This window comes from Peromyscus californicus, unplaced genomic scaffold (assembly GCF_007827085.1).
Source record: "Peromyscus californicus insignis strain IS unplaced genomic scaffold, ASM782708v3 Scaffold_19__1_contigs__length_69161282, whole genome shotgun sequence".
Lineage (NCBI taxonomy): Eukaryota > Metazoa > Chordata > Mammalia > Rodentia > Cricetidae > Peromyscus > Peromyscus californicus.
The window spans coordinates 7958727-8243855 of record NW_026294491.1 but is presented as its reverse complement, the minus strand read 5'-3'; the positions used below and the strand labels follow the sequence as shown (position 1 = coordinate 8243855).

Sequence of the window (285129 nt, the reverse complement as noted above, 5' to 3'; positions counted from 1 at the left end):
GTGCACTCCGGCTTTAGTGGACAGTCCTGCTGACCAACCATCCAGGAGGATGTCTGCTTGGATTATTGGTCACTGGCCTCTGAGGATATCACCTCTGACGGGCTGTGTGATCCAAGTTCATGATAATGGGAATACTCACTGTGCTACTCTGCCGGAGGGGGCTCCCCATGGGAACTGGGAGACCTGGTGATGAAAACTGGGTGCTTGTTCCCTATAAACTTTTGTCTTCTTACTGGTATCTTTAAAAATAGCTAATAGCTGGGTATGGTAGCATATGACTTTAATCCCAGCATTCGGGAGTCCCAAGACAATCAGAACTAAACAAATAAATAACAACAACAACAACAACAAAAACCCAAAACAAAATAACAAAAAAACAGACATCATCAACTTCCTTCAAGTGTCCCCACACAGCTCTGGAGGAGAGTTATTTCCCTCTCATGTGCGGACATTTTCCAGCTCGCACCTGCCACAAAACCCCTTTTTAAGTAAACATAGGGGGCTGGAAAGATGGCTTAGCAGTTATGAGCACTTACTGCTCTTGCAGAGGACCTGGGTTCTATTCCCAGCACCCACATGGCAGCTCACAACTGCCTGTAACTCTAGTTCCAGAGGATCTGACACCTTCTTTTGGTCACCATGGGCACCAGACATGCAAATGGTGCCCAGACACGCACATGCAGGCAAACACCCATACATGTAAAATAAAAAAAATTTTAAAAAACAAGACAAAACACTTAAAGAAAATGAGTCCAGTAGCGTTGATACAACAGGCTTCCTCCAGCTTGTGTCAACCGTGTTGGAAGCAGAACAGCCAAGTCACATTAGCTTTTCCCCATCCCACGGTTTCCACACAGAGCCCTCCCGAGGCCCAGCCGCTGCAGGGTCCGGGCACAGACTCACCTGCTGTTTCTGGCTGCCAGCTCCTCTCGCATCTTTTTAATGTCACTCTTGCATTTTTCAATCTCCACCACTTTAAGTCCTTCCACTGGTGACAAAGAGACACAGAGGGGGGTCATCAGAAGCAATCGCAGAGATCTAGCGAGGCTGGTAGCTGAGGATCCCAGTCACGGCAGAGGCCTCCACACCTTCCCATGCTGCGGATATGTGCGGTGCCCTCACCTCCCCACCAGTCAAGGAACCAACAGGCAACGTCAAGGAGGAGCAGGGGGGAGACTCAGTCACAGTCTCCGGGTTCCCAGCTAACTGGAGAGTGTTTCTGCCAACTAGCTACTAGCTAAGACGTTCCCTCGGAAATGCTGCCGGAAGCTGACTTCTTAACGAAGAAAAGAAATGATGCTTGTTACTTTATGACCACATGTCAGCTTTTGGCCAAATGACAGGGCCCACAGTATTAGTATATGCCCTTTGTCACGGAGCTGGGCTCCGAATAGCGACTAAAAACACAGCATGACCCTTTCTAAAGGAAAAACAGCAATTCCGGGAGTTGGCGGGTTCCTAACAATGCCTCCCACCCAAGAGGAGGAGCTGCAGCTGGGGTGCATGTGTGCAGGCTGCCTGGTATGACCCGGGCACTTTCTGGGCTTTCCAGAACTTTCCCAGGTAGTAGTCAAGCTGGGATAGGGCTCCATAGGGACACTGCCTCTTCTGCATAAAGGAACACAATCAGCTCTGGTCCCAGTGGCTTGCTTCTGGGCCAGAGAAACTTCTGCCCCTCCCAAAGAAGGCTGGTAGGAGGCTGTGCAGACCAAAATGAAGGCCTCGGGTGTCAGTGGCTGGGTTCAGGGCGGTGGAAGCCTGGGGACAGGTCCAGGGAGCAGCTGTGGGGGTGGTGAGGCATGAAGAGGCTGGGCATGTTTGCTCACACACTCAGTTACCCCGCCTTTGGAGTGAGGTTCTTCACACTTTTTTGCAACACTGGTAACCCAAAGAAGTTGTTGAAAGCCACGGGGCATTCTTCTGAGGACAGGTGCCAGGCACCCCTGGGGTTCCCTAGCCATGAGTTCAATGTGGCCGCTGTGGCCTTGTGTAGACCTCCTGGTTACATTTTTGCAGGCTGAAGGCGTTCCTCTAGAACATGGACGGAACACGTGGTAAATCAACAACCACAGCAAGGTGCAGCTCAATCTCAGGTGATACATGGAAGGCAGAACATGGTGGAAAGTAAATAGATCCAAGGAGAAATGCTTCATGGTTCCATTTGCCATGTGGGTTTGAGACAAAGCTGTCCTGTGTAACACAGACTAGCTCAAATGGGCCATCCTCCTGTCTTGGTGTGTACATAGCTGGGATTATATGACCTACACCGGATACTCTCCAGTTCGTCACAGACCCCATTCCAGTGCCTCCTCCACCAGCACATCATGGAGAAGGAAGCCTATCCCCAGGGGGCGGGGCTCTGTACTGAGAGGCCTTCACAGACAATGGCCGGAGGCTGCTGGACTCACGGCCTGACCCAAGTTTCACCCATTAGGGCCCCCTTGTCCTCTCTCAAGCTTGACATACAGACAGGTAGGCACAAACACCCCAAGCTAAAGTAGAGGTCCCCCTGAACCATTTAACCTTGCAGGGCTCTGAAGGCACAATCAACATGGACCTTTTGACAAGCTGGCATGCAGAGTTAACTTGCTTTGAAACCTTGGGAAGTGCATGTGGACTTTGGAAGGGATTTCTAAAAACATTATGTGTAGGAATGTTTTGCCTACACGGTGTCTATGTCCCACCTAAGTGCAGTGCCTGAGCAGGCCAGAAGAGGACGCTGGATCCCCCTGGAACTGGAGTTAAAGATAGTTGTGAGCTGCCATGTGGGTGGGTGCTGGAAATCGAACCCAGGTCCTTGGGAATTACAGCCAGCGTTCTTAACCACTGAGCCATCTCTCCAGCTCCGACTTCAGAAGGGGTTTCTGTGGGCTTCTGTACCTCATTGTCTTCCAACGAAAAGATTTAAGAATGACTTCCTAAGAGAGATGGTGGCCCCATGGAAAAGGGCCAGAGCGACAGCTAAGGCAGTTTTCATCTTCTTCCACAGTAAGAACCCACAGAATCTGGGGTCGGGCGGGGGGGGGGGGGGGCATGCTCTCTCCTGGCTGCAAAACCAAGGCTCCCCACTCAAAGGCAGGGAGCAGAGAGCTGCTTTTCAATGCTTTTTCCTGGGGCTGCTCTGAAGGTTTGCCTCAGGCACACTTCCTGAGTGACAGGTTTGGTTCGGTTCAGTATGGAAATTCTGGATTGTTTGCATGCCTTGTACCCAACTCTGCCCCTGGGGGTCAGCTCTGGCTGTGGCCCACACTGGTGTTTAGGTCTTGGTTCAGGTCCAGGGCATGGGTACAAAGGGTGGATGGAGTAGGGCCGCCCTGAACCACCCCCTAACCCCCAGCACACCAGGAAGGAAGTGGATAGCTCCGGTGAGGACAGGAGGTGAGGGCCCCCGCCGTTCCATGGTTATGAAATCACCTTTGACCCACCAGTAATCCCAGACTCCTTAAAGGCTAAACATTTACACAGAAAGGGAGAAAAGCTCTGGAAGTCACGGAGCAGAAACGTGTATTTGGTTTCAGGTCGAAGAGCAAGCAGGAAATTCCACTCATGACAAGGTCAGCGCAGAGTGGGGTGTACAGGTGGCCACACTAGCTGGAGGTCCCTTACCCTGGGACATAGATAAGAGCTAATGACAGCCAGATGAAGCTGCATGTGCACACATGCCCATGACTGTGTCTGTCCACGTCTTTATGTACGTGTTTGCGCATGGTTGTGTGTCTATATGGAGCAGTGACTGGGGCTGTGTTCCTGGCAGCCTTCTCAGCCACACAGGGTCAGGACCGTTTGGGCTGGACAATTCCCTTGTGTCCTGCTCAGGATGGAGGTCACCCCGTCTCCCCGGTTTGCATCTTCAGAATGAGGCACTAAGGAGCTGTATCTGAGTTTCTCTGAAACTCCAAGTCTCTGGGCATCAGCATGGGTGACATTTCTGGCTTCTGGAGACTAGGAAGTGGTCGGCTAGGAGGGCCAGGGACGGATGAGCCCAGAGCCAGCTGGGTTTGAATGGCAGAGAGCCTATGCATACAAGGCCACTCCTGGAGGTACAAGAAGACTCGGGGAGGCCAGGAAGTGAGACCTACAGTTAGGGACCTGGGACCGAAGAGGCATCAGAAGAGGAGGATGGTACGAGATTGAGTGGAGGATAGGGAGGCACCTGCTGTGTGTGGCAGTCGTAAGCCAAATGGTGACTGTGGCTTTTTGTATCTGTTGGTGTGGATGGTGCCCTGGCAGCAAACTCCTTCCATGGTCCGTGACTAAAGCCCTTCAATATGTTCCGAGAGTCCAATACTCCGCACATCTTGGCAGGAGACTAAGCTGGTCTCCCATGACAAAGACTGGAACAATGAATGCTCAGCGTGGTAGGCTGACGTGTGTCTTGCAGAGCACATGTCCACATCCTAAACCCTGGATCCTGTGACGGCCGCTTGATTTAGACGAAAGATCTTTGGCAGACATTAGAGAGAGAACTTGAGATGGGACTATCCTTGATTCAAATAGAGGTGTCTTTACAAGAAACGGACGGGTTACTCTGAGATATGGTAGTCGGAAGGAGGGAACCACACGAAGACAGAGGCAGGCTGTGGCCATGGAGTAGTCCCAGCCAGGGAGCGGGAAGGCTGGCTGGTAACTACTGACTACCAGAGTCAGCCTAGAACTGACTCGTCCTCGGAACCCAGAGGAGCCAGCCCTGCTCACACTTTCTGAGCCAGGGCTTCCAGCTTCCAGAAGGCACTGCTGTGGAACTTTGCTGAGGCGGCCACAGGACTACCCACTCTCCTACTCCTTCAGGGAGGCTTTGGACCAGCTCCACGCAGGCTTTGAACCTGGTGCCAGTGGCGGCAATGGCAGTGGGATAGTGGGGATCCAAATGAGAGAGACGTCAGAGGGGTGACAGAGAGACCAGTAGTTCCAAGGGATGGTGACGGTGGGGGCAGTGTCATGAAGCATCACACCCTACAGGGGAGTGGTGGGCTCCCCAAGACCTCCAGAAAAAAACAACAACCCTCTTCTGTTCAGAGCAGCCACGGTGGCAAGAAGCAGCTCCAGGGAGCTGCCCCACCCCCACCTGCAGACAGGTGTGCAGGAGGAAGACATCTCCCTAAGGGAAGGTGGCAAGGACTCCAGACCTGGTTTATTTTGTTTTGTTGTCTCGTTTGCTGAATGAACTGGAGTGGTCACTAACTGCTCTGTGGCTCCTCAACATCCTAGGCAAGACAAGACCGTCCCGAGGACTGAAAGACCAGTTGACTTGGGAAAAGCCATCGCACTTTGAGAAGGACACACGAGACGATGGGAACATGTTTCGGCTTATTCCAGGGAGCCAGGTCTTGCGTGATAGAAATTTTTTCTTGAAAAATGAGAAGCAATTAAAAAAAAAAAAAAAAGAGACATCCACTCAATCTTCCAAGCAGAATCTGCCACGTCTTCTTCTTTGGGGATGCTTGTCTCTTAATGGCTTCCTGCTTGGATTTTGTTTACCCAGCCCAAGTTAATAAATTAGGTGCCCACGTATTGCCAGGCTGGGCCTGACAGTGACGGAGAGCTTGGCTGTGGAGCTGAGAGGGTGGAATGTGGGATCTGCAGGCCTGTGGAATGTAAGCATCGATCCTTTCATGGATCCCTCCTTCACTACAGATAAGATGACTCGAGGCTGGTTCCCTCCCCAAATCTGGCTTTGTGGAAACCGAATGGAGACTGGACTTGACACTCACACACAGGCTGGGTTTCCTTTAGCAGTGGCTAAAACCTGAGATCCAGACGTCATCTATGTCACAGATTCCACACTCTGCAGAAGCAAGCTGCACAGAGGCGTGAAGAGAGGATCGGCCCCCCCCCCCCCCCCATGCAGAGAGGCACAGAGCTGGAGCCCTGGCAGAGGTTCTGCTGGGCCAGACGGAGGCCATTTGGGTTTTTTCCTTTGCGTTCTGTGCACAGACAAAGCTTTGTACAAGCTGCACTTCATAGAAATGTGTGCTTAGATCTGTCCTTGTCCGGTCTTTGTCAAAATCAAAGCGGCACACAGAGAAAGGACGCGTCTAACCTCAGCACTAACCTGCTCGCTAGTCTAAGCGGCTAATTCTGACAGAGGTTAAAAGGCACAAGCAGAAAGAAAGGAAGGAAAAAAACAACTCCACTCACGTTCCACCCGTTTCTCCAGCACGGCCAGGTGATTTGCAACTTCTGCTTTCAACTCGTTGATCTTAAACGCTCTGGGGGGGAAAACGTGGGGAGAAAAGATAAAACATGACCCAGATCAGCAAACCTGTGTGGGTCCCTGCCTGAGGTGAGGTCTCTAAGGGGGCTGGAGAGGGGACCAAGACAGCAGGAGGTGCTTTTAAAGAAGAATACTGTCCCTGGGTGTTCTTGATTCTGGTATCTTTACTACTCTGTACTGGGTTCTCTGTACAGACTTAAGGTGGGTTGACCCAAGCATGCACCCTGCCCTGCCCAGCACAGACAGGTATGGGGTACTGCCCTGCTCCCTGGTGGCTCAAAAGTGGCCTAAGATACCATACAGAAATCACTTTGAGAAACTGATCATTTTGACATGGAATTAGTAGGGTGTTGGTGAATGAAAAGGAAGCCCCCCACCCACACAGCATCTCAGTGGGAAACACTCGTTTGTAAAGGGGTGTCATGCAGGTGAATCCAAGTCTTGGAAGAACGGAGTTGGGGGGTTGGATTCATCACCCCCAGAACTCATCACCTACAAGCAGTCGCTGGGCATGGTTTTGGGGAGAAGAAGAAGGTTTGCTAGAATGTGCCGGGCTAGGCTAGCTACAGAAGTTAGAGGGCTGGCTATGGCCAGGCCCAGCTCCCACCAGCCTGGAAAGTGGGTACACAGGGGATACGGTACCTGGAGAACTGCTCTGCCACCTGGGCCAGCACACCCTGGATGAGTTCTTCTCTCTCTACAAACCAAAGCAGAGAGAGCGATGCAGTACAGGCTGGGAGGAAGGACGTGGAGGCAGGCAGGTCACACGATCCCTGTGTGAGCTGCGGGTGTTGCCGTGAAGGATGCTTGGCCTCTCAGTCACGGGGAGCAGGGCCTCCCATCTGCTGCCTGCTCTTACTGGTCCCTTGTCAATGGCCCAGGCTGACGCTCTTGGGGTACCACCACAGCTAGATAAGGCAGGCTGGCCCAGGGGCTCTAAATATGGATGGCTTTCTCTTAGTGCTCATTTTATGGGGACAATTACTATGACATAGTGGGGTCAATGCACTGCTGGAGTGAAAACAAAGTGTTCTCAGGATGGGCCTGCAGAGAGGAAGCAGGCTGGGTGGAGCAGACCTGGCCTCTTGCTGCCTGCCCTGTAAAACTGGGTTGGGTGTCTGCTTTTACAAGGTCCAGGTCCCAAGCTGATCATAACTTGCCTCCTTCTTATTTCCTGACCAGCCCAATGCTGAGACTTATGGGAAGGTGCAGATGGCCATGCCACTGTCCTCTGTGCTCTTGGGAAAGGGGAGACCTTCTTGGTCCCACTTAACCATTCATTCATGACCCCAAACTCAGAGACCCTATAAAGGAATTCATAGACTCTTCTACATTGGCTTGGTGCTTAACTCGCCCCAGCAACCAGAACAAAGCAAACCAAACCAAGAGAGCCAAGAAAATACTTCAGTGATTTAGTCCGGCGATGGAACTCAAAAGCTAAACATGTCCCTATATTTCCATCCAGTGCCTGCTTTCTGGTCAATGGTCAGGAACACACACAAAGAATGTGTACCACAGCATCATTTAACAGGGTGAGAATCAGCACAGCCTGTCCATATGTGGTGCTTAGCATGCACATGGAGGTCCGAGGACTGTTTGCGGGAGTCAGGCCTCTCATCCCATTGTGCGGATTTGGGGGACCAAACTCAGGTCACCAGGATTGGCAGCAAGCACCCTTAACTGCTGAGCCATCTTGTGGGCCTCAGGATTTGTTAAATTAAATATGATGAATCTGTATTATAGACTCACATTCTACTACTGGTAATAATTTCAGCTCAGCACACCTTTAAATCCCAGCATGTGGGAGGGTGGGGCGGGAGTTAGAGAAGATGGGGCGGGAAGAACAAGTTCAAAGTCAGATTTAAACTGCACAATGAGATCCTGTCTAAACTGGAAAAAAGAAGAATCCTTTAAAAATGTTCATGTCTGGGAGGCAGAGGCAGGAGGATGACCAGCAAATACACGACAAGCCAGCCAGAGTTAAGTAGCAAGATCCTAACTTCAAAACCAAAACGAAGCAAAAACCAAGCAGAAAAGTTAACATCTGTTGTTAGCTGTAAAAAGCGGTTTTTGAGAGGCTAAAGAAATCTTTCGGAGGTTAAGAACACTGGCTGCTCTTGCAGAGGACCGGGGTTTGACTCCCAGCACCCACATGGAGGCTCACAGCCAACCATCCATAACTGCAGTCCCAGGGTACCCAATGCCCCTTCTGACCTCTATGGGTATCAGGTATGCACATGGCACACAGCCATATGTTCAAGTCAAACACGCGTACTCATAAAATAAATAAATCTAAAAGACTTTTTCTAAACGGTGTTTCAAAGAATAACTTAGAATGATCCCATTTTTCAAACATGTTGGGAGGAAACCTTTGGGAACACTAATAGCAGTTATCTTTTGCTTCTAAGATTACATTTTCCTATTTTTGCTTCCTCAGAAAAATCTTCATTTTCTACCATGAACATATATTTTTAAAAGATGTATTTATTATGTATACAGTGTTCTGTCGCATGTATGTGAGGGCACCAGGTCTCTCTATGGATGGTTGTGAGCCACCATGTGGTTGCTGGGAATTGAACTCGGGGCCTATGGGAGAGCAGCTGGTGCTCTTAACCACTGAGTTATCTTTCCAGCCCCCTCACCCCACCCCATGAACATATTTTAATTTTGTAATGAGAAAAAAAAGTTGTTCCCCCCCCCCTTACATCTTGGTCACTTGTATTCACTTGTACTCAGCCCAAGAAACAGAACATTGCTGGTACCCCAGAAGTCTCCTTGGCCTCCCTTAACCCCTTTTCCTCCACAGGCCATCTAAGCAGATGCCAGCTCACAGGCTTCCAGCTTCACAGGAATGCAGGTGTGCTGGGTGTGCCCTCCAGTGTCTAGCTCCTGCCATAGTCTACAGATAAAACTGGGTCCCAGTGGTATCTATACCATGGACCTGTGATGCCAGGATACTGTTATCAGGCTAATGCCACTAAAACTTCAGAAGTAGCAATGCAGTTCATCACCGGTGTGAGTACCATTTCAAGCAGCACGTGGCTAGCTGGCACCGTACTGGCACAGGCAGATGGCACGCAGGTCACTTAAGGAAGTTCTGCAGTTGGGACTGGGCAGTGCAGCCCACTGTGGGAGCCCAGGAAGATGTGTTCAAGTTCAGACACAGCACTCCATCTCTCTGCTTCTTCAGCAACAGGCTGCTTTAACAGTCCTTCCTACGGATGTTCAACGTGGCAGGGACATCTCTCTGCTCTTCAACAACAGTCCTTCCTACGGATGTTCAACGCGGCAGGGACAGTAGCCTGGTCCAGCCCACTTCAGGCATCTCTGCTCCTTCCTCCTTTTCTTTTGGCAGGATTTTGCTACGTAGCCTAGGCTGGCCTCTAACTTGGGTTATCTTTATGCTTCAAGCCTCCCACATGCCTACCCCCTTCCTTCCTTCCTTTTTTTCTTTTCCTTTCCTCTCTCTTTCCTAAAATATACTTGTTAGTGTTTATTCACTGTACACAATAAAAAGAAAAAAAAACAATAGAAAAGAATGAATTTGAATCAATCTCTTAAACCCTTCATGCTTCACTACCTGTAGAAAACCCTTCTGGTGTCACGTGACCTTACACTCACTGTAAGGTCACTGGGAGTGTGGCTGTTCACACAGGCAAGTTCAGTCACCCCAACCCAGCTTCCAGTTGTCTGCTTCCCACCCGCTCAGGTGTCAGTCCAGATGTCTGCCTTAACCCACTTCCTCCTGGTGACCACCTCCCTACGGACAGCTCGACCCAGCCTACCTGACTCACCCTCCCGTCCCCACACCCTGCACACACTGTGCAGACCTGTGCCACAGTAACCATTTCACCATTGTCGTGACCTTACAGAACCGTGTCTGCTAGCCTTAACTCACCAATTAAAACTGCCCGCCCCCCCGAACCTCATGGGGTAATTCTCAGGACATAATAAAGGCATTAACCTGCAGGTCATCTTCTGTCTTTGTCCTTGTGTTCCTGGCCTGTCCGTGTGGCCTGCAGGCCGCCTGTCTATCCCCAGACCTATAAGTAATGACATCTTTATTTCAAGCTTGTGTCTCCTAATCACTCAAAGGGTGCACTCTACCTAAGACCCTGAACTATAACACTTTCCAGTAAGTGGGTAGAGCTAACCTGTGGCTGCCTGGCTTCACATCCTGGAAGAGGAAAAGTCACTTTTCATGGTACGTCTTAGACCAATTCAATGTGTCAGTCACAGACGAGTCACAGTTGAGTGGCTTGTGGGTCTAAGGACCGAAGGCCTGCACCTCCCAGGGAAAGACATGGCCTCCACTGGTGGGGCCTCAGGGAGCTTTCAGCTTGGGGCAGTGTGGTCTTAGATTACTTATCGTGAGATCTCTAGAAAAAGTAACAGTTTGGATTAACTCAAGTTGCTAATCTCTAAGTATTCATATAAATTCAGAAGTCATCAAACAATCAATATTGTATGTGTGTGTATGTGTGAGTACACATGTGTGAGTGTGAGTATATATGTGTGTGTATGAGTGTGTGAGAGTGTGTGTGAGTATACGTGTATGTATGTATGTGTGTGTTGAGTGTGTGAGAGTGTGTATATGAGTGTATGTGTGTGAATGCATGTATGTGTGTATAAGTGTATGTGTGAGTGTGCATATGTGTGTGAGAGAATGTGTGTGAATGAATGTATGTGTGTACGGGTGTGTGTGTTTGTGTGGATATATGTGTGAGTGTATGTGTGTGTGAGAATGTGTGTGAGTGCATGTGTGTATGAGTGTGTGTGTGTATATGTGTGTTAGTGTGTGTGTGTGTGTGTGTGCATCCACATGAATGCCACGCTACACCTGTGTAGATTAGAAGACAACATGCAGAAGTTAGTTCTTGCCTTCTACTACGTGGGTCCTGGGATTCAAACTCCGGTGGCCGGCTGGCAGCAAGTGCTCTTACCTGCTGAGCCATCTCCCTGACCCACTCTTCACATTTCTAACCAATTCCTGAGCAAAAGAGGAAGCTTCAAGAAAAACAAATAAATAAAAAGATGTTGAATTTCATGAAAATGGAAACACCACACTTCAAAGTTCTGCTGTGGGACATGGCCACAGTAAGGTCGAGAAAGGAATGGAGTCCTGCACGCTGTGAGAGGGAAAACCCAGCACGGTAACCCAGGACCCCACTGTGCGGACTCAGACAAAGCAAAGCCACAGCTGAAGGACAGGCAAGAGCAGGAAACAAAAGCAAAGAGAGGAGAAAGCAGTGGGGTAGAAAGCAAACCACACAGAAAAATTCATAAAAGACCGAGCTCTTCATAAAGGCCAACAAACCGACAGACTTCCAGCAAGATTGACAACAAGTAAGTAAAGAAGTAAGCAAATAAATCAAGACAGGTTACCAGCGACAGAGGATACTGCCACCAGGGACGGAAGAGCTATCACCCAGTCCTACAGACACCAGGGACGGAAGAGCTATCACCCCAGCCTCTACAGACACCAGGGACGAAAGAGCTATTGCTGTGGGATGGTCTGTATGTCAAGTGTGTTGCTGATTGGCCAGTAAATAAATCACTGATTGGCCAGTGGCTAGGCAGGAAGTATAGGCAGGACAAGGAGGAGAATAAAGTTGGGAAGTAGAAGGCTGAGTCAGAGAGACACTGCCAGCCGCCACGATGACAAACAGCATGCGAAGATGCTGGTAAGCCACGAGCCATGTGGCAAGGTATAGATTTATAGAAATGGATTAATTTAAGCTGTAAGAACAGTTAGCAAGAAGCCTGCCACGGCCATACAGTTTGTAAGCAATATAAGCCTCTGTGTTTACTTGGTCGGGTCTGAGCGGCTGTGGGACTGGCAGGTGATAGAGATTTGTCCTGACTGTGGGCCATGCAGGAAAACTCTAGCTACAAGCTATCACCCAGCTTCTATAGACATGGGGCCCACGAGGCACCTGAAATGACTCCCACCTACAGATCTGACAACTTTGAGAAAGTAGACCAATTCCTGAAAAAACGAAACCACAACTCATCCTGGATGAAGTTATTTGGACAGCTTGTAACTATAAAGGAAAGTGGGTTTAAAATTTAACCTCACCCCCAGAAATCTCCGGGCCAGCATGGTTTCCCTGCAGAATTCAATCAAGTAGTTTTAAAATTCACACAGTTCTAAATATCTCTTCCTGAAAACAGAAGAGGAGGGAACACTTCTCTATCATTTTATAAAGAGTCTGATACCAAATCCACAAAGGCAACAGCAACAGAGACCGCCATAGCCTATGCCCTCCATGAATACAGACACAAACTCAGTAAGAAAAAAAATTTAAAAGTACACCCAGCAGTATAGAAAAGAGAACAATATATTATGGTCAAATGAGATTTCTCCAGGGATGTAAGTTTGGTCCAATGTTTAAAAACCAATCAATGGCCTTTAATCCCAGCACTCGGGAGGCAGAGCCAGGCGGATCTCTGTGAGTTCGAGGCCAGCCTGGGCTACCAAGTGAGTTCCAGGAAAAGGCGCAAAGCTACACAGAAAAACCCTGTCTTGAAAAACCAAAAAACAAAACAAAACAAAACAAAACAAAAAAAACAACAACAACAAAAAACCCCAATCAATGAATGTAATCTACTTACACTGGAAGCATATAGAAGAAAAATCCCATGATCCTGTTAATGAAGTCACAGAAACCATCTGACAAAAATCAATACACACTGAAGATGAAATTCTCATATAAACAGAAATAGGGAGGAACGGCTTTAAGTTGATTTTTTAAAAAATCATTAACAGGGGCTGGAGAGATGGCTCAGCAGTTAAAAGCACTGGCTGTTCTTCCAAAGGATGTGGGTTTGATTCCCATATGGTGGCTCACAACCATCTGTAACTTTAGTTCCATGGGATCCAATGCCCTCTTCTGGCCTTGGTGGGTACTGCATACACATGGTGCATATATGTGCATGCAGCTACAACACCCTTATACACAAAATGAAAAGCAATTATAAAAGCATTCACAAAACTCTTCAGCTACAGGTGCGACAGGGCAGGATAGACTTCTCGTTGACACAATGCTGTAAGTTTAAGCTAGTGCAATAAGGCAAGAATAAGAAATAAAAGGACATAGATCAGAAAGGAAGAGATAAATCAGCAGCCCTGCTTATGGCAAGACTGTCCATACAGAATAGTCCAAGGAATCTACAAATAAACACCTCTCCTAGAGCTAACAAGTGAATTAATAAAGTCATAAGAAACACAGACAATATTAATAATATATAATAATCATATTAAAAATACAATACCATTGATAGTCACTCAGAAAAGCCCCATGACTCGGATATAAACCTAACAAAAATATATGCAGATTTTGTATGCTCAAAGCTCCAACATGTTACTGAAAAAAGTATATAAAGAAATAATAAGTAACTCATGCTGGTGACTTAGTGAATTGGGCACAGTGACGATGCCAGTTCACCCTAAACGGTATACAGGTTTAAGGACATTCCTGTCCAATCTCTCCTTTTTTCTTTTTGGTTTTTCGAGACAGAGTTTCTCTGTGGACCAGGCTGGCCTTGAACTCACAGAGATCTGCCTGGCTCTGCCTCCCGAGTGCTGGGATTAAAGGCGTGCCACAGTCTCTTTTGTAGACATAGACAAGATTATGTGTGAATAAGATCAAGATATATTTTATGAAAAGTTTAAAAAAATAATGATTGTAAATATAAATAAATCATGCCACCCCGCAAAAAGAGACAAGCTGCAGCTCAGGAGGGAATGTTTGCTAACGGTGTACCTGACAATGATTGGAATATAGTGTGTGTGAAAAGCTGTCAAAACTCGGCAGCAGAAAACAGGCAAGAGGTGACACATGGCTGTGTGCAGATGGGTGTGAGCGTGGGAACTCTCGGGCATCCACAGTCACTAGGAAACGCAAATCAAAATGCTTATCCTAAGATCAAAAAGACTGACCATGCCCAGGGCTGGGGAGGACTAACCCTGGGTCCCTCGTGCCCATGGAGATGGACAGTAGCTGACCTTCCAGGCACGAGGAGCAAAGTTCAGGTTCCCATCATCACCTGTGTGCCAATGACTGGAAATGGTCTCAGCCTGGAAACAAGCCAGGCACCCTCTAGCGTGAATGGACAGACTAACTGTGTCATCCAGTGACAGGGAGCGCAATGCAGCCATAAAAAGAACTACTTCTATAGGAACGACCTGGATGGACCAAGAGTTCTGGTGCTGAGCAGAGCAGTTAATCCCCCAAATTACTTGTATGATTGCATTTATTCAATGTTCCAAGTGACAACGCTAGAAATCTGATGATCTCAGATTAGTGATGGATGAGGGTCAAGGAGGGGTGAGTTGAGAAGGGAAGTGATTACCACAGGGCAGCAGGTAGGATGGAGGACAACGAGTGGTGTGCACCTGAGCGGGCCAGAGTCCACACTGGCTGGGTCACTGGGCTGCAGTTACGTAAGCTGCCTCTCCATTTGTTCTCAGGAGTGTCTGGATCTGAACTGACCTCCCAGCCAGTTCAGAACAGAATAAAAAAACAAGGAAGGGCGGGAGAGTTGGCTCAGGGAGAAAGGGCACGCGATGGTCGGGGATTTGGTTCCCAGCACCACACGGCCGCTCACTACAGTAACACCAGTTCCGGGAGAATCTGAGGCCCTCTTCTGGCCTTCTTGGGCAGAAGGCACACGTGTGGCACATAGATAGACATGCAGGTGACAGTCATACACATAACATAAAAATAAGTAACTCTGAAAAGAGTTTAAGGAAGAGCTGTCCTTTGGATTTGGGGGATGTCGTCCCTCAGGTCTCACAGCATTTTTTGATGCTTGAATTTGGTTCTCAGGAGAAGCAGGACTCGGTGCTTAGGCAGATGCTGGTATTCTGGTCTATGTTAAAGCTAACTAAGCCCATGTATAACCCATGCCAGCTTCTCTATGTTTTTTTTTTTTTTTTTTTTTTTTTTTTTGGTTTTTCGAGACAGGGTTTCTCCGTGTAGCCTTGGCTGTCCTTGAACTCATTCTGTAGACCAGGCTGGCCTCGAACTCAGAGATCCTGCCTCTGACTCCTGGGTGCTGGGATTAAAGGCGTGTGCCACCATGCCTCACTGTCTCCGTGGTTCCTAGAAATGCCTCAGAAACAGAGAGGCACACTCGCTGGGGCCGTGGCCAGGCTGTGGCATTCACTCTGAACATACAACTCAGCACAAAGAGCTCCCTGGGACATTTATACAGAGTGCAAAGAATGAATAATTTTCCAAGAAAAAAAGAGGGAAAAAAAATCCCTTGTAGCACAGCTAGCCACCCACATGCCTGTCAACACAGCCCTGGTCTGGAAATGGTGTCCGCTATCACAGGGGTCTCTGCACCGGCACTGGTTTTCCCAGTGGACTGCAGAACTGGGAAGCAAGCAGGGAACACGGGCAGAATCCTCAGGGGAGGGCAAAAGTCACTGCCTTGCCCCTATCCCTGCTGCTGCCTTACCGTCCCAGGGTCACTGAGGCGGGCTGAAAGCCAAGATCTGCCCCAACATCTCTCATGGCTTGCACTCCTCTGGTGGGTCACAATCTTCGGGACAATGGGATGCTTAGGAAACCCCCATCAGCCTGGGCACCCCGGGTCTGCCTGTCAAGTCTTCAAAGTGCTCTTTTCCATCGCAATTATAGGTGCAGCTCAACTGCACAGATTAAGGGTGTTCACTGCGACATTTGCACACATCACGCTTGGGTCACACCCGCTCATCCTCTCGTCCCCTCCACCCATCCCTTCTGTTTCCTCTAATAATCCTTTTACTGTGCTGTCATCTTTTGAAAAGATTTTTCGTTTCCATGGGAGAAAAACCATACATTATTTCTCTTTATCCCCCGCCTAGGGAGCCTAAAACCATTGGATTTGGGGGCAAGAGTGTTCAGTTGCCAAGTGTTCGTCATTCCCAACCTGGTGGCAAAGCCATACCCTGCCAGCAAAATTCACTACTACAGATGACACCTATCACCATTTCCTAGGCTGCACGGCACATACTGACTTGAAGAAGTTTAAGCACACACAAGCGTTTTGTTTTGGAAAACGTCTTAGTATCTCCGAGAAAAGTCAGCAGTAGTCAAGAATGCTCCTAAGTCCAGAGCTTTAGGAAACTGTCATCTCTTTGGGGTCCCTCTGGACCTCAAGGTTTTAAGCAAAGGAGAGCGTCTGACCCATGCAGATGGGTCCTGCAGGACAGTAAGCTGACATTCCCAGGCCCTTTGTTTTCTAGGGAAACTCCAGGAGCTGAGAAGCTATGCGGAATATTCACTGGCCCTGTGAGTGTAGAAGAGCTGGTGGGAGCACTCCAGGGAGGACTCCCAGGTACTGGCTGTAGCCAAGGTAGAGGACTCCCAGGTATTGATTACAGCAAAGGCAGGTGCCTGGTATATTCCAAAGAGCAGCATCCTCCAGGCTTAGGAGGCTTGCGTGCAGTCTCTGCGTACCAGGCGGCTTCTTGCTTGTTGAAGCCTTAGCTCCTGTAGACTGCTGTGTCTACAGACTTCCCAAGGCAAGCAGCCACAGTAAACGCTGGCGGGAGCTGGAGGTCTCACACGCAGCACAGGAGAGCTGAGTTTCATTTTAGGACGATCTGAGAGGGCCAGCAGGGGCCCAGCTTCAAGGATGCTAGGACAACCCAGCACGGTCACACCACTGATTGGGAGCAGAGAAACCCCAGCTCCTGTGTGCTCAGCTAGAACAGGGGGCTGGGATAAACCAAACCTCTGTCAATTCTGGAGGAGGCTACTGGGGTGTCAGCTGGAGGTTCCTGGACAGAATTCAGCCAGCCGATAGGTACATAGGTGCAAGTGGGATGGGTGCCCTGCCCCGTGGGGTTTCCCCAACCAACAGACCATGGCAGAGTCGGAAGGCTGACTCCAAGTTGGGCTGCAGGGAGCGTTCAAGGAACCTGTCCCTGCCCTGCCCACTTCTTCCAGGAATTGTTTATGTTTCAGGCAATTCCTGACCCTGCCCAGGACTCCTGTCATTCAGCGGCAGAAGGACACAAGTATCTGGTTAAAGGGACGGACAGGAAAGTCCGTCATTCTGTTGCAAGGAGCAATTGCACACTACATGTTGTCCGGGGCCAGCAGGCTGGTGACTGGAAGTTCTTTGTATACTGAGCTGAAGAGACAACAGCTAGGTCCATTTTTCTACCCTCTAATGCTTGAGCTGGTTTGGACAAAACCCCTCTTCTCTGTCCCAGGCTCCTGCACAGAGGTGGAGGGCCTGAAGTGCCAGTATGGGCACCTCATCTTAGCTCTCTTACCCTGCAGAAACAGCATTAAGAGCTGCAGGGGCGCTAAGCGTGCTGACATACACCTGTAATCCTTACAACTGGGGAGGCTGAGGCAGGAGGATAGAGAACGGGAGGCCAGCCTGGATTACCTAGTGAGAGCCTTTCCAAAAACAGAAAACAAAGAACACACTGCCAAGCCTCACCGGGCGGCCAGCAATGGCTCACGACTCCACTGGGCTTGCCACAACTCTATTCAGACCGTGCAGTGAGCCATGGGTCACCATCTCAACCTGAGGCAGCAGATGGGGTTCTGAGCATTCGCCCAGCAGCACACGATCAACAGAAACTTCCCAAAGCTCTGAACAACCGAAACCAAAACTAAGAAAAACCTAAACAACAATGAAAATGTCTACCCCTTTGGTTAGTGGCGTCATCTTTATCACTGCCACGGACACTATCATCACCACGTTAGGGAAAAAATAAGCCCCATTCCTTAGACTCCAAGAGGCAACCCTCCCAGAGGCCCTGAAGACAGGACTGTGCAGCTATTCCTCTCTCAGTGCGCCACCCACAACCGAGAGAGCCAGAGCACTGCCTGACCAACGCTCCCACGCTCCGACACTCCGTCCTTGCCCCAGGAACCAAGAGGGTCAGACTCACCTCCTGTCCAACTTTTGCTCTCTTCCAGCCCCCGCAGGTGCCCTCCAACCAAGTCTGCCTTCAAAACAGCATGCGGGGATGTTCTAAGGCTGGAAGGGTCACTGGGTACTCATTGTTTATGGGCACCATAAAACTAACATTCAGAAGGAGGGGGAGGGGGGGAAGACACACTTCCTTTATGACCCAGGAGGACAATAAAGTTATATGATTAACAGTGACCTTGCCTGGCGCTTCTTAAAGTCACAAGTTCTCTGGGTTGCCCTGCTGGGAAATCACACTCTCTCAACCTGAAGGGTTGGCAGAGGGCATTTCGGTAATAAGTAAGCCAAAGGCGCCACGGACTCTGATGTCCTCGAGCCAAACTGCTGTGTCTGGCATCTATCTGTCTTGGTGGTTCGGATCCACAGGCATGGGGTGTGCATAGAGCGTTGTTCTTGGGGTGGGGGTCTGTCATGCTCTGCATGGTCTGCCTGACTTCAGGTGCACAGCACACTTTCTTTCCCTGCTCCCCTTCCTGAAGAACCTGTGCAGAAGTGTACACAGTGTCAGCATTTGTAACTGCCAATGCTGAGAGCCACCAGGCTGCTTGCAGCAGGGAACCGAGGAATAAACATCGATACCCGTGGATGTCAGATGATGCCGAAGAGCCAGAGAAAGGCAGAGAAGGGGCCCCAACTGAACAGCTGTGCTCTACGTGGTTCCAACTACAGGAACCTCTAGAAAAGGGAAAACCGGGGGCTGGAGAAACGGCTCCGCAGCTAAGAGCACTGGCTGCTCTTCCAGAGGATCCGGGTTCAAGTCCCAGCACCCACATGGGAGCTCACAGCTGTCTGTAACTCCAGTTCCAGGGGACCCGACACTCTCACACAGACAAATATGCAATAAAATAAAGAAATAAAGTAATTTTTAAAAAGAAAAGGAAAAACCATGGAGACAGGAAAGAAGGCTGTGGGAGGGAGCAGGGAGCAGTGGAAACAGATCTCCCCACTTCCCTTGTGCTCACCCCCAATCCCCCACCATCCCCACTCTGCCCCATAACACCCTGCTGGCCAGGCTGGCTTTGAGTCTCAAATGCTCATCTCAATGATCCTCCACCCTCAGCTTCCTGAGTAGCTGGGACTACAGGTGCCATCCCACTTCTGGAAGCCTAGGAGGTTAAAGGTATATGGGGGACACACGGTATCATGTGTTTACAAGGACCAGAGAATGTGCAAAGCCAAGAGTGGCCCATAGTGAACTGTGGACTCTAGTGAGTATGACGTGTCCATCACCGAGTGTGGAGGGAGGGAGTGGGTAGGAACTCTGTGCTTTTCCTTCAACTTTGCTATCCATCCAAAAATATCAAGTCTGTTCGTTTAAAGCAAGTTAAAGGTGGAAACCGCATGGCTTAGAGCTGTGGCTAAAAGTGATGCTGAAGGACAGGGGGCAGGAATGAAACAGAATGTAGACATCTGTCCAGCCAACACGAACACCAGCAGAAAAGGGGAAAAAAACCACAAAACCTGAGATCAGCAAAAAGCAAGCACCCTCAAGGCCAAGCCTGTATAACTTGACGGTACGACCGCTCCATGGTATGGTTAATGGGAAGGTTTTTTTTTTTATTATAAACACGAGGGAGAGTTGGAGGCATCTGGAAGAGTCCAGACCTGGGAGAGAAAGCTGTAGACTGAACATGGCCAGCAGAAGGGGGGGGGGAGCTGAGATAGAGACAGTGAGGGCAAAAGAGATGACCGGAGCGCAGAGCTGAAATAACTGGGTTCTAAGAGAACTGAGTCACTGGCAGGAGGGAGGTCCATGAACTGGAGCAGTTTAGGGTAGGAGGCAGGGTGAGAAGAACTGAGAGAAGCCAGGATGCCAGCACGGACTCTGAAATGTGTAACAGGCACTTGTGATATTGAGGGAGCCTGGAGCCAGTGTGCACTTTGGTGGGCTAACAGGACCACAGACAGCCATTAGTCCCTTCTGCTGATGATAAGGGAACTGGCTCCTTTGGTAGAGGGAAGAGCTTCACGGGTTCCTAAGGAATGCTGGCTTTTATCTAACTGCCAAAATATGGAGAAATGGAGTTTCCTCTGGACCGGACAAAGTCAACCCTAGCTGCATCAATAGAAGCATGCAATGAGTGTTCAAGGACGGCATGGTCTACAAAGCCAGCTCCAGGCCAACCGGGGCTACAGTGAGACCCGCAGACAGCCAGATGGCCAGGCAACCAGCCAGTCAGCAAAGTAACCTTCCCAGGATACACATTTAAAAAGTATTTTATTATTTTGTATGTATGGGTGCTTTACCTACATGTATATCTATGCACCCAACGCATGCAGTACCACCAGAAGCCAGAAGAGGACACCAGATCCCCTGGGGCTGGAGTTACAGGTGGTTGAGAGCGGCCAGGTGGATGCTGGGAATTGTACTCAGGTCATCTGGAAGAGTAGCCAGTAGTCTTAACCACTGAGTTGTCTCTCCAGTCCCAACAAGACAGATGTTAAGAGGCCAAAATGATTGGAATGCAGGGCCTAAAACTGTATCTCCCAACGATGACTTGTCTCCATGGCAAATCCTAGACTTTTATTACAGAACCATTACTAAAGAATCAAGCAGTGTTCACAAGATATTGCCAACATACATATGTTCTGATTGGGTGTGCAATCAATTAGAAATATCATTTACAGTAAAACCTGGGAACAAAAAAATATTTAGGAATAAATGTGTTTATTTTTTTAAGATATGCAGAATGCCTATCTTGGAAAAACTTGGTGAGATGGCCCAAGGGGTGGGGCTGTCTCATGTTCATGGGTGGGAAGCCTCAATATGGTAGAGATGCCAGTGTCCCCCCAAATCTACCAATATGAGAAGGCTGAGAGCCTTCCTAATCAATGCCATAGATCCTCTCTTACATTTTTTTTTTGAAATTGACAATGGAGAAAATATTTCAGTTACCTAAATCAACCCGAAAGGAGACATGTATGAGAGTCACCCTGCCTGGTGTCAAGAACCCATACCATGTAGCTAGCTTGGTACTGATGCCAATGCTAAGAACCAGGGTGGCAGATGGGAAAAGAAAGCTTGGGAAAGGAGCAGATGTGAGGTTATGCTTCAGAAGTGAGGCTTATCAGGAGAGAGAGAGAGAGAGAGAGAGAGAGAGAGAGAGAGAGAGACTCATGACCATGGGGGAGAGGCAAGATCTGACAGTCTCAGGGTAGGAGAGCAATGGGGAGGGGGGGGCAGGACACAGACGAGGCTGCATGATGGGACTGAGGGAGAAGAAAGAGACTTCCTTTCAGAGCCTGAGATGAGCCGCATTGGCAGAGACAGCTGTCAATCATAGCCTGGTAGAGGGCCTGAAGGGAGCAATGGAACCTTATGTTCCCCAGAAACAATGAAAATTCTTTACTTTTGCAGGTTTTCAGTCAGTGGCAGGAAGTTCCCTATCCCGTGATGTAGCCAGGCCTAGTCACCATTGCCAAAGGCCAGGGTGAGGCACTGGGTAGGATGGTAAACTTGCCTTACAATCACAAGGGAAGAAAGATTGGGCTTGTTTTTCCCACTAATACCAGAGTGCTCTGAACCATTGCCAGCAGGAGCTTGCCAGGTCTTTCTCACAAGGGATGGGGGTGACGCCATACCTGAGTGTCTTAAAGCAACAGGTCCGTGACCTAACTGATGGTCAGAGCAGACAGATGGACAGAGCAAGCACAGAGCTGAGTCTAGAAGATGTGTGCTGAGTGGAAGTCTGTCTCCATAAAGGTGCCAATGGGTCCAGAGCAAGAACAGTATCTCAGCAGCAAGTCTGGCTGTCACAGCCCAGGTGCACTTAGGAAGAAGGATGGACAGTGGGCCCTATATAAACTGATTCGAAATGGATCACAGCTTAAAGCAAAAGCTGAGAGTTCCCCTTCTGAAAACGCGTCCTGAGAGAAGATGAAGGACGTACCAAACATGAAAGAAAATGTGTCACTTCCAATGTCATCCAGTTCGCCACCTCTGCTCCTTTGATGACCTCATTAAGAGCATGAAAAAGGAGGTGGTGGCCGCAGCAGATGCGTGCGTGCATGTGTGCGTGCGTGCGTGCATGCATGTGTGCAAAACACAAGCCAGGATCTGAGAAAACCAGTTATGTGTGACAAATGAAAACCACCCAGATTACAGTTTCCTACAGCAAGCCATAATAAAGCCACAGCACATGCCAGTTTAGAAAGGGGTCAAAATGCTTAGAAAATGCTTCACCAAATAAGATATCCAAACAGTCAGTAAGTATGTAAAACCCCTATACTGCCAAATAGCCTGGGAAGTACAAATGGAAACTGCATTGAGATGTGATGGATCTCATACCTACTACAGTGTTTTAAAGTCTGAGACCCACAGACCAGGGCTGGGTGTCTGTGAAAGGAGTTGGCTGACCATGGGTGCCGCTGTGACCGTGCACAACAGAGCTGCATCTTCCTCATGCACTCACCGTCCTTCCTTGCCTCAGTTTCCCCTCCCTCCAAGGACTTCCTGAGATCACGTCAAATAACGCTGGGAGAGCGTAGCTCCATCTCCAGGCACATGGGAGGCTAACCCGCTTAGGAAGCACACTCTTGCTCCCAGGCTGTACCCAGGATGCAATGTCAGCAAGCAAGTCCACAGTGAGACCTTCACAGCGATCATAGTGGCTGAGACCCACATTAGAAGTGACCCCCATGACCACCCACAAGGGCTTAGAGAGCAAGCATGCTCAGCAGCACAGAGTGGCCAAAGGCCGGTGGATTGGAAACTGTGACACTGAGCCAGAGTGTCCACACATCAAGGTGGTTGGCACATAGTAGGACTCTATTGGTGGCACTGGGGAGATGGCAAAGCAGTCTGGTGACACAGGCAGAGAGAGTGCATCCTTACGGGTGGGCTTGGAGGCAGCACCCAGGAAGTTTTCAAGATTGATGGAAATACCTGTCTTGACTGCGGGATGGCTATCCATCTAGCCTTTATCTAACTCCTCATACAGTAGCTACCCTTTGAAGATGGGCATTCAGGTTAGAGCTGGCTGAGTGTTGTATTCTGCTGGACCTCAGGAAGGTCTTGGTACAGAGGGCAGTTGGACCATGCACACCCCAAAGCCCTGAGCAGTGTTCAGATGCTAGTTCTCAACCAAAGGAGACGCTGCTGTCAGCACACACATTCTGGAGGCCTCTGCCCCGCTGCTCGCCACCCACATCTCTGGCAGGGGCATGCTGCTGCCCTAGCTGGCTAGACTGCCCCGAGGAGAAGTGTGAGCATGCAATTCCAGGAACAGTTATTTTGCATTTTATACACTGCACCCTGTTTGTTTTTAAAAATAACGCAGGCAAGGATGACGAAGGCTCCGCTTCTGGAGCTTAAAAGCCTTAATGCTTTGGGCTGAAACCGCACTAAATATAGAAAATATTATTAAGAAGCATTATTATTGCTCACAAACAACACATCTGCGCTCAAATTTTGAGCAGTAGCTTGGCTTCTGAGCAAAATCAGGGCCCACACAACGTGTGTCAGTTTGGTCCTGAGGGAGCATCCCTGTGCCATTAAAATCCTGCAGCTTTGTTGAGACAAGGCTTTGCCCATTGGACAATGCCCTCGGGGTTACTTCAAATGATAGCTACCATTTATTGAGCGGTTGCTAAGTGGCAGGCCCTCGCTAAGCATTTTGCATAAATTACATCACTTACCCTCTGAAGAATCCTGCTGAGGTGTCTATTTTAATTCGTATTCTGCACAGGAAATGGAAGCTCACGGGGCAGCTAGAGAGTTTTCCTAAGGCCACTTCAGCCAGCTGGCAGATGAACGCAGCTTCCGATGGCCCTTTATTCTTGGATTCCTATTTTCAAGCCCAAAGCTCTAAGTCTGGGCTCCACAAAAGTGATCCACAGATCACTTAGGGAGGTTATCCAGTGAGTCCTCCAAGGGAAAGGGGATGGGGTGGCAGGCACTGAGGCATATTCATGAGGAAGTGACCACTGTGGACAGGTAAAGGTCAGTGCCCTGGGGTCCCTTTGGGCAAGTTCACTGGTGACATGAGAAGACTGTCCCCTGTGAGACAGCTGTCTGGGGTGGTGGCTCTTCCAGCACTCCTGGTCTTCACTGAACAGGGGAAGTCCTCGGGGAGGAGGGACACAGGGCTGGAGAAGGGTGCCCCTGTGTGGGGTTGAGAACCACCCACTGAGATCTGGGGACTTGAAGGATAGGCCGGCCTGTTGCACCCACGGCATCTCCGATGCTCTGCAGTGAACCTTCAGTACTGTTCTCAGGCCCCTCCCTTCAGGGTTGTTAGACGTCTAAAAAGACTGAGACTGGTTTACTCACTGCATCTCCAAACAGTTCAGTGCAGCAACCACACACAAAATATGCATAAAAATTCAGAGCAGTATCGCTCACAATAGATACAGCCCTCAGGTGTGCTCCCCGATGAATGGGGTCAAAATGTGGACCAGTTCACAAGAGGCCGCGTCACTCATCCCTTCAAAGGAATGGAAGCAGCTTCATGCCACATGTGTGGACTCCACGCTCACTGCAAGACATGCCCCCAAAGGCCACAGTGGCGTATTTGAAACACTGGGAATAGGCAAATCTACACATGCAATGCCAACTAGAGGCTGCCAGGGCCTGGGAAGGGAAGGGTGTGGAAATGGAAATTCCGGGACCCCAGGTGTGGGGCTTCTATCTGGGGTGATGGAAACATTTGGCGATAAACAGTGGCAATGGATGCACAATGAAATACACACAGACAAAACGGCTCCACTGCGCGCTGAATTGTGGATGAAATAGCATGCAAATTATGCCTCGAGCAAACAGAAAAGCCGAATGCAAATTCCTGAGGGATCTCCCTCATCCTCTGTCTTCTAAGACAGGTAGGTAACGCACACTGAGCTGGCAGGATTGCTTCCTTTGGTCCACATGGACCTGGCAGAATGCTTGGTCTGGCAGTGCCAGGCGTTCCTCGGGTGCTCCACGGACACTCCAGAAACCTACTCAGCGGTGCTTTCTGGGGGCTCTGAGGCCTCTGTGAGCTCACTCAGACACTAAGCACACAGTGTATGGGAGCAGGTGCGGGGTGAAGTTTCACTCTCTTGGACACCAGTGGCACATGCGGCAAGGCACACACGGACACACATCTCCCTGGGTCTCCAGCAAAGACCCCCGTCTACTTTCCACAAAGAAGGGGGCAGGTGTGTGCCTGTGGACAGGCTGCCTGTCCCCAGTGGGAATTCTGAGCACTATCTACCGCTGGTCACCTGTCACCTGCGCTCTGCCCTCTGTCCTTTGGAAACAGCGGTGGCAATAAAGCTGCTGTAAACAAGGTCCTGGACTCCCCTGTACTCTATCTTGGAGGCAGAGCATTCCAACGATACCCAGTGGGGCTGGCGGCATGTGCCGAGGTAAAGGACTCCATGGGTCCTGCCTCAACCAGCTGGACACCAGGCTGGCAGGGTGTGGCTACACAGGCCTGTCCTGGGCTCCAGGGGAATGCTGAGAAATGGAGGAGGCCATGAAGAACCCACAAGCACTCTGCAGGGCCATTTCTGGTTCAGAAATGGAAGGTACCATCCCCAGGTTCCGTGTGACTCGATGGTCAACAGCTGCTGGGTCTTGAGAAAGCCACAGGCACACAGCCCTTCCAGGGGACACAGCCCTTCCAGGGGACACAGGGCCACTGCAGGACCCATCGGCTTGGGAGAGTCAGACGCGTTCCGCTTTGCATCTGGCTCTGGACAAGAAGTGAAGCAAGACTTTGGCCCCGCGTGACTGCTGTGCGGTGGGTGTGGCGGCCACAGCGTTGGCCTTCACCTGAGGGCAGCTCAGACTAGCGGGGAGCTGCTTTGCATGGGACCACCTAGTGGCCCTTTCTCTACGGGTCTGAGGTCTCAGGACTGACATGAGGCTACTATTCCGACATGCATGTCTCTCTCAGGCAGGCATGCTGTAATGGGGCTGTTAACTGCAAGAGTAAATATATATATATATATAGCCATTTAGAAACATCTGAGTCTGAGCTGCTTAATAAAATAAAATTGACTAACAATGGACAGTCTTCCAAAAGAATGGTCACCATCAACATAAAACAGACATCTGAGAGCCTGTCTCACAGTTTCTGCTGTAGCTAGTAACTTCATTTCCCTCAGAAAAGGGGAGGCCATCTAGAAGCAGGACTGTGCTCTGGGGCTAGGCGAAAGGATTTCCTCCCTTTCTCTCTTTTTCCTGCCTTCCTTTCTTATTTTTCAGAAGGTCTGTGTGGCCCAGCCTCATCTTGAAATCTCATGCTCAGGCCGTCTCCTTTCCAGCATCCTGAGCAGCTGGGTAAACACCAACGTCCATGTTCACAGAGGTTGCCACATCTTCCCTGGCTCAAACCAGCAGGGGCTGTTTATGGCTCTAAAGAAGTCTCTGCGGCTCCTGTGGTCAAGACTGGCCTGTCCTTTCTTCTGAAGTCATGGTAGCTCTTGAGGACGCTCCTCTCTGGGCTGTCTCCTGGGTATTTAATTACTGAACAGCAGAACTTGGTGTCTTTTTGCAAGGCACAATTCTGCAGGTCCAGTGGGGGGGGGGGGGGGGGGGCATTCTCTGACACTTGGCAGGAAGGCCGCCTAGGAAGGGCAGGTAGGGGGCCGTGCTGCTGCAGGTCAGAGCTGGAACCAGAATTCCACTTCCTATCCTGAGTTCTTATGCTGTGGTGAGTGTGGCTTGCATGTTGACAGGCCACAGCCCCAAGGCTGTCTGGCTGGCTGAACTACTGGCCCTGGGCAAAGGCTGGATCCAGGGTAGAGGTGCGGTGGGAGTTGATGGAGTAGAAGAATCAAGAATGCCTGAGAACCAGCTCCAAGGGTCTGCTGAGCCCCTTTTCTGCCCTTAGGCTTCAGCTGTCTCCGGGACACCAGCTTTGCCCTCAAAGAGAAAATGGGATGTGGGTACATTGGAAAAGAATGGGTACCTATCACCCAGTGTCTGTCAGTGTGACCAGGAACATGACTGAGGAGAGGACACCAACCCACGAGGGAGGTGCTGATGCCTCTGGGGGGAGGGGACAGTCAGTGCCTTTAGAGCTGGTACCTTCTTCCTGCAGAGTTCACATGGCACTCCCAGGCAGGTCTGGGGGGCAGAGCAGACCCAAACGTGGCCCCGATTTCCCTTGGTTGCTTCTGTCCAAGAGCAGAGTCCTGTCCTTTGTGTTGAGCAGGAGTTTAGGCATGGCCCTGCAGTTGCATTCTTGCTGCTGGCCACCCCCATCCTGCTGGCATTCTCGGGGAAGCCACACTCCTAGGATGCTCTTTCACTTCAAGAGTGCTTACGCTCATGGCATACAGGAGGTGTTACCTGGTTCTGTCTCACCCTGGCCCATTGGGAGAATGATGCATCTTTCACTGTGCATTCACTCTGACATCACGAAGCTGTGGTGTACAGACAGGCCTTGGTCCTCTGCACTGTCTATTTCTCAAAGTCCGTTGCCACTCTCACGACCCTAGATGTGGGAAGCGTTTCAGCAGCACTGGCCCAGCTGCTCACATGTGCGTCTATCCCGGCCCTCCACAAACCCTCCAGGGAGCTCGGTTCTTACATCCCAGGGATTTCGCTTACACTCAGCTCTAACTTTTGTTAATGAGTCAGAACCTAACTCCCACCAGTCCTGGTTTGGCTCCAAAGTTACACAAACATTCCATTTTCTGAGTAAGTATCAGGATTGGCTTTTCTAGCACAAAAACCATTTACATTATTACAAACTAAAAGATCCTGAAAACTGATATTTAAAATTTTTTTTTATAGTGGTAGGAATTGAACCCAGGACCTCATGCATGCTGTCCACTAAACTACAACCTCTCACACACGCAAATCCATTTCTATAGCACTAAGAGGAAATAGTGATAAAGTTACCAAACAACATTCAAAAACCTTTCACCAGCAACTACAACCCTGAGAGACACTCCAGATAACCCAGTAAGTGCAGAAATTCTGCATGAAAGAGACCATGAAACATTAGTAACATGTTATTATTCAGTGTATTTAATAAAATTCTGAGTAGCCTTTTGGTTTTGTTTTTTTGTCAGCAATTGACAGATTTACTCCAAAAATTATTTCAAAGTATAAACTCAGTGTCAATCTTGGAAAAGACAAAAGAAAAAAGAGGGCTGTGCCCATCTGTTCGCAAGACCTGCCAACAGCCCACAGTCCCTGGCCTATGCTCATGGTCAGGACAGATGTGTGTGCCGATGGACCAGGAGGCTGGGTCCATGTAAAGACACAGATGTGTGGCTGGCTGGATTTGCACAAAGGGGCCATGGACACTGCACAGAGCCATCTTTTCATTAATGGTGCTGGAGCAAAGAAATCCCCATATGGAAAAAAACAAGCCTCAGCTCCCTACTTGGCAGACTAGACTAAGCATCCCACTGCCTCAGGAGAGAAGGAAGTACTGTGTGGTGAAGTGGAAGAGTCATGAGGACCCAGTGCCCCACAATCCCTCTGCTAACCCCCAGTTAACAGCTGATCATGAGAAAGACACCAGACAGAGTCAGGCGAGTTGGCTCCTACTTCTAATCCTAGCACTTGGGAAGCGGAGGCTGGAGGATTGCCACGAGTTTGAAGCCAGCCTGATGCTCTGTAGTGAGTTCCAGGCTAGCCTGGGCTATAGAGACTCTGCCTCAAACAAACAAAAATAAAGAAATAAGTAAATAAAGACACACACACACACAGAGTAACCAGGTAGGAATTACTAAACAGATGGTTCACAGTCCTGCCATGGAAGTCTGAGAATTGGGAGTCCCCAGGCCTCAGTGCAGGGTGGGACAGTGGTTAGATCCTGGCACAGATAAAGGACACCAGGGGAAGCCATGCTGAAATCCACGCAGAGAATGGGGTTTAGTTAGTAATATAAAAAGTAAAATAGCTTTCTGCTCAGAGGAGGCCTGATTCATTTCTTATAATAAAAATATTTATGTTACAAGAAGTTAGAATCACATCTACTGTCCAGAGAACTGTGTGACAGTTTAAATGAGGAACGCCTCAAACACAAAATGTGCTAAAAACAACTGGTGCCCCCGTGACGTCACACCGCAGACTAGAACGAGACTCCGACACACTGTCGCACATACCACTCGCTCTCTGTGGGCACTTCAAAATTCACCCTGTAGCACCAGTCTCCCCAAGACCTAAAGTGAACTTCACAAAAGCAAGCCGACTTCAACTCCATCTCATGCATACACCAAGATCAACCCCAAATCTATCCCATGGGCTTGAATGCAGCTTGGTGGCAGGATGCTTGCCTAGCATGCACAGGGCCTGGGCTTCACACTACGCTGCAGAAAAACAACAAAAACCAAGAAAGCAAGCAAACAAAAACAAATCCCTGTGGAACTAAACATACAAACTAAAACTTCTAGAAAAATGTATACGAGCAAACATCCCAGCCGGGAGGTAAAATCAGGGGCAGGGGGAAGAGCTAGACCCTGGTTCAATTCCCAGAACCCACATAGTGGTACACACTGTCTGTAACCCCAGTTCCAGGGGACTGATGCCCTCTTCTGGCTTCTGAGGGCACTGCATGCATGTGGTACACATACATGCACGCAGGCAAGACACCCATACACATACACATTTAAAAAATAAAAATAAGCCGGGCGGTGGTGGCGCACGCCTTTAATCCCAGCACTCGGGAGGCAGAGCCAGGCGGATCTCTGTGAGTTCGAGGCCAGCCTGGGCTACCAAGTGAGTCCCAGGAAAGGCGCAAAGCTACACAGAGAAACCCTGTCTCGAAAAAACCAAAAAAAAAAAAAAAAAAAAAAAAAAAAAAAAAAAATAAAAATAAATAAAAATATAAAAAAAAAGACTTTTTCAAAATTTAAAACTTTTATGTGATGCAAGCCTGTGCACTCCAGCACTGGGGAAGTGAGGAAAACAAGTCTCTGAGTTCAAGGCCATTGTGGACGACATAGTGAGACCCTGACTCAAAAGACTAAAATCCAGAAATGTGGTTCAGTTGTGGGATGCTTGCTTAGCCTGTATGAGTCCCTGGGTTTCACTCTCAGCACCAAAAGTAACAACAACAAAATCAAGTAAACCAAACAAGCTTATCTGATCCTTGAAATCCACCAATCAGGAGATGAAAAGGATGCTTTGGACAAAGGAGGCATTTAGCGTATTTCTGACAAAGGTGTGTGTGATGGTGTGTGAACTGCCAAGCTGACAGAATCTAGGATCACCTGGGAGACAGGTCTCTTGATTACATAAACAGAGGTGGAAAGACACATTTCAATTGTGGGCAGGAGATTCTGCACCTTGGAGAAACGGAGCCTGGCACTGGCAAGCATGCATTCATCACTCCCTCCATTCCCAGCCGTGGATATGATGTGACCAGCTACTTCAAACTCCCGCTGCCTTGACATCCCCACCATGACGGACTGCGTAACCTTGAACTGTGAGCTGAAAGAAACCCTTTCTCCTGCAATCGCTTTTGTCAGAGGGGCTTATCGGGGCAACAGGAATAGATTCTAACTGTGAATCTTCATTATATCGCATCAAAAAAGCTTCACAGCTCCGTAAGTGCAGGAGCAGCAACTAAGAGTTACCCAAGAACTGACCAGAGAGGAGTCGTAAGAGGAATATAAACCAGACACCTCAAAGACACTCACGGTCAGTACTCGTTAGGGAATCTGTAAATTAAAACCATGGCTCACTCCACTTCCACAGCCATCGGAATGAGTGTATGGAGTACAAAATGCTGAGAGTACAGAGTCTGAGAAGGGGGCCCGCTGGAGTAGGAACCGGACGTCCAAGATGGCACAGCCACGTCAGAGAAGGGAAGCGGCAGGTTTTGATGGAGCTAAACTTATACTTTACCTCATGACCCCACGGCCTCACTCAAGCCCCGCCCCCCTCCTCTTTCACTCACAGCAGCTTGATTCATAAAAAAAAAAATGACCCAAATGTCCATTCAGAAATGAATGAAGATCATAGGGTGCGGGACAACCGTTAGCAACCAACAGGCCCGATGGTCAGCGCTCACGACACCAATGGGTCTCAGGAGCATCGGGCTGAGTCACCGCCTGGGTCATTTCTTCCTGTGTGAAACTCTGGAAGGGGGCTGAGGAGATGGCCTGCTGTGAAGCCTGAGGACCCGAGTCTCATTCCCAGAACCCACACAAAGAGCTGGGCGTGACGGCACATGCATGTAATCCAGGGCTGGAGAGGCAGAGACAGGGGGATCCCTGGGGTTCACTGGCCAGCCAGCCTAGCCTAGTCAGTAAGACCCAGGAGAATGACAGACCTGTCTCAAGAAACAAGATGGAGCCGGGCGTTGGTGGCGCATGCCTTTAATCCCAGCACTCAGGACGCAGAGGCAGGTGGATCTCTATAGGCCAGCCTGGTCTATAGAGTGAGATCCAGGACAGGCACCAAAACAACACAGAGAAATCCTGTCTCAGAAAAACAAAACAAAACAAAAAACCCAAAAAACAAAACAAACAAAAACAAGATGGATGCTCCTGAGGAAGGACATGACAGGAGATTAATGTCTGGTTTCTATATGTATGCACATAACCACGAATAAGAAAGGCTTACATCCCTCCCCCTAACACCTCATCCGAACTCTGGGAAACACATTATTGGATGGTCTCCAAAAGTAAGCCAGCTGTCGACGGAGGCAAAGTGACATGAGAGGATGTTCATGGGAACCTCGATGTCATCGATGCTGACAGCAGCGTGCAGAGTCTTCAAAACGCATCCAGGTGCGCGCTTAAATGGGAGCGCTTTATTATGCATAAATCCCACACAAACGGAAGTGGTTTTAAAAATCCAAAAGGAAACAGGGGTTTTACAAAATCCCATGCCTGCTAAAGCACCTTGGGAAACCTGGTGGGCTGGGGGCCTGACTTGGCAGCTCACAGGAACAGAAGTGGGTGTGGGCCTGGGAACTGACGTAGACTGAGGTGGAATGACACCCAGTATCTATCATGTTCTCTGGGTCAGGGTGGGAACTCGGAAGAGGGGGAACCTGGACAAGAACACAAGGTTTCAGATTCTGCAGTGGGAACAGTCTGCAGAATCGAACACTTAACCAACATGCATTCCATCACAGGGAAAGGCTGGAACCTTGTCTGTCTGTCTGTCTGTCTGTCTGTCTCTCTCTCTCTCTCCCCCTCCCTCTGTCTCTTTCTCTCTCTCATTACTTAAAATATGATAACAGGGCCTTACCAGACAGTTGCTTGATGGCCACAGGTCTCACCTTGTAGGGAGTTCTGCAAGAGAAGAGAAGGCCGCAGTGATTGGCTGCTGCCAGGAATAAGCGATCGTTGAGGTACGTAACAATTCAGCGTGGTGATTTGTTTTCTTTTTCTGCTGTGGTGCTGGAGATGGAACATTCTAAGCTCATGCTTGGCCACTGAATTATGCCCCAACACTCCTTCCCCCCAACCTGGCTGTTCTGACTTCTCTCAGATGCATCTAATTTTAAAAATCATATCGCAGCCGGGCAGTGATGGTGCATGCCTTAATTCCACACTCGGGAGGCAGAGGCAGGCGGATCTCTGTGAGCAAAGCCAGCCTGGTCTACAGAGCAAGTTCCAGGACAGGCACCAAAACTACACAGAGAAACCCTGTCAGAAAAAAAAAAAAACCCATATTGTTTAACAAGTTCCTTTATAATGTTCATATTTGATTAATGAAGCAAACTTCTGTCATCAATACGAACCAAAGATACAGTATCAAGTGGGACCAAAGGACTCTGACATTCCTTGCCTAAACCTACCCCAAACCAGTGCAAACTGGCTCCCTCCCATTTCTCCTGGAGCTCACAGGACTGTACTGGAGCCACTGACCCTGTCAGAAACACATCCCATTATTCAGCAGCCTGTTGGAAGCTGTGCAGAGGACACTGGCTATCCGGAAGGCAGGGAAAGGCTCTCCACTGATGTAAGGACCTCTAGCTTGGGCAAGAACAGGCTTCTGAGGCCAGTGGAAACTGGGTGAAGGTGGGCAAGGTCCAGTGCTAAGAGCCAGCCTCAGGAGAGATTGGTTGATTGGTTGGTTTTTTTTAATTGTTTTTTTTTTTAACCCAGCAGTTTAGCAGAAGTTATAACTTGCTAGCAAGAGCACTAGAAGGCGAGAGACAGCCCTCAGAGGTGCTGCTAGCTGGCTGTGTGCTGGCAACAGGGGTGAAAGTTAGGAAGCCATGAGTCAAGATGAGCCAGCAGAGTCCAGGGCCCCTCAGACCTGCTGTTTTGAGAGCCCACTGTGGTAGGAGCTGGCAGTGAACCAGGCCCAAATGCTTCTCTTGTGGGCAGTAATGTCCCATGTTCAAGTGTGGGTTTCTGAAGGGACAGGTATTCGGTGACAGAAATAGTTACAGTGTCTGTCTTTAGGATGGGTGACCCATTCGTTATCCACAGTGTTTGGGGCTGAATGTAACCTGCAAGCAAATGCCACTGGCCAGAGATGAGGAGGGGCCCGGACAGAGAGTGCAAGGCACTCAGACCTCACGCAGAGCTTCCTGGCTACATTGCACAGTCTCTCGCTTAGCCTTGCCTCCTGGTTCTCAGATCCTCTCAGCTCAGTTCTGTAGAGCTAGTGACGTATCTTCTGGGACTGAATAAACTCTTGGCTCCATCTGAATTGAGTTACCATTTCCTCACTCCCTTCCTCGATGCTGTTAATATAATGTAAATGACATAACCCCTTCCCCCTCTGGAGCTGATAAATGGCCTTGGACTTCCATGGCCTGTCTGTTCTGCAGTCTAGCTGCCTGGGCACTGGCCTTCTTTTATGACGCTTGGGGAAGGCAGCAGCCTGGCGCCAGCTAGCCATCCAGAGGACCTGTGTGCTGAGCAGAGGGATGGCTGTACAGCACTCCTTGCTGGGGCCTGGTTGCTTTACCCAGCAGAAAGCTGCATGTCTCACAGCTTGGCTAAAATCGGAAACCAAAGATGTGTTTGTGTTATGTCAGAAACGTGCGGTGTCAGTTCTGGGTCCCTCCTCTCTCCATATGCTGTGCCATATGCCCCCCTCTCCTCACACCAGCTAAGCATCTGTTCCTCTTCCCCGGCAAGAGAGTAAGGGCAGGGTCCAAGAGGCAGCATCGGGAGCTGGACACTGCCAAACCTAGAACACTCCTTGGTCAGAGAAAGGAGTCCGATGGGAAAAGGCCCTCTGAGGGCAAACCTGTAGCTCCATTTGGACAGATTCCAACACGTCTGTTCTCACTTATTGGTCCTGAGGAACAGGCCACTCACTCATCACGTCTTGCCAGCTCCAAATGAGAGCGGAAGCCGATTGGCCTCCCATCTTGCCACTGTGATTTGGGGTTTAAGACAGGTGCAGAAAAAACAGCAAGAAAGCATGAGCGGTGGGAAATGGAGACAGCCACCCATTTGACCAGGACGGAGGTGGCTGGTTAGAAACCTCTGAGGCTTGGGGCGTCATAGAAAATCCATCCTATGAACAGGACACAGGAAGGCTCCAAATGTGTGGATGAGACCTGGCCCCTTCAGCCCAATCCCTCCCACCAGTGGGAGGCTGAGACCGGAGGAGGGGACCATGCACAAGCTGAACAGTTGCATGGTCTTCAGGGGTGGGGAAAGTTAAAACATAGACACAGACAGCACATGTGGCCACCTGGAATGGCGGGGAGGGGGTGGGACTGTGCTTGTGGGGCAGTGTGTGTCGGGGAGGGGGGAGGGGTTCACACAGACCAGAGAGTCTATCCTGTACCCTCTGAGAATGGTACCAGCTGGGATCAGAGGACAGAATGTTCTGGCACAAGCCCAAACCTAGGTCCAGAGTAGTTTCAGCAGTCCCCCTCGGCAGGTGCGTCTCACCCCAGGCTACACTCTAGAACCCTTTGCCGAGCCTTACAAAGCTCTGGATCAATCATTCATAGAGGAGCCTGTGAATCAACCAGGTCCCTTTAAAAGATGTTGCTAAAGCCAGGTATGGTGGTGCACACCTTTAATCCCAGCACTAGGGAAGCAGAGGCAGGCGGACCTCTGTGAGTTTGAGGCCAGCCTGGTCTACACAGAGTTCCAGGACAGGCTCCAAAACTACACAGAGAAACCCTGTCTCAAAAAACCAACAAGCAAGCAAACACACAAAAAGATGTTTAGATTTAATGCACAGCACGGGCTGAAACCCACTGTTCAGCTGACCTGATCTTTACTGAGCCACCAGTGTGGGCGAGTGGATGCATGTCTTCAGGACAGACAGGCATGTCAAAGCACAAACAGGCATGCCTCTAGGTCAGCCACCCCCATGGAGACCAGGATGGGGAATATCCAGACCACACATGTCATGATGCACATGGAGCCTGCAGCAACCACCTGAGACTCTGACAATCCCTTCCCAGCACACAGGCTCAGGTCAAGAGTCCTTTCTGGTGGAGGAATGGGAAGAAGCAAGGGGGAGACGGAAGTGCAGGAGAATGTGGAGGCCCCGGAGACAGCACACTTACACCTCGGCAAGTGTTGTCCACCATGCCGACGCCTGCTACTTTCCCATCTCCATCCATCCATCCATCCACACAGGCACCCCCCGGACACCTGACCCACAGCGTGTGGCCACCACCAGACCGAGGTCATTTAGGTCTAAGCCCACAAATGTATTGTTCACGTCCCTGCCTCACCCAGCCTTCTATATACCTTGCTCCATCTTCCACCTCTACACCCCCGTAACCCCAACACAGCACCAGACACCTGTCCAACCTCATGCATCTCCATCCCTCTCTGCATCGAAGAGGTGGTTTCTAGCATTCCATAATGCAGTGTTTGTTCTGGACACTTGGATGCACATGTGTGTGCATGTGTGCGTGCATGCATGCATGCGTGCGTTTGTGTGTGTGTGTGATATGTGGAAGTCAGAGGGTAACGGGTTCTGGGTTTGAACTCATGTCATTAGGCTTTGGCTTAAACGCCTCACCAGCTGGATCACCCCGCCAACCCCAGAAGCTACATTTTAAGTTCTCTGTTTGGCTGAATCGCTCATATGACATGGAGACTACTAGAGACTTTCTAGGCCACCTGGGAAAGTGGCATCACTGACTCAAAGGATCTGTTCTATGTCCTCCCTGAGGGTACAGATAACTGGCTCCAGCTATCCTACTCATTTCAAAGGTAGCCACTGGCCACCCTTGACCTTCTGTGCCTCAGCCTCCTTCCTCCTATGCACAGAATTTTCCAGCAAGGGCTTAAGTGGGGAGACAGGGTCCCCAGGAAGCCCTAGTTCTCCCAGAAGGATCCCTCAGGCTGGAGCCATGCTCCTAGTCTAATTCCCGTTCTTCAGCTTTCCTGTCTGCACATGGCCTCCTCATGGGGCCCCTCTGGAGAACGGAGCATGGTTTCCCAAGAAGGAAGGAGCGAACCAAGTCTCCTCCTCCTGCTTCCCATCTGCCTCTTCCCCTCTCCGCTGAAACTTCACACTTTTCAGCAGTAGTAAACAAAACCAAATTGCAGACTCCCTGGCACATGGCATGGAAACATAAGACACCCCAGGAAGAGATGCTTACCGCTCTGAGTTCGCAGGCATGGTGGGGTCGATGGAGACCATGGCGTCATCCGTGGTCAGGAGGGAGATGGTGGTGTTCCTGCAAAACACTCATGTCAGCACTGCCCCCTCTATTCACTTGCATATGGGCCTCACGTGGCAGAGCCCAGAGGAACCAGGCTCTGAGAACTGGGGACCACGTGTCCTTGGCTAAGGGCGGGCAAGGGCAGCAGGCTGTTCCCCACCCTCCCTTAGCAAATCAAGTGAAAAGGGTAAGTGTATTCATAGAGCCTGCCAAGTTTTAGATAATTTAAAGTGGGAATTGGAGCAAGGCTAATTGATTGAGTTGGGAGATTAAGGAAGCTGCGGTGCCCCCCAAACTAACATCGATCTGAGACAGGAATCATTGTTTGCTTATCCCGCTGCTCTGGACCCTGGGAGAGAGTCCCCTGAGCCGGTCCCAACTCTTTCCCACAAGCGGACTTAAGTGGTCAGAACCAATTTCCTCCCCAGCTTCTAATCTTTGGAGCTTCTGATGAGCTGTGATCCTCAACTCATGTAAATGTAAATTATTATTATTATTATTATTATAGTATTTTAATTGTGTGTCTAAGGATAAGTGTATGCTTGTGTGGGTGCATGAGGTAAGAGGTCAACCTCTATGGCATTCCTCGGGTGCCATCCACCTTGAATTTTGAGACAAGGTCTCTCTCTTACTGGAACTAGGGCTTGCAATTCAGCTAGCCGAGCTGTCTAGTGAACTCCTCAGATCCGCCGTCCCCTGCCTCCTTAGCACTGGGATTACAAGTGTGTGCCACCACACCTGGCTTTTTATGTGAGTGTTTGGGATTGAATCGAACTCAGGTCCTCACACTTGTACAGCAAGGACTTGACCCATGGAGCCAGCTCCCCAGGGGCCTGTGAATTCTTCAAATCAGTACAATTAGAAATGAGGCCCCAATCTCACAGTGTAGTCAAGGTAGATGTGTACACTGCCTAGGTTTTATAGTTCTTAATACATGCTGCCTAAAGCTGCCGGTCTGGTGGCTGCTTTCACCCCACTGGGTCATCTGCTGTCGCCTCCAGATTGTCACCTTTATCACGTCCCTTCCACCTCCACTGACCCTGACCCCAACTTTAAAGTGATCTGCACCCAACGCCACACCCAATCAACCTTTCTTTTCTCTTATTTACTTCTTTAGTGGTCTCTGAGACAGGGTCTCACTGTGTAGTGCGGGCTGACCTTTAACTCACAATCCTCCTGCCTCAGCCTCCCAAATACCGGCATCACAGGCACATATCATCATGCCTGGCCTTTGGTCACCCTTTCTAATGGGAAATTAGGTGTTAAGATGAGCCGAGTATGCCTTAACCAAAATGCTCAGGACCAGAAGTGTATGGGATTTTTTTTTTTCCAGATCTTAGGCTACCTGAAGATATGGGATGAGATATTATGGGAGCGGACCCATGCCTAAACACGCAATCCATGTCTTTCACAGAGTGCTTTGATTGACATATCACACTAAGTCGAGTAAGGCATTCTCCACTTTTGGTGTTGGGTCAGTGCTAAAACTGTTTCAGATTTTGGAGCACTTGGGGTTTGGGGACTCTGGAGGCTCAGCCTGCAATTAGAAAATTCCCATGCTAGTACAGACTGGATTTAGGAAAGAAACTGTGGGGGGAGTCTGAGGATTCTGTAGGACAGGCAACTGCTTTTTAACTCATCTCTTGAAGCCAGCCACGTGTCGAATGCTGCTGAGGACAGCACCCTGAGAGCAAAGGCGCTTGCTTGTATTAATTTGAGGCCGGAGCAACTCCAAACAGCCGTTTCCCTTCCCCAACAGTGAGTGAGCACATGGAAGGAAAAACCCACCTCTCAAGAGGGAACTCTGCTGAGTTCAACCCAGCGGCCGGACACTGCTGCTGGGGAGGTGGGACCGAGCTTCCCGTGGGGTTTGTCTCACTGGTTTGAGGGAAACCACAGTAGAAGCCTGGGGGACTCCTCCGCACTGATCCCCACTTGCCCGCCTCACCTTTCTCCGGTCCATTGCGGGGATAACACAGTCCTCATCACAGGGCACACGGGGGAAACTCACCGAGGCAGGCCGGTGGCGATACAGAACAGGTCCATGATGTCACTAGAGTTGCAGTATTTGCTGAAGACCACCTGCAGAACACAGAAGGCAGGCTTGGGAGCTGGCTCGGTGAGGAATGCGCCTACTGTCTAAGCACCAGGACCCGAGTTCAGTCCCTAGAACACATGTACATAGCCAGTGTTGTCACATGCTTCAGATGCCAACACCAGGATTCCTAGGGCTCGCTGGTTATCCAGCTTAACCTACGTGGTGAGCGCCGGGCCAGTGAGAGACGCTACCTCAAAAAACAAGACGCATGGCTACTGAGGAGTATCAGCTAAGGCTGACCTCTGGTTTCCCACACACAAGTGCACACATGTGCATCTACAAATGCATGAACACACATGTGCACAAATCCATTTACACACACACACAGAAAAAAGCACAAATCACCCAGGCAGTGAGGTAGCAGAGCGGCATTTGGTTTCCATGGAGATGCTGGGTTTCATGTACTACTTCCTTGCTGTTTAGAACCGATGTTTACTTTTCAAAACTGTGGGCTCTAGGATGTCACATGGGCATTTTTTCATTTGATCAGCGTATATGGATTGTGGAAAAGCTTCATTCCTCTGTGAGGCAAAAAGAAATCACTCTCCTGCTTCTCCACGCCTGCAGTGGCCGTGGCTGTGTGGGGCACAAAACTGAGGATGGAGTTTCAGGGTCTCCCAGCAGGGCTCGTCTTCAGTCACCTCACAGAGTTGTGATGGGAAAAGCAAATTTAAGTTTATTGATTTAAAAAAGAAAAAAAAAAGATGGCCTTTTAGTCTTTGGGGGATGAGAATCTGGGGGTTGAATGACTAGGTCACAGGGGGCTCAAATGACAACAGCTGTGAACCACCGGTGTCACAGAAAAATACAAACTGCATGCGCTGTGACTCCGCACGCCACCCAGCATCCAGCCCTGGCCCCATGGGACAGAGAGGGCTTGTCTTGCTTGGGCATGGTCAGTACAAGAGCCCTGACGTGAGTGGGTCTCAGCCCTTCTTCACTGGTAATCACCCTATCATCGTTGCCAATAATTCAAACTTTATCATAGCTTTCATTCTCCCCTCCTCTCCTCTCCTTCCTCTCCTCTCCTGGGATTCGAACCTAAGGCCTTGCCTGTCAGAGGAGAGTGGTTTTACCACTGAGCTACAGCCCTAGCCCCTTTTTGATACAATGTTGCACTGTGTGGCCCAGAATTGAAATCCCGGTCTCCAGCTCTGGACTGCTGGGATCACAGGCACCCCTAACCCCACTTTCACTCAATAGACGCTTCCCTTGGATGCTTCTTCCGGCCTCACTGCAGTAAACGCCCTTCGGTACTCTGCCCTGAATGTGGGGGAGGACCAGGGCTGATAAGAAGGTTGTTACTTTTTGGTGACCTGGCACAGTCCTTTTTAGCTAAGTTGCTTCTTGCTCTACTTAGAAACGGTGAAGTACAGCAAACAGATGACTCTCTCCCATGCACTTGGCCTTTCCGTGACTTAGGCCATTTCCTGCATGCTGCCAGGCCAGCAATGATACAAAAACTCCATTTGTTCACGCCTTGCCGATTCTACCCTTTGTATCAGTACCAGGGGTGACAGTTGTTAGCTGTGACCCGCATCATCCATCGGCGCTGTCCCCATGTCTCAGCTCCCTCCTGAGGATGCCATCCCAGCTCATCTCTGGTCACACCCTGATTCTTGCAGTAGCTTCCTCCCTGGCTCAGTTCCTATCTATGCCATACCCCTGCATGGTGCCACTTCTTTGCAGAGTCCCTGTTAGTTCCTGTCACCCACAGGAGAGATCCAACTCTTTGCTGGGCAGGTAAGGTCCTAGGGCTTGTCCCCTTCCAGCCTGTGTCCTGGTCTCATGGATACCCCTCTCCTAGCCCCCCTGCTCTCTTCATCCTGCTATTTACACACAGTAGCAGCATCCTCAGTCCCTACTGTCAGCAGAATGCACCCTTACCCAGTACCTGCCTTGTTTCTACCATGACCACTTCTGGAATGGGCCTCTGAGCCATGCTTTATCCCGCAAATTTTCTGGCACAGCCAACCTGGGGTCCCAAGTCAGCCTGGGGTTCTAGCCATTTACCCATCAAGGCAGATGAGGTCTTTCTTATAGCTCACTCTGCCTGTTCGGTTTGGTTTTTGAGGTCTCACACTCGTTATGAACTGGAAGTGGGAGGAGGGAGGCATGAAGGCCTTTTCTTTGATAGATCTATTGGGAGACTTCTAAAAAGGGTGGAGGGAGGGTAAGAGGCTTTTCAAAGTGTGTCTGCAGTCAGAGACGCAATGGTCCCTGGGTCATCTCAGGAACACCATGCAGAAGATCCGGGTGGGGCAGGAGGACTTTGCTTTTCCTAGGCTCAGAGTGGGTCCTGAGGGGTGGGGAAGGCTACAAGATGTGGGATATGGTGCTATCAGCCAGCTATCCCTGCAGCTCCCCATCTCCTCTGCATCAACATGGAAGGTACCATGTGACTGGGAGGGGCTGCTCCAGTCCCCCCAGAACCCACAGAGCTGATCCTGAAGTTGCATCCTCTCTGTAGCCAAGAGCCACTGATACCAGGCCTCTTAGGGCCCATGTGCTATCCAGTAGGGCTCTCTGCCCTCCTAGTTCCTGCTTCTGTTGGTCTGAAAAAAGCTCCCTGACTTCTTCTGTTCTTATTTTACACTTATTTAGTTGTGTATACACATGTATGCCATGGTTGCAAATCAAGCCCCTTTACCTGATGAGCCATCTCTCGGGGCCTCACCCATTTCTTTGTGCCTCCATTTTAAGTTCTGTGGAATGGGCCCACAAAGGCAGCAGCTGTCACCCAGTGATGGCTTAGCCCTGAGGGACACTCCTTGAGGTTCCACTGTCAAAGTTTTGTGATTCTGAAGAAGTTCAGAGGCCACAGTGAAGGACCGCACCAAACTACAGACCCAAGAGTTGAGTCCAGACAGGCCTCCATGCCCGCCTCCACAGGCTGGGGGCGCTAATCAGGATGCCCAGGACTCCTGTTCACTGAGAAACAGCATGGCGAGGCTACCGAGCACACCCATCAGTATTCGCTGCAGAGGACAGCGTGAGCACCAAGGATGTTTCACTCGCATGCTCCTAGTCCACCAAGAAGCCCTTTCATTTCTTCTTAAGCCTTTTAACAAACAGGCAGGCTTTTTGCTTTTTTTTTTTTTTTTTTAACTGAAATGAACCATTTTAAAATAATATCTGGTTTTTCCTGCCATCTCCGCCTCCTCCCCAGATTCAGGAAGTTGTATTAAATAGTTTTTCCTTTCCATGGCAACAGGGTTATCTGCAGAGGTTCCGCCAGAGCAGTGGGCGATGCTCAAAGAGCCCGGGCTACCATTATGGGGTCAAAGCTTTGAATTTCCTCTGTGGGTGGGGAGTAGCCTGCTTCTTGGGGTCACAGTCGTCCCAGGGAAAAGAAACACCATGGTTTCTGGCAGACCAAGAGACTTGCACTGTCCTGGTGTTTTTGAGAAGAGGGGTGTTCACCCAGATTTATAAGGACTGCTGATGAAATGTGAATGCTTGGGCTTCCAAAGATAGGACAGCAAAAAAACTGAGGCTTTTCAAATCTGAAGGGAAAAGTCTCAACCAGAGATAGTGGCCTATGCCTGTAAACCCAGCGTTAGAGAGGCTGAGGCATGAGGATCATGAATTTGAGACCAACCTGGGCTACACGGTAAGTCTGAGACGTGCCTGGGCTATGTGAGACCTGGCCTCAAAAGAGAGAGAGAGAAAAAAAAAAAAAGGAAAGGTAGATGTTTTATTAATTTATTGATACTCATAAGAGATCTGCATTTCCCTGGATGGAGATGGAAGAGGGGGGGTTGTGTGGTGGGAGGAGGTGGGGGAGAGGGGCTGGAAGGGGAGAATGAGGGGGCTGCAACCAGGATGTAAAAGAAATAGATGAATAAAAATAGTAATAATAATAATTTTTTTAAAAGGAAGGGTAAGCCTTCCAGCCCATCAAATGGAAGACCCAGTGGCACCTGACATCCTAGCTGCTTCTGTGCGGACAGCTGAGCCAGAGCCAGGACGGTACCTTTGTTCTGGGGCCGAGAACCACCTCCTGACGGCCTTTCTGACAAATGGCCTAGGGAGGCCGTACAGAAACTTGAAATGAGTAGAAAAGATTACACGGGGTGCCTCCAGCAGAAAGCACTTGTGAACCCACATTCCTCCACTCTGTGGCTATGTAAGCGTTTCTGAGGTCTCTTTTGAACTGGCTGCAGCATTAATTGAGCAAAAACCTTTTGACACAGTGTCATCTCATGAGAAGGAGAGTCACGATTCTTCGTTGCTAATTAGTCTCCAGCAGAGCCAATGCCAGGAGAGTCTAAGTGGGAAGCACCAAGAAGCCAGCGGACAGGGTCTGGGATGGCTGGAGTCAGGAAACACCCAGCTTGGACCAACTGTCACTGGCTGCAATGTATGGCCATGAGACCCTCAGGCAGCCTCATCGGGAAGGGCACAGGGCTGTCTGTCTACATGGCGAATAATTTTGGAGATCCTTCGTCCATTACCCAGAAACAGACAGCACAAGAAAGAAGTTGAAATTTCAACAAGATGCCAAGGCAGGCAGATTCACAGGATTTTATCCTGCCATCCAGCGTTCGGAGGCAGATCGGGGCTGGGGCTCATAAGCAAGCATGGAAAATCGCCCCCAAGTCTTTCATGTGGCTTGATTGGCAGCACTGTGGTATTCAAACACTGACCTGAGGAACAAATGAGAAAGGAGAATGCTTCTCTTCCCTGGGCACTGGTCCTTCTCTTTCTCAGCTGAGACCTGTGAATGTCACAGAGCAGCTTCGCCTGGGAGCCCGTCCCCCATCCTGTCTCCATACCGCCCACGGAAAAGAATACTGACACTTACCAAGAGTCGGAGGAAGCCAAGCACAACCCAAAGAAACAGAGGCACTCAGACACGTGTGAGCTCCATGGGCCAAGCCAGGTTTCATCTCAGGCTACCCGACCATGAGGGTACACCTTGGCAACTACTGACCCTGGTTACTTAGTCTATATTCAAATCAGCCCCACTTCGGACCTTGATATAGACACAGGGCTGGATCTAGGGACTGAACCTTCAGCCTTTCTCTGCACTAGATTCTCTTATCCTCTGTAAGCGAGACTGTAGCCACAGAAGCCTCAGCTTACCATTCTGTAAATGGGCCAATAACACCAGAGCACCACTGGCCTCTCCAGGGGGTAGTGAGCAACAAGCAGAGGAAACCACTGGAAAGGAACCACCGAAGCATGGCTGGCTGAACACCAAGTTGAGTATCATACCATGTTGGTCACCCATGAGACTCACGGCCCTATCAAGATGTTGACTCAAGTCTTCAGGGGGTTCTGAGTTACCAAATGCAACCAGAGCATCTTCCAGCCACAACTGTGTAACACCAGTTGTATTTCAGTGAGACGACAGTGCGCACCCTGAAGGATTTCCAGGACCGGGGTAAAAATAAAAAGGGGATGCAGTTCCTCTGTGCCCACAGCTTCCTGGGGTGCGGGGGAAGCGGGAGAGCTGCCCTTGAGCCGGCAAACTAGCACTCAAGGATAGAAGAAGAGCTGCATACGGTGGAGCACCCATGGCTTTGAATAGATGTTCTGGCCCAGCTCTGCGACTCTTGGGCTAGATGGTCTCCGTCAGGGGTGTGGGAACACAAGGTTGAGGGCAGGGCGGGAAGCAGGACTCTGGCTAATTGGCAATCAATGGCCCCTGTCAGCTTGGTTGGGTAGAGATTTTCTGATAAAGATCCTGCCGTAGCCCTTCTTCCCCAAACTTCGAGGAGTAAGATTTAGGGTGTCACCGTAACCAGCCCGAAAGCTCCAAGGCACGGAGTCCCTCCAACAAGCACTCTCCAGACATGCTCCCTAGAGCCCAAGACGGGCAGCCTGGGCACCCACTGACCCTGTCCCGTCATCACGCGATGGAGCTGAGCCAGGGTCCCCATCACCTCACCCAAGTTTCCCTAAGAGAGTTGGAGCTTGTAGCGATAGATGGTGAATTCGGCGGGAAAGCAGGACCACCAGAGGGATGCTCAGGGTTGGTACCCAGAGGGCTGTGGGGTGCTGTGGGGGAAAGGGGCTGGAGACAGGAGGGGTAGAGGCTTCTGATGGGGTATCCTCACAACTGCCATACGCCCACCCAAGGTCTCCACAGAGCTCAGCCCTCCCTGAAAGGACAAAGGACGGCTGCTGTTTGGTCCCTGTAAGCATGGTAGCTGGTACACCAGAAGGGACAAGTCAGGAGACTGAGGATCAGTGAGAGGGGGGCCACACCAGGCCCAAGTGGCTTCTGGGCCAGAGAAAGGGCAAGGTGACTTCTGAAGCTGGAAAGGCTCTGTCTAAAGGGTCACAATGATTGGGGTTTCCCTTTTCCCTGAACGTCCCGCTCTGAGGTGAAGGAAGGAGGTAAGAGGGGTCGCTCAGGTTCTTGGTTCAAATCCCACACACATTGTGCTGTCTGTACAAGTCAGGAGAGCATTTTAGAGCCCCAAGTCTGATCCCCAGAGGACCAGCTGCCCCATGGGACCTGGAGGAGCAATGCTGATCCTGGCTGCATGTGGTGCTGGTACCTGCCTATCTTCTAAAAAAACAAAGCACACAATGAAAGGGCGCTTCCCGGTACCCAGGAAGGGCATCTCATCAGGCCTCCCGCCCCATTAAGGCTGTGTGAATTTCAGTACAAAGCAGGGCTTGGAGGGGTATGGAGGAGGAGGAAGAGAAGGAGAAGGAGGAGGAGGAGGAGGAGGAGGAGGAGGAGGAGAAGGCATCGAGAGAGTGGTGAGCGCTGGGAGGTTCTGGAGTGGTTTGTCTCCTGAGTGGGAAACAGGACCGATGCTATGCAGCCACAGCTGTAGCCTGGTGTGGGTGCTGGGCAGTGGCTGCCCTCCCCCAGCACAGTGGGGGCCTGGGCTGGAGGGTTCTTTCAGCTGCCATGGGAAGAGGGAGCTTATGCTGGTGTCCATACCCCATTCAGGGCTGGGCTGTCTTCTAACTTGGCCTCTGAGGTCATGAATGACCCTGTCCCTGCCGCTGCTCACCTCTGTGGTACTGCAGAGATCTAGAAGTGCAATGTTAAGCCTGAAGATTCGTTTGGAGGCTGGAAGGGGCTGATCCAGTGAGGTTACTATTACCATCCCGCAGCTAAGCAGCATGCCACACCAGGGGGACTGGTGGACTCAACAGGCCCGGCTTCCAAGGGTCAGAGGTCAGGCTCCGGCTCTGACCCTCCCAGCCCTCACCTCACTGGAAGAGCTTCCAGACCCCACTCTCAACCCCCGCCTGTGTCCTGGTCCAAAGCACCTATGATCAGATTCAGTGCTCTGCCCATGGTGGTCGGGTTGGAGGCCAAGCCTTGTTCTAGGGTGTGTGCCAGGGAGGTGCTGGCTGGGCAGTACATGTGTGCTGTACCATTTTGCCCTGGCTCAGTTTGGATTTCTGGAGCATGCAATGTAAAGATATATCTTCTTCCATACACACTAAAAATTCACATATGTGAAAAGTTTTTAAAAAGTTTTATGAAGCGCTGGCTTTAATTCCTACCCCCCACCCTCAATTTTTGAAACAGGGTCTTGCTATGTAAGCTCTAGTTGGCCCGGAAATCACTATGCAGCCCGAACTGGCCCTTTTAACCTGACTGTTTGACCAGTAAGTGCTGGACAGAGATCTGCTCTAAGCTGAGACTTCTGGAACCCAGCCTGGCTTCCAAGGAGGGCAGCTCACATGTAGCTGTTTGGGTCATTGATAAAAAGAGGACCACACACGTGTATGAGGAAGCTTAGTATGGTGTCCTTGGATTTGGGTTCCAGACACAAAGTGACTTCTCATGGTCTCTGTCCCATTTACCCTCGATGTTCGGGTTCTAATCATTCAAATAATGGCTGGCAATGGCAGGCATGGTTGTTCCCTCTTCCTGGCAATTAGGAGCCCATACAGAAGAGTCAGAAACCCATAGAGAGGGGACCGGGGCCCAGCGGCCAGCCTCTGGCCCTGCACACTTCTGCCGGTGTTTCCGCTGTGAACTCCCCACACTGAGGGAGGGCCGAACCGCTCATCTCCAGTCTGTCTGAAGCGCTTTTCCCGCAGCCTCTGTGCACAGTTCTTGCCAGGGTTATGAGCTGCTCCTTTGAAATGTGTCAGGCCCAAAGGAAACTCCAATTCCCCACACCCCAAAAGGCAGTCCAAATATCCAGCAATGAGCTCAACCCATATAGGAGGATTTCTGGTGGTTAGATAAAAGCCAGCATTCCTCAGGAACTTGTGAAACTGGTTCCCATTGACCAAAAGGAGTCATTTCCCTTACCTCCAGCAAAAGGGATTTATGGCTCTCCAATTAATATATACCTGTGGTGCCTATCAGCATATCAAGGTCCTGGCTAGCTTCCAGGTAGCTCCCTCAGTCCCTACTTGCAAGTACTTGTTATACATTTTAATGCCCCCACACCAGCCTCCTGGCCCTTCCCTCCCCGCAGCTACTCACCCTTCTTATGACCCAGTTACTCTCACTATTGGAGGCTCTTGCTGGTCTATTCTTTCTCTATTCCTTCTATCCCTCGCTATTCTCCCTTCTCTCAGGGGTAGCCCTGGCTATGTCCAGTCTGCTGGCCATGTTCAGTCTACTTCTTTCTCTCTCTGCTCTGGACTCTTCCAGATCTCTGTGGCTGTTCTCTCTCTCTCTCTCTCTCTCTCTCTCTCTCTCTCTCTCTCTCTCTCTCTCTCTCTCTCTCCTCTCTCAATAAAAACATTCCCCTTAACCACACCATGGGGCAGTCATGTCGTCCGTTTATACAGACTGGCCTTAAGCCAGTGGCCATCAGAAACTGTGGGTGTCTAACACAGACCCGTGTGGTTCTACAGTAACAGAATTCTCCCAGGCCTCAGCAAATACGATAACCAAACAGCAGTTGAGGTTTGGGTTGAGTTGATAGGCTGGGAAACAAACCAAACCAAACTTAGTCTGAGCGGCATCCCAGCAAGCACCCCCCGGGGAGATGCAATGCCTGGGAACTTCCTCTGTGCTCCAGCTCGGCTCCATCAAGACACACCATCCCGCAAGGCTGGGAACCGGGATGGCCCACGTTACCTTTCAAAGCCATTTAAAAGAAAATCCATGTTGGGAAAAAATCGCTCCGAGGAGGAGCGGGAGGCTGTAAAACACACAGTTTTCTGTCTCACAGCTACCGTTACCCTGACGGTAGAATTTTTTAGTCAACTAACTGCCTTAGCAACAATTTTCACTGAGTCTCTTTGAACTCAGAGTCACAAATCTCCAGTAAGAGCTCCCTCCTAGGAATTCTATAGCCTTTGCCTGCCCTCCCCAACAGTTTCTCAGCTACTGTTGACAAGGAGAGGCCCAGAGTGTAGGGGACCCCCCACAGTGTTCCCTTCCTCCTGCTGTTGGATCCCTCAGCCCCCTCTACCTCAGCCACCCCCAGACTCCGGTATCTCCTATTAACCATCTGAAGAATCTGTGTTTACTCTCTAAACATGATGATGGCGGCGTCCAGGAAGCGATGTCCAGCTAGTCCCGGGAACCTCCCAGCTGAGATGAGGAGCAATGAGGTCAGAAGCCAGCTCTACTGACTCCAGGGAACCAAAGCAAATACTAAAGATAATCAAACTAGTAACAATGAAAAGTAAAAGGCAGTCCCCATGTGGGAACAACCCCAGTGCTCTCTGGGGCGACTGTCACCACACTCGGTGCTGTAGAGCACTATTCTCCAAGAATGTCAGGGCGTGCGCAACTGTAGTCACCAGGAACCCTGCAGACCTGGCCTATTAAGACTCTCTTGTAGAAATGAGGGAGAGGGAATGTCCTTAGACTCAGAGATCAGCCTGCCCCTCCGGCCCCAGGCCAGCTGTACAGAGGTGGAAAGTGAACAGAGGTGGGGACTCCATCGTTGCAGTTATGGGGAAGTTGTCATATCCACGCTGGGTGAGACTTTCAGTTATATGGCTGCCTTGGGGGGGGGGTCACCCACACGCCTAAAGTAACACCCACCCACGCTATGTGAATAAGAGTCACAGGCTGGGCTTGGATGGAATCGGTCCTTCACCTGTTATCGGTGTCTATCTTAGGGGGAGCAGACATTTGTTTAGGTCTTGGATGGGAACGGGTGGGGTGAGCGCAGTAAGCTGTGGGTGTAGTTACCATAGGGAACCCCTGATGTGATGGGACATTATAGTGACTGGGAACAGAACCTGCTTGGGAGATTATGTGTAGAACAAAATAGATCCAGGAATGATGAAGGCCTGAATCTGGTAGCTGAACCATGCCACTGTTGGTGCCTAGGATGTGTTACTATGGGTGGTGTATGAAAGACATCGTGCTGGGAAATGGTTCATGGAATCTTGATCTCACTGTGCTTTCTACAGTCTCCAACAAAGCCACCATCGTCCTCAAGAATGGGGATGACACTGGGTATGGGTTCTGAGGTGGTGTGGAAGACGTTAGCTAAGGAATGGGTTTCCACACAGTCAGAGGAGAGCAGTTTGATAAGGCTTATGCCCTTTGACTTGGAATTCCATTTCCAGGGGGTTGCTCTAGGGAAGTAACAGCAACCAAGAGCTTTGACCACATGCTGGCCCGACACCATTCGGGTGCCGCCTGTGGATTAGCTCATTCAATTGTCACAGCAAACTGGGTCACCTCCTGGGTTCATGCCCACCCCACTGCTGGTCACAGCAGCCCACCAGCAGTTTCACAGCTGGGGAAGCTCCTCTTGTGTAGTTTACCGGGAAAACATGGGATGAAATCCTGGGTCTCATGAACAATGAGACGGTTACAGCTGAGTGCATCCCCAGACAGAGCACCACGAATGCGCCAAATGCGCCGAAACGGCGCCTCTGGAGACCATTTAATGCAACAGTGGGAACGCTGCTGAGAGGGAGCTGTGTGGGAAAAAAAATGATCAGGCACGACTGTGGGTGAGAAAGACGGATATGCACACACATACAAGTGCATACGCAGGTGCACACACATGCACACTTGCATGAGAACCCAGCCAACGAGACCATGGGTTGTCAAGAGCAGCTCCTTGGGTGGTAGGATAATGGATTCTTTTCCTTTCTTCCTGATGTGACACTGCATTGTCCCAGTCGTCTCCAATGAATATGTGGGGGCTTTTATAAACCAAGAAAAAGTGTCCTTTCTCTCTGATAAAGGACCAGGTGCAAGCAAGGGGTGCCGCACATATTAAAGTCTCAAGAGAGGAGAAAAGGTCTTCTCCATTTTGATTGGGAAAGAAAACTCTTTGGCATAAAGCCAAGAACAAAAGAAAATTAAACAGTTAACCAGAGGATAGAAGTTGGAATTTAAATAGCATATGGCTGGGCGTGGGGGCCATATGAGCAGGAGGGACCCAGAGAAAATCAGAAGGGAAGAGGAGCCTCACAGAGTCTCTGGGGTAGAAGGCACGGAATCCAGAGCAGGAATGCCAGTTCCTCCTGCAGGGCAAACAGAGGGTGAGCGATTTTACAGAGACCACAGGCCTCGAGAGAGCCACGTGCCTAATGACCCCAAGGGTGTGCAGACCAAAGGGAAAGAGAAGATGTCCCTAATGGTCACGCTGAGTTCAAAGAGGGAACCCTGTGGATCCATGCCCCGGTACTCACTAGGAAGGTATCCACACATGTTCAATGTGCCAGAGACCTGAGTGTCCCAGGTAAGACTCCTGGCAAGTCACAGGCCATAGTGCCCAGGCATTCAGGTGGCTCCTGGCTCCAAGAGCTAAGTAGCCAGGGTCCTTTTCATGCAGCTTTATGGAGCTTTATTGAGAGTGGCCATGACACTCTGAGGCAAGGTGGCCCTGAGGCTGACACAAACCTGCAGCTGTCACCTGGGCCCCCAATTCCAAACGCAAGGGCCACACGCGCCCTTCTTGGTTACCATTAATACTGTATCGAGCGCTATAAATGTGGTTTGTAAAATACATGATATTACAGACACGGTGCCTGATGGCCTATATCTGCTTTAAATATTAGGGTGGGGACAAATCTGTGAGAAGAAAACAGGTCAGTTGTGAAGACTGTGCAGACTTCTGCCTTACACTCCCCAGCCATTAGGGCTGAGAAGAGTCGGGGTCTGCCTGCAAGGGTGGTCTGTTAGCAGAGACTTCTGGGACAGAGTGCATGTGGCTGGCTGTGCCCCACCTCAGAAGGCCCAGGGGTGGCCACACCTTTGCTCTTCTGCCTATCTATCTCTACAATTGCTCTGCCCAGGTGCTGGGGTTGTGCACTGGTCCAGGTACATGTATGGCAGAGAAGCATGTACAGGGAGATTGGGAACGTGAGTTCAGGTCAGCTTGACCAGCACAGAGGTCTTAGCTCTTCTGAGGCTCTGATTTTCCATGTGAAAAGTGAAGACAGTCCCATCTTGGCTACGGGCACGCTGTGAGAATTCACCCTGGCAAGTGAGAGCTTTTCATATCAACTGCTTGGCTAAGTGGCAATTATGATTACAGGATGGGTCATTTGAACCCAGGGGGTCTTATCACCTCAAAGACCATTTCACAAGCAAGAGAAACCATGGACATGCAGCCTCAGCATGCCAGCCAGCATTTCTGGGAGTTTCCATCAGTGTGGGACAAACGGAGGCCAGCTCCAGAATTCTGTCAACAAGGCTGTGTTTGCTCTGAGTGGCCCACTGACCTCTATTGACAAGTCATTGTGTCTTAGTGTCATAAGGACAGCAGATACTGGAGGGCAGAAGGACTCCTTAAGAAGAACCATCATGCAGAATCAGTAATATCCCAACTGTGGCAGGTGAGCAACCAGTATGAGCTCCCTCTAGGAGGGCTGAGGTCCCCTCTAGTTCAGCAAGCAGTTTCTAGATGGGGAGGGCCATCTCAGAGGCCTGGATCAGCTCCTCTGAGCAGCCAGGCCCTAGGCACATGCACAGGTCCTGGGAGCCCCCAACCCCCAACTTTCAGTGAGGCCCGCTAGGGCACATCTTGTGCCACATGGTTTTATGCAGCATCAACATCTCTACCACCACCATTATCAACAGGTATCGGGGCAGAGCCAATCCTCAGGCCAGAGACAGAGCAAGTGGACCTTAGGAGTCTGGTGTCATCATCAGCCCCACAGATATAGGCACGGAATGATGGCCTAGGTACGGGTCATGATGTAAACTCAACTCAAATGGCTCAGAGCTCAGGATGCAGATCATGGGCTGTGAATGAAGCTGGTTTAGCTGCTCTTCACAGGGGAGGGGGGGGTCTCTCAGATTTGTGCTGTGTTGCCCCACTCATGATGGATGAACAGCTCAGGTCTGCCTGGCTCCCAACTGCTGGTATCCAATGCTGCATCCTCCGAGTGAGTATTGATTTAGCTCCTTCCTCCAAGGAGAATAAACCAATTCATGGTCCTTTTACTTTGTCCATCATAGACTGATTCATTTACTAAAGCTTTTCCAGCTATTAAGCTTTTACATAAGCCTCTGTGGGCTTGTCAGGCTCTGCCCATCCCCAAAGCTGCCAGAGCCTTTCAGGCCGGCTGCTGGCTAAGTGAAAACCAGCTGGACCACTTTCCTGAACAGCCAACTCCAGAACAGGGGCATCGCCCACCTTCATATTTTTGGAGGGGTTAAAAGGTGGGGGGAGTTCTACTGCCTTTTCAGTGCCTGAGAAACAAGTGTTTAATGTGAAAATATTTAATATGGAAAAGAAACCGGGACTAAAACACATAATGACATGTTCACCTAAGAAAACACTGCAAGCTGTCTACGTATTATTGTCTGTCTATCCATCTGCCCACCCACTATCTGTCTTAACACCTATCTCTCCATAATCTACTCATCCATCATCCATCTACCCACCCACATATCACCTATCCATCTATCCATTATCTATCCTAATGCCTACCTCTTTGTCCATCACCTATCTTATCTACCTTTCCATCCATCCACATATCCATTCTTCTACTCCTATTATCCATGTTATCTACCCACTCACTATCTATACTAATACGTATATCTCCATCCACCTCCCATCTCATTATCTACCTCTCATCCACCCACTTAGCCATCACCCAGCCATCCAGTGTATCATCTGTCTAGTCAGCCATCCATCATCTAGCCTAACATCTACCTATCTATTCACCTACCCATCAGCCACCTTACATCTATCCATCCACCCCTCCATCCATCCATCTATCCATCCATCACCTACCCACCACCCATCCACATCTGAATTTCACCCCCAATTAATATTTTACATGTAAATTTGAGCACACCGCTCATTCTGATCTGTCTCTTGCTTTGGAGTGCTTAGCAATGACGTCACATCCAAGATGGTTACAGCTTACCAGCAGGCAATCATGCTGTTTTGTTTGCTAAAATAAAATCTGTATTAGTCCTCATTTCCCTTTCTAATGTAGGAGATGTTTTTCTGGTCATTGCATTTGAAAAAGAGTATGAAATAATAACAGAAATTTCCATTTATTACTGTGTTCCAGACTTATTACTAAATTACCTTTAAGAAGGGTGGGGGGACCTTGGCTCTAGGTGCATGATCACACACGTGCTAGAGTGAATGGACAGCGAGCTGCAGCCTTAGCTCCCCACTCCTAGCCCTCAGGGTTCCCAGCACCTGCCCTCTGGTCCCATCTCTGCTCAGCCCGCTCCCCACCAGCCTGGCTTCCAAGCTCATAGTCAACATTTCACCCATTTTTCATGGTATATTTCTAAATATAAAGGCTGCCTCTTAAGACAGACACAATGTGATGAGTGCACAGAAAATTCATAACAGTCCCCCTGGTCAGGTCCCAGTGTGCAAAGAGATGGATTGTGGGTGGGGGCGGCCGGGGTCTCCTCATCTCACCATTTACTGACACACATGCTACTTCTGATCCCTAAAGTACCCCTCCAGGCTGGATACTCCAATTTTGCAGACTCTAAGGCTCAGAGAGTTAAGTTACTTCCCCAGAGCCACACAGCAAGGGCTAGGGAAAGAAATAAAGGGCAATCTATAAGACCGAGTGATGTCCCGCAGAAATGTTGTCCATTGACTCCTGCAATGACAGCTAAGCAAGCCCATGGTGCACTGTGGGAGCAACGAGGTCCAGAGTTGCCTAGATCAGGAGCTGATGTTCTGCACATACAAAGAGTAGTGGCCCCATCCTGCCCCAGAAACCCCCATCCCCAGACAGGTCAGGAAATGAAAGATCCAGCAAGGCCACTGTGTGAGCCAGCTTTCCCTTCCTGGAGCAAAGGCCCAGGACCGCCAGCTTACAAAGGGGACATATGCTTTGACTCACGGTTTAGAGGTTCTAGCCTGCAGCTGGCCAGCAGTGAGACGGCATGCTCGCAGGACAGACAGGCTCGTCACTGCTCTCTCCTTGTGGCTATCACATGAAGGGAAGAAAGACGGGGGTACTAGGTTCCCAACATCTCCTTTGAGAGCACACACACCCAATGACCTAAATACCCCCATTAAACTATACCTCCTGATGACCCCTCCACCTCTCGAGGATATCCCAGGCTGGGGACCAGGCCTCCAACACATGGGCCTTTGAAGACTCGTATCCAAACCACAAGGCTCACTAACCCAGCTGATGGAAGATGTAGTTCTGAGGTGGCATCCCAAGACTTCCTGATGCCAGCTCCACCTGCTTCCAAGTTCTTCCCTGAGCCTAGGATGTTGGACTCCCACCTGGCCCAGAGGGAATACTTTACCCTAGAAAGACCCAACTATACTGCAAAAGGAGCCTAATATCAGGGTTCCTGGTCCCATGCCCTCAGCTTCAGACAATGGGTGGATTCTTGGGGGCTTGAATCTGCGCGGCTACAATGGGAACCCTCGGAGTCACTGGAAGTGGTAGGAGCCAAGCAGAGGTCGGTGTTTACAACCACATGCCCAAGGCCTGAGCCACATTCCCATCTGCACCGATGTCCTTCTAATCCCGGCATCCAACAATGTTCCCTCCATGACCAAGTCTCTGCAGATGTATTTCTGAAATGAGGCAGTCCTGGATTACTTGGGGGTTATCCCAAGAGTCCTTATACAGAGAGGTAGACAGAGACTGACATGAAAAGATGATGATATGAAGCAGGCATTTGAACATACTGGCTTTGAAAATGGGAGGCATGAAGCTATTGCAGAGGGATACTGGCAGCTTCCATGAGCTGGTGAGGTACGAAAGGCTTTTGCAGGGATTTCAGAGGCAGCACAGCCCTGGTGATACCTTGGCTCAGGTCCAGGGAGATTGAGAATTTCTGTTGTGTTAAAGCCAGGGGATCATAACCAGGACCACGCAGATCAACTTCAAGTCCCGACTCTAAGAAGGCTGGAATCCTTTCTGCAGGTGACCAAGTTCTGAGGATAAGACAGGCGTGCACTAAAGACCAGAGCCAATGAGAGGGGTACACAGGGAGGCTGCAGAGGCTCAGGAGCCAGAGCTGGCCACTCCCCGTGAGGGCTGTTATGAGCCTGGTGGGAAGAGCGTGAGAGAGAGGAGGTTAAAGAGCCTGGCATCTATGGGAATCCCTCCTTGGGCAGCAGGGCCAGGGCACTCCGACCCCTTGGACCTCCTCTGGCTCCCCAGGTTGCCTGAGCACTGGCAGACTCCATGATGTGTCCTTGTTTGTATCCATGCCGGTGTCGGGCTCCTGGGCTTGGGTTTGTCTGTGGTGCATGATACACTCATCTTTCCTGTCAAAGCTCTGGGTCGCTTTGCTTTTTTTTTTTAACACTTCTCTCGTCTGAAGCCGATGTCACAGCTATAAATAATGGATCATAGGAGTTAAGTGGAGAGAGAGAAAAAGAGACCAAAAGACTTCTTTAAAAAGGCTGTGCAGAGCTCAAGGGATAGGACGGGTTTGTGGAGGGACATTCCTGGGACTCCTCTGATAACAATCTGGTGGCCTTCTCCCACCAGGGGTCCCCTATAATCCTGGCTTCAAGACAGCACCCAGGAACGGAGCTGCAAGAAGATGAGGAAGTGAGAAAGGCGGAGGATGGAAAACGGAAGGTCTGACAAGGGCAGACCCTCCCCTGTGCGGTCCTCCTCCAACAGACACTCAACAGAGAGCTTTGAGACCTCGGGACACGCTGTGGCTTTGAAGTGTTGGCCACCGGCTGAAGGCTTGTCCCCAGCTGACGAAGGCATCAGGAGGTGGCAGAACCTTCAGCAGATGTGACCTCACTGGTGGAAGGTCATTGGGGGGTATGCCCTTGATGGGGACACTGGGACTCCAGCTTCTTCTCTGTCTGTTCTCTGCCTCCTGCCCTCCAGGAGGCGAGCAGCTCTGCCCCCACCCTACCACATGCTCCCAACCATCATGCCCTGCCTCTGCATAGGCTCAAAGTGATGGGGCTCAGTGATCACCACGGCAACCTCCAGAAACTTTCCTCCTTAGAAGCTGCTCTGAGGCATTCTGTCACTGGGACAGAAGGCTGGGGATGATGGGAAGCAACGGACTCTGTCATTACCAGCTCCAGTGGGAATGATCTAGAAGAGAGATTCCATCAGAGCCACAGTGGGAAAGGCCGTTAACTCACTGAGCCCAGAGCAGAGGCAGACAGTCTTTATGACCCCCTTGGGGTTGAGAGAAGGCCAAGCAGCATGGAAGATGGTCAGAGAAGGGGAACCAACCGGGAGGATGCAGGGAGGCGGTGCCATGAGGCTCTGAAGAAAGCTGCTGTGTGGCTGGTAAGGGACACTTGCTGGGAGCTGAGGGCCTAAGACCTCAGACCAGAAACTCCCATGATCAGAGGTCCCAAGACATATCTGAGAAGCAGACGGAGCTTTCCTTCCAGTGAGGGGCTGGTGATGGCTATGACTGGAGTGGGTTCCTCCCATGCCACCCTTTGCCCATATAGCCGGCGTTACTGTGTATTGCTTTCAGAATAATTAAAAACCCCCTTGAAGTACTCTACCCATCTGTCCAGCTAAGGACAGTGTCCACACCGGTCCTTTCTTTCCCATCCCACCCACCAGGAGCTATGACATCTGTCCCTTTTGACACCAGAGGATGGTCCCCCTTCACTACAGATTTGTTATCTGAATAGACAGACCCATAGGCTAGTATGTATCTGGGGGGTGGAGGCTCCCCAGAACTTTCTTGGCCTGTCTAAGCTACAAAACATTCTAGGTATTTGCATGTTCCTTATCGGGCCCTCCCTGAGCCAAGAGGGTAGAGAGACCAAGTCTACACAGGGAGAGGTCCTGGGTAGGAAGGCATAGGTCCCAATATAGGGAGAAACAGACATGGGCAGCCTGAGCCACAGGACAGCAGGGAAGCCATCATGGATGGGGGGAGGGGCGGCTTGTAGACACCATGAACCTCTCAGACCACAATGACCCTGGTGACCTGTCCCCTTTCCTTCCTCTTTGTCACTTATGACTCCAGCCTCCGGAAGATGGAGAGGTAAATGTTTGTTCTATTTCTCTAAGTAGACACTGGGGACTGAACTGTGTCCCCCTCAAACTCTGGCACTCCCAGCACTTTAGATCGACAACCCAGAGACAGGGACTTTCCACAAGTGATGGAATTAAAACTGTCATGGTGAGAATGTTGGAGAGATCTAACACAACTGGTACCCTTCTATGAGACAAGCAGGACACAGATACACACATAGAGAAGGATGTCTACGTAAGGACACAGGGACATACTGCTTACAATCCAAGGAAAGAGGCCGCAGGAGGAACCAGCCCCGAGACACTATGACCTTGGACAATCTCCAGGACTCAGTTTCTATGCTGAAGCCCCCTGTTGGGGACGCGCTGACATGGCGATGCACTCTAAGTAAGGGACTCTGGAGGCTGAAGGCAATCTAGGTCAATCCTTGTGCTTCCTGGAACCTGGTTTACAGTCCTGCTGGGCCAGTACTGCATGCTCCCCTTCACAGTCTGTGAGTTGGGAGAGTTCTGGGGAAACTAGTCTGTGGTCCCTCACCCCCCCACACCCATATGGGGAGCGGTCAGAAACTCTGTGTACCTGGTGCTGCCACTGGGGTCCTGGTGGAAAAACGGCACCCCATGACAGGAGTGGTTAGCACACTTGTGGGGCGCAAGCACGGTCTCCCCTTCTCCCCCTCCTCCCTCTCACTTTCTCCCCACTTTGGAAAGACATGGCTTAGACCTCAGAGCCTGAGGACCCTGAGGAAGCTATCTGCACTTTTCTCGGGCCATGTGCACCACTCTGGACTGGGGACTCTTTTTCTTGAGATCTACATTGCCTACCCTCAATAGAAAGAGGAGCGCCCCTGGCGGTGTCTGATGGCTCGTGGCGGCTGGAGAATTCTCACTACTCACCAAGAGCATGCCTTTCTCAAAGGTGAGCTGAATCAACCCAGCAGACATCCCTGGGTGTGCCTGGTGTCCAACTCTGGCAGCTGTACGTTTGGAAGTGAGAACCACATCCAAGGGTGGGGTGACCTGGCCATATGGCACCTGGTGACTGGACATAGGGTGTGCCTATGTCCACCCACAGGGCTGCCTAGGGAAGGGCCCTAGGGTCATGGCTGGAGGAAGCAGCCAGGAGGGGGGACCCTGGGGTTGAGCAGAGGTGGGGTGTGGGCTGAGTGAACGGAACTGGGAAGGGCCTGGCAGGGAAAGCCAGCTGCTGGGTTGGGCCTCACTTGGGCAATTGGCCCATGCACACTCCAGGCTCGCTGCTGTGGCTCAGTTCACCTTACACTTGCCTCAACACTTGTCCAGGGAGGGTTTCCACTCAGTGGTGCACTGTCCCCTGCAGGTATGGCCCTGTGCCCTACCGAGGCCAGTGTCACTGACATGTCTGCCCACATCACATGGCCTGTGAAGACAACATGGCCTGAGAAGAGCCCAAAGATGTCCCTGAGGGACATAATCTAGCTCATGCCTAGAGCTTACATCACTCAGTTGGAGCCATGGATCCACAGTGTTTGCTTCCAGAAGTGAAGTCTGATACTCAGAGAGGAAGTATGTATATGTACTATGTGTGTACGCGTACATGAGTGTGTGATTTGTATGTGGATGTATGTAGTGAGTCTGTACATATGTGTGTAAATGTGTATATGTATGTGTGTGTATGCAATGTGTGATTTGTGTGAGGTATCAGTTTGTATGAGGTATTAAGATGAGGTCTGTATTTATGTCATATGTAGCATACATAATTTATGTGACATGTGTATTGGGTAGTGTATGAGTGTGTGTGAGACCTGTGTGTGTGCACAGTGTGTGATGGGAAGGTATATATGGTATATGTTCATGGTATGTGGTATATATGATATATGAAAAAGGAGTATTTATGTGATGTGTGTGGCATACACCTATGTGGTGGTGCACGTATGAGGTATGAAGATGTCATTTGTGTTTATGTGATGTGTGGTGTATGTGGTGTGTCATGTGTGAGTGCACTGATCCAATGAGGGGCTGGCCTCTGCTCCCCATGCTGTGACTGCCACCTGTACAGAGCCTCTGCCCACCACGTCTACCTGCTCCCACGTGCCTGTGCTGCCCCACACACCCTGCTGTGGTGGTCTGAATGAGAAACATCCCCATAGGCTCATATACGTGAACACTTGGTCCTTGATGGGTGGTGCTGTTTAGGAAGGTTATGGAACCATTAGGGGGCGGAGCCTTGCTGGAGGAAGTGTGTCATCAGGGTGGGCTTTGAGGTTTTGTGGCTTGGCCCCATTTTCTGTCTCTTTCTGCTTCCTGTGTGTGGATGAAATGTGCTCTCTCTGTTCCTGACCACCAGGCCGGCCTCACAACTTCCCCAGCTTGATGAACTGTGACCCCTCTGAAACGGTGAGCTAAGACAAGCCCTCTTCTCCTCTAAGCTGCTGTGTTCTGTCACAGCAGTTGATAAGGAACCAATCCACCTGTGCTGCCTCTTGGGGCCCCTCCCTGCACCCGAGTCCCTGAACCACTCCATCGGCCCTGACCGTGATGGTACAGACATTACCTCTCACACTGGCTTCATGCGGCTCAGCCTAGACATGGGGCCCAGGGGAGAACTTGTCCCATAGACTCTGTGGTGGTTTAAATAAGATAGTCATCCATAGTCTTGGGTGTTGGAACACTTGGTCCCTAGTTAGTGGAGCTGCGTGGGGAGACTTAGGGGGTATGACTTTGCTGGAGGAATTACATCAACAGCACAACTTCTGAAGTTCAGGGCCCTGTATGACTCCTAGTTTGTGTCTCTCCTTTGTGATCGGAGTTCAGGGTGTGAGCGCTCAGCGTCTGGTTCCTGCCACCGTGTCCGCCGCTTGCCTCTACACCTCTCCTCCATAATGGACTCTCAGCTCCCTGGAACTGTAAGTCAAATAAACCCTGCTTTGTATAAGTTGCCTTGGTCACGGTGTTTTATCACAGCAACAGAAAGGTAATTAATACAGACTCCCAGTGGCAGTGTGGTCACTGGCTGGCTCCACAGTCACCGGCTCTAAGCTGCGGCTTTCCTGTCAGTTAGCGGCAGTGACGCCCTCGGCTCTCACAGCAGTCACAGATATGTCCAAGCATACACAATCGCTGATGTTGAGCCTTTAATCACAGCTTAAGCTTAACGGAGCCCTGCAAGACCCGCATGACACTGCTCCAGGCAGCAGGCTGGAACTGTGTCCTGAAACCCAGCCTTTCTGGCCATGGCTCATTAGGAATGTGAGCTCCAGGTGGAGAGACTGAAGTTTCCTAGGCAGTAATGCCAAGGGCCACCTTACTGGCTGGGTGTGAGGCTAGAGAAGTTTGAAAAGACTCTGCAGAGAAAGACGTCATGGGAGACAGCCCATCAATGATCTCTTTATTAAATAAATAAAATCAGCTTTATGCAACTGGCTGCCTGACTGCAAATAGGCCCAGGTGTTCTGGTGACTTCTAGACTGTCAGCTCAAACCACCTTGGAGGAGCAAGCAGGCAGTCTGCATGCCAGAGTCCTGGGCTAAACACACCTTCCAACCTCCCCCACTCCACAGGTGGGCTCTTGTTTTCCCAAACTTTCCACACAGCCCCTTTCACGGCCAGGCTGGCTTGGCCTTTGGAGCCATCACTAGGCCCCGGGCAACGCTTTCAGTCTGCGACACAAAGGAGTGAAACCGAAACCCACAGCCAGGGAGCCGCGGTGTGTCTTGTTCCACCCGAGCCTATGGCCGAGCTGTCCTCCCTTCAAGCAGAATAAGAGACCCTTATGGCCACCTGGCCACCAATGGAGTAGAGGAGAGTGAACTGTGGCTAAGCCAGGACAGGCGTTACCGAACCAAAAGCCCCTGGCAGAGCAGCATTGAAAGATCCTTCATTCCCCAGTGCTCCCCTGTTGTGGGAGCAAAAGGGATACCAGGTCCTCTCACCAACCTAGCGTGAGATGACGGACGGGAGTTGCCCTCAACCAGGCATGGAGACTGGATCGCCTTGAATGTACGGCACGGGTAAACAAATCATAAACAAGCAAAAACAGGCACACTTAGACACACCTTCCGCGGGCCAGCCATGAGAACAGGCAACACAAGCAAGCACGTCTAATGTCCCCAAAGCACGGACAGACATTCCCTTTTCTCCTGTTCCCTCACTGATGGAGATTCTAAGACACAGAGAGGGCAAAATATGTCCAGCAAAGCCGCACAGCAAAAAAGGTAAGGAACATCTCCGTCTGTGCTCTCAACTGCGACGTCAGAGTGCCAGGGGAAGGGCCGGGTGTCGTCAGAGCCGCATTCACCCTCCCATCCGACGCACTGCAGGGCCTTCTCCATATGTAAGTCCCAGGCTGACCCTGTGTGTACTAGGAAGCAAATGAGGATCTAACGGGAGGCTGGAGAACACCAGGTAGGGTCCCTGACTGTCCGCTCCGATGGGGGACACTGGCACGCTGTGATCTATCTATGTGGTGGCTACTTCTTAGCCCTAAAGAGGAAGTAGTCTTGACACCCACCATAGCCCAGCAGGACACTGTGCCAAGTGAAAGAAGTCAGGAAGAGGGCACATACTGCAAGATTCACCTGGATGAGATCCCAACTGTGGCTAAATTCATGGAGACTGGGTGTTGGACGAGGGAACCTAGGCCAGGAGAAGGTGGAGAGTCCGTGTTTAATGGAGACCACCAAGCTACCTTTCTGCTAGAGAAAGTGCTAGTAGAGAATGGACATGCTGGCTACACGGCACTGTGAGCTATCTTAGGGCTGCTGGGCCGTGCATTTAACCATGTTATATATAGCTTATCGCAATTTTAAAAATTAGATGGCCAGTCTAAAGGGCAAAAAAAAAATAAAAATAAAAAAAATAAATTTGCAACAGGGAGTTTCTGTTTGGGACAAATGTTCCCAGTGTGTGACTGGAGAAGAGGTGTAGAGATGTGCAGGGTGAGAGGGAGGGGCTACATGCTACTGCATTACTCCCCGTGCCTCCAATGTGAGCACCAGCTGCCTGCACTCAGGGTGTGCAGATGCACGTCTACAAGACACGAGGTATCAGAAGTCATAGTCACATCTCAGGCCCTCGTATCAGTCAGGTCACAGACTGTGTTTTCTGTGGATGGAATTACCAGGTTGCAGCTGGACTCCCGTGAAGCTGGAGCCCTGTACTCAGGGCAGGCCTTGAAATGAGGCAATACAAAGCAGTCCGTCCAGACAAGGACCCTGCAAGGAGGTGCTTCCCTGGTGACTCAGTCAGTCCTCCTTATCAAAGATGCGTCCCCCCCTCCACCCCACTTCATCGATCAGGGGTGTGGCTTGCTAGGTTACTGGCAGTCTGGTGACTGAATGGGAGGGGGCTTTTTCCATGAAACGAGAGGCCATGGGGCATGCCTGCCACTCAGGCAGTAAACCATATGAGCAGAGTCCAGCTGGGATGCCCCGAGGTGCTCCCATTGTTGGCACTGAGACCGTGCCCACATCATCTCTCATTTGCATGTCAGTTCCACAGAACTGCCAGGACTCCATGCCCTTCCTGTGCCCTTGCTGGACTCCCCCAATGACGAGAGCTGTGTTCTATACATTTCTGAGGCCAGACGGGCCCTCACTCACAATGCACTCTGGTGAGTTCTCCAGCCCCTTGGCTCCGAGCATGAGTTAGTCCCCATAGGTGTAGCTCCTGTAAGTCAGAGATGGTCCTGTCTTCCTGTTCATGGCTGCTTTGGGTCAGACTCACTGGATGTGGGAGAACTACAAGATGAGTAGCAAGGTGGCACCTGCCACAGCTTCTTCTGGGACCACAAAGCTGTCAGGTCTGGGGTGTGGAAAGTATTGAGGAACGAGGCTACCCTGGCCTGAGGAGCAGCTGGACACCCCCGAGTTTCCCAGGTGCCCACCTGCCCCATGAGTCGCCAGCCTCTGCAGAGTCCCTCTGTGGGAATGCCACCACCTCCCCATTTCTCCGGAGGAGGAAGTGACTTTCACATCTTGCCTGGTGAGTGACTGTCAACCTGACACAACCAAGAGTCACTTGGGAAGAGGGAGTCTCAAGGGACAGCCAGATCAGACTGGCCTGCAGCCATGTCTCTGGGGAATGGTCCTGATTGTTGATTGACGTGGGAGGAGGGCTCAGCCCACCGTGGGCAGTGACCCCCGGGGGCAGATGTGCCTGGCTTGTATAGGGAAGTGGCAGAGCGGTGTGTGACGGTGCATGCCTTTAATCCCAGCTCTCGGAAGGCAGAGCATGAGGCAGGGGAGGTGAACCAGAAAGCTGCATTTCTCCCTAGTTTTCTGCTTCAGTTCCCGCTATGACTTCCCTCTGTGATGGACTGGGACCCAGAGCAGAAACCAAATGAACCCTTTCCTCCCCGGGCTGCTTTGGGTCATGGTGCTCATCACAGCAACAGCAGCCAAGCGAGGCCACCACCTTCCAGGCAGCAAGGGCAGAATCAAACACTGCAAGGGACCAGGGACGGTGCTCTGCATCCTCCAGGAGCAGAGCCGTCTCTGTGCCTCGGGGAGGCACCAATGTTTCCAAAGGACTGCAGGCCGTCAGCAGTCACTTCGTGACGGTGTCAAGCTGGGATCAAGCCTACAGCATCCCTTCCAGGTCAAAGGTCACTGGGAATGTTTGGTTTAAGAGGAACCTCAGATCAAAGCTGGGCACAGGAGGAGGGGCCAGGGCCTGCTCCCTGATTCCTCAGCGACCCTCTATGGTCCTTTTAGGATACTCCCACTGTGGTGTCCCATCAGGCCCTTAATAGTGGCTTGCTTATTTTGAAAGAAACTGAAAGTTGGGGTGATCTTGCTTATCTTCACAACCAGCTCTGATCCTGGCAGAGACCCAGGAGCTATCTCAGGCCATTGGTCAGGATGGACACAGAGTTGGCATTCAAATGGCCCCTGCTCCCCATTCCTCCCCCTCCCTAGCTCCACACTGGGCCCCTGGAGGATGAGGACACCCTTTTCTTCTAGCTCATTGCACTCAGGGAGCCATGCCCATATTTATTTAAAGAGTCTAAGTTATAAACGTATCATAGGAAGACAAATGGATTGTTCTGGAACTGCTGAAGACAGCCAAGGGGAGCCGCTGAACCTGGTCTGAGGAGGGAGAGGGCAGCGGAGCCAGAACCCACAGGATGGAACCAGATCATCTGGCCATAAGAAGCATGTGGATATGAGTGGGAGGCGGCTCCACAGAGGCAGTATAGCCACTGTGTCTGGATGGGCAGGCCCAACTGTTCCAAAGTGAAAGGGCAAGACAGGCTATTCTAGGGCAGAACAAGGCCATTGAACCAGGGGACACTGTAGGAGGTCCTATCCTCATCACAGGACAAAGCTGAGGCAGGAGCATTCTTCAAACAGTAGAAGGTGGAACCATTGAAGAGATGGAGGCACAGGCTAGGAAAGAAGGCAGAGTTCTTGAGGGCCCTGGGCAGCTGTAAAAGGCACACGCAGGGCTGAGGATGCCAGAGAAGCAGAGAGAAAGGAGCCACAGTCCCAGTGAGCAACCGAGCAGCAGGGCATGCAGGGCTGAGGACTCTCAGTGCAGAGGGCTATACTGGAGAGGACATCCTCAAAGTGGAGACAGCAGGTCAGAGTCTGGCAGGTCCACAAAGGCACAATAGGACCAGGCTGGGTGGAGCCCAGGAGTGTGGTGAGAAGCCCCAAGCAGGCCTGGGTACCTTGAGCTCTGGGTTCCAACAGAACCAAGGCCAGGCAGCCACATCCACAGAGACAAACCATTTCAAACAGGGACACTGACCAGCTTCCTCATGCTGCTGTGCCCTGTGGCTTTTCCCATTTAGAACAGAAACAGCTCAGCAAAACTCAAGTGCCTGTTTCCATAGTAAGACCTGGGTTCCAGCTGTGGAGATGGGCTGGGACAAAGCCACAGGCAGCTTAGAGTGGCTGAGGGGAGGTACTTACTAGACCAGGGCCAGGCTCCAACAAAGGCTCCCAGGCTTCCCCCTTACCCAGCTACTGGCTTTTCAATCAACCCAAGGCTGGTTGGCCAGAGGCCTGGAAGGCTTTTTATGCTTTCCTTACAAGTCTGCAAACCCAGGCCTGGCCGAGCTACCAGGCAGTGACCCTCTGGCTCCCCGATATGAATGTCGCATGCTGGTCATCCCTAAGTGGGTAAACTCAGAGCTCTCCTCCCCCACAGATAAGATAAAGGACCAAGGACTGAAGTCTGGGGGCAGGACTCACTCCCCCCGCCCCACCCCAGTGAATAAGCTACGAAAGGACATAGGAAGGTCCTCAGAGTAAAGATAGAGGGGGCTGAGTTTCTAGAGAGCAGATCCAGCTCCCAACTCCCTGCTTCTTGTTTGTTTGTTTGTTTGTTTTGTTTTTTCGAGACAGGGTTTCTCTGTGTAGCTTTGCGCCTCTCCTGGAACTCACTTGGTAGCCCAGGCTGGCCTCGAACTCACAGAGATCTGCCTGGCTCTGCCTCCCGAGTGCTGGGATTAAAGGCATGCGCCACCACCGCCCGGCTAACTCCCTGCTTCTTTAATGGCCTACTTGAGGAACTCCTGGTCCCCATCTGTGCATCCTGGCAAGTGGAAGAACCACGGGACAGGAATATAGAGACGTGGCTGGACAGGCAACACTGCCCCTTGGCCATTGGGAAAATTCTAACCCAGTCTGTCCTAAAGGCTTCCAGGTCTGCAAGATGGGAGCCTTCCCTACCATCACAGAGGAAGGAAGCCAATCCTCGAGGCTCCACCAATAGCACAGACCCCGCCATGTCCCTCTGTAACATCTCAGCCAGCTGGAAATAACTTAGGGTATCTACCATTGGTGAGTTTCCCATCCCCAGGCCAGAAGGGCTGTGATTGCTCACACAGGCTAACGATGTGCCTCGGTATCATCTCGGTCATGCTGGCCCCTAGCCTCCAGCATCCAGCTTTAGTGCATGGCTCACTGGTTACCTGATCTACCTCATCTGTCTAGCCCTCACAACAGCAAGCCCACTCTTAAGAGCTGAACAAACAGACACAGGTTGAAGCACCTAACCAAAGCAGAGGTGGGAAGTGGAGGTCCTGAAGAGTGGGACCCTGGGGACATGTGGGGTCCCACCAGGGGCCCTACAGATTTTGCATAGGGTTTGGGAGGACAAGCCCCCCTGGGCCCTCTGATCTTCTACATGAAATGTCTCAGAGATAGAAGCCAGAATCCCCCAAATTCTCACTGCCATTCCCATTAGAGAAAGCTGGGTATTGTGCGCACTTGGAATCGTCTGCACTTGGAATTGTCTCTATGCACAAAAAGCAGCGCTGAGCCAAAGTGCTTCTCTAGTGCCTTTGACTCCCACCCTGGTAAGAACAAGAGGTTCTTCTCCCTAATACCAGCAAACGCCAGTGTGAGCAATGTGGTCCCCTCCCATGTCTGCCTGAAGCTGAGATGGCCAGGAGTTGGTGGCAAGAGGGATAAAGGGCTGGGATAATACAGGAGTCACGGGCAAGCCCCTCACCAAGAGTGATGGCTGCCGTGGCAGAAATCGACAGACGCCTTATCTCATCCCCAGGGCCCAAGCCTTTTCCTGGGAAGTAATAGTGGTTTGTTCCTTGACCTCCTATGCAGAGGAGATTAAATGGGTAAATGCAAACCAGAAATGATTGCATGCTGGGAACTTTCAGATATGCCCAGTGTCTAGGAAGAGGAAATACTCTGGGCTAGTGTACAGGTCTCAGCAGTGTGGATGGGTGCAGGGCTGCAGGGCGTGGAGCCCGAGATGTGAACACACACACCAGGAAACCCGAAGGCCTGGTTCTCACCAGGCTAAAGGTTCCCCTCAGCACCTGGTGCTAATGACAGGGTGCCCGGGATCAGTGATGGGCTGACCGAAGTAGCAGGGTGGAGGCCCCCTTGCCCCACCAGCCTCTGCCCCGTGGTGTGAATGCAAGGATGTTTATGAGCAGGCAGAGACAGGGAGAATAATGCCTCTTGTGTTCTGCGATGTTCCAGGCACTGTTTATATCTCTCATTTACTTCTCATTACAGTCTATAAAGCAGATCTGGTGATCCCTTCACAGACGAGGATGCCAGCCAGAGAAGCCCAGAGTGGCGGAGCCCAGCACTCAACATCAGGTCTGCCTCCACCCAAAGCCATGACCTTCTAGCCTAGTGCAGGTGCCTGCCTCCACCCACCCCAGGGTTGGCTTGTGGCTGACCTTTCTAGAGGTCACTCAACTTCAGGTATGTCCACTGGGAAAGCCCACCTTACCACAGTGACAGACCAGCCTGGCAGACCCAGAACTTACTTGGGCCCTCCTAACCCTTTCTTCTGCTTTCCACCAGTTGCCAAGCAGCTCTTTGAGAACCTGTGGGGAGATTTGAGGAAGAACCTGCCACCGCTGGCCAGGTGACACCTCATCTTTCCTCTTTAAAGGGATGAAAGAAGGCCACCAATGTAGCTTAATAACAGTGTCTGCCTGGCATGCATAAAGCCCAGGGTTCCATCCCTTGCACCAAAATCTAAAACAACAACAACAACAAAAATTCTCATTTGGTGGGGTAATTCCAGTCTCACCCTTCCTCACCTAGGTTCCCCTCCCCCTTACTCACCATCCCTTTTCACTCCCCCACCTCTCTCTGCCCTCCCCCCGCTTTCATCTCTGTCCCTCCCCTTTCCTCCTCTCCTCCCTCCTCACTCATTCCGGTCACTTCCTTCCCCTCTTCTCCCGCTTCAGTCTCTCTCCCACCTCCTCCTGTCCCTGCCCGAGCATGTGTACAGATATGTGCTTTGTATACACATTGTATACACATGCATGCACATGTGTACAGATATGTGCTTTGTATACACATTGTATACACATGCATGCACACATTTGGCCGTGTGGAGTTTATGCCTGCATGCGCTCATGTGCACGTGTTTGTGTGCTCAAATGGGCTGTAGCAGGAAGGCACCCAGTAGAGCCCTTCCTTCCTCAGGGAGGAAGAGGAGGTTGTTACATCTCAGGAGCTGTGCTCCAGGAGTCAGGAACTGGGATCTATCTGGTCCTGCATCTGAACCTGCACCTGCCCATCCTGCTCAAGAGGCCGACCACTGACGCTTGCTTCCCAGCCCATTCCAAGTCACTCAGCCTAATCAAAAGGGCCACCTAGGAGAGGGATGGTACTTCCCATTTTACCAGCATCAGGCTGAGGGCGGAGGGTAGGTTTCTCTTACTGATGAAGCCAACCAGCCAAGAGGACACACCTGAGAACGGAGGCCGTATCCATCAGGCATCCCTCCTTGCCTTCCTTGGCCGGGTCTACAGCAAGCTGCCCGGCTTCCCTGAGATGTCCAGCTGAGGTCCGGGAGCAATTTCCCTACAATGGGCTTTTCCACAAGCACTTTAGGGGGAGCTAATGAGACCCTTCCCCCCTCCCTGCGCCCCCCACCCCCGAGCTTAGCCATTGTCCCTTTATCAATATCAACAGAAGTCAAGGGCACTCTGTGCCCAAAGAAGGGTCTTCAGAAGGGGAGGGGCCACGGACAAAAGGGGTCCGTGGCGAACCCCTCTCCTTCGTGGCTCAAGTTGGTTGGGAGGGCAGTGTACAGCAGAGCCGAAAGCGGGTCTCTCAGTCCCCGCGAGGCCACAGGGCGCAGCGGCAGGATCCCCCCCCCCCCCGCGACTGTCGCCGTCCACCTGGGACCTGCCCCGCGGGTCTGCACCGGCCGGCCGCCGCCGAGCCTCCCGGGGCCCTGCGCGCACGGCGGGCCGCCAGGATCAGCTCCGTCCGTGGGCTCGGAGCCCGCAGTGGGGACACCTGCGCTTACTAGGGGCTCACGGAGGCCGCAGAGGAGGGGCGGGGTACCTTCTGGATGCGTCCATCGATGTCCAGGTAGATGGCCTTGGGCCGGTAGCTTGAGGAGCCGGCCCCCATCGCGCCCGCAGCTGCACTTGGACTTTTTTCACCTTACTTTCTCTCCGCGGCCACCGCGCCGGGAGGGCGGGGGGCGGGGGGAGGGGCGCGGGGGAGGGGCGGGGGCGGCCAGCCAACCAGAGCCAGCAGCTCGCGGCCTCCGCACGCCCCTCCTCCCACGGCGCCGGCCCGCCCCGCCCTCCCAGCCCCTCCCCTCCCCTCCCCTCCCCTCCCCTCCCCTCCCGTCCCTTCTTCAACCCCGCCCCTCGTCCGTCCTCCTCCTTTCTCACCAGGGCTCCTCCCTCCCGCCTCTCCCCCTCCTCACTCACTCTGTCTCCTTTCCCCTCTCCCACTCACTCCCTTTCTCCTACTCCCCTTCTCAACCCGGCCTCCTCCCTCCCAGCCTTTCCCCCATTATTCCTGTTTCCCCGGCTTTCCGCTTTCTCCCCCCCCCACCCCCCACCCCCGCCTTCGCCCCCTCCTGCTCCCTCTGCCCACCTTCCTCTACCTCTCTTTCTCACCCCCTTCTTTCTTCCCCTGCCTCCTCCCTCCCTCCTTTCCCTCCTCTCCTCTTCCCTCTTCCTCATCCAGTCTCACCCTTCCTCACCTAGGTTCCCCTCCCCCTTACTCACCATCCCTTTTCACTCCCCCACCTCCCTCTGCCCTCCCCCGCTTTCATCTCTGTCCCTCCCCTTTCCTCCTCTCCTCCCTCCTCACTCATTCCGGTCACTTCCTTCCCCTCTTCTCCCGCTTCAGTCTCTCTCCCACCTCCTCCTGTCCCTGCCCGAGCATCCTGTCTCCCTCTCCTCACCCCTGCTCTCCCCTCCCTTCCCCTCCCCTATCTTCTCCTGCTCCTCCCCTCTCCTTCCCCACGGGAAGGCAAGCCCCGTCTTCCCTTTGATTCCTGTCCCTGTGACAGCCTGTGTCTAAGTGTCCTCTTCGTACATGTCCACGTTACCCTTTAGCTTAATCAGAGATCACCCCTACACACATGGTCACTCAGTTCCCAACAGTCCCTGGGCTGAGAGCTGTGACCGGGACCCACGGTGCTGGGAAACCAGCCTCCCCACCCTGCGGTAACAGCCACCCTCACTTAATTTGAATCGGAAGTGGGGAAAGTTCCTTCCCCCAGCTGGCTGTGCATTCCTGGAAGGGCCGGGAAGGCGGCTTCCCTGGCACCTGGAGTTGAAGGTGGAGCCTAAATTCTCCCCTTTAAGCTGAGGGAAGATTGCCCAGTCCACTATCTGTTGGATGTAGCACTTCCCTTACACACACACACACACACACACACACACACACACACACACACACACACACACACAGTTTTGTTATTTTCCATGGGGGTTGAGGGCCCATGGTAAGCCGGAGAGGAGAGAATTCCAGGTCTCCTTAGCCTCTGGACACAATTCTCTGGGGCTTTCCCTGTGGGAACAGCTGGAGGAGCGGCTCTGAGTTTGTTTCTCTTGGAAACCACCGTCAAACCGCTGGAGAAGGCCCTTATTGTTTGTCTTAAGTGGATTTCCAGCCACACTGTCCATCTGCTGGTGTCTGGGTTGCGCTTGCTGAGAACGCCTGGGGCTCCCTGTCCTATGGGCCTGAGAGGAGCCGGTCTAATCAACCAGCCAGATCGATGGCCTTTTCTGGTCTCTACCTAGTGGACAGCCATTGGCCTTGCCCAGTCCTCCAGACCAGGGATGAAGTTGGAGACTTCCCAAAGCAGCATGCACTAAAGCCACAGTTACCCTCACTCTCCCTCGGCTGTTACCACTGGGAGAACCCCAGGAGCAGTGACCCATAGCCCAGAGGGTGGAGGAGGCGCAGCATGCCTGCTGTGCATACTCTGGTGACCATCAGGAGGTGAAGGAAGTGGCCACCTTCCACCCTAAGACCGTCCAGCCCCTACATCACTTCAGTAGTTCTAATCCACCCAGGCTGTCTGGCAGCCCGTGCCCACTCCCCTGGTGTAATTAAGAACCCCTACACAAAGCCTGGTACCTTGAGAACTACTTAAAAGTGACAAGTCTGAAGGCGGTGGTAGCACGCAGGGCTTTAAGGTGGGGTCCGACACTACTGGCTGGTGACAGCTGGCCATCTGATTTGCAGTTGAGATCTTGTGTCCTCAGAAAAATCAAGCTGGTGTTTGTTGCCAAATGAGCCAACACTGTCTGAACTGATGGGCGGCCTGCTGTTAGGATCATGGTATGCTCCCGTGCAGCCTGGCATGGAGAACACTCCATGTGGCAGATGGCTTTCGTGTTCCCCAGACCTTGCTGTCAGCTGGCCTCGTCTCCTGGAATGGTTTCCTTCAAGACCAGGTGTTTGTCCCCAGTGACCTGAAGCTTGGAGGGTGTGGCTCTGCGTGTCTGCTCCTGTGGGTGCTGGGCACCAGGCAGGCTGGCCCTTCCAAGGCTTGGCTGGCTCTGTAGTCAGAATAACAATCACACCTAATCTTATTTTGCATTGTGCAGCTTTCCTCTCAGGAGACACACCAGACCTCTGAACAGACACTTACTCACTGAGGCAGCAACTGTTACCGGGGGAGGGGACACACACACACACACACACACACACACACACACACACACACACACACCACACTTGCCCCCGTCCCCTGTTCCCTTTGGAGCTACCGGCCTGTCCTTCAACAACAACTTCGGCTGTATTCAGAACTGTTCCAGGCGCTGGGGGTACAAGGTAGGGGAGTGAGCAAAATTACCCAAATCCCTCGATGGGAAGGGCTGTCATTTTAGAGGGTGAGACTAGATGAGGCATCCGAATAAATACGAACGTGGAGTGTTGAGTAATATCTAGTGCCAAGGAGAAAAATCATTCGGGGACAGGGATAGAACGTGGGACATGGGAGCTGGGCTTCAAGGTTCTCTTCGTGAGCTGGTGATCCGAGTGATGGACCTTCCAGCCAACAGTGGCCTCCCTCCAAGGTCTTGCTCAGGAGGCCGGGAGGGCTAGAATGGAGGGCACGGCAGTGGTTCCAGACAGGCTTGAGTGGTTCAGACAGGTTCAAGAGGCAGCCCCGGTGAGTTACACGTGACTTCAGGTTGCTGTGTGTCTATCTGATGCAGCCTTGTGGGAAGTTGTGCAGAGGCGGGAGGTGTCTGGCTGAGGGTTTACCTGGGCTACCCTGGCTGTTGAATGGATAGTAAAGGCTGTCAGGCAGGGTCACCAAGTGGGAGGTCGGGGGGGGGGGGGCAGTGACATCATCTTCACAAAGTATGATGGCCATTGGAACCGTATAGTAAGGGTGCAGGGCCAATAGAAGATTATGTATATTATATATGATATACACACATAGTATATAATTGAGATATATGCGTGCATACATACAACTCAACATATGATGTGCCTGATAAGCCTATCATTAATTGGGAGTATTTTAAGTTAAACATGCCTGTCATTTGCCTAACATACACAGTGTAGCATTGACATTTTCCCCTTAGGCTATTGGGGCACTGTGCTTACAATTTCTGCCTAGTTTTGACGGGGGGTGTGTGGCAGAGACTGAGACTGACTCATACAGCCTGTCATCAGCACGGGGAAAGATCTGAAGGACAGTTTCTCTGGAATGCATGTGACTTTGTCACTGTAGTAAGGAAAACGTTAAAGTTGAACTATCATCTAAGTTCAGGACCATTGCTACCTACGACAGGTGTTGGCTCAAGTGATTGGCAGCGAGCTGGAGACCCAGGAGGGCCAGTGCTGGTGCCTGTGACTAGTCTACGTCTGAAGCTTGAGAGCCCAGAGAGCTGCTGGCTGGCATGCCTCTCAAGTTCAAGGCAGAACAATGCCTGGCTTAAGCAGGCAGGAAGAACAAAATCTGTCTGTCCCCAACTCTCTGTTCTATTAAGCCACTTAATGGGTCAGATGAAGCCCACCAGCAGGGAGGTGGACAGCCATCAAATGTAACCTTACCCAGAAGCCCCCTGTAAGACATCCAGGATAAGGCATCATGCCCCATCAGACTGACCCACAGAATTGACCCTCCTGGGGTAGGAAATTATTTGCATCCATATCCAACATCTCCATGTCAACCGTCTTCATGGGTGGGCATTATTTCTCCTTTCTGCCATCCTTTCTCTTTGTTTTGCCTGTACCAGAGCTCAGGCCTAGGCATCCCTTGGTTAAGGTAAGTGCCGGCCTCTTTTCACCGTCCACAGCAGCCTGGGGGGCTCCTAGTGTCCTGGCATGCAGCCCATGTAAGTGCCTCAGAATCAAAACAAAACCAGAAGAAACCATCAGCCCCTGCCAGGTGGCCTGGGGATGCTGGGCCAGGTGGAGGCCACGACCTGCCCACCTCCCTCTTGGTTTGGCCTTAGATCTTTTGGAAAGTTGGTAACTGTCTTAGTTAGGGTTAATGTTGTTGTGAGGAAACACCATGACCAAGGGCAGCATGGGGAGGAAAGGGCTTATTTTGTTTATACTTCCATATCACAGACCATCATCAAAGGAAGGTCATGAACTTAAACAGGGCAGAAACCTGGAGGCAGGAGCTGATGCAGAGGCCATAGACAGGTGTAGCTTGCTGGCTTGCTCTTCATGGCTTGATCAGCCTGCTTTCTCATAGCACCCAGGACCACCAGCCCAGGGGTGGCATCCCCCACAATGGACTTGGCCCTCCTGCATCAGTCACTGATTTAAGAAAATGCCTCACAGGCTTTGCCTACAGCCCAGTCTTATGAAGGCATCTTCCCAGTCGAGGTTCCCGCCTCTCAGATGACTCTAGCTTGTGTCAACTTAAAGTAAAAACTATCAGGGACAGGGACTGATCTCAGTCAAAAGTGGTGTTAAATAGAGCGACCTTCTCAGGTGTGTGGGATCCTGAATGTATGTCATCTTCGAGGAAGGTTGTAGGGAAGGGGAGCCTGGGAGTCAGGGTGGAGCTGACCTCCTTCCCAAGCCCCTGCGGAAGTTGTAGTTTCTTCTGGTGGCTTCTGATGTCCTTTAGCAGAGTTCACTCTGTCACTGTCAAGGTGACCCATTAGACTTTTTTCATATTAAGGCTTCAATGCTGAAGAGGGAGGAGCCAAGACAGGGGTTGGGGGAGGAGTCGTCCGGCCTCTGGTTGTCTTGCTTACACCAGCTCCCTGTCTTCAGCAAGAAGCAAAGTCACAGTGAGGCAAGACAGCGGGCTTCACAGTGACAGCACCCTTCTTTGAAGTTGGGGGACTGGGCAGGAAGACTTGAGCATTTGGGGAAAATCTACAGGGCTTCCCCAGTGTGGGCAAGCCAGCTGCATTTTCTCAAGGCTAGTGTCTCCCAATGTGTGTGTGTGGGGGGGGGGGGGGGAGGGAGGGAGAGAGGGAGGGAAGGAGAGAGAGAGGGAGGGAGGGAGAGAGAGAGAAAGAGAGACAGAGAGAGAGAGAGAGAGAGATCCAGGCCAATAAAAAACTTTCAAATCAATAAGGCAGACAGTGCCCGAAGTATGATACTCAAGATTGTCATTTTCTGTCTATATATACCTGTACACACATCTGCACGCACACAGAGGGCACTAGAGAAGGGTGTGCCCTTTGACCTGATTTACCCTAAACAGTGATGCAGTGTGGAAAGACCTGTATAAACCTTGGGCTTGATTTATACACTCAGTGACCGCTCTTTATGGCCTCCATCACTACAAATCATGACCAACTATAAACACTTCAAATAAGACAAAGCCCTTCCCAGGCCAGAAGATGGACCTGCCTCAGTTGCTCCCTGTGGGTCTCTGATACCTTGGGTTCTTGTCTATGCAACTAGGCCCCTGGTGCTGGGCACTTGGAGTCCCTTGCTATGGTGATTCGCTTGTGTGAGTGTGTATGCCCTGTGCTACTTCTGCCATCTGGCTTTCTTCCTCTTCCTCCTCCTCCTCTCTCTCCCTCTCCTTCTCCATCCTGGTCTTGAGTGTTGCCCAAGCTGACCTCAAATCTCAGTTGTCCCCTGTCCGTGATAGGATTATAGGCCTGGATCCTGTTGCTATGCCTAAAAATTGGTCTTGAAAATGAGATTTGTGGGGGCTAGAGAGATGACTCAGAGGTTAAGAGCACTGGCTGCTCTTCCAGAGGTCCTGAGTTCAATTCCCAGCAACCATACGGTGGCTCACAGCTTTCTACAATGAGATCTGGTGCCCTCTTCTGGAGTGCAGGCATACATGCAGACAGAACACTGTATACATAATAAATAAATTAAATTTAGAAAAAGAAAAAGAGGTTTGTAAGCCAGGTGTTGTGGTCTTTGATCTCGGAGTTAAGGAGGCAGAGGCAGGCAGATCTCAGAGTTTGAGGTCAGCCTGGTCTACAGAGCAAGTTCTAGGGCAGCCAGGGCTAACAGAGAAGCCCTGTCTTGAAAAACAAAAATAAACAAATGCCAAAAATTTGAAAAAAGAAAGAAAATGAGATTTGTAAGTGAATGTGTACTTTTTACACTTTGTATGTGTACAAGAGCATATGCGAATGTGTATGTGGCATATGTATATGTCCATGTATACTCATGTATATGTAGGTGTGTGTGTGTAAGTGTGGTAGCCAGAGAGCCACACCACATGTTCCTAGTTGTCTCCAGCTTATTGTCTAAGACAGGTTTCGTACTGAACCGGGAGCTCACTGATGGAGCTGGGCCAACAGGCCAGTGAGCCCCACAGATCCTCCTGTCCCTCTCTCTCCCTAGTGGTAAAATTACAGCCCACAGCACCGTGCCTGGCTTTGATGCCGGGTATCAAACTCAGGAATTCATGCTTTGATGGCAGGCATTTACCAACTGGACTGTGCCCACAGCTCTGCTATTTATACTTTCCTGTGTGTTGGATGAAGACACGCTTAATTTTTTTTAATTTTTACCAAATTACCCTCTGAAATGATTAAATTTATCATCCTATGAGCATATAATATCAGGTCCCTTTTGACACACTTTCAGCAAAATTAAATGCACTCAGTGCCCCCTTTCCACCCTGCCTGGAAAAGACAGAGACTGGCCTTGTGTTTCTGGACCTCTTGCATTTTTCTAGTGAGTTAATACACTTAGCTGTATTACTCTGCTTTAAAGGCCCTATGCTACTGATTTTGACTCACTCCTTATATTGAGGAGATGGCGGCCCTTGGATTGTTAGATATTTTACAAATACTTCTGATCACCATTGTCTGTTAACTTTACAATCTGTTCATAATGTGACGGTGCATATTTAAGCCAGCAAACCTGCCCCACTTGTCCTAAAGCCCTTCTGGATTTCTCATCAGCTTTAAAAGGCAGTGCCCTTTGGAGTAGGAAATTGAAAAAGAAAAGAAAGGAATGACCCACATTTTCAATGGACCTGGCTAATGGATTTGGCAGCTCTGCAGTTGCAATGTCAAGGGCAATAATTATGCTGAGTGCTTGGGACACGCGGGGATGCCTGTGGGACACAGAGGGCTATATCGGGCCAGCTGTTCATCCAGCCCAACCAAGTCCACTAGGCTTTTAAAGACCCAGTAGAGGTGAACTGGCTTGCGGTGGGAAGACAAAATGTTTGAGTTTAGAGAGTTAAGGATCTCCTTTAAAAAAAAAATTCAGAATCTCTATTTAGTGCAGTGAGGTATTTTTGTCACAACATCAAACAAAAGGCCTTGGCTTCCACCTTAGAAGTGGCTGATGGGAGAGAGCAGAACCAGGTTGATGCAGAGAAGCCTAGTGCCCCCTGGGGGTCAAGATAAGTATTCCATCCTTTTCCAACTTTGTGGAGCCATGCAGCCGCAACCAGACACTTGCTCTGCCTGTCTGTGTGGGGAGCACCAGGTCAGGGACTCCTTCCTCCGGCCCTTCGCTTCCCTTGCTCAAAGGTCTTCATGCAACACATTCCCAGGGTTCTGCCTTTAGTTGGGGTCTGCCCTGCAACCCTGTGCCTTCCTAGGGTGACAGGGTTGGCATACCTGACTTCCCATCTCTTCCTCTGGCAACTCACTTGGCTTCTAGCCTGCGGTCCTTCTGGCTTCATCCCTATCTCATGTGTCCCTCACCCCACTCTCACATCTTGACTCAGGACATCATTCCATTTGAGTAGACGGTCCTTTTCTCCCATGGCTTTATTCTCTACTATCCATTAAAGCACCACCTAGGAAGGGTGGGGGGATGATCTCCAAGTGTCAGCCCTAGACAAAGAACTAAGGGTAACTGAAGAATACCGAAAGCAGGAGAGATGGCCTTTCCCCAGAAAAAAGCCCCCCATTGGTTACCCCCTTCCAATACCCAGTGGTCAGCCCAACTGAGGTAATATACATACAGATAACATTCTATGGACTGAGCAGGCTTTATTTATATATTTAGGAGTATGTGTGTGTGTGTGTGTGTGTGTGTGTGTGTGTGTGTGTGTGTGTGTTTAACAACTGAAGAAAAAGAGACCATGAATTTTAGAGGGCAAGAGGGTGCATGGAAGGGTTGGCTACAGGAAAGAAAGGGTAGAAATAATATAATTTATGATTTCAAATAATTAAAAATGTATTTTAAAAAAAGCACTCACTACATAGCCAGGTATTCACAGATCTCTGGGGTGGGGTAAGGCATCCTTCCCAAGTCCCCAAGATCCTGTCCCTCCTGGTCGTCAGGCCTCATTTGTCAGTGGGAAAGGCAAGTGGTCAAGGGTGTTCTGAGTGATAGAGAAGAGAGATGATACAGATCTCTCTGCCCAGGTCCTGAGACCAGGCCACTGGCTCCACTAGAGAGCTTGACTGACAGCTAGCCCGGAGGCACCTCAGGGCCTTTATCAGCAGGTAACCCTGACTCTCTCTGGAGTAACCTATGATGGGCTGCTGGGGCATGACAGCCATTAGGCTGCCATCCTGTGTGGGTCTTTGGCTGGTTCTGGGAAGTGTGGCATTGGATACTCCCTTCTTAGCATCCTCAGCATCCTACTTCTGAAGGTGATTCTGTGCTGTGGATTATGCTCATTGTTAATAAAAAGCTAATTGGTCGATAGGAGCGCAAGAAGAGATTGGGTGAGACAGCCTGACACAGAGAGAATGATGGGTGGAGGAAGGGCAGAATCAGGAGAGTTGAGAGCGATGCCAGACAGCCACTGAGCAAGCAGGATGTGTAAAAAATGAGGTAAGAAGCCATGAGTCATGTGACAAAGTATAGATAGAAATATGGGTTAAGTGTAATAGTTAGTTAGTAACAAGCCTGAGCTATTGACCGATCATTTATAATTAATATAAGCCTCTATGTGTTTATTTGAGAGTGGCTGTGGGACAGGAAAACTTCCGTCTACAATTCTGTATGCAGCTTAAATCCCAGTATGTGTCAAGGCCAACCCAGGATCCAGAGGAAGCCCCTGGCTGGTCATGGTGCTGAGTCAGCCATCACAGTGGGACAAGCAGGCAGGTAATCTCATTTACAAAAGCCGGCTGGAATCCTCACTCTCTCAAACTGCACTGGCCTGTGCCACCACTGCTTCCTGCCACTTCAATTTAACCCCGACGTCTTCAAGAAGGAAGGCACGCCTGTTTTGTCTGGATGGCTTCTACTCTGCCAGAAGTGTCAAAATACTAGTTTGGGGGGGGCCACAGGTTGTGTGTATTTTAGTGTAAGAAACTCTTAGCTGTGTATCTTGGACATGCATGATTCATTTCTAATCCTGTCCATGGGTTCTGAAGGCATCCTCATGGAGTCCCTGGCCCTCCCAGGGTCCCCCAGGAGTTTGTGCCAATCATAAGGCAGAGCCTCTGACCCCTCCCAGCAGAAGCTGCCTGCTGGCTGCATCCCTTACTTCCCCCAAAACAATCAAAGAAGTCAAATGCTCATCTGCCAGGGTGGGAAGAAGGATTGTACTTGGCAGGCTACAGGAGGATGGAAGACACAGATTGTAGTCACAGCTCCCTGTGCGCTCTCTCTCTCTCTCTCTCTCTCTCTCTTGAGAGTTGCAACTATTTGCTCACGCAAGTCTTTAGGGAGTGAGAGCCATGCGGCACAGGGGTTACCTGGGCCTACACAGCAAGTCCCCTGAGCAGACAAACTCTCTGTGGCCCATCCCCACTGGGTGTGTCTTCCATCATCAATCCATGACCAAAGCCACTGAGGTGCACCCCAAGGAACTGTCTCCCTCCTCTGCTGAGCTTTTGCCCAGAAGCCATATCATCTATGGATCTCTCCTTTGGGTCCCTCTCTTCCTCTAGTCCCAGTGAAGGGAACTCTGAAGCGTGCTAATAGGGCTGACTTGAAGGTGGATGATAGGCCCTGCAAGGCCTGGGCCTGCCCCATCCAGACAATAGCAAATGTTGGCAGAGAGGGCCATGGGCAGGAACCAGCCAGGCAAAGACACAGAACTGGCAGGCAGGCAAGAGAGGTGAGCAAGGAGCAGGCAAGGCCACTTCCTCTGCTAGCACTGTCACTTTCCATGGTTCCAGAGACCCCTGGTAAGCCACAGTCTGAAAATTTTAAATAGAGATTTCCGGAAATGTATGGTTCACAAATTTATGAAGTTTAGAATAACTTTTATTATGGTCCATTGCTATAATTATTTTATTAAGACTTATTTATTTATTATGTATATGGTGTTCTGCCTGTATGTCTTCCTGCAGGTCAGAAGATCTTAGTACCGATGGTTGTGAGCCACCATGTGGTTGCTGGGAATTTAACTCGGGACCTCTGAAAGAGAAGCCAGTGCTCTTAACCTCCAAGTCATCTCTCCAGTCTGTTATAATTATTTTATTTTATTATTACTTGGTGTGAATCTCTTCCTGGTCCTATTTAAGTTAATGTTTGTTGTGGGTGAGTATGCATAGGAGAAAAAAAAACATGATAAATTTAAAGTTGCTACTATTTTGTGCTCCCCAACATGAGTCTTGGACAATACCCTCCAGGGCCGAGCGCATGTTCACTTACCCCAAGCTCATATACACAACGTGACAGGTGTTGTCTCTAACAGCTGCCTGCAAGGAACTCTGCCACTATATACACTAGGTAGAGGACAACTATTGAGAACTATTGAGTTCATTTTGTATCGGCCAGTTACTTCTGAGCATGGGGCCAGTGGGACCCAGTGAGACTCCATTGGAGAAAGCTGATGTTCCTGTTGCCAGCGGTCCTAATGGCAGATAGTTTCTTGGTTAGGGGTGGCAGCTCATGTGTACTTCTCCATCTCAGTGCTGATACCCTATCTGGCTCGAACCTGTGCAGGCCTTGTGCATGCTGCCAGAGTCTCTGTGAGTTCATCTATGTGTCAGTTCTGTTGTGTCTGGAAGACACTGCTTCCTTGGAGTCTTCTATCCCCACACCGCTGGCTCCTACAATCTTTCCATCTCCTCTTCTGCATAGATTCCTGAGCCCTGAGGGCAGGGGTAGGATGAAGAAATCCCATTTAGGACTGGGTGCTACCAAGTCTCTTATTCTCTGTACATGGTCTCTATGTTAACTCTCATATACTCCAAGAAGAAGCTTCTCTGATATGGGTTGAGCAAGACACTGATCCATGGGTATAGCAATATGTCATTAGGAGTCATTTTATTGCTATGTCCCTTTAGCAGAATAATACTGGGTTTTCTGCCCATGACCAATCTAGTCTCAGGTTCTTGGCCACCTTGGCAATGTTAGGTATGGGCTCCATCTCATGGAGTGGGCCTCAAGTTCAATTTTTTTTAAAAAAGTGGTTGGTTACTCCCATAACATTTGTACCACCACTGCACCAATATAACTTGCAGGCAGGTCATTATTGTTGCTGGGTGATACTGATGATTACCTTTCTCCACCACTAGCATGAAGAGTACCTTCCAGTACCACGAACACTAGTCAGTACGGGTGAAGCTTCTAGTTCAGCTTGACTTCTCCATGTTTGATGATGCAAGTAAGTGTTGTCTTCAGCAATTAGGGCCTTACCATCAGGGTGTTGAGAGCGACCAATAGACTTGGCAGTAGCCTGTGATGTTTCAAGGTGTGCGGGAAGTGGTCCTTGGGACCCTTTGGGCCAATGACTCATCAAGATGCAACCCATTTCTGGCACTGGGGGTTTTACTTGGTGGTATAAGATGTCTTGTTGGGGCACTGTCTCTCCTATTATGTGGTGACTCCATTTAGATCCTATTCCATGTACATATTTTAGGAAGCTTTTGTAGTAGTAGGTTTCCATGTGATTTTTAAGTCGCCTTTCATGTTAGTTTTCCTTCCCCATGGTCCTCCCTTTTCCCTTCTCTCCCATCTCCCTCTCTATTTAATCCCTCTTTTCTATTTTCCCCTCTCTCTTTCCATAGTACTATATCCCATTTCCTCTTCCTTGGGAGATCCTCTCCTCCCCACTGGTCCCTTAATGAAAATGTAACTTCTGTGGTTATTTGGATTGTAGCACACATATTGAAAGCTTAAAGACTAATATCTATATATAAGAGAAAACATACAATATTTATCTTTTGCGATCTGGGTTACCTCACTCAGGATGATTTTTTTCCTAGACCCACCCATTTATGAACAATTTTTATAATTTCATTTTTTAACCGTTGGATAATATTCCATTGTGTAAGTGTACCCCATTTTCATTAGCATTTATCAGTTGATGAACATCTAGACTGTTTCCATTTCTGGCTATTATGAATAGAGCAGCAACGAACATGGATGAGCAAGCGTCTCTGTAGTAGGATGTAGAGTCCTTTGGGTACATGCTCAAGAGTGGTACAGCTGGATCTTGAGGTCAATCGATTTCCGGCTTCCTGAGGAACTGCCACACTGATTTCCGTAGTGGCTGTACAAGTTTGCACTCCCACCAGCAATGAATAAATGTTCCCTTAACTCCACATCCTTGCCAGCATGAGCTGTCATTTGCCTTATTCATCTTGGCCATTCTGACTGGGGTAAGAAATTCTCCAAGTAGTTTTGATTTTCATTTCCACGATGACTAAGGATGTTGAACATTTCTTCAAGTGTTTCTCAGCCATTTAGGTTTCATCCTTTGAGAACTCTCTGTTTAGTTCTGTACCCATTTTTTTAAATTAGGTTATTTGTTTGCTTGATGTCTACTTTTGTAAAGTTCTTTATATATTATAGATACCAACCCTCTATCAGATGTATAATTGGTAAACATCTTTTCCTGTTCTGTAGGCTGCCACTCTGCCCGATGGTGACCTTTACCACACAGAAGCTTTTGGGCTTCATGAGGTCCCATTTATTAATGGTTGGTCTTAGTGTCTGTGCTATCAGTATTCTGTTCAGAAAGTCCCTTTGGCATAAACGTTCCAGACAGTGGGATACTGGTATCTGGGGAGGAGTCTTTGAAAGGATGGCCATCAGTGGAGGCAGTGAGTTATGGCAGAAAAGGCCAGAGGCTGCCGGAGCTGGGCCAGGGGACAGGGGACAGAAGCAGAGAGCAGTCAAGGGCAGGTCGACTAGTCGTCACAGCCCCTGGGATTCTGTTCCAGATGTGAACCAGGGCGAGGGGAACCTGGGAAGTGACCTGAGTTGATATGCCACAAAGGACAGACACACAGAAGGCCCATGGAGAGGTCCAGCAGACTTAGGAACAGGTTGGGGCAGGGTCTGAATGCAGTGCTTACCTGCTGAGTGGCATTGAATAAATGGCTCCACAACCCTGAGCCTCAGTATTCTTGTCTGTACAGTGGGACCACAGTCTCTGAAGGACTTGAAAGGTTCACGAAGGCTCCACACAGTGATGGGTCCATGCGGGCCCTTCCCTTCCTGCCCCGTGCAGTCCTGGGATACTGTTTCCCTACAAAAGCACTCAATCACTGTTGCCATGGTGTGTGCAGTTTCCCCTTGGAGCACAGGTTTAAAGATTGCTGAAGAGCCTCCTCTAGAGCAAGTGAATGACAAGAAAAGTGCTCCTGGAGATCTCAGCTGCTCTCCTGCCTCAGAGACTTCCACATGCTGGCACCAACATCCTGCGGGGCCACAGGATGACTCTGATCTTTACTGAGTGTCTCCAGGGGCATGGGGCACCTCCTCAACCAAGTCTGCTGCCAGCTAGGCAGGAAGCAGGCTGATGACCAGCAGCCAGTGAAGGCTGGGAAGCCATGTGTAAAGCAGTCACCTTCCCAAGGCTGTCCCCCTGGAGACCCATGATATTTGTACAGGAGTTGCTCCGGGAAGCTCAGCGATGTGTAGGCCCCATTGTCATTAAAATAGAGATCTCCTGTCCTCCTCAAAACCCATGGCAGGAGTGACTGTAATGGCCAGCGGGTAACCATTTAAATGGCCATCTGAGGTCCCATTGTTCTTCAGCCATGCGCAGAACAAGGACAAAGATCTAGCATGTTTAGCTGCTGCTTGTAGGGAAGATTGGTGCTTTGAAAGAAAATAGGTTGGAACCATTCCCCTGGGAGGTTCCCGGGCATACTTCAACTGATTCAATGATATGCTTATGTGGTCTCCAAATTTCTTTCCTAAGTCAGAGGACCAGCTGAACTCTGCTTCATCTGAGGTGTAGGTGAATGCCATCACCAGCAGCAAACACCCCAACTTTATAAACATGTGCACAGGCCGCCTTACTTTTAAAAAGGCCAGGGGTGAACCGGCTTTAGATGCAGTAGGACCCAAAGGCATACTGTGTCTGTCTGTATGTCTGTACCTTCCTTTCCAGCCTCTGGGCTTTCCCATGTGGCCAGTATTACAGTCCACTGGCTGACTGTCCAGCCTCACATCTGGTCAGTTGGGTCATGCAACAGAGAGGAACTTTCTGAAAAATGTATGAGAAATGTCCTGGGGGAGTGACTGGGTACAGTGGGCCACATTTTAATGTCATAACCATGAGTCACAGGTTGCTTTGTTAATTATATTTTTAAATAGAATTTTTACGCTGGAACTATTTTAGACTTATAGAAAAATGGCTAATCTAGAACACACAGTTCCCAGATGTCCCAGAGCGATTCTCTTGACTGCTAACATCTTAGAATAGCAGGGTACATTTGTTAAATTAATGAGCCAACATCGATACATTAGCACTAACGAGAGCCCATGTTTTATTCAGGCTCCTTGCGTTTGCCTTGTCCATGTTGTGCCCCTCGATCCAGGGTGGCACTTCTCATGTCTCCTCTCAGCTGTGGCAGCTTCTCAGCCTCTCCCCGTGTGTGATGACCTTGACATCTCTAAGGAGGCCCAGGCAGCCCTTTTGTAGACTGTCTCTTAATTGGGTTCTGTCTGATGCCTTTTCTCCTGAGCAGCCTGGGGTTACAAGGCTAGGGATGAGATAACGCGCAGGTCCCTCATGCTGTACCAAAGGCGAGGCTGAGCATAGGGATCATGCTCTTGGCCCTGACCTTGATCAGCTGGCTGGGGAAATGTTTGTCAAGATTCTCCCTGCAGACTTCTTCCTCTTCCTCCTCCTCCTCCTCCTCCTCCTCCTCGTCCTCCTCCTCCTCGTCCTCCTCCTCCTCGTCCTCCTCCTCCTCGTCCTCCTCCTCCTCCTCCTCCTCCTCCTCCTCCTCCTCCTCCTCCTCCTCCTCCTCCTCCTCCTCCTCCTCCTCCTCCTCCTCCTCCTCTTCTTCTTCTTCTTCTTCTTCTTCTTCTTCTTCTTCTTCTTCTTCTTCTTCTTCTTCTTCTTGTTTTAGTCCTTCCTGGAAAGAAACAACTATGTGCAGACCATGCCCCACTCCTGAGCACAGTGTGCCGGCATAAATCTGACTTTTCTGCATGGGGAACTGGCGTCTCTCCCTCCATGTGTCTCTTCAGCCTCTGATTAGATCCTCCTGGCTTCGTGGGAACTTGTCTTATACTTTGAGTTTAAAATCTGATTCTACCTCAGTTTTGCTTGGTTGCTCTTTGCTGTTGGGTGGCTCTTCAGTTGGCTCCAAGCCTCTTTGATGAGTCTGCAACAATGCACTTCACTTTCCTTTTCCTTTCTGTGAACAAACATCTCCTCATCCCAGACAGGAACCTGATGATGGACCAAAGTAAGGATACAACCAAAGTCCAACTTAGTGAATCAGTAAGTGTTTGGGGGTGACTTACAGGAGCATAGGTACCTCAAATGCAGTTCCATCACCAAAGTCCATTCAGTCATAGGTGATGACTCCATGCATCCCTAGAGTTTCCTGAACAACTTGCAGGCAGCTTGATGCTCAGAGAGTTTCCTCCCCTCAGTAGTTCTTACTGCTTAGATAAGTTAGGGGAAGGAGGGACCTTGTGAATCTGGTGAGTTTTGGGGACTTCCTGATACTTGTGAGTTGTCTACTTTCTGAATTTTAACAAGCTTCTCCCAGGAATGGAATATTTCAATTCAGAGGAAATTGCCACACGGCAGGTGTGTGTGTGTGTGTGTGTGTGTGTGTGTGTGTGTGTGTGTGTGTGTGTGTATGTGTATGTGCGTGCATATAGAAGTCAGAGGTCATTGTAAAGTGTTGTTCCTTCTTTCATGTCTATCCACAGATCTAGCCTAGTGTCTCTAGCCTAGAGATAGCGTTGGTGATCATCAAGGATTTATTAGGTCTGTGTCACCTGCCTCAGAGTGCCAGGCCTCTGGTTACACAATCCATTTGAATTGTGGAGAGGGGGGAGAGAAAGAATCGGTCTATCCTCTGTGGTCGGGTGCACCTCTGTATGTGACAGGAACACTGCACCATGTGATGGTTTTACGCTCCTTCCCTATTTGAGAAATGTCATTTCTCATCAGAAATCTCTCTCAGGGAAAGCAGGGTGCAGAGATGTTCTCGGAAGGAGGCAATGCACCAGAGGTAGGACAGTGAGCCTGCTTGGCACTGGTGAGAACTGGGCAGAACGTCTTTTGGTGAAGGTTGATTGGTAGACTACCACTGTATTCGTTACTTTCCTCATTGCCTTGACAGAATACCAGCTCTGAAGCAACTTACGTGAGGAAGGGTTTATGTTTGTTTGTGTCTGTCATGGTGGCAGCACAGTCTCGCCTGTGCTGGAGGGAAGCCGCTTGCTCTGGGTGCATCAGGAAGCAGAGAGAGGTGAATCCTGGGGTTCAGTTGGCTGTCTGTATTTTCCCTTTATATTTAGTCATGGGACGATGCTGCTCACATGCTGGTGGGTCTTAAATATTTATTCAGCTAATCCTCTCTGAACATGCCCTGAAGTATGGGCTCACTAGCACCCTTGGCATTCCTTAATCCAATCAAGTTAACAATCAAAATTAACCACCACAGCCACCTAAAAACACACACACTGGGCGGCGTGGCATGTGCCTTTAATCCTAGCACTCGGGAGGCAGAGGCAGGTGGATCTCTGAGTTTGGAGCCAGCCTGGTCTGCAGAGCAAGTTCCAGGACAGCCAGAGCTACACAGAGAAACCCTATCTCGAAAAAAAACAAAAACAAAACCCACCAACAAAAACCAAACTCACAACAGGGCAGTTGGGCATGTGAACCCACAGTGATTGTGACAGTATGCACAAGGCCTGTGCAAAGCTCAAGCCAGACAAAATCCCAGCATGGAGGGTGGGAGGTGGGAACAAAGAGAAGACGCATCCCTTGCTGAGGAGCTTCTAGCAACTGATAGCTGCTAGGAAAGTCAGTTTTCTTTAAAGGTGTGACCCCTGGCAGGCTGACCCACTCCAGGGCAGGCTCCACACCCAAGAGTATTTGGGCTGCACAAATTGGACTCAATGGGGTAAAGAAAAAAAAAGAACATGAAGTTTGGTGAGTAAAGAGGTTGGAGTGGGTCTGGGAGGAGGTAGGGGGCTGATTACAATCAAAACACATTATATAAAATTCTCAAAGAACTAATGAAAATATTTAAAACTTGCTGTGGGTTTTCTTTCTGTATGCTGTGAATATGTGTGGCTCCCATTGGATAATAAATAGAGCTGTTTTGGCCTATGGCAAGAAAGTTTACAGCCAAGTGGTAAATCCAAGCAGAGATACAGAGAGAAGAAGGGTGGAGTGGGGGGGGCGGATGCCAGCTGCCGCCAAAGAAGCAACAAGATGCCAGCAGACCAGTAATGCCACTGCCACATGGCAACATAGATTAATAGGAATGGGTTAATTTAAGATGAAAGAGCTAGCTAGCAAGAAGCCAAAGCCATAGGCCATACAGTTTGAAATTAATACAAGCCTCTGAGTGGTTATTTTATAAATGGCTGTGAGACTACAGGGCTGGGTGGGACACAGAGAAACTTCCCTCTACAAAAACTTCTCTGTGCATTACTAAAGGACACATTTCTATGTTCTCTCCTGTGAGAGCCCGTTTTCAGGTTCCTCGTGGCTTTACTCAGCAGGTCCACATAGAGAGGATGATTAGGACTACTGGCCTGAGTGCAGGTGTCTGAGATGGTCTGCACTTGGCTATGCTGGGGGAGGAGGTCTTTTGCTCCACCCCTTGGTGTCTCTATAAAAACCCTGGGGCAGAGACAGTCAGGGCCCGTTGGAAAAGGTTCCAGGCCCTCTCGAGGCTATCCTTTATTTTCTATCTGTTTATCTCCACAATATAAATCCTTCTATCTAATATTTCCTGCTCCTCACACTGAAGAAAACTCTGGGGAACTGTGGGGTTGGTGGGTAAACACCCCACACTTTCCTTCCTTTGTGCATTCTGACTAATAATAAAATTGAACACCCGGGCAGACAGGGTTGACGAAGGCCTAGTGTGTCCCTCGGGACCCAGAGGCATGAGCTACTATGATGGTGGAGGGGAGAGCAGGCCTCCTCAGCACAGGAGCAGAGGCCAGGAGGAAGCTGAATTAAGGAGTGGAAAGGGAGCCAGTGTTGGGAGTGGAAAAAGCTCCTGGCTGTGAGGACAGAACCTCTGGCCCGAGGCTGAGCCGAGCATCCTAGGTGAGCTGGTTTAATCATTTTGGCTTCAAGATGGCGGTGGACCAAAAGAAAATGGCCCCCATAGGGAGTGGCATTATGAGGAGGTGTGGCTTTGTTGAAGTAGGTATGTGGCCTTGTTGGAGAAAGTGTATCACTGTGGGGTGGGCTTTGAGGTCTCCTATGCTCAGGCTACGTCCAGTGACATAGTTCATTTCTTATTACCTGTGGATCAAGATATAGGACTCTCTCTTGCCAGCAATGGTCGTGCACACCTTTAATCCCAGCACTCCTGAGGCAGAGGCAGGTGGATCTCTGTGAATTCAAGGTCAGCCTGGGATACAGAGCGAGTTCCAGAACAGCCAGGGCTACACAAAGAAACTTTTCTCAAAAAACAAAAACAAACAAAACAAAACAAAATGAAGAACTCTCAGCTCCTTCTTCAGCACCACATCTGCCTGCATACTACCATGTCCCACCAAGACAATAGTGAACTAAACTTCTGAAACTGTAGCCATCACAATTAAATGTTTTCCTTTACAAGAGTTACTGTGGTCATGGTGTCTCTTCACAGCAATAGAAACCCTAACTAAGACAAAGACCATCCCTAGAAAGGTGGGCTCACCTTAAGGTGGGCAGAATAATTATTCCTTTAACGGGACACTGAGCTTTTCCTTCTGAGAATCCCTGTCCCCAGGGCAGCAGCTTACAGACTACATCTGCATGCATGCATTCGTGTGTGTGTGTGTGTGTGTGTGTGTGTTAGTTCTGCCTGCTTTTCCTTTTTTCTATCTCTTTTCTCAGAATGCTTTCCTAACACTTTGGACTTTTTATTCCCCCAACATTTGGGGCTTCCTTAGTCCTTCTCTAAAGCTTCCCTTGAGTTTTAATATATATGTGTATATATATAAATATATATATATATATATATATATATGTGTGTGTGTGTGTGTGTGTGTGTGTGTGTGTGTGTGTGTACTTTGCTGAGTTTATGTGTACAGTGTGGTGGTATTGTGTTCCCCAAAATATTGTGCACTCTAATAAACTTATCTGGGGTCAGAGACAGAACAGCCACAATATTAAGCAGAGGTTAGGCAGTGGTAGCACACGCCTTTAATCCTAGCATTCCAGAGGCAGAAATCCCTCTGGATCTCTGTGAGTTCAAGGCCACATTGGAAACAGCCAGACATGGTGACACATGCCTTTAATCCCAAGAAGTGAGCCTTTAATTCCAGGGAGTGATGGCAGATAGCAGAAAGGTATATAAGGCGTGAAGACAAGGAACTAGAAGCATTTGGCTGGTTAAGCTTTCAGGCTTTCGAGCAGCAGTTCAGCTGAAATTCATTCTGGATGAGGACTCAGAGGTTTCCAGTCTCAGGAAACAGGATCAGATGAGGAACTGGCAAGGTGAGGTAGCTGTGGCTTGTTCTGATTCTCTGATCTTCCAGTGTTCACCCCAATACCTGGCCCAAGGCTTGATTTTATTAATAAGACTCTCTAAGATTCATGCTACAGTGCAGCATGTGTAGGAGCTCTTAGAAGACAAAAGAGGGTGTTGTGATCCCTGGAACTATGTTACACATGGTTGTGAGGGGCTATGCATGTAGGTGCTAGGAACTGAACCCAGGCCCTTTGCAAGAGCAGTAAGTACTTTTAACCAATTCTCTCTGGGCACTCAGACTGACTGACAGTTGATAACCTCACACTGAGGGGGACCCTGCAGATATCCAGGTAAAGGAAGTGAACCCTCAAAGAGATGAGAATGAAAACCCAATTCAGATTGACATTGTCAACCTGGATCTAATGCCAGGCAGTTCATTGTCAGCATATTTAAGACACAGTACAATTTGGGAAAAGGTTTCCAGACAACAATCATTCTAATTCCAGGTGCACAATAAAGCTTAAGGTGTGACTACATAGAAACTCCTTTACAAAGTCCATGTGACCATGAGGGTAGGTTCTATGGCTAAAGACCTAGAATCTAGTGTGGTCTCTGAAATAGCACAGAGGTCAGCAGACCAGAAAGTACATGTGACATCTCCCCTAAGGATGGGTAATAGTCTAGGGAGGGAAGAGTTCAGGATAATCATTCCAGGGGATTTGGGCAAGGTCTGCATCTATAGAAAAAGGTGGGTGAGGTCTGCCTTCACAGATAGCAAAAAGGTCAGCAGGTTATTAACAAAATCCACTTCCAGCCTTCTGGGTGAGAAAATGGGTATTCTATCTCCTCCATTGAGAAGAAACCCCTGTGTGCTTAACATTCCTGGTTTTCCTAATGATCTGTGGGCCCAAGGACCTTTGTGTTCCCAACATCACGTCTTTCTAGGGCATAACGTGAGTGTGGGTACATGGAAGGCCTGTGCACTAATGGGCACTTTTCCCACCATCTCAAACTCTTCCCATTTCTTTGAGTAAGGACACTTGTAATCTCGTGGCTGCCCCCATCCTGCCGTACCTTGTGTCTCTTTGAAGACATTCTACAGTCAGAGGCGTGAGTCAGTGCAGTTATGTACAGGGGAAAAAAATTCACACAACCCATGCTCCCATTGCAGGCAGCAACCTGTTCTGTTTTTCAGGCTGGCTTGAGTTCTGGTCTCCTGTTCGCTTCCCAGGTTTAATGAGGAAAGACAATAGCATAAGAACTGGCATCCGATCGGAAGCACTTTGGGAAGCAGGCCAGGCTTGTTTAGAAAAGCTCCTTAGCTTTAGAGTTGAGGTGTTTGAGCAGTGTGATTAACATGTTACACAGTGGTCCCTGGCAGAGCAGCTGCCATCACAGAGCAGGAAAACAGGCTTGCTTTCGGGCAGATTGAGGACCTGTCACTTTGGAGTACCAAACTGGGTATTTGATTGCCTTTAAAGCTCTACACAACTGACTTGAGGTTCTGCAGTTTTATTGTGCAGTTGTTAAAGCTACTTAGGAAGCAAAAACTGTGCTGTTCCTAAATAACCAAAATGACATCAGGGTGCACACTCCAAGGCATTTTGCTTTTTAACGTCAGGGTGCATGCTTCAAGGCACTCTGCATTCTGTTTTAACTGATGGGCAAATGAGAAGCATGGCTGTAACCACACAGCACGTCTGCCTCCTGAGTGTGAAATGTCCACTCTACCCTGGCAGTTGTTTTTGCAGTGGACATGAGATGCTGCCCTAGTTTTCTCTCTGTTGCTCTGATAAATGCCATGACACTCCACCATTCAGGGCAGGCACAGACTATGAAGGAATGATGCTTACAGGCTTGCTCTCTATGGTTTGCTCAGCCTGATTTCTTATTATACCTCATGACCACCTGCCTAGGGGTGGCACCACCCATAGTGGGCTGTGCCCTCTCACAGGCCAATCTGATGGAGGTATTTTCTCAATCTTTCTCTTCTCATATGACCTTGGCACGTGTCAAGTTGACAAAAAGCTAACCAGCACAGATGGCCTATGTTGCCTTTTAAGAAAAGCAAGGTTATCCCTGCCTGCAGTTCCGTCTCAGTAGCACTTGGCATGCTTTTGCATGCAACTGGAATGCAGAGAAGCCAGGGTAGGGGATAAAGGTAAGGCTGATGTTTATGTCATAGGCTTGTTTGGAATGATGCTGGTATTGAAAGAAAAAGGGAGCTATATTTTGAGGACAGGTAGGTGGGTGGATGGATAGCTGGTGGATAAATAGGTAGATGGAGTCATGAGTATAGGAGTGGATGGGTGATATGTGGATGCTGAACGGATGCATGCATGAATGCTTAGATCTGTGTGTCTAAAAATGGATAGATGGATACCGGGATGGATGCCTAGATGCATACATGTATGTGTGGATGACTGAGAAAATAAAGATGTTTGGCCTGTGTCAGGTAAATGGCAGTGCCTTCACTCACAGAAGCCCAATGATAGGCAGGCACGCACACACTGAGTACTTACTATGAGGTAGGTTTCAGGTTTTAGGGGCCCAAGATTCCTGGATGAGGCATCCCTTTTAAGGGTTAAAGACCACTACCTCTGAGGAGGTGATATCTGGCCAGAGTCAGGAGCCAGCTTCACACAAGGGAGAGTGTTGCCACAGAAACAAACGCTGAGAGTTGATGACATGACTGCCACTGTGTGGAAACTACAGTGTGATAGTCCACAACAGGGCCTCAGGGACACAGTGCATGCTCAGATGCCTCCAAGCCCATTTTCTGTCTTCTCTGTATACTCTGAGACTGACCCACACAGGCACACTAAACCATGGTTGGACTCAGCCAGTGAGGAGCTCCATTAGGAGCTAAGAGATGGGGGTGGAGACTAAGTCCTCAGGAAGTTACTTCTGGCGAGTGACCAAGGGTCACTGTTCAAGGGTCTCCTGTTTGGGACTGGATGCTTTCAGAGCTTGTTAAAGCACTCAAGCTCTGGCCCCTTTTACCCTGGTGTTCCCAGATCCACTATGCTTGACCCCTGGTGACCACACTGTCCTCTGGGCAGCCCTGATCCCTGCTTATGCCTTTATCACAGCCCTTTCCCACATAGCACACCTCAATTGTTTTAGTTTGAGCTTTGTGTCCTGTGAGGATCTTGACTGATGTCTATGAACACCTTGACCAGAAAACTGGTCCTCCATGTGGACTAGGGTGGGCTGTCATTTACAGGAGCCGGGCAGGAGGATCTCCTTGCTAGAACAATGGGATGTGGGTAAACATGGGTGCAGTAGCATCTCGATGGCTAAGATCATTACCAGTGTCAGCATGGAAGGAGAATGAAGCCCTGGGGAGATGCTGGCGTTGCCATGGCAATAGTTGTGATTGAGGAGAGTTTATACATACACAGGAAAAGGAAAAAATGAAACCCACTGATCATGCACCTAAGGAGTGAAGGGGCAGTTCGGAAGGGCTCTTAGCCACCAGGAAGGTGTAGCTAGGCCAAGGCTGGGGGCTGGAAGGGACAAAGCACTGCTAGGTCACGTGATGAGATCAGGGACATGTCAGTTGTCACAGCTGGGAGGGACACTTCTGGACGGAGTGCTGGTCATGGTGCTCCAGTGCACAGGACAGGCACACACAGAGAATTGTCCAGTGCAAATGTCAACAGGACTGAGGTCAGAGCAGTAATGGGCGAGCGTGGAACCCCAGGGCATGACACGGAGATCTTTGAGCATGGGTGAATGGCTCTGATTTCCCTGCCCAAGCTCTCCTTGCCCCTGTGCCCAGATACCAGGGCTCTGGCCCACAAGCAGTTATGCAGTATATGGCTTTTTGCATCACTGTGCCCAAACCTGACAGAAACAACTGACCGGAAGACAGGACTGACTGTGTGGAGGGTGTGGTGGAGCAGAGGACCTCAGCGTGGTGGCGAGGGAGAAGAAAGAGAGATGGGGAGTGAGAGAGAAAGCCTGTGGTACTTGGCTTTTCCCTTCTACTCTGGTTCCATGTGGCATCTTAGTTTTTCTCTGGAAAAACTCTCACACACCCAGAGCTGGGCCCCAGTCTCACAGGTGGTTCTAAATTCAGCCAGGAAGACAGTGAAGAGAAGCCATGCCAGCTGCAGTCTGGTCCTGTGGGAGGGTAGTCCTGCTCTGTGGGAGATGGTTTGTCTTGACCGTGATCTGTTATGAAGGAGAATTCCTGGGAAGAAGCTGTGTCTGCAGAGGCTGACTGACAGACTGAAATTTCACGAAAATTTACTGTGGAGAGGTTTGAACGTTGCAGGTCCAAGACCCTAATTATAATTTATTGTGAGCTGTCTTTAGCCCACTAAATACCCACTCCTTGACTCCTCTGTGTCAGACCTACCATACTGACAAGTAGATTAAAAACCTTTTAGAATATTTTAGTCACCTGAATTTCTCTTTTTTCAACTACTTTAAATGATTTGGTAAATAACACTGTTAAAATACACAGGGCGGGGCTGGGCCTCTGTGACAACGCATGGGTTCTAGGCCCAGCACCATAAAAATAAAATGGACAAAAGTCAAGACACATGGAGAGGGTAAATTACCTACCTCTTTTTCCTCCTGCCCCTCTGGGTCAGCACAGCCATGCCTAGGGTTCAAGGTGTAGGTTCGTAGGTGCAGCCCACAGGACATCTGGTTAGTGGGCCTTAGGGAAACAGTGAAGGGCTTCTTAAGAAGCTCTGCCATGGTAATCACCCACAGTTGGAGTCTGGGTTGGAGATGAATTCCATGTTTGCAAGTCCTGGAGTGCTGGCAGCCATCTTCCTTGGCACCAGGACTGCTGGAAAAGACTTCCTGCCTTGGCATCTTAGAACAACATTAGAATGTCACTGTGGCCTGTGGTTTTGGGGGCTGTGGAGACAGGTGTAGCTGCCCCTGGGATTCCATATGGGGCTTGGTGGGCCTCACACCAGCCACAATCGTTAGGGTTGTGAGGGAGGAGGGCAGAGGTGTGAATTAAGAGCGTGGGCAATGCTGTAATTGGAGTAGCCTTTACCTTTCAGCTGATTCTCTGCTGAGTTCCTAGAGCCGGCATAAACATCTCCAATTCTGATTTCATGAATTGGTTCCAGATGGCAGGATGAAAAGGCAGGGCAGTGACATATTGTAGATGAGGTAGGTCCTGCTCCTGGGAGTCTGTGGAAACCCCGTGACCACAGGGAAAGTCAAACTGCCATATGGACTCAGCTCTTCCAGGAGCCACTGCCACGCTGGAAGAGTAGCTGGCACCAAGGATGATGTGCAGCGTGTGTAAGAGGTCGAATTGTAGCTTCCTGTGTCCATCTGGCCCACGAACGTGAAGCTATTTGGAGAAAGGTTCTTGGAAGATGTGGGTAAGTTAGTGTCTTGATTTCATTTCTGTTGCTGTGAAAAAACACTGGGACGAAAAGCCACTTAGTGGATAAAGGTTTGTTTCTGCTCACAGTTCCAGGTTCCGGGTTCACTCTTGTCGGGGAAGTGAAGGAGGCAGGAACTTGAAGCAGCTGGTCACGTGACATCCAGACTCCAGGGCAGACTGAAGAGCATGCATATATGCCTAGTGCTCAGCTCGCTTCCCCTGCTCTTAGACAGCCCAGGACCCAAACTCAGGGACTGGTGTGACTTAGTTAGGCTTTCTATTGCTGTGAAGAGACAGCATCACCATGGCAACTCTTATAAAGGAAAACATTTAACTGAGGTGGCTGGTGGCTTACAGTTTTAGAGGTTTAGTCCATCACTATCATGGCAGCTGGGAGTATGGTGGTGTGCAGGCAGACATGGTGCTGGAGAAGTAGCTGAGAGTCCTACATCTTGCAGGCAACAGAAAGCAAACTTTCTCACTGGGCATGGCTTGAACATATATGAGCCCTCAAAGCCCACCTCCACAGTGACACACTTCCTCCAGCAAGACCACACCTACTCCAACAAAGCCTCCTAACAGCGCCACTCCTTTTGGGGTCCATTTTCTTTCAAACCACCACATGGTGCCTCCCTCTTTCAGGCTAGTTTCCTCACATAAATTCAGACACTCCCTAACCCCCATCCCCGCCCCAGACATGCCCATAGGCCTGTCTGATCTAGACAGTTTCACTGAGACACTCTTCCCAGGTGATTCAAGGTTGTGTGTCAAGTTGACAGTTTAAAACTAAGGGATGTTGGGATGAGACTATGCCAGCCTTAAAAAAGACCTAAATCCAACTGACAAGTATCCCCAAAGAAAGAAGACTCAAAGTCAAAAGGGGGAGGGATGTGAAGATGGGTACTGGTTTTAAGATTCATTCCCTGGGGGAGAAGTAAACAACATCTGCCCTTCCTCCTAAGGTCCCAACTTCACCCAGGGGAAGCAAGGAGTTCATTAGGCTTCCTCACAGAGCAACCGGTTAGGGGTTACTGTGGGGGCATCACACTGCAAGGTCTGCATCCAGCAGGGATGATGGTTTTCCCAGGGCTGTGTAGTGGCCCCTCCTCCCCTGATCCTTCCCCACCTGTATGCTCTAGCCTCTCTTCCCAGGTCACATGCAACCAGGGCAGAAGTGCATACAACTGGTTGAGAGGAATGGCTGGATACTCAGGTGAGGTTCTCCCGCCCGGACCCCACTGTATCCAGGTCCTTCCCAGACTCCTTCTGTGAGTGAAGATAAACAGTAAATAGGCCCAGCTGGTATGCGTCTCAGGACTTTCGTGCGCAGTCTCAGGAGTATGAAAGATGGCGGCTGTTTGGTTGGGGGAACTCGTCCTGTACATCAGATGGAGAGCTTGCAGCCAGGTACCTACAAGCCCAAGGAACACTTAGGACTGTAGGGAACCCTCAGGAGTCAGGAAAGAGGCATGAAGACTCTCCTCAGAGCTTCCAAAAAGACCAGCCTTGCCCCTACTGGGCGGGATGTCTGGCCTTCAGAATGGTGAAGCTGAGGTTTATGCCAACACTGGGAGGTCAGAGCTGTATGACCTGTGGATAGAGTGTTCTTCACTGAAAATAGAAGATCTAAGGACAGGGACAAGGACCATGTCAGGGTCAGAGTACAAACACTACCCACAGATGTCCAAATGGCAGGCATTTACTGTTCACTATGCTTGATTCTGGAAGTGTAGGTGAAGGTGCTGCCTATTCCATTCCTGATGAGTCTCTCTCCTGGCCTCAAGTGGGTTCTTTCTGACCATGGCCTCTCAAGTAAGAGAAAGAGGGCTCTGTCCCATTGCCTCTTCTTCTTCTTCTTCTTCTTCTTCTTCTTCTTCTTCTTCTTCTTCTTCTTCTTCTTCTTCTTCTTCTTCTTCTTCCTTTTTGTTTGTTTTTTCGAGACAGGGTTTCTCTGTGTAGTTTTGGTACCTGTCCTGGATCTCACTCTGTAGACCAGGCTGGCCTCGAACTCACAGAGATCCACCTGGCTCTGCCTCCCGAGTGCTGGCATTAAAGGTATGCGCCACCACCGCCCGGCCCCCATTGCTTCTTTTAAAAAGTAATACTATCATTATTGGTTATAGTAGTAGTAACATCAAGACAGGCTCTCATGTAGCTCATATTGCCTTGAACTTGCCATGTAGCCTGAAGATGACCTTGAACTTTGTCTGATCCTCCAGTCTCCATCTCCTGACGGAGTGCTGATTATAGGAGCGTACCACACTTGGTTTATGCAGTGCTAGGGTCTAGCCCATGTCTCATGTATGCTAGGCAACTCAAGCTAAGCCACGCCCCTGGCTCTACCTTGTCTCTTCTTATGAAAGCTCCAGTCCTTATGAGAGCTTCACTCTGAGGACCCCGTTTAGCCTTCGTTACTTTCCTTTCCAAACACAGCCACTGTAGAGCTACACGTTTGTTTGGGGGGCACAGTTAGTTTAGGGACTTCTGCCACTAAAGCCATGGCAGTGTCTTTGCTGGGCTGCTCTGCCCTTACCTCACTGTAGACTTGTAGGGGGTGTAAATCCCTGGACCAGGTTTCTGCAGAGTCTGAAGAACTTCAATTATTGTTGTATAAACTTGGGTCCTTTGACCCAAGCAATTACCATGTTGGAGAGCCCTCTCCTGAGGAAGAGAGCATCTATATGCTCACCACTGCATGGACATGCTCACTACTACATGGGCGTGCTCATCTCTTCGTGGACATGCTCACTACTACGTGGGCATGCTCACTTCTTCATGGACATGCTCACTACTGCATGGACATGCTCACCTCTTCATGGACATGCTCACTACTACATGGGCATACTCACCTCTTCATGGACATGCTCACTACTGCATGGACATGTTCACCACTGCATGAACATGCTCACCTCTTCATGGACATGCTCACCTCTTCATGGACATGCTCACCTCTTCATGGACATGCTCACCACTGCATGGACATGCTCACCACTGCATGGACAAGCTCGCCTCTTCATGGACATGCTCACCACTACATGAACATGCTCACCTCTTCATGGACATGCTCACCACTGCATGGACATGCTCACTACTACATGGACATGCTCATCACTGCATGAACATGCTCACCACTGCATGGACATATTTGCCTCTTCATGAACATGCTCATAACTGCATGGACATGCTCACCACTGCATTGGCATACTCACCACTGCATGGATGTAAAGAACACAACCATGTAGGTACCAGAAGACATGGATAATGGCACACAGCTCATTGTGTATCTATTCTATACAAACTCTTACCTTCTAACTTTATGAAACAGCTTGAATGCAATCTGTCTCCCATCGGCTCAAGTGTCGCAGTTTACAGTGCTGTTCGGGAAGGCTGTAACCTTTAGAAGGTGGAACCTTGCTGAAGGAAGTAGGTCACCTGGGGTGGGCTGTGGGGTTTTACTCAGCCCCACTTCCTGTTCCACCCTCTGCTTCCTGATTGCAGACACAACATGACTGACACCTGTCTCCTGCTGTCACGCCTTCCCTATCATGACTGGTGTGTCTTTTCAAACCGTGACCAAGAGAACGCCCCCTTCTCAAGTTGCGTCTTGTAGGATATTTGGTTATAGCAATGGAAACTATTGCACTTGATGACTATGGAACACAGCCATTTTACTACATTGTTTGGGGCAAAAGGAATAAGCTAAATTATTTGAAGGATTTAAAAAAATTTTCAGCTGGGCAGTGTTGGTGCACACCCTTAATCCCAGCACTCGGGAGGCAGAGGCCAGCCTCTCTACAGGGAGAATTCCAGGACATCCAGAACTACACAGAGAAACCCTGTCTTGAAAAACAATAATGGCTAGGTAATGGTGGCATACACCTTTAGTCCCAGCACTCAGGAGGCAGAGGCAGGCAGATCTCCGTGAGTTCAAGGCCAGCCTGGTCTACAGAGTGAGGACAGTCTGGGTTGTTACACAAAGAAACCCTGTCTCAAAAAAGAAAAAGAAAAGAAAAAAAACAACAAAATTGAACCTTTCAAATTTAATTTAATTAATTATGTTCTCTAGGCCTGGGTAACAAGGTCTAGGACAAGCAGTTTCCTGGGCTCTGCATCCTTAGGCCAATTTTTCCAGCAGGGCACTAGCAACTCACCCACAGGTGTCTGCCCAGGAATGCTAAAAATGCTGAGGATACTGGGTATGGCGGAGTAAGTCTTTAATCCAGGTAGTTAAGAGGCAGAGGCTAAGTATAGCCCAGCCTACATAATGAGTTCTAGGTTAGCCAGCGCTGCATAGTGAGACCCTGTCTGAAAAAACAGGGATGCCTGGGCTGATCCTGGACCAAAGAATCAGACTCTGAGGGAGGAGGGACCTGAGCTACCATGAGCACTTGTGTGGCGTGGAGGAGTCACACCTCTGCTGCAAATCCAGCATCCGACTGATACGAGATTTTGTGGCTGGGTGTGGGGAGGTTTCTGCTAAGGATTGGGACCTCCCAGGAATGGGTCCCCAGACCCCTCCTCTAAGCTCATTTTCTGCCTGACTAGGAGAAGCTGGCCTCCCGGTGACCCCAGTACAGATTTCCGTAGAGAGAGTCATAGGTTGAAGAGCACTAACTCCATAGCGTCTCAAAGCAGATGACTTCTCACCGGTTCCTCCTCCCTATTAGTCACTTATCCAGCCATTCCTAAATTAGCCTGTGCATAGCCATATGCATGTCAGGGAAGCAGTGACTGACAGCTTGTCCCCAAATGGAAATGCAGATGCCAGAAGTTGCCTGTAAAATAGCCCAGGGATTTTTTTAATTATAATTTTAATTTTTTTTTTAGATCTCACGTGAGAAGCCCAGTCTGGACCAGGAAAAGAAGCCAAGTGGCCTTGACCCCGGCAAGCTGCAGAGGGCTGGCTCAGCAGCCCTGAGGGGTGAGGCAACTCACAGACGGTACAGCAGTCTAGACAGCACTGTCCCCACACTGGACTGTGAGGTCCTGGAATCCTGCGATAGCTCCGTACGTCCCAGTGATTGCCATGGCACCCAGCAGGATGCAAGACACAATCAGAATTCAACTGCTAGGCTCAGGAATGAAGACAAGAGCTAGCCGTGGCTGGGTGGAACAAGACAGAACTTGAGGCTAATGAGAGGCGTGGGCCAGTACCTACTGAGAGGCTCCTCCTGTCCCTCTTGGAGATGAGGGTGAGAAGGTAAGAGCAGACAGGATGGTAGCAAACTGTCCTCTTCTGAGTTCGGTCATTGACAGTTAGGAACAAGGGCACAGAAGGAAGACGTCTTCAAATTCCATAGGAGGGGTCTGTTACGATGACTGTCTTGAAAGGTCTTCGTGCAAAGCCTTTATGAAGGAAGAAAGCAAACATGTCAAGGCCCCTTTGATTCACTCATCTATCAGCAATAGGTTTGGAATGTCACACGTGTTGGGCGGTGTGTTGAGAACCAGGGTGTGCAACCATGGCTTGCCCTGGTAGAGGATACCATCTAGCATGGAGGCAGACTTAGGGGTGAAAAATTCCAGCTCCATGTGAGGGGTTAAGATGGTACATGAGAAGCTCTGAGAGTCGGAGGAGGTGCACAGACCCTGTCCAAAGAAGGGTGCAAGCCACACTGGGCCATCTCAGTCCAGAGCAGTCAGGGTGTAGTGCCCGAGTCTCTAGAGCCCCCCTCCCCCCCGAATAAGAACACCGCACTGATATCCAATACATACACATGGGTTTATTGATTACAAGCTCGAACTCGGACCACCGTAATCCAGCCCTCTGACAGAGTACAGTAGGTGGAAGAGAATGGCCCTGAGCTCTTGGGGTTTGGGATTTTTAAAGGGAAAAACCACAAGCAGGGAGGTACAAGCCTTGGTGTCTCAGGATTGGATGAAGGTATGTAACCTTTAATTCATTGGTTGGGGTCTGGAGGAATTTTCAACAACGGTTATCAGAAAGCCACAAGGGCATTTGGAGCCCACAGATGTTCGCCAAAGTTCCTCACTGGCCAGCCCACCCTGGTTGGGTCACCTTGACCAGGGCCCTGGCAGTTTGTGATTTTTCTTGGAACTCTTTGTGGTTTTTACTGGAACCAGGTTCAGCCCCTGGTCAAGTCCTGTTTAAAATGGAGTTCTTTCTTAAAATGGAGTCTATCTTGTTCTCTCAAGGGCAAGGGTGGAGGTGGCCTTCTGCTCCCTGATAGTGGGGTCACTTCACAGTCTGGCCAAGTTGTCTTGACTTCAAAGAGCGAGGGAAAGCCCCTGAGTAGAAAGTGTGATGGACTCAACAGCATTATCGACATGCTGTGGTCCTAGTTCTTGGTGAGGTAGACCGAAACATATGCCCTCAACAGCAGCATTCGGTGTCACTGACTCCAGGTGTTGTGTGACAAGAGCTAGTGGGCCAAGACTGGCACCCGACAGTCAGCTGTCGTGTGAGCTGGTTGAGGATGGAGATCCGATGTTCAATACCAGCTAGTCACCTCTTCTAACTCAGCAGTTTATGGTAGTTCTCAGTAAAGCACCGGCTACAGCCAGAAGAACCTCATTCCCCAGCACATGCCTGCTCTGCCCCGTGACGGTACAGATGCTTGTAAATGTCTGCAGTTTAATGGTAGATGCTGTTCTCATTTTTAGCCTTCAGTTGTGATCATTAGACTATTCATACAAAAGAAGATGGTTTAAATGTGGGATGTGCGCCTGCTCTCCCAGATGGGGACGGCTGCCATGTGGCAGGTGTTTACATTTATTCCGGAAATCTGTTCTTTCTGTCCATTTCCCTTAGCTGGAGTCTGCCTTACAATCTTTCCGGGGCTGGCATGAATGTCAGATTCTTCATTTGCATCAGGCAGAACATAAAACTACATCAGAGAAAAAGGTTATCTGACTTAGAGATCTCAGCGGTGCACAGCAGTGATGCTCACCTCAACTCAAATGGGTGCTTGGCTCAGTGAACGGTGGCTTGAACCACCCCCTCCGGGGGTTAAGAATTCTCATGGGGGGCTGGGCATGGTGGCCCACATCGTTAATCCAGAACAGCCAGGGCCACACAGAGAGACCCTATCTCAAAACAAAACAAAGAAACAAAACAGATTCCTCATGGCCATCTCCTTACAGCTCGCCTCACTGTGACAACAGGTGTAATCTGAACATCGCCCTAAGAGCACAACTGTCTGCTCCGTTAGGTCACAGATACACTTCAAGAGCTCCATCTTCGTCGGGCTCATGAACAGATTTTCCATTTCAGAATCGTGCATGAAGAAGGTGGCGGGGGAAGCTTGTTTATGTACACCCTCACGAATTCTCTACTAGAGCCTGTCTGGGAATAAGGCCCCAGCATTTTTCACAGGGCAAATCATTAGATATTTAAATGCCTTGTACCCCAGATGCACCACAATGAGAAAGGGGATACGCTTATAAGAGTCTTTTCGAATATGGCTGGAACCCACTTCGAAGAGCCACTAAAGTCCTTCAGTATTCTTTGCAGAGGTTTTTTAGGAGATAACGTTTTTTGGAAAATATTCAAGATTGTACCAAGACGCGCTGGGAAAGTTATGTGCTGTGAGGGAGTCATTAGGGCCGAGCTGAACTGAGACACCCACAGGGATTCCTGTGTGTGGGAAGCTGTCAAGGGCAGTTTTCCCTCAGCCAGAGAGACAGTGGTGACTACCTCCTCCCGACGAGGGGACTGAAGGGGGTCCTGTGGTCGGTCTGAAAACTAGGATAAAATCAGAGCTAACCATGCTGCATGTCAACACTCTGTTCCTACCCATAAAGGGGATGTGTTGCCCACATAGAGTGACTGGGGTAGCAGCTGTGTGTACTAGTCCGGGTTACCGGTTAACTGTGCAGTCGGGGGTGCCTGTCATGTATATAGTTGGGTGTTTCTGTCAGGTATGCATTGGGGGTGCCTGTCAGGCGCCCTCACGAGTGAGATTAGGATCCCAACAAAGGAAGTTCAAGAGAGATCTCTCACCCCTTCCATCATGACTCTGTGGTAAGAAGGGACTGTCACAGTCTCCCACAGACTGACAGTGGGACTAAATGAGCTTTTCCCTCGTGGCTCTCCTGCCACAAAGTTCCCCGGCATTCTGCTTCATATCCTGTGTCTGGACTAGCTTAATGAGCAGCCACCTTCTCCACTGTCAACAGTCACTATGGTAGAAGAAGGGCATCATGGCTGTCGTGAGTCCTGCCCCATACTTCGAAGGACTCTTGTCATGTGTCCTGTGTTAGTTAATTGGGACTCTCAACTTGACTGCATTTTGAGTCACCATAGAAATATACCTCTGTGTGTATCTATAAGGGGGTTTCCAAAATGTTTAACTGCAGAAGGAATGTCCACCCCACTTCAGGGGCCACCATGCCACAGGCTGGGACAGCAGCTTCCTCCCTCTGTGCTTCCTAACTGTAGACAATGTGAACATCCTCAGGATCCTGTCACCATGTCTTCATCATCTTGATGGGTTTGTATTCTTAAACTGTGAGTCAGCTAGGAGGGGTCTAGGAGCAGAATGGCTGCAGAAACCCACTACTGTCTACCTCAGAAGACCACCTATGTGTCTTTTGGGGGTCCCAGGACAACTATTTGATCATCACCCAGGGCTGGAGGGTAGGTGCCCCCCAGAGAGATTGTACGTGGTCAGGAGAAGAAAATACTTTTACCTGCTCAGACCCCTGGAATGCCCCCCCCCCCCCACACTAGGCTTTCATTTTTTGGAACAACCCATTTTGACTAGAAATATAGCCCAGGCTTTCCTGGAATTCATTTTATAGCCCAGAATAACCTTGAACATTTCTTCTGTCTACCTCCAGAATGCTGAGATTATGGGCATGTACCACCTTGTTTAATGGGTGTAGAGATCAAACCCAGGGCCTCATGAATGCGAGGCAAGCACTCTACCAACTAAACCACATCCTTAGCTCTATTCTGACTAGATTTCACAGGCCAGTGCCTGGAGGGCCGGCTCTGGTCCCTGCTGTGGACAGTCTGAGGCCTGTGGAGAACCTTTGGCTCATGGCTGGGGCCCAGGGAATCTTGGTCAACCATTCTTCCTGCCCAGTCTGGGCTCCTTGGTTGCTCTGTGGCTGCCTGCAGTCCTGCCCTGCAGGGACTGTTTGCAGACTTGAGTGGCAGCCACAGGCCAGCACATTTCCATGTGAATGCAGCGTGGGTCTCAGCTGCTATTTTCGGAGTCCAGTGATCTCAGCCGCTGCTGGATGAAAAGAAGACGATTTTTATACTGAAACTGTACACTTTTCCCTTAAAAGTCACAGCAAAATCTTCTTCATTCATGAATTGAATCCTTGCTAAACTGCTCTTAAAAGTAGTGGTGTGGCCGGGCGGTGGTGGCGCACGCCTTTAATCCCAGCACTCGGGAGGCAGAGCCAGGCGGATCTCTGTGAGTTCGAGGCCAGCCTGGGCTACCAAGTGAGTTCCAGGAAAGGCGCAAAGCTACACAGAGAAACCCTGTCTCGAAAAACCCAAAAAAAAAAAAAAAAAAAAAAAAAAAAAAAAAAAAAAAAAAAGTAGTGGTGTGTATGTGTTTTCCGACAGTCTCTAAAGGTACACAGCTTCAGGGCTCAGCCTGGAAGGTGAAGGAAGGTAGGACAGCCTTTCCCCATGGGTCACGAAGGTTTTCTTCTAGTGCTTAGGGTACATTGAGCTGGGAGTGGACCATCAGCCTTTGAGGCTTCCTGCACTGAGTGCTTGGAGGCCATGGGCTGGAACTGCCACTGCCCCATTCCAGGAGACATGATGGGTGAAGTCTCAGAGGGACCCTTTTGTAGGCAGAGTGGGTTTTAAAAGTTTTAAAAAAAAAAAAACTCAGCTGGGTGGTGATGGAGCATGCCTTTAATCCCAGCACTTGGGAGGCTGAGGCAGGCAGATTTCTGAGTTCAAGGCTAGCCTGGTCTTCCAGGACAGTCATGGCTACAGAGAAACCCTGTGTTGAAAAAAAAAAAATCTCACAACAGGACAGTTGTCCATATGAACTCACAATGATTGTGACAGTATGCACAAGGCCTGTGCAAGCTCAAACCAGACAAAATCCCATCCTGAAGAGAGGAGGTGGGCACAAAGAGAAGACCCATCCCTAGCTCAGGAGCTTCTGGCAATTGATAGCTGCCAGGAGAGGGAAAGGAAGCCAGTGCTGGAATAGAAAAGGCTCCTGGTCACGAGAACAGAACCTCTAGCTTGGGTGGAGCAGAGCATCCTAGGTGGACTGGGCCAGTGATTTTGGCTTCAAGACAGGCTTAGAAAGACAGGCTGAAGAGGTGGGCAGAATAATTAGTCTGTTAACGAGACACTGTGCTTTTCCTTCTGAGAATCCCTGCCCTCAGCAGCTTACAGTCCACAGCCCTGTGTGTGTGTGTGTGTGTGTGTGTGTGTGTGTGTGTGTAGTTTTTCTTTTTCCTTTTTTCTCTCTTTTCTCAGTCCATTCTTAAATTCTTTTATTAATGAGACTAACTGCAGAGGGGACCCCCATACCCCCTGTATCACTAGGAGAACTGGTAACCTCGGTGTGTAACAAACTGACAGTCAAGTCAATGTCTGTAGAGATTTCATTTGCAGAAAACAATTTTATACGTGTGGAAATAACATTAAAATTAAAACAACAGCAAAAAACCCAAACAATGAGAACAACTAAAGACAACAGCCCGGAGATGGTAGTGGGCTTCCAGAGGAGCTCAGGGGCAGCCTTCCACCAACTGTTGGTCTGCAGAACTTGGGGGTGCTCCACCCTACCCCGTGAGTCATGGCCTGTTGCTATGGACGCCTCAGCAGAACTACCTTAAAGCACAGCCCCCCACCTCTGAGAACATGCATCATGAGAACTTGGGCCATTGCAGATCCTGAGGACTGAATGCTCAAGTGCCCCTTCCAGTGTCCAGGTGTGACTCTCACACTCACCAAGTGGCATTTCACTGTCAAGGACAAGTGTTGGGATATCCATCACATTCCACAACTGACCAAATATCCAGAGCTGTTGTTTACTGGGGCCCTGGCCCAGCCTTCTTCATGGAGCTGGGGTACACTCCAATAGGGAGCCCCCTTTCTGTTGCAAAAGTCAGCCAACATGTCTTTTTAATGGTTAATATTTTGTAATGATTAATTACATTTAATTAATCTTTGTAATGACTAATATTTTCAACCTGACAGACTCTAGACTCACCAAGGGCAATGAGCCTCTGGGCATGTCTCTGAAGAATGTTCTAGATTGGGTTAACTGAAGTAGGAAGACCCACTTCAATGTGGGCAGCACCACGGTCTGCGGTCTCAGTATACAAAGGAGAGACGAGCTGGGCACAAGCTGCCATCTCTCCCTGCTTCCCGACTGCCGATACAATGTGCCCAGCCGCCTCAAACTCCTGCCCGCATGCCTTCCCTGCCACAGGAGCCAGAAGAAACCTTTCTTTCCTATAAGTACCTCTTGTCAAGTATTTTGTCCCAGCAACATGGAAAACAACTGATATAGTCTCCGGCCCTAAGAAAACCAAAGCGACGTAGTCTGTCTGGAAAGAATCATTTATGTTGTACTTGGGCATTTTTTAAAATAAAAACTCATTTATTTCAAAGAGCAGATACATACAACCAAGACGACAAATGGCCACAGAACAATCATAGTTTGTCTCAATAAATAAGAAAACCCCATTTATATCTCTTAAAATCTATATAGCACATTATACATTTAAAATAAATAATCCCTGTGGGTCTAGAAACAGCCCAGGTGTCTGGGGTAAGAGGGACGGCTGGGTGGGACCCATTGCTTCTGGTACCCCATGAAGCCCCCTCCCCAGTTTCTGTGCTCTCTCAGTCCTGCAGGGGACCACGACACAAGCTTTGGGACTGGCCTTCCCAGCGCCCCCGTCTTGTTGGGGGGCTTATTGCTTCACACTCATTCACATCTTGACATGACCAGTTTCCTGGTTGGTACCGAGCATGGGTCTTCGTGACTGCTGGGTGTGGACTCCATCTCAGTTTCTGTCTGTAATTGGGCTTTCTCATACTGTTGGTTACTTGATGAGACATTTGTGACATGTCCTGTCCTTTCACCCTGCACATTCAGGACACAGGAGAGTGGGATGGCCTGGGCTCACAGGCTATAAACATTCTGCACTGGGTACCTGAGAGGGGTGGGCTGCCTGGGCGCTGCAGGCCAGTCCTTCCTGGCACTGTACAGGCTAGAGTTCAGTGGCTAGCGGGCACCACGCACCTGCCAGGCTGGGGCTGGCTGGGTCATTGGGCCTTGGCCCATTAAGGCAGTGGGACACAGCCAGGCAGGCTCCCCACTGTCATTCTGAGCTCCATGTCTGTCTGTCCAGCAAGTCTCAGGGTAGCTTGTGAGTCGCTCCCAGATGCACGTGCAAAGGCGAGTCTTTCTTTTTTATGACAGGATCCTTCCTTTCAGCTTTTCCAAAGACAGTGTGTGTGTCTAAGACGGGCCCGGGCACTCCGGAGGACTCACGGTCAGTGTTCCTTCAGCCTAAATGCAAAAGAGAGGGTGACAGAGGGTCACACAGCAGATGCCAAGCACACCGAGAATGCACAGACCCTATGCAGGGCCAGCCCTGGGCCCTCCTCCCTGGGACGCCTGGCTTCGGGAGCTGGCTGGTGGGTGAACTATGCGCCCTTCCCACGGCTTCTGCTTCTCCAGCTGGGACTGGAGACTCTCTTGGCTGGGAAGGCACAGCGCAACAAACTCCACCAGGAAGGCAACCGCCTCACATTCCCCTCACTGGGAGTCTGAGGAGAGGTTCACGGAATCACACCCACAAAGAGGCACTTATTACACAAGAAAGGAGGGTGACTGTAGTGTGCCCAAACTGGGATGGGTGGTTAGCTCTTCCCTTCCCATCAGGCTGCCTGGATTGCCTCAATTCCAGAGAGGCCACTGTGGACTTACGGAGCCTGGATCCCTGCAGCCGGCCCTGGACAACTCAGTTCCTTGTGTATGAGGCGGATCAGGAACTGCACCCAAAACAGAGAAAAGACGCCGTCACCGTGTGAGGACAGAGCGGAGGGCAGGTGTGGCCTGTTGAGGCTTGCTGGACTGTGTGGTTCCTCCTCTGAAGCACTCACAGGTGTATGCCCCGTGGAGAGCAGAGCGGAGATGAGGCCAGCACCTGGCCTGAGGTGAAGGCTGCCCCTCGCTAAGTCCTCGGGATAATCCAGACACCTGCCCCCAAACAGGCTTTTAGCACAGACTTCAAAACCGATCCAACCACAAGAGGTCCCAAACGGAAACAAGACAGAAACTGAAAGGGAGGTATAGCCCACGCTATGGAGCTACACGGAGGAACTCTGGAGCCAGGTAAGTAGGTCATGAGATGGGGTACTGGGAGGCTGAAGTAATGCCTCAGGACTAGCATGTTTTGTAGGGAGCCTGTCTGAGGCCTAACCTCGTGTGTGTGTGTGTGTGTGTGTGTGTATGTGTGTGTGTGTGTGTGTGTGTGTGTGTGTGTGTACACCATTGGCTGCTTTCCACACAGTGCTAACTGCTAGGCTGACAGCCATCGGCTTACCTGGTTAACTTCACACCCTTCACGTGCCAAAAGGCTCAGGGTAGTTGTTCACCAAAGCAGAGTAATGGCTGGCTGCCACCCACAGCTCAGGGCTTACCCTGCCACGGGTGTGGAGCTGGTCTCTGTGACCGACAGCAGATCACAAGCAGGTTCTGGGGCTGCATTGGAAGGGGATCCTGATAGGAGTCTCACCTGCTGCTGGCATGTACTTAAAGGGCAGCAGGCACCCTAATCCAGAGGGGTTTGGGGGAGGGGAGCAGGCAGTACAGGTCTGAGGGACCACTGCTGCTCCACATCAGCTGCCCACCAGGCCTCAGGTCTTGGCTCTCAGATGCCCTATGATCAAGATGGAGGCCCGCGTGCATGAGCTAAGGAGAATGGGAATGTCCCCTATGGACAATACACTGTCCCAGCACTTGGCTTGGCCCAGGAACAATCACTGGACAGTAGTGGGAACGAGGAAACACAAAAATCAGGGTTGGCGGCAAGAGAATTTTGCAGCAAATTGGGACCAACTCCAGCTCTAGCTCTAACTACCCAGGGCTGAGCTGGCAGCCTGCCAGCACCGCTACTCCCACCAAGTACAATGTGTGGCAAGTGCTGGCAGAAGAGACCTGTGATGGTAAAACCACACTGCCAAGAAGGAGGAAGAGCGAACACAAGCAGGGCCTGTGGGTGTGCGACAGCCTGCGTGGGAGTCACCTTCCAACAAAGCTCTGTGCCCATGCAGGTGACAGTGACCAGCGGAGAGGGGACTGCCCACTCCCTGTGTCTGCCCCCAAGATGCTGGGGGCCTGAGTGGCATGGGCTGGCGAGGAGACGAACAGCCACAAGCCTGAGCAGTCCCACTGCCCAGGCAGCAGGAATGTGGTCCCCTAGCATCCCTGAGGAAGTGAGCTCAGGTCCTGGAGCCCCCAGCCTGACTGGGAAGGGGATAAAACTGCTTTATTTTAAGGAAAAAACACTGGAAGGAGGAAGGGCCTGCCAGAGCTTTAGGGGATTTATTTGCATATGTATAATTTGGGGAAGTCTCAGGCAGTCAAGCTCTAAACTGTTTTCAGTGCAGTGCTGGGCACCAGTGCAGGGTGTACAGGAGAGTGTGCTCTGCGGAGCCGCATCCCCAGTCCTTACATAGCCGAGGATGACCTTGATCTTCCAATTCTACTGCCTCTACCTCTCAAATGCTGTGGTTACAGGTGTGCAGTGCTGGGGATGCAGGTGTGCAGTGCTGGGGATGCAGGTGTGCAGTGCTGGGGATGCAGGTGTACAGTGCTGGGGATGCAGGTGTGCAGTGCTGGGGATGCAGGTGTGCAGTACTGGGGATGCAGGTGTGCAGTGCTGGGGATACAGGTGTGCAGTGCTGGGGTTACAGGTGTGCAGTGCTGGGGTTACAGGTGTGCAGTGCTGGGGTTACAGGTGTGCAGTGCTGGGGTTACAGGCGTGCAGTGCTGGAGTTACAGGCGTGCAGTGCTGGAGTTACAGGTGTGCAGTGCTGGAGTTACAGGTGTGCAGTGCTGGGGTTACAGGTGTGCAGTGCTGGAGTTACAGGTGTGCAGTGCTGGAGTTACAGGTGTGCAGTGCTGGAGTTACAGGTGTACAGTGCTGGAGTTACAGGTGTACAGTGCTGGGGATACAGGTGTACAGTGCTGGGGATACAGGTGTGCAGTGCTGGAGTTACAGGTGTGCAGTGCTGGGGTTACAGGTGTGCAGTGCTGGAGTTACAGGTGTGCAGTGCTGGAGTTACAGGTGTACAGTGCTGGTGTTACAGGTGTGCAGTGCTGGAGTTACAGGTGTGCAGTGTTGGGGATGCAGGTGTGCAGTGCTGGGGATGCAGGGGTGCAGTTCTGGGGTTACAGGTGTGCAGTACTGGGGTTACAGGGGTGCAGTGCTGGGATTACAAGGGTTACAGGTGTGCAGTGCTAGATTACAGGGGTGCAGTGCTGGAGTTCCAGGGGTACAGTGCTGGAGTTCCAGGGGTACAGTGCTGGAGTTCCAGGTGTGCAGTGCTGGGGTTATAGGTGTGCAGTGCTGGGGTTCCAGGTGTGCAGTGCTAGGGTTACAGGGGTGCAGTGCTGGGGATACAGGTTACGTCACCACTCCCAGTTTAATACAGTGCTGGGGACTGAACCTGAGACTCTGTGCACACTAGGCAAGCTCTCTCCCAACTGAGCTACCTCCCCAGCTTTCTTGGCTCTTCTCCAAGTCCAGGCTGTAACTTATTACACAGCTTGGGCTAGCCCCAAATCTGTGGCAGTCATATGCATTCTGAGTGCTGGGGTTATGGGCCAGTGGGAGGTCTGTAGGTCAGTGGGCATGCTCCAAAGGGATTGTGGGACCCCAACCCCTTCCTCTTTCTCTGTTCTGTTTCCTAGCCAAGCGGTGAGTAGTTCCTTTTCAGAGGTTAGCCTCATCACAGGCTGAAAGCAATCCTGGACCAAACTATCCCAAGCTGTGGGCCAAACTGAACCTTTCCAATCTGACTGTGTCCAGTGTTTGCAACTGACACAGCAGGCAGACTGGCGGGGGGGGGGGGGGGCTCTCTGTTCACCATCTGCTCCAGCTCCCCAGCAGGCCTGCATCACTATCATCACATCACTTTATAATGGGAGTGCGAGGGCTGGAGAGAAGGTTCAGTGATTAAGGCCCAGGCTGCTCTCCCAGAGGACCTGGGTTTGGTTCCAAGCACCCACATCAGGAGGCTCACAACTGTCTGTAGCTTGAGCTTCAGGGGGTCTAATGCCCTCTTCTGGCCTCTGCACACATGTGGTGCACATGTGTATACTCAGGCATACACACATACACATAAAATAATAAATTAAAAAATTTAAATGTGGACGTGGCAGCACAGAGAGGCTCAGTGACCTGTCACATGCTAGATGGATCCAAAGCTACGGATCTCCTCACCTCTGACTCTCAATATCCCACAAAGAACAGGCTCGCTTGTTTCGAACTTACTCCTCACCACCCGAGACAGAAAAAGCCTCAGTCCATCTGTGCTTAGTGAAGGCAGCATGAGACATATTGCTAGGGACTGTAGGAGTCCACAGGAAGACATTCCACTAGGGTCTGTCCCACAGCTACAGGGACATGTGTGCTTAATGAAGGCAGCATGGCGCACGTTGCTAGGGATTGTGGGAGTCCACGGGAAGACATTCCACTAGGGTCTGTCCCACAGCTACAGGACAGCTAACTGAAGATGCATGGGTTAGAAACAAGGAGACCCACCAGTAAGGCACAGGCGTCTGCAAACATCAGCATGTAGAACACATTACTCCATCCTGAAGGGGAGATGAGCCCCGCCAGTAGGGGACCCAAGGCAGCTCCTGAAACAGGAACACAGATGCTGGTTAAGGAAGGCTAGCAAGGGCAGCTCCTCAAACAGGCACAGATGCTGGTTAAGGAAGGCTAACAAGGGCAGCTCCCGAAACAGGCACACAGATGCTGGTTAAGGAAGGCTAACAAGGGCAGCTCCTGAAACAGGCACACAGATGCTGGTTAAGGAAGGCTAGCAAGGGCAGCTCCTGAACAGGCACACGGATACTGGTTAAGGAAGGCTAAAAAGGGCTGCTCCTGAAACAGGCACACAGATGCTGGTTAAGGAAGGCTAACAAGAGGAGACAATCTCAGTGTCGAGGAGGGAGCAACTGCCGTAAACACCCTCTGGAGCCCATTCTAAAGCAGGTATTGATCTTCGAAATGTCCACCCCGTCTGACACGCCATCATTATGAATGGACCTTATAGTTGGGTGTGTTGGCGCATGCCTTTAATCTCAGCACTTGGGAGATAGAGGCAGAAGGATTTCTGTGAGTTTAAGGTCAGCCTGATTATATAGTGAGTGCTAGGACTACAAAGAGACCCTGTCTCAAAGAACCAAAATCAAAAAAATAAATGGACTTATGTAAAGAAACTGAACCCAACATACACTCTCAGATACCCCTGTGCTCAGAAAATGTCACTGAATAAATCTGTAAGAAACACAGGACTTAGAACTTGCCAATGTCAACCACCTGATTCTGACTGCCACAAGTCAGGGAGCTCCTTGTATTTCAGGGGGGTACTGACCAGTTATTTGCAGAGGGCAGTGTGGCTGCATCTTACTTCAGTGGTTCAGAAAAACATGCCTGTACATGTGCATAAGTGTGCACTTGCATGCACAACCGTGCAGATGCACAACTGCAAGTGTGCATGCATGTGTATAAGTTTGTGTGAGTGCACGTGTGCACATGGGCACAGGTATGCATGTGTGTGTACAAGTGTGAATGTGTGCGTGTACAAGCACGCATGTGTATGCATGTGCACAAATGTGTATGTGCATGCATGTGTGAATGAGGTGTGGGATAAAGAAAATTCAAGATGCTTGTGAACTCTTTTTGCATTATATTTGTGATTTTTTTCTTTTTCTTTTCTTTTCTTTTGCAAGTCTAAAATCATCATGTCAAATAAACTCTGAGAGACAGACAAACAAAAGACATCTGCAGAAGAACGTTGGCTGCAGTGTCTGGAGTGCTTCCCTCACTGGGGGTGGCGGGGGTAGGTGGTGGGGGGAGGCGTGTGAATCTGAAAAGATGACTTGTCCAGCAGCTGCAAGCTAAGGAGCTTGGAGGATTGCCTCCAGGTTATTGACTGCAACGTAGTACCCGAGAGCGGAGGTGCTTCATGCCCACTGACTGTTCCAAGGGTGTGTACGGCACACACATTACCCTGTGATCTGGGAAGCTATCTGATACGCTTTTCCCATGTCTCAGCAAAGTTGAAGGCACACATCATCTGCTCACGTGAGTTTACTCTGTACATCCCGAAGACCATGGCATGGACCATAGCTGAGTATTAAAAATCATAAATCCACAGAGCAGAGGGCAGATGAGAGAAAAACAGGTAGGGGTGTGTGTGTGTGTGTGTGTGTGTGTGTGTGTGTGTGTGTGAAAGACAACAGTGAGCACAACCTGGGGACCTCTCCTCATAGCTAGGCTGGCCAAGCACATGACGGGGGCGGGGGCTGCAGCAGGCAAAGGGCCGTCATTTGTTCCCTCTACCACCACAGAGTCCAGGTTTCCCTTCATCAGTGACTCAGTGACACCCCACAAAAGAGCAGTAGCTGAACCTCTGGGGACAGCAGACCCTATGAAGGGTACGGGGAAGGCACCCAAGAGAGAACAGGGACCCAGGGACCCAGGGAAAAGACCGGTCCCCAGCAGCCATCCATGCTCCAGCAACGGTAAGAACATCAACACCTGAGTACCCTACTGACAGGAAGATTCCAGCAGATTCCAGGCTGGTCGGTGAAGGCAGGGGGCGCTCTCCAACAGAAAGGGCTCCACACTCACACTAGTTTAGTGGCTTATTTTCAAATACAAAGATACAAAGGGGCAGCTTAGAGGCCCCAGAGCTGAGGAAGACCCAGCTGTGACCACACACAAACTGTGAGGAGGCAAATTCAGGGCCAGTTAAGCCGGAAGGGAATCCCCGGGCACAGGGAATACCACCCGGGCACACGTGAAGAACCAACTGGAATCTTATGACAACCTCAGTTTTGTAGCTGAAGATCAGTTATCAGTAGTTAATTCTCATTATATCTACATTAATGAGTGTTGAAAACGTGACAGCTAAAATAAGAACCCAGAGGTTGACAGATAAAGTCAAGGACATCTGTGTGAGAGAACAAGAGAGACAGGAAGAACACAGAAAGGAAGAAACAAGAAGGAACAATCTGACAATCTGGAAACCTGACATTTGACTAATGTTTTCCAGAAAACAAGATAGAAAATGGTAGCCAAACCTAGCAAAGAAACAACAGTGCCCATCCCCCAAGATGCACGGCCCGCTTCCACATGGAAGCCTGCCAGGAGTACCACGGTGGGTGGAGAAGAGCCCCTGGGTAAGAGGGAGACCTGAAGACCCAGAGGAGGGGAGCCAGGTCAGTGTGGAGAGCAGATGAGAGTGACAGCTGATATCTACTGCTGGCGATGGAAACTGAGAGACACTGGGGTTCTGGAAGAGGCCCTGACGTCAAGTGAAGATGGACCCCCAATACCACAGCCCTGCAAGCTCTGGGAATCGTAGGAAGCTACTAGATGACAGAGAAGCAGTGACCAGGAATCTAGCAAACAGGGCTCTGATATATGAGGGAGGAGAAAGCAGTGTGGGGGAGAGAGAGGGAGCAAAGTCTCTGTAGCTTAGTAGGCGTCTGTGGCCTGCCACCAGGCTGCCAGATGGATGGCAGTAGGAAACACTTAGAAGGTGATGGTGTCAGGGCGGGGACAACCAGGACAGAAACAAATAAAAAGCAAATGGCAACAGTTAGGCCAGGGCGGGGGATCTGAGGACCCACAAGATCGACTTCCTGGCAGAGCCAGTGTGATGGAGGGGTGCAGGGCAGAGAGTGTGGGAAGAGCCGGGTCTAGCTGTCTTGGGTAGAGGACATGAGATGGTGTCTAGGCTGACGAGTCCAGGAAATTCACATTTGTGGTAAGGCTAGGAGCAGTCAGTATCTGGGAGGGACCAACTCTAAGGAGAGGGCTTAGGCAGGCAGAGCCAGGGCCTGTCACATTGTATCACGAAAGCTCTTAGGACTGTCTAGTCCCTGTGGCTACATTATGCATTACCTTGATAAAACAAAACCTTGAAAATACCCATGGCTATAGCTAACTGTTCTGCACACACATGTAAGAAAGGCAGCCTTGGGTCCCGCTGAGATGTCACTCTGGACACTGCAAACACATGAGCCAATAAGGCACTCCCAACTGGGGAGAAGGTACTGGCTGGTTTGGGATCAGTGGAGCTGTGCCTTTGCCTAAACCTGAACTGACTAATAGACACGACCACTTGACAAGCACTTGGGGCAAACACTTCCCCCTGTGATGCTTTTGCTAAAGTGGTGTGTCGTCCTTCAAGCCTTCCTTTGCTTCATCTTGTGGGTATCTGTGTGCATGAGAGACACAGAGCTGGGACTTTATAGAGGACCAGTGTTCATGCTGTTTCCATGGTGACTGGTTACTGAGTCCCTGTGTACTTGAGCAAGCAGGGAAGCATGGGGGGCTGGGGTCCAGGAGTCCAGCCCATCGGGTTCCAGTGGCAATGCTGTAGAAACTCAGGTGGGCACGCGCTTTGAAGGGGGGCAGCATGTGATGCTGGGGGAGGGGAAGGTTCACTGGCCTGCTGCCCTTCTGTTTTGAACATGGCGCTTTCCTCCTCCGCAGCCCGGCATGCGGTGGCGAGGTCCACCTCTTCACCGAGGCAGCCTCTCTCCTCTTAGCCTCGTGTTTGAGGCGAATGTCAAGAGAGAAGCATTTTTCCACTTCCTTCCTTATTCCTCTTTCTCCTCTGATCCTCTGCTTTACTGTAGTGCCCAGGCTGCTGGCAGGACTCCATGTTAGCTTAAGCATGGTGTCCTGGGAGCAGCGGACTTCTGTGGGACAGAGTGGGCGGGGGAGGCTGTGGCAGGGAAGCACATCTAAAGTTTTGTGAAGTCTCTCTTGGGCTGGGTGAACTGGGAGAATGGTGGACCACTCCTCACAGGAAGGGTTGTGCTGCTTCTGAGACCCATCACCAGGCACAGCAACCCAGCCCACTCCCTGCCGTGTCCCAGACACGCCCCAGGGGCCAAGAGGGGCCCTGAAAGGCATCATTAGGTAAGTGGCCACAAATGCCATCCAATACACCTGTATCACCTCCAGATCCAACAAAATAAAGGAACCAGTGCTGAGGACTGGCTGGGTCTGACCTTGGTGACCAGCTAAGCCGAAGCCTGGCATTGTTGACAACAGTGACCTCACAGAACACACCGAACTCTCACAGGAAGAAGTCCTGGAGGTGGCAGTGGGGGACGGAACAGAGATGAGGTTCCTGTGACTGGGAGGGCTGCCAGTCCTACCCGGATGAACCTCTCTGCCACAGCACTGACCCTGGGGGACCACATCTGTGAATGCACCATCCCCTGAACGGGAGGGAGACCTCTGAGCCCTTGCCTGTGACTACAGCTGCCTTGGACCAGCGTCAGTACAGCTCACTAACAATGCCACTCCCATCTAAGGAAAGGCAGTGGGAGGGTGTCTCTGCCCTCCATCGGCTCAGGTTGTATTTGGTGTGGGTGGGGTCCAAAGGAGATGGCTTCTGGGATTTCTAGACTTGGTATTTTACCAGACCCTAGCTGTCTGTGCCTTGCAGAGGACCAATTTGGATCTGGAATGCCCCAAAGAGCCACATGTTAAAGGCTTGATGCTGTTGAGAGCTGGTGGCACATTCAGGACACAGGACCTAGTGGGGGGAAGTCAGGTCATGGGGTGTATGCCCACCCCTTCTCTCTCCCTGCTATGCGGGGAGTCGCATGGTATACCCATCATGATGCTTTCCTTCCCATAGGCACAAAACAACGGGCCATGGACTAAAATCTTCAAAACTGAGCTAACACAAACCTTCCCTCTATTCAAGTTGATTGTCTGTGGGATTTTGTTACAGTCACGCAAAGCCGACTAACACAAGGATGAGGAGTTTACACCGCCACCTTTTGTCACTCCAGAATGTGCTCACGAATCTCTTCGGAAACCTCAGCGAGGTGGGTGACAGGACCGTGTGTACCTCGGATTGATCTGTTTTCCCATAGCTCAAATTGAAATAAGATGCCGTCTTTCCTGATGAAAAGCCAGAGCCTAAAGTTTCTCAACCCCTGGGTCAAATCAGAGCCTGGCAGTACACTCTCTCCCATTGAGGAAACAGATCCAGCCAACCACAGCTGTCTTCTCTGAAGCCATATGTTACGGCCTCCACAGCCGGCTCCCCTGAGCATCTAGGAGCAGACAGTCCTGACATTGGCATCAGAGTCTTGGGCACCCGTTAGATAGGGACAAAAGCTTCTTGGGGAGCTGGGGGTGGGGAGGGAGGCATTCTCTGCGTACCTACAGACCCAGTGCCGTCGATGATGGCCGTCACGGTGGACAGGGCGTGAGAGTTCCCTTTCAGACTTTTGTGAGTCCCCTGGGGGAGTGGAGGAGAAAGATGTGAAACACAGGCAGATGAGGAGTGAGAAATGAATCCGCTCCTGACACATATGACCGTTACACAGAACCTTTTCCCGAGGAAGTCTACACCCTATGCCACCCTGAGAGAGGCCCCGAGTGTTTCTAAGAGACAGAAATCCTTCCAAACACCTGCCCAAGCATATTTAGTTGTTTGCGACTGTCTTGTTTAGCCTAAAGGATTCAGTTAGAATCCCTCCTCTGCTTCTTTCTTTTTCGTGCTGACCATTTTGTTCAGTCTGGTGTGGATCCTTCCTGAATATGTCATGGGTACTTGGCCAAGTCTGCACACCCATGCCCACCCAAGGGATAAGCTTCCTGTGGGCAGATTCAGAAACACACCTAACACCAGGGCCAGGCAGGGCCAACCCGCAGCCTTGGACAGATGGCATGGGGTGAAGAGGATTGGTCAAAGCTCCACTGGGCCTCTCAGCTGGGCACTCTCTGTTGACCACCCAGGGACGAAGAGGTGGCAGGGGACAGCTGCTAGAAGACTCTCCAGACACAGGCTATCTAGGCACAACTGTGAATGAAGCTTTACCCACTGAGGAGGCAGCGCTCGCCCCGAGTGCGGTGACTCACCAGGTCTGCAGAGACGGCCGTGGTAATCAGTGCATAGGGCCCGCTGACCAGGGCCCCACTGAGGAGCAGCATGGCTGTGGAGAACAGAGGAGACTCAGAACAGAGCCTGCCCGGCCCAGCAGTCTACTGGTGAGGGCAGGCACTTCCAGGGCAGGGGCCCATCCCCGGGAGACAATCTCCAGGGTGCAGCACTAACGGCTCCTGTACTGTGCCTGGGGATGCACTACCGTGCTTCCCCAAAGCCTCAGAGTCCTTCCTCTTCGGAGGACCTGAAACTCAAGTTCCCTGGCCTCATGGGAACACAGTTGCTGATGATGGTTCTAGGAGAGGGGGGGATGAGAGCTTGAGTGGACCAAGGCCAGGCCAGCACTGGGTCTATACCACAGCCCTTTCAGCCACAGAAGGGACTGCTTCTCTTCACCACGGGCAGGGATGCTGAACACAGGGTCCCTCCCTTCAACTCCATGGGCTCCTTTTCCTGAAGGGACTCTGGGTCCATGGGAAATGCCACGGTGACTGGCAGAATGCTTTCTAGGTCACTTGGGACAAGACTGTCCTCCGTCCCACTTCCTCCAGTCTCCAGGGTGTGGCTAACGCCCCACCCCCAGGCTGAGGCTCCTCTGAGCAGCGCCTCCTGTTGGCACCCAGAGCCGAGCACTGCTGGACCGGGTGGCCGTACTTATCCCCACGATCTGTCACACCTGCACCGTTCAGATCCGCGCCCAGAAACTGGAGCCTCGCCTCTCCCCAAAAGGGACATGGGGCCACACCGCTCAGTCACATCAGCTTAATGCCTCTGGATTGGCTTTTACCTTTCATGTCACGAGGTTGTGTGGACAGACACGGGTGTGCGAGAATAAGTGACAAGGCCTCGTGTTACTACTCACCGATGGTGGCTTCCAGTCCCATTTTGCTGACGGAGGAGAAGACATAGAGCTGCGGGAATTAAGAACGAGGAAGAGCCGACTCAGCCCAGGCAGCTGCAGGTCTGCTGGGAGCCTGGGCTTTAGAACGGGAGCCCACAGGGACCTGATCGCTGAGCATGTAGCTCTGGGCCTTGGGGAACTCTCAGGGGGACTCTAAGTGCCCAGGGCTGGTGGGCAGGACACTGAACAGTTCCCAGCTCCTCATCTGAGGTCTGAAGCTGCCTGTCCGAGCACTGTACCCTGGGATGCAGTCCCCCTAGCAATGGGGCCATGCTGCTCATAATGTCTTAAGGATTGCCTCATAGGGCCTGAAAGCCTTCGAGGACTCAGAAAAAGGCCATGTTCCAGGGACAGTGACAGCCTTGGGGAGAGAGGCATGTGGACAAATACAATGTGGCAGCAGAGTGGCTCCTTGTGTCACAAACAGCAGTGGCAGGCCAACGCCACACCAGCTCCACATTGCCACACTGGGGGGTGATGCCACTCCCGACCAGATGAGGAATCTGAGGCGGGGAAGTCACCTGCCCAAGGTCATGAGCTTCTCAGTGCTTACAGGATGACCCTGGCGTGATGGGATGATGGAGTTCACTGAGCCTACAAGGTAGGGATGGCACACAGATCCCAAGAGACAGGCAAGGGTGTGACCGGGAAAGGGGGACGGAGATGGGCGTGAGGGACACCCCATAGAGAGGAGCTGCCCATGAGAAACCCAGGGTGAGGGAGAAGCATGGTGTGTGTGCAGCCCAGGGGCTGAGGCAGTCGAGTCTGGAGGGGCTCTGTGCTTCCAGCCAGGGACAAGCCGGGCTTCTAGGGATGTGGAACTTGGGCTGGGGGCAGTGGTGGCTGGTGGAGACAATGAAGGTGACTGCCTGTGACAGCGGGCAGAGCCAGGACTCACCGTGGGTGCCGCCAGCAGCAGCATCAGACCGCAGGTGGAGGCTCGCTTTTCCAGGCGGTCGGAGATCACACCTGCTAGGATCCCACCTGTGACAGAGAGGGGGCGGCGGCCTCAGGAGCTGATGCTTGGCACACGCTCCCCAGAGGAGACTAAGTCACAGGGGCAAACACTTCCCTGAGCCTGTCCCCGGTGGGCAGCAGAGTGGCCACTTGGGGCCTGCCTAACAGGACTCACCTTGCACGGGCCATGGGAGTCACAGGGTGCTTAGGGTCAGGCTTGAGGGCAACCCCAACGCCCTCTACCTGGTATGTACTAATGCCACCACCTCCCGGGTGTGTGCATTTCATTTCTGAGGGCAGCTGGCTCAAGAGCACTGTGTCACACAGGCCCTCCCAATAGCAACACTAACTCGAACAGGGATTGACGACGGATTGTTGTTTGAGACAAGGTCTCACTGGGTAGGCCAGGCTAGCCTCGTACTTGCCACCCTGCTGCCACAGCTCCCGAGTGTGCCACCCACCCAGCTTTGCTGCTAGGGTCTTGACAAAGTGGAGCCAATGGTCTTGAACTCACCGAAGATCCCGCCCACGTCAAACAGTGTGGACAGCTCCCCAGCTTTCTTGGCATCCAGGTGATCTGTTGAATGAGCAGCGTATGAGCCCGTGAGGACGCGTCCTTGGTGATTTTCCCAGGGGGACCCACGCAGGACTCTGCCCCACGAGCGGATTCGCATCAGAAGCAACCACCTGAACTCAGATTTAAAAAGGAGGTTGGCTGATGCATTTCACCCCAGCTCGGCAATGCCTGGCCATCCTTGAGCCCTTGGTTTGGCCACCACAGGGGCATCAGCTCAGGAAAGAGGGCAAGTCCAGGAAGTTACCTGGTGTGTAGATGGTTTGAGATCAGAGGCAGGGCTCCCTGAGAGCAATGGCCAAGAACACTCAGCCAGTCATCCAGTGAAACTGAGCATGTGATACTGTGTGCTACCTGACTAGAGCCTTCTGGTACCTTAGTGGCAGGATGTCCTTCACATCCCTTGGCTTCCAGTCAGATGGAGGCTGACTAGTATGAGGAGACAGTTGGGAAGCACTTAGCTGGCCAGACCCATCTCCCTCGTTCTGAATGCCACCTGCAGGGAACTGGGCTTGGCTCAAACCAAAACTGAGACTGGGCATCCAGGAAATTCAACACTCCAGTCAAGACTGTTCCCTGGTGAAAGGGAGCATGGCCTCCTGCTGAGACTCCTCGTGAGACTGTACTCTGCACTTGAGATGAGGTGGGAGGGGTACTAGGTGGGGCCCTGGGCCCTGAGGGAGCTCCTTGCAGTCTGCTCACCCACCCTCTTTTCTTTTGCTGCTTGTCCTTGTTAGCCATGCCCCTAGAAGGTCCCTTTGCTGCCTCCCCAGCTTCCCTGGCTGAGGTGACAGTCCCTCCAGCTTCGGGCTCTGGTCAACCTTGATGTGGCCCTATGACACCCTTGAAATCTGACTCCCCATTCTCAAAGCCCTCCTTCCTGGGCTATCGCCAGAGCCCAAGGCCAAGGCTCTATCTACAAATCCCTGTTGCTTTTCCTCCCTCCCCTGCTTCAGTATGCCCTGCGACCCCCACCCCATCAGTAAGGGAACCTGAGACAGCCCTGACTTGGTTCTTGGGAACTGCTGATCCCCTTGTCATGCTATGTACAAATGATGCACAGCTATATAGTACTATTTCCCGGAACATCCTATCAGGATCCGCAGCTTCAGACGGTCTTGGACTCTGGTTATCTAAGACAGGCTGTCAGCCCTCCCACAAATCGGAACGCACCCCCAGCAACAGTTTCTAGGTCAGATTTCTAAGGATGTCTTATCTCAATTCCCAGTGGCCACGCTCCTGCTTGCTGGCTGCTGTGCTCCAAAGCCCGACATGGCCCAGATTTAAAAGCAGGCAGCCTCCAAGAACTGCAGAGGGGTCGGGATGTAGGTGACAAGCCCAGTGAAGATTATTACCAGAGCCACAGAGTGTGCGTGCCTCCACAGCCTCTCCCATCGGCTGAGCATACCATCCCTGTCCACTCACCATGTGTGGTCCCTGTTAGGAGGCTCTGGCCCAGCAGGTGTAAAGGAGTTCTGGGCAGTCAGCGCACAGAACTGAACCTCACTTCCGGCAAGCACTCACCGACACTGGTGATGTACAGCGGGAGCCAGAACAGGAATGTGTAGCTGACCAGCTTGGCGAACAGCAAGCACAGAGAGAACTCAATCACGCCCTGGAAGAGGGAGGTGATGATCAGCTCCAGGTGTGGGACTGGCAGTGTGTCTCCAGGTGTGACTGAGTATAAATGGCTAGTCCCCTGCAGATGTGCTATGCTTCTACAAGGTTCAACCTTGCTCAGGGGAGGATGCGACGGGGAGGCGAACCCCAGGAGATCTGGAGCACACACTCGCCTGGCCGCCTGGAAGGCAGAAATCTGGTGTCTATATCCAACAAGAGCCAATGGGAATATATACTGATGAGATAGTCATGCCAATGATGGCCAGTGATTTCCTCCTGCGGGGAGGAGGGATGCTCATCAAGACTCAGGAACTGGGCCGGGGAGATGGCTCGATGTTTAAGAGCACTTGCTGTATAAGCAGACCCTGAGTTCAAATCCCCAGCACACACATAATAAGCCAGGCATAGTTGTGAGTGTCTGTAACTCCAGCACTGGAGGGTGGGGATAGGCAGATCCCAGAACTCACCGGTCAGCTATCTAGCCAAATCGGCAAGTTTCCAGTTCAGGGAGAGACCCTGCCTCAAAGTAATAGGGTGGGGAGTGATAGGTGAAGACACCTGACATCTTCCTGTACATACATGGCCTCTGCATATATGTACATGGGTGTGTGCACCTGCATACTCATGTGTACACACACACACACACACACACACACACACACACACACACACACAGAGTGAACCCCATCACTACCACCATTGGTGTTGTTCAGTTGTTATCATAGAATGAGGATGGGAGGGAGTGTGTGGTCCACCATTAGCCTGCTGCATGCCTGGCATGCTCCGCGCTGGGATGAACTCATCTCACTTCATCCTCAGATCAACAAATGGCACTGCACCAGGGGAGGAGCCCAGTGATGGGCAAACAGAAGCTCGGCAGGGATGCTCAGGCCAACTGGCCAGGCAGGGGCAGAGAGAGCATGAAAGCTGTGCCAGACCTCCAAAGCCTGTCCTGTCCACATCGCCCTGTGACCTGCATTTCCATGCCAGTCTGTTCCCTAGCCGATGTCTACAGAAGTATTTGGGGGCAGCAATCTACATCAGTAGGGTACCACAGAAAGGCTGCCAGCCCCTAGTAAGAACACAGTCTTAGAAATGAGGTTCGTAGCCAGGTGGTGGTGGCACAAGCCTTTAATCCCAGCAAAGCTACACAGAGAAACCCTGTCTTAGGAAAAAAAAAAAAAAAAAGAAAAGAAAGAAATGAGGTTCATTTAAAACTGTCATCTTCCATTGGCTGGCTGCGAGGCCTGTTCAGGAAGCCAGTGCTCAGGTCTGCGCTTGAGCTGTGGAGACTGTCCAGGGCTCACAGCTATACGCTGTGAGATTGCTAACTCAGGGCATTGTGGGAGCCAGCTGACACTAAGGGCCAGAGCATAGTCAGGTCCAGCTGCTTAGGACCCTAGCAAATTGCTGGGTATTCTTCTGTAACCTCTACTCCTTCAGGCCTTGCCTTCCCTGTGGCCACAAGGCACACTGGACACTCACTGTGATGTGAAACAGAACATGCTCAGTAGAGCCACAGGACAGCGAGCACAGGGTGCCTCCTGGGTAGCACCCTGTCCCCTTAGAGCCAGAAGGCAAGTGACTGGGAGGGCAGAGAGCCAAGAGGGACAGAAGGTATCATGGGTACAGACAGCTTTCTGTTTTTCAAATGAAAATATTTGTCAAATTTAATCTATGAAGTTTCTGAGTGGAAAAATTAATTTCAAAATGATAGAAGAGATAGTACAAAACAAAGAGATCATATGCACAGCCACATTTACCCCAGAGTGACCAGCCACACTGCTAACACAGGACGGGAGGATCTGACCCACCAACCACACAGACACACACTTCTCTTTCAAACTCACCAAGGCCCAGTGCTCTCCCGCAGTATGTTCTCTCCCTGGCATGCAGACTCACCGGGATCCTCAGGGCTCCTGTGAAGCTGATGGCCGCCATGCTGCCGCTGCCGTCACCGGGAAGGACAACGATGTGGCTCGGGTGGAGGGGGCTCTTCCCATCAGAGAGCAGTAAGCATTGCAGCTCTGGGTCCTGGACACAAAAGGAACAGGGGTGTCTGGCTGAAGTGAGGCCAGAATTCTAAGTGAGTAAGTCACCGGGTTTCCTGCTAAAAGCCTTAGGAACACACGTGGGTGACACTGTCAACCCCATGGTCACATCAGCTGTTAATATCCACCTGGCTCATGAAATGCCACTAACTCATGAAACTCTTTGGTTCAGAAATAGTGAAAAACAGAAAAATGGACCCCATGTCGCTGTGGAGAAAGATCAGTGGGTTAAAGCACACCCGTTTGGATTCTTAGCATCTCTTAACATAATCAGATATTTCCATTATGATCTTATCAGATGTGTCCAGCCTGCTGTGCAGGGCTGACATGTCACCAAAGATAACTCAGGAATGCACCCAACACAAAATTATAAACATACTTAAAACATGAAGAGATTTTGTAAGTGTGCATGCGTGGTTTTTGTTTGTTTGTTTAACTCAATCACACAGTTCTCTGGCATGAACCTTGCAGATGACAACATGGTTGAATATGCCTGAAAGGATGGTTTATGTATCCGTCCACAGCAGTAGGATGCTTTTCTGGAAAGAGAGAAGCTAAACTCTAAACAGCAATGTGGTCACTGTGCGGTAGAATAAGGTAACTTCATGGACTTGCTCGTGAGGAATTCATCACAGGACCTTGGACCTTGCAAGGAGTTCACAGTGGACAAACGTTGCCAGAAGTGATGTTACTTTAAAATTTACAAGCCAGTTCTGAGATCCGCGCCTTCCGATACTGGGGACATTCCTGAGGGACAGAATTTGTGCTCACTGGAGCAAAGCAGAGAGATCCCAGCTCTGCATGGGGTTTTGAGTCAGAGCAAGGGTAATACGAAAAGGCTTTTCCCGAATGAACCATGAATCCCAGGGGCTTAAAAAGGAGTGTTTCTGTGTACTACAGATGTGCTGTGGGATTCAACAGCTACTGATGTGCTTTGTCTTACTGTAACCCATGTAAGGTGAATTCAAATTACAGTAGATTTTTTTTTTTTAAAGAAAGACAATGGGGCTGGAGAGATGGCTCTACAGTTAAGAGCACTTGCTGCTTTAGCCGAGGACCCAGGCTCATTTCCAGCATTCACAAATGCCTGTGATGCTAGCTCTAAGGCTCCAGTGCCCTCTTCTGGCCCCTCTGGGAACGGCACACACATTTCACATATAGACAAGCAGGCACTCAGGCACACATATCAAAACAGATGAAAGCTAGGTGGCAGGTTTGACATGCAGACACTCAGCATTGTGTGGGAGCTGGAGATGGACACATCAGCTGGGCCGGGCTCACTGACCAGGAGGACACTTTCACACCAAACCCGTGTGCAATACTGAAGGAAGATGAAAGGCTCAGGTGTGAAGGAGGGACACATTCTGTTCGGAATGTGTCCCTCACACCCACAGGGAACAAAGGGCTGCCCCTCACATTGGGAACTGGCTCTCCTCTCATGAATCAAGCCAGGTGTCCAGCTTGGGAGACTCTTCACTAGTTCTCTGCCAGACTTAACACTGGCTCCTCTGAGACTCCATTCCTGGGCTGGCTGAGCTGTGAAAATCTCTGAACAGCTCCAGGCTGCAGGATAGTCCCAGGGGCCCAAGCTGAGACCTGCAGGACTTCACAGGCTCTTTTAAACAGAAAGAGGCCTGGCCGGGGGTTAAGACTCAGCAAGCCACAAGGCAGTTTGCAAGTGCAGAGTCCACCTGGCCGGGAGAGGAGCAGTCTGTGACCTGGAGAGCAGTAAGAACAGGTCAACCACAGAAAGCCCACCTGCTCTCCTACAGGTAATGCCTGGGAGTGTACAGCGCCCTAAAGCGCCACCTGCTGGGCTGCCTTAAAGCTGCAGACCCAGACTGCTCTGCCTCTAGGGAAGGCTCATTCCCTCTGCAAGTTGGAAGAACTAGGAAAGTAAGTTAGTGGTATGTCTTCCAAAACAAGCAAAAGGGACTGCTATTTCCTTTCAGAGTGAACAAGAAGCCACTAGCTAACAAGAGACTCAATAAGCAGGTTCCATGTGTGCTCCAGCCTGAGGGCTGCATGATGAATGAGGGTTCTTCAGCTGGAGCCCTGCTCTTGACTTATGCTCCCAAGAGTGCGCGCGCACGCACACACACACACACACACACACACACACACAGGTTAGTGCTGTAACCGAAACGCCTCACTTGGATGTGCCTGCAGTCACACTGCGGGAAACCTGTCCTTGGTGAGGTCTGTGCTTCCCATCTAGCAAGCAAGGCACAGGCAAATGGGCTCGCCATCCTGAGGCTCCTGTGGGGTCTCAAGAGTGTCTGAGCCCTGGCCAGTCAGAGATGCCAAGGATGAAGAGAACAAGTGGCCACGGGGATGGGAATTATGACCACCTCAAGGCAACCATCGCCAGGCCACGAAGACCAAAGGGGGGTTCCCTGTGCAGCCTCTGCATCAAGCCTTGGGCCTGGCATGAGCAGCAGTGAGCGGCACCTGGGGTCAGGCTGGAATACTCTGGGAAAGGGGACAATCAGGGGGTCCTGCCAGGCTCGGGGACACCCCGTTACATATCCAAACCCATGGCAAGCGCAGAGGCAGGGGTTTGCTCAAGACACCATGTGAGCAGGGCCAGTCCCCACGGGAGTCGGCGTGAATAAGGCGACTGAGCTGTTATGTACCTGGCTTCTTGGTGGCAGTGAACAGACTTGTGGAGGGGAGAGAGGGGGGGAGGACGGAAGTAACACGCTGAAGCCAGAGGGAGTCTTTTCAGGCTAGTCACGACAAAGAACAAAATGTCAGCCTTCACAGTCACCGCAGAGGAGTGTCACAGAGGTGGGAACATTAATCAAGATGTGACATTGAAAAAGTCAAGGGAGCTGAAATTTTTGCAGGCACGCCCAGCCTCTTGACATTGAGACACTAGATGCCGTCATCTACAAAAGTCCACATTCGAGAACCACGCATCGGGCAGCATTCACAGCTCTGCCGGGATACGGTGCCCCTGGCCTCCGGGCTGCAGGATGGACAGATCTGTAAGCATTTCGGTTCACGAGCCACAGCCCACACTCTCCTTAAAGTGCAAAGACCAGGATGTATGTATGGGACATCATGTGTCTTCCTTCCCACACTCCAGGCACCATAAATAAATGTCCCCGGGCGATAAAGACCGTGATAGCAGGCTTAGTGCATTGATCCTTCAAGCAACCTGACTTCAAAATGAAAGAAAACGGCTATAACTTCAATGGCTAAGTCTAAATTGCTCCAGGAGGCTCAGCTCAGGAAGTCAATGAGCCGTCTGAGCAACTGAACCCGGAAGAAACTGTGTGAGAGAAGGGCAGGGAGAAAGGCCAGGCATGCGCAGAGGCTTCTGGGCTTGTTCTAGGGTGTGGATCAGGAACTTAGGACTTTTGTGCCTCAGTTTCTTCATCTAGAAAGTGGAGGAAAGGTAAGAGATGCCCTTTATGACACTGGCCACCTTTTCTTGGGCCTGTGACATGAACTCTTTGTATCACTTTGTCCACGGTGTGCGCCTCCTGTCCAGTGTGCCCCGACTTGCAACACCCACCTGCCATACAGCTGTGTTGCAGCGACACCTGCTGGGCCCAGCTGGAACAGCACCTGCTTGCCCTATCTCTCCACTTGGGGTACTACTTAGGTGGCCGAGGCCTCTGCCCACTTCCCATCTGCACCTTCCTCCTCAGCCCTAACACAACCTTGGGCAGCGGGCTCTTCGGCCAGCAAACAACTCCTGGATGGATGAATGGCTTTCGGAGTTGATCGAAGACATGTAAGTGTAGCTGACTGTCTGTCCAGAGAAAGTCACCAAAGGTGACCTCAAATGCCCTTGAGGAATACAAACAAACCCAGTGAGTGGTTTAAAGAGCCTGGATGCCTGAGACATGACTGAGGCACAGGGACAGCCAGTCGGCTCACAGGACTCCAGGACTCGGAGATGCTTCTGAATCTCTGAAGACGTCCCAGCAGGTGGGAGCCTCGGGTCACTCACCAGAGGTCCGTTCTTTTCGGTGTGCGTGGTTTGCTTCTGCAGTCTAAATCTGTTGATTCCGTTCTCAGAGACTTTGGAATGCTGGAAGAAAAGCATCTCATTAGAGTTCCTCAATAATGTTTGGACTGGGGCTGGGGAGGTGGCTCGGCGGTTAAGGGCACTGACTGCTCTTCCGGAGGATCCGGGTTCTATCCCCAGCACCCACATAAGAGCTCACAACCTTCTTAACTGCAGTTCCAGGGGATCTCATGTACTCTTCTGCCTCCATGGGCAGTGCACACACATGGCGCACACACATACATGCAGACAAATGCTTACACACTAAAAGCTAATACATTTTTTAAAAGGAACACTTCTGTCCCTGCAGAAAAATGATGAGGGAAAAAATACAGTAAATGACCAGAAACATGCTGCTGTTTCATGACTTCCTGGGAAAACTCCAAACACCCACACTGCACCACTTCCTTGAAAGCTCACGGTTCAGTGGTCTGTTGAGGCAGAGCCTTGTGTCCACCACTGACCTCAAGCTCAGAAGGTTCCTCACCTTCAGGAGTCTGTCACCTGTGCCCTCCCTAGGCCCACACTCCCCCCCCCTGCCCCCCGATTCGCCCGTCCCCCGGGATTTGTCCTCTTCCGGGTGCTTTGTGAAGTGCACGGATTGCTTCACTAATGGCTGTTTTACTAACAACTTAGCAGCGGCTTCCTTACGTAGTCTAGATGCAGGTCCCTCCCAAGCCACGATTTGCAAATATTCCCGTCCTGTGGGCCTGCCTCACTTAAGATGAAACACAACCGTCTTGAATTCTGACATTTTCCCCCCTTCAGTTCTGCTGTGCTATGGCTGAGCACCCCCATGACTTCATGTGGTGAAGCTGAACCCCACTGTGAAACGTTAAGAGGGTGGAAGTACCCGCTGTTCTGTTTATGATCCCCGCCCAGCCTGCCACAGAACCCTCAGGACATCTGAGCTCTGGGAGACCCCAAGGACTCCCTCAGACATTTGAAAAGGAGAAAATTAAGATACACTTTGGCCTTCTGGCCAAGATCATATAAAGGGGGAGAGTCAGGCAGACCCAGCCCAGACTTAACTCTGCATCACACACACACACACACACACACACACACACACACAGACACACAGACACAGTAGCTTGGGCCTGGCCTGGTCCCTGTACCTCTGGAACTGGCTGTGAGGAAGAAGTCACTTCTAAGACGTCTCGCTTCCCCAGGTGTGGCCACAGCCGTCCAGAGGGACAGATGTCCCCATGAGGAAGCGAGTGTCCAGGTTCTACTGCATCTAGAGGTTAGGCACCCATGTGACTCGCAGAGGCCTCAGATCACAGTGGAAACATCCCTGGCTGGCTCTGTAAGCTTGGACTCTGAAATCTACGCTTCGGCAGGGACATGGCTACTCTTCCAGATTACTCTTCTTTGCTTACTTTGGTTGTGGTTTCTAAAGAGCCAGAATGCCCCGCTCCCTACACCACCCCCAGCCCACAGCTGTTGAGCCTCAACCGGAAGGGGCTCTGGTGCCCTCTGCTGGACGGTTCAGGCACTGTCCACAGGGCTGAGAGCTCGGGTTTGCTTGCTATTCACGGGAAGGTCCTAACATTTCCCAGGGCAAAGGGTAAACAGGTTAAGGGCGATTTTATGCTGACAGAAATGGGGATCACTGAGGGATGTCAGGCCAGGCTGTGGTGACAGCCTCTGCCAGTGGAGCTGAGGGTCAGCAGGAAGGGCTCGGTAGGTGGTGATGTGGGCTGAGAGAGATTCTTGTCATGTGTGAGGCTGTGGCCAGCCTCTCCCTTCTGGCAGTGTGGGCTGCAAAGAGGACTAGGCTGTTCTGGAAGGGGATAGGAGACGGAGGAGCTCTTACCGTGGGCAGGGTGGAGGAGCACCTGATGTCCTTCGGATCTGAAAGAGCACAGAGGTGACGGTGGCTGAGCGTGGCTGCCCACAGCACATGAACCCACCCGGGGCCCTCAGCAGTCCTTGGGGTGCTGCTGGCAACGGAACCGCTCTTCACCTGGCGTTCCTGCTAAGTTTAGGGTCTCTTCTCACAAAAAGAGTAACAAAAGAGGGGACTGTGTGAGTGGACGGGCATGCTTCATGACCGTAACTTTTATTAGCCATGTGCCCTTGAATGGACGTAATAAGGTTCATTTGAAGAGAACAAGACACCACCATCGGGTGGTTCTCACTGAATAAACAGAAACTGAAGGAAGAAAGACTGCCTGGGCCAAAGGCCTAGGAGGTTGAGGGCACAGCCCAGCTCCCCTCCAGGAAGTGCCAGGCCACGGGGGTGGTGGACACGACTTTGTAGAAAGAGCTTGACGGTGTGGCACGTCAGCCTGAGCTAAGGACACAGTGGACCCGTGGGGCGCTTAGATGGAACACGAAAGCAGGAGGCTAGTGCCGGAGCACGGTGAGAAGGGCGTTTAAAATGGGCGGTGAACGTCCACGAAGTAAAAGTGAGGACATCAGACGGCTGCCAGAGAAAACAGAATGCCAGCGTCGCTGCAAGTGAGGGGTCACGAAGAGGTCCTGCCTGTCCCGCCACCTGAAACTCATCCAGTGGCCTCCTGGGCCTTGGGTGGTCACTCAGCTCCCCGAGCAAGCAGCGGCTTGTGCCTGAACCCTGTGTACTTCAGGGAGAATGCGTGAGAACAGCCCTGGAGCCTGACGCAGTGTCTGGGATGCAGGCAGCACTCCACATGGGACATTCTCTGCCTGCCACCCAGGAAAATGTCCCAGTTATGACAGATGAAGAAGCAGGGCGGATGGGGGGTCTCAATCCCAAGGGAGCAGGGCCAAGTTCAGCTCTTCTTGTAAAAGTGTAGGAGGTGGAGGTGACCTCGGGCGTGGTTGGCACGGCACAGGGGAGCCGTCCTTGTGGGGAGCACAGCCATGTCCAGACTGAAGCAGAGCACAGTTGAGCACCAGGCCCTGGAGACAGCCTTGTATTGTACAGGGAACGGGGAGGGGAAGGGGCCCCCCAAGGCACCATGACCAGGCCTGCGGCCAGGGACGGGTATGGGGACAAGCCACTTCAGTGAAGTGCCCAAGAGAGGCGGAAGCAGGGGTGGGAGGTGGTTGAGGAGGCAAACAAGCTGGTATGAACTGGGGCCCACATCAGGAGGGCATCGCGTGGAAGTATGAGGACAGGCATGGCGGTGAACAGAGCAGTGAGCTTTGACTAGATGGCAGGTGGTCTTCCTCACACTTGGCAGTGACCACCAGACACTTACATAAAACATATAAACAACCCCAGGAACTGAGGAGGGATGACCGCTACCAGAGGCCAATCCTGAGCCCAGGCTCGGGGTCCCAGCTTTATCTCTATGCCCTGGCACTAGGATACCCCACCACCAGCAGCAAACCACCTTCCTGTCCAGGGCCAAGAAGGACTGGGTAGGCAGGAGACACAGACCAGCTCAGAGGAATGGTCCTGAGCACATTGGCTCTAGCAAAACTTTCCAGAGAAATGGGCAACGCCAGGTCTGTGACTTCTAGCCCAGGCAGCTGGCTGCAAGGCTGGGTTGGCCTGAGGAGTGGAGACTGTCTGCCCCAGGGTGGACAAGGAAGAACAGGACCAAGGTCATGGCAGTAACAGGCAAGGAGGGCAGTGGGTCACCCTGGGATGGGACCCAGGGTCCAAGGAGCCTGATAGACAGTTCTCTCAGGATCATTCTGACCATGAACAGCAGGAGGGAGCTCATAAGAAGGAGGCTCCGGGTTGGTGAAAACAGAGGTCCACTGTTCTGGATAATTCTGTCCTAAGTAGGGGACAATGTCCTGTCCCCGACTGAGTTGAATGGCAACATCAAGCCTATGTAGCCAATGCCACACCCTCTGTGCTTCCTCCCATCCTCCTTACCCAGAACCAACCAGCTCTACCATCAGGTAAAGAAAAGAGCACACTCCCAGGGGACTCCAGAAGTGGGACAGGGCAGACACGGGGCCTGGAGCCTTAGCGAGGTGGAAGTGTCACTCTCCAGGTATCTGTAAGATGAATACCTGGGGAGGGGACAAGGCCCAGGAAGACAGGTGGCACAATGGCCTTTCTAAGAACTCCAGGGACTTGCCAGCTAGTTAACCCGTTGCCTTAGGACAGCAGCCACAAGGCCCTGCCTATCCCACAGTGCACTTGCTGGGGCCGGACCACCAGCCTGCCAGCCTGCCAGCCTGCGTGCTATTTCCTGGGACTCTGGGGAACACTGTGAAATGGAGCTAGGGAGCAGCCCACGTCATCCATTCTACTCATAGACCGCACATCTAAGTTCCAGGTCTGAATGTCCATTTCTGTTTTCACCTACCAGGAGGGCTGGCCGAGAGGGCCACATCTCCCTTGCTTGGCAAGATGGAGGTCATTGAAAAACTAACAGATTGGCTTGAACAGTGTGTTGGGGGGTGAGAAGTGAGGAACTGAACCCACTAACACATGTTCATTTCTTTGGTGAGGGTGGTGTGGAAGCTGGGGGTGGGGAAAGGTCAGTGTGTGCAGAGTAAAGAGGCTGAAGCCCTGGAGATGAGGACAGAGGCTGGGGACCACCCTGATACCCCAGAGCCATGTGCTTTCATCTTGCTTCAAGCAAAAAAAAAAAAAAAAATCTAAGAACTAAATGGTCAGACTATCTTATGAGACCAGGACCAGGATGAGGATCAGAGTGGCCACAGCAGGGGCTGCTCAAAGGTTCTTGGCTTGAAAAGTTAGTTTCAAAATTTGTTAAATCAGAAGTCCAGGGCTGACCAGAATAGAGCATGGACTTCATTTTCCCACAGACACTTTACCTAATAAGACATATGGCTTTCAGCCACACCACGGTTTTATGACATTATCCGAGACGCAGCTTATCGCAAAGTACACAAGCTGGTAAAGTCCATGTCAGCACGTGGAGGTGGCCGGGGTAAGCAGGGACAGCCACGTAGGCGGGGCCTGTGCCCTCGGATGTATGTACGGGGAAGACCTGAGACTTCCTGGTGACGCAGATACGCCCCGCTAAGGGAAGGATGGGGACCATAAAATGAGGGGGAAGGAATTTCCACAGGGGTCACCCAAGAAACTGGGGAAAGAGCAGAAAACCTGAGCAAGGCTAGGAGAGAATGGGCTGCTGGGAAAGTCTGTACCGGGCCTGGCTAGGGGACAGCCAGGGTGAATACAGGCACCCACGGCACTGCAGTCCGCACTAACCTGCCCTGAACAGGATTAAAGCCCAGGTGTCCATTTCTAGAGCCATGTATACTTACGTTCAATGAGAAAGAGAAAGCACACGATCCCCATGGCTGCCACGATGGCCCCGGGCACGATAAACGACAGTCCCCAGCATGTGGACACCCAGTAGCCGGCAATCAAGGACCCCAGAATGTTGCCCACGGAGGTGTGGGAGTTCCAAATCCCCATGATCAGGCCACGCCTACAACACAGCGTAATGGGACAGTGAGTGGGTGCAGTGGGGCCAAAACGGGGTCCACATGCAAGACGGGCGCGAGAGCATGGCAGCCCGAGAGCATGGCAGCCCGAGAGCTGGGGCAGAGGAGCCAGCATGGCCCCACAGAGGCTCTGTCTGCAGGCGCCGAGAGGCTGCCGCTGCTCCCTGGAGAACCGTGCTCTCTTTCTGCCGCAGGCTGCATCAGCGCGGAGCCCACCTTTGCTCAGAGATCCCCGAGTCTATGATTCAAAGAGGACAGAGGGCTTTTCCTACAATTCTTGGAAGGCTCGGGATTTAAACCGGTGCCTCCACAAACGTGGTAGTCGGTCGACTAGCGTGGTGACAGAAGCTCGAACCGACACACACGCCAAATGACTAAAACGGGCTTTCTAAATCGGGCTTCTGAGTCCATCTCCCGTTTTAGCGTCTCCATCTTGGGCGGCGTCTCTATGGTTACTTCACCCGGGCGAAGCTAGGCAGGGGCTGCAAGTGACTGACTGCACTGTCGTCGGATCACTAGAGCTGGGCCAGGCCGGCTGATTGTGGACTGGGTGACCTCTGCCAGAATGTCTCAAACCCCACGGCCAGATGCAGACTCCAGTTCAAGAGGCCTGGGGTAAGGGCCCAGACTCTGTGTTCTACAAGTGTGGTGGAAGCTGAGGCCAGAGGCCACACAGCCCTCTGGTGTGGAGTCCAGGTCACACTCCCTGCCTAAGCGACCGGGGAGAAGGCTGTGTTCTGAAGGTACATAGGTTCTGGGAAGGCTGTAGCCCCATGGGAACTGTAGAGCCTCCATCTTAGAGGTTTCAGTAAGTACATTGCTTCTAGGAGGAGCCTCATTAATGTTCCTGAAATAGGCTGAAAGAAAACCTGAAAATAATGTGGTCTAGTTTCTATCAGAACCTTAAAAAAAAAACCAAAAAACAAAAACCACCACCACCACCACCACCACCAACAACAACAACAACAAAAAACGCTGTTGAAGAGGGGGCCAGGTTTTCCTCACCTTCCTTTTCCAAACCAGTTGCTGAGGCACGTGACGACACTCGGCCAGCCTGTGGTCTGCACCAGCCCGTTAAGGATCTGTAGGTAGGAAAGAAGGCTGACTGAGGGGAGACACTGGTCCCTCCCCATCCTCCCTGTGCTGGGGCTCACACAGAAATAACAGCACTTTGTCAGTCTCAACCACCAGAGGTGAGAAGTAAGTTTTACATTTACATGTAGATTAAGCTATGAAATTTAAAATACATATGTAGCTCATATACATAAAATATATAGAAGCACAGATCTATTATAAAGTGTGTACAAGCCAAGAATAGTGGTATATGCCTGCCATCCTAGTTTCTAAGGTAGCTTGAGGCAGGGGGTCTGTCGAAGATGGGAGTTTGACATCTCCCTGGGTAACACAACAAGATTCCATTTCAAAAATAAAACACCACCACACACACACACACACACACACACACACACACACACACACACACACACGAAAAGTAAAAAAGCCAACCCAAGCCTTATATCCTTATATGGTGGCTCAAACCTAAAACCCTAGTACTTAGGAAGAATGTTGTGAATTTGAGGCCAGCCTGGGCTACATATGAGACTGTCTAAAAAAGTTAAAAATAGCTGGGCGGTGGTGGCACACACCTTTAATCCCAGCACTTGGGAGGCAGGCGGATCTTGTGAGTTCGAGGCCAGCCTGGTCTACAGAGTGAGTTCCAGAACAGCCAGGGCTACACAGAGAAATCCTGTCTCAAAAAACTAAAAAAAAAAAAAATTAAAATTAAAAAATAAAGCTGGGCGGTGGTGGCACACGCCTTTAATCCCAGCACTCAGGAGGCAGAGCCAGGCGGATCTCTGTGAGTTCGAGGCCAGCCTGGTCTACAGAGCGAGTTCCAGGGCAGGCACCAAAACTACACGGAGAAACCCTGTCTCTAAAAACTAAAAAATAAATAAATAAACAAACAAACAAATAAATAAAAAATAAAAATAAAGCCAACCCAGCCAGGACCCTCAGCTAGGAACATTCTGACAGGTCGGGCTCAAGCATTCCAGACTCCTTGGAATCTAAACATTCTGTAAAGACAAGAACTTTTCTCTTTATAGACTCGTTTATAAACTGCTACAAATTCACCTTAGAAATGGCATGTCTTCCCTGACTGCCCACGATGAAGATTCCTTCTCAGAAGCCAACCCAGCCTTGACCCAACTCTGGCATGCATTCCCGCCCTCTCCCAGAAGGTGCTGGACCTGCATTTAATGAAGGATCAGTACCAGGAGGTTCACTTTGGTGTCATCAGAACTGAGGCCATAGAAAAAAGCCCAGCCCAGTGCAGGCTGTTTCGCCGGACAGTGGGTCCTCCAGGAGGCATGCAGAGGACAGCATGCCCACCCGCTGATGCTCCTGGATCGCCAATCGGCCTTTACTAGAGGAGCATGCTGCGACTCTGGGGACTTGTTTTCCTGCCCTTCTAACTCTGTCTGTCGTTAAGGTCTTGAGGCTTCTGCATCCAAGGAGTGAAAGCAGAAGGATCAAATGCATTGTTGGGCCTGCGATGGCTGCATCCATACCGAACGGTCCATGTTCCCTAAGCAGTGTGACAGCAAGAGACACAGTACTCACACTGTGTTAGTTATTGCTGTGGATATCACTCTGTGTGCTGTGAATGTGTTACTCTGATTGGTTAATAAATGAAATGCTGATTGGCCAGCAGCCAGGCAGGAAGTATAGGCGGGACAAGCAGAGAATTCTGGGAAGCAGAAGGCTGAGTCAGGAGACGCTGCCAGCCACCCATGAGAAGCAAGATGTAAAGATACCGGTAAGCCACGAGCCACGTGGCAAAGTATAGATTTATAGAAATGGGTTAATTTATGATGTAAGATCTAGCTAGCAAGAAGCCTGAGCCATTAGGACATACAGTTTGTAGTTAATATAAGCCAATGTGTGTTTACTTGGGTACAAGGGGCTACAGGGCCATGGGAGTCGAGCAGGACTGGAAAAAACTTCAGCTACAAGTTATTATAAGTAATCTAGAGATAAGTAATCTACAGGAAGATGTGCATGGGAGCTATGTGAGCCCTATGCTGCTTAATGCACGGGACTTGAGCAGCCACGGACTTTGCTAACACAGATGTCCTAGAACTGATTCCTCCAGGGGTACCTAGTCACAGGCAAGAACAAAGCATGCTTGCAAGAAAGCAGTTCAGCTTTATTAAGCTCAATGGCACGGTTTCGAAAAGCAACATTAAACAAGAGTAGCTTTGGTTTTTTTATCACACCTTCCCCGCCCTTGGCCACCTGGAGGAACTGGGCAGCCCCATTTCCTTTGCTAGTCAATATTTACCCACAGAACTGCAGGAGAGGGCAGAAGCCAAGAGCTCCCACAAAGGCTGGGCTCTCCAGGAGGGCAAGCTGGGCTTCTGGTCCCACCCTGCCTGCACCTCCAGCACCTCTGTTTTGCCCCAGGCCCTTCAGTGAAGGAAGGTCTCATAGCTCTGTTCAGCGGGCTCTGCTCCGAGCCAACCCTTCTTTCCTACCCTGGCCACCCCCATGGCCACTTTGGAGTGATCACTAAGGTTTCGCAACTCATTGACCTGCCAGACTGACAGCTCCTGAAACAGGAAGTAGCCATTCAGGTGCTAGAGCACAAGCGGGGAGGGCCTTCCCGTGCCAGCTGCGGGAGACTTGACCTTGGAAAGGCGCTGTTCTGCCCCTCACCAGCATCTGCCTGCCATTGGCTCTCTTAGCAGAGGTGGGCTTTGGGACCTGAACATACACACCATCCTGTTCCTCACAGTGAGTGTGTGGGATCAGGCCCTTACCTGGGTCATCACGTAGAATCCCAAGCTGTGGATGTTATAGAAATAGCCCACGCCGAACAGGGCTGTGAAGGCGCCACTGGCCAGCATCCCAAATGTCAGGTAATACCTAATCGGCAGGCGTTCCCCTATTATGCCACTGAAGGAACAAGGAAAGAGACCAGCATGAGGAAACAGCCCAGCACACTGCCAACAGCTATGACCACGTCTCCCTCCCGGATGTCCTGTGCCATTCTCTGTGCCTCTAGACCTCTGAGCCCCACCATTTCCAGGGAGACCAGACAGGGATGTTTCTCTGTGGAGCTCACTCACTCCCATGGGAACTTTTAGACTCATTTCTCTCATAAAAATCACCAACTGCCAAACAATAAAACACACACCGTGACTCACACCACAACTGCCTACCAAAGCAGGACTTGCCCTGCTCCTTAAGCCTTTTATATCCCAAACACACAGCCAGGGTACAGAGCCATTTAAAGTGTCCATCATTAAGCTGCGGAAGATGACTTGGAAAGAGGACCACGGTGACCCTAAGCAAGCGGCCCATTCCATGAGCGGTAAACAAGAAACCTGTGTGAACACACCCGTTGGGTGGGTCAGCTAGGACCACACTCCCCTGCCTGGCCTGGCCAACCACTTCCTGCCACAGCCACTGCTGCCTGACTGTCTTATTTGGTGTCTAAGGCCCATCAAGAGGGGCGGGGCCTGAGTGCTAACAGCATCAGTGAGGCTCAGGGAACTGACTTATCTGGAGTCTTACCTTCCTGGGCTGTCTGAGGTGAAAGTGAGCTACATCCAGGTGTTAGGTCGGCTGTGACACTGTGGTGGTGATGGGCACGACAGGGCTCCAGCTTTGTAACAGGGCAGATACAGGACAGGCTGCTATCACATGACACCACCCTCTACCAACACTACCGAGGACACACGTGATTTCAGCAGATACAAAAGACCCCACGTGATCTTTCAAAACTCCACAGGAGCTGGAGAGATGGCTCACTGGTTAAGGGCACTGTGTCCTTCTAGAGGACCTGAGAGTTGGTTCCCAGCACCCATGTCAGGAAGCTTACAATTAACTGCCTGTAACTCTAGCTCCAGGGGATCCGATGCCCTCTTCTGGCCTCCATGGATACCTACACACACACACACACACACACACACACACACACACACACACACACACACACACACACACACACACCTTTAGAAACTCTAGAAAATCCACAAGTCACATTCCCTTCCACATAACCACTCCAGGACTCCAACAAGCAGGGAACGTGGGCAGACACCTGCCTGCCTGCCTGCCTGCCTGCCTGAGGGCAGCACCCTGGAGCAAGCGCCATTGTTCCCGCATCATCTCCAGAGCCTGTCTGCCAGCAAGCTTTCCCTTCTGTGCTCATCAAACAGGAAAAAAAAAATCTATCTAGAACCATGCAAATGACCTTTGAACACGAAAACAGGAGTGACGCACATTGACAACACCCTGGGGAGCAGAACTTAATCACAGAGACTGGAGAGCATTCTAGAGCTAAGGCTTATCTGCTCCGCCTTGCTCACTCCAGGGATTAGGGGACCTCTCAGGGGCTGCTAACCTGCCTAGGCAAAGGGGATGAATCATATGGGCTCCCCAGAGCGTCTGCCACTGGCTGCCACTGAGAGGCGTCCTCTTGTATGGCCCCCTGGTGCCACCAGGCACCTCCTCTCTGTTTATGAGATCTAAGGGACAATTCTGATGGAATGGACAACACCCCATATCTGATTCACAAAGGACTCCCACCCACGCTGCACCTGCTGATCCTGCCAGGCAAGACCTGGGTGCACCCATCTCCCGTGTTTTCATGTCCTCTACAGGGTCACATGACATCTACCGTCAAGACCTCAGTGGTAACTGCACAATGGTCTGAGGGCCGTCATGCCTTCTTGTCACGGCACAAAGCCCATCTGTAAAGTGGCAGGTGCCCTTGCCTCCCTTCTGAGATTTCGGAATGGACTTCATGTCCCACAGAACCCCATTTCAATAAACTCAATGATGAGCCACATGAGAAACTACCTTTGCCGGGAAAGACGCAACGAGAAACCCACTTTATTTACTAAGCTGGGTTTCTTGGGCCAGACATCTTTGGAGTGATGACTGTGCTGCGTCCTGGGGTGTTTAGCAGAACCTCTCATCTCTGCCCACTAGATGATGATAGATTTCCCTCTCTTAGCTGTGACAGCTGCAGATGTTTCCAGGCACCGCTGTGTTCGCTAGGGGATAAAATTGACCCCGGCCGAGAGCCAAGTTTAAGTACCACTTCCTAGTAACTGAGGAAAACCCTCTACATTGCATGCAGTCAGACAGACCAGGAGCATTTGCCCTCAGGAGGGTGTGTGACTGGCAGGCTGGTGGAGACTAGGCCCACACCTTATGGCTCTTTGGCCAGGCATACCTCATACCCTGGCACTTGGGCATCCTTCTCTTGTACACACAAGCTGAGCATCATCAGGTGGCATTTGCATCTGATAAGGGGGTTGTATATACCATTGGCAGGAATTGCTTGTCTGTATGTCACACACCACAGGGTCCCTGGACTGGGAAGGGCCCTGGGTCTTGATTCCACATGTTAGGAGGTTCTCAGAGAAGCAGTTAAACGCTTACAGAGATTCCCCGAGACTCCCAGGCTCCACGGGGTCTAAACAAAGTCTCTTGGGATGAAGGCTGTTAGTCTCTATGATGCTTTTCCTTAACTTCTCTCCAATTCTGGGGCTTGAACCCAGGCTCCCTTACATGCTGCGTATGCTAGGCAAACACCCTACCACCAAGCGATCTCTCTCACTCTTCAGCAATGTCATTTTAAAATATGGTGGGGATGACAACATCAACTAGTTTTTAACCAGCCACTTACTTGCTCTCTAACCCTGGGGACATCTACTACCTCCTAGGTCCATCCAATGACAGGAAAGAATATTTTCTGTACTGCAGGGCCCAGAGGACTGGAAAGGGTCAGAGCATGGACGCCCCTACCTCAGGTACATCCCAATGGCATAGGCGCACAGGAAGGAGTAATCCAGGGCTCCAAGTAGCTGCTGGTAGTTGTTCTTATCTGTGTGGGTTTGAGAATCAACAGAAGGGCTCAGAATTATTCAATATGTCCTACAGTTGAGCTATAAAATACAAAACCTATATTCTGCAAGTTCCTTCGAAAGGGAGGCACTCTAATTCCAAAGACGCATGGTAGCCCAACCACAGGCCAGCTTCTTGGGAAAGAAAATAAAGCCACTTCTTTTTCAAGTTGCCCTTGAATATGTCCTTCGGATTTGATGCAAACCACACTGGCTGTGGTGGGTTTGACTTTGCATTTCAAGGTCACCCGACTGGCCTGCGGCACCCCTCATCAGATTTTGCTTGGCAAGCCCTAACCTCCAAGTGTGACAGGCACACACTACAGGCTATCTTCTAGAGACCTCCCCAGCACATACATGCTTACTTAGGGGGTGGCCCCTCTGCATGGAAGAGCTGGTGACTGCCGAGTCATGTTTGCTAGGGGACAGTCGTCAACGAAACACACTTACACTCGAGGATGGCAGCACTGTCCTGAGACCAGCCAGGCTGTAGGAACCCCAATGGATGGCTGCCAAGATCCCTGAACAATGGAGCATCTGAACTCACCAAAAGGGGCCCAGCCACAGTCGGTCTCGTTGTCCAGGAGCCAGTGGGTGGGGCCATGCCTGGAACTGCTGCTCCGGCCACTGAATCTGGGCTCAGGCTCATCCCCTGCAGCACACTGCTTATGGAGCTCGCCCTACAGCAGACAGGGAGGTCGGGGTAGAAATAGGTTACTGGGGATGTCTCAACCAGACAGAGTGGCTTCCCTCCTCACAGAACAATGGCTTTTTGAGCAGAAGGAGGCCTCTGGTAGGCGTCTGAGGCCCACAGGAGTTCCTGCGGCCAACAGTAGGCTCCAGCAGCGTTTTGCAGTAACTCCAGTTCATGCCCAAACAGCCAACCCAAGCACCACCAGTCTCTAAAGGCCTAACAGTGGGGACAGCATCAGGCAAGAGAGCGCCAAACTGAGGGCCAGATGCTAGGCATCCTTGACGGTCCGTCCCTGGGGAAGGAAGGGGTTAAGAGCTGGATGCTGACAACTGAATCCTGCAGAGGAATGAAAGAAAGAGTTTTAGGTGTTTGCCAGAACAGGGCTGAGTCTCAAAACATGGCATTCAAAACACAGAGCCAATGGAACACAGGCTGCGTGATTTCATTTCCACGAGTTCAAGTGTGGGCGAGAGACACTCTTGCGGCAGGATCGATCTTATGGCTGCTTAGAAGGGGATGGTAGGGCTTGGCACAGGGGGGCTGGAAAAGCCCCACCTTAACTTAGGTGCTGGGTACCCAGGTGTACAGGCAAAGACCGGTCAAACCAGCTGCTTAAGATGAATGCATTTTATTGTGCACAGATCATTCATTTTATATACATATATATAAAATCAGCAAGGCAGGTGACCAAGATTGACCCACCCAGCTGGGAAGTGTGAGGACAGACTGCTGAGAACAAGTCACACAGTGTCCTGCCTTGGTCTCCCCCATCTGCACATGAGGCCGCTGCTCACTTAGAGAACTGAGATTATGATACTGACTACCAGGCTTTCTACACAGTGTGTGGGATGGGGCCACCCCCAGAAGGAAGTCACTTTTCCAGCAGGAGTAGGCCAGGACTATCTCCTGGGGAAACTGAGGAGCAGGGAACTGACTCTCACATCCATGTCTTCTGCACTAGATTTAATAAAGGTCCTGTGTCACACAGAGCTCAGCTGAAGCAGCCCCTCAGCTACGGGTGAAGGTGGCAAGGAGGACCTTCTGGGCAGGGGGATACCCCTCAGGAGACAAGGAATCCTTCCAGTGTCCTGGAGGTAGTTCCCTGAGCTGGATCCTGAAAGTCATAGGGGCCCAGAGGCTGGTACAGAAAGCGGGTCTTGCTATAGCATCATGCAAGAAGCCACCAGGCCACCATGCACGTGGCAAGCTTGTCCACCTCCATTAGGACAGAGTAGCTATTGTGAGGGCAGGTCGTCTGAAAGGCTGCCTTGGTCATCCTGGCTGCTCAGCATGGCACATCGATGTGGCATCTGTACATCACTGGCTTTGTGCACACCCCTGTGTTGTTCTGACATCAATGTCACCCCAAAAGCTCACCACTTTATAAACTGATTATCTTCTCACAAGCTTCCACTGACAGCACGGATGTACCATAGAGGCTCTGGCTTCTCTGTCATGCTGGATAGAACACGGACACTCGGCCCTTCCCCACTCAGGCCCCTGGCTGTCCCTGCCAGGGCTGCTAAATATGTGTGTGTGTGTGTGTGTGTGTGTGTCAGGGGTGGGTGGTGGGTGGTGGGTGGGGTGTTGGCGGTGGCTCAGGATCCACTAAGACCTCAGTTTCCTGGCTACTTAATAGGTGAGAATTTCTGCCTTCCTTACGACATTCTTTCTCAAGGACACCACACCCAAGGGGGCTTCTCTGTTGCTGCTCACTGCGGACAGTCACAGGCCAGGAGGATCATCTGCAGGACTAAGCGAGCATGTTAGCCTCCACGAAAGTAAGGAATATGGATTCTACAGGCCATACTCAGAATAGAATTCTGTGACTTAACCTGCCTGGGGAACATTATCCAAGGAAATCAGAACAGGTTAGAATGATCCAAAATCTTCCATAAGCCACAGGCAAGGTTTTCAGGTCTTAACTATCTACCAGGAGTGGCACCTAGCATCCCGGTTAGTTAGGGTCACAGAAAGGCATGGACTCGAACCATGGACTACTGGTGGCTGCTTGTAACTGACTGACCTCAGTACACTCCCTGGCCATCAGCTCTGAAGCCATCATGACAACAACTGGAGTCACAGGGTGGCTGAAGGATGGACTTCACACACAGAGCACCGCCCAGGTCCTAGCCTTCCCCTGGGGCCAGCGCCTGGGGACTGACTCCACGATGCTTGGGCACAGCTCCTGCAGCTAACCTCTCGTCTCACTGGACACCATATTCATCTCCTCTCACTGGACACCATATTCTCACATCTCCTCCCCAGCCTTTCATGTTAGAAATGTCATCTTTGCCCCTCCTGTAGCCCTGCTGGGAGGCTGCTTCCAAAGGATGAAGGACTCTCTAAGTAAGCACATTAGTTTTCAGTAACATTGCTCTATTTTAACATTTCAATGACGTTGGTCTGAAAACCTAGCGTTGGGTGGCAGAGGTGGGGGGTGGAGAGGTGTGGGGGGTGGGGGTGGGGTGGAGGCGGGGACAAGGACACATATGCATAATTAAGCCAAGTCCAGCAAATTCTCACACTGGGCTGCAGTGAATTCTCACAGTAGGCTCCCATGGGATGATTGTCAAAGAAGCATTTTGGGGAGGGGATGTGTCCATTGAGAATCATAGTTTATGTCAAAGCAGTGTCCTTTGCAAAAATTTTCAGGATTCTCTTCCAACAAGCTCCACAGAAAATCTACCAGCCTGTTACAGCAGCTGGTTAATAAGACCTGATCTAGGAGATTAGCCTTGTCAGTTAAAGTGTTCACCTCGAAAACTTGAGGACCTGAGTTAAAGCTCTGGAACCCATGGTGGGGGTGGGGATGGGTACGGCAGTGAGTGCTTTTAATCCTGCATTGGGGAGGCAGAGACAGGCAGATCTCTAAGTAGAGAGGGCTAGCCAGATGAGCCTGCTTGGTGAGTTCTAGGCCAGTGAGACTCTGACTCAAAACAACCAGGTAGAAAAGGATTAATGAATGACACCTGGAATTGATCTCTGGCCTCCATATGCATGTATAGACATGTGCATCTGCATACACACAGACATGTATGCACACACATGTATGCTCACATACTCTTCTCACACACACACACACACACACACAAGAACGGATCAGTCAAAAGAGTGTGTCAGGGCTGGTGTAAGAGCTCAGCAGACAAGGGTGCTTGCTACCAAGCCTGGCCACCTGAGTTCAATCCCCAGGACCATGGTAGAAGGAGAGACCCAACTCCCACAGGACACCTTTTGACCTCCCAATGCACCCTCCCCACACATAAAATAAATAAATGTAACTTAAAAAGTAAAAAAAAGGGCCGGGCGGTGGTGGCGCACGCCTTTAATCCCAGCACTCGGGAGGCAGAGACAGGCGGATCTCCGTGAGTTCGAGGCCAGCCTGGGCTACCAAGTGAGTTCCAGGAAAGGCGCAAAGCTACACAGAGAAACCCTGTCTCGAAAAACAAAAAAAACAAAAAAAAAGTAAAAAAAAAAAAAGGACAGTGGATCCCAGCTATAGGTGCCCTAACTTCTTAACTTTTTACTCAAAATGCTCCTTGGGAACCTCTGTGTCGCCAGCTCAACTTTGACAGTTCCCGTAGGCAGTCACCTATTTCATTTACTCGTCATTGTCTCAGACTTTCACCTACTGAATGTGCTCACGCACTTCGTTTTCCCTTTGGGTCAGTATAAACAACACTGCAATGGGGACATTTACACTGGCTGGGTGTGGTGGGCCAGGCTGTGATGCAGGACTCAGAAGTCGGAGGCAGGGTTGGTGTGTTTCCAAGGCCAGCCTGGGTTCCATAGTAAAACCCTGCCTCAAAAAAAAAAAAAACAAAAGCAAGATACGCCCTTCTAAGACCCACCCCCAGATGATCCATTTCCTCTAGCTAGACCTTCCTTCAGGATTCGTCCACCTCCCAATTGTCTATTCAAATCTGAATCCAGCAGCGGTTAATCTGGGGACAGGCTAGAGCTTGTGTGATCTGTTGAGATCCTCCCATCTCCTGGGTATCACTCAGCCATCAAGTTGACAAGATTACCCATTCCAGGCAGCAGTTGAAGTGCTAAAAACTGAGCTGCACCCTCCCCATGCCTATTCTATCCAGAGTTTTGCCTGTTCTCAGTCTAATACTTTGATTATAGTACTTCAAAATGTTTTTTTTTATTTTATTAAAATGTTATCTTTTACACTTTCCCTGGTGATTCTTTTTTTATTTGTTTGTTTTTGTAGAAACAGGGTCTCACTATGTGGCTCTGGCTGTCCTCGAACTCACTATGTAGACCAGGCTGACTTCCAACTTAGAGTGCTGGGATTAAAAGAGTGCACCACCACCACGCCCAGCTTTTGGTGATTAATTCTTAAGCAGCATCTTTTCATATAAACTTTATTCAATTAAAGAATTGGCTGGGTTTGACAGCACACGCCTCTAACCCCAGCACTTGGGAGGCAGAGGCAGGCAGATCTCTGTGAATTAGAGGCCAGTGTGCTCTACTTGAGTTCCAGGCCAGTACGGGGCACATCCTGAGACCTTGTGTATAAAGGAAATCTCTGCCGAGGTTTTCCCCGTGACCACAGGAAGCACTGGAACTTTTCAGAAAACAGCTTTCCTTGACAGCTCTGACTCGTTCAACTGTGCTTTTCTGTGTGCCCTGGGTCTTTACCATTTTCAATTCTGTGCGCAAAGAGGGATGTCTACACGCACTCCAGAGACCCTGCAAAAATAATTCTCTGAGAAACCATCTATTTACAGGTTCTGCTCTGGCTCAGCCTGGAGGAGAGTCCCCCAAAGTTCTCCTCCAAGGGGACAAGGACCCCATCTGTCTACCAGCCAGGGAAGACATCTGCCTCAAATAAAGATGTCTGGCTGCAGGTGGAGGATCATGGGAAGGGACAACATTGTCCTCCCAGCCCTGGGTTTATCATTGTGTTTTTAAAGGGTACATTTTTTTTTTAAATCAGAGAAAAATAAAAGTAATCAGTGATGATTCAGGGCAAGTGTAACCCTGATTGACCCAGCATCACTTGACAAATGAGTCATAATCACTGGCAAATCACCACTCATTCTCAGCCTCGGGGTCCATGTCCAGTAAGCAAATGTATTCCAGCTTTGTTTATAACCTTCTGGGAAATACAGACTGCAGATAGTGACTCATGGGGTCCCTGGTAGGATCATTCCCTGTCCCTGGTGCCATTTGTGTCATTTACAGCCGGAGCTGAAGCGGGTGCATGCTTGCCAAGGCTCTGTGGAGTCTAAATCATATGTGGAGACAGTCTTGCCTGTATCGGGAGGCAAAGCAGCCTGTGGGTCTCAGCCTAGGGCTAATCCACACCCAGACGCACTGGCAAGTCTGGGCGTTACAGGGAACCCTACAAGATGCTGACTGCGTGCAAGGAATTAGCTGTCTTGGAGACTCCGGGCCAGCACTGTCAAGAGCAGAGACCTGGGGCTGGAGTGACAGCTCAGCATTTAAGAGCACAGGCTGTTCTTGAATAGAACCCTGGCTTGGTTCCCAACACCCACATGGTGGCTCACAATTGTTCATAATTCCAGTTTGGGGGTATCTGACACTCTCTTCTGAACTCTGAGGGCACCAGGCATGCATACAATGCGCATACATACATGCAGGCAAAACACTCAAACACATAAATAAAAGTAAACAAATCTTGCCGGGCGGTGGTGGCGCACGCCTTTAATCCCAGCACTTGGGAGGCAGAGCCAGGTGGATCTCTGTGAGTTCGAGGCCAGCCTGGGCTACCAAGTGAGTTCCAGGAAAAGGCACAAAGCTACACAGAGAAACCCTGTCTCGAAAAAAACCAAAAAAAAAAAAAAAAAAAAAAAGTAAACAAATCTTATAAAAATAATAGAGACGAGACCCTGGAGCCAGAGGACTAATGTAGAAGACACTAACATGAGCTCACTTACTCCCGATGACACCCCCAGGGCTGCTGTGAGGTCTGTATGAGACAGCAAACCCAATAGACCATTGGTTATGGAAGTCTGGTTCAATCCAAGACACCTCCTCAACCCAGGGTGACTTTTGCATACCTAAGCAAGGAGAGTGTGACCTTGGACTACGCTCACACCACTTCCGGGCAAAACCCTGATGCTTTGAGTTCAAGGGTCAGGTCATGCCCCAGAGACCCTCTGGTGGCTAGCCCCCACCTCACTCACCATACCTATCCCACAGGCAAGTGACTCCATGGTGACACTCCACCTTCTACCCGGTACAGGAAGTTGTCCCTCCCCCGCCATGCAGGCCCAACCCTTCCAGCTCAGTCCCGGAAGCCCCAGCAAGGCTCCCTGACTAACTGTGCTTCATCCCAGGTCTTAGGTGCTCACTCAGGCCCCTGCAGGGGGTGGCCTGCCCTTGCCTTCTGTGATGTGCCTCTGTCTGGAGTCACGTGTGAATTTCTCTAAGCAGGAAGAGTCACAGAGACAGCATTCAAATTTCCAGGGCTGGTCACTGGCTAGCCCTTGTCACATGTCACCAGGAGCTTTTAATGCCACTTACTGACTACTTTCCTACTCTTAGGTCTCTTTGAAACCTTTCTTCTCTTTCTTCCTTCCTTCCTTCCTTCCTTCCTTCCTTCCTTCCTTCCTTCCTTCCTTCCTTCCTTCCTTCCTTCCTTCCTTTTCTTTCTTTCTTTCTTTCTTTCTTTCTTTCTTTCTTTCTTTCTTTCTTTCTTTCTTTCTTTTTTTTTTTTCAAGACAGGGTTTCTCTGTGTAGTTTTGGTGTCTTTCCTGGAGCTCACTCTGTAGCCCAGGCTGGCCTCGAACTCAGAGATCTGCCTGGGTCTGCCTCCCAAGTGCTGGGATTAAAGGCATGTACCACCATCGCCCGGCTTTCTTTCTTTCTTTCTTTCTTTCTTTCTTTCTTTCTTTCTTTCTTTCTTTCTTTCTCTCTCTCTCTCTCTCTCTCTCTCTCTCTCTCTCTCTCTCTCTCTTTCTTTTCTCTCTCTCTCTCTCTCTCTCTCTCTCTCTCTCTCTCTCTCTCTCTCTCTCTCCTTCCCAGACAGAGTTTCTCTGTGTAACAGTCCTGGTTGTCCTGGAACTCACCCTGTAAACCAGACTGGCCTCAGACTCACAGAGATCCACCTGCCTCTGCTTCTGAGTGCTGAGAGCAAAGGCATGCACCACCACCCTTTCTTAAAGATTTCTAAGTGTTTTGTTTCCATGGCAAACTCCTGACTACCAGGAGCCAAGGAAAAGCTTCAGAACCTTCAGCCCCTACCTTGTCTCCAATGCTGGGAGCCCTTCGAGGGCAGCTAGCCCTGCTCAGCTGGGGAGGTCACGGCATCAGAGTCCTGAACCAGGTCCCTACTGGCAGATGGAAGGCAAGTGGGTAACTGCGCCATAAATAGGCTGATCTTGGCACAGGGTAGCATCTTTATTTCCTCTACAGTAGTCAAAAGCCAATCACTCCTGAAACTAGCCCACAATTAAGGTGGGGTGAGAAAACATATCCGCTTCCCTCCTAGTTCTCACGTTAATACAGAGGACTTGGTGTCCAGTGGGACACCTGTCCCCAGCCCTTCCCCTGCTCTCCTGCCCAGGCTGCCCCAGAACCAGGCAAGGGGTCAAATGGCACCAAGAGTTGGAGTCACTTGGGGGAAACGTTTAAGACAGGATTCACCAGGAAAGAAAACCCGGACCACATAAATATCTAATTAAGTTTGGGAATTCTGGAACTGTAGTCTGATGGAGATGTGCCTCTGAGGGAATAAAGCATGAAATAAGGTGAAGCTTTGAGTCTCTGAAAAAGGAAAATAAAACATGACAAAAGACCCTAAAAGTCAGATGCTAGAATAATCTGTCTCCAGCAGTCTCCCCGCCCCCATTCTCCCGCCCTCCCGCTGCCGCTGGAGTCTCTGGTCTTCAGGCAGACTACAGGATAGATAGCCCCCAGCTCGAAGATCTCTTACCTTCACTATGCTGATAGGCTTTCGGGATAAGTGGAAGCTGGCGTAAAGCAGGAATGTCAGCACGAAAATGAAGGCCCGGTACCTGGAACGCATATCGGATACAGGGCATGAGAGAGGTGTCGGACTGCGCCGTCACACACCGACCCCACTTTACAGTCTCATGACAGTATCAGGACATTAAAGACACTGCTATTCCTGATTGTCCACACGGAGACCACTGAAGCCAACGCAAGAGCAGGAGCTGGGGGAAGCCAACGTCTTCTGCCCCATCCCCCACTGAGACACTGTCCCAACAACAAATAGTTCTCTAGTGAATTCCACCGCGGGGGGTGGGGTGGGGGGGGTGGGTTCTATGATTCAAGACATGTTTGTCACCAGTCTACCCGTTGATAGTGTCAGACCCCATGGGTTGAGGGTTCTATCCCACACGTGGCCTCCACTTCTAATGACACGTAATAAATGGTGGCTCCTACAGGTGTTGTCTCTCTTCAGTTCCTTTGCTTGAGGGACTCTCTGAACCCAGAGAAACCCTTTCTTGCATTTGCCTTTTGTTATACAGCCCACGGAGCCAGTTAGCCTGACAAGAATAAGGCCATGCTCAAGAGACGCGTGTCTCCCCGTCTCTGACTACGAGACTTTTGAAACTGTAAGGAACACATGTAAGGCCTAGGGTGAACAACCCTGGTCAGGAGTGATAAGCAATAGAATGATGTAAGTAAAACCACAAATGGAGTAGTGATAAGCTATAAGCTATGTGTGGAAGTAGGGATAAGACTAGAAACCTAGCCAGGAAAGAATATAAAAGATGAAGCCTCAGACCCGACCAACAGAGCTCGTCAGGCCCTCGCGCGAGACGACTCTCCTCTGCCAGAGACGTGAGATCCTGTCCCCAGTGCAGACGTGGCTGACCCGAGGAAGGCTGACCCAAGATCCAGAGGAACAGACGTGGCGAGTCCGGACCTGTACACCCGGAGAGGTACTCCTGCTTCCATTTGGAAGACAGGATGAATATTGCTTGTAATCTTACTGTGTGAATAAATGAGTGTTATACCAAGTCTGAATCAAGAGTGATTATTCCTCCCCCGTAACTGGGGTATGTGCTCACTACAGAAACCATGAACCCCAAGAAGTGAAACTCTCCCTGGGATGCTCGTGCCTGAAGAAGGGAAAGGCTAGAGCCTTGGCCAGCCTGAGGGAAGAGACCTGCAAGGGGAAGTGGTTCAGTGACCGAACCTGCTTGCCACCAAGCCTGAGCACCTGACCTCGAACCCCCGAACCTACAGACTGGAAGGAGGGAATCCATTCCTGCAAGCTATACCTTCCATAATTCATCATGACAGGTGCACATCCACACCCATATACACAGAAACAACATGAATAAACATGTTTCCTTAAGTGAGAGGCCGAAATAAACATTTCCAGACTTAACCAAGACCCCATTTGAGGTGGAGAAAGCAGGGTGGTGGTTCTGTGTGACCGAGCCTGATCCACATGTAGAAACTGGCTTCGGGATAGGGAACTAACTGTCTGAGCTCTTCTCTCCCGGGGGAAGCCTGAGTGGAAAGTCTGCAGGACACTCCCTCCAAGCCCACAAGGTGACCAGAAGAAAGCAAACCTATGAAACACAAACAGAGTTCTTCCCAGCACTCAGGAGACAGAGCTGGGCTTGTCCCCGCAGGGGACAATGCTGTGTCTCTGTGGCCTCTGAGTGCCTCCCTGGGGCAGAACAGAAGGTTCTTGCCATTCTTTGGCCAAAGCTGCTACACGGGCCCATCCCCTGAGCCTGAGGCTGCTTATGAGAAGTCAGCCACTGACCTCTGCCAACCCCATTTCTAGCTCGCAGCCAGACTCTAGCTCCTCTCCAGATACTTTCTTCAGTGCCCAGGGCAGGGCAGCCTGGGCATGGGTTTCCCTCCAGAGCCCCTCCGTTTGACTCAGGAGCCTGGGATAGCTTCCAGGGGCCACTGCTCAGGGCTGCCTGGCTAAGGCTTTAAGAGGGATGACTCAGTGGCCTCGGGCTCTGTCTGTCTACTCCACCACCGGAATTGAAACTCTCCTATTGTGATGAGGAGGGCTGGGTCCTGACATACTACATTCCTCCTCAGTCTCACTAGGTTTCAGTCAAGGAGACAGGGGGATGAGGTGGTAGTAGCCTTGGGCCCCACTTTCCACCAGGCCCTAATTCAGGTGGCTCAGGGAAGAAGGTGTGAAGCTCTTCGGGACAAGCCCCTCACTCGAGCTGGTGAAGCCATAAATGGACCCTTCAGAAAGAGAGAGCCTCATGGAAGTGGGGCTCGCAAGCCACCTCCTGTAGGTTGGAGTCAAAGGTCAATGAAGAGCAGGCAGGATTTCCCCGGAGGCAGAAAAGGAAGCCCTTATCTACAAGTAGCTGGTGCTGGGCCCAGCCTCCTTCCTCCATTTCCAAAGTCACCCTTCTATCTTTGGCCTCGGCTTCCTAGAGGATGGATTTGGGGTGTGAGAGAGGTCGTGGCTGTAGACTGTCTTTCACTTTCCAGGGGGGTCTGCAGGTGACAGCTGCTCCTCAGCCAGTGGCCACCCCACCCCGCTTGGCCTCTGGGAGAGGAGGATCCGGTGTGCTTTCATGGAATTGCAATTCCGGTCAATGTGACTGAGGTCCCTCAGGATTCCTCAGGAGCCCTTGCTCCATGTGGCAGCTCTATCGCCATCCTCTTCACCATTCACAAAGCTGACCCATTTTGGACGGACAGGAGCAGGGGTTCTGAGCATTGGTTTATTCAGAAATAGTGTCCTGATGTCATGAGTTAATACGAGGTCTAGCCAGGTTAGCGTGGCCCTAAACTGAGGGACTGGTGTCCTCCTAAGAAAAGATGTTGGGAGTGGTGGCGCATGCCTTTAATCCCAGAACTCAAGAGACAGAGGCAGGTGGATCTCCGGGAGTTTGAGGCCAGCCTGGGCTACTTAGAGAGACTCTGTCTCAAAAAAAGCAAAAACCACACAGAGATACCGAGGAGGGAGTATGGCAGCAGAGACAGAGACCGATGTAATGCAGCTAGCTGGTCGCTGGCAGTGTCACAGTGAGAACTAGGGTGAAGGGAAGCTGTCCCCGGGCCTGTCAGACGGCCATGACCCTGCCGCACTTCGAGTTTGGACCCTCAGCCTGCCGAACTGGGAGGGGCTTGCTTTTGTCTTTTGAGACCCGGGTTCACGGTATTTGGTTTCCGGGGAGGAGCACACCTTTGGGTTTATGTGATGCTACAGGTGGACGTGGGAAGATGGAGTAAGTGAAGAGAAACCAACGGTCTCAGCGTTTTCTCTCCAATGCTCTGCTTATACAGTTATGACGAACGGTACATGTCACCTCAAGAATAGAGCCTGGGTTAACCCTGAGTTTCTAGCAAAAAAAAAAAAAAAATGCACATCTCATCAATGCCAGCTCAGGGCCAGGATGCACCCCCAGACTCTCCTCAGGGGTATCTGTATGGTTCAGACATGCCCAACTATTTGTTACACTGTAATGTAACACTCAAGTTACAACAATAACCAAAAACAATCTCTTTCTCTTATACACACACACACACACACACACACACACACACACACACACAAAACCCCTCACGTTGTAAGACAATTTATGATTTTGTGTTGGATTGCGTCCATTGCTATCCTTGACTGCCCATCAGATAAGCCTGTACGGCTCCTGTGTCGAACATTTCGTTACTAGCTGGTGGTGCTGCATCGGAAGGTCGTCAAACCTTTTGTGGGAGGGGCCTACTTAGAAGTACATGTCTGGGGAGTGGGCCTTGAGGCTTACAGACTGGCCCTACTTCCTGCACCACTGAGATCAGAGCAAAGCAGCCTCGTGCTTCCGGCATGGCAGCTGAGAGCAGCTTCCCTCCCTACACCTTTCCTACCACGAGGGACTCTACCTTCCAACGCGCACAATAAGCCCTTCCTCCCTTAAGTTGCCTTCTTTCAGGTCACAGAGATGGGACAAGTAACTAATACAGTGCCCTTGAGTGTCACATCCTTCAGGGAAGCAGTGGCAAGCCACTGTGGTATCGTCTGGTCTTGGTTCAGCGTCGCCTGCCTCGGTCACCTAGGAACTCAACAAGTGCTTTTGAGAGGAAGTACTCGTCAGCGTGGCTGGTTTAGAGACAAATCCCAACCCTTTCTGAACTCAGAAACCAGGCAGCCAGATACAGAAGGAAGTTCATGACTTTGTCAGAGCCTTGATTGGGAGACGGATGCCACCAAGATTGACACTGGTCACCTATTAAGTCACCGCCTGCCTTGGCAACAGAACCTTTCCCCACACTAAGTAGAGATAGGAATTTTGTAGGAGTATGCTATGAGATGATGGAGATGGTCTTAGGTCCCAGCTACCAGGCCTCTGATCCCAGAGGCTGGCCTCCTGGGGGGCGGGGGGGAAGCATGGTCCTGCTCCAGTGACATTTGTGAGGTACATCAGATGCTTTTCTCAGGCAGCGGGCCACCATCTACTCCTAGGATCAATTATTTGAAGTTTCAAGTTTTTCTAGACCTTGTCGGCAAGCAGCAGTCCCTTGGTGGTACTCATGGCTTTGTTTCCCGGCATCACATGGCATACCTGCCCATCTTCTGCTGTTCCTGCCAGTTGAGACATGAGTGTCTCTGAGGCTCTGGCTCCCATTGGTGGGAAGAGTCACACAGAGAAGGAAACCAGGAGCCAGGTGCGCAAACCGGTTCTGGACCTCTGGGGTCCCTTCTCATTTCACCTCCACATGCCTAGTCCCTGCTCTCCCCACGGGACCTCTAACCCCTCCCCCTCCCCAGCCCCGCCTGCCAAAAAGGGCACTGTCTGACTTTCTGGCCGAACAAACATCTGCATATCCAAAATGGGAGACAATCTATAAAACATGTGCTTGAACCTTTCAGTGACTCAAGGTCATAAAAGACAGACAGCGCCAAGGGACATTTTTTTTTTAGACTAAAGGACACAAAACCCCCGAGATGGCAAAATGCAGTGTGTGGCTCTGTGTCAGATCCTGGATGGCAGAGGAACTGTCAAAGGTCTCACTGGACACTGGACATGGCATTTTAACATGGACACTGATCACAGGGCCTCGGGCTTGCAAGCATTCTACCATTGAGCTACATGCCCAGCAAAAGGCAAAATCTGCATAGAAATATTTAAAAATGAGAACCGTACAATGCCTGCCACACACACCTACATAAAGCAGGAGGAGCAGACGAGGCAAACAGTAAACAGTAGCAATCTGTATACACAAGAACGCATCACGGATTTACAAACCAAGCTAACTAGTCTCCCAATGAAAGTGTGTCAAGGGTTGTGGCTAGAGTCTCAGCAGGCCTCGAGGGAGAGCTGTGGAGGGAAGCCATCTGCAGATGGTCCCAAACCCACCCTGAGACCTTTCGGAAGAGCCCAATGGAAGCAGGTGAGTGGGCTAGAACGAACCTGTGTAGACGACTGCCATGCTGAGCAGAGGGGGAGCAGAGCTTCCCGAGAAAGACCTCAGAAAAACTCAGTCGCCACACACCATCTCCGCAGAAGCAACCGGAAAGGCGAGGAGCCGCCTCCGCCCATAATAGGCACTACCGGCTCCTGCCGCCTGCGCTCTTGAGGACTTTCTTTCCTTTCCAAAAGGCCATGTGTCTCCCTGCTAAGTGCTCGTTCCCACGTCTCCTATTAAAGACGACAATAAGCCCCAGGTTCTAAATACACCGTGGGACGCATGTTTCTCTGGGAACCTCCGTGAACATGCAATGAAAACCCTTTTCTCTCCTTCACCTGTCTGGACAGTTTAACTTGCTAGTGTGCCCAGGCACTCAACATGGAGGGGACAGCAGGGCTGAGGACTCGGCTCAGCGCCAGGGGGCTTGTTTAGCCCTCACAAGCACCATAAAAATGAAGTGAAATGAGAAAAGGTAAGTTTTTCCTTCCTGACAGATGAGGAGTCCAAATGCTGTCTGCGATGTCACCACCAAAACACAGGACTCTTGAGGGCTCCAGGTAACAGCAGCCACCACGTAACAGCTATGAGAAAGCCGGCCACCCACGCTCCCTAATGAAATATGGGTGGAAAAGCCACCCAGTGCCCCCTGTCACTCTGCCCCACACATCACCACTCTAGAGGGCAGCCCACCACCAGAGCTTACCACTGATCCCTGGAGAAGGCGATGATGAAGCGGATGCCCACAGGGAGTCGAGCCATTTACGTTGTTCCTGACCTCGGAGCTCCAGTCCCGTAATCAGATGCTCCAGGAAACAGGTTAAGATTGTTTTCTGACAGCCCTGCAGTTCACACAGCCTGGAAAGCAGCAACAACAGACGTGTCCTACTGGGCCCTGCCCCCTCTTCCTTCCATCAGGGTCGGCCGAGGTCTGTGGGAGAAAGAGAGGCATTAAGAACCTGTGTGGTCCTGACGATAGTACCCGGGAGACACTGGCAGGCAGAAGTCACTCCACAGATGGGGAGAGGCCACCCACGACTGATCAAAGCTACACGTCTGATACCAGAAGCTCCCGCCATGGATGCCCGGGGGAGGATTGCTCAAACGGAGCTCACAGAATGCTCCAATGATTCCTGAAGGGAAGTGGGCACTCATCTCTGCCTTTAGGGCTTCCAGAGATGAGTCTGGCCACTCTGCCCCAAAGCATATGTCTACTGCTTAGTCATGTACACAGTTATTAGAGCATGGGGTAGGGGCGGGCACTGGACTTGCTCCTTCCACTACTACTCACTAGGCCTCCTGTGAGCCTCAGCAAGAGAGGATTGTGGGCCTGAGCAGAACGGCAGAAGGGATCAACCGTCAGTCACTTGGGCTGTGTGGTTCTGCAGTTGAGTCTGCCATACCTAACACTGAGGGGATGAACTTCCCACCTGCCGCTGTGGTTCCCTGTCCTGTGCTCACGTCATTAGCTTGGGAAAAGGAGCTTGCTCTGAAGGCTGGGCTGAAGAAGGGCAAAGCTGGAAGGGATAGAAGAAAGCCAGAGAACTGATAACAGACCAGCTCTGAGGCAGGCGGGTCTCCTAGCCTCAGGACATACATTCCCCAGGCATTGCATTTTTCCAAAGTGGAACTACTTTACCCACCTAGGAGCTTTCAACAGACAAATGTCCTGGGCTGGGGGCACAGCTCAGTAGTGGAGTAGCAGGGCACTTTGGGTCCCAAACCCCGCGGTTCACACGCACACAACCTGAAGAGAATTTAGCCCAGAAACCAGCCCCAGAACCCTCATGGAGGTATGGACGCCTTTCTACCTCAGCCGGGAGAGCTCCACCTTTCCCAGGGCCTCTCAGGGGCCTTAGCAAATGTCACTCAGTCCTGACCCTACACAGACCCGCAGTGAGTCAGGCCACTAGCCAGTCCGCCTCCCCCCCCCTCAAATTCTCCAGCTAAAAAATGAGGATGACAGTCTAATGGTATCAACATCGTTATACACAGACATGATCTCAGAAAGGCCTTGGCACAGGGCCTGGTATACAGTGGACAGTCCATTAGTACCTGTGGGGGTGGTTCTGCCGGTGAGCTTCAGGGAGGGCAGGGTTCCCTGTCCCATAGTGTAGCACAGAACATGAGCAAGGAACTCAGCTGGAGCCAGCCTGGTGGCTTATGCCTGTGATCCCAGCACTCAAGAGGCTGAGGCAGGAGGACCATTTTGAGTTGGAGGCCAGCCAGGGTCACCTAGTGAGTACCAGGCCAGCTAGAGCTTCGTAGCAAGACCCTGCCTCTAGATTAAACCAAAAGTTGCAGGACTTTGGCTCAAATCTCCATATTTAAATGACACCTTTCAAAAAAGGTTTGCTCGAAATGAGTTCTTTGGGCTTGTTCCCTATGTATGTTTCGAGTGCACCGATGAAATACCTCTGTGATGATGGCTTCGGATTAAAGGATTTGATTTCAACTGTACAAGGCTTGAAAGTAGACAGCCAGGGTCCAGTTTTTTTTCCTCCATCAAAATACTGAAAATTCACCCCCTGCTACCGGTGAAATCTGTCATCCAGCAAAACCTGGTCCAACAGCAAAGCTCCAAAGCATAAAGAGCTTCCAGGAATTAGAGATCTGACACCCTCACACAGACACACATGCCTGTAAAACACCAATGCAAAAATAAACACCAATAAAAAAATAAATTAATTAAAAAAAAAGAGTTACCATGAAAAAAGCCCTTGGCTTTTTCCATTATATCCCCATGATTCCCCTGAGGGGTGTGTGTGTGTGTGTGTGTGTGTGTGTGTGTGTGTGTGTGTGTGTACATGCACTACCACCCATTCTCACAGGAAGTGCACTTTAGGATGGACAGATGGTGATTCCACATTCGGGGTGCTGAGAAATCAGCTTAACAAAGCTCTTTTCTTGCTGGCCTGGATAGCATCCCCAAAATCTGTGCAGTTTGGTTCCTGTCCTGGATCTCCTCTGAAGACCAGGCTGGCCTTGAACTCACAGAGATCTGCCTGGCTCTGCCTCCCGAGTGCTGGGATTAAAGGCGTGCGCCACCACCGCCCAAAATCTGTTCCCTCCAAATCCCAGGTCATAAAGGCTACTGATACACCCTCCTGGAGCCCAAGGCATAGCTTTCACTTCAAGGCAGTGGTTCTTAGCCCATGGTTCTCAGCCTGTGGCTTGCAAACCCAACAGGGGTTGCATATCAGATATTTACATTATGATTCACAACAGTAGCAAAATTACAGTTATGAAGTAGCAACAAAAATATCTTTATGGTTGGGGGGGGATCACCATGACACGAGGAACCGTATTTAAAGGGTCATAGCATTAGGAAGGCTAAGAGAACCACTGCTCTAAGAGGAGAGATGAGGCTAGCCCAGTTAGACGGGCTTCACATCAAGACAAATCCCAGACCTTCCATTTGCCTGGGGGCGCCTTCTCAGGCACACTTCCTCTTGCCCATCCCTACACAGAAGGGGAGCACGTGGCTTGGCTGAAAGGCTCTGGCATACAGCCCAAGCACATGAAAGTAGTTTTTAAATGTCACCTCTTAGAAGCTCCCAATGAACTTCAGCCCATTAAAGAAAATGGTAAGAAGGCAGTGAGAGGGAAGAGCGGACAATTAGGAGCTAGTGCACTGTGACACAGCACCCCTACCAGGCTCAGAAGCACGGGTAGCTAGCCCTTCTCACAGAGCCTGGCCAAGGGCTTAGGGACAGACACACCTACCATCTGTCCTTCCAGCCCTAGGGCTCTGAGCCACTCAGAACAGTGTCCATCCACCCTCCAAGGAGACTCAGAAGCCGCTAGAAGTCGGCAAAAGAAAGAGTAATGCCTCAAGGGTTTTTCCCAGGCTTAAGCACACAGACAAAAATCGTAGCACCCTAAGGCAACACGTCAAAATTAGGGCACACTTAAGGACAAACCTGAGAACCAGACAACCCCCTCCAAAAATTTCATGAGTTTTTGTTTTAAACCAAGACAAACTACAACCTTTCCAATCAAGCACTTTGTAAGCTTTGAAAGGGTCCATTTCCCGTGAGAGATAAACAGAAACGGTCATTTTCACTTGCCCTGCGTTTAAATACAAGAAGTCAGAATTCTGTCCACCACCACTCCTAGCCCATTCACAACAAACAACACATCCCAGGTGTTGCTAATTGTACAGGACTTGTAAATGTACTCCCAAGACCGCAGGGTGCAAACCGGACCCCCAGGAGAGGGAATTGCCAGGTATCCTCTAGCTAGATATGAATAAAGAGATCAACGTGCAAAGCCAATCTATTTACCAACTCGCCCAACTTCACGCAATTGAAGTTCCGGGGCCGGCAGATGGGTAGGCAGGCAGCCACTAGCCAGGTGCAGAAAGAGCTGACGAGAAGGAAAAGGCAGTTTAGGAGTGCAAACCTGGACGTGGGGAAGGGTCTCCAGTTCAAATGTAAATCTTTACCTGCAGGTCACCAAGATCCCAGAGTGGACCCCAAGGGCTGGAAGATTGGTGCATGCGCGTAGGGGACTTTCCGGTGATTTAAACCTTTTATTACCGCCAGAAGGTTAGCTGTCACCGCGTTGGTCACCGAGCCCGGGCTCCAGGAAGCAGTTCTTTAGCAAACAAACAACCCGAGAACCCAGGGTGCTGCCTGCGAGCTTTCCCAAGGGCTTTGCGAGCCGGCTCCTCCCCGGTCGGTCGTACAGCCTCCTGGCCCGGTGGCGAAGGCTACGGGCACGCCCACGTCCCCAACGCGCGGCTGCAGACAAAGCGCTGGGTCTCCAGCAGCCGGCTCCCCACAGCTGTCACCACGGCCCGGGACTGGGAGGGGACCGGGCAACACAGCTAGGCGATCCCAGCCCCGGGCCTCGGGAGCCTTCTGCTTCCACTTCCCCGGGAACTCAGCGTCGGGATCGCCCGGTACTGACGCCCAACGCCACTCTAGCGCTTGGCTGGTTCCCGGTTCTCTAGCCACAGCAGAGGGAGACAAACGGTGGAGAGGCCGTAGCGGGGGCGCAGGGCGCAGGGCGCGGGCCCGCTGGCAGGTGCGCGCCGCTGGGGAGGGTCCTCGGTCGTCCCCGCGTCTACCTGCGCTCCGCAGCCCGCGCCGCCTGCGCGCTTCCTGCTCGCGACTTCCTGGAGCGGCCGCCCTTTCACTTTCTGGGCCCTGCGGGCGCCGGCCAGGAGCGGCTCCTCCCTCTCCCGCGCGCCCCTTGACCCCAGTCCCGCGCGCTCCCAGGGATCCAGACAGCCCCGGGATGCTCAGCTGGGGCATCCTCTAGTTGTTCCTGGGTCCCCACACCTGCCTGTCGTGCCCTCCCAGGCCCCGCAGGGCGCTGGGCTCTTACTGGCATGATGCCCAGCAGCCAAGTGCCGGCTCTTTGAGCGCCTTCAGTACCACCAGGCTTTTGTCCCCAAGGCAGACCTTAATAATGCCATCAAAATGGACAAGTTTTGGGCGAAAGGTTTGCTCCCTCGGAGCCATGGACTGAAGACGGCCTCTTTCGGCCTATCACATTTTGTCAAGTGTCAGAATCAGGAACACTGGCGTGCTACACATGGAGCAGACTCTAACCGCACCTGTGCCAGTAAGACAAACGGCTTGCATGGTTTGTCAGCATCCGGGTCATGGGGAGGCGCCTTAGTACACAGCTCCCTTTTCACCCCCGGATAATTAATTATCTTCCAAACCCTTCACCTCCTGCCAAGAACTGACCTAGAAGTCCGGGAGGGCCGATTTCCAAAGGGCACCTGCCTCATACCTCCCGCTGACAGCCTGGCCTGGCATCCAAGGCCAGCCCTCCTGCTTAGCCCCGGCTCTCAGGCAGGAAACCCAACCAACTTTCCAGGAACAGCCAGGCATCTGGGTAAAACCACGCTTAAGCCAACTTGAATCCTCGCTGTGAAAGTCCAATGTATGGGGGCCAGAGCTTGGTCCCCCACGCAGCACCCTGCAGCGCCCTCTTCAGGCTGGCTGGTGTGCAGAAAGTCTACAGCTTTACAGCTTTACCCTTGGGGCCCCTCAGTTTGCTGAGTTGGGTAGGGCCAAGCCATTCTTTACCTACGGGCTCTTGGGAAGTGTTCTGTACCCCTGAAGCAAAACTGACTCGCTGTTTGAGCCACCCGCACCTTGCTGTCTCACACGCCTCACACGGGAAGTGGCCCGGGAATTCTGGCTGGTCTACCCTCTTCCCCTGCTGCTCCTCTCCAGCAACTCAGGTGGACTCCTATATCTTCTCAGGTCGTCGCCCGTCACTTTTCTCTCCTCAGGGCTTCGATCACCAAGCTTGTGCAAGAGTCCCTTGCTCTTCTGCCCATGTTCCATCTTCGAGCTGTGCCAAACTGCCCCCCTAAAGCAACATCTGAGCTCCCCAATTTGATTGGCAACCTTCAAAGGCCCTTCACCCCCGAGGAGGTGAAGACGGGGCCCCGAGGCCTTTGTACAGCGGAAGGACCTAATGCCAAGGCTTCCGGGTAGTTTTTCAGTTCCCAAGAATGTGACTTTTTTACACTAGGGTGTTAGGACTCGTCTTTTCTGAGTCCGGGGTTCTTGAGTGAGCTCAGACTTTGGGGATTGTTGCTTCAAATACGTCGCTGTATTTGGGGGTGCTGTATAAAATGCCCAAGTCCTAGTGACGCCAGTCTACCTCCAACCCCTAGGGGCCGCAGGAGGGAGTCCTAGATCAGAAAGCCTCTTTAAGTCTCACAGCGTGACTGCCATAGATTTTTTTTCTTTTTTTCTCCCCCCGCCCCGCCCCAGACAGGGTTTCTCTGTGTAGCTCTGGCTGTCCTGGATCTCGCTCTGTAGACCAGGTTGGCCTCGAACTCACAAAGATCCGCCTGCCTCTGCCTCCCGAGTGCTGGGATTAAAGGCGTGCGCCACCACCACCCGGTTGATTTTTTTTTTCTTACAAAAAATCCAAAATGACAATCTTTGCACAGATACTGGAGTCAACCAGGGGGAGTCTGGTGGTCTATGTTGAATATTTGCTGAAAATGTCAATCTTAGAAGAGTAAGTTAATGTTTCATAATACATATTTTATATTGATCTTTTATATGATTATAAGAAGCTTTCGAATGTAGTGAAGATGTGTGTATAAAACTTCAAAATAAATCTTTCTGTATTTTGAAATGGAAATTTGTGATTGTGGCCACAAGGATGGCAGGTTTTATGCTTGAGACTATGATAAAGGATTGCATGTGCCCCCCCATGAAGTAAGATTGATTTGTGATCCATGGTCCTCTTGCCTCGGCCTCCTGAGTGCTGGGATTGCAGGTGTACCCCACAATGACTGTCTCCCCCTGCTCCCTCCTCCCTCCTAAAACCCAGAGTCTTGCACATGATAGGTGCATGCTCTGCCACTGAGCTACATCCCAGCCCTAGGAGTCATTTTTAAATCAAATTAAAAGGAAACAGAGAAAAGACAGAGAGAGGGAAGGAAATAAAGGAGTTTGTGTTTGCCCAAGGCAGTGGGTTTTCAGTGACGGCACTGCAGGAACTAATACTTGAATTAGGGGTATAGTTTAGAGAGAAGGGCTTCACAAGGGTCTTGAACTAGTTGGTACTCAACTATGAATGTCTGTCTGTCTGTCTGTCTATCTATCTATCTATCTATCTATCTATCTATCTATCTATCTATCATCTATTTTCCTGAGATAGGGTTTCCTCTGTGTAACAGCCCTGGCTGTCCTGGAATTCTCTTTGTAGACCAGGTTGGCCTCGAACTCACAGAGATCCTGGGATTAAAGGCATATGCCACCATTCTTCGCTTCAACCATGCATTTATAAGAGTGACTTTGTCCCAGCACTGGGAGGCAGAGGCAGGTGGATCTCTAAAAGTTCGAGGTCAGCCTGGTCTACAGAGCAAGTTCTGGGACAGCCAAGGCTACACAGAGAAACCCTGTCTCAAAACAAACAAGCAAACAGTGTTTTTTTAAGTGGCCGGTAGAAGATAGGTTGGGCAAACATTCTTGCTTCTAAGACCCCTTGGCAATGTCTTCAATCTTTATTATTCTTCTCCTAACTGTAGAGTATAGGAGGTGGTCACAGAGAGAAGGGGGTCAGGGGACCCTGGATCCTAAATGGAGCAGAACTTGTATAAAGCCTGGAGTCAAATTTGGGGGCCTGAATTTCACAGCTCCTGATGACATTCTCCTCTGCAGCTGAGCTCTACTCCAGGGCTAGCCTGTGGCAGCATCCGTCTCTGTAGGTTTCCCTACACTTTTAAGATTATAGTTAGAATGAGGCCGGACACATGGGAACAGAAAACTGACCCCTACGGAGTCATTCCTGCCACAGAGCTGGTGCAGATAAATGTGACAAGCAAATTGGACAGTTTTTACAAGATGCCCCCAAAAGGATCAATAACCCTCAGCTGTGGTTTGGTAAGCCATGCGGCTCACATTAAGAGGTTATGCTTTGAAGGTTCCCTCTGGGACTATATGTGATGATTTGTGTGGAGAGAGTCCTTTTACTGCACACAATATGCTAATGTGTTGGTGGGAAAGCACAATGACTCATATCTTCTTCCTCAAACCCAAGTGGTCTCACTAGGACTTCCAGCCTAAGAGGGGTCCGGGAAGAGGAGATTTCAGAGGAAGCCCTGCGGTCCACCCGCTGACGCTAACCTACTCCATAGTGGGTTATCATTGGTCTCACTGGCCGGCACGTCATCCTCTGCAATCGCTGTGGTCATGGGAGGGTTTGGACCCTGGGCTCATCTGGGCAACCGTTCCTTCCCACGTTGCGTATTGCTTCAACTTCTGCAACCAAGAGCCTTCCCTTCTTAACCCCTTTTAACCCTTCAACTGAAACCCTCTCTAAGAACAGACTTGTCTAACTCCATAACAAATGCAATCTCGGCCGGGTGGTGGTGGTGGCGGCGGCGGCGGCGGCGGCGGCGGCGGCGGCGGCGGCGGCGGCGGCGGCGGCGGCGCACACCTTTAATCCCAGGATTGGGAGGCAGAGCCAGTCAGATCTCTGTGAGTTTGAGGCCAGCCTGGTCTACAGAGTGAGTTCCAGAACAGGCTCCAAAGCTACACAGAGAAACCCTGTCTCAAAAAACTAAAAAGACCACCACCACCAAAACAAAAACAAACAAATAAACAAAACCAAAACCAAAACCAAAAAAACCCCAAATGCTATCTCTTACTTTCAAGGCATTCTTTCTGAACATTGCTTTATGATTCCAGTGTGTGGTAGCCCAGCAGAGGAGGAGGCACAGGATTTGGGATCTGAATGTGTCTCCAACTCAAACCTTGACTCCAAGCTTCCTGGGACCCCGTGGAGGCCACTCTACTCTGTGCTCATGAGACTGATGCACAGATGGATGAAGGGAGGTGTTTGAAGACACAGTTTCTTACTTGTTCTGTTCATCTGTGAATCCTCATCTAGCACTGTGCTTGGCATACTCTAGAAGTGTAAGAAACCCTCGCTATTGACTGAATACTACCAGGTTTCTATGGCAACAGTGAATCAGCTTTAAATGCTTATGGCCATCCTAATGACTGGGAAACAGGTATGTGTGATGAGCCCAGGACACATGTGACTAACTGGGATGGCGGTGGGGGAGGGGAATTCCAAAGTCTCTTTCATCAGCTTATGTCGTTAAATTTTCCAGGAAACAGAGGGTGAGACTCCCACCACTGCCTTCAATAAGTCCTGTGAAAGTTTGGCTCTTTGCACAGTTACAACACATCATCTCTTAGCCAGCCTCCCGAGACAATGAATGAACTTCTGTCCGAGGACTCACATCTATCATCCCAGCAATCAGGAAAGCTGAGGCAGGAAAATGGCCACAAGTTGGAGGTCAGCTTGGGCTAACCTCAATGTAGGACCTTGCCTCAAAAGCAAAGCAAAACAAAACAAACCCAAACCAATAAATCCAAACCCCACAAGGCCACTCTCCATTGGGGCCTATCCGAAACTGAGCCAGGCCAAGGAGGCCAGCACCCATATTTACCTCCACCACACACACACTGCTAATCATGGCTGTGCCACACCAGCCTTTACCATGTCACACTGAGGGCATTTTTAAACCCATACCGTTCCCAGTTAGCTCTCTTTACCTTATGCTTATGGACCAGGTGTAAATTACTGCTTGCTACTCCAATGCCATGCTCCCTGCCAGGATGCTCACAGAGTCCAACCCTCTGGAACTGTGATCCTCCACAGTAAAAGTTTGGTCATTTTTATTTTAATTTTTTTTTTGCCATGGCAACAGAAAAGTAATTAAGATACAAACCACAATCACTATGAGATGCCTTCTTACCTAGTAGACCAGCAAAGAAGGGAAAATGACCTCCCGGCAGCCCCAGAGCAGTGACTCACACTCCCTGGTAGGAGTGGGGATGGGCCTTGCCGTCCCAGGGGCCAATGTAGTAATGGTGTTTAGAACCTGTCTGTGATAGTTCAGCTTGTCAGCCTGACTGGGTTTGGAATCATCTAGGAGACACCTCTGGGCTGTGCAGGTGTTTCCAGACAGAAGTAAATGAGGAGAAAAGACCCAGCCTGAATGTGGGTGGGCGGCATCACCCCATGGGCTGGGGCCCCAGACAGAATAAAGCGGGGAGAGGCCAGCTGAGCACTTCACTGCAGACACATGACCCCAGCACCAGCTCCCACTGCTGTGTTTTTCTCTCATAAGGACCCCTCCTCTCCTAAACCGCAGGCCCCAAACCCTTCTCCCACCCAATTGCTTTGGGTCCGGTGTTTCCTCACAGCAATGAGAGAAGTAACTGACAAGCCTTACGTATTCCTCGCCACTGGCCCCTCGACTCCCATTTCTACAAGCCTGGGTTCTGGAGCATGAGCTTGAGAGGAAGCCAGAACTCGAATTCAGGCGCTCCCGTGAACGTGCACACGAGCTCATCCACCGGGACAATGGGTTCACAAACGGCTACTGCATTGCTTTGCTCTATCATCGGCATACAGGAACATCTTTTTTCCTCCCACGTTTTAAATTCAATTTCCATGTAGAATAATAGTCATAGCTCACCCCTGGGGCCTGTGAGCTCTCCAACCATGCATTCTTGGTCAGATTTAGAGTAGCATGTGCTGTGGGATGTTCTGTATGGCAAATGTGTTGCTGATTAGTCAATAAATAAAACACTGATTGGCCATTGGCCAGGCAGGAAGTATAGGCGGGACAAGGAGGAGAATAAAGCTGGGAAATGGAAGGCTGAGTGAGAGAGACACTGCCAGCCGCCATGATGAGAAACAGCATGTGAAGATGCCGGTAAGCCACGAGCCATGTGGCAAGGTATAGATTAATGGAAATGGATTAATTTAAGCTGTAAGAACAGTTAGCAAGAAGCCTGCCATGGCCATACAGTTTGTAACCAATATAAGTCTCTGTGTTTATTTGGTTGGGTCTGATGACTGTGGGACTGGCAGGTGATAGAGATTTGTCCTGACTGTGGGCCAGGCAGGAAAGCTCTAGCTACAAATGGCGTCCAACGTGGTGGCAAGAGTTTCCACCTAAAAACTGAGAAAAAAGATTCTAAAATGGAGCTAAAAACAGTTCCTAATTGTCTCTCTCAAATGAGCAGCAGCTGCCGGTTTGAGCTACTGGTGGGTTCCTAGCATGTGCGCTCGACCTGCAGTATGGCAGGAATGAGGCCTCTGCAAGTGGCACATTAAGCTGCATGGTGGATTTAGCCTTTTCTAGTACAAAACAAAAAAAAGAGGTTTCTGGGCTACACGCTGCTTGGATAAAAGCATAGACCCACGATAGCTCCCAGAGCTGGCGGTAAACCACCGCCATGTTGGGAAGTTGAGGTGGGCGGAGCCAGCAGCCACAGCTGCTGCAGTTTAAGGCAATAGATTCACAATAAGACAGATTCAGATGTAATAGTTTACAATGTGTGTAAAAGATATGTAGGCTTGAAAGAGACAAAAGAGGTGATATATAGAGTTATAGAAACAAATACAGTTTTAAAAAATAAAGTCTTTAAAGAGACAGTAAAGGTAGTATAAAAAATAAGCCATGTAAAAATGGATATTACACAGAGAATCTGGATTGTGTTGTCTTTGGGATTTTTAACTGCAGAAAAACATTTGATCATAAAAGATGTTGAGTTAAACCAATATGTTTATTTTAAAGATACCATGACTTCAAAATTTGGATATAAGGATATGTTGCTTTGGAAAGGAAACTCTGCTTTTGTTCCCACAGAAAGCCAGAGGCTATGGATTTATTGCAGATTAAGATACATCAGGTTTGACCAGCCAAGACCCCCCAAAAGGTCTCCGATGACACCATGGCCCAGATGATCCAACATCCAGAATGGTTTGAAGGCAACTGGCTCAGATGATACACCCTCATGGACTATTCCATAATCCTAAAATTTTCTTTGTGTCCCCATAAGATACAGCGCCCCCCTCCAGCAGAAAGTAGTAAGAGAAGCTATGCCCAAATTCCCAAATTATATGTAATTTTACTTTGTTAAGGTTAAAACCTTCCTTTTGGAAAAAAAAAAGGGGGGGGGGAAGTGCTGTGGGATGTTCTGTATGGCAAATGTGTTGCTGATTAGTCAATAAATAAAACACTGATTGGCCATTGGCCAGGCAGGAAGTGTAGGCGGGACAAGGAGGAGAATAAAGCTGGGAAGTGGAAGGCTGAATGAGAGAGACACTGCCAGTCGCCATGATGAGAAACAGCATGTGAAGATGCCGGTAAGCCACGAGCCATGTGGCAAGGTATAGATTAATGGAAATGGATTAATTTAAGCTGTAAGAACAGTTAGCAAGAAGCCTGCCATGGCCATACAGTTTGTAACCAATATAAGTCTCTGTGTTTATTTGGTTGGGTCTGATGACTGTGGGACTGGCAGGTGATAGAGATTTGTCCTGACTGTGGGCCAGGCAGGAAAACTCTAGCTGCATTTCCTCCGGTGGAGTGGTAGAGTGGGCCTTAACTCCAATCAGAAATCAGTTGGTTACCCCCACAAAAGTCACGCCACTATTACATCCATGTGTATATCTTGCCACACTGGTCATTACCACACTCCATAGGGTTCACAGACATAAGACTATTGATGACACCCCCCCCCAACCTCCAGCAACCTGTATAACCCCTATCAGTATGATGAAGGCTAGCTAGCAGAGAGGAAGCTTCCTGGTCAATACCAACTTGAATTCTCCCTGTCCTGTGATCAGCGAACATCCATTCCTTTGTCTACATCAAACAGCACATAAATACAAGAACTTAAAGCCTGGTCCATGTGTACATGTCACATTTTTATAAAAACACATTCAGTTTCTGTAGGAACTCTGGATTATTTTGATCCTCAGTATCTTATTCAATTCTCACAACCTTCCTGAAGGCTGAGGAGGGGAGTTATTCTGGGCAAATAATAAACCAGCCTCTTAGTTTGTTGCTGGCCCTCTGTCAGAGAACCTAATCTATTCTTAGGCTCTGGAGGAGACAGCCATATGTACCACATGACTTCGCACCACCACCATAGGCCACAATAAGGTTATTTATATGTGGTATTAGAACCAGGGCTGTGGGGTGTGTGGCTCAGTGGAAGATTGCTTGAGTTCTGTGTTCAGCAACACACACACACACACACACACACACATATACACACACACATATACACACACACACGCACTCCCTCCATAACCCTGCAAGCAACATCAAAAGCAGAACCAATATCCAGCTAGTAAGTGGCACGCTCATTTTAAAGTGAAAGAGTAACCCACAGCCATAAAGCACGGGGTTTGGTAATGCTTTAAGGGTGTGAATTACTACAGAGATTGCCACGTGGAGCTCTGATTTCTTCCTCATTTCCTCTTATCCCTGGTCTAGGATTCAACAGATACTCTGATGCAGTTAAGTAACTGAGCAAGCTCATGGAAAATGAGCCTGACATAAGAAAATAAGATCACAAGCTGAGAAAAGAGAAAATGAAACATTGATATGCCTGGCTCTTGCTCTTTTCTAAAGGGTTGCGGTAGGTATAGTTTTGTCACGAAATATCTAGAATTCTGTTTGACAAATGTGAGTTGATTAGTTCCGACATGCCAGGCACCTGCCACGTGGCGTGTGGCCAGGCTGTTGCCTGGTGTGGAATTCAAGGTACCTGCCGTCTCCTGTCTCTCCCCTGGCTGACTCCTGCCAAGCTGTTTGGCCCCCCGGTTTGGGCATTACTGTACACTCTCACTTCCTGGGTAGAAGAGAATTTGTATTCTCTTCTGACAACTACAGCTGCGTTTTAATGCCATTAAACCATATGCCTCAGGGGGAAAGAGAGAGGGAGAGGAGAGGCGGTGAGATTTGGTTATCGCTCCATTGTTTCCATATGCTTAACATTGTTGCCGACGTGAAGAAATGTAACCCCAAAAGGCTAAAATGTCCATGTTTTTCTAGAAACCTCAGCCTCCCACTCTTGTGAATTTTGGTGCTAATGAACATGAGCTCATCACAGTCTACCCCTGATTGTCACAGTTACCTGGCCCAATGATCTTCCGCCTAGAAGGAACCCAACTGAAAACAATGAAGGCCCTGAAAGTTCTCCAGAGATCGCTTGACAGACCAAAGGTCCTCAGCCCACTGTTAGAGAGACAACAGTTTGCAGTGGGGTGCAGCCCAGTGGGAGGGTACACGTGTGAGGGGCTGGGTTGCATCCAACAGTACAAACCAAGAAAACCACTGTGGCGTTTTGAATGAGGAATGTCCCCCATAGTTCTGGGCATTTGAAGTTAGTGTCACTGTTTGGGGAGGTTTAGGTGGTCACTGAAGGCAGCTTTGAGATGGGAAGCCTCGGGACACTTCCTTTGCTGTCTCTGTTTTGTGTTAGTGGTTGAAATGTGATCTCCCAGCTGTCTGCTCCCAACGCCATGCCTGCCGCTTGTCACCTTGCTTCACTGCCATAATGGACTCTTTCCGTCTGGAACTGCCGGCCAAATAAACTCTTCCTTCTCCAAGTTGCCTGGGTTGGAGTGTTTGATCATAACAACAGAAAAGTAACGGATACAGCCAGTCACATCAGCGTCATTAATAATGGGTGCTACCTACGCCAGGTTGGCCGTGCACTCGGCACGGTGTTGTGCTCATGACAAGCGTCTCTTTCAGGGTTTGTGGCAGCCCAGGGGGCAGGACACCACTGTCCTCATTTTACCATTTCCTAAACAGACTTCAGGGAGACCCAACCCTGGACTGGATTCCTGCTACAGGCCCAACGTGTGGTGCTACAGAAACCACTTTTTACAATAGAATTTTCTGTCACTACATGGTTAGCATGCAGTGAGGCCCATCGTTACCTTCACAGGACCACGGCGACCATCAGAAAGCAGCTGTGTATTTCCACACTTAAGGCAGAGCTGAAGCGACTCGGCTGAAAACCTGCTCTTTGTTTGAGCAGTTGCATTTTCCTGACCTCCTGCGTTCTTAAGGCCTTTTCTCCACGTGAGAGCCCAGAAGGGGCACATTCAGGCCTCGGCCCGTCACCATGGCAACTGACAGGCAGACAGAGCCTCCGGTTGGGAGGTGGGCCTGAAAGGCTATGGGAGCTACAGAGGTAGAGCCCTGGTAGGTGGTTTCATGGCCAGTTTCCTTGGCAATCTCATCCAGAAAGACATGGTGCTCTCACCAGCATACACACACACACACACACACACACACACACACACACACACACACACACACACATATCCTGGCCACACATACCCCAGACACACACACATACACACACACACACACACACACACACACACACACACACACACACACACATCCTGGCCACACACCACCCCGGACACACACACACACATCTGGACATACACATACACACACACACACACACACACACACACACACACACACACACACACACCCACACCCTGGACACAGACACACACACACCCCAGAGAGACAGACAGACATACCACACACACACACACACACCCTGGACACACACACACACACCCTGGATACACATACACCCTGGACACACACACACACACACACACACACACACACACACACACACACACACCCTGGACACACACACACACACACACACACACACACACACACACACACGAGCTTGGTCAGTGGGGATATTTCTCCTTCCTTCCTTCTTTTTCTTTTCTTTTCCAGTGAAAAGGGAGGCAGGTAAAGAGACAGGAAGGTTTCAGTCGGAGGCAGGTAAAGAGACAGGAAGGTTTCAGTCGGGGAAGTGGAGCAGAGGGAGCCAGAAGGCCCCTGTCCTCTCTCATCACAGGGCTGGCCATCTGGGCCTATCCCTGGGGGGCTGCACTTGCTGTACTTCTGGCTGGGGATAATGACACAGCAAGGGGCCCACGGGGCTTGATGGGAAGCCTTTCACACTGCACGACGGCGCCCCCTGCTGGTGCACGTTGGAAATTCTCTCCAGGGGCCTGATGAGAAAGAGATCTTCCCCTGGCTAGAGATACAAGTCCCTGATCTCTAGCTAGCGAGGCAAAGTCTTTGCCAGGGTGTCTGCATCTTCGTCCCTGCCGTTTCTGACAATTATGTGGATAATTGCTACACGTGCAGTTGAATGAAATTTCTGTAAGTTACCGGAAAGCTTTGAGAAGACGACTCATTCCGACAGGTAAAATAAAACAGCACACTTAGGGCTCTGTCGCACTGCTGGTACCCACTGCTCAGGACTTGACAGAGCAGCCATGGCTTAATGTGGTTTGCTTAAGTCACTTTCAAGAGTTTCAGTGGAAGACTGTCAGAGCCAGTGGGTCCCTGCTTGGGAGACAAATGAGGGTCAGTCGAAATGAGCTATAGCCGCCCTTAAATCAGAGATCAGGGGTTTGGTGGAAGTTGCTCTTGAATCAGATAGCTCATTCTGAACCCAGCGGCTGCTCTGCTCGGTCTTTGACAGTGATCTCAGCTCTCTGTGACTTTGTACTTATCTGTACAATGATGAAGTGACAGCCAGGGCTTCTAAGATAACCCATGAGACAGGCGCTTACACAGCACCAGCGGAGCCTCAGAACTCAGCACGTGTTTACCCCTGTCCTCGTTAGCGCGGATATGAAACCTGAATTTCTGACACTTTTATGGTCCAAAAAGCTAACATTTGTTTTCACATACTTGATTACATTGCCATTCTCAGCTTCTAGCATTTAAAATACTTTTCACTATAGAAATGACATACTCAGTTGAAACAAATGTGGAAACCTCCAACAAATAGAGACACAGTGTTGCTCACCCAATCTCCCCACACTCAACTTTTTCCTTACCAGAGAAGCTGCTAACATGTGTTTATAATCTTTTCATCTCTGGAACTGAGGAACTATAATTTGAGGGCCTTGTATGTTAATTACTTGCGGCTTGTTTATTCATTCAGGGTTCCGGCCTGAGGGTTTGGCTGAGTTTCGCCTTCTGGAGGAGACCCTGTTTGAGGGGTCTGCAGTATGTGCTCTAGAAAGCCTATGGGTGATTCTCCACACGGGTGATCATGTTGGCTGACAGAGGTGTGCTCACTTGGCTCCACAGCCCTGCAGCACAGAATGGGCTCCCTAGAGTGAGAGGGGGCAGCGGCTGCTGTGAGAATCTTTGTCTGTCTTTATTGCTCTCATTACCTAGCTGTTCCAACAAATAACACATTAATCAGGCATCATCTCTCACCCTCTAAAAGCTTATTATCTCTAGGTTACAGAGTGGGAAACTGAGGCTGGAGGGCAGGGTGTTTCCTAAGGATGCTTCAAAGAAAAACCAGCAATGGGAGCCCAGAGTCTATGTACATATTAAAGCTTCATTAATGTTTCCATCAAATGATGCTTGCTTTACAATCTACTTTCTTCCCATTTACACCAAACTTTTAGATGAACTTAAATTAATAGGATAAGATGATTGTGTTATCATTGTTTAAAGTATTACATCCCAAAAGCAAAAAAGAGAGCCGTAAAATATTTTGAGTTAATACAAATTGTAATTTGCAAAACCACATAAGAGGCTGGATATAGAAATGGACAATGGCCAGACGGTGTATCAAAACAGAACACTGAGTCAGGCATGGTGATACAAGATGGTAATCAGAGTTTGGAGGAGGGGAGCAGAAAGATGGGGAGTTCAAGGACAATAACAGAGCAAGCTTTGGCCAGCTTGGTCCCCCTGTCTCAAAAAAAAAAAAAAAAAAAAAACAAACTGACAACATCCGCATCAACGAATCAGCTGCTGTCTCTAAGCCAGGCTTGGAGGATGCCATCTGCTCTCTCTCCAAAACCCCAGGAAGCCAAACAGTAACTGTTGTAACCACCAAAATGGCCAAGACCTGATTGATAGCAGGCAACATTCCTCATTTTTATTCCCGTTTTAAACTAGGACCAACCAAGAAGGCCAAATACACACCCTGGCCATTATGTAACCACCTGCTTCAGGAGCCCAAGGCCAAAGCCATTCCCTCTCTCCACTAGGGACCATCCTGCTCTCTCTGCCCTTGTTCTCCCCTGAAACGCAGGTGATGGCCACCAGCTCCCTTGCCTCAGCAGACTCGGAATAAACAGCCTTTGCTGGTCCTGTTAGGGTGGTTTAAGTTTCTCATCAAAATGGATATCCTTAAGTGAAGCTGAAAGACTCAACTCCTACCCTATTTCTGCCTCCTCAGGGATCCCGAGGCCGTCCCAGGATGGTCTTCTTGCTCTGTCTTCACATGGTAAAAGATACAAGGGCAGAGGACAAGTGATATGTCCTGTGCTTCAGGAAGCCTCCTGTGTAGCAGCCTGGATGCCATTTGGTGAGGTGGAAGCCCCCGAGGCCTGTTCACTTTGCAAAGGCCTCTCCTTGGCACCAGCTGCCGTGGTTTGCAAGGGTTTCCCAAGGGCTCCTGTGCTGAAGCTTGGTCACCAGCCTGCGGCACTAGTAGAGGATGGTGGAACCTTTAAAATGAGGGCCTAACTGGAGGAAGTCAGACCACTGAGGCATGCCCTAAAAGGAGGCTTCTGGGTCATGATTGGTTTCCTCTGTAACTCATTCCCACCATGACATGACATGCAGATGTAATGGAGAGGGCCATGAGGATTTGAATTTCTCTAGCACATTCTATGCTAGGTGAGGACAGGTCATGTTCTGAAGTCCTGGTGCCAGAGCTGGGACTCTCTCCAGATAAAGACTCATCTTTCAGCTCTAGTAACATGGACCCAAGGCTAATCTACATGTTCAGATTTCCTTATCTTTTCTATAGATGGTAACATTATTGTGGAACAGAGGCAGAGAAATTGAGAATTTCTCTCTCCACAGTTCAGGATAAAAATTTGAATTAATTTCCCCATTTCTCTGTATATACTCTATGTTTTTGTTCTTAATCCAAATAAATGTTCACACCCAGAGGCAGACCTCATGACCAGGGTTCTGGTAATTGCTGTGGAATAATCCTTCTGTACACTGTGAAGATGTGTCACTCTCATTGTTAATAAAAAGTTGATTGGTGGGTGGCTAGGCAGGATTTTCAGGGCAGTGAGAATGCTGGGGAGAAGATGGGTGGAGCCTGAGGAGATGGCATGCAACACAGAGCGAGCAGGATGGGAAGTACATACATGAGGTAAACGAGCCTCCAGGCAACACATAAATAGAAATGGGTTCATTTAAGTTACAAATGCTAGCTAAAAAACAAGCCTAAGCTATTGGCCGAGCATTTATAATTAATATTAAGTCTCTGTGTGGTTATTTGGGAACTGACTGGTGGGACAGAAAACTCCACCCACAGGTAATGCTGACAGAGGCCTCAAAGTGGCAGAGCCAGTTACCCATGGACTAAAACCTCTGTAACCATGAGCCAAGCTGTGGCCTTGGATATTTTGTCATAGTGGTGGAAAAGTCACCGACATATGTCAACAACACTTGCATTCTGCAGGAGATATCCCAGCACTGTGAGATGTAACAGGTCAAACTTACAAGGATGCTGATCAAAGGCTCAGGTATAAAACCCGCCACACAGCATGGTGAGTGTTGTGTTTTGCTTTTCTGTTGCCATGGTAAAACAGCAGGGGCCAAAGCCACTCAGGGGCAGGGGTGGCTTATTTGGCTTACAGGTTGCAGACCATAATCAATCATCGATTATGGAAAGCCTGAGCAGGGACCAAACCTGAGACCCAGGAGGAGGTCCACCTACTGGTTTGCTCCCTCCCGCCTGCTCAGATACCTTCTTACACAACCCACCTGCCTAGAGATGGTGCCACCCACAGTGGGCTGGACCCTGCTCCACCAATTAGCAAGTAAGAAAATAAATACCCCCACAGACATACCCACAGACCAAGACACAATTCCTCAACTGAAATTCCTTCTCCCCAGCTTTGTCAGCTTGGCAACCGGAATTAGCCATCACAATGACGAGGAACTGTCACGTGAAGTGTCAAGAGCAGATTCTAAGTGTCACACACACACACACTGGTAACTACAGTGGGTGTGTGTAGGCCATGTTTGTAGAGACCGGCACTTGGTGAGTATGTGTGTCAATCAGTACGCTGCATATTAGCATTCTGACTTGTCAAGTAAAGATGAAGAACTGCCCTCAAGTTAAATTTCACATTTTATCACATGCTTGCCGTTGCAAGGGATGAGCGATAGAGTTGAGGTCCTTTTCCCAATCTCCAGTCCCCTCTCCTTCCTCCAGAATATCTTTATCCTGTACCCGAAGCTGACTGGGGAGACAGTCCCTCAGCCAGTCTTTGAAGAAAGGTGTGCTGGTGTGTTTCCCAATGTGGGGAAGCAAGTATTCCAGGGAGTCAGTTGGGCTGACCCAGGTAGAAGCCAGAAGTAGGGGACCGGAGGATTGGGTAGTTTGATTTGTTTGCAGGAAAACTAGTGCAGGGAGAGGAGGCTGGGGACATGCAGGAAGCCTGTGTGCATTTGGGTTTCTGAACAGGGGAAGGTGTGGGCATGTTAGGAGGCCAGACACGTGGGCAGAAAGTCTTGCCTTAGTGGGGGAGTAAGGAAGGTCTGAGCCCCAGAGGACAGCATAGGAGTGGGAAGGGGATCCAGAGGGGCCTTGCAGGGTGGAATATGGCACTGGAGCGCCCCCTCCCCACCCCGGAGTAGAAGCAAAGGAGAGCCCATGTGAATGAGTGGGCCTGTATGTGTGGCATGACAGGTTGGGCATTTGAGAGGAAGCCAGAGGCACCAGACGAGGCACCAGAGGACAGAGCCGAATGAATATGGGTCACCGGTAAGTGAGAGCCCAGGAGTCACCTGAGTAGGGGCTGGTTGAGATGCTTAAACCCTGACCCGGGTCAGTGTGCAAGACCAGAGTTCGTTGTTCCAGAGTGGACGTGTTGACAGAAAACAGAAAAGACTCGCGTGTGTGTACACGCCTCTGGAGACCACAAACATCTCAGTTTAGAAGAACCTGGAAGGGTTCTGCAGCATCCCCCGGAGGACCCAAGGGACCAAGAGGCAGGGCCCAGAGTTGAGACGCGCCTCTCGTCCTTCTGGAGGTCAGCTTTTTAGGTGGCTCCTAGTGGCGTCCATAAATCAGATCACTGAGGACATTCCAGAGGCCAGTGACACTGTTCAGGTTAGACTGTCAGATCTGTGCGGAGTACCAAGTCGCCAAGCCGCCCCCGACTCTGCGCCACTCCTCTACCCCCCTCCCCCGCCCCGCTCCTCCCTCTTCCCGGGCGGGCGGCGATTGGCAGAGATGCCCTTCCAGTTGCTAGAACACAATCCCAGCCCTTGACTCCTCCCACACCGTTCGTCCCGCCCTTTCCCGCCACCCTTTTAGGCTGAGAGCCAAGCGGGCCGGGCAGCGTCTCCATGGCGACGCGAGACGCGGGCGGGGGTGGCTGGTACCTGCTTGGTAGAGACGCTACTCCGGAGATCCTAGCTGAGACCAGATCATGTCGGACCTGGGCTCCGAGGAGTTAGAGGAGGAAGGAGAGAACGATCTTGGGGTGAGAGCTCCTGGCCAGGGAGGGATTTCTGGGGTGCGCCGCAGCTCCGGAGCGGGAGGCGTGGGGACCAGCGGGCCGAGAGGTCGCAGACAGGACCACGCCGGCCACACCGGCGGCGGTGCGTCCAGGAAGTCGCTCTGAAAGGTGAAACGCCGTGACGTCTTGTTTCCACCCCCCTCCCCGCTCCCATCCCGCCTCCCATTAAAGGCGAAGATTTCTAGGCAGAGGGCATGAGAAAAAGGATGGCGAAGGCTGTTTCCTGGCAACTCACTGCACGGTGCTGAGGTGTCCCGGGCTCTGAAGAGTTCACCACGTAGGTCTGGATCAGTTTCTCTGAACTGTCCCAAGCCACTGGGATCACTTTCCTAAGTGTAGACATTAGAGGAGAGGCAAAAGACTCCCAGCCAGCGATGTGCTCTGACTTGAGTGCCTTGTGGGCCGGCGGTTACTCCTTAAACAAGAGGTGACCACTCCCTGGCTGACAGAGTGGGAACAGGCTTGCTGTGTGTGAGCAAAGAGAGTTTGAGGATAAAGTGAAAACCCGGGCCCCTCCTATGTAATGCAGGGTTGGCACCTGCTCAGACCTCTTTGCTGGTTGGTCCCTGGCCATCACCTCTCAGCTTCTGCTTGCTCTATGCCCTGGAGCAGCCTGGTTAGTGTGAAGAGGCAGAAATGCCTAGGAGTCACGTGCTCCCAACAGCAAGGAGCTAGTGCCAAAGGCAGGCAGACTCTGGTGTGAAATCTAGGCTTCACAATCTCCATGCAATTAGTCGGGAGACTGGTATTTCACCTGAAATTGCTAAGTACATCCTGGCTTAGCTCCCTCCTTTTTAATAATCTAGCTGACCTTCTCACTGGTTTCTCGGGGTTCTACTTCTAAACGTTTCCAGGGCGATGGCTCAGTCTGTGAGGAGCTTGCTGCCCAACATGAAGACCTGAGTTTAGATTCTGCTACCATGTCAAAAACTGGGCACAGGAAGATCCCAGGAGTTCACGGGCTGGCCGGCTTCGCTGCCATAGGTGGGCTCCAGCTTCTGTGAGAAAATCTGTGTCAAAATATAAAGTAGAGAGGATTGAGGAAGACACTGCCTGTCAGTCTCTGGCTCCTACAGATGGGCATGGACATGTACTTATTCATACGCACGCACATACACTCACACACACACACAGAGGTCACTAATTTACGGTTTGCTTCTGCTCATATTCAACTTACATTCCTGTCCATCCAAGTTTCTAGTTTGTTCTCCACCTGATTTGTAACATGTTTAAGCCTGTAGGTATGAAGGCAGACCACCCGTGGATCAGCTGAAAGGATTTCTCTGCTCAGTCACCCCCACAGCTCAGTCAGTGTTGGGCAGGTTGGTAGGTCCCTGAGATGGGAGCAGGGATCCACCCCAATGGCTCAGCGTTGGCCATACTGGGAGGCCTCTAGGATCGGACCAGGGACTCTGCACATGTGTGTATTAGTTACTTTTCTGTTGCTGTGATAAAACACCGTGACTCATGGAAGGAAGAGTTTATTTAGACTTACAGTTCCAAAAGGATAAAAGTTCATCACGGTGGGGAAGGCATATAGATAAACAGCAGGTATGGGGGGAGGGGAGGGAGACATGGTAGCAGGAGACGGAAGCTGAGAGTGCGCGTCTTCAAACAGGAGCACAGACTGCAAGCAGAAAGTGGGGTGAGACTATTAACACCCCAAAGTCCGTCCCTAGTGACATACTTCCTCCAGCAAGGCTCTACCTCCCAAGGTTCCACTACCTCCCCAAATAGTGCCACCGAGTAGGGAATCAGTGTTCAAATGTCTGAGCTTAAGGGGACATTCTCACTCAAACCACCACATTGTGGTTTGAAACCACCCTGAAAACAATCTGTAAGGTCACAGGCTTATATTCTAGGCAGGAATTTCTGGGCTAAAAGGGGCTAGAAGAAGGCAAGAAATGCCTGCCTGTTTGTTTCTAAAGCCTTCCACTTGATGTCCTGTACCTGTAATAGACACAGGTCCAAGTTCACAGATCATGTTTTAAAATGTCTAAATGAATATGTTAATTGTGTATGTTTAAAGTATGCAGCATGATATTTTAAGCTAGCCATGTTGCACCATTATGGAATGCTCTGGCCATTATATTATGTACTATATGCACCGTACATCCATGTATATGAGCCAGAGAACACTTATTTCAGAAAGTACAGGAAAAGCAGGAGAATTGCAAGCTTGCATTACTTTTTTTATTTACTTGTTTTTGGAGTTGGGGCAGGGGTCTGCTATGTGGCTAGGTTTGGCCTCCAACTCATGGCTCAAGCAATCTTGCAATCCTTCTGCCTCAGACCTTATAAGTGGTACTGCTTGAGCCAGGCAATGGTGGCACACGCCTTTAATACCAGCACTCAGGAGGCAGAGCCAGGCAGATCTCTGTGAGTTCAAGGCCAGCCTGGTCTACAGAGCGAGTTCCAGGACAGGCACCAAAACTACACAGAGAAACCCTGTCTCAAAAACCACACACACACACACACACACACACACACACACACACACACACACACAGAACAAAACAAAACACAAGTGGTACTGCTTGCAAACATCTTTGTGTGTGTGTGTGTGTGTGTGTGTGTGTGTGTGTGTGTGTGTGTGTAAGGCGTGAAACCCAGGGTCTTGTATATGCTAGGCAGCCCCACTCACACTGAGCTCTACCCCAGTCCAATCTACTTACAAGATAGATTCATAGCTTTTTCAGATTGGGTTAGAACTGATTTATTTTTTTACTTTTTTTTTTTTTAAGATTAATTTATTTTGTGTGTATGGGTGTTTTTTTCTGCTTGTCTATCACATGGCATGCAGTGCCTGAGGAGGCCAGGAGAGGGCATTGAATCCTCTGGAACTAGAGTTACAGATGATTGTGAGCCACCATGTGGGTGCTGGGAACTGAACCCAGGTCTTCTGCAAGAGCAGCCAGTACCCTGAACCCCTGAGCCATCTCTCCAGTCCCAGGGCCAAAAGTGTTTGGACTGTAAGTCCTTTGATAGGGAGTCGGACAATAAGATTAGTGGAATCTCTGAGTCTCCTTCCCCTCTCCCTCACAGCAGAACTTCCCAGCAGGACACAGACCTCTGGCAGACCACAGACTCTCCAGCAAACCCATGAAGGAAGAGCCCTTCTCTTAGGGTATTTGCATTTTAAGTCCTGAATGATGGAGAGAGTGAAGAGGGAGGCGTCTGTGAAGGCTGGGGACCTGTCCCACCTGCATCAACTCTCTAAACGTATGCCTGTGGTGACTGCGCATCTAGCATCTTCCCTTCATTGGTTCATGTTCACAGTGTCAGGATGAGCATAATAAACCACGTGCTCAAATGCTGGAGGGAGCTCTCCCTCCATGGACACATGCATTAATTGTGAGACCTTGGACCGGGGCTCTGCCCATCAGGCTTGGTTACCTGCCTCACCAGGGCAATGTGACAGGTGAATACAGTGCCCAAGGTTGGGAGGCCTCAGTAGTACAATAGTTATAGAACGCTTGGCTCATGCGCAGGGGCTGTTGAACAGCAGCCACAATTGGCGTGTTTCTTTTGCCCAGGAATATGAGGGGGAGCGAAATGAAATGGGAGAACGGCATGGACACGGGAAAGCGAGATTGCCCAACGGAGACACATACGAAGGACACTATGAATTTGGAAAAAGAAATGGCCAGGTCAGAATTGGGGACCTAGGAAGCTGGTTTTCTCTTAAATATTGTCTTAGTACATGTCGGATTTAGGGCTGCTAAGAACTGTGTCATCGGTGTGTTTCAGGGGGTCTACAAATTTAAGAATGGTGCTCGATACATCGGAGAATATATTAAAAATAAAAAACACGGTCAAGGCACCTTTATCTATCCAGATGGATCCAGATATGAAGGTAACATGCCATCACCACGGAGAAGATTTTTGGTTTTGCTGTACACGTTGTTTCTGACATAGAGCTCATCTGCAGATACTAAAGTGTATAAGAGAGCTTAACGTTCACTAGATCTACCACTCAACAACAACAACAAAAATGTGTTCCTTCCTTCATTGTCATAGAGGCCAGAAGTCTTTTAAGTAACTAAACATGCCCTCCTGTAAGCCGAGACTTAGAGTAAGTGAAAGGGGGTTTCTGGGTGGGCACAGAATCTAGGTGTGGCCTAGACCCACGACAGCCTATGGCATCATTCCTCTGAAGCTGTCTTTGTTGTTTTCTGTTTTTGCCCAATCCCTCTTCTGATGGCCATGTTTCTTTAGACCATGGAGTCCCTTTATCCAGGCATTTTGCCTTACTGTGATGTCTTTTCCAGTCTCCCATTCCTTACATGCTAATGTCATGCCCCAGGAAGACTCTTAGCTTATTTCTAAGAAGCTCCGGTTCCTATGTACCTGGTGGGTACAAGTCTAATCCCAGAGCCAGGACAGGAGAAGGCAGGAAGTAGGCTGTGGACTTCAGAAAGGGTATGCTGGTTGGTATGTTTGGGTTTTCCTCTACTCTCTGTTTCTCCTGTCCCCAGAAAGGGTCTTCTAGTTTCCATCCGATTTCCAAAAAGATCTGTGTCTTCAGCTGTGACTGTGGGGACAGTAGGTGTGACTCTGTATGTCATCTCTCTGTCTCAGCTTTCTTATCTGTAGCATGCAGATGGGATAGATTGAAATGTGTGTAATGCCTATAGACATTCCTGCCTTGAGGGAAGAGCTTGTTGGCAAGGACCATGATGCACTTTACGTGACAACCTCACTTTCTAATGAGGGTGACATAGCCTTAAAATGCGAGCTAACTAACACCTGAGATGTTCATCTTCAGGAAAGGAAGGCTTATTTTTACTTTTAGAGATTTTAAGATTGGGTTATTTTTATGTGCATGGGCGTTTTACAGGCATGGGTATTTTACCTGCACATACACCAGTGAAATACGTGCATACGTTGTCCACAGAGGCCAGAAGAGGGCATTGGAGCCCCGGGTTCTGGAGTTATAGATGTTTGTGAATCACCATGTGGGTGCTGATTTGGGTCCTCTGCAAAAGCAGCAAGTGCTCTTAACCGCTAAACCATCTCTCCATCCCCCGATTTTAGTCTGTAAACATGTGAGCCTGTGGCAAGGCAGAGAGCATCATGGTGGGAGTCTTCCATAAACCCAGCTGCTCGCCTCATGGTGGCCAGGAAACAGAGGGAGGAGGGATGGGCATGTCCCCAGTGACCCAGCTTTTTTCACTAGATTCTATCTCCCCAAGGTTCCACAGCTCCCAACAGTACAGTAGTTGGGGACCAAGCCTCTACACATGGCCTTTGGGGGACACCTATCCAGACCACAGCAGCTACCCGCCCTGCTTCCAGATAAAACTGAAACTAACAGACAGCAAAGGAAGGGGCTTCTCCTGGACTCCGAGATGGCGCAGAGGCGTTTACGCCTCTGCGTTAGACGTGGAGCTTAAATTGGTTTGTTCCTAACCCTTATCGGACTTGGTCGACAGAAGCGCCGTCTGCTTTGTAACGAGCTTTGGACGATTCGATTCGGGGCTTAACTGAATTCCTCCCAGACCCCTGGGAGCCTAATCTTGTTGTCACTTTTGATCTCAGGGTAGATGTTAATACAATTTGGGTTTCATATAAAGTACATTAAAAGGGGAGGGTCTTAGGAAGTCTTTCTCTGAAGCAGGGTTGGGGATTTTATTAAAGATATTTTAATATAGACTTAGGCATGAAGATTAGGAGACAAAGAGGTCCTCTTTGGTAAGACATATCCAAGTGTGGGTACAGCGCCTCCCCACCGAAGGGAAGAGGCGTCAGGAATTCTTCACGTGGAGATGCACCAGCTGAAAAGTCTACGCACAAGACCTGTGAGCTCAAGCATGGGTATCCACACCAAGCAATCCCCCAGCTCTGCCGACAATGGCTTTCCAAGGAGTCGGTTCAATCGGGGCACCAGCTACCATAGCCTCAGGGAAGGCTCGTCCTTACAAGGCTGTCCCCCGACTCAGATGCAGTGGTCATGCTAGAAACTCCCAGGCTGCTCACACTTCTGCCCCAGTTCCTTGCTAACTAGGTGGTCCCCTAACCCTATCTCCGGGCCAATGATCTTCTCTTACAGCTCACAGAACTCACAGAAACACTGTTAATTGTTTATTATAAAGGAAACCACAAATAATACTGGTGACTAGTCAGATGAACGGGTATGTAGTGTGAGTTCTAGAAGGGTCCAGTGTGGGCTTCTGTTCCTTAGAAGTTGGTGTGCATGGCCATGCTGGCATATATATACACTTTCCGAAACCCCAAGCCTCATCAAATCTCACTGTTCAAGGGGTTTTAAGGACTTAATTGGCAGGTACCTCCTCCCCCATACTCGAGGTCTGGTGAGGAGACCAAGAATGATGAGAGTAAGAAAGAATTGTTTAATAAGTTTCCAAAAAAGGTTAGATGTAAATTGAAAGCAGGAATCATATGTTTCTAAATGCCATTCAGGAGCCTTGATTCCTGGCCACTGAAACCTGAAGCGGGTGCAGGCCCCCTTCCTTTGAGCAACTCTGCTCCATTGCACAGGGTTTCCTAGGCTGAGCGGAGCCTCCCACAAGTTTCTCAGGTGGTGTAGCCTGTGCTCATGGGTCCTCACCAACATGAAATCTAGCGTGTTTGCAGTTTAACTGTCCTCTTTCACTTCTGAAAAGTTTCTGTAAAACACACAATGTTTTTCTTGTCACGCCAGCCTGGAGCCCGGCTCCCAAGGGCGAGAGAAGAGAGATGGGTTCCTTTTGTTATGATCTTTTTTTGGGGGAAGGAAACCATCTGAAGTAACTGTTCCAGCTGTGGCCGCTTTGCCCCAGGGTGTGCTAGAGCAGCTCTGAGTAGCTCACGGTAGCCAATTTTGCACTTCTTGCAGCTCCATAAACAGCTCCAAATTGGCCTCAGTGGGAATATTCCACCGCAGAAACTGGCGGATGCTGCAGACGCAGATACGATGCCGCTCTGAAGGTCCAGGACAACCCCCAGATCTTTGGCCATGGTGTGCGCTGTCCCACGATTACTACAGACCTGGCACCAAATGTATATTTTAGTGAATGATCTTAATTTTTGGATTCTCCATCTCTCTTGCTCCGGTCCCTGTTTCGCATCTTATTGGGGGACCCAGTCCTCTTTCTGAACCCCTAGCAGTCGCCATTCCCGTCTCTCTGTGTGTGTTTGGCGAGGCCGCTATGTGCTGAGCTGCCGTTCACCTTTGAGGTCCTGTTCTTGCCTCCTGCCCCAGGCTGCCGATCACATCCTTTTGGGTCTCTGTCTTCATCTGGTGTAAGCCTGTGGGGGTCCTCTGCTGTCCATTTCTGCAGATGTTCTAGTTCACAAGGCGGCCAGGATGTTTTGTGAGCAAATATTGGAGAAGGGAGGCAAACTCTATAGAATTCCTAGTTTTGGAAACACCTTGGGATTTGTTTGTGGAAATGGATAGTTTGGATAATTAACATTTTGTTAGCATTGTGTATGTTCCCTTCGTGGATGTGGAAATGTCTCTGGTGTTTGTGTCAGCCAGAAGTTTACACACACTCTAGGGTCCTCTTTAAGGAAAAGGATATAGAGTTGCTATAAAAACGAATTTTCGTTTGTAATGGGGAATTGAAATAAACTGAACATTTTAAAATTAACAATGTAAGTGCCATAAACAACACAGAGCTTAAGAAGGCATCCTGGGGTGTATTTTTAATTAATGGCCGACATCCTCGTAGAATTCTGGAGTGGCTCTCCTTCACCTGTTTTGGCTTTTCTTTAGCACTGGGATCGAATCCAGGGCCTCCCACGTGCAAGGCAGGCGTCTTCCGCCGGTGCTAGCCAGTAGTCTTCCTACAAGAAAACAGTTGGCGTAGTTTTCTGTAGAGAGACTAGAAGACGAAAGCATCCTTTTTCTCTTGAAACAAACTGATCTCGATTAGTTCTTAATTACTCGTTCCGTTCTAGAAAGTTCCATCCGGGTAGTAGTCTAGAAAGTTGTATCCGGGTGCTGATTTGCTGTTGGTCATATGTGATCGGTAACGTCCACCTTGGGTATCCGCTGGTTGGTTTCCTCTCCGCGGGAGCCGTACGAGTTGAAGAGTTTTGGAGAGACTGATGTCAAATCCCCTTTGGCTGGAAACAGTTTGCTGCCAAGCCAAGCGTTCCGAATTCCGCTCTGGTTTTCCAGTGTTAGGGTTTTCTGCCATGTGCGTGAGAAATTAGCAGGACCTACCCACATGCAGGGGAGTGGCCAGGCTCCCCAGGCCAGGAAAGGTAGAGCGAAGGAGTTGGCAAGAAGGCGTCAGCCTTGGAACCAGGTACCCAGCTGGGAGACCGAGTGAGTGCTGAGGCTAGACCATCAAGGCTTGGAGATGCTGCTGAGTTGCCAGGTACCTGCAAGGCATGTGGAGGATAGCTGGGGTCAGTGGCAAAGGGTCAGACAAGCTTGTCTCAACCCTGACCTCTCAAGCCCACCAACCTGCAAAAGCGTGAAAACGTCTGGGGCCCACCTCACAGGCCTACACCCTCCAGATCTGTGTCCCCGGGCTCCTAACTCGGCCCTCCTTAGCTAGCTCTCCCTGAAGCTGGCCCAAGGGGAAGGGAAGGTGGATGGAGGGGAGTCAGAGAGGAGAGGGGCAGCAGGCTTAGCTCTATGGTTACAACGCTCTCTCTTTTGCAGAACACATTGCTTGGATCCTCCTGGGCTAGCAGGGGCCACAGCATCAGTCTGATCTTTTCATCTGACTTTGCGTGTGTGTTGTCCTTTGTAGGGGAGTGGGCAGATGACCAGAGGCATGGCCACGGCGTGTACTACTACGTCAATAACGACACCTACACGGGGGAGTGGTTCGCTCATCAAAGGTTTGGCTTCTACCTGTAGTCTTTGGGGGTCCATTTGCGGGGTAAGAACAGGGTAATGCCTACTGAAGGCAGTCCCATGCTGAAGGGCAGGTGTGTAGGGGAGGCGCCGCTGAGAGCGGATGAGGAGGGACGACTGTCTCCCCGCAGCGGGCCAGGACACGTGGGTCCTCCACCCACAGCCCCAGGGAAACCCTGACTCTGCCCGGGGAAATCGGTTCACGGGCAGGCCGCTGGCCTCTGTGGCATCAGATGATGCTGGCTCCACGTACCCTGTGTAGGTGGCATGCCAAGTCTTCAAGTGGACACAGATACTGGAAACCAGTTGCCTATAAGCTGGCATCTACTTACGTCCCCCTCAGCCTTAGGGTCGGTGCTCCATAGCGGACAGTAACCAGGTGCCCTTGTCTCGTCTTTGCCAGGCATGGGCAAGGCACCTACTTCTATGCAGAGACAGGCAGTAAGTACGTCGGCAGCTGGGTGAACGGGCAACAGGAGGGTGCTGCCGAGCTCATCCACCTGAACCACAGGTACCAGGGCAAGTTCCTGAACAAGAACGTAAGTCAGCGTGCCATGTGCTAACATTAAACACTCAGAGGAGTCCTTCCATTACCACCAGCTGAGGACAGCTGCACCACTCCAAGCTCTTCGATGCCCACCGAGTACAGAGTCGGGTGGGGTGGAGGCAGAAAGCTGGGCCTGTTTCCCGGGGCCCCAGTGGCACCCTGTATCTCTATTAAGGCCAGCACCCTTGGTACCAGGGCATCTTCTGCTGGCTGTGTGTGCTCTTGCCCTCTGGTAAACCATGTTGAATGGGAGGGGGATCCCAGAGCTCCCCCCCACCCCCCATGCCAGAGGCCAGCCTGCCACTCCCAGTTGGGAAGGCTTTAAGGGCCCAGAGTGATTGCCCTGGGTCTGGAGACATGTTCACAGGCTGCTGTTTGGTGGGCTCCGGCTTTGGTGACGGCTTTGCACAGAGGGAGGAAGATGGGAGATCTCAGTAGTTGCGAGCTTTCGAGCTTTCTCCCCAGGCTTTCCTGGGAGCCGCCGCAGCCCGCTCAGGGCTGGAGGGAGACTCCCCAGAGAGAGTTTGCTGAGCACACTGACTGGGAAGTTGACAGGGGGTATGGCTAGCTACTTTCCTCACTCCCCCTTCAGACTCTCCACATGCCCCGGTTCATTTACATGTAACTTGAGCCTCAGCTGTTGGGGAAATCAATAAGCTAGACTAGACAGTCTGAAAAGGGAGAGGATACCTGGAGGCTTTGCTCTGTCAGTCAGTAAAAGGCTTACAGTTATACAAAGCACAGAAGAATGCCCACACTGTAACGTGTCCTACGCTAGCATCCCCCTCCCCGTGGCTGCCCCTTCCCTGCTCCTCCCTCAGAACCTCTGTACGCCACATGCACACACACACTTACACATCAGCTTTCGCAGAATCAGTTTTGAGAGTTTGTCAGGTACCAGGATGCAGAGGCACACCTGCTATCTATCATCTTGCACATCTGGGCATGTGGGATAAAAATGCAGAGGAGGCCTCCGGGTCTAGACAGTGCTCCTGCCCTGCCTGGCTCAGCAGGCCATACCGAACGGTCCTCCATGCTGCCTTTCTGTTCTATAACTCAAGCAAGCATCTGACTCCAGACACCAAATCCCTAGCAGGTTTTCCAGGTGCAGAGTGAGGGCATCCCCTCTGCTCTGACCCTTAAAGGGAAAGGAACTTTGAACCAGCCTAATCTACGTTTGGTTCCGTGTTTCTGCTTTTGTTAGCTCCCCGGTTAACTTCCTCCACTCACCCAACCTGAGCACAGGTTACACCTTCTAGACAGGGGCGGTGCCTGACCCTGGAATGAAAGCCAGTAGACTGAAGTTGGTTGTCATTCTGTCTTTGAAGAAATGCATCTACACGGAGTCCTTTCTGTGTGATAAACAGCATGTCCAAATGCAAGCTGGGGAGGAAAGGGTTTGTTTCCTCCCACAGGTCCATCATTGAGGGAAATCAGGACAGGAATTGAAGGAGGGTGGGGACTCCAGCAGGGCGAGAGCTTGACCCAGAGACAACGGAGGAACACTGCTCACAGCCTCGGTCTCCGGCCATGTTTGCTACCTTTCTTATACGGCTCCGGCTGACCTGCCTGGGGATGATGCTGTCCACAGTGGACTGGGCCCTCTTACATCAATGAACAGTTAAGAAAGTGCCCCACAGACATGCCCCACAGGCCAATCTGATGGAGGCGCTTCTATACTGGAGGTTCCTCCTTCACAGTTGACAGCCAAATACTGGGACTGCTGAATGTAAAGAGCTGATATTTTGAAACACCACAAACACTGTCCGTTGTCTTGAAAAGCTGCACGACTTTATCCCCTCACTAACAGAACCTGAGTCCCATCACAGGTTCTCAGGACATTGGATTTATCTGCTGCATCCTTTGCTTTTTTCCCTCCTCCAATCTGATATGCAAACATTTTGTTTTTTGAAACTGTGTGTTTCCCTGGTTACGAGCGGGGTCAGGCATCTTTCATCCTCTCAGCACTTGGTTGTGTTTCTTTCTCAGAAACCCCCCCCCCCCATCCCTGTCCTTGCTGACAAGTCATTAAAGCAGGGTGAGGAGGGATGGAGATAAGGAGGGATGGAGAAGGCAGGCAGACTAGAAAGAGATGAAGTCACCGAACACTCGGTCAGGACATGGCTGGCAGCTAATGAAGACATGAGGGGCAATAATGGGTCGAGGAACTAGATAACTAGATAAGCCCGCCCAAATCACATCACCCGGCAAAGTCTGGGGAGGTGACAGATGCTATTGTCAACAATGGCTGAGGGAGCCACTACCGGTTGTATTTTTAAAAGTCTAGTTGCTCTATCACTTTATAAAAGGGATAGGGAACAGTAAAATTAGTCCATCCTTCAGCAAAGAGAGAAAGGAATTTTCTGGAAGGAATATTTAAATGTCGCCATGAACAAAACTAATCAAAAGAGGTGACATCTATGAATGCAGAGATGAGGAAAGAGTCCCTAAACAGACTCACAAAGGAAAAATGGATTTAGTTTCCTAAGAAGGAATGTAATGACTAGAAAATTGAAAGCCTAGGGTGGCGGTCGGTGTATGCCGACAGCGAAGAGATTGTGAGCCAGCCTGAGCTACGGAGCGAGACACAGGGTCAAAACACAACAAAACAGCATGTTCGTGCTAACGCTTGGACAAGGAACGGTGTCGGCATGGCAACGCCGAGCATCGGTCAACAAGGCACATTACAATTCGTGGTCCAAGGTGAACGCAAATGTCAGGTTGACAACTGGTGATGTGGGAAACATCTGTAAGGCCGGGGAGTGGCTCACACTCGGTTTCTAAGTCAAAGTGGCGACGGTGCGTGTCATCATTTTTTTTTGAAAAAAAAAATCTCCTGGGGGGCTGGTGAGATGGATCAGTGGGTAAAGGTGCCTGCTGCCAAGTCTGACCACTTGAGTTTGCTACCCAGGTCCCACACGGTGGAAGGAGAGAACTGACTCCCGCAAGTTGCTCTCTGACTGTAACACATGAACTGTGACACCATGTGCACCCCACACCCATCAATGAGTAAACAAATTATTTAAAAATGCTTGGCACTAAATCCAGTGTTACAGCAAACAGATCAAAGCGCTGGTGGCCAGCCCCTCTCTAGCCAGTCTGCCCATAGGCACCGATTCATTACAGGTTCTACAGTGGATAGATTCCTTACTCCTTTTCAATGCAGTAAAAACATGGCTGAGACCTTCAAAAACAAACCCTTGAACAGTTCCGCCAGCTGTCAGTCAACGGAAGCATTCTGTAACCCTTCTCAGACTCTGCACGGTGAGGTCATTCGGGGTGAGCTTTCTGGGCATGGCACTTAGGAAGCGTTTTGTACTTTCTATTCGACATTGACCATGAAGAGTAAAAACGCACTGAGTTCCTTTCTCCCTACAGCCTGTTGGTCCTGGGAAGTACGTCTTTGACATTGGATGTGAACAGCATGGTGAATATCGCCTAACAGACGTGGTAAGTCGAAGAATATGACTGACTCTGTTTCCAAGGTCCAATATCAGCCCAGTGACATTGACCCTGCTAGGTAAAAGGTGATTGGCGTTGAGCATGCTCCTAGGCAGCTCAGCTGCCAAAGTGATCGATGCCATTTCACAATGCCTGCCGGAGTCAGAGCTAGATTTTGTGGCTAGGAACTGGCTAACCCTTGAGTTCTGGCAGGTGTCGGTCCCGGAATGGCATCTGAATGCTGTAACTGTCAGCAAGAATGTCAGGTGTCTGTTCACGGCTCATGGTTGACCGTCTCTTAAAGCCTGGTTAGTAAGTCCCTTTGCTACGTTTAGCACAGATGTTAATACCAGATTGACTTTCTCTGGCTGGCATCAATGTTATCATTCTTAGGCATTCAGGGACAGTGCGTGTGAGGGGTGTGTGTGTGCTCCGGATGTGGACGCTCAGGGACAGTGTGTGTGCGGGGTGTCAAGTGATGAGGCATCAGGTGTGGACTGCTAGCTGCTGAAGGAAGGGACATCTGCCACTTGGGGAAGGTTCACCTACTGCTGGAGCACAGGTGCGTTCTTTGGGGATGTTCTCAGAGTTTGGTCCTTGGCTCAGCAGCCTGAGGGTCACTTGGGAACCTATGCAAATTATTAGGCTGCAATCCTGACCGTCTGAGTTAGAAGCGGCGTGGGTGGGGGCCAGCATGTGTGTTTGAGAGAGCCTTCTGGGTGACTCCTAGCAGGGCAGGCTTGGGCACCACTGGCCTTGAACACTTGTGTCTTCCTCGCGAATGGAAAAATTCATTTCTGAGTGAATGAGCAGACATTCCCACCCGTGTCCAGGAGGTTTTGCTGACTCTTTAGGTTGATGTTCTGATCTCTGGAACGTTTAAAAAGCTGCAGAATTGAGGAGTCGGCAGATACATTTGAAAAAAACCGATGCATGCTGGCTCCAGTTCCCTGTAGGAATTACGAGTGTTGACCTCCCAGCTCTCTTTTGTTGAATTTGATCTCTGGACCCATGCCAGGAGAGCCCCTGTGTTTGTGCATTTCCCTGCCATCATAGGGACATCTTGGGCTTTAGGTCTTTACCTCAGTGGATGTTGCTTGGGACTGGAGAGTGGAGCAAGGCTTGAAAAGCGTGTCTCGTCGGTTATCCTCAGTTGCTGAGGGACATGCCGAGCCTGAGAGCCCCTCACAGTGTCTTGGCTGTGCTCTGTGGCTTCCTGACTTGTCTGGCTCATGCTAGATCTGTCTTCAGCCCTTAGATGATGCCACCAGTAGTCACACTTGTTCCAGTCAGGAATGGTGTCGCCGAAAGTCTCAAGTCCCAGTTCAGAGCCCATCTTTGCCCTGTGCTCTTTTAATATTCCAGACCAAATAATAGTAATGTCGATGACTTTGTATTTTTGCACTTAAAATAGGAAAGAGGAGAAGAAGAGGAGGAGGAAGAGACATTAGTGAATATTGTTCCAAAATGGAAAGCTCTGAAAATCACAGAATTGGCCCTGTGGACGCCAACCCTCTCCGAGGAGCAGCCTCCTGCTGAGGGGCCAGGCCAGGAGGAAGCACCCGGAGCTGCTGGTACGGAACACTCCAGGGTTGTCAGGGCAGGCATGCCTGGGTTGCCAGGTCAAGGGCCCCAGGGTTGTTAGGGACATGCACACCTGTCCTCAGATCTAGTGTAGCTGATCTCTCTGGGAGATGGCCTCTGGGTCAGTTTGGGTGCAGGATGCTATAAGTACACGTGTTTGGGATGGGAGTCCCCCAGGGAGTAGAGGGGAAGAATGCAGATCAGCTGGATGGAAGAAATGTCCTGCTATGATGTAGGCTTAGCCACCTTGGGGGATTCCCCAGTAGCCAGAGTTTACTTGGCAATGCCTCTCTGTAGGCGTGACTTGGGTTGGGTAGCCAATAGCAAATGGGGTCCCATGTCCCTGTTGGAAGAAGGATCGAGGCAGCAGCGTCTCTCTGTATACGTTTTACAGTGGTCTTGTGGAGAGAGTTGGGAGATGGGGCGGGGTGATCTGATGGCCAGGCCTGGGCTCGAGCTTGGAGGCTGGGAAAGGAGGCCCTGGTGTCAGGAGCAGGAGACCCACTTGACACACATATCTGCACTCATGTTCCCTGGTGACCTCCTCCTGTCATCCATCATTGTCCTCATCCCAGGTATGGGTGACACCTCAGAAGAAGCCCAGGCTCTGGCAGAAGGTTTTGAGGGTGAGATGGAGAGGACCGGTGAGGACGACATCGACGCCCTCAGGCAGGAGAGCCGAGAGAACAGTTACGACATGGACCAGGGTAAGAATACATCCCCAAGTCCAGCTTGTCTCCCAGTCGAGCCTGTCCATGGCAGGAACTGGCCTGGTGTGACTGGTCCCTTATTTATTTATTTATTTATTTATTTATTTATTTATTTATTTATTTGGTTTTTCGAGACAGGGTTTCTCTGTGTAGCTTTGCGCCTTTCCTGGAACTCACTTGGTAGCCCAGGCTGGCCTCGAACTCACAGAGATCCGCCTGGCTCTGCCTCCCGAGTGCTGGGATTAAAGGCGTGCACCACCACCGCTGCCTGGCACACCTGCACATTTGTATACAGCTCTGGGTCTCTGGCACACTCAGTGTGGAGTAGAGGGGCAGGGATCTCATCCAGAGCCGCCCATGTCCACAATTTCACTCTAGAGTGTTAGAGACCATCACCGTGTCCCCCAGAGAGGTAAGAACTCATCGGGAACAAGAGCAGGAACTGTTTCCAGGAAGGGTCAGCTTCAGATGAGTGGAAAGGCTGAGAGGCAGCGAAAAAGGGCAGAATGGGGGCGAGAGGAGACTCCAGACAAAAACACGACCTGAAGCCTGGGGGAGTGTGGGGGACGAGGTCACAGCTTTCTCGTGCACTCTTTCTTGACGTCTCATGGTGGAACTTTGGACTGGATCCTCAGCTCTGTGGGTGTGACCGAGGGGCCTTTGGGAAGCAGAAGCCTCAGGCTGGGTGCTCGAGAACCAGGGGGACCAATGGAAGATGCGTAGCCCAAAAATCGATGTGGGAGAAAGAAAGAAGGGGATGGAGATGGAGATGAGGAATGCTTAGGACCAGGTCCAGGGAGACCGGGCTCAGTGGATGATGTCTGGTCCCCGAGTAAGAGTAGGAGCCTTAGCTCGGGAGCTTGTCCCTGAGTCCTTAGCTCAGGGACCTGAATGCCTGCAGAGAACAGAGCTAAATGCTTAAACAGTTGTAATCGTTTTTTACCACTAATTTCTATGCTTCTCTCGTGTTTTCTTTTCTTCCCAGGAAACACGAACTTTGATGAAGAGCAGTTAGACCTCCAGGAGTAAGATGGAGGAAGTGGAAGAACACAGACACACCAGCCGTGCCTTAGTTTATTCCAGGCAGCTGGGGCTAGTACCAACCAGCTGTCAATCTTTCTCTCTCAGTTGTTGTTTTGCAGTTGGAAATAAATCTCCCAGTGTTCAGTGTTTGTGAAGGCGCCTCCGCCACAGCATCTGAGGGCTGGTTTCCAGCTGCTCACGGGCACCACTCCTTGAAGTGTGGTGTCAACGGGTGTGGACTTCAGGTACGCACCTCTCACAAAACACTGGGTCTGGAGTGTGCCCCAGGCTCTGTAAGAAGGCCAGCTGCCTGCATCCTCTGCCCTCTTCTTGGATTTCCATCTCCCAGCAAGGTCTCTGCCACAGGCTGAGCGAGGCCACTCACAGGCATTGGTAGTGAGCGCCCCCTGCAGGTTCCTTGGCAACTGCAGTTTCCTGCCTCGTTTGTGGTCCAGTGCCATATGGACTCCCACCTGGCGTCTCCCTTCCCTCCCTGGAGCTGTTCCCTTTCCCCAGCATTGTTCCCGGGGGCTAAAGCAGAAGCCCGGAGGTCCCATCCCATCCAGTTTCACCTCCTCTTCCTCGAGTTGCTCAGAAGGGAAGTTTCTCAGAAGGGAAGTTGCTCAGAAGGGAAATGCTTTATCTAGCCCCAGTAAGATGGAGGCAGTCAGTTCCAGTGTTGAGTCAGGTCTCTGCCCACAGCGGGGCAGGCTTCCCAGCTCTCCAATACTGCCCAGTGCATTTCTTCTCATTATCCCCTAGACTCTAGGGGATAGGATGCTAGGGAATGAGAGTGTCGCCTGTAAACAACCCATCCATTTTCCCATCTCTCATTTCCTGGAGACATCGCAGCAGAAATTTGAAGCATTTTGGTTTCATTAGGGCTGACTCCTCCTAACTCAGGCCTCAGTGAGTAAAATGAAGTACTGTGCGCGTCTCTCGATATTTGAGTCACACAGTAAGTCTTAAATCCCAGGTGAGGATGCCATGTCAGAATAGCCTACCCACTAGCTCCTCAGGTCCTCAGCCCCCTAGAATCACCCCACTCAGGCTCCACACTCTGCACACTCTCGGATAGGCATGCTGCAGCCGTGATGGCCAGTGCTTTGACCTCCTCAACAGACACCTAGCCACCACGAACAGCGAGGGACTGTGACACTATGGCATGCTGATGTGATACCTGGCTTTTGTGGAGGCTCTCTGCACATGTGGGAAACTCACCTTCAGAGGAAGCATAGATAGCTGGTCACCTCTTGAGTTTCTGATTCACAAGGCTGGGAAATGTGAGTGTGTATTTGTTCAGGTTCCAGGGGTGCAGAGGCTTCTGGGTCATAGGTCACACTGGGTAGGAGGCCACTTTCCATAGTATACCATGGTCTAGTCCAAAAGCTGAGAAGGTCCAGACTGCAGATTCAGGCCCCCACTGTGTGGGAAGCCAGCTGGGGGTCTCTGTGTTATGCAATTTCTTCCTTGTGACTCTCAGAAGCTGTGTGAGGTGGTGCAGGAGAAGTCCTCAGAACACTGCACGTAAAGAGATGTGGACATTTATTGACACTGTGTGACTCCATCAAACTCCTCACAGTGGTCCTCAGAACACTACACATACAGAGATGTGGATATCTATTGACACCATGTGACTCCATCAAACTCCTCACAGTGATCCATGGAGCATCTGCTGAATAAAAGATTTATCGGAGAGGAATTTTCCACAATTCAGGTTTTTAAGAGTATATAAAAACGAATTACACAAATCGCTGGATTTTATGACCCTTAGGAAAATGCAAGACAAACATTTTTCATAAGTGCAAGAAACTTCTGGATTCTACAAATTGCAGGATGTGTTAATATCATAAAGCATGTTGTAACTTGACTACAGTAATTTCATTACCACATTAGAAGCAGCAGCTGAGACCGTACAATGTGCAATTATACTCAGGGATTATACTTATTTGCTTATTCTATGAGCACAGTTATGAAGCAGGCTATCATTAGGACACCGTGTTTGGAGATGGGGTGGAGGGTAGAAGATACAACATGGTCAGCATGGGGCATCCTGAGAGTGTGGCTCTCTATCTGCGTGTGTCAATACCAACAAGCCCCGAGTAAAGGAAGGAGGGGCAGAAGGATGGGAGAAGAGAGGTGGGGTGGGGGCCCCCGGAGTTCCTGACAAGGACTGAAAGAGAGGGGATGACTCACCCAAAACTCATGGAAGGACATCCCTGGACTTCTGGTGCCACGGCAGAGCCTGGCTCCCGTGTGGGACCTAACAGCATCCCTCCCAACTGCTCCTCCAAATAGCTCAGAAGTAGGGAGTCAGTCATTCAAATACTACAACAATCATGGACACACACAAGGGGCTCCATCATCGCTGTTGGTCATAGGACCATGGAATGAACCTCTCGGTGCTTCTCCAAGTGGGAGGCATGGATCATGCTAAAAGCTGCCCCTCCGCCGGGCCCACAGGGAGACTCAGGGCAGTTATCACCCGTCCTTCCCCCCAAGTACCCAGTTTCACAAAAGCATTGCAGTATTCCCCTTCCCTTTACCCATAATGATATCTCTCAAGAGCCCGGGGGGGTCTCGAAACCTTTGCACCAAACCTGCCTACACTGTTCTGTCTCTAACCCACATGTCTACGATGAAGTTGATCTTCAAAATCACATGCAATGAGTTTAACAATAGCTCCCGAAACAGAACAACCTCACTATTAATTCAGGTGGATGCAACATCCCACCTCCTTCAACATCTTGCACCGTGGTGTACCTTTGGGCCTTGAAGGATGGCAGCTAAACTCGCAGACACTGATGCCACAGATAGAGGGACCACAGTATCCTGAAGTATGTCTTATAGATGATAAAGCACATCCACCTTCCATGAGCAGTTTGCATGTCAAAATTTATCAATGAGATCACTCAGGCCTGTCGTTCTGTGTGGGACACTTTCTGCTAACGAATGTAAGGTGTTTCCGTGTGCTTTTCCAGAGCTGAGGCTAGAACCCATGGCCTTGTGCATACTGGGAAAGTACTCTACCACCAAGTCACTTAACTCAGATTTCTTCCCTCCCCTTCCCTCCCCTCCTTTTCCTCCCCTTGCCTCCCTGTTCCTTTCCTGTCTCTTGCTCTCCTCCCTCCATCCCTCCCTCCCTTCCTCCCTCCCTCCTTCTCTCCCTCTCTCTCTCTCCCTTCCTTCCTTCCTTCCTTTCTGTCTGTCTGTCTTTTCTTTTTGTTGTCAGGGACTCACTGTACAGCTGGGCGGACCTGGAACTCCTTGTATAGACCAGCCTGGATTGAGCTTCGCTGCTACAGCTGGGCGGACCTGGAACTCCCTGTGTAGACCAGCCTGGATTGAGCTTCACTGCTATTTTTTGCCTCTGCCTGCTAAGCTTTGATTGGCAGGCACATGGCCCACAGCAGCCCTCCAGTTCTTTTCCTCTCTGAATGTGATTAGCTGTGTCCTTAGGGGAATGCCTGTCTCAGGCAAGTGCCTGGTTTGTTGTTTGTTGGCATAAAGGTTTCTGGTGTTCTATTTTCACATCTGTGACCTCAGTGGTGATCCCGCTCTCTGTTTCTGACCATTTGGGCTGCCCTCTCTTTTGCTCTGATTAGTCTAGCTGGGGTCTAGAAGTTTTCTCGATCTTTTTGAAGCACTAGCTTTTGGTTTTTTTTTTTTTTTCTGTTTTCTATTGCGTTGATTTCTGCCCTGGTCTTTGAGAACTCCTTTCTTTTGCTCATATCGAATTACTATATTTTGCTTGTTATTTCTAGTTAGGGTGGTAAGGCCAAATATTTTAGGGTTCTTTTCCAATAATGACTTTTAGTGTGGTATTAATTTCTCTCTAATCCTGTTGCAATGACATCCCACAGATTCTGATAGGTTGTATTCCTATTCTCGATCAGTTCAAAGATTTTCCCCAGATTAAACAAAAAGATTTATTTATAGCGTGTGAGTACAAATGTGTGTGTTCATACTCTGCACGGCATGCCTGCAAAGGTCATAGGACAACTTGTGGGAGTTGGTTTTCTGCTTCCACCAGGTGGGTTCTGAGGATCAAACTCAGGTAGGTAGGCCTGTTGGCAAAGACCTCTAATGGCTGATCCATTTTCCCACCCCATTTTCCCCTTTGACTTGGCCTCTGACCCAGGAATTAGTTAGAGATGTGTTATTAGTTTACAAATAGGTAGATTTTCTTTTTACGTTTTCTGTCATCATTTCTAATCTAGTTCTTTCATGGTCAGAAAATGTATATCCCACAATTCAAATGCTTTTACATTTATTACAATTTTCTTTATAGCCTAGGATGTGGTCATTTTGGGAAACAAGCCATGTTGTACTTGAAAAGAGTGAATTTACCACCGTGTGGTGAGGTTCTCCATAAGTATTGATTAGGTCAAGTTGATTGGTAGTGCTTTCGGGTCTTTTATGTATTTATTGATTTTCCTTCTTTCCGTTTTTAGTGACTACTGAGCTATTAAAACCCATGAAAAATGGCTGCAGATTTTCCTACAGGTGGCGACAGGGTTTAGTGTCTTCTGTTGCCCTGTCACACATTTCTTAAAGACCATGATGAACACTTAGCATTGATTGTCATCTTGACCCAGCACAGAATCACCTGAAAAAGGAGTCTTGGCTGAGTCCCTGGCTTGATCAGATTGGTCTGGGGGCTCGTCTGGGTGGGAACTGGCCCAGCCCACCGTGGGCGGTACCATCTCAGGCAGGTGCTCCAGGGCTGTATAAGAAAGCAAAGTCTGAGCTGGGAGAGAGAGCCAGCATGCAGTGTGCCTCCAGATTTCTGCCTCAGGTTCCTGTCCCAACTTCCCTCAGTGATGGGCTGTGACCTGGAAGTGTAAGTCAAACAACACCATTCAACCAAGGAGGAGCTACTGAGCATTCAGACACAGCCTATGGGGGGCACATTCTAGAGTCCAGCATGTGCATCAGGGAAGGGTTCATATACTAGATCACAGAAGGATAGGAGGGACATTGACATGGAATATGAGGTTCCAGAAATGTGAAGTATCTGAAGTAGGGTGGAGGAAGTCAAACAAAATGGAGATATGGATAAATATTTTGGAATTCAAAACACCAAGGGTTCGAGTGTTTTCTCATAGCAAAGGAAAGTAACAACTGCAAGGAGCATGCCTTGTTTTATTCGCTTTATGGCTGCCTGCAGAGCATTGCGGTGGGTTTTTCTTTGTTTCCCCTCCCCTCAGGATTTGTGGCAATTTCACAACACACAAATCCATTGAAATCTACTGACAGCATTTCCCCAACAGCTCAGATGGTCGTTACTGTTTCTTTTCCAGCAATATTTTAAATTAAGGTATATACACTGTATTTTAGAACACCTCGCTATCCCACACTTAATAGAGAACAGTGTGGCATAGCTTTTGTGTTCGGAGGGAGACCAGAAATTCTGTGTGGTTCACTTTATTGCACCATTTGCTTTATGGTGGTGGTGTGAGAGTGAACCTGTAATAGTTCGAGGTGTGCCCGTGCATGTATTCTGTCCTCTCCTGGGAGGAGAGGAGAGCATGTCCCTGTGGGCCCTCTTTGCCCCAGAGCTGAAGTCTCTGTTTGCCGACGCTGGTTTGATACTTAGTATTGCACTGTATCACTTTGAAAAGGGTCGGGAGCTTTTTGTTACTGTTGCTTTTCCTGTGCTTAAAGTGTGATGTGTATGTACATGCTTGCATTCATGTATTCGGCAGGTTTAAAGTACATTTTACTTCAGGATGATTTTGTTCCTGAGAGAACAGCTACTGTCAATCACCAATTTCTTGGCATCCATCCTCTTTTGATACTCGGTCCTACTTCTTTTTCTTTCTAGCAGTATTGTTATTTACTGACTGATATGATTTAAGTTGTTTTTTAAATTAGCATTTATGTGTGTGTTGGTGTAGGCACGTGTGTGTGCATGCATGGGTGGACTCCAAAGGCGTCTTCCTTAAGAGCCACCTACCTTCTCTTTTGAACCTGGAGCTCACTGATCTTCCAACACAGCCAGCAAGCGCCCGAGATCCTCTCGTCACGCAGGCCTGGGTTCTGGGTGGAACTCAGGCCCTCGTGCTTAGGTGGCGCGTGCTTTCCTGATTGAGACATCCCTCCAACCCATATTTTTAATTAGCATGCAAAGTGGGCTCCATTGCAGCATTTTCAAGCATAACCTGTGTTCGTTCCCCCTCCCCCTCCTTCTTCTCCCCTTCGGCTCCCCCCTCACCACCCCCTTGTCCTCTTCCACTCCCAGTAGCGCCCTTTCCACTCTCGTGACACACGGCTCATCACCCCATCCCCCTCTTGGGGCCCCGTTCTATGGATATTAGCCCTGTTTCTTTCTCCTGGGCATCCAGCTTTTCACCATGACATGTTTGGCGCAGGCTGTCCCTGCTCACCAGACATTCCAGCAGTCTGACTGAGGTACCGCCTGCTGCTCTCAGGTCATGAGGGGTTAAAAGCACAAACCAAGAGGAGGTAAACGACACCAGGAAACCAGGGTCTGTAAAAGCCATTCTTGGTGTCTGCCTCTTTTCAGGAGCCATTTCTGAATTTCTTTTCCTTTCCTTTCCTTACCCTGAATTTCTGACTTCAACAAAATTGCTGTTTTACTTTTTTTTTTTTTTTTGGTATATGATTTTTTTTGCATCCCAAGGTGTAGAAAAATCTATTTTAGTCAATTTTCTCAAATCCCAGGTGGTACAGCCTTCTCCCTCCACAGAATTGATACTGCGTGCTGGCATTTAGCTACACTAGACTTAACACACCTGTTCACGGGTCGGAGAGGCACTCTAGAAAGTTCTGGGTAATCCAGCTGCCACATGAGCAGCACCAGAGCTGTTACCACAGCTAGAGAAGACAGTTCCATCCCCCAGTTGGCTGATTGCCACTCTGCGAAAACCCACGGAGAAGCTCCTGCTATTCGCCCATTTCCCAGACAAGGAAGTGGATTATAACAGATCAACATGTGTAGGTGAGGGCCAGGCTCTGGGCCTCTGAGCTGAACTCAGAGTTTCCTGATGTTGACACGTCTATTCTTAGAGACAGTAGAAGACCATGTGGTCAGATATGACCACTTCCCGTTCTCAGAATAACCTTTGCTCTAGTCAATAGCTGGACAGACAGCTTTCCCCGACTCCAAGGCCTGGTCCGTGCTGTGTGTAGTCACTCCCTGGTGTTTGTTAAAGATAGGCTCCCGGATCCTTGTAGATACCAAGATCCTGGGATGCACAAGATATTCCTATAGAATGGAGCCGTCTTTATACACAATCAGCACGTATCCTCAAGGCTGATCATTTCTACATTACTTGCAATGCTTAATGCAACATGCATGATGTGTAGACAGGCCCAGCTGATAGTACTGTTTATTATATACTTCATATGGAGCTGCATAACCTACCTAGTGTCCGGCTCCTGGGTGGGGCAGTTTTGGTGCTCTTGGTAATGATCTTCATGCAGTGTAGTAGTTATTTGTGACTGTCATATAATGTACATAGACTAGATGGCTTAATTAAAAGGAAATTCAATAGCAAGATGTCACAGTCTGCTTCCTCCTTTGGCCTCTCTCCTTGGTTGGCAGAAGGTATCTCCTGCTGTGTCTTCACAGGCTTACTCATCTGTATGTGTATTTTCATCAGCGTTCTATTGCTGTGAAGAGAGACCACAATATGGCAACTCTTATAAAAAGAGAGCATTTTAGTTAGGGCTTGCTTAGAGTTTCAGAGGTTTAGTCCATCATCCTCATGGAGGCGAGCAAGGCAGTACACAGGCAGACACAGTAGCTGAGTTCTACATCTGGATCTGAAGGCAGCAGGAAGAGAGAAAGCCACTGGGCCTGGCTTGGGCTTTTGAAATGCTGAGGCCCACCCTCAGCATCACACTTCCTCCAATAAGGCCACTCCTCCTGATCCTTCTCAAGTAGTGGCACGCCCTGACGACCAAGCATTCAAATATATGAGCCTGTGGGGGCCATTCTTATTCAACTGCCACAATGTGTCTGTTTGCATCTTGACTTCCTTTTCTTATAAGGATCAGGTCCATTCCGATGACCTCATTTACCTCAGGTGCCTCTTTCAAGACTCTGTCTCCAGGTCAGCAAATGACTCAGGATGTAAGGATGCTTGTTGCTAAAGGCTGGCCACCTGACTTCAATCCCCAGAACCTAAGTGGACTGGTTTGAGTGGGAACGGGCCTCATAGGCTCATATGTTTGAATACTTGGCCTGTAGTTGGTGGGAACTATTTGGGAAGGACTAAGAGGTTGGAGGAGGTGTGTCACTGTGGCGGGGGTGGGGGGGCAGGGGTGGCTTTCGAAAGACTCATGCCATTCCCAGGGTGCACACTCTCTGCATCGTGCCTGTGGATCAAGATGTGAGCTCTCTGAAAAGCTCCCTGGTGCTATGCCTTTGCTCTGCCACCTTGGACTCTAACTCCCTGAAACTGTAAGCTCAATTAAATGCTTTCTAAAGTGCCTTGGTCATAGTGTTTTGTCACAGCACTAGAAAGGTATCTAAGACACCACATAAAGTGAGTAAGTAAAAGAGAACCAGTTCCACAAAGTTGTCTCTGACATCTACATATTCCCTGTAGCCTGAGCATACACGAGTGCTTACACATAATTCTCTCTCTCTCTCTCTCTCTCTCTCTCTCTCTCTCTCTCTCTCACACACACACACACACACACACACACACACACACACACACACACACGCACTTTTTCTTTTCTAAAGATCCTATCTCCAAATACAGTCTCACACTGCAGTACTGAAGTACTAGGATCAGGACTTCTGTGTGATTGATGAACTGATTCAGCCTGCAGCAGTGAGGCTCAGCAGCTCTTCGGGTGACCCAGCCCCCAAGTTGCTCCCCAGCCTCTCCCAGGAACTGGGGTGGGGGAGGGGAGTGCCTTGAGCTTTGGAGCTGTCCACTGACAGGGCCATTTTCTTTGTTTGCACCGCTGAACTCTGCAGAACCGTCTACTGGTTGAACTCGGGAGGAAAGAGCACAGCTCTGCCTATGACACGTTGATAGGAATCCTATTTAAAAAACTCAAGTTGGCTCTGAAATGAAAAAGTCAAAGAATGTAAGATTGGAAGGTGGGCCAGGGCAGGGTCTGGGGAAGGTGTCCTTCCCAGATGTTGCCAGCAGGGGTCAGATGAGCTCAGACACATCAACGGCCAGCCCCTGGGGAGGAAGGAAAAGTGTACTCGAAGTCTCCCTCCCTGCCCCCACTTCCAGTTCTTTCCTGCCTTCAGCTGCAACCCAGAGTGCAACACTGAAAAGCAGCGAGTCTTGCAATAGGAGACTGGCGAAGAAGAAAGACCCATTCAAAAGAACCATCATGGTGTGGTGGATGACTGCAGTGTAAGATACTTGTGCATGGGCTTTGGGGTGGCCTCTATAGCTCGAGGTGGAAGGACACTAGACAGAGAATCTCATTTACTGCTAGACCAAGATTTCCCAAGCCAGAGTCACTCTGGAATAGAGTCGTTCCCCCTGCCCTCCCCCGCCCCACAGGTAAAGACAAGGGACTCACTCCTTCCACTCAGAAAGCCCCAGCCCCCCCCCCCCGATTGTTGAGAAGAAAGGAGAAGCCAAAAATGACATGCACAAAGTGTGTGTATAGGGCTCAGATCTTTATGTCTAGACCCTTGTACAATAGCCACGATGTGCTCAGAAGGACAGAGGCTGTGGCAGGCTGGAGAATGGCCTTCAAAGACATCCACATCCTAATTCTGGGACCATGAACATGTGACCTCTGTGGCTAAGGGACATTGCAGGCATGGTTGTCAAGGAAGATTCTAGGTTACTGAGCATAGCTTGCCACAGGGTCTTTCGGGGAAGGGGCTCTGCGACCATGCCTGAGAACTTCCCCAAACTGATTTGCAATAGAACATTATAAATATGACGGCAGGAAGTATAAATGCCTCTAGATTCTGGAAATGGCTGGGGAAGGGCCCTCTAGAATCTGTAGGGGAACGCAACCCACACGGACCTCCAGAACCACACCCTGGTCTATGTGCATTAGGAATTTTACACTGCCTTGATCATTACTGTGTTTCTGGCAAATGTGTTCCAGCAGCAACACAGAACCAATACACAGGTGCTGGTGCCAGCAGCTGCCCTGGTTTTGATCCGGTGGGCCGTTTCTTTGATTGACTGCTGTTCCTCTTTCAGCTGGTGTGGCCCTGGCTAAAGAGCGATTGCTATAGAAGGAAGGAGGGCTCCTAAGAGCATACAAAATAGAAAGGCAGCCTCTCCGGGCGTGGGGGTGGGGAGCCCTTAGTTCCTGGAAGTGAGGCAGTTCCTCTGTTCTCTCCAACCCAGCACACATGTTGCAATGTGGTGTCCTAATCCAGACCTCTGCTGTGGCTTCCACAGTCAGGCTGGCAGGGTAGCAGAGCTACCAGATGACTGTGATGAAGGTATGAGCCATGGCGGTACCCCTGAATATCAAGTGTATTTAGTGCTTCTCCAAGTCGTGGCAGACGAGGGGATAGGATGCCTTTGTAGTCCTAATCACAGCCCCTCATGGCTTGTCGACAAGCTTGGGTTGGCTCAGTTGCTCGAGATCCAGTTCTTCCAGTTAAAAGCCGAGTTGGCACCGTGTGTCAGCGTCTTCACTGGGGGGTTCACCAGCTCCCACTTCCCTTCCTCTTTGTTTTCTTCACAGAAACACATTCCCAGACATGGGATCTGGAAAAGAGTTTAGAATGTTTAGAATGTTCTGTTACATGTCAATCAACACTGGGGTAGTTTTCAAGCCTATTGACTATGCTTCTACATCATGGAAGTGGACCAGATGGTCCCAGGCTGCCAGGACACCAGGGAACCAATGTCAGCCTCCATCATGTTACTTCCACCTGGGGATGATCAGCCCTCCCAATAGTGGGACCTTGGGTGAGATTGGTCATAATCTCATTTGGAGTGGGGCTGCTAAGCATTCTGGGAGCCATGGGTCAGTCCTTCTTGCCCACAGAATTACCAGGTCCACATGCCTATGGGGGCGGGGACCCTGCCAACTAGCTACAAAGTACCTCATTCCTGCTTCAGCTGCAGGCTCAGGATTGAGGTTTTTAGACCACAGAATAAAATGAAAAGTCAACCCTTGGGCTCCCATGCCTTCATCTGTGGATGCCATCATAAGTGGACCTGCCAGGAGGGTCCTTGTGTCGAAGGCTTTTCTGTTTGCACACCTTGCTTACCCTGTCTCACCCTCTTTTTTTTATGTCTATGAATTCTTTGGTCAGACAAGGTCTGCAAAACTCCCAAGCTGCATGGAGGAATTTGAGCAGAGGCTACTGTGGACTCAAGGACCAGTCATTCTAGCTGCAGACAGGGACCATCAGGGTGTAATGGGCTGGACAAGGGAAGGCCTTGGGTGTTCAGGGTCCTGCATGCTGATCCCCATTGGAAGGCTCATCATTCAGCAGAGACCTTGAATAAATTTCTGATCTGCAGGCTGTTGAATTTAGGTGGGGTGGAAGTAGACTCTAAACGGTCAGCATAAGAACGTTCTGGAGTTTAGAAGTTTATAGGTATCGTTTTTGTTTTGTTTTGTTTTCTTGTCCTCATCCTCCTCTTCCCTATGCCTTCTTCCTTCTCTCTTTCCTCCTTTCCTCCTATTGAACTAGGGTTCGGTCCCTGTGTTTCTCAGACGGGGCTCAAACTCATTAGCTCATGTGGTCATCCTGCCTCATCTGTAATTCTATACCAGTCGAGTCAGGGCATGGGATCACTGGTTAGTTAGAGAAAAAGAGAGAAAGAGAGAGAGAATATGAATGTGGGAGGCTAGCCCTGAGCAGGTCACCAGGGGAGCAAGGGCTGGTCTCAGAGGACCAATTCGTCCCCTGGCCACCACCCTCTCTGTTCAATAGGTCACCCAAAGTCCTGCTCCTCTGCGTGCTTGCCACCAGCCTGCCATCAGAGGTTTGCACGGCGCTGGCCCAGCACCTGGTCATGCTGACAGAGAGCTACAGTGAGTTCACATTTGTCCCTTGAGAGGTGACTCAGGAGGTGAGTGGATGGAGGTTCCTTCCATCTGTCAGTGCTCCTCCCAGAGGTACCCTTCTCCCCTTACTCAAACAATGACTTCTGATTCTGTACAGGACCTTAGTTCTGCAATTAGAGCTGCAGGGACATGGACTGTGGGCTGACTGAACAAATCTGGAAACTTCTTGACGTCACTGGCTACAAAGAACTGAGACTGCCATACGGTGATAGAATGGCGGGCCTGTCCCACAGCTCCTGCAGGTATGCCCTCCATAGGAGCAGGTGGGCACACTCTCATGGTCCTGCCAGCTCTGGTTTGGACACTTGTTTTCATTCTACCAAGAGTGCCATGACCCTGTGCCTGCTTTACTTTGAGATAAAAGAGGCATAAGAGGGACACATACCTTTCTTACCAGCTGGGCAAAATCTCCACATTCCCTGGGTGGGAGCCCGAGGAGTGGCCTAGTGCAGGAGTCAAGTGCTGAGCTGTGGCTCACGATGAGGGTGATGCCTACTGTAGACAAAACAGAGGTCAGAGCAGGCACAGGGAGCACTTTGTAAGACAGAGGGCTCCTCCAAGTCTCGCGGGTCCAGCTACCATGCCCCTGTGAGGTGGTGGGGTGGGAAGTAGTGTGGGTGGAAAACTCAGTCGCTCATCCATGATTTGGAATGTACCACCTGGGGAGAGGGTGTAGCATCTGTGTGCCAGCTTCAAGGATGGCATAAGGGTGATCCGAGCCACTATCCTCTTGTGGCTGGCTGCCTAGGTCCTGTCAACCACAGGTGGGGTATGTGATGGCTGCCACCCAGACCCTATCCAATCACTTTAGCTGGCTTATCACCTGCTTTAGATAAGGGTTTGCAGTGTCCATGGGCTCAGGGAGCCTCCTCAGGTTGATGTGATGGGCTCCAGACAGCTAGAGAGTGATGTGGGACCCAGCACCTCTGTGTGAGCTTTGTGTTGGACAAGGTGAGGCTGGGAGAGCTGGGAGTGTGGCTGGTGGTTAGGGCAGGAGGGCTGTGACTCCACCTCACTTTCCCTAGGCATTGGCTGCTCCATCTTTCATTCCTTCTGGGATTCTCTTGTTTCCTTCCAGTTAACACTAGCCTTTTAGACATGGATAAACTGTGAAGACCCTGATGTTCTCAAGGCCCATCAGTGCACAGCACCAGAGCATGCAGACTTGGGCTACATGGGGTATGTGTGTATGCATTCACTCCCTGTCATGGTGGAGATGAGATACTATTGGCCAGAGCATTAGGGTAGGGAGGTGGGGACACTAACAGCTCAGAGTCAGCCAATCCCATCCCAGAGAAGCCTGAGGCTGCTCCTCCTCCAATCTGTGGGACACTCACTGTCCTGTGGGCATGTGTTGATGATCTGCCCCATGCTCACGGCGCACCTTTCCACGTACTGGTCATAGCTCTCAGCTGGCATGAGGGAGCAGCGGGGGAACGCAGGCCTGAAAGGAGGATGGAGAGAGATACGGCTGCTGTCTTAGAGCCTTCTGGGGACCAAGAGGGTGTGTGCTGGAGCAGCTGAGAGGGACCATGATCCTCCAGATGCCTGTCAGACAGGGCTCATGGGTTCATAGCCAGCAGGGGCTTCTGGATGTGTTCCACATCAGCAGAGGGCTGTGGTACCCACCCCCAGCATGGATGCTGACTGAGCAACAGGAATTCTGTACATCCCAGTCAGTCACCCTGGAGAAGGACAAAGACACTCCCCTTCACAAGGACCCTCTTCTGGATGAGGTCCCTCTATGTCCATCCCTGCAGGGCCAGTTTTAGGAGGAGCACCCCACCTCCCCCAGGTGGTCAGGTTCCCCAGCCTCCATGGCCCCAAGATGATGTGTGTTCACTGTAGCTACCTTCACCAGGAGTCTTGCTGGCTTGGCTGAGCAAGACCACAACCCTCATGCCATTTCCCACGGCCTCCCTCCTGCTCATCCTATACCCACAGCTCAATGTACCTCACTCTCCACTGCAGGGCCCCATCTCAGTAGGTATACTTTCTTTAACATGAGCTAGAGAAGCCTCAATAGCAGAGAATTGCAAGGTGCCTACCTGTAATCAGGGTCAACATTGAAGTGTGCCTCTGTCAGCTCCTCCAAGCTCAGGAAGGTCGGGGTGGCCTTGCTGGCTTCCCACTTCATCCATTCGAAGACTCCAGGCTCAACCCTTATCTTCAGCCTCTTCTCCAGTTTGAGTTCTGGGGTCGATGCAAAACAAGCATGCACGTTACCTAAAGACATTTCTTCATAGCTAGGTCTACCATGCTAGTCAGTGGCTTTGTCAACTCGACACAAGGCAGACCTCTGGGAAGAGGAACCTCAGTTGAGAAAATGTCTTCATAAGACTGGTCTGTAGGCTAGTCTCTAGCTGTCCTGCAACTCACTATGTAGAGTCCTTGGACTCCCGGAGATCTGCCTGCCTCTGTATCCCAAGTGCTGAGGTTAAAGGCGTCCACCACTATGCCCGTTTCCTTGATTAATTACTGACACAGGAGGGTCAAAAGCACTGTGGGTGGTGCCATTCTTGGACAGGCGATCCTGGTTGCTCTAAGAAAGCAGGCTGAGCAAGCCATGGGGGCGGGGCAAGCCAGGAGTCAGCAGCGCTCCTCCACAGCTTCAGCTCCTGCCTCCAGGTTCCTGCTCTGAGCTCCTACCACAACCTCTCTGACTGATGGACGCTGACATGGAAGTGTAAGTCAAATATGCCTCTTCCTCCCCCAGTTGGTTTTGGTTAGTGTTTTTTTTTTTTTTTTGGTTTTTCGAGACAGGGTTTCTCTGTGTAGCTTTGCGCCTTTTCCTGGAACTCACTTGGTAGCCCAGGCTGGCCTCGAACTCACAGAGATCCGCCTGGCTCTGCCTCCCGAGTGCTGGGATTAAAGGCGTGCGCCACCACCGCCCGGCTTGGTTAGTGTTTTATCACAGTAATGGAACAGCAAACTAGAACACCGACCTATCCACGAGTCCAAGGAAACCCTTCACAAGTGTGACTCTTTCCTGGCAAAGGTCATCCTGGGCTTTAAGTTCAGTTTTGCCGTCTCTGAGACCTAAACCACCAGGCAGCTGTAGAAGTCCAAGGACTGACACCATGTTGCCCACCAGGATGGATCATGCTGCCTTGTTAGGGGGATACCACAGGCAGCTGTAGAAGTCCAAGGACTGACACTATGCCTACCAGGATGGACCATGCTGCCTTGTTAGGGGGACACCACAGGCAGCAGTTCCACCCTAGGGTGTCACTCTAACTTCAAATACAGCTCACTCAACCCATGCCACAGCCTCACTCTTGATAGAATGATGTGACGACAGTGACAGTGGGGCACGTGACCGATGGGGCAGGAGGTAAGGGGTCAGAGAGAAACGTTTGGAACGTTCTGACTGCTCACAGCTTACCCTCCCCTAAGCATCTTACATCCTGCCCCAAAGGCCTGTCAAGCAAGGCTGTGAATGGGATGAAAGTGTAATCGAGAGGGGTTCAGATGGGGGGCAGGGCCCCTGCCTCCTGACTGCTGACCTTGGACAAAGAGGGCTTCCATCCCCTGCAGCAAACACTTCCATGACCCCCTAAGTGTGGGTAGATCTCATGTGACCACCAGCTGCCCAGGTGGCTACACCATCTTGCATGGCTGAGAGGACTGTCATGGTGCCCTGACAGTCAGGTGATGCTGGACAGCTCCCTCCGAGCATCGACCCTACTCTGGGATGTCATGCATGTTGGATCTAGAAGGGTCCACAGCAGCCCCAGCTTTCTAGGCTTGTGAATGTTCCTTTCTAAGTACTGAGACACTTTGCAGAAAGGAACCACGGGGCAAAGTATGATGACAGACGTTGATCCTGTGACACCAGTGGTCCTACCATGGGTCCTAAAACCTTAGCATTCTAGGATGTTAGTGGCTCATTTCTCCCAGCAGCTCCTAGAAGGCAGTTTCTAACCGCCTCTTGGCTTAGATGTGGTCATTCCCTGTCCATCATCTCATTCACCTCCAACCCCTCTTTGCTTCCCACGGAGAGTGACCTCAAGATCAAGTTAAAAGGAGGGTCTGCTGAACTTCTCACCCACCTTCCAGGATGTGCTTGGCTGTCTGCACACAGCGCAGGGCTGGAGACACAAAGACCGCTGTGACTCGGATGCCGCTGTCCAGCAGAGCCTCTCCTGGAAAACAAGGTAGGAAACACACTTCACGCATCATCAGCCTTGGCTGTGTTGAAAGATGGAGGGGCCCATGTTACAAGGCATGGGTGTGACCTCAGAATCAGAGAGTGGCCAATAGCAGCCAGGGAAGACCCCAGTCCTGCACCCCTGAGGACATGAGTTCTAATCATAGCCTGGGTGAGTCTGGAAGGAGCCACGGGCTCCAGATAGAAGTGACTCCATGGACTGAGAGCCCACCATGCCCTGCTCAAGTCAGATCTGCACTGTAGGCTTAACATGGACATTGCTTTACACCTTCATGGTCATCTAGTTGGTCATTTCAAAGCCATCCATGGCTTGTGGAATGATAGGCTGTAATCCAACCATGTTTTTTTTGTGACACTGGAAGTGACTTGTCACCCACACAAGGTACACACACATCGAGAGCTGCTCAAACATCTCCATAAGTGTTTAGGCCTAAAGACAGGACTTCTGGGACACACATACATGTCACATGCAGACACATGTGTGCATTGCCCTGAGGGAGAAGGGACCCTGTTGGGCTGTGTGTGGCTGGTGTATCCCAACTTCAGAGCCAACCATTGTCTCACTGGGAGCCTGAAACAGCCACAGTATGAACGCGGCATCCCCATCCAGAGAGCTGGCAGGCAAGCATTGTGTGTGTTCACGCAGGGAGAGGAGCAAGAGAGCTGGTTCTACTGGGTTCCTTTAACTAACCAGCCAGAGACTGGGGTGCCTGTTCGTCCCCTTAGGCTCAGCTTCCTAAATTTATAAAATACAAAGCAGACAAACTCAAATCTCATCAGCTCCCCAAATTAGATCTCGTGGAAGGAGAATACCCAGTCATTAACTCAAAGCTCTGAGGGACAGTGCAATACAACCCGTGAGGAGGTGTGCCGTGTGTGTGTGTGTGTGTGTGTGTGTGTGTGTGTGTGTGTGTTTGTGTGTGTGTATGTATATGGAGGTCAGAGGTCAACCTCAAAAGTCATCCTCAGGAATGGTGTCCACCCTGTAAGATAGCATTTCTCACTGGCCTGGAAACTCACCGTGTAGGCTAGGCTAGGCTGGCTGGCCCCGGAGCTGGCTTGCTAGGGAGCAGCAGCCTGTCTCCATGTCCTTAGCACAGGGAATACAAGTACACGCCACCACACCCAGCTTTTTTCATGTAGGTTCTGAGTATCAGATCCAGGTGCTTCTGCTTGCACAGCAAACACTTGGCCGACTGAGCCGACTCCCCAGCTCGGTGTTAATTTTACCAGTGATGCTCTTGGTGCATCTGGTGTTTACTGATCCCTCCTCTCCCTACGGTGTCCCTCTCCCTGTATTTCATTGCTCACATCACCAACCATCCATTACTGGATCAGACTGCTCCACTTTTGGCCACTAGCTGTGTGACCCTGGCTAAATCATCTAACACCTCTGTGGTGGTTTAAATGAGAATGCCCCACCCCAGCTCATGTATTTGAATATTTGGTCCCCAGTTGGTGGAACTGTTTGGGAAGGATTAGGAGGTGTGGCCTTGTTGGAGGAGGTGTGTCATGGGGGTTGGGCTTTGAGGTTTTAAAAGCTCATATCAGGCCCAGGCTCCCTCTGCATCCTGCCTGTGGATCAGGAGATAAGCTTTCAGTTACTGCTATAGCTCCATGCCTGCCTGCCATGATGGTCATGGCCTAACCCTCTGAAACTGTAAGCAAGCCCTCAATTACATGCTTCCTTTTATAAGTTGCCTTGATCACATCTCTTCACAGCAATAAAACAGTCACTAAGACAATCTCTGTGTCCCTGTATGGGCAGAGTATGGAAGGCATCAGTACTACTGTCAAAGGATGCTTGGCAGGGGCTCAGTGTACACAGCTAAGATCCTTATTATCACTTTCTCTCTGGTGGGAGCACTCTTAAACATACCTGTGATGATATATTGTGTACCCTAATAAAACTTGCCTGAAGATCAGAGGACAGAACAAGCCACTAGATTAAACATAGAGGCCAGGCAGTTGTGGCACACACCTTTAATCCTAGCACGTGGGAGGCAGAGATCAGTTTGGATCTCTGTGAGTTCAAAGCCACCATGGACTACATGAGATTGACTCAGTCTAGGAGAGAAACAGAGCAGGCAGTGGTGACACACCTTTAATCCCAGCACTTGAGATCTCATGCCTTTAATCTCAGTATGTGGGAAGTCACATGCCTTCAAGCCCAGCAATAGGAAGTAAGTAATATGGTGGGCAGAGAAAGGTATATAAGGTGTGAGGAGACAGGAACTAGAGGTTTTTTTCAGGCTGAGAAGTCCTAGAGGTAAGAGGTGTCTGTGGCTTGTTCCTTTATCTCTCTGATCTTTCAGCAATTACCCCAATATAAGGCACTGGGTTTTTAGTATAAGACCTATTAGAATTCAAGCTACACATACCAGCAAGTCTGGCCTGGAAAATTCCACAGGATGATAAGGGCGGATCATTTTCAAAGTCTTTGATACCGTTGCTCCTCCTGGGCAGGCTGCGGGGGAAGTTCAGGTCTGGCCTGTAGTATTTTCCTAAAGTAGAAACAAGTGGCAGACATCTGGGACCACTGAATCAGATCCATTTGTCCCTCAAGATTCCAAAACCGAGATCCACATGGGAAGGGTATTGCCTAAGTCCTTGCCAATGCTGTCGTTTCTAGAATGTTCTGTGATGTGGATTCAATGGAGCAAATATTGCTCTGCAGGCCTGTAACATATTCTCAAATGCAGAGCACATAGGTTTGAGCCCCAGGGACTAGGAGCCTACTTCATCTTCTCAGCCCTCATCACTCACACAAGGGAGAGGAAGCGTGTGTCTCCAAGATAGGCTTCTGAGTGGGTATCAGTTGACTGGGGGCAGTATGAAGCCTCCTAGGTGTATTGCTGATGTTGGGACAGTACACACTTGGCTGGAGGTCCCCCACCTTGGGAACTCTTCAGTCAGGTGCTTAAATGTAGGACCAGAAAACAGGGGCTGCATGACACTGTGGTCCCCTTGAATTTGACACTGACCTCTCAGATCTGTCAATCTGGTAGGAATTCTGACCCTTAGCTATGAGCTGTGGGACCAGAAACAAGTGGCTGAATCTCTCTCATCATAGAAAAGGGGAAACCAGAATTGTCACAAGTCACTGGACTGGTGCCAAGGGCCTGGCTCAGACATGTGACCAATGTGTATGTGGGTGGGTTTCCATACCCACCCAAGTGACCCCAAAGCCATTTCCTAGCAGCAGCTGTGCCTTGGCTGCTCTAGAGGACAGTACTGCTGGGATCTAGGATCCCTCAAGGACACAGAGACAGTCTGTCTAGAGTCACCCAGACTCAACCTACCATCGGTGGTAGTGCACTGCTGTAGCCAAGACTTCCCAAAGACCTGGTCCACTCTCTCCCCATGGCGTACTACCAGCACACCTCTCCTCGCGATGGTAGCCTGGAGTGGGAGCAATGGGACACAGAGTTATTGATCAGACTCTCTCTATAGTATCCACCAGCCATTGCCTAGAGACAGAGCCTCTCCCAAGATGCTCAGCCACTGGGGTCAGGCTGCCAGCCTTCACAGTGATGAGGGTGGGTCACCCCATCATAGACGACATGTACTTTTCAACCTTTTTGTCTCTTCCAAGTATGTATGTATGTATGCATGCATCTATCTGTCTATCTATCTATCTATCTATCTATCTATCTATCTATCTATCTATCTATCTATCATCTTTCTTCCTTCCTACCTCCCTCCTTCCCTCCCTTCTTTTCTCCTCTTTCTTTCTTGCCATTTCCTCTCCTTTCTCTATCAAATGTCAAGCTATTTATAGTTTCCTCATTTACTGCTGCTCCTCCTTTCCTGAGAAGCCCTCCAGGACTGCCCATGTTTGAACCCACCCCAAGGTAGCTTTCTCGCTGCACCCAGGTATGTGTTTTTCCTCTGAGCACCCAGGTAAGAAGTCTTGCTCCTCTTCTTCATTGTCTTCCTCTAGCTGGACAACCTCTGCTTGCCCAAGCGCTCTTAGTGAGCAGGACAGCATCCCTCAGTGCACCTGAGGTGGGCCGAGGACCCCTGCAGGTACCAAAATTCACAGATGCTCAAGTCCCTTGTATACAATGACATGATATTTGCATTGATCATAGACACATCCCCTGTGTATTCTAACTCATCTCAGGCAACTTAAACACCTAATGCCGTTTAATGCCATGTGACCAACAGCTGTGCCGTATTGTTTAGATAACACTGGCAGGGAAAGTCTGTATGTGTTCAGTACTGGTGAAACTATATTGTCTTCCTTCCTTCCTTCCTTCCTTCCTCCCTTCCTTCCTTCCTTCCTTCCTTCCTTCCTTCCTTCCTTCCTTCCCTCCCTCCCTCCCTCCCTCTCTTCTTTCCTTCCTTTCTTTTGAGACATGGTCTGACACTGTAGCCCAGGCTGCCTGGAACTTTCTATGTACCCCAGGTTGGTCTCAGACTCACAGCAATCCTCCTGCCTCTACCTCCCAAGTGCTGGGATTACAGACATGTGTCACCACAGCCAGTTTGGATCTTGAATGTCAATCAAAGACTTGCACGTGGAAAGCTTGGTTGCCAGCCTATGGTACTGCTGAGACAGGGACTTTTAGGAGGCAGGGCCTGGTGGGAAGGAGTTAGGTCACTGGATTGCGACTTTGAAGAGTTATTGGGACCCAGCCCCTTCCTGCCTTTGCTTTCTGGCTTCTGTCAGGTAACCAAGTCTCCTCTGCCATCTGCCTCCATCATGGTAAGTTGTACCACCAGAGGCCCAAAGCAACAGAGCCCAATGATGATGGACTGAAGACGCTAAGACCATAACAAACCAAAACAAATATTTGTTTTTTTTTGAAGCTGGTCATTTTAGGTATTTTGATGCACTACTGGGGAGCTGATTAAGATAAGATGTAGTCTTCTATAATGTTTTCCATCCCCAGTTGGTTGAGTCGGTGGATGAAAGAAACCTGTGATGTAGGGATCCAGAGGCCATATTTTATTTTGTTTTAATTGTTCGCCTGACAGTGTCCAGCAGCCTCAGGTCACAGGAGGCAGCAGCTCTCTGGAACATTCCTTCCTTTTCAGGCTGTCCTTTGTACTTCCCAGTCACAAGGTACCTGTCCATTGTGCTCTTGGGAAGGCCTTGCTGAGGGTACTTAGCAGTGATGCATCATTCCTCAGGAGGGGCTCCTATGTGTGTGGGGGTCCATTCTCACTTGGGAGAAAGGCCAGACTCTAGCAGCTAATGTCTACCAGGGTGTTAAACCAGCAAGCACGGCTTACTAACAAACACAAAACAAAACAAAAAACAAACCAAAATAAGAAAACCAACCAACCAACCAACCAACCAACCAACCAACCAACCAGGGTCCTGTTACCTGCAAAGCCTGTATGCTACTAACGCTCCTTGACATTGACGGGGTGTGGAATTCTCCATTTCTCCTGCTGCTGGCTTCGCCATCCTTCCTAGAGTTCAGGTCCATGGCTAGACTAAATGTATATGTCCTGTGGGGGAAGAGGAGAGGCAGTGAATAGAGACAGAAGATGTTGTTACCATGGTATCTAATTATGGATGTTCCTGGGAAATCTGTCTCAACCTCTACAGTAAGAATCAAGACCACAAAAATAAGATGAATGTGCAGAGTGCTTTGGACAGGACTCGTGAAGCCTGTGGTTGGCTCATCACCCTAGCACCACCATGATGCCAGACCTGCCTCAACACCGTGCCCAGGTGTTGTTCAAATGCTATGTTATTTTAGAGATGGCAGCTTCTCCATGTTCCCCAGGCTGGCCATGAACTCCTGGCTCAAGACAGCCTCCCACCTCAACCTTCCAAGTAGCTGGGACTGCAGATGTGCATCACTGTGCCAAGCTCTGTTTTCAATGTCACTAAGAAGGTACCTTTTAGATGATTCTAGTGGTGAGGCCAACAGACCTGGAATAAAATAGACCCCATGTGTGTAGGGTAGGGTGAGATGTCTTAGGACAGGATAGAGGGAGGTCTCCGCAGAAGGGTAGATTCTGTCTCCAGGCCACCTTCAGACACAAGCTATAGCTTCAGATCTTTCCTAGGCCCGGCCTACCAGGCCACCGTGCAGATTTCAGATCTGCCAATCAAAACTTTAGCAGATCCCTCCCTTCTGTGTCTCACCCCCATCTCTACATCCTACTGGTTCTGTGCCTTTGGTGAACATCAAATCTGTTTTTCTCACACACCATCCTCTGATTTACCATCTGTTCAGGTGGAAGTAGGTGGGATACTGGAATAGTGGCCAGACACCCTAAAGAGCTGTGGGAACATGGGGGTGTGCTCTGTGGGAGCATGGGGATGTGCTCTGTGGGAGCGTGGGGATGTGCTCTGTGGGAGCATGGGGATGTGTTCTGTGGGAGCATGGGGATGTGCTCTGTGGGAGCATGGGGATGTGCTCTGTGGGAGCATGGGGGTGTGCTCTGTGGGAGTATGGGGATGTGCTCTGTGGGAGCACGGGGATGTGCTCTGTGGGTGCTGGGTACTGAGGCACCTGAGGACTTGCCAGGTAACCAGGAAACTGTGAATTACTTAAAGTGCCGTGAGGTGGACAGGTGTTCGGGAACTCAGGTAGGGGAGAGTCAAAGCAAATTGGAGTGAGAACCCCAAGATATGAAACAGCAAGGGGCGTTATACTCACAGGGTTCCTTCCTGTCTGGAAGGAACAAGTAGGTGGCCCGAGAGAGGGGGAATGAGCAACACAGAGCAATGGTCATGTGACTCCTCCCTGGAGCAGTAAAGGAGTGATTTCCCCAGGGTAGAAGCCATACAAGGAAAAGTTTCTATAAGCGATTTAAAAATAATTCCCAGCCCCAGTGACAGCTAATTGCTTATGTGATTCTTGGACAGCCATTCTGGGCTCTTCTGGGTTGCATCTGTGAGACGTCCTGCCTACCACCCTTTGTGTCTGAGAACCTTTGCTCTCATTTCCTGTTGACCCAGCAGGGTTACTCTCCAATTCTTTTAGGTACAAGGAACATCTTGATTCTAGTCATTATTGGAAACATGGGAAACGGTTGCAACACACTGAAAAAGAAAAGGTCCCCATGATTCCGTCAGCCACCGAATTCAACCACTTAATCTTCTCCGCATCCACCCATATTTAGACTCTGACCCAGTTTTTCGGGAAAAGCAGATTGCAAAGTAGAGTTTCAGAAGGTGGAGTATTATGGGCTGCAATAAGGCAGGAGTGGCCTGGCTGAGTAGGCTCCTGGTTATCTGGGGGGTGGGAACAACTCCCCTAAGCCCCTCAGGGTTGTGGGTGACGTACCAGGTGGGTGGATGGGGATGGAGGGGCAGGCTGAGGAGGTAGTCGTGAGGGGACTCGACTCTGTTGAGGGTTTGAGGGGCAGCAGAGGTCAGTGTGTCTGGAACAGAAGGAGCCAAGGGAGGAGAGGCATGCAACAGAGGAGCTTTTGTGGGTGCAGAACCCAGATGCTACAGGTTCACCTGAGGTTTGTGCCTGGAGTGGAAGGAACAGTTAGATTTGCTGACTATGTGAAGAGCCGCTCTTGATAGACTAGATCCAGAGCCTGGGCAATGGGTGATGGGAAGGATTCCACACCAGGCTTCTCTCCCTTCCCCCTCCCCCATCCTCCTCTCCCTCACATCCTTGCTCTGCAGTGTTAGGGATCATACCTGGGCCTCCCACATTAGACAAGTGCTTTACCACTGACACGTATCCAAGCTCGACTCCGGGCTTTCTGGCTGAGTGATAGGAAAGACTGAATCGCTCTCAAACGAGATGAGGAGTTTGGGAAGGGCTGACGTGGCCTGCTTTAAGTCTGGATCTCCTCTAGTGAGATGCAGCTGCACGTGGCACCACTGAGCTGGCTTTGGGTGAGAGAATATGGCTCAGGACCAGCTGGGGCCAGAGTCAAAGGAGAGGTTCAGGCAGGAACCTGCTCAGACGGACGCCTCTCGCAGGAGTATGGAGTCCATAGCGTCTTGTTCTGTCCTGTGGTGCCCCTTGTCATTCTGAACGTACAGAGGTCATGAATGTCAGGCAGTGACTGGTCACCATCAAAGACAGGCCTACTAAGCGTTCTGAGATACCCGGCTGCTTCTGCACCATCCAAGTTCTCGCAGCCCAGAAGCCAGAGACACGCTTTCTATTTATTTCTTATCTCTGCCAGGCTTTGACTTGGGTGAACTATGTGGATGGGGTATAAATGCCATTGATGTCTTTCACTCTTCCCCACCAGCTTCTGTGGGGATCCCAGACATGGATTCCAGGATGCCAAGAAAGCCTCTCTGTCACCCAAGACCTGGTTTGCCCCACTCAGCTGTCACCTTTCCTTTTGATCTTTTAATGTATTATACCATGAATGTCTTCTTTAAAATAATATATTTTTTGAGACAGGGTCTCACAACATATGCCAGGTTGGCCTTAGACTAACTATGAGCCAAGGATAACTTTGAACTCCTGATCCTCCAGCCAAGTGCTGGGACTACAGGTGTGCACCGCCACATCTAGGTTTAGGGGTTGCTGCGGATCAAACCCAGGCTGGGCAAGGACTTGACGAGCTGAGCCGCAGACTGATCCCCCTCATCACTTTGCTCCCAGAATCTTCTCAGCTCTTCTCTCCTACAGTTTCTTCTAGATAAAAATGCTTCATTCTTTCTGTGACATTCAAACAAACGATCGCTCCAGGACTTTGTCCTAAGTGTCATCAAACCCGGAAGTGACTCTGAAGTTGACAGGTCCTTGTGGTTCACTCTCCTTAACCACCCATGAGGTAGGTTTTTATTTACTCAGCCCTTTTCTTATAACAGATTATCATGTGGCAGCCAACAGCTCCCCGTGATTCTAGCCTGAGACCTGTCTAGAGCAACATGGCATCATTCACGCTGCATCTTGGCTATAGCTGTCTGCTTGACCCCTGTGACCTTTGTGGCATTTTTGTAGGTTGGAACCTCCAGCTTGTCCTTCCATGACCAGGAAAGTCCCAATCCTGTCTCTCTCTCTCTCCAAACCCCACCATCTCAGAGAATCTCCAACAAAGAAAAGGCGCCAAAAAGCCCAGTTCCGCATTCCTGGTGACGAGATTGTAACTTCCTCCCCTGCTGCTGCCAGCAGCCCGAGTCCCTGCCTAAGCATTCCAGCTTTTGACCTTACTTGGGCACAAATCCAGCTTGTGGCGGATGCGTCATCACCCCTCGCCTACAGGCTATATAATCTCCTCGCTTTAGTTCAGGCGTGTGGCTTCTCTGGCCTCCATTCCTGGGACTGGAGAACCCACCTGGGAATTGCTTTGCTCAAATAAACCTGTTATTATAATTTTTCAATTCGGCTTAATCTGGTTTGCTGCGTTGGCAGAGAAACCTGTTATCCAGGTATAGAAAAATCTATTGATTTTGACATAGTTCATGCATTTAAATGTTTTATTTTATTTTATGTATACCAAAGTTTTGCCTGTATGTATGTCTGTCCATCATGCATATGCCTGATATCCATGGAGGCTGGAGGAGGGCATCAGATCCCCTGGGACTGGAGTTACAGATAGTTGTGAGCCATGAAGTTGGTGCTGGGAATTGAACCTGGGTCGTCTGAGAGGACTCAGCTCTTAACTGCTGAGCTATTTATCTAGTCTTGCCATGTATTTTTTGGTTACCCATAAGTTATGGACCTCTGTCCCTGTCATTGCGTCCTGTCCTGTCTTGATTTGTAATCTTTTATGGGCTCTTCCAGATGGACTTGGGCTGGAGCCATGGCTCAGCCGTTAGAGGCTAGGCATACAACCAAAGGGGCATGGACTTTCCTCACGCATTCTCACACTGCAGACGCTAGTGGGTTGAAATGCCGGCGTCAGTGGATCCCGTAGCTGAAGAGTGACATACACTGGAGCCGCTTACAGCCCCTCTTCAATAAGCATGTCACACAGGGCAGGCACAGCTGAAACATCCTGACTCAGGAAGTACTGGTTGCTTTCTTCTTCCCGAGGGCAAGGCGAGGACACCTGTGTAACCCGGGGCTCGTGATCAGACAGTAAAACCATTGTTATCTCTGAGTGACATCTGTGAACTTTACAGTCAGAGAGGAAGTCGAGTTTGTCCACTAGTCTTTCAATTAAAAATGCAAGCAAGAGGGTGGTGGGCGTGTTGGTGGTGAAGGGAGAGAAGGGAGCGTGTGACATTTTTGTTTTTCTCTTGGACTTAAGGGAGTCAGTTAGCGGTTTAACTTGTGCCGTAGAAATAGATGTTTCCATTTTCCTTTGTTCTTAGAAGGGGGTCACCCCAGTGTGTGGCATTTCAAAGACAAAGTCACCACGTTAGTATCCTCGGGTTACTGTCACACAGACTGGGGCTTCTGTGACAGAACAGGTTTCATTTTCTCACTGCCCTGGAGAGTGGGAGGTCCAAGATCAAGGGGCTTGTGATTCATCTTGAGGATTCTGTCCTGGGCTTGAAGATAAGATGGCATCTTCCCCCTGGGTCCTCAATGATCCTCCCTCTGAACAAAGTAAGACTGGAAAAGGGATCATAGTAAGATCTTGTTTCACCTTAATTTAAAGGTCCTTTTCTTAAAAACAAAAAAAACAAAACACCCACCCGGGCTTCAATATAGGAGAGGAGTTTTGGGAGGGAGACATCTCATCCCACAACAGTACCCTCGCTATGTGGGCGTCTCCTGCCACCAGCTTTGTGGGATTCGATGTCGTCTTCTGTGATGGAATCATCCTCGCGTGGTTGGAAGACGGCTTCAGCTTCTCCTGGGCTCTAACTTCCAGCTGTTGCCTCTCTGAGCTACAGCCAGGCTGTACACATGCACCCTGTGAAGAAGCCTGAAACAGGGAGCTCAGGCGTGTGCCCTCCCCCGCAGCAGCCACCTTCCGGTAACAGGCGTGTTACCGGATCAGGCCTCCTGGTCCTCAGAATCCTGGAGCCACCAGCTTAAAGGCACACTGGTGCTAGTGGGCTGTAGGTAAATCACAATGTGTTCACACGGCAGCCACCTCCAGGGCTGGGGAGGTGTTCTCTGAGCAGGAAGGGGCCTCTTCCCACGTGGCTTGCACATCTTCCCCTGAGCGGTGGCATACCAGCGATTCTTCCCTGTGTGAGTCCTGTGGCCTTGGGGGATAGATATCAAATGTCTAGACAGCAAGCTGTCTGCCCACTGGCCAACTATCTGTGCACACAGCTGTCCGACTACACACCCCCCTGCTTAACTCTTTCATGACACATTCAGATGTGCTGGGGCCTCTCTTGAGACAGGATCTCACTGTGTAGCCCTGGCTGCCTTGGAACTCACAGAGGTCTGCCTGCCTCTGCTTCCTAAGTCCAGGGATTAAAGCTGAGCATCACCATGCCCCGATTTTAAACCTCTTTAAACATTTAAAAGGATGTTTAGCACCGTGAGAAGCCATAGCCAACTTACTGCCACCTCCCAGCCTACAGTCACCCCTCAGTCAGCCAGGGAGGGAGGGGGCTTGCTGCTATCCTGTGAGGAAGGGGTGATTCTGATATGGGGGGGGGTGTCCCCATCAGGTACGCCACAGCATTCAGCCAGAACTTGCTTTTTCTTGCAATTTTTGTGGCTATACACTGGCTCCTATCCGAAAGCAGTCTCTCAGGAAGGTCAGGTCACAAGGTGGGACACTTAGGCAGGTGACACACTGACAGGGAAGTGGAATGTTGCTAGCCACAGCTCGCTGCAGAGGCTCTGCTGTAGCTGCAGAATCCAGGCTTGTTCTTTGCCTGGTGGCTCCTCTGCCAGAGTGAAGTTTTCTGCCCCGGCTGTGGAGAGTAGGACAGGGGGCTGCAGGCCACCCAAGCCCCAGCCTCCTGGACTCTGACGCCATCATCTCCTGTCTTAAGTTCTGCCAGCTGTTTCTGAAGCCGCTGACTGATCACGTGGGGTCTGCAGGCAACCAAAGTCTCCTTGATTTTTGTGACATTGTTCATCCTGTCACCACCCAAGCTGGGAACTCAGCGTTCACAGGAGGGGGTCTTCAGCTCTCTCCACAGGCCCTTGTGACTCAGTGGATCATGAGCCGACAGTTGATATAAAGACCTTGGAATCGTGGCTGAATTTGCCTTTCTGAGTTTGTAGGTATGCTCCTCAGCTCTAATGAATTAGCATATGAGGCTAAGATGACATGGAATGACCCACTGCAGAACTGGCTGAATCGGTGCATTTTAAAAGCTATTTTATATCAGTGTATATAACAGATTCCTAACTGCATGTAAGAATCCATGGTTGGCTAAGTTGCCTAGCATACATGAAACTCATGTGATTGCTCATGCCTGTAATACCAGTACTCTGGAGCTGGAGGCAGGAGGATCAGAAGTTCAAGGTAATCCTTGGCTATATAGTGAGCAACATAGTGAGTCCCCAGCAGCCTGGGTTACATGAGATCCTGCCTGGGTAGGGGTGGCGGGGGACCTACTCTGGTAACTGCATTTGGTGGTGAGGGGGCGCCAAGGGCACAAATGCTGTCCCCGGCCTGTCATGCAAACTCAAATGTAAGTTTAAATAACGGGCAGAAACAGTAGCATAGGGCTCTTCTGATCTCAATATTTTCCAGAAAAAAATCTCCATTTAAAAAAAAAATAATAGTTTCTTGCTAAGTCTAGTTATTTTTTCCATGAGCTTCCACCAGCCACAGCTACACTTTTAAAAAAAAGGTTTTGTAAAAATGACCAAAATCAATCATTTGCTTCAAATATTCAAAATACGTTGCTTCTTAGTTTACTCTAAACAGAAGTTTTAGCTACCAGAACTTTTACTGTACGCTTTAGCTTCCAATAGGCACATAAATAAAACAGTACAGTTTCCACAGCTTTGTGAGCTGCGGGCCAGCTTTGATAAGAAGAGATACAGGAAAAAGCTTCCTGGATATAGAGAGGCTAGAAAATCTGTCCACAGATAATGTCCAGCAAGCATGCATAACACACATGCACAACATGCTTGTGCGCATATAAACACACACACACACACACACGCACGCACGCACGCACGCACACACACACACACACACGGTGAAAAAGCAAATAAGAAGTCATGGTTATTACTGGCAGAATGCATATGGAGTGTGAGGTGACAGCCAAGGTTTGAGACACAGACATAGGAAGCTGGGGCAAGGTCCCTGTGTTGCAGCCAAACACTTAGCAACATTGTTCATGGGGAACAGACCTGGTAAAGAATGAAATTGGCTAAGTAGCTCAGGCTATCTCTAAGCCCAGTGTCAAAGCTGTCACCAAATTTCTCCTTTTTGCTCATAGTAAAACGGGAGAGGAGACAGATATGTTGAGGGAGGAACTAATAAATTCAAAAAGCAACACCACCCTAGTTCTGATCATTCTGAAAATCCTTAGCCTTGACAGATGGTGCTAAATGCTAAAATAAAGAAATCGGCCAACTGTGCCGGAAGAAACGAACCATCAGGACAATGCCAGCTTCCAGGAACTACATTTCACCCACAACCACATGAGCTTAGGGAAGGATCACAGCCTTGTAGGACCCCAAGCAGAGGACCCACTTAAATTTGTGTCATTTGGTTCTAGAACACTAGAAAATTCCTAACCCTCCTTAGAACGCTACGAGGCCCAGCTCTGACCTCTGTGTGCACTGTGTGATGTTCATAAAAAGGAAGTAATTCACAGTACTATCTCAGAAGAGCAATTGAAGCCATCTGATTTCCAGAGGGTTATCAGCAGAACCATAAATAGATCACACGTCTACTGTGTGCGCAGAGGGATAATGTGGCCAGTATGGGGACTGTTTTTCTAAGGACAGAACCATCTAGAAGCCCATCACCACTGTGCCCACTGTTTCAGGTGGCAACTGGCACAGAGAGGGCAGTTCTCACCTGTGCTTAACCCAGGTGTCAGCCTCATTGGCTCGCTCTGTGTAGTTCTCTGGCAAGAAGCCTCGGCAGCCAGTCCGATGTGAGATCCCGAGGGCCCAGCCCTCACTGGCTTCCTCCTGCTGAGTGGGGTCCACGAAGATGTAGTCACCAGGCCTGAGCATCAGCTCGTCTTCATTCTGGGGTTTGTACTGGAACAGCGCCTTCAGGGTCTAGAAAGGAGGTGGTAGACCCATGTCTTAGTGAGAGTTTGGCTAGGAAACAATTTCAGCAGGAAGTCAGATATCTTCTGTCTAGCCTTCTGGCTCCTCTGAGGTGTCTTATGCCTACAAGCCCCCATCATGCCTTTGCCTAATGATGCACAGTGTGGAGCCAGTGTGGAACAGTGTGAAACAGTACCAAATACCAATAAGTTTAATGTCTGTCTCCCTTTCTTCTACCCATCCTTTTGAGTACCCATCCACCAACCCACTTGTCCATTCATTTATCTGCCCACCAACATGTTTGTTCACCTGCCATCCATCCACCCATCCATTCATCTGTCCATTCACTCACACACCCATTTTCCCACCCACTCACCCATCATCTATCCCTCCATCTACTTTTTCATTCATCTGTCTGTCCATTCATCTACCCACTCATTTTCCCATTCATCCATTTGTCTAGTCAGCCATCTGTCCATTTATCTACTCATCCATCCACATGCCTACCCACCTCTCAACCCACCTATTCATTCATTCATTCATTCATTCATTCATTCATTCATTCATCTGTCCATCCACTCATCTACCCATTCCTCCCCTCATCCATCCATCTACCCATCCATTCAGACATCTGTCTATCCACCCGTGCATTATTCCACCCATTTATCCATCTATCCACTTATGCATCCATCCACCCACCCATCCATTCATCTGTCATCCACTCACCTACTCATTTTTATTATCCATCCATCCATCTATCCATCCATCCATCTATCCATCCACTTATTCAACTACCTACCCCCCACCTTCCCATTTATCCATTCATCCATCATTTATCCATGTATCTGTTTCTCTTATAGGAAAGACCTTACAGTGTGACCAAATGTGTATATCCATCTTCCTTGGTATGAAGCTATTCATAACTTCTCTTATGACAGAGAATTTGGTGACTCCTTCATACTTATTCCCTGTGTAACATACTTTCTTCCTCAACTAATCAGCTCTTAGGAAAGAAACCTTGGAATGAAGCCCACCAAAATCATTACACAGGGTGAATTAATAAGCAAACCACATATTAACACATCTTGACAATGGGCTTTTCTAATACCACGGGAGAGCTTTCATTGTCTTTTGAAATGATTGTGCATGGCCAACTCAGCTATAAAGGAATGCTACGTCTAAACTGCACATGAAGAGAGGGATCTAGCAGAGGGGAGGCCAGTCTTCTCTTCAGGGAGGGTTGTAGAAGTGAGTGCTGACAGAGGAGCATTTATTTATTCACCTCCTACCAGCAACGAAGGCTGGGCTAGCCCACCAGGCGGTCCAGGTCCTCTCACCTGGTAATGCACAAAACGCATGTCTCGGGAGTATAGGGCAGCTGTCCACTGGCAGGTGTGGCTGGGCTGGATGGCTCTGGCCAGCTGCTCCAGGGTCCTTTGGTGGTGAGGGTAGAACTTATGGGCCAAGGTCAGGTGCAGCTGCTTGGTGCAGGGCTTGACGGTGCAGTCTGTGGAGTCAAGGAAACGCAGGATGTTGAGTATCTCACCCTGAATGTCGAGGGGACATAGGCTGCTAGGTACCCATTCTGAATGTCAGGTGAGAAGAGGCGTGCTGAAAGGTGTCCCTGAATGTCAGTCCTGCCTGCCTGGCACAGACAGAAACCCTATCTGGTCATGCCTGGGTTCTACCACGCTTGCTCCTCAGTGTTGGCGTTTTCTCGACAAGGCAAGGACTGGGCTCTCCCTGTTAGGAAGGATGTGGTTGGATGCTTGCAGAGTTTTTGAAGAAAAACAAAAGACAGGCACAGGGATGTGGCTCAGGTCTTCAGAGCTCTTAGTCTGCAAGCTAGCTTCAAGGACAGAAATGTAGTGAACGGCTCCTTCATCCTCTGGTGCACACACAACAGGGCCTAGACTCCAGGACTAGGTTTTTGTTTCGGTTTTAGTTAGAGACAGCATCTCGTGTGTCCTAGACTGCATTGAACTTGTTATGTAGCTGAGGATGACCTTGAACTTCTGATCTCCCGCTTCTACCTCCTGAGTGCCAGGATCATAAGTGTACACTCCCGTACATGGTTTGTGTGTTGCCGGGGATTGAACCTAGGGCCTCACTGTGGCTAGGCAAACACTCTACCCTCTGAGCTACATCCTCACTCCAGACCAATGCCTTTTGCTTGAAGCAGAGTCTCAGGAAGACAATTCCTTGAGCACTGGCCTGTAAAACCCGCAGCATGTCTAACGTTCATTTGCCTTTCCTCACTGGCCGCCCTGGGCGTGCCGAGGCCTAGTCTTTGGGATGGCCTCTAACCTTGAGAACCCCTTGGCTCCTGGTTGGCCTGTGAGTCTTTTAGGTTGTTAAAGAACAGAGAGTGGCGTCCCCGGGAGAGCCAGGTCTGGGGTCAGCTGGATCACAAAGCATTTCAGACTCTGAGGAGGCAGTCCGGTGTCTTCACAGGAATGGCACAGACTTGCCTGTGGAGAGACCTGACCTCACCTTTGTCCTCATCGCCACAGGGGCCTTGACTGACAGTCATGCTCTGACTTGGTTTCCTTTTTGATGGCCAGGACTTGAGGATAAAGATAGCTCGTTCCAGACTCTGGAGTCCACGGAGGACTTTCAATGCTCTAAAGCTGCTTGCCACCTCTCCGTGAAGGCCATGAAGCAAACAGGACTTGTCATCCCCCTAACGAAAGTTCTGGAAGGTGCGGGCACCATGACGCTAGGTTCACCACAGCATTCTCCACCCAGAGGACTTTAGCACCAGCTAGACCCTGGCTAGGTCCCTGAACCCCAAGCTTCTGGGAAAGCAGCCTGCGAAGGTGGCATGAAGGTGTGGGTAGGTGATGGGAAATTCCTTTCGTGACCCTTTTCAGCAGTTGGGGAGAGTGGGTTCCCCTTGTGAGTCAGCACAGCCTGGAAAAGATCTGGTCTGGCTTCCCCGGAGACCCAGGGGTGAGTCATGCTGACTTCTTAATAGGCTTTTGTTTTTCCTCTGTTGCCCTGTGTCCCTGGGTTCAGTTTCACCGAGAGGGCTGGTGTGGGCAGGAAGGGACTCAGGACACTTCTGAGCTGTCATCCCAGGAGAGTCTCCTAGCCTCTCTCGGGTCAGACTGAGGCATAACCTAGGAAGCCAGGAAGAGCCTGTTCGGGGTCAGGAGATGGACAGAGTTCAGGGCCAGCTTTCCCAGGAAGTGAGGCTTATTATCAACACAGAGCCCTGGTCATGTTCAATGAGGCAAATGCTCAGTTTCAGGCCACCAGGATGGGGGAGCATGGCACTCACTTCCTGCTGCAACAGGATATCAAAACTGGGTGGCATAAAACAATAGTTTATTGTCTTAGAAATCTGGAGGCCAGAAGTTCAAAATCCAGGTGTGGACAGGGCTACATTCCTTCTGAAGGCTCTGGGGGTGGGTCCTTTGGTGTCACCCAGCTCCTGTGGCCCCAGGCATCCCTTGGCTATGGCTCTATCCCACCCATCTCTGCCTCTGTGGTCAAGTGGCCTCCTTGTCATCGCCATGTGTCCTTTTCCGGACACCAGGTATTGATTTAGGGTCAGTTTACCCCAGTGTGACCTCATCTTAACTAATTGCATCTTTAAAGAGCCCGCTGTTAAATAAGGTCCCATTCTGGGGTTCCTGGTGGGAGGGGACCTTGTATAAACTAGTACAGAGATGCTGGATAGGGATTCCTGCTGGGCAGTATAGTTTCCTCATCATTCTTCCCTCCCTTCCCTTTCTTCCTTCCTTCCTCTCTCTCTCTCTCTCTCTCTCTCTCTCTCTCTCTCTCTCTCTCTCTCTCTCTCTGAGACAGGGTCTCATGTAATAAAGGTGTGACTCACACTTGTTATGTAGTGAAGGATGTCCTTGAACTTCTGATCCTCTTTGCCTCCCCTTTCCGGATTACAGGTATGTGGACCTTATGCCTGGGATACATAGCACTGAGGATTGAACCTCATGTCCAGGCCAGCACTCTTCCCAACTGATATATACCCCTGGAACTTCCTTCCCCTTTTTAAGGTGAGGCCTACAAGACCCATCGAGGGGCATGGAGATGGGTGTCTGTCTGAGGGCAGTGGCTGGTGTGCTGTTTCTGGACAAGAACCAAACTAGCCTCTGGAGGTTGGACATTAAAGAGCCATCACCACAGACAGAAGCTAGTCTACCAAAACCTTAGGTATGGCTCTCCTGGGACCCAAAGGGTACGATGTGTCTACCCACAGCTGGGGTGCCCTACCTGCCAAGACTGATGCCTCCGTGGCAAACGCCATGGCGAATTCTCTGATGACATCAGCAGGGCTGTCGTTGATGAAGAAGCCGAGGTAGCTGATAGAAGAATGGAGAACAAGAGGAACCAGGGTAGGAAAGGAGCTCAGGATCCTGTCCCCTGCACGCCTCAGAGCCTCATACAAACACTCCACCTTATGGTCTTCACACTAAGGGAAGAGAAGCAGAGAACGTGTATCCTCAGTGTTCGCTGAATTAATTCACCTGTTGAGAATCAAGGCTTAATCACTATGGGCTGTTCTCCATCCAAGGCACTGGGATATTCCTATGCAGCCCCTGCAGTTATGGAGTAAAGGGTCACCACCCCCATATTTTCTGCTTGGTTATTTGAGGCATCTTGGGTAAGAGTCTCTCTGGAATATAATCTCCTTTACGTGCCTAGGTTGGAACTCCCCTGTCACTGTCCCCTGTCACCTCCCCAGTCACTCCTCTTTCCTTCTGTGCTCCTTGCTTGTCTTAGTGTGCGTGTGCTCGCTTCTGGAAGTCTCCAGTCGACTCGGAGGAAGCTCACGGTGTCCCATGGGCTCCCAGCTCAGACCCCCAGAAAGCAACGGTTTAGTTCTGTCCCCAGAGATCTCTCAGTCTCAGGCACACAGCGGTGCTTTGTGGATGCTTGGGAGGTGTTGTTTCCCAGGAGACAGCTTCTGGAAGCTTCCTTCTTGCACATTATGCCTTACGTTCCCCTAGCACCGTGGAGTGGCGGGAGAAGGCTCTGCCCGGCTGTCCCAAGATCAGGCGGGCCCTTCTCTAGCTCATCAGACAGAGATATAGAGGAAATGGCTTGGGGTCATCCTCCTTGTACTCAGACCTTCTCTTTGCCAGCAAGTGTGCATCCTCTTGTCTTGGCAATGGTACCTGGTACCTGGGGAGGCTGCTGACTTGACCTTTTTTTTTTTTTCCTCAGAGGGCCAGGCCCTGACATAGGGAAGACCCTGGTTATGTCCAACCCAAATCAGTACTCTTCAATACTTCAATATTGTCATCACACAGGGGGCTCTTCCTTTGTTCAGGACTTCACTAATCTCTGGGTAGTTAAGGACCAGGGCAGCATCTGCCTTCCTAAAGGGGTGTATCACCCTCATAGCACCCAAATGCACTCCTAGAGATACTGACAGAAAGACGCAGAGAGCCTGAGGTTGTACCTCCTTCTGCCTGGGGGAGCTGAAGACTCTAAAATGAATTGGGTCCTGAAGGATGAATTGAAGTTGGACAGAGAAAGGAAAACATCCCCACCAAGGAGCCAGCTCATGCTAGTGTCTTGATTAAAATAAATCAGTTGTGTTCTATTGCTGCCTAGTTATGAGAGACAATTGGCATCAGCCGCAATTGGTGAGCGCGGAAAGGCCTCTGGGGTGGACTCACCGTGAAAAAGTCACAGAGTGTCACGTGAGGGAAGACCTCATGAGCTCTGTTCTTCGCACACTGGCGCTTGCTCTCCCTCCAGAACTCTTGGAGTTTTTCCAGCAAGGGCCCTGTGGGGCAGAGGAAGAGGGCGTACTCCTGGGGGATGGGGTCATCCAGAGAAGGGTCACTGCCGTGGCCATGCAGCCTGCAACAGAAAACACCATCCTATCAACTGGAGCTGTCCCCATCGAGGACATGCGACAGCAGGGACGCCAGCTCAAAGTTAGAGGCATGCCGCTCTCACGTAAACACATTGGTGCTGTGGCCATCCCTTAAAGATAGAGTCCCGTGGTGGAGCTGTGTGGCTCCAGGCTAGACCAATGCATACCTGTTCTCAGCCCCATTATAGTCCGCCAACGCAACCAAAGACAGTGGGGCTCAGACCCCGGTCTTCGGAAGAGTCCTGGTCTAGGTACCTTTGTGGTATAGAAACACGGAAAATTTTTCACATTTTAACTTCACCACAGACTTCAAATTAAGTGAAAAAATTGAAACCACAGAAGACTGGACAAAATTTAGGTGAATACTGCTGTTTTTTTTGGGGGGGGGACTCAAGAAATATTTAGATTAAAAGAGCGTTTATTTATTTATTGAGGCAGATCTGTCCACATACCAGGTGGGTCTGGTGGTGAGTCTGCTCCTCTGGGCCCTCCTCACTGCTGGGGTTACAGGTGTGAGCCACCACACCTGGCTAAGAAAATCACTCTAAAGACAAGAAAACTGGATGCACAGCACCAAATAGAAGTTCATCACAAAACAGGTAAAAACGGAAAAGACACAATTTCTCTTTATTGGTCAAGTTAACGTAGGTGTCTATTTCAAAGGTTCAAGGCTATTTTCCATGTGTCTGAAGTGCAGCAAGACCACAGGCTACAGCTCTGTAGCCCTTACTTAGCCGGCACGTGCAGAGGAAAACACTCAGTGTCTTCATAATCCTGCCCTAAGACATTTGGTTGTCCCCTGGAGAAGGAGCAAGAAGCACAGGCCAAAATTCACATGGGAAAATCCCTATAAGGCAATAGCTAGGCTGTAGTTAGCTTGCTTAGCACCCATGCATTGCAATCACAGCTTTGGAGAACTCCCTGTGACGGACACTTGCCTGTGATGTCACGTTAGGGCTAGGAAGTGTGGTGCTGTCACTGGGCCGACACCTTGTGTGTAAACCCATTCCCTTGATGGTGGTGTTGAAAGGGGAGGGGCCTGCACACCTCTTGGCTCCCTTGGTGCCTCTTTCCTGAGTTCACCCCAATGGTGTATTTGCAGCAGGTCCATGGAACACGTGTGTGTTTGTATCCATCATGAGCTCTTTCGTGTGGAGAGCAGACATCTAGGTACATTGCCAGTGTGAGGCTTTCCAAGGCTGCCTCACGACCATCTTACACGTACAGAACATTGCTTCCAGCTATTTCCAAACCCAGGGACGTTTCATTTATTTATTTATTTTTGTCGGAGCTGAGGACCGAACCCAGGGCCTTGCCCTTGCTAGGCAAGCGCTCTACCACTGAGCTAAATCCCCAACCCCTCCAGGGACGTTTTAACTGCTTTCACTTTTCCAAAGTTTCCAGCACAGTGATCAAGGTCTCCCTGTGTATCTGATTTTTTAAGATCTCTGCACAGAGGTGGAACTGTGTGGAGCTAGGTGGTCAACTTCCCATGTTCCCAGTGCTGAAGGACACTGTACACTGCCTTCCACAGACATGAGCGGCTCCCACCTCCTCCCCCTCCCAACAGCATCAAAAGTACTTTTTGATTTAATGGTGTAATCTGTGCTTCCCTAGTTCCTGTAGGATGTCAGGACTGCTCTCAGATAAGTGCAGGGGACCTGGCTTCATTCCTCTTCCTTGGTGAGTCTCATTGGCCAGGCTGTTACTGGCAGGTGACATCCAGGCCCCTCCCAGCACTGAGCTTGGCTTATAGTGTATAGTTTGAATCTGGAGGCTGGGACTCTGGGCATTCCCCACATCTTGTCGAGACCCTGCTTGTCCACCCTCAGTCTGCAGTCGGACTGCCAGGACTCTGGGCATTCCCCTCTCCAGTGGAGGCCCTGAATGTGTGCCCTCTGCTTACACGCCCTCTGCCTGCACACCCTCCGCTTGTGCACACTTGGCCTGTGGTCTTATAGGAAGAGGCTCTCCTAGAACACAGAACCCCGAGATCCATTCACAGGCTTCTACCCAGTGCTGGAAGAATTTTTGTTTTGTTTTGGTAAGGCTGGGAATGGAGCCTGGGATGGTAAATATTGGCTGTTCATTTGCTCGACTCTAGAATCAATCCTAAAGCCACGTGCCGGGCTTGTCCATGAGGGAACTTCTAGGCTGGGTCCACTGAGGAAGGAAGACTCAACCTGAATGAGTGGCACCATCCCATGGACAGGGGTAGGGGGCTGAGTAAAATGGAGAGAGTGAGCTGAGCACCAGTGGGGTGTGTGTGTGTGTGTGTGTGTGTGTGTGTGTGTGTGTGTGTGTGGTACCTGAGTGTGCTTCATGCATTCATTTCTCTCAGCTTTCTCACTGTGGATACGAAGAGACCAGCTGCCTCACACTCCTGCTGCATGGCTTTCCCGCCATGACGGAGTGCACACCCAAACACTCCCAGATAAGCCTTTCTTCTCTAAGTTGCTCTTGTCAGGCATTTGATCTCAGCAACAGGAAAGGAAACTAACATAGAACCCAGGTCCCCATGCATGCTCAGCTCACTCGGCAAGCCCTCAGCACGGAGCCATAGCCAAGCCCAGGATCAGCTTTTTGCTGTTTGGTTTTCACTGTGGCTACTTCAGATAAGAGCAGGAGGGACTTCCCAGGGGGTGGAAGGATGGTGTCATGTTACACCAAGGCCGGGGAGGAGCTCCTAAAAATAAGGATCCCCACCCCTCAAAGGCAGGAGGCTGAGGTGATGGGCAGGTGGCTGGAGTGGGAGTTAAGGAGGGGTCATCCTTCCCTAACCCCCTTCCAGGTGTATCCCAAGATACCATGGGGATTCAGGACTGTCTTTAAATTCTCCCATCTGCAGTGGTCTGAGAGTGTGGTGATTTTTTTTTTTTTCTTTTGAGACAGGGTTTCTCTGTGCAGTTTTGGTGCCTGTCCTGGATTTTGCTCTGTAGACCAGGCTGGCCTTGAACTCACAGAGATCTGCCTGACTCTGCCTCCCGAGTGCTGGGATTAAAGGTGTGCGCCACCACCACCTGGCCAGTGAATTATTTTTTAATTTTTTATTTTTATTTTTATTTTTTTGTTTTTCTTTTTTCTTTTTTAAAATTTATTTATTGTGCATACAGTATTCTGTCTGCATGTATGCTTACAGGCCAGAAGAGGGCACTGGATCGAATTATGGATGGCTGTGAGCTACCATGTGGTTGCTGGGAACTGAACTCAGGACCTCTGGAAGAGCAGACAGTGCTCTTAACCGCTGAGCCATCTCTTCAGCCCCCTTGTTTGTTTATTTTTGGTTTTCTGAGTCAGGGTTTCTCTGTGTAGCTTTGTGCCTTTCCTGGAACTCACTCTGTAGCCCAGGCTGGCCTCGAACTCACAGAGATTGGCTGGGATTAAAGGCGTGCGCCACCACCCCCAGTGAATTTTTTTAAAATTTATTTTTAATAAATGATATTAGTTATCAATTCAATAATATATTTATGATATTCATTAATTACATTAATTGTATTGATTTATTACATTCATGATATTGTGTCCTGATACTACTGTCCATTTGTGGGGTTTTTCCATCACACAAAACAGAGATTCTATATTTAGGAAATCGTTGCTCTATATTCCTTTCTTCCCTGTCTTGAGATAACATCTAATCTTTCTGTCTCTATGAATTTGTATATTCTATATATTTCATGTAATACAATTCTATAGTATTTGTCCTTTTTTTTTTAATGTAAAAGCATTTTATGTACAACTACAGGAGAAATAATACTCAGATAGCCTGAACATAAAAACAGGTTATAATTTACAAGTCCAAGGTTATTTTAAATAGTAAAATATTTTCTCTGTAGAAAATAGTATAAATGATAACATTTCCCAATAAGCCCCTTTAAGCCAAATGATAGCTGAATTACACATATAAATACTGATTAGATTCTGGGATACAGAAGAGACCTATCTTCATCTGTTCAGAGAGCTGTGTTTTACTTAAGTTGTGTAAGTGAGATTCCTATTCATCTTCCCCTTCCTTCACTGTTTGATTTTCAGCAGACATTTTTCTATAGGCTAATCCATAATCTAAAAAGATTTTAGCCTCGTTTTGCTACACTTCATAGACAACCCCCCCCCCCCCGAGGGCCCACCCAGGGAACAGAGTCCGGGTGGCAGTCCCCCCAGCCCCCATAGGCCTGCAGCTCCCGTCCCACTCACCAGTCCGCAGCCTCCTCTGCGGTCTTCCTCCCTGTGGCTGCGAGCGCTTTGAGCCTGCGGATCGTGAACACAGGATGGTCAAAGCCCAGTTGTTTTTTTCCTTTGGAAGGGGTGAGTTCTAATAGTGAAGTGGCTGCTCACCCATGCTGTGTCCTACCGGGGCCATGCCAAGATCTCCATCCCCCCCGCCCCCCCATAGCTGAGGATCGAACCCAGAGCCTTGCGCTTGCTAGGCAAGCGCTCTACCACTGAGCTAAATTCCCAAACCTGATCTCCATCTTTCACACAGTGATTCGTGTCCCAACTCGCCCCTGTCACCCCCACCCCCTTCCCATGGTTTGACCTCTTCTTCCTGGGCCCTGGAGTCCTAGAACTCAAGACCTCTGTCCTCTCTTGCTTTCTCTCTGCACCCTGCTACCCTGCAGCAAAGCCCAACCCTATCTACCTGTGGCTGCTAAAGTCAGCTGGGCCAGGCTGTACTCCTGGCTCTCATGTGCCTCCCTGACACATGCAGCCCCACCCCAGTTGCTCAGCAGGAAGCATCCCTTACCCAACCACTGGGCAGACTGGTCCACATCCCTCTCCTGTGTCCCCCACTCTCAAATGCTCATTGGGGCTTTCCTCGGGGCTCCATGTGTCTTATTCATTCTGGGACCTGGGATGTAGATGTGTTGACTTGAGTTTGGCTGAGGTAGGCTAAGCAGAGCAGAGTGGCCCATAGATCCAGCAGTCATTGGCTGATACCACGGTCCCCAGTGGAACCCAACGTGGTGCTACCCAGCACTACAGCTATTTGTGTGAAGAGCAGTGGGGATGTAGCCACACGGAGAGGCCATGACAGAGAGGCCATGCCATGAGCCCTACTCCGAGCCCCGCCTAAGTAAGAGCTTGAAGACAAGCAGGTGTTTATTGTTTGAGCTAGCAGGGATTTTGAAGGCGAGCCCACCACACAGCTTGAGCAGCAAAACAGTGGCTCTAGGAGGTATTGGGAGCTGGTTCCTGTGCTAGGCTTGCCACAGGCTATTCTTTAGGCTGTTGCTGTTTTTTTTTTAAAATTTAATTTTATTTTAACTCTTTTGGGGGCCCCTGATACCCAGTTCCCAAATAAATCACACATGGAGGCTTATTATTACTTGTAACTGCCCAACCTTAGCTTGGCTTGTTTCTTGCCAACTTTCCTTAAATTATCCTGTCTACCTTCTACCTCTGGACTTTTCTTGTTTTCTTTTTCTGTATACCTTTCTTTCTTACTCCATTACTGGTTGGGTAGCTGGCACCTGATGATCTTCCTCCTTCTCTGGATACTTTTTTTCTCCCAGATTTCTTCTTCTATTTATCCTCTCTGCATGCCAGCCCCACCTATTTCTCTCCCCTGCTTCACCATTGGCTGTTCAGCTCTTTATCAGGTGTTTTAGACAGGCACAGTAACAGAGCTTCACAGAGTTAAACAAATGCAACATAAACAAAAGTAACACAGCTTAAAATGATATTCCCCAACATTAGGCCTTGGTATTCTCATCTGCAGCGGGATGGTGAACATGTGACTGATGGACTGGGTTCTGTTCCCCATTTGGTGACAACAAAGCCCTCCTGATATTAGGAGAAGGGACTAGCTTCAATACTGTGTCCTCTGCAGTGGCCAGGGTCTTTTTATCTCATTGAAGGTTGCGTTTGGCTCACTCCCTGAGCCCTGGGCTCCCAGAAGCACACTTACTTGTGTCTCCCTAGGAATAAGGACTACAGCTAAGAACCGGGCTTGCAATGGATGATGTGACCATGGTCAGCAGTATCTCTGCCCTCTCTGTGCATGGGGACTTGGACGAGCCAGGTGGTGCCCAGGCTGGCCATCTCCGGAACTTCTCACCTATTCTCTTTTGTTACCGGACATTCCAGATATTTTCCCCTAGAGACAAATGGTTTTCCCTGGGCTGCTTAGAAACTCAAATGGTAGTTCTATCAGGGGGTCCTAGCCACAGAAGCTCATATCAGAGTCAGAGACCTTGAACCTCACCTTTGGAGTCACTGATCTGCAGGAGTTACATCTGCCCTCACTCTCCCCCAAGCTCCACAAGTGGGCAGCCGGAGACCCACATGGCTTCCACTGTGCACGTGTTTCAGGGTCTCTATCAGTCAGGGGGAAGAGCTGCTCCTTCTAGGGTCAAGACCATCCCATGTATAAACAGGAGGAAGGGGCCCTCTTTTGAGACACCATCTCTCACTGTAAGGTGACCACTTTACCAGGAAGTCAGCAACATCTGCTTATCAAGTAGCCGTGGCAGGTGGTGCAGGGGAGGGGTCTATCCGGGCAGGGAAGCCAGGCTGTAGGGCCTTGGCAGCTGCAAGTACTCACGCGGTGTGTGTGGGGAAGCCCATGGCTAGGAGGGGGTCCAGGAGCGAGGAGGTGTTACGGCCCTTGAGCTTGTTGGAGACCTTGGCGTAGAGCTGTGTCTCCCCAGCAGCCATGTCTTCCTGCTTACTGGGCAAGAGGCGCCTGCTCACTGCAAGGACCAGATAAGGTGAGATCGGCGGCGAAGAAGGCAGGCGGAGGCTGTGAAGAAAAACCTCAAGGCTTGTTTGATCTTCCTGACACAAGCGAATATCCTGTTTGCACAATGATTGGGCTTGAATTCTCCTGGTGGGTCCACAGCGGCGTCTTCCAAGCCCAGCTGCTTCCACAGCGGGGTCTGCCCTCAAGTTCATCACTGGGATCTGCTGTGTACCTGGGAAGCGTTTGGGAGGAGGGATATCTGAGAAGGTGGAGGAAGCAGAAGTCTGGAGCAGGCTTCTCTCGTGGGTTCCGCCGGGCACCCACCCCAAGCCACCCTGGACCTTAGCCTCCATGTCTGCAGACAAGACCCTGAAATTCACTCCTTGCACTATCTATCCCTGCTTGCTGTAAAATCTTAGAAAAAAAATTTTTTTTTAGTTTTTATTGGCCTTTTTTTTTTTTAAAGTAAGAACTTTTAAAGTCCAGTGCTATGTACGTAGCATGAGGAATTTCCATAAAGTGAGCATATTCCCTCTCTCCCCCAGGACCAATGAAACCATAATGTAAAACCTAGGACATTTTAGTTTCACGCCCCTCTCTAAAGGGACAGTTGGCAGTGTCTGGAGACATCTGTGGTTGCCAAAATCTGAGAGGGGCAGGAACATGGTGACAACTAGTGGATGTCAACCACAGCTGCCGCCAGCTGCCACGGTACCCAGGACAGTCTGTACAGCAAAGGGTGAACTTGTCCAGTGCAAGCAATGCAGGTTATGAAACCCTGTTCCAGAACTTTCCATTCCCTCGGAGGATCTGCCCCACCCTGGCTCTTCTTGTGGGTCCCCCTCCCCCACAAATCTCCTCATGCTGCTAGAACACTGGAACACATGTGGTGTCATGGCATGCTTCTTTTCTTTCTTTTTTGGGGATGTGTGTCAGGAATTGAACTCAGGGTCCCAACCATGCTAGGCAAGTGCTTCAACCCTTTGGCTCTTCATGTCCTGATTCTTTGCTTGAAATGATGACTATGGGAGTTATCCATGGTCTTGCTTGCTCTGTAGTTCATTCACTGCTGTCGCTAAATAACATCCTGCGAGACGGCGTCTTTTTCCTCCATTCTTTGCTGATGTACATACAGGCAGAGGTGACAGTCTGCCCTCTGGCCAGCGGAGGATGGGAGGCCTGGCGTTTTCAGCCCTCTGGTCTGTGTGCAGAGGCATCTCACTGCGGTTGGAATTTGCATTTCCCCGAAGGACTAGGACACCAGTGCTGTGGCACGGGCTTACTGGCCTGGGGTTAGCCTCTCTGGGGGAAGAGTCTGCTTGGATCTCCCTGCTCGTTTCCGCCCTTGGGCTGCTGGGTTTTATTTTATTTTATTTTTTCAATCACTCTGTGGAAGCTCTGGTCGGCATCTTCTGCCCCCTGTTTGAGAAAACGTTGTTTATCCGCATGGGTGAACATGGCGTCTTCCTCTCTGTTCTAGAAAGTTTGCTGTTGGGGCCATTCCTGTTTGGCTCAGTGCCGGTTAGAAACCACTTTGTGTATGGTGTGAGGTCAGGCTAAAGGTTCTTTATTTTCCCTTTGACAAGACCAGTATATGCCAGTGGATTGCCAGCTACGTGACCAACAGATGTCGTTTGCTTCTGGCTCTGTCGTGTTCTCTCGTCTGATTTATTCATTTTTGTGTTCGTTCATTCTTTAGGCACGATGGTGTGGGAGTGCTCTGATTTTGTGTCTATGAGACTGTTCTACATTCTTAGCCACATGTGCACCGTGGAGGGTGCCGATGACTCACATACATGTCAGTCACCTGTCAATAACCAGGCACTGTAATTCCCCGGAAGGAGCTGCTGTTTCACTAACGGTGCTGGGGAACTGCACAGCATGCATGGAGTTCGTTCAAAATGGAGGACCGGCTTAAACGTAAAATCTGAAACTTCAACCCTCCCCCACAAAGAAAGCCTAGAAGAAAAATGCATGTTGTGTTTTAGGGTACAGAGCTTTCTTAGGGCATAACAAGCATAATCCATGATCTTTTATTGTTCCACATTGGGCTTCATCAAAGTCGTAAACGTCTACTCTTTGAAAAGTATCATAAAGGAAACGAAAGAAAAGGTAAGCCACAGAGTGGGAGAAAATGTTCTCCGCCTACGTACTTGGTCTGATACCCAGAATATACAGTGTATATGCAAAGTATGCATGCTTACAGCTAAGGAGAGAACCAATAAGCAAGTTTGAAATTGGGACACCATCTAAATGACACCTGACAAAGAAGACTTGGGAGCAGTTGGGAAGGATGTCCAGCCTCACTCATAACTGAAGGATGTAAATAAAGACCCCAGCACATATCCACAGTACCAGCTAGATTTGGTGCTAAAGTCAAAAGGACCGACAAAGTCAAGCTTTAACGAGATGAGGAAATGCTTGAAACACCCACGTTTTTAGTGAGATTATTATTTGTCCAACCACTTTGGAAAACATGTTGACACTATGTCTTATAAAGATCAACCAACATACACTGACTCCGTGACCAATTCTGATCTGAGATTTTACCAGGGAAAAGTGAAAATGTGTGCCCCCACAAAAAAAGTCTTTAAACATCCGCAGTGGCTTTACTTATCATAGTCCCAAACTGGAAATGATCCAAATAGTCCAAGTGAAACCCAACTGCTAACAGACACACACAGTCATGAGCTTATGGAGCGGTGATCACCCACAGGAAGAATCATTGCCCTCTTTCTGGCAGTGTGAACAAACAGAGGAGCTTATCACACTGAGTGCCAGGGGCCAGGCGCCATCACACTTGCTGTGTGGATTTATTTAGGTGCCATTTTAGACAAGATAAGATTGAGCTACAGTTTCAGAGAGCAGATCAGCGGTTGCCTGAGGTAGGGTAAGAGTGAGTTAAGGGCTGAGGGAATTGACTAAGTAGTGTTTATACAAGTGACTTTTCTTTTTTTCCAAGATTACCAAACTGAGTATTTAGAAAGGGCGCCTTTTGATGAAACTGATTTTAAGAAAAGAGAAATGAAAGGAATGCTAAAGACAAAAAAAACTGATGCATTAATTTATTGATTTTTGCCAGAAACAATCTGTGAGGTTAGATTGAATCTGCATATCATTTGAGGAGAATTGACATTTTAATAGTATTATGTCTTCAATGCCAGGAATATGGTTTAGCTCTCTACTTAATTTCTTCCAGTAGTGTTTTGTAATTTTCAGGTTTTTTCTTTTTTTTTTTTTAAGGTTTATTTATTTATTTATTTATTTATTTATTTACTATACAACATTTTGCCTGCAGCTATCCCTGCGGGCCAGAAGAGGGCACCAGATCTCATTATAGATGGTTGTGAGCCACCATGTGGTTGCTGGGAATTGAACTCAGGACCTCTGGCACAGTAGGGTTGCTCCTTCCCCTCCATCTTTGTGTAGGTTCTAGAGATCAAACTCAGGTGATTAGGGTTGTACGACAAGTACTTTACCCACTGAGCCTTGCTGGCTCCTTCAGTTATGTTTTTGTGCTATTATAAATTATATATCTCTATCTCTCTACCTACCTACCTACCTGTCTGTCTGTCTGTCTATCTATCTATTTATCTATCTATCTATCTAATATATCTATCTATCTACACAGGCTTTCATATAGCTCAGGTTGGCATTAAACTCATTATGTAGTTAAGTATGACCTTGAATTCCTGATCCTTCTGCCTCTACTTCCTAAATTCGTAGATTCTAGGAGTGTACCACTATATCTGGTTTTAAATAATATTTAAATATATATTTAATCTTTATGTGCATGGGTACTTTTGTCTACATGAGTGTACGCACACCACATGCATGTCTGGTTCCCATGGAGGCCAGAAGAGGGCGTCAGAACCCCTGAAACTGGAATAACAACCAGTTGTGAGCTACCATGATAATGTAAACTACCATGTGGATTTGGGGAACTGAACCCAGGTTCTCTGGAAGAGCAGCCAGTGCTCTTAACTGCTGAACCATCTCTCCAGCCCCCTGTAAATGATGCTTTAAAAACACTATCTATTCCTAATTGTTGGCAGTGGTAGAGAAGTGTCACTGATTTTTGTATAAGGATCTTGCTAAGTTGATTTATCACTCCTAGAACTCCAGGGATTCTTTGGTATTTTCTACAGACATCATGTGACCTGATCTCCAAATAAATAACAGTGGCTTTCGTCTTCATTTCAAACTGTTCTTGTAATATTTGGGCTGTATATGATTTTATTGTGCCATAATTTGCCATATTATTCCAGTGAAGGCAAAATTGGCTTCTCAATGCTAAGTCAACCTTGTTTCCTAGGGTTAATCCTCAAGTCCCAACATGCTTTTCTATAAACGTATATGCAATATGCGTGTGTATGCTTATGCATTTTGCTTTCGGGGACTCAGTGTACTGACACTTGATTAAGGGGGTCTGTATCTGTGCCTGTGAACTCGCTTGGCTGACTCCTTTTGTTTTTGTTTTTTTTTCAAGACAGGGTTTCTCTTTGTTTGTGTTGGTTTTTTCCTTTCTTTTTATTTGTTCAATGTGTCTTTCACATCATGCATCTTGATCCCTTTCATTTCCCTGTCCCTTTGCATCCACCCTCTGCCCCTGCAACCCCCACCCCCACAAATAAAACAAAATTTAAGAGAATTTAAAATCTCATCATGGAAGCTGCCATGTGACACAGTGAGTCACACAGTAAGTCCCTTTTTGTCCATGTAGCTTTACTTGCAAGTGTTCATTTCAAAGACCCGAAGCTGCAGGATCTCCACAACACAGGGCGACAACGGGATATCCAAGAAGAGTCTCTGCGAGGGCCCAGCATTGATGGCGCAGTAGAAACCAGACCAGGGTTTCTCTGGGTAGCTCTGGCTGTCCTGGAACTCACTCTGTAGGCCAGGCTGGCCTCGAACTCACAAGATCTACCCACCTCTGCCTCCGGGGTGCTGGGATTAAAGGCATGCCCCACCACTATCTGGCGTATTTCTTTTCTTGTGGTGTCTGAGTCAGGTGATCCACACCTGGATTGCCCCTGGACTTTGTAGGTTTTGGTGCTCAAAGCTTGCACCCCTGCAGATCAGGGCTGGGTGCCCCCCTCAGGACCAGTCTTCCCATAGCCTAAAGAATGAGCGAAGAGGCGTCTCCCTTTCTCCCAGTTATCTGAATTTTTGTAAGCACCGTATAATTTCTCTTTTTAAAAAATATTTGTACAAATTTGTCAGTCAAATGTCCTGGGCCTAGAAGTTTCTTTACTGGCAAGTTTTAATATATGAATTAATTTATATAATCTGTTTTGTTAAATTGTTTTTCAAGGAATTTATCCCTTCTAACTTTCCTGACACAGGCTTGCTAGTCTTTAGTTCTTTTCACTTCTGCTGCAGGGTTTTTGGGTAGAGATCATGCGGTATATATTATACTATTTTTACGTAATGAGCAAACCTTGGTGCTCCTATAAATTGTATCTTTTTAAAGATGTCCATGATTGTGCTTTGTTGGGGGGAAATTATCACCGTGTCTGCACTCTTTCCTACTGGCTCTATATCCAGAAGTCCTGCTAGATTTATTTATTGATTCTAATAATTTATCTCTAGAATTCTAGATATTACCTATGAGTGATGATGACATTTTATTTTATTATTTTTAAATTGTTATTCTTATCCGATTTTGAGTTATGGTGTTACCATGTAGCCCTGGCTAGCCTGGAACTTGCTATGTAGACCAGGCTGGCCTTGAACTCAGGGAGCTCCTCCTGCCTCTGCCTCCTGAGCACTGGGACTAAAGGCGTGTGCTACCACCACACTCAGCTTCATGTCCTTATTGCTCACCGGTTCTTACAATCTTTCTCTATATAGTTCCTTCTTTTTCATCTCGTCTGTCCCTTTTTCCTCCCAATCTTCTTCTTTTCTCTGTCTCTCTGGCTTTCTTTCTGCCTTGATTGTACTATGTTGGACCCCAAATAAGATGCTGAATATACGTGATAACACCTCCATGCCATTCCCTCCTGTAGAGGAGGGACTTCAATGTTTCATCTTTAAAATGTGAGTTTATTCTATTTATATTATAATATCTTTAAACTTATATTTAATTAGAAAATTCTCTTTCTGTGTGTGTGTGTATATATATATGACTTCTCAAATCAAATAGTCTCATTCTTTATTTTTAATTAAAAATTTTTATTTGGGGGCTGGAGCAATGACTCAGCAGTTAAGAGCACTGGCTGCTCTTCCAGAGGTCCTGAGTTCAATTCCCTGCCACATGGTGGCTCACAACCCTCTATGATAGGATCTGATGCCCTCTTCTGGCATGCAGGCATATGTGCAGAACACTCATACATAAAAATATAAATTTTAAAAATTTAAAAATTTTATTTGTGTGTTTGTGCACCCATATGTGTGAGGGTGCCAGAAGAAGGTTTTTGGGGATCCCCTGGAGCTGGAGTTACAGGCAGTTGTGAGCCTTTCAACATGGTTGCTGGGAACCAAACTCCATCCTCTGCAGGAGCAACAAGTGCCCTTTGAAATCGGTTTTCCAGACTGTCCAGCATTCAGTGCAGCACTGTGTCTGTGAGACCATACCTGACGCCGGATTTGCCCAGTCTGTATATCTAAATCTACACTCTTTGATTCCTATCTCCCAAATCCTCACTCCACCCCGACCCCACAACCACCATGTGGTTCTCTGCTACATTCTTCCTTTTGCATAGTCCACACCCAAGGGACACCGGGCGGTCTCTTTCTCTGCATGGCCGTTTCCTTTGCCACGGAGACCTCCAGGCTTCCACTCTTTCTCCTTTTCCCCTGAGGGATTCAAGAGGAATTTCCCAATCAATGTACTTATCTCGAACTTGAGTGTTAGAAATAGACGAAGTTTGCTACCATCAAGGCAAAACTCCAAAGGGAACTGAGAGATAGTTCCTTGTGATTCATCTGGGAGTCACATGGGTCCAAGTTGCACTGAATGACAACACTTCACTGTAGAAACATTACACGAACTTTTATAGTCACAGAACAAAAGGCGGTCTAAACGAAGGCATTTTCAAACACATTGCCAGGGACATCAACTAGATGGGATGCAGGAAAGCGGAGACATCTCTTCCATAAGTCTCAGATGCTATCTGAGGACATTCTTAACTTTAGGGTTGGCAGAAGCCAGTGGTCTGCTAAATTAATACATCCCAGGGGCTTTACTTGTTAGTTGAAAGGATGTTAGGTCTGACAAAGAGATGGATGATAAAGGTCCATGAAGGGATTAAAGATAGCTCAAGATAATTTGGTTCTTGACCCGCCACATTCCAGCACACACACACACACACACACACACACACACACACACACACACACACACACACACACTCACTCACACACACACACAACACACCCCATGAAGTTCTAGTCAGTCTATAAAAACTTCAACACAGGCGAGGCTTTGTGAGGTGTGTGTGCACAGGGGCTTCAACCCACATTACTCAGAAGAGAAAAAAGTAAATATGGGGTCTGATAAATAGCTCTATTCAAATATGATTTTTTGTCTTCTAAATAACATTTTTTGAACAATTACATCTATATCTATAATATATTAAAATATGAAATGTTTCTACTCATCTCTCTGTAATCCTAGGACTTGAGGCTGGGACAGCAGAATGGTGAGTTTGAGGCCAGCCTGGGCTATGCATGAGACCTTGACTCAGAACACAAAAGGAAGCAAGCAAACAAGAACAAAATGAAGGAGGGAGGGAGGGAGAGAAGGAGGGAGGGAGGAGACAGGGAAGAGGGAGGGGAAAGGTCATTCACGTCAGCTAGGAAATCCTCTAGCTGGTTTATTCCTTTCCTCATACCTTAAATGTTGTCTTTCAGGTCAGACAGAGGAAGGACGCCCTCCCTGTGGATAGCTAGCTCATCTCAACACTCGCCCAAGAGAACTCGCTCGTGTGCAGGGGGCGCTGAGGGGGCTGGGAGACCCGTGCGACTTCTGCATGCCTCCTTGTTGGCTTTGGTTGTCTGTGTGTCTATTCAGTACTGCTGGACCTCTTAGGTTTCACAGTCAGCCCTTCTTGGCCCTGGTCACTGTGGGGATTGTGACAGAACATTCTAGGGGACCGTCTAAGATCGCCAATTAGGAGAAAGAAAGCTTTAAGAGCCAAGTCTCCTATCACCGGCTCAGCAAACGTTCATCTTGGGATCGGGAGAGTAGTCAGAGCTAAGAAAGGACCTATAAGCGCGGAGAACTTTAGTCTCTGTCTTTTTGTTTTCCTGAGACAGGGTTTCTCCGTGTAGCCCTGGCTGTCCTGGAACTCACTCTGTAGACCAGGCTTGGCCTCAAACTCACAGAGCTCTGCCTGCTTCTGCTTCCCGAGTGCTGGGACTAAAGGAGTGCACCACCACACCCAGCAGTCTCTGTCTTATTTATTTATTTATTCGTTCATTTATTTGTTTATTTTCTATTTATTACTTATTTTACAACTCGACCACTGTTTCTCCTCCTTCCTCTCCTCTCAGTCTCTCCACCCCCACCTCTCCTTTGCCCCCCCCATCCACTCCTCCTCCATTTCTATTCAGAGGAGGACAGGCCTCCCATGGATATCAACCAAACATGGTGTATCAAGTTGAATGAATGTTCATAGCAGCTCTATTAGTAATAGCCAGAAACTGGACGCAACCTAGATGTCCCTCAACCGAAAAGCAGATAAGGAAACTGTGGTACATTTACACAATGGAGTATTACTCAGCTATTAAAAACAATGACATCAAGAAAACTGCAGGCAAATGGTTTAGTCTCTGTCTTTTGTCCTCAGGGCAGCCGTAGGACTAAACCCGGGACTCAGTCACCTGGGTGGACAGCACTGTCCAGCCAAGTGCTGACCTGCCCTTCTGTGGGGCTGTCTGCTTGGCACTGGATATGGCCCCTTTGGTCATCTTCACAAAAGGAGTGTCCTCGGGCCCTACATTCTTCTGTGACACTCCTATGAGTCTGGCTCTGTTCGTTTACAAGCTGTCCTCTCCATCTCTGAGGCCATACCACCAGGGCCACCTGATAACCACATCCAGATCGAGTTACAGAGGCGCCGCCACGGTGATGCCGCTGGCCTCAGAGTCCACAAGGCTGAGTGACTTGGTGGAAATATTTTCCTCCTGGACTCCCCTTTGCCAGCTGCTCACCCTCCTGCTCGTTTTTATAATGAAAAAGGAAATTATTACTGCTTCACACGATGGCGGCTCCAGAAATAGTAAGTAAGGGGGGCCGGGGGTGGGGAGGGCACCTCCAGGATGCGCTCTGTGTAAGGGCTCAGCTTCCCCATGTGAGACCTGCCAACCAAGGCCTGCTTGGGAGGGGATACTCCCCCAGGGCCGATTTTCCAGAAAGCTTAGCATTTACTAATATTGTGAGAAACAAGGGTAGTTGTTAATGGTGTGTAGCTCCATTTGGAATGTGGGCAAACACAACAGGTAGCCAGGAAGGAGGCAGACATAGGTTCATCATTGGCGCTCACCAGGGGGTCAATCAGGGGGTCTCTGTGGACCTCAGCCTGGACGGAAGCAGATTCCTAAACACCCTGGTTGTGTACTTGGGAGGACTCACCTGGGAGTCACCTGAGAGCGCCCTTCATGTCTGTGCTTGCTCACCCTCTCTGGAAAGTCTCTACCGTAGGAAACGGAGACCTGCGTGGGTTTGGCCTGAGGCAGAGACTCCCAGCCACTCCTCACTTGGCTGGGTGGCCTGGGTCCCCAGGGCTTGGATACTTTCCTTTTCAATTAGGTCATGTCTGCACGAGCCAGGAAAGGGCTGTGTTTGTGGGAAGCTACTGCCGGCGGGACCGTGGCTTCCTCTCGTGCTGCTTGCATTTGGGAACAAACAAATTGAGTCTCAGAACATCTTATGTCTAGGACAGGTAAATCCTATGGCTAGAAAGAAAAAATGTTGAAGGGCAGAGGAAGACAGCCGTAGAAATCACTCAGATGCTCACTGTCTTCTACAGAAGACCGGCACAGTGGCTTCTGTGTGGCAAAGGGGCTTATCTTCAAAGTGTCACTGATTGCTTTTAAGATTGGCTGCCACCGTTGTTATTGGAGAGGAATTAAAATTCCGCTCTTTTATCAACTCTAGTTTTTTTTTTCTTTTAAATCAATAATCTCTACTGTTTACCGTGGTCCAAGGAAAGTTGTGTTCTCAGTAGACAGATGTTTGGGACAAACCCACAGGGAGTGGGCTTCACGGCTGACTGAAAGGATTTCAAATGGGACAGAGGCACCCCTGGTGCCCACGCTTCCCACAGGGACCAATCCTGCTCACTCCTGGCTAAGCAGGTGGAGGTGGAGCCAGAAGCCAACATCAGAGGCCCTGAGATAGTCACCATGGGGGAAAATGATCCTCCGGCAGCCGAAGCCCCCTTCTCCTTCCGATCACTCTTTGGCTTGGATGATTTGAAAATAAGTCCTGTGGCACCAGGTAGGTGGGACTTTGTGATGTGGGCACTGGGCAGAAGTGGGGAATGTGGTAAAGTGTCCGTGTATGTCTGTGTGTGTGTGTTGGGGGGGGGGATCTCCTTGAATATTCTCTCACTCTCTTTCTTTCTTTCTCTCTCCCGCCTCCCTCTGTCCGTCTATCTCTTCCCTTCTCCTTCCCTCTTTCCTGTACTGGGGACTGAACCAGGCCTTACACACGCTAGATAGGCACTCTGTGACTTTGCTGTTTCCCACCTTCCCTGGGTATTTTCACATTAGTAGCCGGAAGCGTCCCTTTCCTGATGTCCCTTTCCTGATCTTGCCAACGCAGGAGTTGGAGGGTGCTCAGGAGGATCCCCTCTGTGTCGGGCACTTGCTAACTCCCTGGGGGCGGTATTTTTTAGTTTGTTTTGCTTTCTTCTCTTCTTGGAGGTTTTCAGAGACCCAAGCTCCACATTGGCTCTGGTTCATTTTGAAGGAGGTCAAATGCTGGCCAGGAAAACCCTGAGCCCTCCAGGAAGTCCTTAGGAATAGTGGCCGTAGCCCTTCTAGAAAACCCAGGCAAGCTGATTTCTCACCAAAGGTTAAGTGCCCGGTTAAAAGTGAGAGGTATAGCCACCAAAAGGACAGTTGGTGTCATGAGTCACCTGCCTACTAGGTAAAGCATTTTTCCCTCTGACGACTGTTCCTGTGGGGTCTTTGTGCTGAGAGCCGTCTGTGGCTTGCTGGTTTGGAGAGTCCGGCTTAGGAGCAATGGGAATGATGACCCCTGGGGCTGGGGGAGGGTGGGAACTGGGACAGTTCAGGATGTAGCTCTGAACACCCTGCATCCAGGATCCCCTAAGGATCCTTTTTAAGCCATCTGGGTTGCTACAGAGTACGAAGGGCAGGGTGGGAGGCGTGGGCTCACGAAATTGGAAAATACCCCTAGAAACTCCATCCCATGCGGACCACGGCGATGCTGAGGATTTCCTGCTGCCCTTTCGCTGGCTGTTCAGGTTGCTTCCTGTTTGCCAGTTTCTGGGGAACGGCACCCCCACCCCCACCCCCCACAAGGTGTGTGGAGACGGACATCTGTGTACACCCATGACAACATTCAAGATACCTTCCCAGATGTGACGTTGCTGGGTCAAAAATGGCATCTGCTTTTTAAGCCGTGTAGAGACATCTCCAATCTCACACAAATGGGAAGCGAACAATGTCCCGCCCCTGTGCTGTGTGAGAAGCCTGCGGTCCCTGGTCCCTTCGCTGTGAGCACCAGTGGATGTGGTACCAGCAAAGTCTTTGTGATGTTAGGATGAATTTAGGTCGGTTTTTTTTTTTTTTTTTTTTTTTTTTTTTGGTTCATTTCCAGGGAGGTTGGGAGGTTTTCCTGCTTGTCTGTCCTTTGTGGGCACTGCCGCCTCCCAAGTGCTGGGATTACAGGCGTGTGCCACCACCGCCCAACCATCCCAAGTGTCTGAATGTGCTTTTCTATTGCTGTGATAACGTCATGACCAAAAGCAGCTTGGGGAGGGTAGGTTTATGCAAGCTTTGCAGCCTGTGGTCCATCATCCAGGGAAGTCAGGGCAGGAGCTCAAGGCAGGAACCTGGAGGCAGGAACCAAAGCAGAGGCCATGGAGGGGTGCTGCTTACAGGTTTCTTCAGCCCACTTTCTTATGCCATTCAGAACCAACTGCTCCAAGGTGGCATCACCCACAATGATCTAGGCTCTCCATGTCCATCATTAATCAAGAAAATGCTCCATATATATGCCCAAAGGCCAGTTCCCTTTTTCCATGACAGCTGAAGAAATCAGAGTCCAGGTAATCTAGTCTTTAGGAGCTGCAAGCCGAGTTATGCCAGCTCTGATCTGGAGGCAGACAAGAAATTTACTAAACTGGACAGTGAGTGAGCTACTGGACAGCCCCACTCTGGGGGATATGCTGCCTATGTGGTGGCCTCTGCCCCTCTGTGGTGCATGGCCTGGAACAAAGGCTGAGGGTGACTCTGTTGGGAAAGGCCAGCTCTGGATGATTTGAGAGAGCCTGGTGCCCTCCTGGCTTCAAGCACATGGTGTAAAAATCTCCTGTCTCACCACCCATTCTGGACACATCCTTGGGACCTGGAACTTCCTTAAACTGTTCTCCCAGGGCTACTGGGACAAAATGCCACAGCTGGGTGGCTCAGTCAGCAGAGTTTTCTTGTCTCCTTTTGGGGGCTGAAAGTCTGAAAGCTTTGATATCAGTAAGGCCCTGTTCCCATGGATGCACACAGGCCCCGCCAGGCCTCGTGCAGGTATAGAACTTTGGCCAACGACCTTTGGGACTCCTCGAATTGTGGACATGTCACTCTGCCCTTGGCCTTCATCTTCACATGGCTGTCTGTTCCCTTCATCTCTTCTTGTCATCTTTCTTCTATGCATGTCCGGGTCTGTGTTGAAGTTTCCCCCTTCCCGAGGCCACCAGTCATACAAGATTAGTGCCTTCTCTAAGGACCTCATCCTAACTTGTGTTCTCTGTGACCGCCAAGTAAGAACCCATTCTTGGCTGTTGGGAGTTAGGGTGTCAAAGGCTCCTTTGGAGGATACTTTTCAACCCACAACAATGTCTCCTAAGCTGGGACGGAGAGCTGGGCCATAGCTAGGAGGGTGAGCCTGACCCAGACAACGTGGCCATTCATCTAATGCAGTCAGCTAGCGTCTTTGGGCTGGTACCTGCTCTGCACAGAGGGCACAGGGAACACAGGGCTGAACTTTTTTAAGTTTTATGTCACCCCTTGTCAGTGCTCCCTGGCCCCCCCTCCCGGCACCCCCCAACTCCTGTGGTTCACAGATGCAGATGCAGTGGCTGCGCAGATCTTGTCCCTGCTGCCTTTGAAGTTTTTTCCGATCATCGTCATCGGGATCATTGCCTTGATACTGGCGCTGGCCATCGGCCTGGGCAGTGAGTACGGTTCATTATTTAGTAGGTGCTCGAATACCTGCTCTGGCATTTAAACTTGCATGAGTTCCCCCCACCCCCCACCCCGTCTGTACTTGCTGTTGCCTGGCCTTAATTACTGGTGGGTGATATCCTTTTGGTTTGAGGGCTACGGGTTTTCTCTGCCTGTGTGAATGTCAAGCCAGTGTGGGAGCGGGCGGGCAGGGGCTGCTGGCTGTGCTCCGGGCTCTACCACCAGAGTACCTGCACAGTTAGAGTTACTCAAAGGTAGCTGATGAAACAGGACTCTGGGTTGGGAAGGGGGAGGCTGGGGTGCAGCAGACAAAGACTTCCATTCAAGCCATACCACGCACCCTGGCTATTTTTATAGGGAGGTATGTGGGGCTTTTGAGAAAGTGGGTCGTAGGGAGGAAGGGGCTCTCTTAGAGCATATAGTTTCTCATTTTCCCATTCAAGTAACTGCAGCTCAGGGCAGCACAATTTGCCTTCTGCTCAGCCATGTGTTCTACAGTTTATTGGCTTCAGGCCCAGAGTAAAAGGAAGCAGGGTGTTTGAAAGGTCTCAGTTGGGGCTCTTGCTGGGCTAGCTTGGTGTGTTCGCCACTGCCATGCCTTTTTGCTCTTGACTTTGAACCCTTAGAGTCTGAGTTCACCCTGATTTGTGCTTCCTGGAAGTAGTGCTACCGTGGGTACAGCAGTCCCGCCCCTTGGAGTTCAGGACAGACACGGGGTTGAAGGAAACAGGCTGCTGTCAGGGATGCAGTTTCATTACAGGTTTCATTATTGATGGGGCAAGTTCAAGGCCGTGTAGCAGGTTAGTTACTGTTAGTGCTGCACCCGGAGCGGAGCTGCTTGCTAGAATTCTCACTTTCCTCCCTTTGCCCAGTCCACTTCGACTGCTCTGGGAAGTACAGGTGCCATTCATCTTTCAAGTGCATCGAACTGGCCGCTCGGTGCGACGGGGTCTCCGACTGCAAGGACGGGGAGGATGAGTACCGGTGTGGTGAGTCGCACCCGTTCCCGGAAGGAAGTAATAGAGAGTGAACGCGACCCAGCACCTGCCCTTCCGTCTGTGAGATGGATCCAGGGCGTAGCCATTGCCACGCCCTGCCCTCAGCTGGGATGTGCCTAGCTAGGTTCCGGGAGGACTGTTATGTGTGCTTGCATTCACTTGGGGGGACTAGACAGGCTCTGAGTTGAGGGGGTCTCAGGGTGCAGGCCACGGGAACTGCGGCATCTTGTGGGGGAGGGGCTGTGGGTGGGAGTGGGCCAGGTTGGAAGAGGGGCTGCTGCGTGGCGTGAGTGGGGCTGTCGTCAGTCTCTGCCGGGCCTCAGCCTGCACGGGTCCTCACCGCCCTTCTCCCCGTGCCTGGCCAGTGCGGGTGAGCGGCCGGAGAGCAGCACTTCAGGTGTTCACGGCCGCCGCCTGGAGGACCGTGTGCGCCGATGACTGGAAAAACCACCATGCCAAGGTCGCCTGTGGCCAGCTGGGGTTTCCCAGGTGAGTCAGGGCCAAACAGCAAGGGTGACAGATTGCTCCTGGACAGTCAAGAGCTCTCTAGATGCGTTCACATGTCACACTTCATTCTTAGGACAACCTCGTGGCCCTTGGCCTTGTCTTCCTTCACAGGGAGAAGGACAAGGCCCGAGCAGCCCGGTGACTCCAAGTCACACGGAACATTGTGTGTGAAGAGAGTTCTCAGGACTAGAACAGGACTTCAGTTAGGTGCAAAAGCAATTTAGATCCTTGGGGCTGGGGCTCAGTTGGTAGAGCACTGACCTAGCATGCACAAAGCCATGGGTTCTGTTTCAGCACTGTGACAACCGGGCATGGTGGCACACACGTAATCCCTGCACTGTTGGGGCAGAGGAGGGGACAATGTGTGTTCTAGGCCAGCCTGGGCTACAAGGAGAGTTTGGGACCAGCTTGAGCTGAATAGTGAGTTCCTGTCCAACAACAAAAACAAACCAAATAATCAACCAACCAACCAACCAACCAAACAAGCAAACAAACAAACAAAAAACAAACAAACAAAACAAAACAAGACAGCCAAACAAAACATGCCAACCATAAAAAAAACAAAAACAAAAACAAAAAAAACCCAAAAAAACAGTAACAGAAAGCAAATAGTTTGTAAGCCCAGAACTTCTGAGTGGAAAAATAAATACTCTGGCTAGGTGCTTTGAAGCTTAAAAAAGTAGATGTTGGGACACTGTTGCCCATGGTCATGAGGATCACATCCAGTTATTCAAAACCACCCTTAGCCTTAGGAGACCATCTAAGACGGTGTCTTTTCATCTTCAGCGTTGGGAGTCGGCTGCTGGCTTTCCACACTGCAGCCACACGCCTTTGCCCAACTGAGGGCTCCCTTCCCTTCATGGCCGTCCCTCCTGAGCCCTGCCTTGTTTCCCAGGGTGCCATTACCTTTTGGCTTCTCAATACTGTAGGTCCTAGTTTACCACAGACAGGTTCCCAAGTTCCCACACTCACCTTAGGAACTGAGCAAGCTCAAAGGTGGCAATCTCAGAAGTACATCCTAGTCTGTAACCAAGGAAGCAAGGTCCTCAAAACTACATGGCTACCATCTGTGGAGGATCTAAGCCAGTGCCATCCTAGGTGCCCCACAGCGGAGGTCCCCCAGGCCTGCCTCCGCTGCATGCCATGCCTGCCTGGGTTCCGAAATAAGCTGCAACTAAAATTCATTGATGGCTGCAAGGGTCACTAGGGACAATGTTGAGAATTGTGTAGCTTTACTCCTTAGAGAAGAGAAAATTCAAACAGCACAAAACACACTCATACACACACACACACACACACACACACACACACACACACACACACACACACACAAACAGCCCCAGTTTCCCCATCAGGTATCTGTTTCCTGTCAGTCTCTTTCTCATTCCTCCTCTTCTCTTCTGGAATATTCTCCCCTTCCAAATCCCCGCCCTTTGCCATACTGTCCAGACACACTCTGTTCAAGTCCTCTGCGCACCTTGCGGACCTTGGATAGGAACTTCAGGTCTTCGGGCATGTTGGAGCCACTTGACAGGGTGGGCAGCTCCTGGTTCTAACCCCCACCCTAGCCTCCATTTCTCTCCTCTGAGAGGATGGTGGGGACACACCTTGTCCCTGTACCACTTTCTCTGGCACCATGAACACATCACCCTCCCATTGCCCCAGTCAGTCTCTCTGACTCCGTTCCGTGTTCTTGTCTATCCTTTCCTCCTCTCCCTTTAGAAGCTCCCCCTCCTCTGCCACATCTGTCTCTCATCTCTGGAATAGCATCAGACAAGCAAGCAAGCAAATAAACAAAAAACCAAATCAAAACCCAAACCAGACAGTCCAGAGAGTTGGCCCGAGTCTTGGTGCAGATTGAGGTCAGTCTCGTGAGACTTGCCTAGTCTCCTCCCTTAGAATGGACAATGTCAGCGCCCACCTTAAAAGGCTGAGGGAACTCAGTGGTCACTAGGGTGATCATGGCCATGGTCGGGGTGTCTGCTACTCTGAGGCAATCTGTGGGCTTCACTTGTGACACATAGGCTCCTTCTACATTTCGTGAGCTCATCACCCTGCCCATCTTCCCCATGACCTGACATCCTAACAAGAGCCGGCTCCTTCACATCAAGGCAGCCTACTGCAACCTCCCCTGGGAGGAAATGCCTGGAAAACATCCTGGTGGTGTTTTCTTCAAACCCATGCTTGGCTGAACACTGCACTGTACTTACACGAGTCTCTGTGGCCCTTAACAGCAATTGGATGGCATCCTGTGTGACAGACTGCAGCCACCTGTAGTACACTTTGTTCCCTCACCTTCTTGGAGGACTCCTTAAATAATTCTTCTTCTTCTTCTTCTTCTTCTTCTTCTTCTTCTTCTTCTTCTTCTTCTTCTTCTCCTCCTCCTCCTCCTCCTCCCCCCCTCCTCCTCCTCCTCCTCCTCCTCCTTCTCCTCCTCCTCCTCCTCCTTTTTTATTGCTGGGTATTGCTGACCTACTCTATCCTCTTCTGGTCTCTTTAACTCTGTCTTCTGCACCACGGATGTATATGCCCATCTCCTGACTGAGCCCATTTACTTGACCCCAGGGTCCTGGAGTCACTGTTTTCTATGAGTGCTAGGCAAAGTGGGACAGGCTCTCATACTCCCTGAACTCCTGACCCTCGGGAGTTAGACAACTAGCTGCCTCCCCTGAGGCTTGGCTTCAGCAAAGCCAAGTGCATCAGAGTGGGGTGGGTGGGGGACTACCTAACTGTAGCAGGAAGTGGTCTTTCTTTGTGGCTGGAGCAGGGTGGGTGGGCAGGCCAGGCTGTGGACTGGGGGACAGCAAGCAGGTCCCCAGGCCACACCCGGTCTGGAATGCCTGGCTAAGGTGTATGCATTTCATCAGCAAAATAAAGCCTTCGATGGTTTGGGGAGGACCCAGGGAGGTCCCCCAAGTGTGATGCTTGTAACCTGGTGAGTGTGTGTGGGGTGATGGATATTTCAGAGTCTCCATGACTGCTGGGTCTGGGTTTCTGATTCTGCAGCTATGTGAGCTCAGACCACCTCAGAGTGGACGCACTGGAGGAGCAGTTCCAGGGCGACTTTGTGTCCATCAATCACCTCTTGCCAGATGACAAGGTGACCACGTTGCACCACTCCGTGTACGTGAGGTAAGCCGTTCGATAGGTGCTGCTGCTGCTGTCTGCGTCGGTGCTGAGTCACAAGGCTGGGTTTGTGAAGCCGTGGTGCACTCCGGGAGGGGCAAGAATGTCACCCCCACGAGCAAGGGTGAAGCTCGCTGCTGTGGTTAGAACGGTGGTGTCTAAGCTAGGATGCAGGGTGAACAGACAGTAGAGTTCTGTCAAGGGAAGGAAGGAAGTATAGCAGAAGAGCAACAGTGATGGACAGTGATGGACAGGCGTGTCTTCAGGCCAGGGCTGGGCCTGCCTCACAGCAGGGAAGTGTGTGTGTGTGTGTGTGTGTGTGTGTGTGTGTGTGTGTGTAAGCAAACAAGCAGGGAAGGGAAGAGAAAGCTAGACAGCATCTTTTACAAAGTGCTTTCACATTCACCAGTTACTCACACCCCGCCCCCACCCCCAACTCCCAACCCCCAACCCTGAAACTCTGATAAGGAAAAACCAGGTTCCCTTAGCAACAGTCAGATGCCCAGATCGGAGATATAGCTCCCCATTGGGGCCCAGGCTGAAGCAGGGAGAAAATACCACAGGTGCTTTGCAGCCAGGCTTTCCTCTGGACACCCAGGCCCCCAGGTCCAACGTGTATGACCCCCTGCTCTGTGAACAGCAGCTTGTTGGCCTGTCCATGAACTGTTCTTTCTACTGTAGGGAAGGCTGTGCCTCGGGCTATGTGGTCACCTTGAAGTGCTCGGGTAAGTGTCTAAATATGTAGGGAGCCACATGGATGCCTGCCCTTGTGGAGTCATGTTCTCCCTTTGGGGACAGCTCAAGATCACGTCTCCTAGATGCCAGTGTGGGGCTAGGCACCGGGAGGTCATTGATGGGTAGGGTGAGCATGCCTGCTCTCTGAAACAGCCCTTCTCCCACAAACCCCACACATCTCAGTCTTTTGTGTGCCTGACCCTCTCCTCCTGGGTGGGGGACAGGGATATTGCCAGGTAGGAGGTTTAGGGTGATGACAGCATTGCCCATAAACCCTTGTTCTCCCTCGGTAGCCTGTGGCCTGAGAACTGGCTACAGCCCCCGCATTGTGGGTGGAAACATGTCCTCGCTCGCCCAGTGGCCCTGGCAAGTCAGTCTCCAGTTCCAGGGGTACCACCTATGCGGGGGCTCTGTCATCACCCCTCTGTGGATCGTCACGGCTGCGCACTGTGTCTACGAGTGAGTGCCTGGGCCCTGCTAATGTGGAGTCTGCTCTTCCCAGAGCCTTATCTAGTCCTGGGTCAGATGGAGACGGGGTGATCTGGGGGTGAGGGCAGGTTAGGAAGGCAGGAAGCCAGTCACCATAAAGCCACATACAGTGTAAATGCCTGCCTTTCTTAAAGTGAGCCTGTCTCTGTGTCTGGGAACGATATGAGCTGGGCTGGCACAGAGAGGGCAGCAAAAGGAGGAAGATTGGGGAGGAAAGGGACCTTGAACTGAGGGTCCCAGGCCTTCCTGTAGCACACTACTGTCATCCATGTTATGGTGTGACAGGGTATCATGGGGTGGGAGTGCAGGGCACCCAGAGAACACTGAGCTCCCACCAAGCTGTGTCTGTCAGGAGTTTAGATGGCAAGGAAGCCACAGAAAGCATCTCAAACCCAGTGGCGGATTCTCTTTTTATCTCCTGTTTTGGCTACTGTCTGGTGGAGAACCCCCTCCCCCCAGCCTCTGCAGGGAGCAAAGCTGAGCCTGACCCTCCAATGCATCTCTCTCGGGTGGTGTGGAGAGAATGGCTTGTCTGGGATGTACATGGGGTGTGGTCTGTGTTCCTGCAGGACTTGGGACTGTGGTCAGTGTGGGGCACAGATGTGCGGGACCTTGGTGTCTCCCACCTGGTGACATCTCTCTCACTCCCTCTCTGGGCTCTTGGGACACTAGAGCTCGGCATGGCTGGCTCTGTCCTGAGCTCCACCTCTCCGTCTGTGCATTTCAGCCTGTACCACCCCAAGTCCTGGACTGTCCAGGTGGGTCTTGTGTCGCTGATGGACAGTCCTGTGCCCTCCCATCTGGTGGAGAAAATCATCTACCACAGCAAGTACAAGCCAAAGCGGCTAGGCAATGACATCGCCCTCATGAAGCTGGCCGAGCCGCTCACCTTTGACGGTATGTCTGGGCTTCTGCACCAGACAGTTGCTTTGAACTTGTTTCAAGAGCATTGGTGGTTACTTGTTGAAGCATTGTTCATTGTTCTAATGGCTGCTGCTTTACTATCCTTGCCAGAAAATTCCGATGTCTGATTCAGCTGGGTATTGACATCAATGCATTATCTTTGCTCATTAAAGTTGTGTGCATGCACATGCACGTGTGTGTGCACATGTATGTGCATGCACATGGAGGCCAGAGGCCAACACCAACAACCTTGGGTGTTGTACCTCAGGGACCTTCCATCTTGTTTTTTGGGGGGAGCAGGGTCTCTCACTGGTCTAGAGTTACCTAATAGGCTGACTGGCCAATAAGTCCCAGGGATCCTTCTGTCTCTATCTCTCCAGCATGGGGTAACAGGCTCAGTGCCATTACATCTGGCTTTTTACATGGGTTTCACAGATCAAAGTCAGGTCTTCATGGCTATGTGGCAAGCACTTTGTCAACTGAGTCATCTTCCCAGCCCAAGTGATGTGTCTTCAATCTGAGCATGTTAGGAGACTGAGCCCTCTCCTAAAACTTCAGTCCTCTTACCTTCTTTAGATCCGGTTTGTCGATCTCAACAGCGGCTCTGGCGTTAATTTCATCTCATAGCCTTCCTGGTTCTTCCCTGGTCTCTCGGTCTGGTTTGGTACCAGCTGCATGTAAGAGCTTCTCTAGGCCAGGCCACCTGGTGCCTCTAGGTGGTGGGAGAGAGTCACCTGCCTTTAGGGACCCAGAGCAGACAGCACATTCCTGTCCTGGTGTTTGCTACATGGAGCCTCTTGAAGGGCATCTCCAGTGCAAAGAGCAGGGTCCCAGCCTGGGGCAGCTTGAGGGCTTGGCAGGAGCCTCCCTCTTCCTCAGCATCTGGAAGTTTCTAGGCATCTTCAGCTCCCTGGACCTTCTTAGAACCGATCTCTCCCCTTCTTTCCGATTCTGCCACCTCCAGTGACAGAGCCTGTGAGTTCCAAGCTCAGCCCTCTGGCTGTTATAGAAACCCCCACAGAGTCAGGCCTGCTAGACCCCTCTGGCATTCTGTGAGTGGTACAGAACAAAGGAAACATTGGCTCCATCAGTGAGAGTCCTGACCTTCTGAGAATAAGCACACTGGAGGGCAGGCAGGGCTGTTTCCAAGGTGGACTCCCCTTCTCTGCAATGTGTGATTTCTAGCACAACACAGAAAAAAAAAAAAAAAACTTTTGGGATGGGTTTGAGGGCTGTTACTTGCTAATTATTTTTGGTGGTATTTGATTCTAGAAAAAGGAGGTGTCTCTAGCTGTACCTGACTAAAGAGTTAAATATGTCTCCACCCCTCTCCACCTTTCTGTTATCGCCACGCGAGATGGAGGACATCTCAAGGACTGCTCACATGAAAGCCCGGGGCACATGCAGTCACTTGGCTTTGCTAGGGTCTCAGTGGCACAGCCTAGGTACAGGCCAGCCTGCTGTTACTACAAACACCTGGGGCAGCAGGAACATCCACAGTGTGATGTTCTGTGTATGCACTCAAAGTCTGGACCAGGAGTGGCCAGCTCTGTCCCAAGGGCCAAGTGTGACTCAATGCACATTTGAGCAAGTAAAATTTTGTCATAAATCCACCAGTCCCCTATGGTTTTTTTTTATTTGTTTATATCTCCTATGGATCCAGCAACAGTGATGGCATGATCACATGACCCACAAGCCTGAACTATTTACTATCCAGGCTTTTATAGCTAGGGTTTGCTGCTGGCTCTGGACTCACACCACAGTCTAGCGCTACATTCGAGTTTTATAGACTCTGGGGGATGAGTGGGTAGAGCCTCTGCTCTGAGCTAGCTGCCTGTCATGATCAAGGCCCAACCCCTCCCTAGGAGATGGGTTCAGAAAGTCAGTTGATTTCTGGGACAGTGGCTTCAGGAACTTCACATCATTATTCCCTTTCTAACAGAGACTATCCAGCCTGTCTGTTTGCCCAACTCTGAAGAGAACTTTCCTGACGGGAAACTGTGCTGGACATCGGGATGGGGGGCCACAGAGGACGGAGGTCAGTGGGCTGAAGCCAGAGGCTGGGAGGGCCCCTCCAATGTTCTGCCGTGATGTCGCCTTAGGATACTTGGAGGTTCCCAGCTCAGGGTCAGTGCAGACCAACTGTTCACAACAGCAGTCTGCTGAGTAACCATGGGCCACCATGGCGTCACTCATCTTTGGACAGTGTGACGTTGTGAGGCTTCTCTAGGGAGAAACGGGCTATGAGGGAGAAGTGTGGGTACTTGTCCATGGAGAGGCCTTCACCCATCCATCCTTCCTGTCTCCTCTCACTCTGCAAATCGAGTGTATGAAGCACACCTAGATGACCCCCCAAGTTTTAGTCAGCATGCAGGGATACAGGGTGAAGAACTGATGTCTGTGAGAGCTGGCAGGGTGTGCTACTTTCTCCTGTGAGGGTGGAGTAGAAGGCACTACCCAGGAGCATCCACTGTGCTGGTAGTGGCAATACTGTCAGTCATGGTCACATACCTGACAGGGACATCTGTGTCCCTTGCATCAAGATAGAGTGCTGACATGGTCTGGAGGCTCAAGGTTCCCAGCACTGACTTTCCTTCGTGCATTTTCTGGACGCAGGCCAGTCTGCTGTCACTAGATACTGTAACAAACTACTGTGGCCTGGATGGCTCAAAAGGCTCAAAAGCGCAGATGCAAGTCTTCTCACAGTTCTAAAGTCTAAGGTCAAGGTGTCCTCAGGCCTGAGGTGGGGTCTGTCCCAGCCTCTCCCCAGCGTCTGGTGGCTCCAGCCATTCTCAGGTTCCTTGGCTGGCTGATGCGTCACTCCAGTCCCGGTGGCTAGATGGTTGAGTTTTTGTTGTGTGGTTATCCACCCCACCCCCCTACCCCCCGCCCAAGGTGGGTTCTGGGTATTGAACCAACCACTCTACCGACTGACCCATCTCCTCAGTCCCTTGATCCCTGTCTCCATGGCATCAGTTGTCGGATTTAGAACCTGCCCTACACGCAAGATGACCTGGCCTTGAGATCGTACTTCAGCAAACCCAGCAGAGGCTGTTCCAAATAGGGTCACATGTCTTGGTTACAGGCAGACAAATAAAGAAGGGAGCTATACTTCAACCCATGCAGGAAGTCCCATGTTTTCCTTAGGAGACATATTCATTCAGGGTCTCACGGCAGCCCAGGATATCCAGGAACTCACTATGTAGCCCAGGCTAGCCATGAACTTCCTAGAAACCCTCCAGCCTCAGCCCCTCAGACTCGGGGATTCGATACCAAGCTCATGTTTATTACCTTCCAGTCAAAGCTCAGAAGTCACCAGCCAGCCTCAGGGGTCGCTGATGCCGGCAGGCTGGTTCCTCAGGTGGCTCTGATGACAGCTGGCCCCTTACCTTTGCCTCTACACTTCTGGGCTGGTGGCCTCAGCTGCATCTTCAAGGCCGACAGGCTGATCTGATGCTAAGCCCTGCTCCTCCTCTGACGATGCCTTCTTTGAGTCCTTGTAGTTTTCATGGGTCTACCCACATCATCGAGGCTATCTCATGCCTGTGCCCTTGAATGCCTGCCTGGGAAGTCCCCTGGCTGATGGCCTGGCCACAGGTCCAGGGCCCACACCTGTATTTGGAGGGACACATTTCTGCCGACCGCATACAGCCCTGTCCGGATGTGCGTGGCCTCCGGGAGCCCGAGTTTCCCTTTTCTAACGTGGATTGACTGGGGTGGGTCAAGGGCTTGGCTGGCTGTGGGAAGAAACATTTGTCTACTGTTCCCCACTTCTCTTTCCCTTTGGGTCTCTTAGGGGGTGTAAGTGGTCCTGATGCAGAGGTGAGAACACACAGCCCATGTGCTCCGTGACAGTCTGCCATTCCAGCTACAGACCTGGTGTTCACTCTTGTTGCTTTGTGTCGGGTGGCATGTCCCTGGCCCCCTTTTCTCCTGTCCCTGTCTCTGTTTTCTAAGTTGGACTCCTCACTGCACATTTCTTCATTACTTTGAGGCAGGTGACGCCTCCCCCGTCCTGAACCACGCGGCTGTCCCTTTGATTTCAAACAAGATCTGCAACCACAGGGATGTTTACGGCGGCATCATCTCCCCGTCCATGCTCTGTGCAGGCTATCTGAAGGGCGGTGTGGACAGCTGCCAGGTAAAGGACAGCCAGCTACCCTGGGGGACAGGGCAGCAGGCAAGGGTCCAGCACAGTGACCCAACCCACGGGACAGGCCACTGCCAGCTTCCCTGTGACTGAACAAAAAGCAAATTTACATGGCATAAGGGAGAAATTTGCTTAAGATATCCCTGGCTTTCCTGGTGGCCCGGCCTGTGTTTACCCAGGCTCCCAGTTTTCCAGGGCATGGGGTGTTGCCTTTCCTAATCCTCTCCAGCCCGATTCTGAGTGTGTAGGGGCCCAACTAGAGCTGCAAGCAGGTGTGAGCTGATGGATCTGGGCCCCCAAAAGCCAGAGTGGGTGAGACTCAGTACCACCTGTGGACACAGTGAGTTAGTTCTGCCTCATGCACACCCTTCCTCTTCCAGCTCCAATGGGTCACTCAGGCAGCCGTTGACCTTCCCAGTTTAGTGTTTGGGACCTGGAGGGAGACACAGCTAGAGGGAACCCTTCCCACACAGGCCAGGGGCCACCTCTTGAGAACAGCAGAGTCTGTTCTAGAAGCACACAGGGAGAGGTGTGCCCCGTGGTGTCACCCACTCGCCATGTGGAAAGGGAATTCGATGTCACCAGCCCAGGTCTCTTGACCTTTGCCTCCTTCTGCTCTCCAGGGCGACAGTGGGGGCCCCCTGGTGTGCCAGGAGAGGAGACTGTGGAAGCTGGTGGGTGCAACAAGCTTTGGCATCGGCTGTGCCGAGGTGAACAAGCCTGGGGTCTACACTCGCATCACCTCCTTCCTGGACTGGATTCATGAACAGTTGGAGGTGGGTGGAGTGCCCCAGCGGAGGTGAATGTGACTCTCCAGCTCACGTGTTCCCTGCGCCCAGTGTGACCGCAGCTCTGCCCGGGGGAGCCAGGAGAGGATGGAAAGACTGTTGATTATGCACCCATTTGGCAACTCTGGGTATCAGCCCTAGAGCACAGCTAATCCCCGTGGGTGTGATCCGGGCACACAGGGAGGGACAGAAAGAACGGACCTGCTTGACTCAGCAGGGAGAAAGCTGACCGGTGGGTGAGGTGTCCCCTGGGAGTGGGGGTGAGTTTAGGATGCCATATGTACATGGAGCAGAGGGTGGGTGGGTTGAGTCTAGATGAGGTAGAGTCAGGTGAGGGGGGCCCCCAATGCCCCTGTGAAGTTGATGCCTTGCTCAGAGCCAGAGTGGTACAGAGTTCTTAAGCAGGAGGGGTCTGAGTAGCTTTGCTTCAGGGAGGGGGATGCAGGACAGGCCTACAGAGCCCCCTGGTCAGCAGGAGGAAGACAGGGAAACCCTAAGCCACCAGGGAACTGAACTCACTGGGCACCAGGCAAAGAGATGTTCTTAGACACAGTCCTTGCTGTGGGGAGAGCCAGATGTCCACAACCCCTCTCCCTCTGAGTGGGCAAGGGCTGAAGGAAGGCAAGGCCAAGCCAGGGACCAAGCACCAGGCAAATATTTACTAACTTTCTCTCGGACTGGTCTCATGTCATCCCCTAGTCCAGATTCAAAGATATTTTCTCCTGACATAATAGGGGTGAACTTTATGTAGCATAGACAAACTTTCAAAGGACAACAATCCCAGGGCATTTGACACACTAACGTGTGCGGCCACCACCTCTGTTCAGTTCCAAAATCCTTCCTATGATCCCAGTGGGAAACCATGTCCCTTCCTACCCTCCAGTCTCCAGCAATCAGCTGTGGGCTTCCAAAACCTTATATATACCGTGTTTGTGTGTGTGTGTGTGTGTGTGGTGTTTGACACAGGGTCTTATGAAACCCTGATTGGCCTCTAACTCATTGTGTAGCTGAGGATAATCTCCAACTTCTGATTCTTCTGCCTCCACCTCCCAAGTGTTGGGATAACAGGCATGTACCAACATACTTGGCTAATGGAATTCTGGGATTCAAACCGGGGCCTCATGCATGCTTGGCAGGTACTCTACCACTGAGCTACACCACAGACCTTTAAAAAAGATTATTTAATTAACTAAAGATCTTATTTTAATTTTTGATAGTGTGTGTGTGTGTGTGTGTGTGTGTGTGTGTGTGTGTGTGTGTGTGTGTATAGTGTCTTCCAAGGTCAGAAGAGGAGGTCAGATTCCCCTGGAACTAGAGTTACAGGCTGTTGTAAACTGCTCAATGTAGGTGCTGGGAATGAAACCCAAGTCCTCTCCAGTATAGAGTAGTATGTGCTCTTAACCACTGAGCCACCTCCAAGATCTTTTTAAAGGAGCTCCTGCCATTTGAAGCAACTGACTAAGAAAAGCTACCTTCAATAACTGCCTTAGCACCCCTCAGGCGTTCATTTCTGCTTCTTTTCTTTTTAAAGTTCTATCTTTATTTTATGTGCATGGGTGTTTTGTCTGCAAGTCTGTCTGTGCACTATGTGTGTGCTTGATGCCTGTGGAGGCCAGAAGAAGGCATCGGATCTCTTGAGACTGGAGTTATAGACAGTTGTGAGCTGCCTTGTGGGTGCTGTGAATCAAACCCAGGTCCTCTGCAAAGAGTAGCCAGTGCTCTTAACCTCTGAGCCATCTCTCCAGCCCTAATTACTATTTCTTCATTATTCATTTAACTCAAGTTTTCCTTCCTTCCTTCCTTCCTTCCTTCCTTCCTTCCTCCCTCCCTCCCTCCCTTCCTTCCTTCCTTTCTTCCTTCCTTCCTTCTCTCCTTCCTTCCTTCCTTCCTTGCTTCCTTCCTTTCATTGTTTTGGTTTTTGAGACAGAGTTTCTCTGTGTAACTTTGGCTGTCCTGGAACCTGCTCTGTAGACCAAGGCTGGCCTTGAACTCACAGAGATCTGTCAGCCTCTGCCTCTCAAGTGCTGGGACTAAAGGCATGTACCACCACTGCCCAGCTTTCTTTTTCTTCTTTAGTACCGAGGACTGAATGCAAGGTCTTGGGTGTACTAGATGGGACTCCACCACTGAGCTGCACCCCAGCCCTCGACTTCTTCATTTGAATTTCAGCCTTAAATGAGGCAGGGCACTGAACATGGTTCCTGTGTTGGGGTTGGGGTAGGGATGGAGTAGTGGCAGGTGACGCCTGGGCTTGTTCAGGTCTTCGCATCACTAATCATTTCTGCAGCCTTGCTTCCATCTACTGTGCATGATGGAGCCCATTAGGGCTGGCCCAGTGGAGGCCTGGCTTGCTGGTCACAGGCCGGCAGGAAGCCGCCTGTGGAAGCAGTCTGCGGGCACTACGCATTTAGTACGACAGTACAGCATTTAGCCAACACTTGTCTTCCCTTTGCTAGATATGAAAATGGGCATTTGAGCAGGTGGTTTCCTTGTGCAGAGGCCACTGACACTGTGCCGTGAGACTAGGATGCAGCCAGGCCATGTGCACATGGGAGGTGTAGCAAGCCATCGAGGAACTTCAGAAAGCAAGTGTGGCCGGGCAGCGATGGCGCACGTCTTTAATCCCAGCACTCGGGAGGCAGAGCCAGGTGGATCTCTGTGAGTTCGAGGCCAGCCTGGTCTACAGAGTAAGATCTAGGACAGGCACCAAAACTACACAGAAAAACCCTGTCTCACCCCCACCTCTGAAAAAAAAGAAAGCAAGTGTGCCTTTATGTGGGTGCTCTTGGGACAGAGCTCCCATGTGACTGAGCCTCTTCTGAAAGTCTAAACCAACAGCGGTTACAAAGCAAAGAAGCTGCTCCCCTGGCGCTTCACACTGTTGAGGAATATGGGGCAGCGAGGGGCTCAGGCTGGGAAGTCATGGCAGGGATGGAGTCCTAGACAGTAGGCTCTCTACATTGTGGTGGGTCCTACAACCTTCCTCATGATAGATGGGGATCTTGGACAAGTGAGGGCTCCCAAGTTAGTGAGGACACATAGGAGTACAGCCAAGCCCAGACCAGGACCTCAGCATGACTCTGCCCAGAGAGATAAACACATAGCAAACTTGGGCTCGACAAAGCCTTCCTTGGCTGTTTGCTAAAACTGAAGATCCTCAGTTCCCTCTTCCTGCCAATCCCACTGGCGATTTGGGGCAGGGACCAGGTGATCTTCATGTTTCGAATACCACTTTAGGAAGGCTGCCATACGGAGACTCCCTGGCCATCAGGAAAAGGCCTGGCAGTTTCTGGAATTGTCTGTTCTCTGAGGGGTTTCGCCGTCATGGCTGACTAGGCTTTCTGAGGGTCTCTTCAGGGCGTCTCAGCCATCAGCTGTCTCTGACCACTAAGGACCTTCAGGAGATGTCACCTGCCAGACACACCTGCTCCAAATCTCTCTCCAAGTAGTGCAGGGAAGAACCGGAAGCCCCCTCCCTTCTGTAGGAGGAATCCCAGGTTTGACTGTCTCACTGGAGACCCTTCCAAGAGTCCCTTCACCTGGCCGCACTGTCCCACCTGTCAGCCCCAGAGATCCCCACCCCATCGTCTTCATTCTACTCCCCACATTTCCCTATCCAGTTAGGGCTTAAAACAAAATAGTTCTGGCTCATATGAGGCCTCAGGGATATGCAGCTGAGACCCAGTGCCTTCACATAGCAGTCTGGGGACAATCTTAGGCAGAGATGAAAAGTGCAGAGGCCTTTCTGGGTGGGAGCCCTCCAGAGCTGCAGCCTCCTCCTTCAGAGACCCAGCCCTCCACAGTGACCATTGATAACATTTAATGGGAAATCTAGGTGCCCACGGGGTCACAGTGTCCAAGACATGGCTTGCAGGGGCAAAATGGTGACCTCTGTTTTTACTTTTAGAGAGACCTGAAGACTTGAAGAACGGGGAACAAGCCAGAGCCTGAGCTCCTGAGGGTGGACACAGCCCAAGCCTTCCCTGGACTCCTGTGTGGGCATGGTGGATGCGAGCACCAGCATTTAGTGCCCTGCCCATTGCACTGAGGCAGAGCCAGCGGGAAGAGCACCCTCGCTACCATGGATACCCAGAGCTGTCTGCTGCTAAAACCTCTGGCCAGTGGGGTGTGGTGATGGAATGACCTCGGAGCTTTCTGCGCTTCTCAAGGACGAAAGACCCCCGACTCGCAGCGCACCTTTCCCTGCCATCCCCCTAGATTTCCCCTCAGAGCCGCTGCCAACACAGGCAACCTCCTGTGCAAAACCACTGACGCCAGTTGGTGCAGACCCGAGGCGGGAACTGCTGGTGTGGATTGTTACAGATGTAGTCACCTCCTCCTTCTGTCCCTGGGCTCCAGTTCTCAACCCGAACTTCTGCTTCCAACAGCCCACTTCAGGAGTGGGACAACTTAGCTTGTGAATGATTCAGCCTAAGGTTTTTAATAGCTGTTCCACTATTTTCTCACAGCATTTGGTGCTTGACGAACTGCCAGCTTCTGGAAGGTGCCCCGTCTCTCAGCGTGGCTTGTCCTTGGGCTTACGTGAATGAGTTGTGGCAGCTTGCAGAAACCGCAACCATGGGCCCGCATCGAAAGACCACCCTGCACATGTCAGGAGTCCGCATTTTTCTGTTAGAACAGGTTTCTCAGCACATTAGAGGTATCCCATGTTGCATCATGGGACTCATAAGCAGAGTAAGGGACACAGGTCTGGGCAAAGACAAGACCAGAGGACACTAAAAGCAAGCTGAATAGAAGGTCCTAAGTCATCGAGGGTTGTCACACCTCCATGCACTCTGCTAATGTACTACAGCCGATGGCATCTGGGCCCCTCCTGCATGGCCCACAATCCTGTGGTCCCCATATTATCCAGTAACAGAGGAGGGTTACATGGGAAGTAGCCATTGGTCATTCAAGCTTGTCACAGATTAGGTCTTCAGAATATGAATCAGTTGCTCTGTGGCTGCAAAAGAAAATGTGTGTGTGTGTGTGTGTGTGTGTGTGTGTGTGTGTGTGTGAGTAGGGGTGCTGGGTAGGGGAGACACCACCAAAACAAACTGCCACATGGCCATTGTGCTTGGACTCAACCCTGTCCAGATCAGAGCCACTACTCAGATTTCTGTGACTAGAATAAATGTCCCAAGAACCCCTGTGGGTGCCTGAATCTTCGGCTGACTCTGAGCCCTATAGTGATGGTCCTTTTCCCTGTGCACATATCCCTGTGGTGTAGTATATCTGCTAGTCACAGGAAGAGATGGACAATCATAACTCATCATACAACACGGCAGCTCTAAAACCATATGGCGATCAATACTGAATGCAAGTGGCTGCTTGTCTTCCGAATGTCTTACCACACTTCAGTGAAGTGTTCCAGGGCCTCTCTCTGCTGCGCCCCAGTCACAGACAACACCACATTGTGCTTTGCATTTGGAGGTCTTTATCATCCATGGCAGACCTCAGATGCTGTGACTTGAACAAACCAGATGCATAGACAGCTCAACAGTTAAGAGCTCTGACTGCCCTTGCAGGGGACTGAGGTCTGTTCCCAGTTCACAACTGCCTGTGACTCCAGTTCCAGGGTTCTGACACCCTCTTCTGGCCTTCAAGGGTACCAGGCACACATGTGCGCACGCGCGCACACACACACACACACACACACACACACACACACACACACACACACACACACACAGACATACATATACATAAATAAACATAAAATAAATCTTAAAAAAAATAGATGTCTTAGTTAGGGATACTGTTGCTGGGTGGAACACCATGATGAAGGAGGGTCTATTTCATTCACAATTCATCATCAAAGGCAGTAAAGGCAAGAACTCAAACAGGGTAGGAACCTGGACGCAGGAGCTGTTACAGAGGACTTGGGATGGTTGGGGTGGGAGGGCAGGGACACTACTTACTGGCTTGCTCCTCATGGCTTGCTCAGCCTGCTTTCTTATAGAGCCCAGGACCACCTGCTCAGGGATGGCACCACCCACCATGAGCTGGACCCACCCCAACCAATCACTAATTAAGAAAATGCCCTACAACCAGATCTTATGGAGGCATTTTCTCACCTGAGGCTCCATCCTCTCTGATGACTCTGGCTTGTGTCAAGTGGACATTAAGTAGCCAGGACAATACAGAAAGCAGATGCTGCAGCCACGAGGAAGTCAAGCCGTGTCCCTCACAGCCTCGCCCATTTCAGGTAGAGAGCGGGCAGGGGAGACCTCCGGTGGCCTCAAAGTTCTTCTCTCTCCTCTTTGCAGCCAAAGGCAGCCACAGGCTCCCCATGCTTCAGCTTCACCCTGTTATCTGGTGCCTTCTTGCCCGATTCCTAACACTCAGGCTAGGTCCCTGGTGTGGTATGAAACCCTCATCCCCCCAACCTCTAAGAGCCAGAAACTCCCTTTGAGCTCTGAAACTGGAGGCTCTCTCCCTTCAGAACCCGGCCCGCTGCCGTAACTATCTTAGTAAGCCTCTTCTGAAGGGTAATTTGTCTCAGCTCCTAGCCACAAACTTGTAATATCTTCCTTTTTTATACCTTTAACAGTTGCGAAGTAAAAGAAGGGCCATTTGAATACAAGCATTGCTCTACCAAGACTCCACCCAATAAATGAAGTAACTATTAACTGACGAGTGGGTGGGTAGCATATATGGCGTGGACACACTGGACAGAGGCACGATTTATGTCTAGGGGATAGGGAAAGGCATGAGATTTCCTCATGCTACTCAGAAGAGTGTGTAACTGAAGACTTATTTAGGAGTTTATTTCTGGAATTTCCTGTTTAATACCTTTGGACTACATACAGTTGACCTGTTGTAACCGAAACTTTGGAAAGAGAAACCTTAGATAAGCGCTGAGGACATTTTCGTTTCAGGTGGGTTTTGTCAAATTCTCTGCGAAAATACTGCTGGTTTCCATGTGATATAACCAAGCTGTGAAACGAGGAGTTTTCCTAAGTAGCCACCTCACTCGAGACAGCCGGACTGTGAGGCTGGCAGCAGGACACGTCCAGCCTGCTGTGACTTCATGCTTCTCTGACCGCTGCTGTTTGGATGCTTACACTCCGGTCTTGGATAGTAAGACAGCACCCAGCTAACCAGCATGGACTGGGGGCCTGCTCCAAGCCCTGCACATTCAGTGTGCTCACCTCTCTGTCACTGAACTCCTGCTGTGACAGCTGGGCTGCTCCTTGGGAGCCATTCCTGGCAGTCACCTTCACTTCCTTCGTCTTGGCCCTCTCCCGGCCTGCTTCCCCTCTCCAGGCCTGCCTCCCTCCCCAAGCCATCCCCTCCCCAAGACATCCCCTCCCTAAGCCTGCCCCACCTCAAGGCCTGCTTCATCTCCCTAGTTCCCTGCAAACCTTAGGTCCCTTCCCTTTTGCCTGGCACTCAAAATTCTAAAGAAGAAACCTGCCTGAAGGATCAACATGCTGACTGCTAAGTCATATTTCTTTAGATTTATGGAGTCCAGAACAACCTAGCGCTCTTCATGTAACTTAAAACACATACCTCTTTTCCATAGTCTTTCACGAGAAACATGAGCATTTCCGTGAGGTTTGGCTCACAGGAAAACACCCTGTCCTTCAGAAGGGAGCGCAGGAACTCCTCTCAGGAGCTTGAATTCCATTGCAGCCAGGCCAGAAGGGAACAGAGCTGCATGTCAAGACTGCATTCTGGACTCAGCCTTTCTGCTCCTCTCCTCCCTGTAAACATCGGCTGCATCCCTGGATTCTCCAAGGCAGACCTCTAAGGACAGCTTTATCTCTTTACCGCGGCGGTGGTCCTTGAATAAACCTGACTGCCTCCCACCAGCTCTCATCTCCCAAACATTGGCTTTCAAGTGAGATGCCCAGATGTTAGTCCAGGGACACTAAGGGACAGGGCTAGTGTGATCCCTCTTCTGTGATGAGGTGTCTAGGGTGTAAGAATGGAAGCACTTTCCCAAGGCCACACATTGGTCCAGCAATATATGGACTCAGAATAGTTCATCGTATCAGCAGAAATGAAAGCAATGTGGGACCAGACACTTTGGCATTTTGCTACCCATTCAGAGCCATCAAAAGCGCTTGTGAGCTGGGCGGTGGTGGCGCACGCCTTTAATCCCAGCACTCGGGAGGCAGAGCCAGGCGGATCTCTGTGAGTTCGAGGCCAGCCTGGTCTCCAAAGCGAGTTCCAGGAAAGGCGCAAAGCTACACAGAGAAACCCTGTCTCGGAAAACCAAAAAAAAAAAAAAAAAAGCGCTTGTGATCCCAGGTCCTGACTGACTTCACCTTCCTCCAGGTGGACCACAGGTGGAGAACCAGGAAGTTGTTGCTTTCCCAATAGAGCAGTGGTTTTCAACTTGTGGGTTGTGACCTCCCAGGGGTCGCATATCAGATATCCTGCATATAAGATATTTACGTTACAATTCATACCAGTAGCAAAATTACAGCTATAAAGTAGCAACAAAAAATAATTTTGTGGTTGGGGGTCACCACAACGTGAGGAACTGTATTAAAGGGTCGCAGCACTAGGAAGGTTGAGAACCACTGCTCCAGGAAAATACTTGGTCTTCCTAAAGACAGCTGTTGGCTCTAGGCAGAGTCCAACAGGGTGGCCATGTTCTTCCCTTTCTAGGAGCTGATGTCAAGTGTCTTCCTCTGTCACTCTCTTCCCCATTCCCTAAAGACAAGGTCTGTCACTGAATCTGGAGTCTGCAGTTTGTTGACCAGCAAAGCTGCAGCAACCCATTCCTGTTTCTGCCCTGCCCTTCCCAGCTCTGGAATTACAAGTGTGTGTGTCCATGTGTAGCTAGAGTTCTCCTGCCTGGCCCACAGTCAGGACAAATCTCTGCCACCCGCCAGTCCCACAGCCGTCAGACCCAACCAAGGAAACACAGAGACTTATATTGCTTACAAACTGTATGGCCGTGGCAGGCTTCTTGCTAACTGTTCTTACAGCTTAAATTAATCCATTTCCATAGATCTATACCTTGCCACATGACTTGTGGCTTACCGGCGTCTTCACAAGCTGTTTGTCATGGTGGCGGCTGACAGTGTCTCCCTCACCCAGCTTCCTGTTCTCTCAATTCTCCTCTCTGTTAGTCCTGCCTATACTTCCTGCCTGGCCACTGGCCAATCAGTGATTTATTTATTGACCAATCAGCAACACATTTGACATACAGACCATCCCACAGCAGTCCATGTCCAACTTTTTCGTTTGTTTGTTTAAACCCGGTTCTGGGGATCTGAACTTAGGTCCTTCTGCTTGCACAGCAGACGCTCTTACCCACTGTCTTAGCCAGTGTTCGTTTGCTGTGAGGAGACACCATGACCACGGCGACTCCTATAAAGGAAAACATTTTAATTGGGTCTGGCTTACAGTCAGAGGTTTAGTCTGTTATCGTCAAGGCAGAAAGCATGGCAGCCTGCAAGCAGACATGGTGCCAGAGAAGGAGCTGAGAGTTCTACATCTGGATCAGCAGGCAGCTGGAAGGGAGTGTTATACTGGACCTAGCTTGAGCATTTGAGACCTCAAAGCCTGCCCCCTTATGATGCACTTCCTCCAACAAAGCCACATGCACTCCAACAAGGCCATACCTCCTAATAGTGCCACTCTCTATGAGACTATGGGGGCCATTTTTATTCAAACCATCACACCCACCGAGTCATCTGCTGTTCCGTAAATCTTTAAGTGACACCAACTCCAGTCTCTTCAGAGAGACTTCCTCACTGGGTCACATCCTCACCCACATATCATACAAAAGAAAGCATTTCTCAGCTTGCTTGGGGCTGCAGCTTAGCACAGACCACACTCTGTGTCCAAGCAGAGCCTGTGGGGTGCTCAGCATACAGAGACATGCTGTTTATCTGTCCTGCAGCACCTTCCAGAGATGGGGTACTTTCTAGTTTAATTATGTCTTCTGTGTGCTTATACAGACTAGGTTTTTCTTGAGATTCACAAACTGCCTCTGTGTTAGTTACATTTTGTTGCTGTGATAAAACGCCATGCCCAAGGCATCTCATAGAAGCAGGAGTTTATTTTGAATTATGGTTCTAGGGAGATTAGAGTCCATCGTGGGAGAAAGGTATGGCAGAAAACAGCAGGCATGGCCGCAGCAGCAGAGGCTGAGAACTCACATCTTCAAATGCTGGAGAGAGAGAGAGAGAGAGAGAGAGAGAGAGAGAGAGAGAGAGAGAGAGAGAGACAGAGAGAGACAGAGAGAGACAGAGAGAGACAGAGAGAGACAGAGAGAGACAGAGACAGAGAGAGACAGAGACAGAGAGACAGAGAGACAGAGACAGAGACAGAGACAGAGAGACAGAGAGAGAGAGGGGAGAGAGAGAGAACTGGAAATGAGCAGGAGCAGAGGCTGAGAACTCACATCTTCAAATGCAGGAGAGAGAGAGAGAGAGAGAGAGAGAGAGAGAGAGAGAGAGAGAGAGAGAGAGAGAGAGAGAGCGAGCGAGCTGGAAATGACAGGAGGCTTTTAATCTCAAAGTCCGTCATCCCCAGTGACATAGCTCTTCCAGGAAGGCTGCACCATCCAAACCTCCCCGCAAAGTGTCGCTACCTGAGGACCAAGTGTTCAAATGCCTGCAACTAGGAGGGACATCTCAGCCAAACCACTACATCCACTCTTTCTTTATGACCTTCATAATATATGTCTGAGTGTACATGTGTGTGATAGTAATGTGTGTGCTTGGTTGCACGCGAGTGTGCACATGGACAGTAACCTTTCCTAGCAATATCAGCACTTGTGTGTGAGCCTGTCTGTCTGCTCTGACTTGAGAGGCCGTTGGGAAGGAAGTTGGTCCACTGATGCCTGTGTCCCTGGCATGGAGCCCAGGACCTGCACGATGCTCACACATTCTGGTGGGATGAATGATTTCTATAAGGGCGAGCTACCACCAGACTTTCCTGGAAGCTGTCATTTCATACACCAGCACATTGGCTTGAAAACAATGAGAAGCAACCAAAGAGAGACTTTAACATCATGATTTGTTTTAAAAGTCTCCACGTCTCGCCAGGTGGAGGTGGAACACGCTTTTAATCCCAGCACTCAAGGAGGCAGAGCCAGGCGGATCTCTGTGAGTTTGGGGCCAGCCTGGTCTACAGAGTGAGTTCCAGGAAAGGCACAAAACTACACAGAGAAACCCTGTCTCAAAAAACCAAAAAAAAAAAAAAAAAAAAAAAAAAGTCTCCACGTCTCTCCACTCAAAAATACAAACGTTATCAGTGGATATGAGAAAACTGGACTCTGAGATATCACCATGTAGACCTGGACTATATCCTAGGCTGCCTGAGTGGTGTGAGTCATGTAGGAACAGCGATTCGAGGTGTAGTTCACAGAAGATGGCCAGAGTACGATCACAGCGGAGGAGTTACAACTCAGTATCACAGCAGACGGGTTCCAGCACAGGCTGGTCCCCCGCTTCTCCCCCAGCCCTGTCTCCAGCACAGGGCTGGTCCCCCACTTCTCCCCAAGCCCTGTCTCCAGCACAGGGCTGGTCCCCTGCTTCTCCCCAAGCCCTGTCTCCAGCACAGGGCTGGTCCCCCACTTGTCCCCAAGACCCGTCCCTCCCTCTTCCTCCTCTTCTTCTAGAATGGCAAGCAAAGCATAGTGATCCTGTCTCAGAGCTATTCTCTAAGTACTGGGGCGTGTCTCAGGGATAGGACCTGGACTCTTGGCTTTTTCGGTTGTGGTCTCTTGGTTTTTCCTTTCTCTCCTTTGCACCTTGGTGCTTACTGGAGGCTCTCACCCTCTGGGGGAGCTGGGTTTACTGTCTCCTTTATGTGCGTTTTGGCTCCTTGCCATCTCCCCTTGGTACCAAGAACGATTGATGAAGGATGCAGCCCCTGTCCCTATTATCATCCCTTTCCTTGCTCTCATGGGTACCCGGGGTGTGTAGAAGGCACGACAGTGAGCAGGAGCTACTCTTTTGGTGGACCTGAGTTCAGTCCCCAGCACTAATGCTCACAACTATCTGTAACTCCAGCTCCAGGGTGAGCTGATGTCTCTGGCCTCCGTGGACAACTGCACTTGTATGTACACAGACACACAAACATACATTCATTAAAAATAAAACCAGTCTTAAAAAAGTTAACATTGACATCCTAGTTTCATTTTGTGGCTATGGTAAAATACTCAGACAACAAGGTCTAAAACCAAAAAAAAAAAAATGGGGGGGGGTGGTAATAATTCCAGGCTACAGTCCATTATTGTGGGGAGGGCCAGAGGGCAGAAACTTGAGGCAGCTAGTCACAACATCCATAGTCAAGGGCAGAGAGATATGAATGAATGCTTATTTGTGCTCGGTCCCACCTCTGTACTCATACAGTTCAGGATCCTCTGTCTAGGGAATGATGCTGCCCAGAGTGAGTGGGTCTTCCCGCCTCAATTAATGTAATCAAGACAAGCACAGATACAGTCACATGCCAACTTGATCTAGACAGTCCCTCACCGAGACTCTCCCCAGACGATTCTAGATGGTGTCAAGTTGACAATGACAAGTGATGACATCCAGTTGCTGGAGCTGTGTCAGTTCTCAATTTTACAGTAAAAAGCTGGAGAACGGTTTGCTTAGTTTCGGGTCCTGGAAGATTTTTTTTGCCTGTGTTTATCTTAAAAGTTCTATGTTTTACATTTAGTTCTAGGATGGATATTGTGTTCTGTATGAGGTGTGAGGTGTAATTGAAACAACCCCCTCCCCCACAGCCACAGCACAGACTCCTCTCACTCCTCCAGAGATGTCTCTACTAGACTGTGTCTACTCCTTCGTCAAAATAACCTGAGCCTATGTGTGAGGTCTGTTCCGAGTCATCAGCTTTTCTTTACTGACCCATGTGTCTCCCTTCGGCTACCCCTGCATTGTCTCCAGGATTGACCCCACAACAGCAGACCTGAAGACCCCACATCACTCTTTGTTTTTAAGATTGTTTCAGCTCTTCCGTGGCCTGCATCTCTCCAAGTAGATTCTAAAATAAGCTTCTTTACGTCTACCTATGGGGTTTCCATAGGAACTGGCTCCGTCTGGGGAGAATGGACATCTCTCCTGTCCAGAGCCAAGGTCAATATTCATCATCTTTCTTCGGTATCCATCACCTTTCACTTCCTTCTAACTTTCATTAGGTGTTTGTCATTGCTTTGGAGGTTTTTGTTTGTTTGTTTTTGTTTTGCACGCAGGTCTTATTGTGTATTTTATTTATTTATTTATTTATTTAGTTTTTTTTTTTTCAAGACAGGGCTTCTCTGTGTAGTTTTGTAGACCAGTCTGGCCTCGAACTCACAGAGATCCGCCTGGCTCTGTCTCCCGAGTACTGGGATTAAAGGCGTGCACCACCACCGCCCAGCCTGTATATTATTTTTTTGAATGACTGTAAAAGGCAGTTGTGTTTTGTAATGTTTCTGCACCCTCACTGACGGAACAGTAGAAGAGCAGTTGGCTTTTGTCCATCTCTAGCTCTTTTTAGATTCCTTAGAATTTGATCTTCCATTTGGTTCTAGAGATCAAACCCAGGGCCTCACACACACTAAATATGTGGTACTCTACCCCAGAGCTGCACCCCTGCCTCCTTGAGACCTTATGTAGATGTGGGCACGACATCTGCAAACAGCTTTATTTATTCCCGGCTGTGTATATTTTCTTGATTACATAACTACAGTCTCTATTACTACACCGAATAAGGATCAACAGTCCTTCCTCATTCCAATCTCAGAATAAAAGCATCTAGTCTTTCACCAGTAAATGTGACATCGCTGTGAGCGCTTTGTGGATGCTCTTTTTCAAAGTGAGATCATTTGCATCTGTATCCAAGATGCTAAGAGATTTTTAAAGTCACAAACAGATGCTAAATTTTGTTAATTATTTTTTCTACTTTAGTTGATGTGGTTGTATAACTTTTCTTCTCTAGTTTCTCGTTATGGTGGTCATTTTTAGAGTTATAGCAACCTTACATAATTAGAAGACATCCTAATTGGTTTCATATACACTTCTTTTTTATATATTGTTGACTTAAGCTCCTGATGTTTTATTGAAGAAGTTGGTGTCTAAGTTTATGAATAATACTTCTCTGTTGCTTTATTTGTTGTACATTGACCTTGCTTAGCTTTGGAAATTAGGAGACAATGATCTCATAAATGAGTTAAGTGTCCACCATTCTCTGTTTTCCAGAGAAATCATGTGAAATTGGTGTTAATTCTAAACCTGAACCTAGAAACCCAACTATGAATTCAATTTCTTTGAGGATTATAGGATGATTCAGAGCAACCTTTCACCTTCATTGTGTTTGGTAGTTTGCAGTGTTTGAGGAATTGGTCTGTTCCTTCTTATCTGTTGACATCATGAACAAAACAAGCCATTTTCTCTGATCCTTTATAGATGGCTGTAGGGTCTGTAGTGACGTCTGTTGCTGTATTTGTGGTATTAGTGGTTTGGGTCTCATCTCTTAAATGTTGTCAGTTTTAATATGGGCTTGCCAATATTATTGATGTTTTTGTTTGTTTTAGACAGGGTCTCACTTTGTATCTCTGGCTGGCTTGGAACTCACTACATAGACCAGACTGGCCTCAAACTCCCAGAGCTCTGCCTGCCTCTGCCTCCTGAGTACTGAGATTAAAGGTGTGCACCACTATGCCTGACCCTATTAATTTTTTAATCAGCGAATCAGTTTGTTATTGGTTTGAGAATGTCCTCATTTCCGATATGCATTAGTGCTATTACCCTATCTCACTCCTGCTTCAGCTGAGCCCTATGAGTTTTGAAATGAAATGTGCTTTCATTTATATTTAGTTCTATACATTTTTAAGTTTCTTTTGAAACACCCTTTTCATGTGTTTCGAGCCAGCTCCCCCCCCCACACACACACTGTTGTTTGATGCTAATTCCCAGTTTGATTCCACTAGTCTGGGAGCTTTTGTTGATGTGTATTTTGTGGTCTCATCTCTGTAGGGTCTGTCTTGGAGAGCTGTATTTAGCTGTTGTTGCCTCGACTGTCTTATACATACTAGTTAGATTCCACCGGGCAATTCTGCCCTTCTATTTTTCTGCTGATCCTCTACCCAGTCACTCTGATGTTATCAGTTGCTGGGAAGGGACCCTGAAGTCCCCAATGGAATATATTCCCATTTTCCCTGCCCCATTTGGACCACATTCAACTCCCTCAAAACACCAACCTTAGTGTAGAGGGGGGGGGGCTAAGTCCTTGGAGGTCTAGCCTCAGGAACTAACTCTCCCTGTGTGTGTGTGTGTGTGTGTGTGTGTGTGTGTGTGTGTGTGTGTGTGTGTGAAGTCCCTTTGCATTGTCTCCTTTTGTAGAAAAAGAGAAAAGACCAAAAGCGTCAAAGAAGCCTGCAGAGAAACCATCCACACCTCTCACTAAAACACTTCACAATCATGGTGTCCCCCTTGTGACATGATCGTGGCCTAGCTGGGGTCAGCACTGAAGTCCCAGAGGTGACTCTTGCTTCACAGTCTCAGGAGGTTAGAGAGAGGGCTGTGTCAGTTTTCGGGCTCTGGTGTATGTCTTGCTTGTCCGAATGAAGGCCGGTGCAATGGGAAGCAGAGGCAGAGGGTGACAAGAGGCAAAGGGGACACATCATGGGGTTCAGAGGTCCCCATTTTACCACGGATAGGACTGTATATCTTCTGTCCCCTCATTGGCCCGTGTGGAGTGAGGCTCTGGGATTTACGGGGTGGGGTAAGTAGGACTCACCGGGCAGGGATGGTTGGCTCCACTCACCAGTGCTTGGTATCTGAAAGATTACAGGCACTCACAATTCACCTCAGGTCTGTGTTTGACTTCAGGGAAGGTGTGCGGAAACGGCTTCAGGGCAAGCACATCAGTGGGGCGTGGGCCCAAGGAACCCCCCAAAGTCAAACACTAGCCCCATATCTTACCTTCTGACTCACCTGCCAGGAGAGGATGGTAGCTGCTCTCTTTTTGACCTGGGGAGAGCAAAATTATTGAACTACATTATCAAATACTGCCTTTTCAGCGACGACAGCTAATTCTTCATGTCTGGTAGTTGATAGGGAAGCAGAATTCAGAGAGAACCACAGACCTACCTTCTCTTACCCTGTCAGCTCTAACACTTGTACCAAGTCTTCCCTTTTCTCTCAGGTTGTTACATTCCTTTGGATGTAACACTGCAGTACAATGATTCTCCGTGTATGATGACAATCCTTAAAATTCTGCAAATGAGGTTTCCAGTACAGAAAGACATGAAACCTCACTGCCCACGTGGTGAGGCCAGTGGCATCTCCAGTCCACAGCTGCTCTCTGGAGATCTGGACGGAATCTGGACTTCTGAGGATCAGGGTCAGCTCAGAGCTAGCTTGGACGGTCTCAGAAAGTCTACATGATTTTCTTCACCAGGACCCAGATTGCACTGGTTTCTGGGGCTGCCTCAGTGGAGTCCCAGGGATGTGTCTGTGTCCAGGTTGCTTGTTTTGTAGGGAAAGATTCACATCTACCTTATGTCTCCATCTGAATTCCATCATCTGTAAAGACCCGTTTTCAAATGAGGGCACGGTGTCAGATGCTGGAGGTCAAGGTTGCGGTATAGTGCAGGCAAGACACCTGCAAATGGCCTCACAGCCTCACCTGAGGGCAGTGGTTCTCAACCTTCCTAGTGTTGTGACCTTTTAATATCGTTCCTCATGTTGTGGTGACCTCCAACCATAAAATTATTTTTGTTGCTACTTCGTAAGTGTAATTTTGCTACTGTTATAAACTGTAATGTAATATCTGTTTTCCGATGGTCATAGGTGATCCCTGTAAAAGGATCGTTCAAACCTCAAAGGGGGGGTCATGACCCACAGGTTGAGAACTACTGCTCTAGGGCCCTTTCTCAGGGACCTGGCCCCCATTCCAGCTGAGGAACTCTGCATCTCACATCAGCTCTGTCTGGAGCCTCAAGACTTCAGAAAGCTGTTGTGGGCCCCTTACTAATATGTGTGTGTATATATATATATATATATATATATATATATATATATATATATATATTTGTATATATATTAGTTTATTAATTAATTTTAAAACCAAGAAGTTAAAACTATATACATTTATGATATATAATAATATAATGTTCCAAAATATGTGTGTACAGCTAGACCTGGTGGTACCTGACTGTTGTTATCCCAGTCCCAGGGAGGACTAGTCGAGAGGATCACAGTTCAAGGCCAGGGTGTGCTACATGTGCAGGCCCTGCTGTGTGTGGGTCTCTGCAAACAACAGAGCCAGCAGAGTAATGGTCACGTGAGGCAAGAAGAAAATCCAGGGCAACACGACTTAGTTATCAGGTGTTGTTTCACCCTCTTAGAGTGTGACCCTGCGGAGCTTGTGTTTGACATATTTAAACACAGTACAACTTCGGAGAAACGTTTCTCGGTGACGTTTGTCGTAATAAAGCTTAAAGCATGGTTACATCCAATTCCTTGCACAGTAGAAGTCCTTTGCAAAGTACATTTGCCCTCTTCCATATGAATGGGCTCTCCTGATGGAGAAGCAATGCTCAGGATAAAAGTGTAGGGAGAAAGAGTCTGGGATAAGCATAGTAGTCTGGGGGGATAAGTGAGGCCTGGCCCTACGGACAACACAGCTCACCAGGCTGTTAACTATGTCCATTCCCCACTTTCCAGGTGGGAAACAGTACACACATCCCTTCTGTTGAAGAGACACACCTGCATGTTTCACATCCCTGGTTTTCTGGTGCTTTTCTGTGAGCTCGAGGACTTCGTGTCCTCTACACTGCTGCGGCCAACAAATAAGAAACAAAATGTGTACCTCATGAGCCAGTTAAGCCAAACTGTTCTTTTATACAGTTGTTTATATTTTTGTGGGGGTGCACCGGTGCCATGGTGCCTGTGTGCCATGGTGCCTGTGTGCCATGGTGCCTGTGTGCCATTGTATCTGTGGTCAGAGGACAACTTGCAGGAGTCAGTTCTCTCCTTCTACTATGTGGGTCCTGGAGCTGGTACTCAGGTCATCAGGCTTGGTGGCAGGCCCCTTTACCCGCCGAAACCACCTCACTGGCCCAAGCCACGTTATTTAACACATGTATCACCACCTGGACTTATGTTTTGATGTAAGAATAGTTAAAATCAACTCTCAGAATTTCCCGTGTTAATATTATCATTAGTCACAGTACTGCTCCAAAGATCTCTTAAACTTAGTTTTCTCCTGCTTTGACTAGCATGGGCCCACATGCCCTCCTGGCCCTCAGAACCACCGTTCTAGACTTGGCTCCAGAGTTCAGCCTTTTACCGGTTCACGGATCTATGAGATTGTGCCGTGTCCATGTGTCGGCGCCTGACTCGTTTTACTGAGCAGAACAAGATTGTTTCCTGGTGTTGTTGTCTGGAGGCTTTCAGAGAGGAAGGCTGCTCCACTTCCGGCAGGAGTCGGGAGCTTCCTGGGGGTGTAAATCTCAGCTCACACTCTAACACCCCATCCTATGATTCCCAGTTTCATGTCCTCCTCATCAAAGCTGAGACCTTGGGGCGAGTGAACTGGATATGATGTACACTCACGGTGTGCAGCTCAGGGAGACAGTGGCCTGCAGACTCCCTGGGCCCAGCATCCCTGCCCATCCATGGCCTTCCTGTCCCGGCTCCTGTCCACTACACTGGCCTCCTTATCCTTCCTGCCTGGGGCCTCCTTGCCCATGATTTGTCTTGTTCTTGGGGACGTTCTCAGAGCTGTTTCTTCCTTCTTCCAGGAAGCTTGCAGAAGTCTCTCAGAAGTCAGTGGACCCCACCCAGTCCTTGTCATCCTTCTGTTACCAGAAACAGCTGCTCTTGGCGCCCTCACTCCCAGGGCACTGCTCATCCATTCCCACTTTGGCTTGAGGAGGATTCTGAAGCTCCATGCTGTGCTCAGCAGGGTCTCAGCATCCCTGACTAGGGTGTGCTTGGTCCCTCAGATTCCCCAGGACCTTGATGTCGGGGTGGGGTGGGGTGGGGTGGTTGGGGGGGGGTTCTTCATTTTCACTGGTGGCAATTTCTGTGTTAGCCTGAGGCTTGATAGAACATGGGTTGGCCTCCCCATTCTGGGCCATCTGAGGAGGAAGGAAGACACAGTGAGTCCCCCTTGGGCTCCTAAACCTGGCAAGTCAGAAGAGCAGGGATGGGCTGCCCGGGCATGTAGTCCGAAGGTCAGATCTAGTCCCGATCCCACTGTAGGGGGACACACGCACTCTGAACTCCCTCCCTCCCACCCCTCTCCTGCCATGAGCCACTCAAGCATCCAAGCCAGAGGAGGTGGGAGGCCGGGTGAGGGTGTGTGCCGTGCTGGGTGCAGTTGGGTGGAGATGGCAGGAAGCATGGCAGAAACTGACACCCCCATTCCAGGAGCCTAGCCCTGAGGACCGGGAGTGGCTGGCTCTGGGGCAGGTAGACTGTCAGCCTAGCTGAGCCACACAGAAGCCACAGGAGGGCTGCTCCCATGGGCAGCAGGACCTGCCAGCTTGCAAAGCAAGGAATCCTGCTGTGGCACAGGACCCAGCAGCAGAGTGGGTTTTGTTTTGTTTTAATTTTACTTTGTTCGTATATTTACTAGTATGTGTGTGGGGTGGGGGTACTCACCGATGCAGGTGTGCCAGGCCAGAGGTCAACATCAGGTCTCTCTCTCTACCTTATTTTTTCACTCGAGGTCTCACTGAACCTGGAGCTTGCTAATTAGGCTAGGCTGGCTGCCAGAGAGGCCCAGGGTTCACCCATCCCCACCTCCCTGGCGCTGGATTTACAGGTATGTGCTGTCACACTTGGCTGTTCACATGGGTGCTGGAGATCCAAACCCAGGTTCTTACATTTGCACACTTTACCTACCGGTCCCTCCTCCCAGCTGTATCGCTTTGCTTTCAATTGACAAGGTAATTTTACATGTTTATAGGGTACAGTGTGATGTTTCAGTGTGCGAGCCGTGTGCCATGATGAGATGGAGGCCACCGGCGTGTCCGTCACCTGACGTCATCATCTTTCTACGACAGCCACACTAGGGTCCACTCAACTGCTGTCAGCCATGGCTGTCCTACTGTGTGTCTAAGAACACCAGGAGCAAATCTCCCCTCTAACTGCCCCCATGCCCTTCATCCACTCTCCCCAACCCAGACACCCTAGCCAGCCCCTCTGCCCGTCATCGCCACAGTGAGATCAGCTGTTCAGCTTCCACACGTGAGTGAGAATCTGTGGTATTTGTCTTTCTGTACCTGGCTCATTTCTAGGAACACGGTTTCCTCTGCTTCATCCCCATTCCATAGGTGACAGGAGGCTTAACACTTTTAGATTGGCATATATTTATTTATAGTTATGGTTTCCCAGATGTTCCAATACAGGTGTACCCTGTACTAGACTGTGTTCACCCCTCTTTTCCTCTCCTTCCCTAGTCCCTTGTTCCCCTCAATGCCACGTATGTTTTATATACATATTACATATATATTTTACATATGTGTATAAAACCTAGCATTTAGAAACAGGAGAAAACATGAATCATCTGAGCCCGACTTTTTGCTCCCATTAATGTCTAGTCTCTTCTATTTTCCTACAGATGACAAAATAATCATCTTTTTTTATGACTACATGAATTCTGTCGTGTACATGACATAACGTTTTCACATACTCCTCTGTTGATAGACACCATGGTTGATTCTGTGATGTGGTTATTTCTGGTGCTTCATTAAATGCAAATGTGTGGGTGTCTCTGTGACGTGTTGACTTCAGGTTCCTGAGGTGTCCATGCAGGAGTAGTAAGGCTAGGTCATATGCTAGTTCTGTCTTCAGTGTTTTGAGGAAACTCCATACTGATTTTTTTAATTTAAAAATATTTAGTTTTTCCGTGTGTGTGTTTTGTTTACACATATGTCTGTGCACCATGTATGTGCATGGTGCCTTTGGAGGCTATAGGAAGGCATTAGATCCCTTGGAGTTGGAGTTATAGGTGGTTTCTGGGAACCAAACTCAGGTCCTCTGGAAAAGTGGTAAGTGCTCCTAACCACTGAGCCATCTCTCCACCCCCTGTACTGATAGCTTTAGTGGCTGGACCAGAGTGAATAAGGGATGTTGCATGCTCTTCTTAACTGCAGAGAGACAGCCCTCTGTCCCTGTGTGCTGTACATCCCTTACCTACTCATCAGTTGATGGCTGCTTGGCTGCACCCATGTGCAACCAGAGCTGTGAAGAACACAGCGTGTGGCATCTCTTCCTTTGGACACAGACTTTGGGGTCTGTGTCCAAAGGAAAGTCACGAAGCAGTTGTACTTCTAGGGTCTTAAGCTTACATGATGTTTTCACAGTGGCAGCGGTGGTCTGCATCTCTACCAGCAGTGCGTGAGAGTCTTGGGGAGTCACGGGGCCCGACTGCTCTCTATTTTGCAGGTAGGAAAAGTCAACGTCAGAGCTGGTGAGATATTGACACAGGTTCCCTGACTGTGGGTGGTCAGTCCTGCATTCTCCTCCAAGTCCCACTGCCATGTTAAAAGCAGGTTCTGCTCTTGTCCTCCATTGGAAGTGATATGGAGGAGACGCTATTATGGAGGAATGGAGCCCACACCTGCTGTCCCTGCAAGATCAGCTTAAGCCACTCAGCCACCTCAAGGAAAAAAATCCAGATGCTCAGGGACCCCTCTCCAGCCTTTTCTCGAACGACGTCAGACTTGAGAAAAAGAAACCGGCTATCTACACAGAGCCTGGCTCACTGGCCATCCCCTGATCCACCCCTAATGACACTGGCTTTCACTGGCCTCTGGAGAATTTCTTTTTTATTTTCTTCAGCAAAACGCAGCCTGACAGAAGCATGGGAGGCACTTGTGCCCCTCCCATGTCCCCATTTCCTCCTCCCTCTGGGTACCACAGTGCTGAGGCTGAGCCTGTCCCTTCTCATCTGTGTTCGCATGCATCTGGTCTGGGTGCTGCTCCAGTGTGGCCAGCGTTTGGGAAGTTTGAGCATCCACAACTTAGTGGACTCTTCATTTAACTGTGTTCCCAATATTTCCTTGTTATCTATCATTTCTGTCTTATGCAAGGTACTCAAGACATGCTGCATGTAGACTAGGTCATAATAGGCACAAAAGTGATGTTTCCATATACTTCAAGCTCCCTTTCTCTCTCTTTTTTTTCCTTGTGGCGGCGGGGGTTGGGGTAGTTGTTTGTTTGTTTGTAGACAGTTTCTTTGTGTAATAGTTCTGACTGTCCTGGAACCCATTTGTAGACCAGGCTGGCCTGGAACTCAGAGATCCACCTGTGCCTGCCTCCCAAGTGCTGGGATTAAAGTGAGCACCACCACCTCCCGCCCCCCCTTCCGCTTCTTTTGTTAATGAGCATCTATAAGGCCCTTCTCCTCTTCCCCGGCTTCCACTCTCACTATCACAAACAGCTGGGTAGAGCTCATCTTCCTCCTCCGTGTGTGTATGTTTATCTGGGGTTGACATGAATCTGGAGCCAGGAGAGCTGGTGGGCTGTGCTCTGTGTGGCTCCAAAAGCCTTGCCCTCTATCTCTCCCAGCTGTCGCTCAGTTTCCACTCTGCCTTCCGAGCCCTCTCATTGCGAACCAAGGAAACCCTGCATCGCATCCCTGGTGTGTGATGAAGGTCCCCAGTTCTGTCTGTCCGGCCCCTCTCTGGTGGCCCTGCTTAAGGGGGAGCTGAGCACTAACGAGGAAGGAAAGGAAGGAGGTGCTCCTATTTTGATCCATGCTCTCCTCCCCGAGGGTCTCTGGGGCTTACTTAGTAAGACCCTCTTCCAGGCTAGCAGGCAGGTCCCTTGATCTATCGCCAGAGGCACAGCACTTCTGCTGTGGTTCACTCATTCATTCATTCATTCATTCATTCATTCATTCAAGTCTTCACAGCTACTGCTGATGCTCTCGTGAACCGTCCAGGCTAGGGGAGGGGTATAAATAATGAGCAGATATGCAGAGTGGCTGCATGCGCTAGATCATGAGATCAATAATGAAGGCAGAGGTGGAGGGTGAGTCAGAGCCCTGGGTACAGGGCATCCTCTTAGAGACTATGACTCAGGAGGTAGACTGCCTTTGGGGGACATTGAGGCAGAGGCTGGAGGACAGGGAGCCGCAGGTGCCAGGCAGGGTGAGCATACTGTGTCTGTTTTCCATTTAGCTCTTGTATAGGATTATTTTTCCTTCTTTCTTTTTCAAAAGGACTTGACTGCAGATGGAATAACAATCTATGGCCATGGCATCCAGAATATGCCTGTTTTAGTCATATATATGACATAAATATATGACTAAAACAGGCATATTTATCACTTAGGTGAGCTCAAGATGCATGCGCAGTGCCTTGATGAGGACTCGAAGCTCTTGCCAAGTTTTCAGGGCCCCAAGTTGTCACTGGGACAGGCCCCCACTGAGCAGGCTTCCCCAGTAAGGGGCCTAAGAATGCCTTGCTCACATATGCACATGTAAGGATGAAGCAAATGCCCAAAAGCTGCAGCCTAGGGGTTCATCCCTGGAGTGGAGAGAGCCATGCCAGCAGGGAGCTAGCCCATTATTTCCCCCTCTCCTCTTGTCCAGTCACACACTTCCTGCCTCCGGCTGACCTGGATCCTCCAAGTAGCGGACACTATGCGAATACCCACTTTGGAAGGACAGGGTCAGCAGATGGGGGCTCACTGGTTCTTCCTGGATCACTTGGAAGGGGCGTTGTTGAGACAGGCACTTCCTGTGGTCTCTTGCTATGAATCAGCTCTGGCTGAGAAAGCAGTGTTAGCCTAGCAGGAGGGCTTTCTGGATCAGGGCCATGTCAGGGGTGATACACTGGCTACCCAGTGTATCTTATGAGAGGGACTAGCCTTCCTGTATCAGTACTTTCAGCCCGTGACTGTGTCTCAGAAACACTTTGTAATCTTACTCAGCGTGGACCCTCCTTTGGTAAATGATATCTCACTCTAGGCAAATAGGCCAGCGGTATAAAGCTAAGAACTTGAGTAGAGGCTCATCTGTCACTCGTGGTCTTCCTGTGAAGCTGCCATGGAGCACAAGGTGATCTGTGTCTTCGCTATGGTCCTCATGCTGGCCCTCAGCAGCCTCGCCCAGGACCAGGCAGGTAAGACGAACCCCCTTGTTTCCTGCTGGTCACAGCCATAGACATCAGGCCCAGAGACTATTGTGACCTGTTATTTTCAGCCTTCCACTATGCAGCCGCTGGTCTGGGTCCTTGAAGGCCATTACCCAGTTTACAAGATCACAAAAGCAAGAAAGTCTGGCGCAGTGGGGTGGAGTCCGGGGACCTGTGAGAGTGCAGGGAGAATGGAGCTTCACAGCTGGGCTCCCTCTTCCCTGGTTGATGTCAATATCGCACTGTTCTTAGAGCTTCAAGTCAAAATGCAACATTTGGTGGTTTAGAGCAAGGCCCACGTGCCCCTGCCAGCCTCTCCCTGGCAGGCAGCCCTGCCCAAGTACTTGTGATTGGACCTTCAAGAGATTCATCCATATCCTGAGCCCCTGGATCCCTAGGATGCACCCCGCTCTGGGATCCAACCCCTCCTATTAGCCCTGTATCATCCGTCCTGGGGGTGGAGGGCCTTGTGACCCGTGACCTTGTCTCAGCTGCTTTGCCTTTAGAATGGGAACAGTGTTTGCCCCGTGGGCATCAACAACAGGCATGCGACAGTGTGACAGTGGCCGTGTGCGAGCCTGGCTGTGACGAGCTTGATTCTTAGACACAGCGTTAAGGAAGAGGGAACAGGAAAGTTTCCAAGTCAAGGATTTCTATGAGCGTGAGAGAAGAGTTAAGGGCTCTCTGCTTACCTTCCAGCACCTTCTATGCCCCTTGAGTGGGAGCAAGTAGTTGGGAGAGCAGGGAGGAGGAAGTACCATGTTACTGCATCAGCCCGTGGCTGGGAACAAGGAGCCAGTCGGGGATGGGGGGTGAGCCTGAGAGAGAAATGGCCTTGGAGTAGATGGTGAAGAGAGCAAGGTGCCTCCCTCTGCTGTTCTGTGCTCTCTCCAGCCCCTCGCCCCACCCCAGTTCCATCCATCATGCAGTCTCCCTGCTTTCATCTGCTCCATTTCCTGGACCAGGGCTCAGCACCTGTTTCTGGGTCATGGTGTCCTTGACCCTGTTTCCATAGAGATATATCTGTAGATGTATAAAGATATATCCTATAGAATATAGTGGCTGCCTGTGCCGATCCTGAAGGGAATTCGCTTTCAATGATTCCCTCATTGGCCACAAATGTGTGAGCAGGACAGAGATCTTTAAATCCCACTGGGAAAGGGAATTGGAGGCCACAGGAGAGCCGAAACACCCCTCCCTCTCCTGGCTGCTGATTCTCAATGGCTTAAGGACTTGTGACCCCTGACTATCCCGTTGGGTAGCCAGTGGTCACCTTAGCTTTATAATAGAACCAAAGTTTGGAGACAGGTGGCCCCCAGAGGCCACCAGCAAGTGGATAGCAGGTCCTGATCTTATCCTGAAAGATAGAGCCAGTTCCTCAAGAATGTTTCAATAGATCCCCACACAAGAAAA

At 50.2% G+C, this 285129-nt stretch overlaps 6 protein-coding genes across 18 annotated transcripts in view; 3 read left to right on the top strand and 3 right to left on the bottom strand.

The window, feature by feature from the left end:
* The window catches only part of Pde9a (phosphodiesterase 9A), a 91715-nt gene extending 22742 nt beyond the window's left edge, over positions 1–68973 (bottom strand). For 2 of the 4 annotated variants that reach the window (XM_052744506.1, XM_052744507.1), the window contains exons 1-7: positions 67293–67315; positions 38678–38748; positions 36604–36681; positions 32307–32350; positions 6857–6911; positions 6139–6209; positions 904–988 (exon numbers count right to left, since the gene is read on the bottom strand). In XM_052744506.1, the coding sequence (XP_052600466.1) occupies positions 904–988; positions 6139–6209; positions 6857–6911; positions 32307–32350; positions 36604–36681; positions 38678–38712 (368 nt within the window). In that variant the 5' untranslated portion in view covers positions 38713–38748; positions 67293–67315. Of the gene's footprint in view, positions 1–903; positions 989–6138; positions 6210–6856; positions 6912–32306; positions 32351–36603; positions 36682–38677; positions 38749–67292; positions 67316–68832 lie in introns of those variants that run through there. The other 2 variants (XM_052744508.1, XM_052744505.1) reach the window with 2 other exon arrangements.
* A 36846-nt stretch (positions 68974–105819) lies between these two features.
* On the bottom strand, positions 105820–176532 carry Slc37a1 (solute carrier family 37 member 1). 7 transcript variants are annotated; one of them, XM_052744497.1, is made up of 21 exons: positions 158318–158485; positions 158157–158238; positions 154577–154801; positions 148439–148520; positions 140380–140512; positions 139735–139813; positions 136737–136872; positions 133921–133997; positions 132733–132899; positions 129362–129399; positions 127486–127566; positions 123373–123504; positions 121375–121465; positions 119791–119853; positions 119218–119303; positions 118281–118329; positions 117394–117467; positions 116692–116770; positions 111025–111122; positions 107181–107245; positions 105820–106760 (listed from the first exon to the last, which is right to left on the bottom strand). In XM_052744497.1, exons 3-21 carry the CDS (start codon positions 154630–154632, stop codon positions 106745–106747), a joined length of 1602 nt encoding a protein of 533 aa, XP_052600457.1. In that variant the 5' UTR covers positions 154633–154801; positions 158157–158238; positions 158318–158485; the 3' UTR covers positions 105820–106744. The 7 variants fall into 7 exon arrangements, with proteins under 7 accessions (XP_052600457.1, XP_052600461.1, XP_052600455.1 ...); XM_052744501.1 differs by having other exon boundaries at positions 154577–154728; XM_052744495.1 differs by lacking the exons at positions 158157–158238; positions 158318–158485 and adding an exon at positions 175631–176532.
* On the top strand, positions 175619–192034 carry Rsph1 (radial spoke head component 1). Of its 2 annotated transcripts, none has more exons than XM_052744503.1 (9): positions 175619–175731; positions 179304–179417; positions 179518–179623; positions 184479–184569; positions 184989–185124; positions 188511–188582; positions 189988–190147; positions 190733–190864; positions 191853–192034. In XM_052744503.1, the coding sequence occupies exons 1-9, from the start codon at positions 175678–175680 to the stop codon at positions 191894–191896; spliced, it is 909 nt and encodes a 302-aa protein (XP_052600463.1). In that variant the 5' UTR covers positions 175619–175677; the 3' UTR covers positions 191897–192034. The 2 variants fall into 2 exon arrangements, with proteins under 2 accessions (XP_052600463.1, XP_052600464.1); XM_052744504.1 differs by lacking the exon at positions 175619–175731 and adding an exon at positions 178531–179188.
* Positions 192035–201547: 9513 nt separating this feature from the next.
* Positions 201548–234846, bottom strand: Ubash3a (ubiquitin associated and SH3 domain containing A). Of its 3 annotated transcripts, none has more exons than XM_052743868.1 (14): positions 234451–234846; positions 232101–232154; positions 227707–227893; positions 226295–226493; positions 223396–223565; positions 221859–222067; positions 213398–213524; positions 211364–211463; positions 210443–210565; positions 207943–208035; positions 205939–206083; positions 205228–205334; positions 204276–204385; positions 201548–202575 (listed from the first exon to the last, which is right to left on the bottom strand). In XM_052743868.1, exons 1-14 carry the CDS (start codon positions 234798–234800, stop codon positions 202438–202440), a joined length of 2112 nt encoding a protein of 703 aa, XP_052599828.1. In that variant the 5' UTR covers positions 234801–234846; the 3' UTR covers positions 201548–202437. The 3 variants fall into 3 exon arrangements, with proteins under 3 accessions (XP_052599828.1, XP_052599829.1, XP_052599830.1); XM_052743869.1 differs by having other exon boundaries at positions 204276–204382; XM_052743870.1 differs by lacking the exons at positions 204276–204385; positions 205228–205334.
* Positions 234847–244909: 10063 nt separating this feature from the next.
* Positions 244910–264822, top strand: Tmprss3 (transmembrane serine protease 3). Its single transcript, XM_052743867.1, has 12 exons — positions 244910–245032; positions 247842–247952; positions 248835–248951; positions 249326–249449; positions 252474–252599; positions 253275–253318; positions 253622–253787; positions 254545–254714; positions 256663–256758; positions 258719–258861; positions 259494–259646; positions 263566–264822. Exons 1-12 carry the CDS (start codon positions 244939–244941, stop codon positions 263581–263583), a joined length of 1362 nt encoding a protein of 453 aa, XP_052599827.1. The 5' UTR covers positions 244910–244938; the 3' UTR covers positions 263584–264822.
* Positions 264823–283628: 18806 nt separating this feature from the next.
* Tff1 (trefoil factor 1) overlaps positions 283629–285129 on the top strand; it is a 3363-nt gene continuing 1862 nt past the window's right edge. The window contains exon 1 of the mRNA XM_052743866.1: positions 283629–283704. Within this exon, the coding sequence (XP_052599826.1) occupies positions 283629–283704 (76 nt within the window). The remainder of the gene's footprint in view (positions 283705–285129) is intronic.

Bases quoted from the DNA above. Each gene is read 5' to 3' on its own strand.
- Ubash3a (XM_052743868.1), bottom strand. From the start codon at position 234,800: ATGAACTTGAGGGCAGACCCCGCTGTGGAAGCAGCTGGGCTTGGAAGA. The intron at 210,566-211,363 runs GTAGGTTGAGTC...TTTCTACTTTAG, and splicing joins GCAGTGCACTACCACCGATG to GAAAATACTACAGGCCAGAC. The intron at 205,335-205,938 runs GTAGGCACCTTG...TCCTCCTTTCAG, and splicing joins AATGTTGACCCTGATTACAG to GCCTGCGTTCCCCCGCTGCT.
- Slc37a1 (XM_052744495.1), bottom strand. From the start codon at position 154,632: ATGGCTCGACTCCCTGTGGGCATCCGCTTCATCATCGCCTTCTCCAGG. The intron at 148,521-154,576 runs GTAAGCTCTGGT...TATGCGTTCCAG, and splicing joins GCCTTCTCCAGGGATCAGTG to GTACCGGGCCTTCATTTTCG. The intron at 129,400-132,732 runs GTAAGTATACAT...GTGCTCTTTCAG, and splicing joins CTTTCTCTTTCTCATTGAAC to ATCCGAAGGACATCAGGTGC.
- Rsph1 (XM_052744503.1), top strand. From the start codon at position 175,678: ATGTCGGACCTGGGCTCCGAGGAGTTAGAGGAGGAAGGAGAGAACGAT. The intron at 179,624-184,478 runs GTAACATGCCAT...TGTCCTTTGTAG, and splicing joins AGATGGATCCAGATATGAAG to GGGAGTGGGCAGATGACCAG. The intron at 190,865-191,852 runs GTAAGAATACAT...TTTTCTTCCCAG, and splicing joins CAGTTACGACATGGACCAGG to GAAACACGAACTTTGATGAA.
- Tmprss3 (XM_052743867.1), top strand. From the start codon at position 244,939: ATGGGGGAAAATGATCCTCCGGCAGCCGAAGCCCCCTTCTCCTTCCGA. The intron at 249,450-252,473 runs GTGAGTCAGGGC...CTGATTCTGCAG, and splicing joins GGCCAGCTGGGGTTTCCCAG to CTATGTGAGCTCAGACCACC. The intron at 256,759-258,718 runs GTCAGTGGGCTG...ACTTTGAGGCAG, and splicing joins GGGGGCCACAGAGGACGGAG to GTGACGCCTCCCCCGTCCTG.